The sequence below is a fragment of the Canis lupus genome, chromosome 29 (assembly GCF_048164855.1).
Source record: "Canis lupus baileyi chromosome 29, mCanLup2.hap1, whole genome shotgun sequence".
Taxonomy (NCBI): domain Eukaryota; kingdom Metazoa; phylum Chordata; class Mammalia; order Carnivora; family Canidae; genus Canis; species Canis lupus.
Window position 1 is genome coordinate 39106819 of NC_132866.1, and position 261532 is coordinate 39368350.

A 261532-nucleotide genomic window follows, 5' to 3' on the forward strand; every position below is an offset into this window, starting at 1 on the left:
CATGAAAAATATGCTCAACATCATTGGTTATTAAGGAAATGTAAATCAAAAACTGCAATAAGATACTACTTCTTGCCCACAAGGAAGGCTAGAATAAAAAGTTGAAATAACAAGTGTTGGCAAAGAGGTAGGGAAAATGGTACCTTCACATGTTGCTGGTAGGAATATAAAATAGTACAACTCTTCATGGAAACAGTTCAGCTGTTCCTCAAAAAGTTAAACACAGAATACCATATGGCCCAGCGATTCCACTTTTAGGTTTATAATCAAAAGAAATAAAAACAGATGTCGACACAGAAACTTGTACACAAATATTTATAGCAGCATTATTCATAATACCCAAAAGGTAGAAACAACCCAAATGTCCACCAGTGAAAGAACACATAAATAAAATGTAGTAGATCCACAATGGAATATTATTCACACACAAAAAGAATGAAGTACTATAAATATTACAACATGGATGAACTTTGAAAATATTATGCTAAGTGGAAGAAGCCAGTCACAAAAGACCACATATTATAAGATCTCATTCATATTAAAGCCTAGAATAGGGATAACCACAGAGACAGAAAGTAAATAGTAATTGTTTAGGGTTGTTGGGTGTTGAGCGCAGAGAAGGTAATAGGGATACAGGAATGTAATGGCTAAAAGATACAGAGGTGATGATATGTGCTAAAATTGACTGTGCTAGGCAGCCCAGGTGGCTTAGCGGTTTAGCACAGCCTTCAGCCCAGGGCCTGATCCTGGAGACCCAGGATCGAGTCCCATGTCGGGCTCCCTGCATGGAGCCTGCTTCTCCCTCTGCCTGTGTCTTTGCCTCTCTCTCTCTCTCTCTCTCTCTCGTCTCTTGTGAATAAATAAAATCTTTTTTAAAAAATTGTGCTGATGGATGCACATTATCTGTGACTATACTAAAAACTTTGAATTATACATTTTATGTGAATGAATTGTACAGCTTATGGACTGTATTTCAATGAAACTAATAAAAATATTTAAATCCAACCATTTCAATAGTCATCTCAACCATAATAAGGTATAAACGCACTGTTAAAAGGCAGAGATTGACAATGGAAAAAAGGGAGGAACTATTTATATGCAGCCTACAATAAATACACTCTAAATACAAAGATAAGAGTAGGTTAAAAGTAAAAGGGTAGAAAAAGTCATATCATGCCAAAACTGATCAAAAGAAATATGGACTGGCATTATTAATAGCAAAGTAGATTTAACGGTAAAGAATATTACCAGGATAAAGCAGTCATTTCATAGTAAAGTGTTCATTTAATCAAAAGGACATAAAAATTCTAAACATTTATGTTCATAATAAAAGAGCTTCAAAATACATGAAGCAAAAACTGATAGAACCACAAAATAAATAGAAAAATTCAAATGATAGTCAAGGATTTCAACAATCTTCTCTCAGCAATTGATAAAACATGCAGAGAAAATAAAAGTAAAGATCACTGTGACCAATGTGATCTAATTGACAATTTTCACTCCAAGCAAAAACAGGAAAATACACCTTGTTCTAAAGTCCCATGTTCATCAAGACAGTTCATAGTCTAGTCTTCAAAACAAATATCAAGAAATTTTTTTAAATCAAATACAAGTAGGTTTTCTGACCACAATGAAATTAAATTAGAAATCAGTTGAAAGATGTCTGGAACATACTCAAATATCTCGAAGTGAAATAATAATTTTTTAAATAACACATGAATAAAGAAGAAATGAAAAGAAATATACTCTTAACTAAACTGATGGTTACCAGAGGGGAGGTGGGGGGGGTAGGGAAAATAGGTGATGGGGATTAAAGAGTACACGTGGTGATGAGCATCAGGTGTTGCATGGAAGTGTTGTATCACTAAATTGTACACCTGAAACTAACACTACACTGTATGTTAACTAACCGGAATTTAAATAAAAACTTTTTTAAAAAGGGAACATAGGAAGTGTTTTTAACTGAATGAATATGAAATAAACTATATCAAAATTGTAAATGTAAATTCAAGCAATACTTTAACAGAACATTTATAATACTACCTGCACATATTAGAAGGAAAGTCTCAAATCATTTATTTCAGTCTCATTTTTTTTAGAACTAGCAAAAGCAGCAAATTGAACCAAAAGTAAACAGAAAAAAAGGAAATATTAAAAGGGCAGAGAAAAAATTCCATAAAATCAAAAGCAAGCAAAAAGCAGAAAAACCTAATAGGTTTTTATTTAATAAATAAAAACCTCTGATTTTGAAACAATCAATAAAATTGATAATTCTCCACCCAAATTAATTAGGAGAAAAAAAGAGAAGATACAAATTACCCATATCAGGAATGAAAGAAGGGTTTCATTACAAGGTCTAAAGATGTGAAAAGGATAATGAAGGAATAGTGCGAAAATGATATGCCAATAAACTCAACAGCTTAGGTAAAAAGGACAAACTCCTTGAAAGAGAGACTTCTAAAGCGCACTCAAGAAGAAATAGGTAAGCTAAACAGTCCAATATATATACTTAAAAAATTGAACTTGGAGATTTACAACTTTATCCCAAAAGAACTCCAGACCCAGAAGTCTTCACTGATAATTCTACCAAATATTTTTTTAAATGCCAATTCAATATTACTCCTCTGGGACATTGAGGATGAGAAAACATTTTCTAACTTATTGTATAAGATCAACATTACCTTAGGACCAATATCAGATGAAGCAATTACAAAAAAAAATAAAATAAAAAATTTACAGACCATTATCTTTCATAATCATAGATACAAAAATTCTAAATAAAAGTTTGATCAAATCCTACCAATATTTAAAAAGGATAATATATTAAGATCTATTGGGTTTTATCCCAGAAATACAGGATTGCTTTAACATGAAAATTAACTAGTGTTATTCACTAAACAAACTAAAAAAGAAAAACCACATAATCATCTTAGTGGGCGCAAAAGAAAATGGACAAAATTCAATATACAACATCCATGATAAAAAACCTCAGAAAACCAGGAATTGAAGGAAACACCCTTATCCTGAGAAGAGCTTCTATGAACCCTACAGCTAACATCATACTTAACAGTGAAAGACCAAATGCTTTCCTCCGAAGACCAGGAAAAAGACAGGGATATATGTGCTTTCACAGACAGTGTGATTATAGAAGCAAAAAATCCTGTGGTTTCTAAAACAAACAAAGAGAAAACAAGCTGCTAGAACAAACAAGTGAGTTTAGGAAAGTTGCAGGTACAAAAAACATAAAAATTCTATGAACGATTAGAAATTAATATTACTAATTTATTATTAAATATATAAAATGTAAAGATTCATATTGTGGAGGCTGAGAAAATTAGGGTCATTCAAGTTTAACATTGGCACAAGTACAGCCATTGTAGCTTTGGTAGCCATCTCAGGCCACTGTGACCAACCAGGCCACTGTGACCAGGAGCTGAACTCTACCTTACCCCGGCTACAGAAAAAAACACAAAGCACGCCTTATTGGAATAAGGAAGAAAGAGTTTGTGAGACCTCTTTACTGGAGATTCTCACACCCCTACCCTTACTGAAAAACCCCACCTTATCCCTAGACCAGCCCATAAAAACCCAGCTGTAACCCACCTCAGGGTCCAAGTCCCTTCTCTGCTGTGTCAGGTATACTTGGACCCAACCTTGAGCTTGTTAATAAACCCTCATGTACTTGCATCGGTGTCAAAAAAAAACTTGGTGGTTTTCTCAGATACACAATCTTGGGCACAACACATATAGAGATAAATCTAACAAAAGTCATGTAATATATGTACATTGAAAACTACAGAATATTGCTAAAAGAAATAAATAGGATATAATGAAATGAGGAGATTTGCTATGTTTCTGGGTTCAAAGACTCAATAGTTTTCTCTCCAAATCGACCTCTGGATTAAAGCAATCCCAATTGAAAGTCCAGCAGACTTTTTATAGATATTGCTGAACTAGATCTAAAATGTATATGATTTTACATACAATCATATGTATGATTCCTTATCTACATATGCAAAGGATCTAGAATTGGCAAAGTAAGTTTGAAAAAGAACAAAGTTGGAGAACTACCATCACCTTACTTCAAGACTTATTATAAAGCTTCAGTAGTCAGGACAATGTGCTATTGGTGGAAAGATAAGTACATAAGTAAATAGAATGGAATAGTTAGCCTATAAGTAAATCTGTATACACATAGTCAATTAATTTTGGACCAATGTGCAAAGGCAGTTTCATGGAGAAAGGACAGTCTTTTCAAGCAAATAAAGCTAGAAAAATGGGTCATCTGTATGCAAAGAAATTAACTTTGCTTCATACCATACACTATATACAAAACTTGACTCAAATGAACCATAGTTCTAAATGTATAAAAACCTAAAACTATATGATTTTTAGTGGAAAACATGGGAAATAGGTTTTTTGATAAGTTAGACAAAAATTCCCGGTATGCAATACCAAAAAGCACAATCCATGAAAGAAAAAAATTAACAAATTGTACTTCAACAAAATTTTGAAGTTCTGGGATCCCTGGGTGGCTCAGCGGTTTAGTGCCTACCTTTGGCCCAGGGCGTGATCCTGGAGTCCCGGGATCGAGTCCCACGTCAGGTTCCCTACATGGGGCCTGCTTCTCCCTCTACCTGTGTCAGTGCCTCTCTCTCTCTCTCTCTCTCTCTCTCTCTCTCTCTCTGTGTCTATCATGAATAAATAAAATCTTTTAAAAATATTTTTGAAGTTCTGTTCTTCAACATAAACTGTTAGACAAATCCCAGACTGAGATAAAATATGTGCAAATCACATACCTGATAGGACTTGTATGTAGAATATAAAAGAACACTTAAATCTCAACAATAAGAAAACAAACAATCCAATTCAAAACAATGGGCAGGAGATTTGATCAGATATGTCAACAAGAAAAATATATGTTAAAAATAGGCATATAAAAATGTGCAGATTACGCACATAACATTAGTTATTATGTAAATGCAGACTAAAACCACAATGAGATACTAATATGCACATAGATAGCTAGCATTAAACAACCACACTTTATGCTGACAGGTGATGCACCTGGAACTCTCACAGACTGCTGGTAGGAATGTAAATGACAAACATTGAAGAGGACAGCTTGTTGGTTTCTTTCTTTTTTTATTTTCTGTATATATTTTTGATTGGAGTTCGATTTGTCAACATATAGTATAACACCCAGTGCTCATCCCATCAAGTGCCCCCACACAGTGACCAACACCCAGTCACCCATCCACCCCGCCGACCTCCCCTTCAACTACCCCCACTTCATTTCCCAGAGTTAGGAGTCTCTCATGGTTTGTCCACCTCTCTGATTTTTCCCACTCATTTTCTCTCCTTTCCCTTTTATTCCCTTCCACTGTTTTTTATATTCCCTGAATGAATGAAACCATATAATTTTTGTCCTTCTCCGATTGACTTTTTTCACTCAGCATAATGCCCTCCATCCCATTCACATCGAAGCAAATGGTGGGTATTCATTGTTTCTAATATTCCATTGAATATATGGAGTATATTCCAGTGTAATATTCCATTGTATAAATAGACCACATCTTCTTCATCCATTCATCTTTCAGTGGACACCGAGGCTCCTTCCACAGTTTGGCTATTGTGAACATTGCTGCTATAAACTTTGGGGTGCACGTGTTTCAGCTTTTCCCTGCGACTGGATCCTTGGGGTAAATCCTCAGTAGTGCAATTCCTTGGTCATGAGGTAGCTCTATTTCTAACTCTTTGAGGACCCTCCACACAGTTTTCCAGAGTGGCTGCACCAGTTCACCTTCCCACCAACAGTGCAAGAGGGTTTCCCCTTTCTCCACATCCTCTCCAACATTTGTTGTTTCCTGTCTTGTTAACTTTCACCATTCTCACTGGCGTGAGGTGGTATCTCACTCTGGTTTTGTTTGTATTTTCCTGTTGGCAAGTGATGCACAGAGCATTTTCTCATGTGCTTGTTGGCCATGTGTGTGTGTTCTTTGGTGAAATTTCTGATCGTGTTTTCTGCCCATTTCATGATTGGATTGCTTCTTTCCTTGCTGTTGAGTTTAAGAAGTTCTTTATAGATCTTGGATACTAGCCCTTTATCTGATACGTCATTTGAAAATATCTTCTCCCATTCTGTAGGTTGTCTTTTAGTTTCATTGACTGTTCTTTCTTTTGTTGAGCAGAAGCTTTTTATCTTGATGAAGTCCCAATAGTTCATTTTTGCTTTTGTTTCCCTTGCCTTCATAGATATATCTTGCAAGAAGTTGCTGTGGCCAAGTTCAAAAAGGGTGTTGCCTGTGTTCTCCTCTAGGATTTTGATGGATTCTTGTCTCATATTTAGATCTTTCATCCATTTTTATTTATCTTTGTGTCTGGTCTAAGAGAATGGCCTAGTTTCATTCTTCTGCATGTGGCTGTCCAATATTCCCAGAACCATTTACTGAAGAGACTGTCTTTTTACCAGTGGATAGTCTTTCCTGCTTTGTCAAATATTAGTTGACCATAGAGTTGAGGGTCCATTTCCGGGTTCTCTATTCTGTTGCTTGATCTATGCGTCTGTTTTTGTTCCAGTACCACAGATGATCACATCTTTGAAGTACAACTTGAAATCTGGCATTGTGATGCCCGAGCTCTGGTTTTCTTTTTCAATATTCCCCTGGCTATTCGAGGTCTTTTCTGAATCTACATAATCTTAAAAGTATTTGTTCCAGCTCTCTGAAGAACGTCCGTGGTGTTTTGATAGGGATTGCATTGAATATAAATTGCCCTGGGTAGCATTGACATTTTCACAATATTAATTCTTCCAATCCATGAGCATGGAATATGTTTCCATCTCTTTGTGTCTTCCTCAATTTCTTTCAGAAGTGTTCTGTAGTTTTTAGGGTATAAACTCTTTACCTCTTTGGTTAGGTTTCTTCCTAGGTATCTTATGCTTTTGGGTGCAATTGAAAATGGGGTTGATTCCCTAATTTCTCATTCTTCAGTCTCATTGTTAGTGTATAGAAATGCCACTGATTTCTAGGCATTGATTTTGTATCCTGCCACACTGCCAAATTGCTGTATGAGTTCTAGGAATCTTGGGGTGGAGTCTTTTGGGTTTTCTACGTACAGTATCATGTCATCGGCAGAGAGGGAGAGTTTGACTTCTTCTTTGCCAATTTGAATGCTTTTATTTCTGTTTGTTGCCTGATTGCTGAGGCAAGAACTTCTAGTATTATGTTGAATAGCAGTGATGAGAGTGGACATCCTTGTTGTGTTCCTGATCTTAGGCAAAAGGCTCCCAGTGTTTCCCTCATTGAGAATGATATTTGCTGTGGGCTTTTTTTTTATTTTTATTATTATTTTATTTATTATTTTATTTTTTTAATTTTTATTTATTTATGATAGTCACACACACAGAGAGAGAGAGAGAGAGAGAGAGAGAGAGAGGCAGAGACATAGGCAGAGGGAGAAGCAGGCTCCATGCACCGGGAGCCCGACATGGGATTCAATCCCGAGTCTCCAGGTTCGCGTCCTGGGCCAAAGGCAGGCCCTATACCACTGTGTCACCCAGGGATCCCCGCTGTGGGCTTTTTGTAGATGGCTTTTAAGATGCTGAGGAATGTTCCCTCTAACCCTACGCTCTGAAGAGTTTTTATCAGGAATGGATGCTGTATTTTGTCAAATACTTTCTCTGCATCTATTGAGAGGATCATATGGTTCTTGTTTTCCTCTTGTAGATATGATCTATCATATTGATTGTTTTATGAGTGTTGAACCAACCTTGCATCCCGGGGATAAATCCTACTTGGTCATGGTGAATAATTTTCTTAATGTACTGTTGGATCCTATTGGCTAGTATCTTGGTGAGAATTTTTGCATCTGTGTTCATCAGGGATATTGGTCTATAATTCTCTTTTTTGGTGGAGTCTTTGGTTTTGGACTTAAGGTGATGCTGGCCTCATAAAATGAGTTTGGAAGTATTCCATCCCATTCTATCTTTTGGAACAGCTTTAGTAGAATAGGTATGGTTTCTTCTTTAAATGTTTTATAGAATTCCCCCAGGAAACCATCTGGCCCTAGACTTTTGTGTCTTGGGCAGTTTTTGATGACTGCTTCAAATTCCTCTCTGGTTAGTGGCCTGTTCAGGTTTTCTATTTCTCCCTGTTCCAATTTTGGTAGTTTGTGGTTTTCCAGAAATGAGTCCATTTCTTCTAGATTGCCTAATTTATTGGCGTATAGCTGCTCATAATAAGTTTTTAGAATTGTATTTCCTTGGTATTGGTTGTGATCTCTCCTTTTTAATTCATGATTTTATTAATTTGAGTCTTTTCTCTTTTGTTTTAATAAGGCTGGCTAATGGTTTATATATCTTATGAATTTTTTCCAAGAACCAACTCCTGGTTTTGTTGACCTGTTCTATAGTTCTTCTGGTCTCTATTTCATTGAGTTCTGCTCAAATCTTTATAAACTCTCTTCTTCTGCTGGGTGTAGGTCTTATTTGCTGTTCTTTCTCCAGTTCCTTTAGGTGCAAGGTTAGCTTGTGTATTTGAGTTTTTTCCAATTTTTTGAGAGATACTTGTATTACGATGTATTTCCCTCTCAGGACTGTTTTTGCTGTATCCCAAAGGTTTTGACCAGTTGTGTCTTCATTTTCATTAGTTTCCATGAACTTTTTAAATTCTACTCTAATTTTCTGGTTGACCCTTTCATCTTTTAGCAGGATGGTCTTTAACCTCCACATGTTTTAGTTTCTTCCTAATTTCTTCTTGTTATAGAGTTCTAGTTTCAAAGCATTGTGGTCTGAAAATATGAAGGCACAATCTCAATCTTTTCGTATCAGTTGAGACCTGATTTGTGACCCAGTATGTGGTCTATTCTGGAGAAAGTTCCATGTGCACTTGAGAAGAATATGTATTCAGTTGCATTCGGATGCATTGTTCTGTATTTATCTTTGAAATCCATCCGGTCCAGTGTGTCATTTAATGCTCTTGTTTCTTTGGTGATGTGTTTAGAATACCGGTCATTTGCAGAAAGCACTGTGTTGAAGTCTCCTACTATTAGTGTATTATTATATAAGTATGTGTTTTCTTGGTTATTAATTGATTGATATACTTGGCAGCTCCTGCATTAGGGGCATAAATATGCATGATTCTTAGGCCTTCTTGTTGGATAGACTCTTTAAGTATGATATAGTGTCCCTCTTCATCTCTTACTACAATCTTTGGGATGAACTTTAATTTATATGATATGAGGATTGCTACCCCAGCTTGCTTTTGAAGACCATTTGCATGGTAAATGGTTCTCCAACCTTTCATTTCCAGGCTGTAGGTGTCATTAGGTCTCAAATGAGTCTCTTTGTTGACATCAAATAGTTGGGTCTTGCTTTTTTCTCCCGTGAAACCCTGTGTCTTTTGATGGGATCATTTAGCCCATTAACATTCAGAGTTACTATTGAAAGATACAAATTGAGTGTCATCGTAATACCTATCAGTACCTGTTTTTGTGGATTATTTCTTTGGACTTCCTCTTTGTTTTAGAGAGCCCCCTTTAATATTTATTGCAGAGCTGGTTTGGTGGTCACATGTTCTTTCAGTTTCTGCCTATCTTGGAAGCTCTTTATCTCTCCTTCTATTCTGAATGAGAGCCTTGCTGGATAGAGTATTCTTGGCTGCATGTTCTTCTCATTTAGGACCCTGAATATATCCTGCCAGCTCTTTCTGGCCTGCCAGCTCTTTCTGGCCTGCCAGATCTCTGTGGAGAGGTCTGCTGTTAATCTAATATTTCTCCCCATATAAGTTAGGGATTTCTTGTCTCTTGGTGCCTGAAGGATTTTCTCTTTCTCTCTGGAATTTGCAAGTTTCACTATTTAAATGTCAAGGTGTTGAATGATTTTTATTGATTTGCAGTGGGGAACCCCTCTATCTCCTGGATCTGAATGCCTGTTTCCCTCCCCAAGTTAGGGAAGTTCTAGCTATGATTATTCAAATATGCTTTCTGGTCCTCTGTCCCTTTCGGCACCCTGGAGAACCCCAATTAGAGGTAGATTTTTCCTTCTGAGGCTGTCATTTATTTCCCTTAACCTATCCTCATGATCTTTTAATTGTTTTTCTCTTTATTCCTCAGCTTCCTTCCTTGCCATCAACTTGTCTTCTATGCCACTCACTGGTTCTTCTACCTCATTAACCCTCGTCTTTAGGACCTCCAGTTTGGATTGCATCTCATTTAATTGATCTTTTTAATTTGTTTTATTGGAGTTCAATTTGCCAACATATAGCATAACACCCAGTGCTCATCCCATCAAGTGCCCCCATCAGTGCCCGTCACCCAGTCACCACCACCCCCTGCCCACCTACCTTTCCACCACCCCTTGATCATTTCCCAGAGTTAGGAGTCTCTCATGTTCTGTCTCTTTCTGATATTTCCCACTCATTTTTTTCTCCTTTCCCCTTTATTCCCTTCCACTATTTTCTATATTCCCCAAATGAATGAGACCATATAATGCTTGTCCTTCTCCGATTGACTTATTTCACTCAGCATAATACCCTCCAATTCCATTCACATTGAAGCAAATGGTGGGTATTTGTAATTTCTAATGGCTCAGTAATATTCCATTGTATACATGGACCACAGCTTCTTTATCCATTCATCTTTCAATGGACACCGAGGTTCCTTCCACAGTTTGGCTATTGTGGACATTGCTGCTATAAACATCAGGGTGCAGGTGTCCCGGTGTTTCTTTGCATCTGTATCTTTGGGGTAAATCTCTAGCAGCGCAGTTGCTGGGTCGTAGGGCAGGTCTATTTTTAACTCTTTGAGGAAACTCCACACAGTTTTCCAGAGTGGCTGCACCAGTTCACCTTCCCACCAACAGTGCAAGAGGGTTCCCATTTCTCCACATCTTCTCCAACATTTGTTGTTTCCTGTCTTGTTAATTTTCACCATTCTCACTGGTGTGAGGTGGTATCTCATTGTGGTTTTGATTTGTATTTCCCTGATGGCAAGTGATGCGGACCATTTTCTCATGTGCTTGTTGGCCATGTGTATGCCTTCTTTGGTGAAATTTCTGTTCATGTCTTTTGCCCATTTCATGATTGGATTGTTTCTTTGCTGTTGAGTTTCATAAGTTCTTTATAGATATTTCTTTCTAGAAAGTTTCTAAGTTTCTTTATAGATCTAGGTATCTCATTGTGGTTTTGATTTGTATTTCCCTGATGGCCAGTGATACAGACCATTTTCTCATGTGCGTGTTGGCCATGTCTATGTCTTCCTCTGTGAGATTTCTGTTCATGTCTTTCATTTAATTGATTTTTAATTTCAGCCTGATTAGCTCTAAGTTCTGCAGTCATGAAGTCTCTTGAATCCTTTATGCTTTTTTCCAGAGCCACCAGTAGCTTTATAATTGTGCTTCTGAATTGGCTTTCTGACATCGAATTGTAATCCAAATTCTGTAACTCTGTGGGAAAGAGTACTGTCTCTGATTCTTTTGTGGTGAGTTCCTCCTTCTAGTCAGTTTGCTCAGTGCAGAGTGGCTGTATGGGCAGGCTGAGTCAAGAATATCAACCATGCCCTAAGTAAATTTCAGCCTAGATGATTATGCCGAGGTCAGAGACCAGAAGTGAAAACAAAGATCAGAACAAAATTTTTAAAAATGACCACTCAAGTGAAAAACAAATTTTAAAACAGAATAGTAAAAAAGAAAAGGCCAAGAATCCCAAAGAAGGAGAAAACAAAAAGAAGAGAAAAAAGCAAAGGTAAAGAGGAAAAAGAAAAGAAAAAAGAGAAGAAAAGAAAGGGGGGACTGGGAGATGTTGGTGGTGTCAAAGTTGTAGGGGAGGGAGAATGTAGTCTACCTGAGGGGTCCTAGAGGGTGATCCTCTTGGTTCTGAGTATATTAAATTCTGTATGTTAGAAGATGCTCAGTCCCAAATTTATATAAACCAGAAATACTTGTAGAAGGCCCCAACATTGACGACCTAAACATAAATGAGATAAAAGAGGGGGGGCAGAATTGGAATGAGGAATCTCACAGAATGAACCAGCATGGTATACCACTTGGTTCTGAGTGCATGCTGGTCATGTTTTAGAAGGTATTAACTTCTGCCATTGTAGAACAAAATGAGGCAGAGAAAACAAAAGAACACAAAACCAAAAATCATATCCTGTATATCTCTCAAAATTAAGTTGAGTATGTTAAAGTGAATCTAGAAGTGGGAAATATATGTAGGACCTATAATTGTAGAAATATGAATGTCAAAAAGGAAGAAACTTAAAAATGAAGAGGTGGTAAAATGTTGTAGTTAAGGTGGAAAAAGAGAAAAAAAATGGAAATTTATAGTCTGGTATAAAAATTCATTGTACTGGAAAAAGGAAGAAAAACAAAGTAGGAGGGGTATCCTCTGGTTCTATATACTGTAAATCCCTCGACTTCCCCTGGAGCTTTCCAGCTTGCTCGGTCGAGAACTTGCTCTTCCTCTGTCCTTCCAGTTGGTCTTCTGGAGGAGGGGCCTGCTGTTCTGATTCTCAGATGCATGCACCTGGGGGAGCTGCCCTGCCCCCTGCCAGGTGCACGGTTCAGTGGGTGTTGTTTATCCCGTGAGGCCCCTGTTCCTTGTTGGCCCCGCCCCTCCAGGCACAGGGTGACCCCAGGAGGAACAACCACACTGACGGCAGTCAGCTCTCCAGCCCTGGAGTCAGCTCCCACAGTAACTACCACAGTCTCCCAATCCGCACTGACCTACGTGCTCCTGGGGCAAGTGCGCTGACCTGCACAGCTGGGGGTGCCCGGCGGCAGGAGAGTCCTGGCTGTCCTGTGCCCTCCCCACCTCCACCTGTCTCGGGGGGAGCATAGGATCCTGGGCTGTGTCCACTTAGGGCACTAGGATCTGGGGCCTGCGCTGCTGGAATCACGCTCCCAGGTCCACAGCACCCAAAGGCAGCAGGGTGCAGCCCCCTCCATTCGGAGCCCCCACCGGCTTCTCTCCGAGGCCCGGCTGGCTGCACACTCCAGCCCTTTACCAAGATTGGCCCAGGGTGTGAGGTGCACTTTACCCTGGGGCGCACTTCCTCTTTTAGTGACCCCAGGAATCTGGAGGCTTCCCTGCCCCTCCTGCAGTTCTGCCCAATTTCCCTGCTAAGCACCTTTCCAGCTGGGAAGAATCCAGTGAGAATTTTTTAAAGTTACTGCTGCTCTGGTGCTGGGCTTTCCTGTCCTGGAGGCTCTCGCCTCTGGACCTTAGCCTGGCTCCTCGTGCCCCACCCCCCTGATCTTTTTTATTTTTTACTTTTCCGCCTTCCTACTTCGTTAGAAGCAAAAACCTTTCTTTCTGTAGTGTTCCGGCTGTTCTCTCTTTAAATCTGAGGTCGAATTCATCAGTTTTCAGAATGGTTTGAAAGTTATCCAAGTAAGTTGGTGGGACCCAGTAAGCTGAGGACCCTACTACTCTGCCATCTTGCCCCACCACTAGCTTGTTGGTTTCTTAAACAGACACTTACCCATCTTATCCAGCCCTTCTACTCCTGGGTATTTATTTAGCCAAGAGAAAAAAAAATGTATGTTCTTATAAAGATGTGTATGTAAATGTTGATACTGCTTTATTTCAATAACCAAGTGGGAAAAAATCAAATTGTTCATCAACAGGTGAATGGATAAACTAATAGCAACATATTTATATAATTGTCCAGTTATCAACAATTTTTTAAATGAAAAACTAATACAATACAGTAACATAGATGAATCTCAAAGTAACCATACTGAGTGAAGAAAAAAATCCAGACAAAAAAGGGTACATACTATAGGATTCTACTTATGTAAAAATTCTATAAAATATATACCAATCTGTTGGGACACTAAGTGGATCAGTGGTTGCCTGGGGAAGGCATGGGTAGTGATTACAAGAAAGCATGAGGAAATTCTTCAGAGTGATGAATATTTCTTAATTTTCTTTATCATGGTGATTTCACATGTGCCCAAACTTTTCATATTGTACACTTTAAATAGGTAAAATTTGTTGTATGTCACTGACAGCAAACTTAGTCCTTTGAGAGATTACTTAAAGTAAAGGACTCAGAATGGAGAAGCTGTGGTTTAAAAAGAAATTACTGGTGGTAAGCTCAAACCCATTTAAATAGGGACCCCACACTAAGCAACTACAGAATTTATGGTTACAGGACAGAATAAACAATAAACACAGTAATATAAGATAACTGACTAGCACTGAAATTACTATGACAAGGGATTTTGATTGATATTGCCTAAATTGCCAACCAAGGAAATATTTTCACAACTATCTCCATACTATTTTGGTATTTCATCTTTGCTAAGTGAGAAATACATTCTTGTTCTATATTTTGTTACTTTAATTAAAGAGGTTGAACAGCTTTTCATATATATTAAATGTATATGGTCATTCTTTTTCTCAGTTATTTGCATGGGTTCTTGATATATTAAGAAATTACTTCTTCATCCACCACACATTACAAATAACTTTGTTTACTGTGTGTATCTATATGAGTGTCTGTGGGTGCATAAATTTTGAATGTTTTATGTAGTCAAATCAGTAAGTGTTTCCTGTTGTGCATTTTGGCTTTTCTGCCTTGCTAAGAAAAGCTTTCTTTACTCTAGTGTATTAAAAATATTTAGTATTTTTACTTGGTAATTTTTTTAATTTATTTTTTATTGGTGTTCAATTTACTAACATACAGAATAACCCCCAGTGCCCGTCACCCATTCACTCCCACCCCCCGCCCTCCTCCCCTTCCACCACCCCTAGTTCGTTTCCCAGAGTTAGCAGTCTTTACGTTCTGTCTCCCTTTCTGATATTTCCCACACATTTCTTCCCCCTTCCCTTATATTCCCTTTCACTATTATTTATATTCCCCAAATGAATGAGAACATATAATGTTTGTCCTTCTCCGACTGGCTTACTTCACTCAGCATAATACCAGTGAATGGGTGACGGGCACTGGGGGTTATTCTGTATGTTAGTAAATTGAACACCAATAAAAAATAAATTTAAAAAATAATAATAAAAAAATTACCAAGTAAAAATACTAAGGCCTAACATTTTATACCTAAAACTATGAATCAGCCGTTCCTCAAAAATTTAACATAGAATTATTATATCATTCAGCAATTCTACTTCTGAGTATACACTTAAAAGAATCAAAGCAGGCATTCAAACAGACATTTGCACACACGTGTACACAGCAATATTATTCACTGGAGCCAAAAGATGAAAGCATCCCAACTGTCTATTAATAGATTAATGGATAAACATTTGATGTATACATACAATGCGATATTATTCAGTTTTAAAAAGGAAAGAAAATTCTGGCACCTATTACAACATGGATGGACTTTACACTATGCAAAGTGAAATACACTGGTCACAAAAGGACAAATATTCTATGATTCCACTTATGTTGAGGTATCTACAGTAAACAAAGTTACAAAGATATAAAGGAAAATTGTGGTTACCAAGTTCTGTGGGAAGAGGAAAATGTACCTACTAAGTGCAAATCCCAGTGCTGAGCACTGAGTGGTTGGTGATAGAGTCAGCTTCTTCTCAAAGGGCAGAATGCCTCAAAGACACTTCTGACACCTCCAAGAGGAATCTGGCTTAGGGAAGAAACCCTGTGGCCCACTACATCCTAAATGCATGCACCATACTCTGTCCCTTTTGCTACCACCACTTTGGGGCATACTGTTGAGATGAAAGCCAGGATGATTAGTCACCTGAATCATGCCTATTCCCCCAAACTCACTCTGGAACAGCTTAGCTTTGCCACCAGCCCAGCTCTATAGGGCCCTTCCAATACCAAAGATGTAAAGTACTTGTTCTTAAAGCTGGTTGAGGAAAATGATATGCCCCTCCTTTTCCTCCTACATGAGGCTTCCTTCTTCCTTTCCCAAGGGGAACTGTTAAGCTTTGCCTCAGGGAGCTGGCATCTGGTGTGAATCCCACCAGTCTCCAGTCCTGGACAGGTGAGAAGGTAAACAAAAGCCACTGTGGCCACGTTAAGAAACAGACTTACCAGGTAAGTCACTTCACCGTTCTGAGCTTCTCTTTCCCAACTGTCAGATGAGAGTAACCACTAACACCTCTTCTGCATCTCTCAAAGCTATCACGTAAAGCACAGTGGGCCTGATCCTGGAGACCTGGGATCGAGTCCCACGTCAGGCTCCCTGCAAAGAGCCTGCTTCTCCCTCTGCCTGTGTCTTGCCTCTCTCTCTCTCTGTGTCTCTCATGAATAAATGGATAAAATCTTAAAAAAGAAAAGTACCTCTGTACTCAGTGGTAAAGTACCAAAGAGAAGAATGTTCATTAGCTTTGTCTTCCTAAGTAAAAAGTTGAATTGGACTGCAGATGGTAAACGTTTCTGGGCCTTAGGAGAGTATAAAACAAGGTAAGGTAGTATGGAGTGCCCTGACCTACTTCTTATATACCAGCCTTGTGGGATGGGAGAGGGATGGACCAGCAAAAGCCTGGTCTTGTTCTGAAATGCACAAAGTGGGAGAAAGTGTAGAGAGGTGAGGTATTCATTCAAAAATGTCTGAGCTCTGGCCATAGACTGAAGGTGCAACAGGCTTTCATCATTATTCTTTCAGCAAGATCCTTACAAAGTGCACTCTTTACAACTTAGTCTTATTCTTCTTATTCTTCCTGGGAAAGGACAAATGGCAAACAAACAAACAATGGGGCTGGGAGGAGCAGGTGACATCCACCAGAGGGGAAGTGCTCAAGGACTATGAGGTCATCTGTCCAAAGGCAGGGTGGGGAGATAAGATTTGGGGCAATTTTTTTTCTTTCCTTTTCTTAATGCCTGGTGAATGAACATTTCTTTTAAGTGCTCAGTGATAGTCAGTGCTTAATTCTGATTAGTTATGTTTGGAGGTCACCAAAAGAAGATGTGGTCCAGGTGACAAATTGTAACTGTACTTATGGTCGTGAGCATTTCATAATGTATATAAATATCAAATCACTATATTGTATAGCTGAAATTAATATCATACTGTATGTCAGCTGTAATTTTTAATGAGGAAAAAAATGTTTAAAATGTTTAATGAGGAAAAAAATGTGTGGGTCTACAAAACACCCTCCAGAGGAAAATGACTACTCAAAAGGATCTGTCACCAGTCATTTCCCTGGCCATCCAGGGCACCAGGACCATGTTGTCCTGCTGGAGGGGCACCCTTGCCTTGCTGCAGTTACAAATGCCATGGCTCAAAAGGGCTTCCTGTAGACATGCCACAAGTTCCACTCCATGAGTCTGGGAATCATGAGACCAGCTAGAAGGGAAGTCAGAGCTGCTCTCTTGAGCTTAGGCTCAGGGTCCCTGTCTGCTTTGCCTGCCACAAAAACCAGACTTTCCTACCTCTCCAGTAACTCAACCTACCTAGGATCTACTTACAGCTTCTCTGTGCCTGACATCATGCAGGAGACAGTCCCTGCCCTCATGTACTCCAGAATATGTTGGGGGAAATAAGAGACAGAAGCAAGTGCTCATGGGACAGAGGGGCAATGTGCAAAAATATAAGTATGAGCAAAAGTTGTAGGAGCTCAGAAGAAGCGCAACTAACTCTGCCAAGGAAGGCTCCATGGAAGAAGCAACACTGGTGTAGTTTCTTGGAGGATGAAATCAGGAGACAGAGAAAGAAGATAAGAGTACTCCAGACAAGGGAAGCTAACATGCCAAGACTTCAAGGAGATAAGAAGTAGAGTTCAAGAAAGAGCATAGTAGTTGAAACACAGCATGAGGCACAGCAAGCCAAGAATACTTTGGTATGAATGCCCTCACCCCAGGTCACCCATAATGTGGGAATGCCATGCCAAAAGAGAAGTTTCCATGCCATGAGAAGCAGAAAAGCTATTGGGGACTATTGCTCCATTCATTACCCCACTCATAAAGAAGGAAAGTCATCTGAAACAAGTATGTCACTGTTTCCAACCCGCCTCCAGAGCAGTGACATGGTGGACCTGCCCAGAGAAAGAGGCAGGCCATAAGAAAAGAGCTCCATAGGTCCCCCTAAGAGGACTGACTTTATTTGGAAGAGAGCATGGGGAGGTTCAACCTAAGGGTGCTATCAAAAACAGTGGAGATTTTGGTGGCAGGCAATTAAGAAGAGAATGGCGCTTAATGAGAGCAACAATCCAAGGTATAAACCAACTGGAGGTATGCAATAGAAACCAAGAAAGGAAACTGCCAAAATAAATCCTCCTAGGCTAAAACAAACTTCAAAGACAGTTTTCAAAAACTACTGCTATAAAAGGTCCAACTTTATTTGGATATGACTATAAAGCAATTTATATCCCAGGGCATTGTCAAAAACAACAGCAATCAGCCAGCAATTAGTGAAGGCTAATAGTAGGATGTGGTACCAAAAGAGTCAGAAAAGCAGACAGAGAAAGAGGCAAAGAGAGGACAGCTAAAAACCTTGTCATGCCCCCTTGGGGAATGCATGTGCCCAAGGTGGCATTCTGAGGAGTGACAGAAGAACCTCCTGCACTACAGAGGAAACAGACTTCACTGTATTGGTGAGTCAAGTCAATAAAAAATAATCAAAGGACAGCAACAGATGCATAGACCAATTGAACAGAATAGAGTCTAGAAAGAAACCCATAAATATGGTCAACTAAACTATAACAAGTGTGCCAAGGGTATACAATGGGGAAAGAATAGGCTCTTCAATAAATGATGTTGGGAAAACTGGATATTCACAAGCAAAAGAATGAAACTGAGCCCTTATCTTACACCATATATAAAATCAACTCAAGATGGATTAAAGGCTTAAACATAAAGGCTGAAATGGTAACACTCCTACAAGAAAACATAGGGAAAAAGCTCTTTGACATTGGCCTTGGCAATTATATTTGGATATGACACCAAAAGCACAGGGAAGTAAAAGCAAAAATAAATAAATGAGACTACATCAAACTGAAACTCTTCTGCATAGCAAAGGAAGCAATGAACAAAATGAAAAAAAAAACAACTATTCAATGGGAGAAAATATTTGCAAACCATACATCTAATAAGAATTTAATCTCCAAAATATATAAGGAACTCCTACAACTGAATCGCAAAGAAACAAAAAACCGAATCAAAACTGGGCAAGTGACTTGAGTAAACATATTTTCAAAGACATACAAATGGCCACCAGGTGCATGAAAAGGTACTCAACATTACTAATCAGATAAATGCAAATCAAAACTACAATGAGATAACAAACTCACACTGTCAGGATGGCTATTATCAGAAAGACAAGAGGTAACAAGTGTTGGCTACAGCGTGAAGAAAAGGGAACCTTTGTGCAATGTTGATGCGAATGTAAATTGGTGCAGTAACTATGAAAAACAGTATGGGGTTTCCTCAAAAAATTAAAAATAGAACTACCATATGATCCAGCAATCCCACTTTTGGGTATAGATCCAAAGGAAATGAAATGAGGGTCTCAAAGAGGTTTCTGCATTCCCATGTTTATTGCAGCATTATTCACAATGGCTAAGATATGGAAACGACCTAAGTGCCCATCGATGGATTAATGTATGAGGAAAATGTGCATCTATATACAATGGAATACTATGTATCCATAAAATGTTGTTGCATTTGCAACATGGATGCAACATGGATGACCCAGGAAGACATCATGCTAAGAAAGCAAATACTATATGATCTCACATGTAGAATCTTAAAAAGTTGAACTCAGAACCAAAGAGTAGAGCAGTGGTCAGCAGGATCAGGGATGTAGAGATGTTGGTCAAGGGGTACAAACTTCCAGTTATAAGATAAATAAGTTCTGGATATCTAATGTACAGCATGGTGACTGTAGTCCATAACATTATACTGTATAGTTGAAATTTGCTAATAGATCTTAAGTGTTCTCATCACGCACAAAAAAAAAAAGAAAGAAAAATAAAAAAAGGAAATCATGATGATGGATGATTGCAGTAATCATGTCACAGTGTATCCATTTTTCAAAACCTCACATTGTGCACATTAAATATATACAATTTTATTTGTCAGTTATACCCTAACAAAGCTGGGGAGAGGGAGGCATAAAAATAAATAAATAGCTTTCCTTCAAAAAAAAAGGTAAAATATTCAGGAATAAATTTAATAACAAAAAATGCACTGAAAACTACAAAACATTATTGAAATAAATTAGAGAAGATCTAAATGAATCGAAAGATGTCCCATGTTCCTGGTTCAGAAGACTTAGAAAAACTTTTTAAAATGTTTTAAGCACCACATATGTACTATAGCAATAAATGAGGGAAAGCAAGCTAAATGCCCAATAATAGTGGACTAATGAAAAGAAATAGTGGTATACCCATATAACTGAATATTATGCAGTTGTCAAAATATTTTGAAGGTAAAATTATGTAGGAAAATGCATGTTATAATACTAAGGAAAATGCAAATCTGACAAATTACACACTATGGTGTGGTCCTGATGGTGTAAAAATGTCTAATAATAAATAATTTACTACTTTTCTATCCACGAATTTTGTTTCTATATCAAACTTTTCTTTAATGTCTACAATAATTTATTACTTTTATCCAAAAAAGTGTTGTACGTACTTTTTAAAGAAAAACAATAGTCATTTCATTCCCAGATGTCAAGTGCAACTCCATAGCCATTCTTCACACCACCCGCAGGGGTTCCTGAAGCCTGTCTCTTGGCCTGGCAGGGGTTGGGTCCCAATTTTGTGTTAGCTTCACGTGTGCATCTCAGCTGTGCCCATTCTTTCATGTCTTGACTCCCAGAGAATCCCTTCAGTGCCTGTCTTTCCATGAATAAGGCTAGTCCCACTGAAATCTGCCCTTATCTCCCACTTGTGGAAAGTGGACTGGCGGGTACCCACTCTGCTCAGTGGTTGGTCCTGCCAGGCAGAGAAAGAAGCAGGATTTGCCACCAGGTGGAGCCCGGGGTCCCAGAAATAGGGAGCCTGCCTCAGGCCTGCCTCTTTGCTCCTCCCCAACAGTGAGTGTACAAGAAGGCAGGGGACTTGACACACCCACCTCCCAAACACACATGGAATGAACTTATATTTTAATTTAGTTCAGCTCATTACTGAATGTGTACCAGTTCTTCAGTTGGCGCTGGGGAGGGGAAGGGCTGTGAGCCTGAGCCTAGTAAGTGGGAATGAAGTGTGGGGGGTGCAGGCCAATACAGAAGACTTATAAAATCATGTCACGGCAGTGGGAAAGCTGACCACCCATGGAGGCTTCCTTCTAGGGAGCAACATCTTCTACTAACATCTCTTTCAGGTTTCAGCCTGAAAATTAGAAAGCTGACCGAGGACTCCGCCAGGCAGCGCGCTCCCCAGGTGCCGGTCCCAATTCCTGGAACATGTTTGCTGTGGAGTCCACCACATCTTCTGTCCCAGAACTTCCAGTCAGTGGCCCCCCGCCCCCAGGAGCCGTCACCAAGCAAGCCTAACGCCTTCCCCACCATATCCGTCTCCCCGCCCCCAAGTTTCTTCAGCCAACCCGCCCCCCGACCTCCCCGAGCCCGCAGGCCTCTCCAGACAACACCTAAGCGTTGGGATGTGTGTGTTGTTGACCCGGCCTCCCTCTGGCTGCCCTGCTCCCTGCTCTCCTCGGAGGATCTCTTGTCCTGAGAGCGGCTGGCATCTGACTCCCTTCGGTGCCCACTTGCCCCCGCCGAGAGTGACATTCAGCCAAGCCTTTGGATGAAGCCAGAGCTGACCGAAGTCTCTGGCTTCCAGAGACCACTCTCCGTGTCGGCTCTGGCGTGGCTTCCTCCAGGGAGTCTTCCCGGAATCCCCAGGTGAGTCTCCCCTTTCCCTGTAAACTGCCAGAGCACCGCTGGTCTAAGAAACCATGGCATGGGCGATCACCCCAGTCACACTGGGAACTTGGGGAGTGTAGGGACTATGTCGCATTTTCTGGAGGTCCCCGGGACCCCAACCCTACGCCTTCTCGGAGCCTGGCGCTGAGGCAAGCAGAGGCAGAAAGGAAGGGTGGAGAGCGGGAACGATGAATAGGAAACAGTGAGTGAGTGAACGGATGCACGGGGAAGGGGATGGCAGCTTAGGTGGTCCCGGCCCCAAGACGCCTAACAGACACCGAGCGAAAGCCGCCGCGAGAGGCTGAACTGCGGGAGCCCTCGCTCGCCCGCCGCGGGTCGCGAGCGGCCTGAGCCTCGGGGCGGGCGGGGGGCGGGGCTGGGGCTGGGGTTGGGGGCGGGCGGGGGCGGGGCTGGGGGCGGGCGCGGGGGGGGGCGGGGCTGGGGGGGGCGGGCGCGGGCGGGGGGGGCGGGGCGGGGGCGGGGAGCGGGGCGGGCTGGGGCGGGGCTGGGGCTGGGGGCGGGCGGGGGGCGGGCAGGGGCGGGGCTGGGGGCGGGCGCGGGCGGGGGGCGGGGCTGGGGCGGGCGCGGACTGGGGCGGGGCTGGGGCTGGGGGCGGGCGGGGGGCGGGGCTGGGGCGGGCGCGGACTAGGGCGGGGCTGGGGCTGGGGGCGGGCGCGGGCGGGGGGCGGGGCTGGGGCGGGCGCGGACTGGGGCGGGGCTGGGGCTGGGGGCGGGCGGGGGGCGGGCCTGGAGCTGGGGGCGGGGGCGGGGGCGGGGGGCAGGCAGGCAGGGCGGGGGCGGGCTGGGGGCGGGGCGGGGCGGAGGCTGCGGCCCTGGTCCCCGCGACCCGCGGACGCGCGCGAACCCGCCGTGCCGAGGCTCGTGGAGCTCGCAGCCCTCCGCCATGCCGTCCTACACGGTCACCGTGGCCACCGGCAGCCAGTGGTTCGCTGGCACCGACGACTACATCTACCTCAGCCTCGTGGGCTCCGCCGGCTGCAGCGAGAAGCACCTGCTGGACAAGCCCTTCTACAACGACTTTGAGCGCGGCGCGGTGAGGGCGCGGGGCTAGGGCCGGGCTGGGCACCCCCAGGGTCCCGTCGGGGCGACCCAGACCAAGTCGGGGCGGGGGGCGCCCGGGACCTGTTGAGGTGGTAGGGACTGGGCTAGGGCAGTGTCCGGGACTCCGTCGGGGCGTCTGGGACCCAGGTGCAGGGGCGGGAGGCTTGCAGGGTGAGACCTGCAGGGCGCCGCGCTTCTGCCGGCAGCAGGAGAAGGCGCGAGGTCCGCTTACCGTTTCACAGCTGGGACCCGAAGGCTCTGAAAGGTTCCTCGTTGGGCAAGTGCTGTGGGCAGCGCTACTTGTGCCCCGTTTTGTAGGGCTCCTTCCACATGTGGGGTTTGGGGGCGTGCAGGTCCTTGCTCTACTGTGAAGCACAGATGGCACCTCGAAGCAGCCTCAAGCTGTGGGGAGAAAGCACACGTCTGGGAGTTCAGAGCTCTGGGTTGAATCTGGGCCTGACTGCTGGCACACTCTGTCCCCTCACTGGGACTCCGTTCCCTCAAATGTAAAATGGAAAGGATGATTTCAGGCTGGTCCAGGAATCTGGTTGAGCCTAAGCCCAGCTACTGGCCCAGAGTGAAGTTAGCAGATGTCTTCACACCTGTATAGCGCACATTCTCAGGACAGGTCCCCAAAGGAATTTAGAGGGAAGAACAAGAGAACTCAAGCAAGCAGCCTTTTGCAAGACCTGGAGATTGTCTGTCTCCCAGCAGGGTATACACTAGGGAACACTTCCACCCCAGACATGAGGGCACAGTGGATCAAGAAGAGGAAGGAGGGCTTCTCCTCTCCCCTTCTTACTAGATATCCTGGAGCTGTGGGAATCCAGAGAGCAAAAAAAGAGCCAGTATTTACTGTACGTCTACTCTGTGGTGCCACGTACAGGTGGCCCCATTTAGAAGTGAACTCCTGATGCTGATCTGGGCATGAATTCCAGCCCTGTGGCTTTCTCTCTGAGCATGGCAGGTCATGATCCTGACTGAGCTTTTAATGACTTGCCCAGTCCACTGCCAAGTGCATAGGAAATGTTCATTGTATGATTATTGTGACAGTCTCAACACACTGCATGCCCAACACACTTCCATCCGCCGCCCCCCCCCCCCCCCCCCGCCCACCCAGATCCTGAACTGGACCAAAAAGATTCAGACTTTACAAAGTGGTCTTTTCACCCTTTAGTTGTTTGTTAGGTTGAACCATATGTCAAAATTGCTCATAGTTGACAATTTTTTGATAAGCAAAACTGGGAATTTCATATGGTTCAACTGAATATTTCTTGGATAAAATTCATGAATTAGGTTTCAAGTCTGTAGAGGCTGCAGTAAGTAAATAATAGTCTACTGCTTTTCCCAAATTCAAACTCAAAGTGGGCTTGATTCATCCCCAGGAGCTTCAAAATCTTGTTATTAGAGGACTTGGCACTTAGCCAAGTTCAGGACGTTAGCCTGGTCCAAGCTCCCTTTAGGAAGAGTGAGGTGTTAAATATAAAAACAATGGTCTGTTGTTTGGTGTGCCCATTAGGGAACTGGCCCAGAGGACCGTGGTGCAGGAGGGCCAATAAGACATCCATTTGGGAAGATGACACCTTCTGCCATTTCTGTAGGACTTTCATTTAATTCCATTCATTCGTGGTTCCCCCAACATCTCAGGAAGGAGGATAGGATACAGATTATTTCCCCTTAATAAATGGACTGCAATGGGCCCTATTTTCCTTTACACACACACGCGCGCATGCGCACACACACACACACACATCTGTGTGCTCATGCTGTATAGGACAGGGCACCCCACATGTGGCCTCTACCAGGAGGAGACACTGTAGTGTGACAATAACAGGATCATTAGAGGAGGGGTAAAAGCACTGTTCTGTTCATTATTTCCCCACCTTGAGAATTCATTCAAATGACACTGTGACAAAACATCTCAGTGAAAGTCCCAGAAGCAAATTTCAGGAGAGGTTTGCATGTCACATTTCCATTGAGGTGGGAGAGGGCAAGTCAGGAGAGCCGCTAGGCTGCAGGGGAATTGGTTAGTTCCTAAAGACTCTGAAAAAAAAATTCACTTTTGAGAAAGTTCCTGTTGATGCAAAGCTACTCCACACTTTGTCTTGCACAGCCCAGAGCTACTTCCTCATTCTCCAGCTGCTGTCTCTTTAAGGACAGTCTGTTCCTGTTGGGTAAAGGTGAAAAAGAAACCTTAGAAGAGGAAATATTTGCTGAGAAGAACTGCCCATCCCCTCTTACATGGGAAAGGGTTCTAATCATTATGGTCAACAACAGTCACAGTCACAATAAAGGCTGTTACCAGGCAGCCTGTCCAGTCATCCCTAGGTCTTTGGCAGGTCAACATGCACATTCCTCTGGGCACAATTCAAATGATAGAACTGATTTCTTCTCCATAAATTGAGTTACAGATTCCTAGCTATTCTCATCAGAGTTCCACATACTGATTCGGGTCAGGACTGGGAATTGAAGCCCTTCAAAGGTGAGATTCTCCTGTGAACGGTCATACCCTCAGTGGCTTCCCTACTGCCTGCTTGGGAAAGCCCATACCATGAACCCACACAGCCCAGAGACTGGCCCAAGTCTGGGCAAATTGATTTGTCTCCGAATTTCTGTCAGTTGAAAGCAGTTCAAGTCAAATGGGACAACTTTTACAGATCTGAAGATCTCTGGGAAATATTACTTGATCCATTTTCATTCCAAGACAGCACTTTTAGGAAAGCTAGGGACAATACAGAAGTGTTTAGTATATTGTCCTTAAATGTATTCAGTGAGTGTAGACAAGTCTTACAACTATATATACTTCTCAAGTATATTCAGGGTATGTTAATCTTATTAATCTCCCTATGAAGCCAATACTCTAGAATACCTCCTCAGTAATAATATATTAATGAAAAATAAACATTTCCCTGTAAGCTTCAATCTCTATCCCCTAGTCTTCCCTCTCTGTCCTCTCTTCCCTACATTCTGGCTCCTGTTTCTCCTTTTCTTCCTTCCTGTCCCCCTAGTTCCCATCACCACCGAATGTCCCCCATTTCTCTCTTCTTTTCTGCTCCATTTTCTCCCTCTTTCTCTGTTTTCCAGTGTCCCCTAGTTCCCTCTTCCCTGCTCCATAACCTCCTCATCTCCCTGCCCAGCCCCTTAACCTCCATCAATATGAGCATCCCAGGCTGGGCCTCAGGACTCTGCTCTGTCCTTGCTCCAGCAGAGAGATCCCTCTCCCTGTCCCAGCAACAGCAGGGATCTGGGACAGAAACAAAGAAATCTTTCTAAAAATGCTGATATAAAGATCAAATGAAAAGTGACCAGCTAACACATTGATGAAATATTCAAAAGCCTTAAAACCATATATGTAATAAAGAGTTTAAAGCAATGAGTAAAACTAGAAAACTGGCCCTTCTGTGAGATGAGACTGGGGAATTGCATGTTTCCCTGCCTGTGCATCCCTCTTCAGCATCTGACCATTGCACCTCTACCTCTAACCCAAGGAACTCTAGGCTCTAACCTCCTCCTTCTACACATGCATTCCCCACCTCAGGGGTCTTGCTCTCTCAGTTCCCTACATCTAAATGCCTTGCCCATCTCTTCCCCTCCCCATTCACCTCACCCCCCAAGAGCTGCCACAAATGCCATCTGTTAGGCTTTACCATATCCTTCCACTCCACTCCATGTTGGCCCTTCATACTTTATATCAAGAGGTTGAACCAGGACTAAAAGCAAGGTCAGGTGTCTCCCAGTCCAGGGCTTTACACATGATATTATCAGGGGAACAGTGGGAGGAACTTGGGCTTGGCCATCCACAGATACGGATTCTAAATGCAGAGCCACCAGTTACTAGCATGGTAGCTACCTTAGTTTCCATCAGTAAAATAAGATGATCATCTTCTTGGCCATGTTCATATACTATATTTATTGAGGGCCTGTTATGGGTAATCCACTGTTGATAGCATCCAGTGTACAGAATGGACATGAGAATTCGACGTTTCATGGCAAACAGATGATAGACACAGCATTCGCCCAGTGTACTGGCCTACAGAGAAGAGACAGGAAGATACATCTCACAGTTCCTAAGACCTGACTTTGCTGTCTGATGTACAGAGCCCTGAGATCTTCCTGGAGGCCTTACTCTCTCCTCTATGACTCCCCAATAGTGGCTCCCTTAGGTGCCAGAGCCACAGACTAGACTTTGTCCCTAAGACTTTCTGAGTTGGGTGAGACTGAATTCCTCTGGCCCTGGTTTACCTCCTATAGTACCAGGTCTGAAGCCAGGACCAGCCAGATACAAGCCAGACAGACAGGCCTGTCACTCTCCCCCTGCCAAAGACCCCATTAGATGGCATGTTGAGTCCCTGTTAGTCTGTCTGACCTGTTCATTCTAGGTGAAACTCCAGGGCGCTCTGCCAGGCATCAATGGGGGTGGTGGGGGAAGGGGACCTGAAGAGTTCCATTCTCCTGTGACTGCATCACAGGTATGCTGAATGGAGACCCCACTGTCCTCAGAGAAGCTGCTCCATTTCTTCCTGGTCAGTTACCACTGCCAGCTGGACACCTAGCCCTCCATCTGAGAATCACCCAGTCCTGCAGAGTCTTCTTTGGTCCCAACTCCCTTCCCTTTTTATTACAAGGTCCTGAACTCACCTTTCCCAAGATAGTGTCCACACTCAAGGCACTTTTTACTTTAGAATGGCTGTCCTCTCATCACTTACCCTGGCATCAAAACCACAGACACTGTCAACCCACTCTAGCTCCTTGGAGACACAGGAAAGCCACTTTCCTGGAGCAGCTGTCCAGGCCCAGTCCTTACCACATTCTGACTTCCCTTTGCCTGCCTGCACTGCCAGCAACAAAAATGCACATGGCCCCTTCTCCACTCTCAGGAATTCTCTCCAGATTTTGAGCCAAGAGGTTTGAGCTCACAGGCTCAATTTCTTCCTCCCACATCAACTTCTGGCTACTCAATTTGCTGTGTGTAGTCAGGGATGGATCACAGCACAGAGGCCCATACTAGCTCATGGCTGTTCATAAGCAGTAACCTCAGGAGTCCAGGAAGAAGGACCTGTTGATTCTGATGCACACAGCAGCTGGTTACCTGTGGCCTTGGAGAAAGAAGCCTACTTAGATATCATATCACTTGGAATTCTCAATGGTCCAACAAGCTAGGCATTCTTTCCCCTCGATAGATGAAGAAACAGAGCTTCAGGGAGTAAAGCAATTTGCTGAGGCCCATGACCAGTCACTTTGGATCTGCAGTATGATTTCAGAATGAGGCTGGCTGAGATGCCCTGTTGCATGGCTCACCTTGCCCTCTGCCCCATACTGCCCACCCCCAGTCCTTGGTTGGATTCTCTTTCGTGGCCCCATGGGAGAGCTGAGGTCTCTGCCCATCTGCCTGGCTGGCAGGTGGAGTCTGGAGTGGGGAGAGGCCCTGCAAATGTCCAGTGCCTATTCTCCTTCTCCAAATGGACACTGGGCCTACTGTTGCCTCAGCTCAGGGGGTCTCCATTCTCTCCCAACCCCAGAAGCCATCCCACAAGAGCTGTGTCCTTCCTTTCTTCTTTTCCTCCCAGCTCCTCAGGTCATTCAGCCCCTCACTGGGACTCCTCTCCCACCCCTGCATCCTGGGACCTGCTGGCTCCTTCCCAGGCATCAGCACCCTGCAGTACAGACAGGCTCCCCAGCTGAGGTCCCACAGGCCTGGGGGTCAGTGCTCTCTGAGACCTCACCTGTGGATTCTGCTCTCCCACAGGACACACTGTGGGGTAAAATAGTTCTTTCACCCTGCAGGATTCTGCATTCTGGCAATACAGATGTGCCTGCACACCTGTTAGGGACCAAGAAGCGTCATCTCAGCACAGAGGCCTGGCTCCTTGGTCCTCAGAAACTCTATGAGGACCCAGGCTCAGACCACAGGGCACAGGGAGGAGGCTTCCTCTTTCTAACCACAAGTGTCTGGCGTCTTCCGTAACCACAACATGCGAGCTGTACTGTGCTCCGAGCCAAGAGGTTTGCTGAAAATACCCAACTTCCCATTCGTCTTAGGAAGTCCTCCCTGGGGCTCCTCTGGAAGCTTGGTGAGAGAAGGAAATAGAGACATATGGGGTCTCACGCAGAATGAACACCCCTCCCCTCCATTTACTTCACTGTCATGCTGATAGTGTTCCTCTAGGTTCTGCCATCAAGGAAAAAGTTCAAGGGTTGGTGAAATCTGGCTTAGAAAGTACCTTGAGGGACAGTCTGCGTGGCTCAGTGGTTTAGCGCCGCCTTTAGCCCAGGGCATGATCCTGGAGACCCGAGATTGTGTCCCACATCAGGCTCCCTACATAGAGCCTGCTTCTCCCTCTGCCTGTGTTCTGTCTCTGTCTCTGTCTCTCTGTCTCTGTCTCTGTCTCTCTCTCTCTCTGTCTCTCATGAATAAATAAATAAAATCTTAAAAAAAAAGGTACCTTGGGGGAGCACTGAGGCCAGGGCTCCCCAAACCTGCAGGTGTATAGAACACCCAGTACAGTGCTCGAGCTCTCCTTTCTTTCTGTCTGCCATCAAGAGCTGCAGACACACAGATCACCCCAAAGCCATGGAAGAGCTGCCTAGCACCCCACCATGCCTGCCCATCTCCTAGAGTCAGGAGCCTGGCAGCCTGGAGCACTGAGGCACTGAGCAGCTCAGTGCCAGGGACCTGGTGGGCAGTCTGTGCATGGCCTGCAGTGGCACCTTTTAGCCGCAAGACCAGCCTCAACCCACCACTGTGCCACAGATGTAGTGGGAACTGCTTATCTGATTTTCTTGACCTTGCTGTGGCTCAGTGAACAGCACCTGCCCTAGGATGACAAATATCTATGCAATTTCACTTGCGTCTGAGCCTCCCCATTTCACTCAGTTATCTGCTCCCCAGAGAATAAGAGAGACATGGAGCAGCTGTGCTGGAATGGTCTGAATTAAAATTCCATCTCTGCAAAGAAATAGCTGAAATGGGACTTTGTAAGCCTCAATATCTTCATCTGTGACACAGTCATGACTGCCCCCCACCCTCACATCATTGTGAGGATCTATAGCTATCAGCAGCAAGCCCTTTGCAAGATGGAAAGGGCTACCCAGAATGCAAAGGCCAGTTTGCCCCTCCAGCCTGTAGGGTGGAAAGGCCAGCAGCTCCCCTGCCCTCATCATGAGCAGGGGCATCTGAAGAGGACCCTCACCAAGCACAGCCTACCAGAGGGCATCCCGGCCTGGAGTCTCCTCTCCTCCAGCCTGAATCATGTGCAGACAGCAGGACGTCCCTCTCTGAGCAGCACCATCCGTCTCTTACTCATTAGACCTCCATCTCCATAAAGGCAGAGCCCAGGACTTGTCCACCTGTCTCCTAGGTACAGCACAGAGCCTTGCCGAGGGCAGGCATTCTGCAAACATCTTGGCAAACCTCTCCTCATTCTCCCATGCCCTTCTTTCTCTGGTCAGGGTCCCCAGCAGCTGAACCCCATGTAAACTAAGGGGTGATGCAGAGGCTCAGGAACCACCCCCCCTCCAGACAATCTGATTTGCCCTTTTTTTTTTTTTCTCTCAGGTTGATTCTTATGATGTGACCGTAGATGAAGAACTGGGCGACATCCAACTGGTCAAAATCGAGAAGCGTAAGTATTGGCTCCATGATGACTGGTACCTAAAGTATATCACGCTGAAGACGCCCTGTGGAGATTACATCGAGTTCCCTTGCTACCGCTGGATCACTGGTGAGGGCGAGATTGTCCTGAGAGATGGACGTGGTGAGTATTTCAAGCTCCTTCCACTCCCTGAGCTTCCCAGGAACCCAAGGGGTTTGCAGGCCCTCCTTTCTCAAAGAACTGTATTCATGGGCTTAGGCTCCAGGGTATCCCACACAGGACTGGGAAGGGAAAAAGTTGACTAGGAGTGCCCCAAGCACAGCCTAGAGGGGCCATGGTCATGCCTGGTGGTCATGGGCACCAGTTGTTAAATATGAAGTCCTACATTTCACTAAAAGAGAAAAGAACTTAAAATCTGCCCTCTTCAGCAAGACCCTCCAATGTGCAGACCCCAACCTGGCACTTTCTTTCTTATTCCTCATAAGAGACAGCCAGCTGGCCTGGTATGGAGGAGCAGAGAGAAGAATGGATGGCAAAGGTCAGCTAAAGCCACTGTCTCTCTGAATGAGTCCCCCTTGCATGCTAGCCTCTTAGTGTGTGAGCGTCAAACCCATGCCTTGGCAAAATTCTGACTCCAAATGATGGTCCTTCAGTTTGCTCACACTCTAAACCCAGGACAAGAAGTCTTCAAAGCTGTGAGTCACTAAAATAATGAGGAAGAGGACAGATGCTTTTGTCAGTAAGATGTTTAATACTTCCTAGTTGGCAGTGCATTCCTATCCTAGTAGATCATTCATTCTTCACAGAGGTTCAGTGGGGTAGGTAAAATGGAAATGATTACTACCCCCATTTTTTAGCTAAGAACACCAAGACAAAACAGGAAAAACTTCTTTTCTACCCAGTATTCAGGCTGCACCCCATGGTTTCTCACATGGAATTTAAGAAACCAAATTCCAAAAACATTTATGAGCTGAATGACTGGAGCTAGGAGGATTTTTGTCTCCCGACCTGACAGGAAAAAAAAAAAAAGTCACAAAATTCACTCTGTCTTGTGGTGGCCAGAATGTGAATAGTTGTGGACAGGGTACTTCTCTTTCTCTAGAATTAGAAAAACAACTAGCTCCAGGTCTCCCTCATACCCCTCCAACCCAGGATTCTTGGTTGTGCAGTCCTTTTTCCCACAGACCCTGAATCCTTTTCTGGCAAAAAACATATGCATATGGCACATTCAAATGCGGATATTTAGAAAGGTGTAGGCCAGTATGCTGGGGAGCACACCAGTGTGCAGGCCATTAGCACTGCTAGTTCAGGCGGGGTGAGGGGAAGGAAAGAATGCCAGAATAATCCCAGAAGGGGGGTGTCCTGGAGACAGAGCTCCATTAGGAGTAGCTGTAGCCACCAGTAGAGATATATACAGCGTGGGGAAGCATGGAGAGAGGACCTGGGGAGTAAATGTCCTCTCCTCATTCTCCCATGCCCTTCTCTCTCTGGTCAGGGTCCCCAGCAGCTGAACCCCATGTGAAGCCCAATGATGCAGTTCATTCCAATGAAGAATAAGATCAGGGCCTTCAGGGACAGGACAAGGTGAAGGCTAGATCTGGAGGGGCACATAGAAGCTATCCATCGATTGCTGTGAAACAATCTTAGTGGCTTTAAATAGCCATTTTATTTTGTTCATAATCTTATGGGTCAGAATTTGGGAAAGACTCAGCCAGGCAGTCATCTGTGAGCCGTGGAGCATCAGCAGAGGGGGAAGGACTAGCAGGCTCACTCCTAAGATGGTTCTTCTCTCACATGTCTAGTGCCTTGGGGCTCCTTACCCTCTCTCCCCACATGGAATCTCTCATTCCTGAAGCCTTCTCTATGGAGTTGGGCTTCCCACAGCTTGGCAGTCACAGGATAATTGCACTTCTTATGCAGCAGCTGGCCTCCAAGAGCGAGTATTCCAAGAGATAGAAAGTGGAAGCTGCCCGTCTCTTCCTGTCTGGGCCTAGAAACTTACAGAGGGTGAATTCCACCATATTCTATTGGTCCAAGCCCACCCAGACTCAAAGCCCACCTCTCAATGGAAAGAATGTCAAAGAATGTATGGCCATCTTTAATCCACCGCATAGCATAACAAACAATCCTTGGGACAACCTGGAAATGAAGGGGCCCAGCCCACAAATGACATGGTAACCTCTGCGATCTAATACTTCCCATGGCACTTGGGGTGAACACAATAGTCAGAGGACCATCACTGTGGCCCCAGGGATCCAGAGCACCTGTGTGAAAATATAGCTTCATTAAGGCACTCATATCCATGTTCTGGAACCAGCTCCCACTCCTGAGCCTTGGGGCATTCAGTCTAGGTCTTGTCACCTGCTGTGCTCCCAAAAGTTCCATCGGTCACCAGGGTGGAATGTCCAATATCCTCAGGGCCAGGAGAAATGGAACTGATGCCTTTTGAAACTTGGTATGTGCAGTTCCACATGTTCTGACATATTCATACCACTGAAAGTGAAGAGACCCAATTTTTCAGAGCCAGGTACCTGAGAAATAGGCTGGTTCTTTGAGATAGAATAGAGATGATAGATGTTGAATGCCTACACCCATGTCTCCTACAGCTAGTGACAGCTACCATTACAGTGACTGATCCTGCCTTCCATGGGTTCAGGCTGCCCCCAATGGATGGCTTTCCATCCTCACAGTAGAATAAATAGATGCCCCATTGATCTTCCTCTCCAGGCCCCAGTTCCCAGCCCTGGACTGGAGCTGCCTCTACCAGAAGGAGCTCTGAGTGCAGGCTAAGAACTATTGGGTGCTGGTCTGCAATGAGTCAACTGTAGCCTAAGAGTAGGCATTTACCAATGCTTATAGCAACTTGCAAGAATTATTCTATTATTGTTTCATCTTATAATAAAAGCAGGCCTTGTATTCTGAATGTCCTTGGTTTGTTTTTTATTTCATTTTTCTAGTAGTTAATTTTTATTGTGTTTTACAAAAAATATCAGACTGTGGTGGAATGGAAATTTTCAGAACCAGAGAGCTGGAGAAGCGCTATTATAGACCCACTTTTCTGGAATCCTACTATCTGGGCTCCCACTAATTGTGTTCACTGGCTCTACCTTAAATAACAGTATAAAAGGTAGTCATGAACCAGCTTCTCCTGCTTGAAATTCCCTGAGCAGCTTGACCCTGCCCTTAGCTACTTGCCCCACTTCTGAAATGAGAACCAAGATGCCTTTGAATCTGGGCTAAGAGGGAGGAAAAGGCAGCACAAGTCCATCATGATTATAAGGACAGTAGTGTTAATTATTGTTCCTACTTACTAAGTGTCAAGCACTATGTGAAGTGCTCACTAAATCCCCACTATGACCCTAAAAACAGGCATTATTATCTCCATTTCACATGTGAGCAAGATAAGGCAACTTGCTGTATACACTATATGCCTGCCGGAGAGAGGTAGAGAATCATTGGCCTGCCTCCATAATGCCTGATGAGAACCAAGCCTGGCTCACGTATCTGGATGTGATTCTCAGGGCCCCAAAGTACAAGGTCCTCAGCTTGCTGAGTGAACAGGCAGAAAGAGGGGGAACTGGATTTGTCTTTTATAGTGGGAGTGCCTAATCTTGTGTTGAAACTCCACTAATTAGGGATCCCCGGGTGGCGCAGCGGTTTGGTGCCTGCCTTTGGCCCAGGGCGCGATCCTGGAGACCCGGGATCGAGTCCCACGTTGGGCTCCCGGTGCATGGAGCCTGCTTCTCCCTCTGCCTGTGTCTCTGCCTCATTCTCTCTCTGTGTGTGTGTGACTATCACAAATAAATAAAAATTAAAAAAAAGAAAAAAGAAAAAAAAAAAAGAAACTCCACTAATTAGCTGTGTGACCTTCAGCAAAGTTCAAAGGCAAAGCTGTTCAACCTCCCCAAGCCCCAGTGTCCTCAATATGAACAGGGCAATATTCTGAGGCATGTAAAGATGGGGGCAGGGTTTGTGTGAGGGAAACCCGAATATTGAACATTGTTACCCCTTCTTCCCATGGCTCTTATCAGATCTGTCCTTTCCTCACAGCAAAGTTGGCCTGCGATGACCAAATTCACATCCTCAAGCAGCACAGACGTAAAGAGCTGGAAACACGGCAAAAACAGTATCGGTGAGTTAAGACATCAGACCAAATGGCCATAAATAAACTGTGCCCAGAGGTTATGGCCGACCACTGCTGCTAAGATGACCAAGCCGCCAGTTTGCTGTAGTGCTCCTCAATCCCCAACCTCCACCTGACCACCACTACAGACAGAGATGGTAAACAGCATTATGGAAAAAACTTGAGGTCAACCATATCAGCATTTAGGAAGAATGGGACAGCAAAAGCTTAGATTTACATTAAGGTTCTTTAGCCTCTAAAGAACAGATTGTAGAGATTACCTCTCATTTTTTTATGTCTTCTGATAAGAATTCAATTATAAAGTGATATATAATCTGCAACAAAATTGACAAATATTTAGCTAACAGACCAACGAAAAAGAGTGAGAGAACTCAAATTATTAAAATTAGAAATAAGAGAGGAAGTATAGTACCCACCTTGCACAAATTAAAATGAATCAAAGGGAATGCTATAAACAACTGCATGCACAGTTGTATAACACATTGTATAACACATTAGATAACTTGGGTGAAATGGGCAAATTTCCAAAGAGGCAGAAATAACCAAAACTGAGTCAGGAATCAATAATCTTTTTTTTTATTGGAGTTCAATTTGCCAACATATAGCATAATACCCAGTGCTCATCCCGCCAAGTGCCCCCCTCAGTGGCCATCATCCAGTCACCCCAACCCCTCCCCCACCTCCCTTTCCACTACCCCTTGTCATTTCCCAGAGTTAGCTGTCCCTCATGTTTTATCACCCTCACTGATATTTTCACTCATTTACGCTCCTTTCCCTTTATTCCCTTTCACTAATTTTTATATTCCCCAAATGAATGAGACCATATAATGTTTGTCCTTCTCTGATTGACTTACTTCACTCAGCATAATACCCTCCAGTTCCGTCCACATTGAAGCAAATGGTGGGTATTTGTCGTTTCTAATGGCTGAGGAATATTCCATTGTATACATAGACCACATCTTCTTTATCCCTTCATCTTTCGATGGACACCGAGGCTCCTTCCACAGTTTGGCTATTGTGGACATTGCTGCTAGAAACATCAGGGTGCAGATGTCCCGGCGTTTCACTGCATCTGTATCTTTGGGGTAAATCCCCGCAGTGCAATTGCTGGGTCATAGGGCAGATCTATTTTTAACTCTTTGAGGAACCTCCACACAGTTTTCCAGAGTGGCTGCACCAGTTCACATTCCCACCAACAGTGCAAGAGGGTTCCCCTTTCTCCACATCCTCTCCAACATTTGTTGTTTCCTGCCTTGTTAATGTTCCCCATTCTCACTGGTGTGAGGTGGTATCTCATCGTGGTTTTGATGTGTATTTCCCTGATGGCCAGTGATGTGGAGCATTTTCTCATGTGCGTGTTGGCCATGTCTATGTCTTCCTCTGTGAGATTTCTCTTCATGTCTTTTGCCCATTTCATGATTGGATTGTTTGTTTCCTTGCTGTTGAGTTTAAGAAGTTCTTTTTTTTATAAATTTATTTTTTATTGGTGTTCAATTTGCCAACATATAGAATAACACCCAGTGCTCATCCCGTCAAGTGCCCATCTCAGTGCCCGTCAACCAGTCACCCCCATCCCCCGCCTACCTCCCCTTCGACCACCTCTAGTTCGTTTCCCAGAGTTAGGAGTCTTTCATGTTCTGTCTCCCTTTCTGATATTTCCCACTCATTTGTTCTCCTTCCCCCTTTATTCACTTTCACTATTTTTTATATTCCCAAAATGAATGAGACCATATAATGTTTGTCCTCCGATTTTAAGAAGTTCTTTATAGATCTTAGATACCAGCCCTTTATCTGATATGTCATTTGCAAATATTTTCTCCTATTCTGTAAGTTGTCTTTTAGTTTTGTTGACTGTATCCTTTGCTGTGCAAAAGCTTCTTATCTTGATGAAGTCCCAATAGTTCATTTTTGCGTTTGTTTCTCTTGCCTTCATGGATGTATCTTGCAAGAAGTTGCTGTGGCCAAGTTCAAAAAGGGTGTTGCCTGTGTTCTCCTCTAGGATTTTGATGGAATCTTGTCTCACATTTAGATCTTTCATCCATTTTGAGTTTATCTTTGTGTCTGGTCTAAGAGAATGGTCTAGTTTCATTCTTCTTCATGTGGATGTCCTATTTTCCCAGCACCATTTATTGAAGAGACTGTCTTTTTTCCAGTGGATCCTCTTTCCTGCTTTGTCAAATATTAGTTGACCATAAAGTTGAGGGTCTGCTTCTGGATTCTCTATTCTGTTCCCTTGATCTATGTGTCTGTTTTTGTGCTAGTACCACACTGTCTTGATGATCACAGCTTTGTAGGACAACCTGAAATCTGGCATTGTGATGCCCCCGGCTCTGGTTTTTTTTTTTTTTTATATTCTCCGGCTATTTGGGGTCTTTCCTGAGGAATCAATAATCTGAATAGAACAATCACAAGCAAAAAGATCAAATCGGTAATTTTGAAACTTCCCACAAAGAAAAGCCCAGCCCCAGATGGCCTCACTGATTAATTCTGCCAAACATTTAAAGAATTAATACCAATCTTGCATAAGTTCTTCCAGAAAATAGAAGAGGATAGAACATGTCCCAACTCATTGGATAAGATCACTATTATACCAAAATCAAAGACATTATAAGAAAACTATATACCAATGTCTTTTACGGGTATAGATGCAAAATTTTCAATCAAATACTAGCAAGCTGGATCCAGCAGCAAGTAAAAGGCATTATACAATATGACCAGGTGAGATTTATCCTAAGTATGCAAGTTTGGCTTAACATCCAAAAAAATCACTTAATGTATCTGTAGAGTAAATCACCGTATCTGTAAAGAACAAAGAAAGTAAATCACTTACCGTATCTGTAAAGAACAACGAAACACAAGAGTGCATGTGACAAAATCCCACACCCTTTCATAATTAAAAATAACACTAGAAAAATAAGAATTAAAGGGAAATTTCTCAACCAATAAGGGGCATATGTAAAAAAAATTAGTTAACATCATACTTAATGGGAAAAAACTGAATGCTTTTCTCCTAAGGTCCAGGAGCAAGATAAAGATGTCAGCTTTGCCACTTGTATTAGCTTTGTACTGGAGGTTCTAGCCATGGCTATTAGGCAGGAAGGGGACAAAGAGCACCCACATTAAAGAAAAATAAATAAAACCATTGTTATTCACAGATGACACAATCTTTTATGTAGAAAATATGAAGGAATTCACCAAAAAACTATTGGAACAGGGTCTTGGGTGCCTCAGTCAGTTAAGCATCTACCTTAGGCTGAGGTCTTAGTCCTGGGGTCCTGGGTTTGGACTCCCGCTCAGCGGAGAGCCTGCTTTTCCCTCACCCTTTGCCCTGTGGACCCCACTCATGCTCTCTCTTGCTATTTCTCCCTCTCTCTCAATCTCTCTCTCTCTCTCATAAATAAATAAATAAATAAATAAATAAATAAATAAATAAATAAAATCTTAAAAAACATCCTGGAACTACTAAGCCAGCAAAGTTGCATGGTACAAGATCAATACAGTTGCATGTACAATAGCATCAAAAAGAATAAAATATTTATAAATAAGCTTAAAAAAAGAAGTCCAGGACCTATACAATGAAAACTACAAAACATTGTTGAAAGTAATTAAAGAAGACCTAAATAAGGTGAAAGACATCTTATGTTAATGGACCAGAAGACTTAATATTATTAAAATGGCAATACTCTCCAAAGCAATGTACAAATTTAACACAAACCCTATCAAAAAAGGTTACTTTTTTGCAGAAATTGACAAACTGATCCTAAAGTTCATGTGGAAATGGGAGGAACTCAGAATAGTTAAAACAATCTTGAAAAAAAAAAAGTTGTGGAACTCACATTTCCAGTATCAGAAATACTACCCTGCTGCAGTAATCAAGACAATGTGCCATAAGCAAAAGGTCAAATATATAGAGCAACTAAATTAAATTGAGAGTTCAGAAATAAGCCATTACATTTGTGGTCAATTAATTTTCAACAAAGGCAGCAAGGCAATTCAATGGAGAAAAAAATAGCCTTTTCAACAAACAATGTTAGGACAACCAACTAGCCACAGGCAAAAGAATGAAATTGGACCCTTATACCACATACAAAAATTAACTTAAAGTAGATAAAATATGTAAATGTGAGAGCTAAAACTATAAAACATTGAAAATACAGGAGTGAAATTTCATAACCTTGGATTTGGTAAAGGATTTTTAGAAATGACAACAGAAGCATAAGCAATAAAGGAGAAAGATAAACTGATGTCATCAAAAAGTTTTAAAAAACTTGTGCTGCAAAGGATAACAAAAAGAAAGTGAAAAAATGGGGTACCTGGGTAGCTTAATCAGTTGAGCATCTGATTCTTGGTTTTGGCTCAGGTCATGATCTCATGGGTCATGGAATCGAGCCCCACATCAAAGCTCTATGCTCAGCGGAAGTCTCCTTGGAGAGTCTCTTCCTCTACCTCTCTTGTGCTCTCTTTCTCTCTCTAGCTCTTTCTCAAATAAATGAATAAAATCCTTTTTTAAAAAGTGAAAGACAACCCACAGAATTGATAAAATATGTACAAATCATGTATCTGGTAAGGGACTTGTATCCACAATATTTACAAATCAAAAATAAAAGACAACCCAATTTAAAAATTGAGAAGCATCTGAATAGACATTTTTCTGAGGAAGATATGCAAATTATCAGTAAGCACATGAAAAGATGCTTGACATCATTGTTCATCAGGGAAATGCAAATCATTACCACGTCATGCTTGCTGTGATGGCTGAAATAAAAAATGTTAGATAATTACAAGAGTTGTGAGGGTGTGGAGAAATCAAACCTCTCAAACACTACTGGTAGGAATGTAAAATGGTGCAGCTGCTTTGGAAAACAGTCTAGTAGTTACTCAAATTATCTTTTTGTTTTTAAATATTTTTTAGTTTATTTATTTATGAGAGACACACAGAGACAGAGGGAGAAGCAGGCTCCCTGAGGGGAGCCCGATGAGGGACTCTATTCTGAGACCTGGGGATCACGCCTTGAAATGAAGGCAGACGCTCAACCACTGAACCACCCTGGCATCCCTCAATTTATCTTTATTTAAAGATTTATTGACTTAGAGAGAGCATGAGTGGAAGGGGCAGAGGGAGAGGGAAAGAGAATCTCAAGCAGATCCCACACTGAGCACAGAGCCCAATAGGGGGCTCAATCTCATGACCCTCAGATCATGAGATTGAGCCAAACAGAAACCAAGAGTTGTATACTTAACCGACTGTACCACCCAGGCATCCCAAGGTACTCAAATTATTAAATAAAGAGTTTCTGTATTACCCACCAATTCCACACCTAGGAATATACCTAAAAGAAGTGAAAACATATGTCCACACAAAAACTTGTATATGAATGTTTAAATTACCCATAATAACCAAAGGTGAGCATAACCCAAATGTCTGTTAACTGATGAATGTATAGTATAAATAAAATGTGGTATGTCTGTACCATGGAATATATTTTGGCCATAAAGAAGAATGAATAAATACTTCTCCAGAGAAAATATATGAAATAAGCACTTGAAAAGATGCTCAATACCATTAATCATCAGGAAAATGCAAATCAAAATCACAATGAGAAACTACCTCACACCCACCAGGAACTAGAATCAAAAACACAGACAGTAGCAAGTACTGGAGAGGATATGGGGAAACGAGCCTTCAGATGTTGCTGGTAGAAGGTAAAATGGTGCAGCCAACTTGAAAAACAATTTAGCGGTTGCCCCATTTTTTCTTTTGTGTGTGGTATTTACGCAAGAGTAGTGAGAATAGGGATCTCTACACACACACACACACACACGAATTTGTATACAATATTCATAGCAACATTTATAATAGCCCAAAGGTAGGAACAACCTAAATTCCACTAACTGATAAATGGATAAACAAAATGTGGTATATCCATATAATGGAGTACTCCTTGGCATTAAAAAGGTATGAATTATGGATCCATGCTAAACCATAGATGAACCTCAAAAACATTATGCTAAATAGAAAAGTCGTTTATAAAAGACTACATGCTGTAAGATTCTATTTATATGAAATGTCTAGAACAGGTAAGTCTGTGAGCACAGATTAGTAGATTATTGGTCTCCCAGGGCAGGAAGTTGGGGATGGGGTATGGGGACTATCAATGGGCACAGGGTTTCTTTTTGGGGTGAAAATATCCCAAAATTAGATTTTGATGAAGGTTGCACAAGTCTGTAAGTATACTAAAAATCCTTTAATTGGATATTTTTAAGGGGTGAACTTCATTATATGTAAATTATATTTCAAATAGCTGGTTTTGAAATAATACATGATCTAGAGTGCTCATCTGGAAAATGATGGTCAGTGTGCTGTATCCAGCCTGTAAATTTGTATCATGATCATTGTGGAGCTCTGAGTAAACAGGGCTCTCATCCCCCAGGCCTTCTCAGTCCAACACCTGTCTATCATCAAGGCATATTTCACGTCCTTCTTTGGCTGTGGAGACATCTGAGTTTGTGACTCCTTCCAAGGATGAGGAATGGAAGGAATCATGCTGAACAATCAGTATGATTACCTGGGCTGTGGAGGAGCTTTTGGGAAGTGATGACCATTACATATTTCCACATATTCCTCTATAGTGTAACTCCTTACAAGGTATGTGTAGTATGTCAGGGTTTTTTTAGTCCAATAAAGCAAGAGAAGAGGAGTCAGTGAACTGCTGCTATACAGAGCAACATGGGCAGCCTCACAAATACAGTGTTGACCAGTGGAAGCCATACACAAGATATCTGGCCAATCCATGGATTTTGGAGTTGTATTGTTTAGGGAAAGTTATATAGCAGTGCAACAATAGACAATAGCATGGAAACCATTCCCATAAAAGGAAGGATGGAGATGGGAAGCAGGTGTGGTGTCAGGGGACTGGTAATGTTCTGATTCTCCATCTGGATGTTGGTTATAGAGCTGTTTTGTACATTTTGTTGCATGTGTGTGCTTATATATGTTATATATATACAGATTATATACAGCTACAAACATACACGTATTCATATATTTGATTTCATAGTAAAATGTTTAAATAAAACTTTAATGTCTTTATATCAAGTGAAGGAAGGTAATCTGAGTAATGTTAAAGATTTATGAATTTGTGATATGTTTTAAGACGTTTGTGTTTGAGCCTCTCAGCTCAGACACCATATGATGTGTTTTGAGACTTTTGTATTTGGCACAGCGCACAAGGCATTGTCTGAGAGCTCTATACCACCATTCCCATTTTAAAGGATTGTTATTTCTATGCTCCTTCCTCAGCCTTCCTCCCCACTTCAGCCACACCTGTCAGAGCCCCTACAGTGAGCACTCCATGGACATTTGGCCCTGTGGAAAGAAGGAAATGCTAGATTGTGGTGATGCTAAACAGCTTTCAGAGAATTAACCTGGTTTGTATTCTGTTAGGTGAACAGACAGCAAGTTTTACCCATTACACTGTAATTCGGACTAAGATGTTAATGGCTGACAAATTAAATTAGTCTTACAGGCATGTTGTCTTAACTCGGTATTTTCCAAAGTGTGTCCTGGAGCAGTGGTCCAAAAACTTGGTCCCCATGATAAGACAAGCTCAGGAAACTGTTTATTACATCCCCCTCCTGGAGGTTCCCAGTACACATAAACATTGAGAATTCTGAGAAGTTCTGTGCTGGTGGGCTGTGCTAATTCTTTTTTAAGCCCAGTGTTTTCCAAGAGAATCTGACACATGATTCTAAACATCTACAGAACAAGTACTCTATGAGGCACCCTTTGGAAAATGCTACTTTACTAGGGAGCTGTGGATTCTGTGATGTGTTTGTTTCACAGGGATAGGGCTTTGGCAGGGCCTAGGGAGATGGGGCCAAGAGCTTTTCTGTTGAAGCAGTTTTCCCCTCTCTTAGATCTAATCATTATTTCTTCTTCCTCCTTCCACTCATCTGTCCTTTTCAGATACCCTCCTCTGCTTCCGTTCAGGAAACACTGTACCAAATCTGCACTATCTGCATAATCTAGGGTTCCTCTTTCACATAAACTCTTGGGGTTCCAGATAAGAGTTTGGAAGTAAAGTAACTAAGAATAGCCTCCAATCTGTTAGAAAGCTGCAGGTCCAGCTGGCTCTCACCCCTCAGTCAGCCAGGAAGGGCAATGGAGAAACCCACATAGGTGGTAATGCACTGCCCCGTTCTCACCGTGACTGCATATTTCCGGAGGGCGCATGCACACAGAACAGTGTGCAGTGGAGTGGTTTGCAATCAACAATATTTAATCACTTCACAACTTTGCTTTGCTCACTCATTATTCTGTTTTAAAGAGGAGCCAGTTGACACAGTCAGGTGTTATCCATTCATTTGCAGCACATCATTGTATGAATAAACCGTCAGGCTCACTCACTCTCCTGCTGATGGGCATGTGGACTGCACCACAGTGAGCTTCCTCATAGGTCTCCTGGTGCCATCATGGAATAGTTTCTCCAGGGAATATTCCTCAAAGTAGACTTGCAGGATTGCAGACCACATTTTAAGTTTTCTAGATATTGCCAATTGTTTTCCAAAGAGGTTCTTTCAGTTATCACCCAGAGCAACTGTTTCTGAGACATGCTTTGCATCTTGAGACATTTTCATTCAGGTCAGTCTAATGTCCTGCAATCGTATCTCTTTGATTTCCTCATTCTTGAATTGCCGCATATTTCTAGCTGTGTGTGAATTCAGCCATTCCCCTATTGATGGACATTCAGCTTGTTTCCCACCTGTATGTTTGTCTGTATGTGGCATTACTCACAGTGGTGCAAGAAGCAGCCTTGTACAAGCAGCTTGATGGACTGGTGCCAGATTGATTTCCATAACTCATATTGCTGGGTCAAATGAGCAGTTTCATTTTAAGAAATACTAACAAAAGTCCTTCCCCACAATTTTATAGCAATCTTCAGTGCAATTTTCCAGTTGCACGTGTATATATACAACATACCCAATCATGCTGATCTTTTGTATTTTTAACGATCTAAAAATCTCTAAGTTGGACTCCATTGTTGTTTTAATGTGCATTCCCCGACCACTAGGAGTTATGCCCCTGTGCATTGCCTCTTCTTTGAATTGCCTATGTTTATGCTTTATTTTTCTGTCTTTCTTATTAATCTAAAGAAGTTCTTTGTATATTAGGATAATATCATTTTGTTATAAGTATAGAATATGTCATTTGTCTTCTGTTGCTTTTGTCACAGAAGATTTTAGTTCTTTATTTTCTTAACTACATATATTGACTTTTCTTTACTGCTTTTGGGTTTCCTGCTTTGCATAAGAAGGCCCTCCCCAACCCAGTGTCACATTCGTACACCTATATTTTTGTCTTATACTTTTGCAATTTAGTCTTTAACATGCCATGTTATACACCCACAATTCACCTGCCATGTATTTTTATACATTACGTGAAGTAGGGGTCAAGCATCCTCAGTATCACTTATTACTTATTACATACTACATTCGTCCCTACTACCTAGGGAGGACACCCACCACGCGCAGAGCCAGCCCAGGGTTGTGGTTATGGGCAAGGGCTCTGAAGCCAGTTTCTGAGCTCAGCTCCCATTTACTGCCACTCACCCCATGTTCTGTGCAAGTTGTTTAGGCTCTGTGTGCCTCACCCCCTCAAGCTATAAGATGAGTGAAATGCACTTGATGGGATGAGCACTGGGTGTTATTCTATTTGTTGGCAAATTGAACACCAATAAAAAATAAATTTATAAAAATAAAAAAAAGATGAATGAAAGAATAGAACTACTTTTTGGCAGCAATGTCCATAATAGCCAAACTGTGGAAGGAGCCTCGGTGTCCGTCGAAAGATGAATGGATAAAGAAGATGTGGTTTATGTATACAATGGAATATTACTCAGCCATTAGAAACGACAAATACCCACCATTTGCTTCAACGTGGATGGAACTGGAGGGTATTATGCTGAGTGAAATAAGTCAATTGGAGAAGGACAAACATTATATGGTCTCATTCATTTGGGGAATATAAATAATAGTGAAAGGGAATATAAGGGAAGGGAGAAGAAATGAGTGGGAAATATCAGAAAGGGAGACAGAACATGGAAGACTCCTAACTCTGGGAAACGAACTAGGGGTGGTGGAAGGGGAGGCGGGTGGGGGGTGGGGGTGAATGGGTGACGGGCACTGAGGGGGGCACTTGACGGGATGAGCACTGGGTGGTATTCTGTATGTTGGCAAATTGAACACCAATAAAAAATAAATTTATTATTAAAAATAATAAAAAATAAATAAATACATAAATACATAAATAAATAAATAAGAACTACCACCCAGGGTTTTGAGAGAATTAAATAGATTAAACCATGAAAATTCATAGAAATAGTTTGGGGCACATAGAAAACACTTGATAAGCGTTAGCTAGTTTTATATCATAGTTACATATTTTCTTGGAGCTGTTTCTGGACTTTTCATGTTAGTCTGTTTTTCTTTCTGCAACTCAGTGCCATCTTTTGAATATTATATCTTTCTAATATATGTTAATAGCTCTGTCATTCTCTTTTAAAATTTTCATGATGAGCATTGCTTTGAATTACATATAAATATGTTATGTACTGAATGACATTCAGCCCTCCCCGCCCCTGCCTGAGAACACAATATGTCTTTCCCTCCCATCTAGGTCTTGTGGAATGACCTTCTGTAGAGTTTCTAATTTTCTTCTTGCAGACTTTTCTCCTCCCTGGGTACTTTATACAAGGGAAATTATAGCTTGTACCATTCTGAGCGGGATATTCTTCTAGTTGTAAATAAATATTGCTGGGATAAAGATATATTATTCATTTTTAAATATTTTGTATTGACAACTTACTAAACTCTTATATTGGCACTAATCATTTTTTTAAAGATTTTATTTATTCATGAGAGACACAGAGAGAGAGAATGAGAGGCAGAGACACAGGCAGAGGGAGAAGCAGGTTCCATGCAGGGAGCCTGATGTGGAACTCAATCCCAGGTCTCCAGGATCATGCCCTGGACTGCAGGCGGTGCTAAATCGCTGAGCCACCCAGGCTGCCTGGCACTAATCTTTTTTGTTAGTGGGTCTTTTTAGTTACCTAGTTATTCGGTCAGATTATCTAAATGGCGATAATTTTGTCTGCTATTTTCCATTATTTACATCACTGTATTTTTTTCCTTATTTCATAACTGGAATTCCCAAAACAAGTAATAGTAGCAATGATGGTTTTGATTTTTGAGAAAAGCCTTTGATATTTCTGTTAATTTAATATTATACTTGCTATTGTTTTCTGATGAACACTTTTTACTATATTTCAGAATTTTGTGGTTCATTCTAATGGTTTAGACTGAATTTGTTCAGTTAATTTCCTCAGAAGAGGTTTGGGGTAATATAATACCTGAATGGATGCTTGTCTCTACCTCCCGAAAATTCTCCTGCCCTCACCAATTACTTGACGATATAAGAGGCTTAGGTGACGACCTAAAAAGAAATCTGTAAATACTTCACACTGTCTCCTCATTTTCAGTATAAAATGAGAAACCTAATGATAAGTCGATTATTTTCTTCTCCTAGAAACTTGTGAGCTTGTGAGAGCATCTCTCTCCTCCGCTCTCCCTTTCTCCCCCTGCTCCCTCTCCCCTTCTCCCTTCTCTCCACCCCACCTCCTTTTGTCTTTCTGCCCCACTCCACGCTTCCCACCAACACACACACACACACACACATACACACACACACACATCTTCCCTCTCTCTGGCATTTTAACACTTAATCAGTATATAACTATACATGCCCTTTTGCCCTTTTCTTTTCCACCTGGGGCTTACTCAGAAAATTGAAGTCTTTTCAATTTAAGAAAGTTTTTCTCTTATTTCTGGATTTTTGGTTCTCCATATATCCCTCTCCATCCTTTTGGATCTTAGTCTCTGCATGTTAAATCTTCTATACCTGCCTTTCATGTCTCCTGTGTTTTCTTTTTTTTTAATTTTAATCCCAAGTAGTCAACATACAGTGTCATATTAGTTTCAGGTGTACAATATTCAGTGCTTCTGCTTCCATATAACACCAAGTGCTCATCACAACAGAGTACACTCCTTAATCCCCATCGTAGTTTCCATTTCTTTGTGGTTTTGTTCTGTATTTGTGTTACATTTTCTTCCATTTTGCACAGAGCAGTGCCTGGCACCTGACAGGTTCTCAGTAACTAGTTATTGAATGAATACATTTTGTCCAGGAGACAAAATTAGATCTCACAGGGACTATTCTCTTTTCCCATTTCTCTACTGAATTTTCAATTCAGAAATCATGTTTTGTTGTTGGAGAAAGTCTTTTAACTACTTCCTTTACTCACATCTCTTTAACATTTCTCCTTTTTTCAAAGAAATTAAATGTCTTTTTTGCTTCTTCTTCCTTCTGCCTGGTTGTTCAACTTGGTCTTCCTCAGTGGAGTGTGATTTTTTTTTCTTTGCCTGTTTATCGGAGGACATGAAGGCCTTTGGCCCCCATGCAGGTTAGCCGGTCAGGTGTTTCAGGTAGCAGTGCCTACAGTGGGAGGGACACAGGTGTTGGTGGCAAGCTCACAACTGTGCTGTCTCCATGCACTCAGAGGCCATAGTCTCCTGACCACCCTGGCCGGGCACTTTCATCCATCAGTGCTGCCCACTCAGGAGGTGGGGCGACAGCAGTGAGAGACAGGAGTTCCCAGGAAATGAATTTTCTAAAATAAGGGGGGGAAATATCAGTAGATTAGGATGTTGTACACTTGTACACTTGTCTCCATTGTATTCTGTTAATGTGGTGTTAAATCAAATATAACAAATATAGAAGATTTTCTTAGAGTCCAGGAAAATGTAATCTTATAAGTAAACCATCAATGAGAAATGGCAGTGCTGCGAGACAGAAAATGCTTTTCAAAATGCATTTGCTCTGATGGATCATATTCAGTTCCTATTTGGCTCTTGTGGTCCTAATGGAGTCCTACTGGACCAATAGGACTGCACAGAAAAGCCATAGGGATTTTTGTGACAGTAAAAGGCAAGATGAAGGCGGGGCGAGATGGAGGAAAAGTAGGGTCCCGAAGTCACCTGTCCCCACCAACTTACCTAGATAAATTTCAAATCATCCTGAAAACCGATGAATTCAGTCTGAGATTTAAAGAGAGAACAGCTGGAACGCTACAGTGAGAAGAGTTTGTGCTTCTATCAAGGTAGGAAGATGGAAAAAAAATTCAAAAATAAAAAAGGCATGGGGAGGGGGTGTGACGAGCTGGGCTAAGGCCGCGGGGCGAGTGCCCCCAGGACAGGAAGGCCCAGGTCCGGAGAAGCAGGAGCTGCACCAACCTTCCCGGACGGAAGGACGGAAAGGCGCTCGCAGGGAGTTGGAGCAGGACCCCAGGAGGGCGGGAATGCCCCCGGGCTCCCAGGGGCACTAACAGACACCTGCGCCCAGGGGAGAGGGGCCACACGCTGTGGGCCAAGCTCCCTAAAGGGCTGGAGGGCGGGCCCGGCTGGCCCTGGGAGCAGCTCCCGCGACGGCTCCACATGGAGGGGGCTGCGGCCCTGGGAGCACGATTCCAGCAGTGCAGGCCCCGGAACCCAGGGCGCTGGACACAGCCCAGGATCCGGCGCTCACCCAAGGACAGGCAGAGGCCAGGAGGGCACAGGACAGCAAGGACGCTCCTGCCCCGAGCTGAGCAGGGGCAGGCTCTCATTCAGAATACAAGGAGAGATAAAGAGCTTCCAAGATAGGCAGAAACTGAAAGAATATGTGACCACAAAACCAGCTCTGCAAGAAATATTAAGGGGGACTCTGTAAAAGAAAGAGGAAGTCCAAGGACGAAGTCAAACTCTCCCTTTTTGCAGATGACATGATACTGTACATAGAAAACCCAAAAGACTCCACCCCAAGATTCCTAGAACTCATACAGCAGTTTGGCAGTGTGGCAGGATACAAAATCAATGCCCAGAAATCAGTGGCATTTCTATACACTAACAATGAGACTGAAGAATGAGAAATTAGGGAGTCAACCCCATTATCAATTGCACCCAAAAGCATAAGATACCTAGGAAGAAACCTAACCAAAGAGGTAAAGAGTTTATACCCTAAAAACTACAGAACACTTCTGAAAGAAATTGAGGAAGACACAAAGAGATGGAAACATAATCCATGCTCATGGATTGGCAGAATTAATATTGTGAAAATGTCAATGTTACCCAGGGCAATTCACACATTTAATGCAATCCCTATCAAAATACCATGGACTTTCTTTAGAGAGTTGGAACAAATACTTTTAAGATTTGTGTAGATTCAGAAAAGACCCCGAATAGCCAGGGAAATATTGAAAAAGAAAACCATATCTGGGGGCATCACAATGCCAGATTTCAGGTTGTACTACAAAGCTGTGGTCATCAAGACAGTGTGGTACTGGCACAAAAACAGACACATAGATCAATGGAACAGAATAGAGAACCCAGAAGTGGACCCTGAACTTTATGGTCAACTAATATTCGATAAAGGAGGAAAGACTATCCACTGGAAGAAAGACAGTCTCTTCAATAAATGGTGCTGGGAAAATTGGACATCCACATGCAGAAGAATGAAACTAGACCACTCTCTTGCACCATACACAAAGATAAACTCAAAATGGATGAAAGATCTAAATGTGAGACAAGATTCCATCAGAAGCCTAGAGGAGAACACAGGCAACACCCTTTTTGAACTCGGCCATAGTAACTTCTTACAAGATACATCCATGAAGGCAAAAGAAAGAGAAGCAAAAATGAACTATTGGGACTTCATCAAGATAAGAAGCTTTTGCACAGCAAAGGATACAGTCAAGAAAACTCAAAGACAACCTACAGAATGGGAGACGATATTTGCAAATGATGTATCAGATAAAGGGCTAGTTTCCAAGATCTATAAAGAACTTCTTAAACTCAACACCAAAGAAACAAACAATCCAATGATGAAATGGGCAAAGGACAAGAAGAGAAATCGCACAGAGGAAGACATAGACATGGCCAACACGCACATGAGAAAATGCTCCACATCACTTGCCATCAGGGAAATACACATCAAAACCACAATGAGATCCCACCTCACACCAGTGAGAATGGGGAAAATTAACAAGGCAGGAAACAATAAATATTGGAGAGGATGTGGAGAAAGGAGACCCCTCTTGCACTGTTGGTGGGAATGTGAACTGGTGCAGCCACTCTGGAAAACTGTGTGGAGGTTCCTCAAAGAGCTAAAAATAGAGCTACCCTATGACCTAGCAATTGCACTGCTGGGGATTTACCCCAAAGATACAGATGCAATGAAGCGCCGGGACACCTGCACCCCGATGTTTCTAGCAGCAATATCCACAATAGCCAAACTGTGGAAGGAGCCTCGGTGTCCATCGAAAGATGAAGGGATAAAGAAGATGTGGTCTATGTATACAATGGAATATTCCTCAGCCATTAGAAACACAAATACCCACCATTTGCTTTGACGTGGATGGAACTGGAGGGTATTATGCTGAGTGAAATAAGTCAATCGGAGAAGGACAAACATTATATGTTCTCATTCATTTGGGGAATATAAAATTTAGTGAAAGGGAATAAAGGGAAAGGAGAGAAAATGAGTGAAAATATCAGTGAGGGTGACAAAACATGAGGGACACCTAACTCTGGGAAATGAACAAGTAGTAGTGGAAGGGGAGGTGGGTGGGGGTTGGGGTGACTGGGTCATGGGCACTGAGGGGGGCACTTGGCAGGATGAGCACTGGGTTTTATGCTATATGTTGGCAAACTGAACTCCAATAAAAAATAATAATAATTCAAAAATAAATAAATAAAAGGCAAGATGATATTAAAGGGACTCCAGGGCAGCACCGGTGGCGCAGCGTTTCAGCACTGCCTGCAGCCTGGTGCGTGATCCTGGAGACCCAGGATGGAGTCTCGCGTCGGGCCCCCTGCATGGAGCCTGTTTCTCTCTCTGCCTTGTCTCTGCCTGTGTCTCTGCCTGCCCCCTCTCTCTCTATGAATAAACAAATAAAAAATCTTAAAAAAAAAAAAAACGGACTCCAGACTTTTTTATGACTTCAACTCTTGGTGTTTTACTTTCCTTACATAAGAGAGATTTTTTTAAAGCTTTTATTTATTTTTTCACGAGAGACACAGAGAGCGAAGTAAAGACATAGGCAGGGAGAAGCAGGCTCCCTGCAGGGAGCCTGATGTGGGACTTGATTCCCGGACCCCAGGATCACAACCTGAGCTGAAGGCAGATGCTCAATCACTGAGCCACCCAGGTGTCCCAAGGGAGATTTTAATAAAGGGAAATTAGGAATACAAATGGAAAAGCTGTTAACCAGATTGTAAATTTTGCTTTTTAAAGACATAGGAGATCATTCTCCCTATGCTAAAGAGACAGTTTTGGTTAGTTTGGGTTTTGCATAAGCAAATAAAGAAAAGTTTAAGAAAAAAATCTTTAAGTAAAATTTAAGGAGCACCTGGGTGGCTCAGTTGGTTAAGCGTGATTTCAGCTCAGGCCATGATCTCAGGGTTGTGGGATCCAGCCCCATGTCAGGCTCTGTGCTCAGTGGGGAGTCTGCTTGAGAGTCTCTCTCTTCCTCCCCCTCTGCCCTCCCCACCCCATGCTCACAGGCACATTTGCACCTCTAAAATAAAGTCTTTATTTAAGAAAAGTAAAATTTTAAAAAGTGATCAATGCTGCAGGATAAGTTTCAAGGACACCAGGACCTGAAATTTTTGGCATGGCCTGTCTTTGGGGGAAGCTATTTTGGTTATAACAGTGACTAAGCCTACCACTAGCAGTGGTCTGTGCCTGAAGCTCCTCATCGAACCACCCTGCTGCCCTGGACATGACCCTGCCCCCATTCCCCAGCTACCACACACAGTGCAGCGGTGTGTTGACTGAGCAGGGGACATACTAGCTGTCCAGGTCAGCCCAGAAGTGGGGTAGCATCAACCACTTCTACCTCCAGTGATCGTCAAGGCTGCTCTATGCCAGGGGAGAGATTGCAGTTGGGTGAGGTCTTCTGATGCTTCCTTTCGGCTTCTTTTTGTACACTGGTAAACATCGACCATTCACTACTCCTCTGCCGTGAGCCCAGTCTCAGGTTCAGGGGACCTCAGACCTCCTACTGTGATGCTCTGGGCACAGCAAAGCAGGCTACTGCCAGCCCCTGGGAGGGGTCCCAGTACCCCCCAGGATACACACTCAGCTAGAATGCGTTGACCTGATAGAAGACACATCCTCAGACCAGTTGAGCAGCCTTTAGTCTGAGAGGGCTAACCCAAAGGCCAAGCATTTGATGCAGTTTTCTTCTTTTTATTCATGCTCAGGTGGATGGAGTGGAACCCTGGCTTCCCTTTGAGTATTGATGCCAAATGTCACAAGGATTTACCCCGAGACATCCAGTTTGATAGCGAGAAGGGTGTGGACTTCGTTCTGAACTACTCTAAAGCGTGAGTTTCCAAGAACCTAAGGATGCTGGGCAGCTCCTCCAGGGGCTAGGGCTGCGAGTGAGATCCTCACTCCTTTCTCGGAGTGTGTGTGTGGGGGGTGCTTTGGATGGGGAAGCAGTTCAGCTGGGCACCTCTTTCCAAATCATCTGACTGTATCTTGGCCATGCTGGATCCTCAGTGTACAACCACAGGGTGGCCTGTATCTAAACAAAATTAAAACCTGGATGACTCCAGACACCAAACATAGCTCTGTTGTCAGCCCAAAGTAGAGGTCTTTACTTGAAGTGTCCCATCCCCACCCATATCTCATCTTCCCATGGCCAATGCAAGGGTGGACAGGGCCCAGGCTGTACCTAGATAGCAAAGCTCTGCAGGAAAAATGGCCACCATGCCTGCGCTGACCACTGACACCCATCCCCAGGCTGGCTGTCACAGCAACCCAGTGAGGCAGGCATGGTTATTATTCTCACTTTGCAGTTGAAGAATCTGAGGAATAAGGAAGTCACAGAACTTGTCCAATGGCCCTGGCTGATAAACAACAGAGATTTGATTTGTGCTCCTTCTTTGTGATTGAATTACTGCAGGGCTTTTACTGAAACTCTTAGGGTGCTCGTTAAAACATATGGAGCCCCAGCACCATCCCAGGGCCAGTAGAGGAGACTTTGAGCTGTGTCTTGACACTTTAGGGAGTTCTCACACCAGCATCTGCAAGGCCACTTCTACATATGTTCTCAAAGTCCCCTGGGGCCTCCAGTGTGCAGTCAGGGTTGAAACCATTGGCCTCCATGCCTCCCTTGGCCTCTTCCTCCACCCAGTTGCCTGTGGGGTCATGTTTATCTCCTGGGGTCTCAGGATGCATGTCTCCCTCAGGTTCTGTCATCCCTCCTTGGGACATTCAGAAACATCCTTCTACCTGCTTTCCCAGGATCCATCCCACACAGCAATTGGAAGTTCATTCTCAAGTGCACACATAGTTTGCTGGAAGTTCCCTCTACAAAGGCAAATATAATTCTTTTACTCCCCTTCTAAAATCCTCCAATGATTACCCCAACTATGGGTGAGAGCCTGCACATCTCTGCCCAGCTCACCTGCCTTCCCTCTTGCTCCCAGATGCACAGGACACTCCAGCCATGTGTGTCAAGAACTAGTTAGCAAGGCATCTTCATGCCCTTTGTCTTTGCATGTGCCATTCCCTCCACCTCAGATACCATTCTTCCCTTCTTGGCCTGGCTAAATACAACTCATCATTTTCCAGGACCTAGATGAGGTGGCCCTTCTCCCAGAAGCTCCTAGAAGCCCCTGGGCCTGAGTGATGCCTCCTCCCTTATGCTCCCCAGTACTGGCCACACAGGCCACCATTTCTCCAATGATACCATAGCCCATCCTTCTCTACATCTGCCACGTAACTTGGCCCCTTGAGTTATGGAATGTTTGGCAAAGGAACATAGCAAAGGAATCTTGAGATGGGCCCTCAGCCCCTCCTGGTACAGCACAGCTGAGCAGGCCAGCTAAGCCCTACCTCTGCTGGCTGAGGACCATGAGGTTCTAAGAAGGAAATTAGAGGTGTGCTCTCTGCATTTGAGGAGGGTACATCCTGAGTCAAGGGGACTGGACCTCAGCGAGGTAGCTCAATGTACCCCATACCCTGAGGAGATGAGGGGCAGATGGGAGAGGCCTCTGGGCCAGTGGAAGGTAATCTTAGGGAAGCTAACTTCTCAGAGCCTCAGTGTCTCATCTAAAGAATGAGACCACAGATCCTACCCAGGGTTGTTGTGAGAATATAATGAGGCCACATAGGTCAACCCCACACAGAGAAGGTTCTCCCTCAAAACAGCATTAGTTTCCATCCATTCTTAGTAATGGGGTCAGGCCAGCCAGGACCCAGGTCTCCATCATCACACACTTGCTCCCTCAGATTGGCCTCTGCCCTCAAGGACTCACAGAGGATCCTTCACTTTGTCTGGTGTTATCTTGTTATGGAACCCAGGAAGTCTTCACAGCAGAAAGGCATCTGGCCTGGCCTTGTAGCCAACCAGGCAGACAGAGGCAGGGGCCTAGAAGAATGGGACAAGGATGCTCTGGCAGAGAGGGTACCTTATGCAAAGGTCAGCTGTGGCTGGGCCTTTTCACAGAATCAAGTGGCTTGTAACGTTTCCTGGTGGTATTGAAGGAGGAACAGCTTGTGTGTTTACTCACCACTTGTGTTTACAAACTAGAACTTGATTGCAGGAAGTTGGTGGGCTGATTAGGGAATGTCTCTTTAAAGGAAATTGAGAAAGAGAGCTTCCTTCCTTGTAAGGTATAACAGTGCAGAAATGTGACTGAGCTCCAGAGGAGGTGACCAGCCTCGCACCAAGACCAAGGTGCTCAAACCTTCACCTCCTGTGCATTTTCCATCAGATGGAATCAGGTGGAGGCTGCTCCTTGAAGGAGCACCCTTCTCTGTGAGGTCACCAGGGACACCTCACCACCTCACTGTAACCACAGATGGCTCCCTAGGTAGGCAGCATCAGAAGCGCTGCCACAGTCTGCCCGGACTCCTACAGACCTGCATTTGCAGAGTTCGGGGAGATGTGAGAGCTTGGCTTGGCAGCCTCCAAGGGTCAGATGAGAGGACCCAGAGGTGGTGAAGGGAGTGACCAAAGAGGGACTAGGGGAGTGAGGAAAGAATGCAGGTTGTGGTGTGGATGGACCTGGGATTCAGGTCAAAATTAGGAGACACTGAGGCATCCTTGACCTATGCATCTGGCTGATCGGGGAAACAAAGTGGTCATTACATAGGGCAGCTGGGGAAGGAGTGGGGTAGACGAGCCCAGCGTGGGGGTCTCGTTGAGGTCAAGAGCCCCGTGTAGCCTCTGGTGATGTCTTGCAGGCTCAGGTCGAGGGCCAGAGGTCGTGTACTGGGGAGGGGCAGGAGGGGTAGGGCCATAGCCCCTTGGCCATAGCCCCGATCACTGCCTGCTCCCAGCCTCCTACACAGGTCACTGCTGCTAGTTGAAGGCCAGACAAAATCACATGTGTGGCTCCTTGAAAGGAGTTGGTGGTGAAGAGAAGGCTCAGGCGCCTGAGATGCTGAAGAGCAGGAGCCTAGAAGGGATGGAAGGGATGACACTGGCTGGGGGCAGTTCCAGCAGAGGAGGAGGAGGAAAGCAGGGAAGCAGCATAGTGAGGCCCACGGTGGGGCCTTTCATTTCTCCAGAAACTAAAGCCATGAGTTCTGTGCAGAAAGAAGACCCCATGCCCTCCTACTACCACCCCAGCTCAGAAACAAGTTGGCTGCAAGTTGGCTGCACATCACCAGAATACTCATAGATAATAGTGTCCTCCCCCTTAACCTAACAAATGCCACCCAAAATCCCCTAATATTGGAAGTTTAAAAACTATCTCCTTCTTCTTCCAACTGATGTCTGCATGTCTGTATATTAACCCTGTTTGCCTCTATCGAATTTTGTTAGGCAGTCAGAGATGCATCCCATTGGAAGATAAAAATGTTGGGAAATGTAGAGGAGATATTCCCACCTAAGTTAGACCTGGGACATTTTAGTTATATTTGCTAAAGTAGCATTTTTGTGTGTGTGGTTAAAAATGGGTCATAAAAGAAGACATAACACAAAGCATAAAATATGGTTTCCCTATAAAAGAGCTTGTTCTGTGGTCAAATTACTTTGGAAAACATTGCAACCTCATCAGAATCCCCTGGAGAGCTTGTTAAAAATCAGGATTTCTCGACCCATTTCTATAGTTTCTGATGCAGGAGGGCTGAGGCAGGACCTGATAATCTGCATTTTAACTCCAGGGGTTGCTGATGCTGCTGGTCTGGGGAGCATACTGTGAACCCCTGCCCCCAGGATTGTAAGGCCTTGAGAAACCCTGGCATAAAAAAAATCTGCTTAATATCCCTGTGCTCTCCCATCTCCTCAGACTGGCTTTCCTTTGTGGGCTGGAGGCCTCCCAGAGCAGGTGGCCCTCGGGGGACAGGAGGCAGAACCGTTCCCTCTTCTTGGCTTCCTTGTGTCCTTCTCTGCTCTTTACTTTAGCTCACCTGCCATTTATGTAGCGCCTGCTGGATGTCTGGACCCTAGAACTCTTGTAGGTACCAGCAATCCTTGCCTTTTCTTCTCCTGTGCCCCTCCCCCACACTTACCTCAAGCCTGCCCTGGGAGTAGAAAAAGAAAATACTGATTTCTACTATGAAACAAACTCAATGAAGGAAGGTGCAATTTTAACTGAATGTGGCTCTTTTGGCAAGGTTTATTCTGGGGCAGCTGGGCTCCTCCAGGACACCGGGCAGCTGCTCCAAGCCTCCTTGCTTAAGACAGTAAGGACAAGCAGCCAGGCTGCCTGGTGAGGGAGTGTGGGTCCAGACAGCATCTCTCAGACATTCATGTGCATGTGGGTCCGCATGAGACATTGGTAGACACAAGTTCTGATCATTGGGTCTGAATGGGGATCGAGTATGTATTCCCAGCAAGCCCCCATGTGATGCTGATGCTGCTGGTTCCTGGACCAGACTCAGAATAGTGAGGTTGTATTTTGCTTTCTTGGGAAAAAAAATCTATTGATCTCTTAGAATTACAGCAATAAGTATCAACCCATGATTCATCACCCTTCAAAAACTAAAGGCTGCCTCCAGCAGCTAGGGCTGATAAAAATTCTAGCTGTGTCATCTTGGGAGAGTCTTTTCAGTGTCCTGACCCTGAGTTTCCTCCCTACGATATGAGGCTGATGATGCCTAGCTGCTGGAATTGTTATGAGATTTCTATGAATTCACCTATGCGATGCCCCCATGGTGATGTCTGATATGCCATAGGCGAGTTCCCTCTAGTGTATCCATTCTGGGTGCTTGGGAGGACTCTTTCCTCATTCCTGAGCCCAAGGAGGAGCCCAGCTGGGAGCTGCCTCCTCAGGCACTGTCACTGCCCACTTGCGAGCTCTTCTGGGCTTCCTCTATGCCCGTGCAAGCAGGGCTGGGGGAGCTACTGCTGCTCCTCCTTTAACAAATGTTTATGGAGCTCCTGGGGGTGAGGTCCAAGATGAATGAAAAGTGGGCCTCTGGTCCCAACTCCAAGAAGCTCAGAGTCTAGTGGAGACCAAGTTGTAGATAGCTGCATACAATGGATACTACATACAATGGCATGTAGTAGCTCTTCCCTAGGGAAGGGGTGCTGGGGGAACTTGAGGCAGGGAGGAAGTAACTCTGGGAGGGGGGGAACAGCATCAGAAAAATGCTTTCCAAGAGAGAAGATGCCCAACCTGAGTTTTGAAGGATACAGAAGGAATTTACACTGCTTGGAGGAGTGGAGGGGATGGCATTTTAGGCAGTGAGAATTCTGGCGAGCCAGGGGACCAGAGTAGAAACCTATGTGGGGAAGAGGGGCTGAGGCTATTAAGATGGGAAGGGGGCAAAGAGCTCAGCCTCTACCTGGCAGGGGGTGGAGGGGAGTAGGACCATGGTGGTCCAAGAGGCTCAGCATTTTAATGTCAAGAAGAAAGGAGTTGGTTGTCAGATGCACTAGAGAAATCAGGGGACTTTAGAGTCGACTATAGGGCCCTTTGGATGCAGCCACTAAGAAGTCACCGGTGCCCTGGATGAGAGCACTTTTGGGGGCAAAGGGGACAGGAAGTAAAAAGGAGTAAGTAGGTAAAGATTCTTCCATGAATTGGGTGTAAAGGAGGAAAGAGGAATAGAACAAGAAGCCCCAGGGAAAGGAGGGGGGTAAAGTGCTGTGCTGCAGACAAGATTTTGAGCCTGTCCGCTGGTTCCCCAGAATGCCAGTGCCGAAGGCTGCAGACTAATATTAACAGTGAGTGACGATTATGGCACTACTTGCTAATGTTTGTTGAACTCTTCTTAGGTACCAGAGTTTTCTGTACACTATGTCGACTCTGTGAGGCAGGGACTGTCATTGTGCCCATTTCACAGGTGAGAAAACGGAGACACAGCAAGATCAGGGACTTACCCAAGGCCACGTGTCTGGGAAGCGATGGGGCTGGGTTCTTAGGCCAGGCCCGTGACACCTTGTGCTACCAGCACCATCTCAGCTACCATCTTTCAGGGACTCCCAGACCCATCCAGTCTTGGGCCAGACGCCAGCACTTGGGTGGGGGAGGAGGGAGAGTCCAAGACCCCGGGTCCAGCCCCCTAGTGGTCTGATGGGGAAAAGACACCCAAGTGCCCAGCAGCTGGCTCTGGGCGGACAGTTCCAGATAGAGAGAACCCTCAGCCCCAGGGCCTCGCTAGCCTGTGCCCCTGTAGCCCACTCCATAGCGTGCCACTCTGCCCATGGCTAAACCTAGTCCTGCCTGAGGAAGACAGACTTGTGGCTGAGGTCAGCACAGAGACCTTCCCCATCGAACCTCCAGGTTTGGGCAGTTCAGTTTCCATGCCACTTCTGGGTAAATCTGGTAACCTGTTTGGTCTCAGCTGCCTGCTCTGGCTGGGATGAGGCCAGCCCTCCTCAGTAAGCTTTGCCTCCCACTCCAAACAACAAAACTGTGAGGTGGAAAATGGAGAAGCTGCTAGAAGGAAAGGAGCAGGGGAAGCAGAGGAGGCAAGGGCTCAGCCCTCTCCTGGCACAGCAAGCAGCCCAGTGCACGTCCCCGCCTGGCTGTGTGACCTTGAATGAGCCAGGTGCACTCTTGAGGCTGCAGGATCCTCTTCATGCAATAACAGATCCTTGGTCCCAATATTCTAGTTGTCTATAAGCACGTAGAAATATTTTGCCTCCAGATGACATGCAAATATTTTCCTCCTAACTCCACTTCTTCCTGAATTGGTGGCTTCCTCTGAGTACCGCTATACCCCACCCTGTTTTCATGACAACCTTTCGAGGTCAGAGAGACCCAGCTGGGGAGACGATGAGCCAAGGACTATGACTCACTCTCGGTTCCCCACAAGATCCCTCCATGTTCGGGACCTCTTTCCTGGGCACCATCTGGCACTGGGCTTGGGGTGGGGAGGGCGGGGGACTGCCGAGACCGCTGAGACCTGGGAAGGCCTCTCCTCTCCCAGAAATGAGTGTTTTTCCACACCCAGTCTGAAGTGGATGTCACAGTGAGGCTTACTCCTCTGGTTTACCGGTGGTTTCTGTCCCAGGAGGCTCAGCTGACAAGGGAGGTGGAGGAGGACAGTGGATGCTGGCAGAGGAAGGGGTGACAGTCCTGAAAGGCTTAGCCAGGGGCCTGCCTCGCTGTGGTGAGGCCCAAAAGCATGTGTGGAAAATAAGCAGTCGTGAAAAAGAAAAAAAAAAAGACGGGTTCCGAGAGTTCTGGGCACCTGCTGAGTGCGCCACACTGTCCAGGCTGCACTCCAGCACCTTCCAGGCACTACTGCCTCTCGATAGCCTGCAGGCAGCCGCTTCATCCCACTCACAGAAGAGAAGTTGAGGCCCCTAGGGATTCCCAGCATGGGCTCCTCCGGCTCCTGGGAGGTGGGGGAGGGCTGGTGCAGAGGAGAAACATTTGCTAGATGGAGCGGGGACCATCTAGCAAAAGGGGAGTCATAGGTGTCATGTTCTGCCTCACGTGCCTTTCCTGTGTCTGGCAGGGCTGGGAGGGGCCCCTGCATTTCCTGCTTGCCTGCTAAGTCCCTGCATTCAGCCACTCAGGCTCGCTGCCCTCATGCCTGCTCCCAGGTCACTTCCCTGGGATGAGGCAGCCACATGTCCCCATCAGCCAGGTCCGCTTGGGACAAAACACCCAAACCTCAGTCCTTTGATTCTGATGGGAAAGGCTTGAGGTGGCTTTGGAAGTCGCACACCTTCCTGCAACAACACTCAGGCCCCAGCCAGCACCTCCCCTGTCCCACGACCGCCACCCCATCCCCCCCAAGGAGCGGGTCCCAGGACAGCCCTGGACCTGCACAGGTTAGGGCTGCTTCCTCTGGGCAGGGTTAGGTCTGCTGGCCCTGCTGGGGAGCTGGCTGGAGGGGAGGGGGGTCTCCTGCCCCAGGTACCTGCTGTCCCTCCCAGCGATCCAGGCTGCCCAAGCCACCGGGAACCTGGAGGCCTAGGCTCAGCGCTGAGCACGCGGACTCAGCCCGCCCTCCTGGTGCTTCAGGCAGAGGCCGAGAGCCACATACATGGCTTTGTACAGAATCTGCCATTGGCGCTGCTGAGACAGTGTCATGGGGCAGCCTGGTCTGGGCAGGGAAGGAGCAACTTCCCTGAGGTCAGGAGAGGACTAGGGTCACTCTAGGCAAGTCCTGCATATACACTCAACCCCGGAGGCTCAGGAGGAGAAGAAAGGAGCACAGGGCATTCCAGGCAGAAGGAGCAGTACACGCAAAGGCCCCAAGTGAGCACGTACGAAAGGCAGCGCAAGTAGGGGACTTGAACTCTGGAGTGGGCAGTGGGGATGAAATAGGATAACTGCCTGGTACCCTCAGCTGTGGGTGTGCCAGACTGAGGCAGAGGGTGTCACATGAGCACTGGCTGGAATTTCCTAACCTCTGTCCTGTACCTTGCTCGAGTTAGGAGGGAAGTCTGGGATACCTCTTTCACGATTCCCTACCTTTCCCAGGCCCATCCCACAGTTACCTCCTCCAGCAGGCCCCCAGGATTGCTCAGACCACTCAGATCTCACTCTCTAGTGCCTGCAGCCTGCATTTTGAATTTATCACGCTTCTGTCCTGGCTTATTTTGCTACCCCGCATAATGAGCATTGGGAAAACTATCTCCCTCAGCACCAGGCACAGAGCCAGGATTAGGCAGAAAGTAGATAAGGGATAAAGTCAATCAAACTGCAAATCCTCTAAAACTCCAGGAGACTAGCTAGGGTAGCTGCACAGCAGCTAGGGCACTCTGTGCCTGGAAGCTTGCACCAAGCGGGGACTGCAAAAGTTTGATGAATGAATGAAGGTGTGGATGAAAGCAGGGATGGATGGGATTGGAGGCCCTATAGACTGTTCTCGAGGGCAGTAGTCAGGTTCCTTCACGGGGAGATGCAGTAGGAAGATAAGCACAGGTGCCTGTGTCCTGGTTCTTCAAGGCCCATCAGCTGTGCCCTCACAGCTGTCCTGGGTTCAGCTACCTGTTGCCCAGGGGCTATTCAGAGGCCTCAGGAGACACAGGGTGAGGGGGCTTTGGAGAGGGGGGCAAAGCCAGGATGAGTGCAAGTGGGGATGTGGTCTCCTGGCCTGCAGGATGGAGAACCTGTTCATCAACCGCTTCATGCACATGTTCCAGTCTTCTTGGAGTGACTTCGCTGATTTTGAGAAGATCTTCGTCAAGATCAGCAACACTATTTCTGGTGAGTGTGCCTTGGGGTTCTCTCGTGGTGCTGGGGAGACTGGCCTGGGAACTAGCCCACCCCTCCACCCCCCACTCCAGTGTGGCAGCAGGCTCAGCTGGCCGGGCCGCCCTGGCCTCCCCAGCACCCACAGCACCCTGCTGATCACCCTCATGCCCAGAGGCTTCTCCTCCTTGGACATTCGGGACTGAGCTCCCTCCACCTCACTTCATCATCAGAGGTCTCAACACGGTCAGAACTTTGTGTTTACATGAATCGCTCATTTATGATACTTCTGAGCAGAGCAAAGGCAGAACTTAAATGTGTTTTTAAAGCATTTACCAAATAGCAACTTTAGGTTCCCTCAGACTCGGAGGTGTTGAGTAGGTGTTGGCTCGCAATAGCATCATAATTGCCGGGGTTGGCCCAGGAAGGGAAAAACAGCAACAGAAAGATAAGGAAACAGGAAGGATTTTGAAGAACGGGCATCGAAATAAGCACCTGGGGGGCAGCCCAGGTGGCTCAGTGCTTTAGCGCTGTCTTCAGTCCAGGGCTTGATCCTGGAGACCTGGGATCGAGTCCCACGTCAGGCTCCCTGCATAGAGCCTGCTTCTCCTTCTGCCTGTGTCTCTGCCTCTCTCTCTCTCTCTGTCTCTCGAATAAATAAGTAAGTAAGTAAGTAAGTAAGTAAGTAAGTAAATAAAATCTTTAAAAAAAAAGAAAGAAAGAAGCACCTGGGGAAAACTGCCTTTGCAGACTCCTCCCCAGGAGGGCTCTCTGCTCCCCTCCTTCTCCCTCCTTCTCCTTCCATCCTGGACAGAAGGACCCAAGTCCCTCTTTCCTCTACAGGCACAGTGTCGTACTGCAGATCTCTAGAATGAATTCATCTTGCTCAACTGAAACTTCATGCTCACTGATTGGTGACCCCGCGTTTCCCCTCCCACAGCCCCTGGCAACCACCATTCCACTCTGATTTTATGAGCGTGACTGTGTTAAATACCACGTGTAAGTGGAATCCTGCAGTATCTGTCTTTCTGTGGCGGGCTGAGTTCCCGTAGCATGACGGCCTCCACGTTCATCCGCACCGTCACACACGGCAGAACATCCTTCCTTTCTTAAGATTGTTTCCACATCTCAGCTGTTATGAAGTGCGCTGCAGTGACCGCGGGAGTGCAGATATCTCTTCCAGATCCTGATTTAAATTCTTTTGGAAAAAAAAAAATAAAATAAAATAAATTCTTTTGGATAAATACCCAGAAGTGGGATCACTAGATCACATAGGAGTTCTAGTTTTAATTTTTTGGGAACTCACTCTCCTGTTTTCCATAGTGGCCACACATTTTGCATTCCCCCCAACAGTGCACAAGGGTTCCGGTTTCTCTGCATCCTCTCCAACACCTGTTGTCTTTTGGTTTTATAATAGCCATCCTGACAGGTATGAGGTGATATGTCATTGTGGTTCTGATTTGCATTTCCCTGATGATTAGTGATATTGAGCATTTTTTCATATACCTGCTGGCCATTTGTATGTCTTCTTTGGAGAAATGTCTGTTCAAGTCCTTTGCCCATTTGTTAATCAGGTTATTAGTTTTTTTTTATTGAGTTGTGGGAGTCTTTACATATTTTGGAGATTAACCCTTTATCAGATGGTTGGTTTGCAAATGTCCTCTATTCTCTAAGTTGTCTTTTTACCCTGTTAACTGTTCCCTTTGCTGTGCAGAGCTTTTTTAGTTTGATGCAATCCCATTTGTCCATTTTTTGGTGTTGTTCCTAAGAAAGGAATTCTTCAGGAACCTTCTGAGGCACCAAGGGTGGTTCAGGGAGGACAACATAGTGGCGTGGCCTGACCCCGTGGTCAAGCAATAGGGCATAGCCAGGGGAATCTGTGGTTGAACAGCTGCCTAGCGAACCCCTGCGAGAAGGTACCCAGCAGGGACGCTGACCCTCAGCCAGGGTCAGAAGGGGGGCAACCTGGGTTGCCCCCACTCAGAGTTCGGGCAGGGCCACAATTTTCTCCCCTACAGAGCGTGTCATGAACCACTGGCAGGAAGACCTCATGTTTGGCTACCAGTTCCTGAATGGCTGCAACCCAGTGTTGATCCAGCGCTGCAAGAAGCTACCCGAGAAGCTCCCTGTGACCACAGAGATGGTGGAGTGCAGTCTGGAGCGGCAGCTCACCTTGGAGCAAGAGGTCGAGGTAGGACCTGGTTGTCTGGTGACTTCGGCCAGGCCAGCTCAGATGGCCAGGTCACACTCTGTCAGGCAGAGACCACTTTCTGCCAGCTGGTGCTCACCAGCCTGCAGGCTGCTATGTCCAGGCTCATCGGCCAGGCTGACGAGATGAGCTGCCCTCGGTAAAGTGGTCTCTTCCCTTCCCTGGGCACTGATGGAAAATTTCCAATGTAGGAGGAGGAATTGAGGGTGACATTTCTCAGTGCTTGGAGCTAGGAACATGTCAGTATTTTCAATAGCAGTATCATTAATTAAAAGAGGGGTCCCTCTCAGTAGAGGCTGGTTGTGAGCCAGGCTTCATGAGAGAGGCTTTATACACAAGGCTGCAAAATTGTCACCAGCCTTGCAAAGGTAAGGAAATGGGAGAAAGAAGCAAGCCTTGCAGCAGAAGAGGAAAAAAGGGAGAAAATGGATGGAATTTTTAACTTTCTAATTAGAAATGTTGATGTCTCTGCTTCTGCCCTCCCCGTCTCTCCTGCTCTTCCTCTGGCTCACCTGCAGGGATTTGAGGGCCCAGAATAGTGCTTGCTCTCCAGGCGGTTAGTATCTTCCCCCAGAGCCAGGACAAGGGGGCCTCCTGCCCCTGCCCCCCAGGTGTCTAGGTGGCCTCTGTTTCTGGTCATCATGTCTGATTTGCTCAGCTTGCCTTGGGGCCCCAGCTAGAGATGGATGGTCTGTGCATCTGTGGACAACCCTCCCAGCTCGACACCCTGCCCACCGGGCTCTAGAGGGTCGCCTGCCCAGCTCACAGTCCCCTGCCCCAGGGCAGCAGTCCCAACCCCCTCACTCTGGACCAGCCCAGGCCCCAGACACTACCTACTCACATGGACAGCTAATCAGGACAACACACACCCCTACACGGGCACATACTCACACATGCATGCACACACAGCAGTATTCCCTTGTAGATTTAATTTCTGGATGGATTAACATTGATTCAGTGGCTATATGTTTCACACTTCAAGTCAGAGAATCAGAACCTTGAAAGCCACAGAATCCTAGAATTAGAAGGGACTGTAGCCCTCTGGCAGGGGGCTACACAGCGTCTGCTTGGGAGTCCTTGCCACTTCACGGCTGGCCGTCTTTGTCACAATAGTCACCTTTCCTCTGAGTGATGGACTTGAGTCTCAAAGCAATAAGCTAATAGCTGCCACTGACTAGAGTCTTACACACCATCTTTCACATACCATCTCTTACACACATACCAGCCATCTTTTGCAGACCTCTCATCTCCTACAACACAAGTCTTAATTCCCTGAATTAGTTATTAGGGCCAGGAAAATGGAGCACGTGGGCCAAAAAGAGAGGACAGGGACACCAGACAGGCAAGAACATCAGTGTCCACTGCAGAATCCCCAAACGTCAGAACTAAGAGATACGTTTTCCCCCTCACGTTTCGGAAGGACGAAACTGAGACCTAGAGAGAGGAAGTGGCTTGGGATAACAGAGAAGTGTCCCAGGCACAGGTCCAAATCCCAGGGCCCCTTGTTAGCCTGCCCTCATCACCGTAACTAACCTGGGTCTTCTCGAGATGTGATCAGCAGCCACCCCTGTGCAGTACTCACAATGGTCATGTCCACTCTGAAAATCCAGTTGTCCAGCCTATCACAGAAGCCCACCCAGCCCTGTGACCCAGCAGCCCATGTGTCTCTACCTCCTTGACAAGGTGATTCCGAGGGGCCCCATCACACACTCTCCTGAAACCAGCTTCTCCCCATGCTCCTGCCCTCGTGAGCAATGGGCGCAAACCCCATCCTCCTCACCCCTGCCCCCCACACACTGCAGACAGACTGCTCAGAGCTCATCACTGGTGTCAGATGACTGCCATGGTCCTTTGGGTCGCAAAAGGAGGAAGCTGGTGGCCAGGCCCTTGGCTCCTGTCCCATCTTTGGTCTTTGGTCCCCCTTAGAGGGATTCCTGAAGCCTGTGCTCGGTGGCCCAGCACGCCCTCTACAGGCAGAGTGGTGGACACACATCGCACCTGAGCACCTGTGGAAACTGGGCAACCCTGTAGCAGCACAGAGCCCACCCTGCTCCCTAGCGGCATCCATTACTTGCTTAAAATAAGAAGGGCTTTAGAAGAAGCTCCACCTGTCCTCTACCCAAATTCTTCAAGTTCTGGCCTGAGTAGACCCCAAGTTTATGAAAGGAACCCTCACAGCACTCAGGGTGGGCTCCCTGTAGAAGACTGAACAATATTCTGCAAAGAGTAGCTTTCTCCCTTCCTCAAATCCCACTAGCAAGTTAATTTTTTTTGAAGTATAATAACCACAGAAAAGAACCCAAATCAGGAGTGTCAGCAAGCTCAGTGAATTTTCACCAAATGGCCCCACCATGCCACCAGCCTCAGACCAGGACACAGGACACACCATCCAGGGATACAGACCCCTCCTGCCCCTGAAGAGCCTACCCTCCCCCAAACCCTAAAGACCCCCTCCCCGAACCCTGCCTCTCTAGATCCTGCCCCTGCAGATACCCCCTGCAGAAGCTTCCACCACCAAAGAGCCACCCCCACTTCTCCTCCCAAAGGTGACCAGGTTGTGACACTACGTAACGGAGGCCGGGTGCGGTGCTCTTCTGTATTTGCATTCTCTTGTCTGTTTTGCCTGCACTCTATCTGCTTCCTTATTACACTGCCACCCTGCCACTGCTAGCATCTTCCCTGAGGGTCAAGCAGCTTCCAGTGACAATACATCCTTCCCATTACCAGAAAACCACCACAACCTCTGAACGTTCTGGATGTCAATTGGCCTAGAGTCAGAGAACAAACTGTAAATTCTGACCCTAATCAGACACTAGGGGCCTCTAGAGCCACCTTTCCCTCTCTCTGGGCCCGAGCCTCAGGTCCATCTCCAGCTGGGAGTGATGTGGACACATTTCCTCTTGCCTCCCGCAGCAAGGAAACATCTTCATCGTGGACTTTGACCTGCTGGATGGTATCGATGCCAACAAAACAGACCCCTGTACTCTGCAGTTCCTGGCAGCGCCCATCTGCTTGCTGTACAAGAATCTGGCCAACAAGATTGTCCCCATTGCCATCCAGGTAGGCTGCCTACCTTGCTCCTTTCCTAGACAGCTCTGGGGCAGCCAGGGCCTAGGCAGGAGTTCCCTGGGTGTCTCCACCTTAACCTCCAGGAGGAGGAGGCCACTCTCCTCACATCTCCTAAGGAGGGTGCTGAACGCTGAGACTCTGCCAGATGGACCAGGAAAACAAGATCTTAGGGCTTCCTGGCAGCTGTGGGGAGGGCTGGCCACGAGAAGCAGAAAAGGCTCCCTCCCCAAGGTACACTCGACAGGTTGCTGGCAGGGCCAGCTGCTCTGCTAAGGACCTGCCCTGGGGTAACATACTACATCCCTCCCACCCGCCCAGCATCCTGACCAGGGGACCCAGGTCAAAACAGCAAAAGGGAGTCTGGCAGGTGAAGCTGGGAGAGGAGCTGGAGACCATGGCCACCAGGGTGCATGATGGAGGTCAGGAAGCAGGCCAGACCAGCAATGCTCCCTTCTAGTGCCCTAATGCCCGTGGATTGTTGTTTTTACTAATGATGATGGAGGAGGAGAAAGAGGACCAGTTTGGGTGACAGGAGGCAGGGGCAGAGCTTCATCTCTCCAATTCCTGGCTGCCCTCTGCTTCCTCAGAGCACCCAGCACATTGTGACAGCTGGTATGTAGACAGGAAGAAAGAACACGCAGGACAGGACTAGATGTAGTTCTGTGCAGGGGGCTGCTGCCCCGGGGCTCCTTCTGGGGACAGGTGGGCAAGCATCCAGCAGACTTGACTTTGAGCCAGCTACAAACTGGGCATTGAGTGCTACGGGCATAATAGCAGCTGGCTTGCCTGGCGCTAACCCCATGACAAGATTGTCCCAAGAGTTAGCCTGTACAGTCCATAGTCCCTTACCTGCAATTCTAAAATCTAAAAAGTCCTAAAACTGCTAGGTTTTTCAAAAGTTTGCACCAAATTCATTGGCAGCAAAACTTGCTGTGAACCAAAAAGGAAGACTGTATAGAAGCTTTGCCCCATCCAATGTGGTATGCATGTCTGTCACTACAGAAATACTGCTGTGTTTGATTGTAAAACATTCTGTTGTCCAAGACTCAGAGCAGGGGAGAGAGGTGTCACATAATGAAGTATATATGCTGCTAAAAATCCTAAAACTTCTGGATTCTGAGACACCTGGTCATCAGGGTTTCAGACCAGGACCTGCCTTTATTTATGTAATCGTCATTACAACCCTCCAAGGTTGGGGACTACTGCTGTGGGTCATTTCCAGCAGGTGAGAAAACAGACACAGGTGCACACAGCACAGTGGGGATGGGTGCCAGGCCGTCCAGCTCCAGAGTCCAGTCCATACTCGCCCCAAACCCCCACACATCTCCTGGTCACAGGGGCACATCTTCCCCCAGAAGAATTCCCAGCCTATCAGCCTTATGCTTAAGAAACTGAAGCAAAAGATAAAGGGACAGGCGATGGAAGGGAAGCAAACAGAACTAAGAGACCTGAGGAGAGGAGCCATTTACCACTGGCAGGCTCCCTGAAGCCGCCTGTCCTCCAGAGTCTTCATGTGGCCTAGAGTCAGGGGCCTGGCTGCAGTCCCAGGTTGGCCGCTTGCTAACAGGCGTAGGACCTTGGACAAGTCACAATGTTCCTGAATCTCTTCTCTCTACTGAAAATGCAACCTTTGCAAACTATAAAGAACCATGAAAATGAAAGCCAGAGGATAATAAACCAAACTTTCGTTCTTAGAAAGGCCAAGAAAATCAATAATGCCATTATGAAGCTAATGAAAGAAAAAAAGAGCGAAAATATACAAGAGTAGGAATAAGAAGACATAATCACAAGGGTGTTTGTCCTCTTTAATGGTAATAGCATGGCAACAAATTTGAAAAGCTGGAAGCAATGAGTAAAAACCTGACACCACTCCAGAGAAGCTGAATGTCTAGCCTGGTAAGGGGACCAGGTGCTGATCAGCCAGCCAAATTCCAGCCAGCCTTTACCCAGCAGACACTTCCAGGACTCCTTCAGGTGTTTCAGCTCCAGAAATCATTTTTTTAAAGATTTTATTTATTATGAGAGACACAGAGAGAGAGGCAGAGATACAGGCAGAGGGAGAAGCAGACTCCCCATGGGGAGCCTGGTGTGGGACTCGATCCCAGGACCCCAGGATCACGACTTGAGCCAAAGGCAGACACTCAACTACTGAGCCACCCAGAAGTCCCAGCTCCAGAACTCATTTTGTGAAGCTGGCATAACCTTCATGCTGAAACCCTGAACAGGCAGGTTTCCAAAGAAAGTTAAAGACCAATCCAAGTTACAAATAAAGATTTTAAAGGAAATCCAAAGATGATATTAACAGAGTGAATACAGCAGTGTCATGAAGGACTAATAGGTCATAACCAAGCAGGGTTTCTTCCAAGATGTTTCAATAGCAAGTAAACTTCCGGTGTAATTCATGACACTTATAAGGAACAATCTTTTGATTCTATCAATTGACACCAACAGGGAACTTGATAACATTTAGGAGCCACAACTAATAAATATTAAAATACCAATGAAAGGAATCTATGTCCCTGTGATAGAGACAGGAAACATCACCCAAAAAATGGCAACCCTATGGACACCTGTAGAGTGGCTCAGTGGTTGAGCATCTGCCTTTGGCTGAGGGTGTGATCCCGGGATCTGGGATCAGATCTCCCTCTGCCTATGTCTCTGACTCTCTGTGTGTGTCTCTCACGAATAAATCAATAAACCTTTTTTTAAAATGGCAACCCTAAAGCCATTTCTGTTAAAATCATAAATAAGAATGCTGATGTCACTATTTCACTCAACACCGTCCTGGAGGTCCCGACACCAGTGACAAATAAGAACATAATCAATAAGCATGTGGAAAAAAAACAGAGAAGACTATCTTTTGGTGATGATATGATGATGGATCTAGAAAACCTAAGAGATTCTCATTTTTCAAAAAGTTATTAGAATCAATACATAGGTTTAGCGATGTGTCTGGATAAATAGACTCCTTGAAAGCACCAGTAGTGGCTCTCCATACTAACAACACGATATCAAACCATATAAGCTGTAAAGTCATTTTAAATGCTGTAAAATCAAATCTTTTTCTAAATTTATTTTTATTGGTGTTCAATTTGCCAACATACAGAATAACACCCAGTGCTCATCCCATCAAGTGCCCCCCTCAGTGCCCGCCACCCAGTCACCCCCACCCCCCGCCCTCCTCCCCTCTATCACCCCTAGTTCGTTTCCCAGAGTTAGGAGTCTTCATGTTCTGTCTCCCTTTCTGATATTTCCCACACATTTCTTCTCCCTTCCCTTCTATTCCCTTTTATATTCAAATCTTAACAAGTGCCTTTTTCATATTGATCAAGAAAAGTTTATATCATAATAGGGTCAGTTCTATCAAAGTTAAACCTATGAATTTAATGTATTTCCAACTAAAATTTCAGTTTCTCCTCTCTCTCTCTCTCTCTCTCTCTCTCTCTCTTTGGTAAGGGGTGGAGAAAAGTTGAAGGTGAGAAAATCAAATAAAATAATTTAAAGAGTCATGTGGAAAAAGACGTATTCAAGGAAAGCCAAAAGGTTTTTTGGAAAAGAAAAAAATGAGGACTTCCTTGCTCTTATTACGGAATACCTTAAGGTCTCTGTTCAACACAGGTGCTACGCATCACAGACTGGGGGTGAGAGTGGGGTAAGTGTAAAGAGGCCAGAAATAAGCCCAGTATATAAGAATTGAATGTAGATAGTGGTGGTTTCTCAACTCAGTGCAAAGGGGTGAATTTCAATGATGCAATCACAGCTGCCTTCACAGAAGGAAAAGATTAAATTGGATCCGTATGTCATACTATTAACAAAAATAAATTTCAGATGAAGGAAAGATTAAAATAAAAAAAAGTAAAAAGAATTTAGGAGAAGGACGTATAATATGCCCGCTAAGGAGGTTCTTAAAGTAAAACAGAAAACCAAGAAGTAATAAAGGGAAAGATAGGTATATTGGATTGTCATGTTTTAAAAATTAAATGATAAAATACACCATAAACAAAGGCAAAAGGCAAATAATAGGAGGAAATAAGTGCTCTACAGGGACAGATAAAGGATGAATATCCACAATATACACATAGTTGCTTCAAACTGATAAGGAAAAGACAAATATCCCAATACTAAAATGGGCAGAGAATGAGAGGCAGTTGATAGAAGAGGAAACGTATGGAAAAATCAGCACAGGGAAAAATTCTCCAGGTCACTAATAGTTAAGGAAATGCAAATTAGTTACAATGAGATATCACTTCTGACTCATTAAGTTGGAAGCAGAAAAAAAAAAGTGGGATCGCGCAACCTCTAGCAAGGATGGCCTCCCCAGCCCTGGCTGTGAGCTGCTGCAGGCCAGGGCGAGCGCACACTGTGACACCTGGGCCGGGGCAGCTCACACGCCTTACCGGGGCGTGCACCTGTGCGGCTAAGGTGTGCCTCTGAGGTTCTGGATTGCGGTGGGTGGTCAGAGGGTCCCCAGGGCGGGGTGGCATGGCCAGGCTGATGGGAGGGGCGCAGGGTACCAACGCCACTGAGCGGGCGTGTCCCAGCTGCATGAGCCCACGGGATGGGGGGAGGCGGGGGAGGACACTGCCTGCCCCAGAGAGCAGCCTTCCCAGCCCTGCAGCCTCTCCTCTGGTGCCCGGGCAGTAGGATGAAAGCGCTCCCAGTGAGCATGCACATGCGAGGACATCCCAAGCATGGCTAGTGGCAGGAACACAAACTTGGAGACAATCCGAAGGCAGTAGAGGATTGATTGAATGAAATCTTTTATGTCCAGATGATGAATTGTTGCACCACCATTAGTAAGAATGAACTTGAGGTATCACAGCCGACCCGAGGGGTTTCCACAGTGAGTTAACAAAGCGGAAAGTAAGACACAGAGCAGAGATCTCGTGTCATCCATGCAAACTGAATGCACAGTGCAGACGGGGCAGGGCCGGCACCTGTGTGGGTATGGAGAGGTGCCCCAGGACACAGGTGCACCGGTAATGAACACTGGGATGGACTGGTTAGGGCACAAAGTGAGCCAAAGAAAAAAGAGACCTTCCTTATCACAGTGTTCAATTTATGGGAAATTGAACAGGTAAACACATCTGCAAAAGAAGCTGGATTATCAGGTTATTTTTTATTATGCTCTTCTGAAGTGACTAGAATTTTTTTTTTACGATAAGATTTCTAATCAGAAACAAAAAACTACTTTGTTAATAAAAACACAAATTTAAAAATCAAAAACAGCAAGGTATTTCATGGCACATTCTGGAGTCCCACGGTACCACTGAGCCTGGACAGGAGTTGGGGGGACAGCATGATGGGTAGCAGGGGACAGCCCAAGTCAACATGGCCTTAGAGGCCAGTGTACAAGTTCAAGGAGGAAGCAAGGGGGAGTCTGGACGAGGCACTGAGTGAAGAGATGGGCTGAAGGCAGTGCCCAGGAATGAACAGTGTGGGTCCCATCCCAGCTCAGCTGTTTGCCCAACCTGTGACTTGGGAGACCTACGCAACCACTCTGAGCCTCAGTTTCTCCCTGCTGGTGGGGATTAAATGAGATAGTACAGCAGAGCACCTGGTGGCAGAGGGTGTCCTCAGCTGCAGAGCCAAGTTCCAGAGCGTGGCAGGCCGCCCATGTGTTCTGGGAGACCAGGTGCCGAGTCAGGTGTCTGTGGGGCCAGGCAATTAGGACAAAATGAAGGAAACTCGGGAGGGGTGCCGGCTGGGGGAGGGGCAGGACAGTGGGTGAGGGGGAGCAGCCAGGGAGGTGGAGGCAGTGGCAGGGAAGGGAGAAGTGGGGTGAGGGGGGTGGGAAGGGTGCAAACAGGGAGGGCAGGGGCCGATGGCAGAGGTGGCACCATTCAAAAAGGATGAGTGCTGTTCTATAAAAATGTGCATTCAGAGTTCACAGACCTAATTTTTGAAGACGACCTGATAATTTGGATTTTTACATGAAATTATCTGATATTAAAAGTTAGCAACTAAATTGCATTAATAAATAGACATGAATATTGGGAAAGTCATGGGATCCCTGGGTGGCGCAGCAGTTTAGCGCCTGCCTTTGGCCCAGGGAGTGATCCTGGAGACCTGGGATCAAATCCCACATCGGGCTCCCGGTGCATGGAGCCTGCTTCTCCCTCTGCCTGTGTCTCTGCCTCTGTGTGTGTGTGTGTGTGTGTGTGTGTGTGTGACTGTCATAAAGAAATAAAAATTTAAAAAATTCTTTAAAAAAAATATTGGGAAAGTCAAACCTTCCTATCCCAGGCGAGCAGAGTGGAGCTGGCTGTCATAGAGCACTTGAAACATGGTGAGTCAGAGCCCAGGTGTTCTGGTACATACCTGATTTCAAAGGCTTAGAATGAGGGGAATATATTGAGTAAAATAAAATTAGATCATTAGCAGAAAGTTCACCTGTTTCTTTTTACTTGTATTACTGTGGCCACCTGATACGCGGCTTGCACTGTTTCTACTGGACAACCGTTTGCCAGCGAGAGACAGGGAAATCACCTCCCAGAACAGTCCCTGTTACCTTAAGGAGTCCACTGAGTTTGGCCCCTCCGCCCAGTCCCGGGCGACCGTCCCCCTTGGTCTGTCAGTCGGCTAACCCGCTGGTGTCCCAGGAGCCGGAGGCCTGGCCCGCAGCTCCCCGAGCCGTATGCTGCTCCTTCCACTCTGGTAGTTCCTTCTCATCATAAATGTTCACCCCTCCAAGGCTCCGTGTGCTCCCCTGAAAGAGGTCAGGACAGCACTCGCGTGACCTCACCCTGCTGAGTCCTGAACCCGTGCAGGCTAGTGGCTGTTGTCATGGGCAGAGCTGGGACCAAGGAACTGGAGGGCAGGGAGGGCCGAACATAGGGTGACTTCCACAGAGGCGTCAGCTGCCAGATCATGGACTTTGGGGGCTTTATTTTCCTGCATTAAGAGGTGATCTTTTTTAAAGAAGAGGTTGATATTACCTCCTGTTTGGCATTTTAGAAAAAAGTCACCTTGGCCGCGGTGTGGAGTCCAAACTGGAAAGGGTGCGGGCAGGCCTGGTCTCGCCTACAGGAGGCAGCTGGCTGCAGGTCTGGGCTCAGGTGACCGTACCCTTGGCCACTGCAACCCCAGGACCCTAGCACCTGGGGAGCCGGGGACCTCATCCAGGGCAGAAAGGGAAGCAGGTGTGGCAGCTGGAGGCTGCGGAACAGCAATGTTTAAGGGAAGAACAGAGGAAGGGCAAGTGTGGGACACGGAAAAGCAGCCATCAGAGCAGTGGGCAGAAACCAGGAGGGAGGAAAGCTGGGGGCCCGAGCGACTCACTCAAAGCACCCGGCCTGCTCCTTGCTGGGATTTTCTTGCCATCTTAGTCACTCGCCATCTCTCTGGGAGTAAGCAAATAGTGCTGCAGGTGGCGGGACTGGAGCTCAGAGAGGCTCAGGAAGGTGTCCAGCGTCCCACAGATGATGTAGATGATGTCGTAAGTGATGTCACTGGGGTGGGAAATGCAAACCTTGGGCTCCCTGCACTCCTTGGTGATCCTCTCATGACTAAGAGGCCCCTGTTTAAGACATGTGGATGGATTCTTCTGGAATTTCCTGAGAAGCCAGGCTCTCCTACAGCTATATAGAACCAAACATTGCCATTCATTTTCTTTATCCAATGTATCAGCTCAACCAAGTCCCAGGAGATGAAAACCCAATTTTTCTCCCTTCGGATGCAAAATATGACTGGCTTCTGGCCAAAATCTGGGTGCGCTCCAGTGACTTCCACATCCACCAGACCATCACTCACCTTCTGCGCACACATCTGGTGTCTGAAGTCTTTGGCATTGCCATGTACCGCCACCTGCCCGCAGTGCACCCCATTTTCAAGGTAGGGCAAGCTCCTGCCTTGCCCAGCAGAGCAGGGCGTGGGCATGGTGGGGGGACAGAGGGAGGGAGCTGGGGCACGGACCACCCCACGGGAGGAGCCAGCAGAGAGGGGCCCTTGGAGAGATGCTCAGGAGGCAGTGGTACAGCTCTGAGCCTGTGGGTTCCTGAGGACACAAGGCCTGGGCCCAACACAGGGCGCCCTGGCTGGCCTGGGAAGAAAGTTTGAAGAGGCCGATGAGGTCAGTGTGAGCCTCGTGTGATCCGCGGTGGTAGTCCCCACCATCACCACGCTTCTGTCTTCCTGAATCCTACTGGCACCGACTGCTGGGGTGATGCAGGCTCAAAATAGCTCTCTGGGCCTGTTTCCTCATCTGTAAAGCAGAGAGCACTTGCCTCATAGGATTACTGTCAGAACCAAAATAGTTCACGAATTCAGCGTAAACCCATACCTAGCACCTAGTTAAACACTTGACAAATGTTGGCTATTATCATTTTTATCATTATCATGTCACTCAGCATCGAAGCTGCATTCCCCAGGCCTCCAGCAGCCCCTCTGCATCGGACTGGGGTGCAGGGTGCTTGGGGTCTCTGGGGGCCCCTGGGGGTGCAGACCTGGCCAGGATGAGGCCTGGCCAGGCCTGCTTTGAGGCCTTCTCCTGCTCTTCCCTGCAGCTTCTGGTGGCACACGTGCGGTTCACCATTGCCATCAACACCAAGGCCCGTGAACAGCTCATCTGCGAGTATGGACTCTTTGACAAGGTGGGCACCTCCTATCCACCTCTGTGGGGGGGCCCACTTCTCCAAACCTCCACCCCCATGCCAGATTTCCTCTCAGGAGACAGACCTCTAGGCTCTGTGATGGTTGTGGGTGCCTCGGAAGGGTTGGAGGCCAGAGGCACTCACAGGGACAGCTCCCCACGTCCTCTGGCCAATTTGTGGCACCTTCCATACCAGTCACCTCTTCCCTTCCAAATGCGCTGCTTGCTTCTCACCGCTTCTTCTCCTGGCCTGTGTCACCCTGTAGACTTCTCCTGCTCCTCCCCATCCTCTGGCCTGTGGGTAGAGATCCTGCCTCCTGGCACCCACTCCTCCCTCTCTCAGCTGGGCCTACCACCTGCCTGTCCCTCACATCCTCCCAGGCAGCACCTTGCCCATTTGGACCCCCTGTGGCCTTACCACGCCTGGACCCTCCCAGTACCCTCACTCCTGCCCCCTTTCCTCTTCGATCTCCCATTAGTGAGGCAGTCACATCATCAGTGAGGCTGAACCACCGTTTGGGTTGAAAATGACAAAACCCAAGTCAAACTAGCTGAAGCTGGAAAAGAAGTGTATTCTCTCAAAACCCTGGACATAACAGAGGCGAGAGCGCCTCTGACCCTCCCAAAATGGACCCAGGGACTCGAATAATGGCCCCAGGGACAACCACACCAGCTGGTACTCTTCCTCTCTTTCCACGGTGTTGGTGCCATCCTCCCAGTCAGGCCCTGCAGACAGGCTTTCCCCCAAGGGTGAGGGACTGGGACCTCACCACAGGGAGCTCCAGGCTCACGTTCCCACATGGCGACTGCCATCTCCCATCCAATTAGAAGGTCCAAGGAGCATCTCCAATCACTCTGGCTTGGGTTAAATGACGCTGTGAACCGATGTGTGGCACCTCAGGATGCAAGTCCTCCTTTGAAGGTTCTGTGGCCTGACTGCCCAGCCACCATGTAAGCCTACGTCTCAACGGCTGGGATGAGGACCAGGATCCCTTCTTATGTATCTCTCCAGCCCTCACCTAAGCAAACACTGCCCTCAGGAGAGCTGAATGGTCCTGGGGGCTGGTATCTGCCCCTTTAGCCCAGAGATGAGGTCACTGAGAGCAGTGCTTGCACTCTGGGCAGCCTGTGCTCAGAATGAGAGCAGGCCCCGCCCTCCTGCAGCTGCCCCCTCGTCCCCCGTCTCTGCACACACCCCTTCCACTGCAACCTCTTGCACTGGATGGGGCACAGGTGCCTCCCCGTAACCTCCTCTTTGGGCTGCCCTTGGTATTCCCTGAATTAAACATCCCACCTCCCAAACTCACAGGACATGGGCTCGCCCCTCCACATGCCTGGCCACCCCAGTGTCCTTTCAGTTTCTTGTGGAGAGCTCTGGGCAAGAAGGCTGGAGAGGGCTGCCCAGGTTCAGCTCATGGTACTCTTTCTCCTCCCACTCAAGGCCAACGCCACAGGGGGCGGTGGACACGTGCAGATGGTGCAGAGGGCCATGCAGGACCTGACCTACATCTCCCTGTGCTTCCCCGAGGCCATCAAAGCTCGGGGAATGGACAGCACAGAGGACATTCCCTACTACTTCTACCGGGATGACGGGCTCCTGGTGTGGGAGGCCATCAAGACGTGAGTGCACGCTGGGGCTGTGGGGCCTGCTCTGTGCAGAGCGAGGGGAGGTCCTGGAGGAGGAGAGGCCCAGGGCCTGGACGGCTGACTTAGTGGGCCAGAGATGGCTCCATTGTCAGGGCACTGATAGAGGGAGGAAGGAAGGTGGATGTGTGAGTGTGGGTGAGTGACCGGAGTCTGGACATTAAGGAATAAGTCCCGGGGTCACCACTGGAGCCCTGCCCTGGGGCCCGGCTGCAAACCTGGGCCAGGTCATCCGCTCCTAGCTGGGCCCCTCCTCCTGAGCCAGGTTCACGGCCGAGGTGGTAGGCATCTACTACAAGAGTGACCAGATGGTGGTAGAGGACCAGGAGCTGCAGGACTTTGTGAAGGATGTTTATGTGTACGGCATGCGGGGCAAGAAGACCTCAGGTACACACTGCCCCAGCTCTCCCTCTGGCTCTCCCTTCTGCTCTTCCCTGCCCCTCTGACTGCCCTTGGGCAGTTCTGGCCCCAGCATCCACCTTAGCACCTGGTGCTGGGGCCAGAGCCCCCTAAGGGGACCCCTGGCCATCAGGAGGCCTCATGGGCACTTCCCAGGGACTTTCTGCAGCCACTGAGAACCAGGATGAGAAACATCAGAGCCCTGGCCAAGCTGCTGTCTCTCCCAGTGTCTTGCCCATGGCTGGGCCCCCCGAGCCCATGTGGGGGAGCTCAGGGCCTGGAGTGGGGTGGGGGAGGGTGCCCAAGGGTCATCAGTCCACACCCCCAACCCCAGGGCCTCAGCCAGCCCCTGGCTCTTCACTAGGTTTCCCCAAGTCCATCAAGACCAGAGAGAAGCTGTCGGAGTACCTAACAGTAGTGATCTTCACGGCCTCAGCCCAGCATGCAGCGGTGAACTTCGGCCAGGTGGGCAAAGGCTGGGCGGGACATGGCTAGGGTCACCTTGACTGCTGCTGAGGGGCCCGGCCAGAGCCACCCCTCTTTCTGGTCTTCTGGGGCTGGTCTCAGGCAGCCTCAGGGACATGTTCTGCCCACTAAGCTGAGGGCAGCAGCCAGCGAGGGGACAGTAGGCGGCCCTGTGGGAGCAGGAAGCCTAGTACAAGGAGGGCAGGCGTGTGGCCGGCGCTCTCAGTGGTGCAGGGAGGGACGTGGGCCACTGCAGGCAGTGGGACCAGCCAGGGAGGCGCGCCTATGTCTGTGGCTGTCCCTGCAGTATGACTGGTGCTCCTGGATCCCCAATGCCCCCCCAACCATGCGGGCCCCACCACCGACGGCCAAGGGTGTCGTCACCATCGAGCAGATTGTGGACACGCTGCCAGACCGTGGCCGCTCCTGCTGGCATCTGGGCGCAGTATGGGCACTGAGCCAGTTTCAAGAAAATGAGGTAAGCACGGGAGACATTCTGCCCCTTCTAAAGGGCAGGTCACTCGGATGTAACCCATTCCTCCGTCTCAGGACTTTGCAACCTAAGGGCTTAAGCTGGACACCTGCTCTCCAGAAATCCTGACTTCCAAGGCTGGGGGTGCCCAGGAGGTCCTCAGGCCTGCGCCTGGATGGAGCTTGGAGCAGGGGAGCAAGGGACTCTGCTCCCCGGTGACTACCCCGAGGGAACGACCAAGAGTTTCCTGGGAATCTTTCCAGACATTTCCATGCACACACCCTTTACTGAACCTAATGTCAAAGCTGGGTATCTCAGGATCTCAGGCACAACCCTGTGGCATTAGCTCTGTGTTGCACAGAATGATGACCAGTTCTACCAGCCCCAGACCCATGTGCCATTTTAGGGGGCACTGAGGTTGCTTTGGGGACTTTGCTAATGTGTTAGTCCTCCACTAACATCTTTGTATACATGTCTTTGCACATGTGTTCAGTAGCGCCAGATGACGTGTTCCTAGTAGAGGAATTTCTGGGCCAAAGAATGTTGAGACGATCTGTCCTCCACAAACTAATCCAAAATCTCACCCTTTCCAGGCCTGGGTATGAAACTTTTCAGTTTTAATAACCCAATAACTTTTATAAAGCTCTATCTAGTTTGAATTTGCAGACATCTGTGTGAGTGTACAAACAAGCACAGTACCCCAGCAGGGCCTGACCATGGCCGTCCTGGGCCGGAGAGGCAAGCGCTGGCTCCTGTGCCCCTGTTGCCTGGAGCCCAGATGGGAAGGCAGGACCGTACAGCCGCGTGCCCACCACAGTCCCCCATTCACTCATGTCATTACACACCCTGGTAGCCACCCCACAGCAGGGCAGTTATCTTTCCCATTTATCTGAGACCCCAGACCAGGAGCATTCTTGGGGTGCTCTCAGCAGGTGGCAGTGGATGGAGGGAGGGAAATGAGCACATGCTCCCTCGCTCACTTCCCAAGAGATGGTCTCTGGGGGTGAGACAAGGCCTGTCATTTGACATCACCTCAGCAAAGATTAACCTGTCTGTATCTGGGCCCTTAGCTGTTCCTGGGCATGTATCCAGAAGAGCATTTCATCGAGAAGCCTGTAAAAGAGGCCATTGCCCGGTTCCACAAGAACCTTGACACCATCGTCAGCATGATTGCTGAGCGCAACAAGAACAAGAAGCTGCCATATTATTACTTGTCCCCAGACCGGATTCCCAATAGTGTAGCCATCTAAGAAGCCACCGGAGTCAGTCTCACTTGGATATGGCCAGATGCTTGAGGCTAAGCTCAGGTCCCAGACTCCAGCCTGCCCAGGTGGGCAGGCACCCAGGTGGCCCTGGGGCAGACCTTGCAGCTTGCTTTTCTGTGGCTGCCACGATTCCTCAGGCCCAGGCTTACTGGCTTCAAACCAAAGGATGTCCAAGTTGGGCCATGTTATGCCTAAGCTTCAGTGCATTCTAAAAGTTTTTCCCTCAATCTTTAGTGAATCCCATACTCTGATCAGAGTGGGTACACTGCACAAATCTGTCTGACGCAGAGTAGGACTGTGTGGCCTCCTGCCCTGCACCCAGCTCAGTGCTTCCACACCAGACAGCAACAAGAAGACAACTGATAGACATCTGTTCTCATTGGGAGGCATGATTATTTCTGTTCTATTTATGCTTAGTCCAATTTCTTGCATATACTAGATGCCCAAATACATCCTTGTTGAATAAATTAGGAATTGTCATAAAAATAAAGAAGTGCATTCAAAACAAGTCTCCTTAAACATGCTATATTCCAATCAACCCAAACAGCTCACATTCCCTCTACCCACCAAAAAAAAAAAAAAAAAAAAAAAAAACCATAATCACTGTGATTCCATCTAGGCAAAAGTGCCCCCTGCCAAAAAAACCAGTCTAGATAGAAGGTGGTTTTCCCAACTCGTTGCTCAGAAAGCTCCACTTTTTCTTCAGAACACCTCCCAAATGTCATCCACCCTGGGGAGGCGTCTTTGATTCTCATCTCTGCCCCCCGCAGGGCTTTGTTCCCCCCCCCCCCCCCAGGATAACTACTGTAATCCTCCCATGTAGCCTCTCCCTTGGACCTAGGGCTCCTGCAGGACAAGGAACTCACCTTCTATGTGTGCCCAGGGCTGGCACAAGACCCCAGCCTGCTGCTCCCCCATTTTTCTCCTGCAAGGCACCTGACAGGTTCTAGGCACTACCTTGGGAGCTGGGGGCTGTTTTCTCTAATAAGAGAAGACTCAAAATGATTTTTTAAAAGATTTTATTTATTCATGAGAGACACAGAAAGAGGCAGGGATATAGGGATAGGGAGAAGCAGGCTTCATGCAGGGAGCCTGATGTGGGACTCAATTCCAGGATCACGTCCTGAGCCAAAGGAAGACTCTTAACCACTGAGCCACCCAGGTGTCCCTCAAAATGACTTTTAAAATGCATTTCTTTCCCCACACCCAAGAAACAGAGCCAGCCCTGAGCTTGGGCAGGGTGATTCATTGTGTCCTCCTACACACTTGCCCAAACTATATTCCCTGCCTCTGGCTTCAGAATTGAATCAGCAGGGTCTCCAGAATTTCTGGAAGGTGTACCCAATGTGATAGGCCAGAAGCTCAAAGTCTGCATAAAAGGTTTCCACAGGGGATGATACAGAAAGGGAGAGAAGGCACGCATGTGCCCCTGAAAGCTTAAGTCCCTCTGAGGAAGCCTGACCATTAGGTAAGTACCAGAAACAACAAAGTCTGGACATTTACTGGCCCAGACTCCCTACCATCCCTTTGAGATGTGCCCACACTTATGAGTGGCCTTAGGGGTAGACTTCATTATCCTATGATCATGGGAGAGGTCCTCACTCAACCCCATGTCCTTGTGAGGGCGAAGGTACCAACCTTTAGAACTGGCAAGGCCATATGAGCAGAGGAAGGGAGAGGAGCAGGCATAAATGATGGTGCAGGCCTGAGCCTGTGGGTGCAAGCAGACCAGAAAGGAAGGTCGGGGCAGGATGGACCCCAGACCACCCGCACCTCTACAAAAGCCTCACTCCAGCTAATGTGGAGTCCTCAAACAAAAGTGATCCATTATAAAAATCTTGCATCAGGCAGGAGTGACAAAAATGGTCTTGGCATGAATGTCACAAGAGATCCAAAAGTGTGGCAGAGGGAGCTCGCAGTTAATTAATGTTCTCTGCAGCCGGCCCTACCAGCTCCCTGCATATTTAGTAGCACCACAGGAGAGGGAAAACCCCACTTCATTGCATAAACTTGTCTAAACCTCTGGCCTCTGGTTGACCCCTAAGCCAAGCATGTATGGAGCAAACTGCAAATAGTTCAACTGAGGGTGAAACAACTAGAGTAAGATTTGAACTTTTAAACAGGTTTCAGTTTAGCGCAGCCAAGTTAACTGCTCGCTTAAAAAAAAAATTCCTTTTCAGAGGAATATAAAAGAACTCAGAATTTCTATATAATAACATTCACAATATCCAAGGCACAATCCAAAATTATGCAATATACAAGGAAAATGCGACCTACTCTCAAGGGAAACCAAGAGGAACTGTACAATGGCACAGATGTTGCAATCAACAGATAATGATTTCAGTGAAGATTTTATACCTGTGCTCTGTGGATCAAATATATTACCAATTCATGAAAGGATAGGAAATCTCAGCAGAGAATTATACATTGGAAAAGAGAGGAAGAGAGGAAGACATAGACATGGCCAACAAGCACATGAGAAAATGCTCTGCATCACTTGCCATCAGGGAAATACACATCAAAACCACAATGAGATACCACCTCACACCAGTGAGAATGGGGCAAATTAACAAGGCAGGAAACCACAAATGTTGGAGAGGATGCGGAGAAAGGGGAACCCTCTTGCACTGTTGGTGGGAATGTGAACTGGTACAGCCACTCTGGAAAACTGTGTGGAGGTTCCTCAAAGAGTTAAAAAATAGACCTGCCCTACGACCCAGCAATTGCACTGCTATGGATTTACCCCCAAAGATACAGATGCAATGAAACGCCAGGACACCTGCACCCCGATGTTTCTAGCAGCAATGTCCACAATAGCCAAACTGTGGAAGGAGCCTCGGTGTCCATCAACAGATGAATGGATAAAGATGATGTGGTTTATGTATACAATGGAATATTACTCAGCCATTAGAAATGACAAATACCCACCATTTGCTTCGACGTGGATGGAACTGGAGGGTATTATGCTGAGTGAAATAAGTCAATCGGAGAAGGACAAACATTATATGGTCTCATTCATTTGGGGAATATAAAAAATAGTGAAAGGGAATAAAGGGGAAAGGAGAAAAAATAAGTGGGAAATATCAGAAAGGGTGACAGAACATGAAAGACTCCTAACTCTGGGAAATGAACTAGGGGTGGTGGAAGGGACAGTGGGTGGGCGGTGGGGGTGACTGGGTGGCGGGCACTGAGATGGGCACTTGACGAGATGAGCACTGGGTGTTATTCTGTATGTTGGCAAATTGAACACCAATAAAAAATAAATTTATTTAAAAAAAGGAAAAGAGAGGAAGAAGGAGAAGAGAGGGAGGAGGAGGATAGAGAATCATCATCAGATGCAAATTCTAGAACTAAAAATATCTGGAAAAATAAGTAATAGAGCAAAATATAGATGAGAGCAAAGAGACAGTGAACTTAAGGCAGATCAATATAAATGATCCAATCTGAAGGAAAGAGAGATATTTTTTTTTAACATAACAGGGCCTCAGAGATCTATGCGATGACATCAACATGCATGTAATTGGAGTCCCAGAAGGAGAGGGAAGGTACAAGACAATGGGGAAGAATATCTGGAGAAATAAAGGCCAACAATTCCCCAAGTTTGGAGAGAGACAAATTTATAGCTCCAAGAAGTTCAGCCAAACCCAAGCAGAATAAATGCAAAGAAAACCATACCTTAGAGTCAAACTCCTCCAAAAGAGAGTGAAAAAGATGACCCGGGAAGCAGTAACAGATAGAATACAATGGAACAATGATTTGAAGTGCAAAGGACTTGTCATCAGAAACTGTGGGGACCAGTTGACAATGAGATGACATTTTTAAAGCGCTGAAAGAAAACAGTCACCAACACAGAATTCTGTAACCAGCAAAAATACTTCTCAAGTATGAAAATGAATTAAAGAAATTTTCAGGTAAAATGAAATGAGGAGAAGGTATGACCAGCAGATCTACACACCAAGAAATGCTCCACTGGAAACAGGTCCTCAGGAGGGATAGGAGAGTATCAGATACGGCAAACGTTTGGCAAATGTAAGAGACTTTCTTCCCTCCTCCTTCCTTTAAAATATATAAGATTATTTGAAGCAAATATTATAACACTGTCATGTGGCATTTATAATACATGTAACCATTACATGAAGACAGCATAAAATACAATGGGAATTGATGGACTATTTCAGTCATATGCTTTCTACATCTTCTATCAAGTGGTACAATATTAATTCTAAGTAGTTTGTAAAATTTTAGGTAGGTTATAATCTCTATTGCAACCACTGAAATAATGTAAAGAAGTTTATAGCTAAAAACCAAGAGGACTTAAAATGGAATTCTAAAAATATATAAATAATTTAAAAGAAAGCAAAAAAAAAAGGGGGGAACAGGGGAATGAAAACAAAGAGGACAAATCAAATGGTAGACACAGAACCAACCATTTCAGTAATTACATCAAATGTCTATAAGGACTAAAAACTCCAAATAAAAGGCAGAAATTATCAGAATAATTCAAAAAACCAATACCCAACTATATGCAGTATACAAGATACATACTTTAAATCCATAGCAGTGTCAAGGCCTGAGTTTGATTTTGTTTTTGTTTTTTAACCATGCTGACAGTTTGATTGCTGTATGGCTGCCCCTCCCCTCTGAATGTTTAAATCAGATATTTCATTTTTTCCAGAAAGACCAGCCATTCCTGGTCATCTAAGTGGTTCTACTTCAGCATCAGGGGGTCATCCTCCTCCCACCACCCTGACACCCCAAGTAATGAGGAACAGGAAGTATGTCAACATGTAAATTAATGGGCACAGGGCTGTAAGTTTGTTAAGTTTATTTACAAAACAGGAGGCTGGCCCTGTGAATAGTTTTCCCTGAGAGGATTGAAAGCGACCCCTGGAAGTGTGCCATGCAGCAGCCCTTGCCCCATTACTTTGTGGCTGGCGTTATAAAGGACAGAAAGGCCTTGTCAAGGCTGTGTGCAACAAGACACCCCCTCCCCCCCACCAGGCATCTCTTCAGCCAAACTCATCAAATTTGGTGGATTCCCAAAGCACAGAGGCTCCCCCCTCAGGCAGCACCCCCACCTCACATTCTGACAGAAACAGAATCCTCTTTCAGCTCCACCCTCCTCACCCCTCCAACCAATAGCTGAACACTTGAGCACTCCCTCCCTCTCACAGGCATATACCTCTTCAGCTGTTCTGTGGTCACCTCCTCCTCGTGAGGCCTCGACAGCTCCAGAAGCCCAGCAAGGATACTTGGCAAAGTATCCTCCTGCTTAGCTCCAAAGTCTCCCGGTAGCTACTGTGGTACCCTTAACTGGTGGATGAATTCTCTGAGCTCACCAAGGGTACAGTATGTCTGGGGCAATGCTGGCCTCTGTTTTCACCTTATGCATACAGGTAAAGGCAGGTGCCAGCCCTCAGCACTCACAGTTTGCAGTCTTGAGACAGGAAGATCAGCGACATCACCATGACTCAGGGAGGACCCAGCAGAAGCTGGGAGATGCAGCCAGGCTAAGCTATCGCCAGAGATCCTGCTGATCTTCCCTGGTCCTCCTACTCAGCTAGGCTGAGTAAGTGTTTTCAACAGATAGGGCAAGTGGGGCAATAATCAACTGTTCCACGGTCACATTGCCATATACTCTCTGAACTTGAATCTGGCTTCTCGCAGGGCACGAAGTCCAAGTAGAGCCTGGATATTTGAAATAAGCACACCTATGTGAGCTACTTTAGTTTTCTCTCCTGAACCCACCCCCTCCCCACCAACCACCCGCTCTGCAGGGACAGGCTGAGGAAAAGATACCTCCAGAGGTTGCATAGTTTTCTTCTTCAACATGTGAGCCAGAGGAATGTGGAAAGGGGATCAGAACCACTGGAATGAATGCCTGCCAAGGTTCCCAGCCTTCTTGCAGGAAAACACTTTCATGGCACAATCTCTTTTTAAAGAGATGCTTTATTGCTGCAACTAGATACCCCATGTATAACACAAACAACCCCTCGAGAGAATTATTCAAGTGTTAATACTGAGAAACAGTGAACACACACAAAAGGATACAAAACCAGATAAACATTCAGATAACTAGAAACTTTCCAAGTTAAGCAAATCTTCAAATGTGAAGTGCCTTTTAGAAACTACACCACACATGCCAGTGTAAATTTGGTTTTTATTAACAATCAGCTCTCTATAAACATTGCATCTAAATAGGTAAATAGCTGCACAACGTAATTACTTCCAAAACAAAGATAAATGCTTTTATTTCCCTATGTTCCTGTCTTTCCTTGGGCTAGAGAGGGAAGCTACATATTTCAAATCAGATTCAAAAGGGAAAATATTCAGAAAGTGTCTCTGCATTAGGCCAAACGCACAGCATTGTGGACCTTACCCCTGCTGTTCCCAGGCCTCCTCATGCCCTGCAGCCAACCCACCAGGCAGCAGAAGCAGCTCCAATTGGGCAGGCTCGACCTGAGACTCTTGAACTGGCCCACCGCCTGGGGCCTGCATGTCTGGAACCAGGTAGGGCACGCCAGAAAGGCTGAAAACTAGACCCAGAAGACTGAAAAGAGTGGGAATGAGGCAGAAAAGGAGGAGAGAGTAGAGGCCCAGAACCCGGATGAGATCTTTGATAGTTTTCAGGCTTTCCTAAAATCAACTCAGACATAAAAATCAAATTCCTGCTGACAGCCAAAGTCAAAAGCGATAGAGCCAAACTAAATTTGAGGGAGTAGAGGCCAAATCAGAGAGGGCTGGCTGGCCACACCCCTGATGCCACTTCCCTCTCCCCCTTGCTAGTCCCCAAGTACCAGCCCTCCTGCCCCTGAGACCCCCAGGTTATCCCACATTTCTGGTTCAGCCAAGTGTTGTCCTCCCACCAAAGCCACATGCAGAATGAGGGGAAACAGGAATAAATAGCCCCTAAAGAACTAGAAGGCAAGCTGCTGCAGACTAAAGGAACACTGGGCAAATCCGCTGCCCTCACTAGATGGCAGCACAGCACCACCTTTCCAGAGCTTCTGGCTTCCCAGGTCAGTCTCTGGGTGGTAGAGATTAGAGCTAGAACTAAGAATGGGGTCAGAGGTGCTCAACTAGAATCTGTGAGAGAAGAGGAAGGCAAGGGGGAATCTATGTGCCATCCCAAGAGAGGAAAAAAGGATGTGGGATGGACTGTCCTGGGACAGAAGGCTTTTTTTAGGAGCTTGGTGGAAGTGATGAGATGGCATTAGGCCTTCCTGAAAAAAAAAGAGGATTTCATGTGAGAATTTGGTCAGGCACAGAAGCAACACAGCGGTCATGGCTATAAAGGCACCTTTGCCATTAGGGGGTGCCAGCCATGACAGGTGGGCTGCCCAGAGGCTATTCCTACCTAAGCACACTTTCCTCTCTGAGCAGAAAGTCTCAGTGACTTTCAAGTCCAGTATGAAGGGTTCCATCACGGAGAGGAGAAGAAATCCGACTTGAAAATCTATCCCGCTCCTCAGATGACTACTCATCTGCTCTAAGGTGGCAGGGACAAGGGCCCTTGGCTGGGCAGCTCCCAAGGGGCACAGACAGGCCGGCTCCAGGACTCGGCTCCCCTGAGGGACAGTGTGTAGTTGCTTGGCATCACCAGCCTGAGAAGGGGTGTGGGTAATCGCACTTTGGGGCACAGTGGACACAGGCACAGACTGGATGCAGCCTGGGAGATGGAGAGAGAGAGCAGGCTGACCTATTTTCAGGGGCTGGCCATGGCTGGACGGTGCCTGTCCAGCCTGAAGAAGGCCACAGTGGAGCAGCATCTTAGACCAGGATCTGTGATGCCAATGAACCAGACCCTGGATGGGAAGAGCTGGCAGGGCCAGGCCTGCTATCACGTGCCCTCTCCCAGAGCTCAGACACACTTCAGCCCTCCTGGCTTTCAAAACAAACCATAGCACTTCCACTCTAAAAGGCCAAAGGGATCATCTTGTGTTTGCTTCATCCTCTTAACAGGAGAGGTGAGGCACCGAAGGCTCAGAGGACTGAGGGCAGGACCCCCAGGCATCCTTCCCCTTAGAGGAGGCTCTACAGATGCAGAGTTGCCTGGGGAGTAAGTATCTGGGCATACTTATGTCACACTACAGACCTTCCTGGCCTATCTTCCCGGAGTTGATTCCTATTTACCTGGCGAAGTGAAACTGATTTTTAAAAACAGACTTTTTAAAGGGACAAAGGCCATTTGATGGTAGTGACTTTGGTTTTGTTTGTTTTATGAAAATGGTACAGGAGATAATCCCTGATGTCAGAACAAACTGATCATAAGCATCCTCTCTGTCTGGTCCAGTTAAGGCGATAAACGGGTAGACCTGTGGCTAGGGAGCAGTGACACAGTGGGCCATGGCAGTTTGCTGCTCACTCCTGGCCTCTGTCCCAGAGCCAGCCTGTATATCTCTGTGCCCTGGCCAGTGATCTACAGAACCTCCTCAGGAGCAGAAGCTGTCCAATGTGGCTGGTGCCAGGAGCACCCACAGCGTACACGCTCCAGACCAGGGCAGCACATGCTTACTCTTTTGAGGAAGCCAGCACACACTGGAGAGGTTTGTCCATAAAGAAATCAGTTTTAAATATTCAGTTTTGTTCTAATTACTCACTTCCTTCCTTTCATTTAGATCTTACAAAATCTTCTTTTTCAGTGTTGACCAAAAAGAAATGTTTGGGGCAGACCCATGACATAAAGACTTGTCATAAAATAGGCTTGAAACCACAGGCATTATACTCAAATTACCATCTGGCATCCACTGATTCCCATGAAGTGTTAGGAAAAAGCCTTACACCTGTTTGTCCTGCTTTACAGCCAAGAGTCCTTTTTTATGGACACAGAGTAAATGTCAGGTTTCTTAGAATATATAAGGCAAAAAGGGTTTTAGATCTATTGTAATGTAAAAGAGATAATGAAAGAAAGGCTTCTAAATGAGACATTCTTTTAAATGTCAATCCTACTGGACACACATATTACAAAATAAAGATTTTCTTTTTGTAAAGTGCTGTTTGCTTAGTGAATCACTCACCACCACACACAGAGCACCACAGCCTTGTCTGCTCAGGAGAACTGTCTATGGCGGCATCGGCAGGGAGCTCATCTCCCCAGGCTATTCTCAGTAAGGACAGAAATCCTCTCATCATGGCTAGACATTCCCAAACACTTAGCTCCAGGATGAGGACTGCTGCCAACTAGGAGAGACCGGCCATTGAAGCCTGGGTGCCACCCTGCTCCTGCTCTTCCCTCAGGTTTGGCATTTTATTCTTTCGTTCTGCTCAAGGTTTCATGGTCCAGAACCCAGCCAGCAACCCATCATGGTGTCATGGAGACTTCCCTTCCCATGGAAATGCTGGCAGAAGTGGAACCCAGCCATGTACAGCCAATGTGAGGGCTTTCCAGGAGATTCACTAAGGAGGGTTTAGAAAAAGAGAAGCCATTAAAACAGTCACCTGCCCAGTCTATGCTATTAAAGTACATAAGAAAAGGTACACAATTGGCAGTAAACAATTTCCTTCAGCTTTTCTTTGATGTCCAGGAAAACGACACTCTCCACAAAATCAGACATGAACGATTTCTGTTCCAGTGTCTTCAGGTTCTGTCCAACAAGAAGAGTTTGTGTCGGAATGGCAGATTCCATGTCCATCTTTATTTTCAAAGTTGGGTTCTGTTAGTGCAGAGTTTTCAAAAATACTCTTTTTGCTTGTTTCTGGACAGTTCTGAACATAGATTACTCTGTTATAAGCCTTGAGTCTCTTCCATAATTGTATGTACACTTTGCACTGAACGTACATAAAAAGAAGTCCGCCAGTAAAGCCAATGGCCACAACCACCAGTTTAGTCCAAAAGGGCCACTCTAGGATTCCTGGAAGGGTAAAAACCTGGTTAGTCTATCAGTAGACCTAATTTAAGATCTGAAGTAAATAAAACACAACTTTTGACCTTCCCACAACCAATGGATTCTTTGCTCATCAAAAAGGATGCTTGGTACCTCTTAATTGATGCCCCTGTCCCAGAAACTGAGACGTTTGAAATCTGACTTAAAAACCAAACAGCAATAACACCCCAATCCTATGACCCCAGTGTGTTATCCAGGATCTCCACACTGAGGTCATCTTTCATAATGAGCACGTACCTGTTGCCTGTCCATGTTTGATCTCCTCAGTGGTTCGGTCAATGAGCACATACAAGGACCAGACCACACAGGTGATGGCGATGACATGGAATGTCACTGAGCACATTATCTTCCTGCGCTCACTAGCCGTCATCTGCAACTTCTCCCACTGGAAAGACAATATGCAGAGCATGAGGTGCAGAACCCAGATGTAAAGGGCTATAATGGGGGTGAGAGCATTACAGATAGGTAAGATTGGCTTTTTCTCCCTTCTCCTTTTCCTAAACTACATGAATTTTCCCAAACACCAGAAGTCATTTTCCTTAAGCCATTTGGCTTCAAGCAAGTACCAGCCACTGGTACTCTGTCAACAGCCAAACTTTTTATGCAATGCAAAGAAGCTGGGATCAAGACAAGCTATGAACCACAAACAGAAATCAATCCTCTTGTCTGCTTATTCTTGCAGGCAGACATCCAATGGCTAGCTAAAGGACTCTATAGTTTCAGTCCTGATGAAAAAAGCATGTTGGTCTTGACCCAGGAGGCACACGAGAACTTCCTGCCTTGTGGACTGGCATGGGCAGGGAAAAGAGGGTTGATGACGCCACAACACACAGCAGATGGGTCACACTACATCGTGAAGGTGATGACAGAAGGCGCTCTTTGGTCCTTTGCTACTTTGGCAGCACCAGCTTGAAACTGATGCTAAGAGTTCCTGGTGTAAGCAAGCTGTGCCAGTCCCATCTCTTCTAGGAGCTCATTAATTTACTCCAAATAGCCAGATTATCTTTTTCACTTACTGTTTTCCAAGTCAGAAGAAAAAATATAAGGGTAGAGAAAAAGAACAAAGTGCAAACACTCTGCATGTCCTTGGCCAGCCCTAGTCATAGCCTCTTTCCAGATGGTTCTATGCAGAACAAGCTGAAAGTAGAGCCTCATGGATTATCTACACTAGTCAAAGTCTCACTTGACAGATCAGCACAGAGTAGGTATCTGATAAATTACATGGTCTTTATGGGGCAAAACATTTGTAAGTAGTTTACATCTGCCTTCTCCAACACCCAGAATGCTTTCTGCTATGGTTTTATATAGTATACCTTCTTGTAGCTTCCCTCCTAAAATGCCCCCTCTGCTCCCTGATCTATTTCCTAAGATATACTCAGTCCACGCCTTTCACACTGCCCTGAAAGGCTCACCCTCACCTTTTTGGTGTATACTTTTCTATACAATCTGATCTCTCTAAACTCACTTTACACCAAATCCTACTGGTCCTTCAAGAACGGCTTTAACACCCAAATATTCTGTGACACTACCACCACTTCACCTCCCCAGTGCTACAGCCCACAGCCGATGCTTCCTCCTCTGAATATCTGAAGTGCTCTGCCACCACTTAATCTAGCATCAACTTGGCATTGTCATGTGTTGTGGTTTGATCATGTGACTCTCCTTGGATATACATATCGTAATTCTCGAGATAAGAACAAGTCTTATTCTTCCCAACAAAACCTTATGTGCTTGGCATATACAGAAACACGTTAAGCAATTTACACAGGAGGCACTTACCAGATGAAGCTCTGCTCAGAGTGGGCAGTGACATGGGGCCTGAAGACAGGAGCATTTCACATAAGGCCTGTGGTGCACCCTCCCCCTACTGACTGGCAAATACTTATCACAAGTATCGATCAAATAAATTTACTATGTTACTCTGTGCTTCGTGCTGGGGAGAGATATTAATGTCTAATAACATACATTCCTCATCAAAGGCAAGACATGAACAGTTAAACGTATAAAGTTAAATGCTGACTAAGACATCGCAAAATGGTCTGTGGTCAAGGGCCAAATGACTGACCCGGACAAGCAAGCAGTCTTAGTCTGATGGAAAAATACATTAGGACTGAAGGGTCAGTAAGAGCTTCTTCCTGAGAGGAAGGAGCAGGAAATAAGACACGGAAATGAGGACTTTTGTAGCACAAATATGCACCCGTGCCCACTTCTCATAGACAGGAGTGGAAATGAGCTATGGCTTCATCCCAGGCCAATGAGTTAACTCTACCGGGGGCTCTCATTTCAAAGAGGTGAGAGCACTTCCGAATGCATCCTTGCACATACTTTTCTCAAAGGCTTCAGCTTGATCTCCATGATGAACTCGTACTTGCAGAGCTCACAGCAGCGTGTGTCAGAGCTCTTGATCCACTGCTGCAGGCAGGTCTGGTGCACAAAGTGGAGGCTCCCTGTGCAGCGGCAGGGGGTGATCAAGGGGCTCTCTTCATCCCCTTCACAGTGGCAGATCCTGCAGTGAAAGGAGAGCCAGTCATTACCAGGAGAGCCACATGACAGGGGAGGGTCAGTCCCTCCAGTGGAAACTTTCAGCAACAAACATCACAGAAATGACTACAAGCACAGAAACAGACAAACACGGATGCGAACAATTACTACTAAAACTAAAAACTTCTAGCTTACCACACCAAATTGGAAAGTCTGGATGGCATTTGGCATCAGAAAGGAAAATATGATGTAAGAAATCACAAAGCAGTCATTTTTGGTAAGATTTAAGAACTTCACTGAAAGCTGAATCTAAGGCAACATGGAAGCATCTTTCAGAACATGTTAAAATAATTAGAAGAAAAAATTCTGTGTAAAACAAAGCCAGCACTCTACCTTCCAAAGATACCAGTGCCTTAAAAAGATGATGAATTTGCTTTTTAGCTATAATCACTCACTTCACCTTCGCACACCACAGCTACACATTTCTGTCCTCCCTCAGAGGGTAAACAGAGAAAATACAGGGCTTCTCCTGGATCTAAAATCCCCATTATAAGGTGCTATTACCTTCTTTTTTGAGGGAGTAAGAATTTTAAATCATTCATGATTTCTAAGGGTGTATGCAAGGGGATATAGCTACTAACCTCAAGGAACTCAACAGATTTTTGAGAAATGGAGGGTCTTTTCCAGCAGCTGGACAACAGGTAGGGACACCTGGCCTGAAAGGAGCTGGCCCCGGGCCCTAGCCAGACCCTGGCCAGGCTCATAGCTCTTTGTTTCTGTGAGAGGGTTTCTGATCCAACTGTTAGAAATGGTAACAGCTGGCCCAGAGGAGAGGTGCCCAGGGAAAGGCAAGAATAGGAAAAGCTTGGGCATGGTGACAAAAAGTGAATGCGGAAAGATTCTGGAGACTAGACGAGGATGCTGCACACGGGAAGACAAAGGTGGGAAGTGGAGTCAGGACCTAGACAGAGGTGGCCGCATCCAAGTTAAAAAGAAGGAAGAAAGATGCCGCTGAAGGCCGGCCTCTTCCCATGCATATTGTGTTGCAATCGGAACAAAGGGTTTAAAAATGAGGCTGGAAGGGGCAGCTGATGCTTAAAATCTAGATCATCAAGCTGGAAAACTGGAGATAGTATTTTCTTTCTTCCAATTTCCTTATGCAAGGCCTACTTATTTTTGGTTGAGAAGAGTCAGCTTTGCCTTTAATATGTGTAGCTTCTTCCTCTTTTATCATCTGTAAAACTATTTGGGACCCATCTCATAAAAATTGGTTTTTCTAATGATATCAATACTCCATTCTTCTGGAGAAAACTATTAACCCACAATTGTCTACCAATCACCCATTAGTTCATTTTCCTGAAACTTCACATATTAAAGCAAGATGAGGCCACTGAGGTGTGGGGAGCAGAGCTGGCCAGAATCGTGGTTCTTGGCAAACCAACCTGCAGGCATCCCCTGACGTGGACACAGGAGAGACAGGGGGGCATTTTTCAGAGGGGGGAGAAGGACAATCCAGGTCACTGTCCTTCTCTACTGAGCAGAGGGGTGCCCGCAGGACCTTGCTCCTCCACTTTGCAGATGTGCTCTCCTCAAAGACATCATCATCTCCCATCTCATCAGAGCAGAAGCCTGTGCTCCCTGCCAGCCCACTGGAGGACTCAGCGGTGTGCAGGTGGGTGGCACAGCTCTCCAGCTCGGGGAGCCCATGTGGGCCACTGGCGCTGGAGCCGCGCGAGAGCAAGAACAGGCACTGGAGCAGGCGCCGGCTCCTAGACATGGTTTCACCATCTGTTTTCTCTTCCAAAAGAGGGATGTGCGTGCCCCCCTTGCCAGCTTCCATCTCTGAGGCAGTTGAACAATTGGCAGAAAGGAATGAAACACAAGACTGTTTGGAACTGCCAAGAGTTTTGCAATGCAGTTCTCTTTTTTCCTTCTGATGGAACCTGTTAACTCTTAGACCTGGATCTTGAGGAAGTATCAGTTTCCCTTCGGACCAAGTTCTTTCCACATAGTCAAAACTTCCCACAGTATCCTGGGCCTTCTCACCCACATTGTTTAGGGATTTCGAGCACTTTAGTGTTCTTCTGGCTTTGGTGCTGTCAGCAGACTTCAAGGCTGGGGCCCGTTCTGAACCTCGGGAATTTCTCTTGGACAATGTGTCTTTACAGATAACTGTCACAGTGAGCCCTTGTGTCAGAGAACTCTGGCACTGAGGAGCTTTCAAGACAACAGCAGACTGCACGGGACTTTGGTGACAACACTCAGAACACACCGTACTGGCACTGCACGCAGAGAACAGTGGGAGAAAAGCACAGAAAGTCAAATGATCTTAAAAGAGAACGGACACCAAAGTGAAGTGGTGAGACCCATGTGGGTGACCGGGTGAGCGCATAGCACATGAAACTGAGCCAGCTGTTGACAGCTGAGGCATACTGTAAGTAAGCGGATGGAAAACCCAGAACCTGCACAAACTAGCGCTTACTTCCCGGATGTCACATGACCCAGCACCGCAGGTGAAACAGAGCGTTACCTGCAGATGTCCTGATTGGATGGCGTGACAGAAGCGCGAGAGAAGGCGGATGCCGGAGCCGACGCCAATGAAGAACCCCCAGCCTGCAACGACACACCGCCAGTCAGTTTCAGGGGAATGAGCAAAGGGGATGGTGAATGCCATCTCCTTCCAAATGACTATGGGCAAAGAAGCCAGAACGCCTGCTATGTCCCACTGCTCACTGAATAACACACATTTAAAGTCCTGATGCACAGAGGCAAAACAAATCAAACAGCACTCTTTGCTTCTATGTGGGTAAAAGTGTAGTCAAGAAATATTTGAGACTCTAGAGCAGCAATACCAATCTCCTGCAGATTCACTGATCCTTTATTTCCTGAGCATCTAATTAAAAGTTCATATGTAAGTCAAAAATCAAGTACTACACAGGAGGCACCTGCTTGGCTCAGTTGGTAGAGCTGCAACTCTTGATCTCAGGCTCATTAAGTTCAAGCCCCACATTGGACGTGGAGCCTACTTAAAAAAAAAGAAAGAGGGGCAACCCGGGTGGCTCAGGGTTTTAGCACTGCCTTCAGCCCAGGGCATGATCCTGGAGTCCCAGGATCGAGTCCCATGTCGGGCTCCCTGCATGGAGCCTGCTTCTCCCTCTGCCTGTGTCTCTGCCTCTCTCTCTCTGTGTCTCTCATGAATAAATAAATAAAATCTTTAAAAAAAAAATAAAGAAAAAGAAACCAAGTACCAGATGGTATATGCAAATGCCAAAGAAATGTGAGCTGCTGTCCCTGCCAGTGCTTACCTTCCTCACCTGGCAGTCTTTAACCTGGTCCCAGAGGTAATCCTAATCAGGGTGGCTGGATGTTTCTCCTACTCACCTCACACTGGGCCCATGAAACCTTGCTACCCTGCCAGAACTCTACACACAAAAGGGAGACTAGCTGACCACAGGGTCACCAATCCATGGCTCAACCTGGGGCCCCGGAGAGAGCTGAGCACATTATATTCCCAAGAGTTCTAATCATGGGATTGTGAATTAAGAAAAATAATCAAGAAAATTTAAATTTGAAAGAATGTGAAGTCAAAGGTCATGACACAGGGCAGAGGGTCTGAGAGGTTATAAACAAGCCAAAATGAGAAAAGAGCTCTTGGAGGGTGAGGAAGTACCACAGTGGACAAAGAAGTGGAAGGAGAAACAGGAACAAGGAGTGTACCTGAGCTGAGGAAGCAGAACCATTGCTAGGGGGTCCCCCAGCCTCCCACTCCATCCTCTGTGGGGTGCTTGCTAAGCCTTCTCTAGACACAGATTCCTGAGTTCCCATGGGCCTAGGAGCACCATGCATATTCATATAAATGCATTCCCCCCTCCTGAGGCAGTCAGCCTGATTAAGCATCTGTCCCACACAACCTAAACAGTCACATGAAAACAGCACCAGAGGCTGTTATCAAGAGCAAGGCTACATTACCTCCCTTCCTTCCCCAGGCCCACACAAGAGGCCTTCAGCCCTGCTCCTGGATTTGAGGGAGCCCCACAATTCCTGGATGAGGCCTAGCCCCCACTCTTCCTAAGTGTCATCCCCAGGGCATGCTCTCATCCTGGCATTCAAGCTACAGGACCTCTGCCATGGGCCAGCCACCAAGACCAGCAGCACCACTGTCCAGAAGCTCTCCCCATCTGCCCTCTCCAGCAAACACATCCATCTGGGGAGAGCTAGGCCTGGCAGTCTGATTGAGGGCTTCAATGGACCACTCTTCCTGCTCCCCAGCAGGAGAACTCAACATCACTTTAAATCTAGCTCAACCTGAAACCTGGTCCAAGAAGTTACACGCTATCACATTGCATGTGTATGCTAAAATCACATGGTAGTACTCAACTAGCGCATCTTCTGAGTCACCAAAGAATCCACATATTCTAACTGAATGTGGAAAATATTCAGTGTCCTGGGAGGAGGTAAGTCTCATGAGGTCAGGAAGTTGAAATAAAAAGAAAATGGCTTCTCACTCCTGTCCTGAATTCAAGTGTCCCACATCAAAAAGGGAAGTCTAGGGATGCCTGGGTGGCTCAGTGGTTGAGTTCTGCCTTCGGCTGAGGGTGTGATCCCTGGATCTGGCTCCTTGCAGGGAGCCTGCTTCTCCCTCTCCCTGTCTCTGCCTCTTTCTCTCTCTCTGATGAATAAATAAATAAAAATCTTAAAAAAAAAATAAGGGAGGGGGGAAGTCTGGGGTAATGATCACATCATCATTCGCCCAGAACAGGGGAGTACTTGGGAGGCAGGAGGGAAGAGCCTCAGGGCAGAACAAGCCCTGCACTAAGGAAGGAGCTGCAGTCCACACATACAACAGGGCGGGGAATCATTTTCCCATGAATTTCATGTCTCAGGTGGACCCCTGGGAACTCATACTGTCATGTGTGTACTTGCAGTAAAGCATCATGCCTGTGAGCTGGTGGCAGCAGTCCCAAGTCTCTGATCTGCTTATTCAGAAAAAAAGGAATAGTCTCAGCATCCTCAGTCTGTGTCCCTGGGCTCATGTCATCCTCTCCAATTCCACAAAAATATCATGAGACACTTGCAGCAGGTAACATCCAAGCTTCAACAAGCCTCCCAATTTTCTCTTCTTATTAAATCATGAGGATATTTTTTAAATCTACTTTCTGTTGTTTTATATAAATACAAACCAACAAATGCCTTATCCTGGCTGACTCCTTCTCCAGTAAGAATGAGAAACGAACATGATTTGTGAGGCCATCACAGATCTCATAAGAGGCTCCTGCTGTTTCCAGATAAAGGGGAGCCCATGTTGAAATTCAGGACCAGTCCACATGTAAAATGATCACCAAAGCATAGCATCAATAATTTTAAAGAGCTTAACTTGTTGCTGGCATCAAGCAGGGTAAAATCTGTCAACCTACCAATGAGGATTGAAACAACTGGACTGATCATCCACAGCAAGGACAAAACGAAGCCTACAAATACAGTGCCAGGGTCCAGTTGGGGAAGTCAAGCTAAGTCAGGAGCCAGCAGTCCCCTCTCAGAGGCTTGGCACACTGGACAGCTCTCCCATTCATCCTGAGGGCAGAGGGCAGGTGGCGCAGGGCAGGCTACAGGCCAGCAGTACCGGCCTTAGGGGAAAAGGAGAGTGCCCTCCCTCCTCTACGAGATGAGGCCACACAGGACTGTTGCTGATAAAAGGATGTGTAAATGTCCACAATGAGAAAATTCATGTATGTCGAAAAAACTAAAGTCCTATGTTCCTGAAGTTCTTTGTTGGTTCTCAAACAAGAGACTTCCTGGTCATGAAAAGGAATGAAAAGTAATCTCACTACAAAAAAATGTTTGTAAAAATCCCCTCTTGTTAAGATGTCATAATCAATTATGCAAACAAACCTCTGGATTCCATCTAGGCCTAAATCCTAGATGATTTTATTTCTTAGGAATGACAATTTTAGAGAATTTGTCTTGCAGTACTCAAGTCACTTAGTGGTTGTTTTTCCTATCAGATTTACTGTTTTCAATTATTTTAGCAAGGCTGCCAAAAACAACCAAATGAAAACTTTCCATCTACTCTGTAGAAGCTGACATTTCCTTTTGTGAGAACTCACTGCCATTGAAAGGGCTATCATAACAGGCTCATCAAGTCCATTTCTCATTCCATGCCAGGAACTTACCAATTTCACATCAGAGGGACTTACTCACTACAGGACACCAGCGTACCTTCCTCAACTCTCCTTTTGCTTCAATTCCTTCCCTTGCTTTCTAACCTTTGTGTGTGTGTGTGTGTGTGTTAGAAGGAACTTTATTGGGTGTCGGGGGTTCAGATGAGATCCATGAGGATGTCGTCCTCCATGACGCTGGGCTGCAGGCCCGGCTGGGGATCCGGGCCCCGGGGACCCCTGCTCAGCAGCATCTGACCTGGCAGCAGAGCTCTCGGGGGAAACTGTGTGGGCCAGGACCAAGCAGGTGGCGGGTGCAGGAGGGGGGGCCCCAGCTGGGGTTGCCCCAGGCCCTGGTGTGGTGGCAACAGTGCTGGAGCCCCTGATGGCTGGAGGTGGTGGAGGGAAGCCTGGGGTGGGGGCACCCCAGTCTGAGGCGGAGGTGGGTTGAGGAGGATGTTACTTCTCAACCACATTCCCTACTACCACCCTCTTCCCATCCCTCCTTCTCTGCTGTAAATCCTCAGTGGGTCTTCTTTTCATTATGGACAATGTTACTTTTAAACATCTGGGGTCTCGTGTCCCTAACAAAAGTGAATACACCCATCTGATTTACATCAACAGGGCCACAAGAAATGGTTTGCTTTTAAGCCAGAAGCAATTTGAAGATGGACTGGATAAGGAGGGGAAGAGACAAGCAACCTCAAACTTGATAGAAAAAAATGGGGAAAGGAAGTACAGATGGCTCTTAAAACATGAAAAGATGCTTAACCTCTCTTACAATGAAAATACAAATTAAAACTACATTGCAGTATACCTGTTGTTGTTTTTTTAATTACCTAATACCCGTGTCGGCAAAAGTGTGGGAAAACAGCCATGCTTATACACTGCTGGTAGAAAAGCAAATTGCTTAACTCCGTAAGATGGCAATTTGGCAATTGCTCTCTAAATTACAATGCACATTCACTTTGTTACAGGAATTCTTTCAGGAATTCATCCTCACACCTATGCACAAATAGGTTTGTTCAGCACTGTTTGTGGGAGAAATTGCTTGGCATAACTTCAGTGCCCATGGGCCTGAGGTTGACTGAGTCAATACTGGCACATTGATAGTACAACACTGGGTAGTCATTAAAAGAAGGGAAAGGTACTGTTATGCCCCATACTGGGGACACGGAGGGAACAGGCAGAGGGGAGAGCCATGCTATGTGTGCTGGCCCACATGGAAGAGTACACACTTCAAGGCTCCTAATAGTGATTTGTTTCCTCTGAAACATGGAAAGAGATCAGGGACCCTGGGCAGGAGAAACAAGTACTTCAATGGAGACCCTTCCCAACCATTATACCACTTTTACCATGAACACTTATTTCCTAATGACAAATTCATTTTTAAAATAACATGTAAGTAAGTCAGTCGGAGAAGGACAAACATTATATGTTCTCATTCATTTGGGGAATATAAATAATAGTGAAAGGGAATATAAGGGAAGGGAGAAGAAATGTGTGGGAAATATCAGAAAGGGAGACAGAACGTAAAGACTGCTAACTCTGGGAAACGAACTAGGGGTGGTGGAAGGGGAGGAGGGCGGGGGGTGGGGGTGAATGGGTGACGGGCACTGGGGGTTATTCTGTATGTTGGTAAATTGAACACCAATAAAAAATAAATTAAAAAAAAATAAAATAAAATAACATGTGATTAAAAGTTTAAGAAATAAAATAAAACTACAGAAGCACAACCAACTGTTTTGATTTTCCAACTCTGGGAAAAATCAGTGAAGAAACTAATTTACTGAGTCATTATCTACATTTTTATTTATTTTTTTTTCTTTTTATTTTAATTTATTTTTTATTGGTGTTCAATTTACTAACATACAGAATAACCCTCCAGTGCCCGTCACCCATTCACTCCCACCCCCCGCCCTAGTTCGTTTCCCAGAGTTAGCAGTCTTTATATTCTGTCTCCCTTTCTGATATTGCCCACACATTTCTTCTCCCTTCCCTTATATTCCCTTTCACTATTATTTATATTCCCCAAATGAATGAGAACATATAATGTTTGTCCTTCTCCGACTGACTTACTTCACTCAGCATAATACCCTCCAGTTCCATCCACGTTGAAGCAAATGGTGGGTATTTATCTACATTTTTAAAAAATGAAATAAAATAGAAGATGTCAGAAAGCATCTGACATCCTATGGATTAAGTCTTTTGGAGGTATTTTTTTTTCAGTTGTGTTTGTGAATAAACTTTCAATGTAAAAACTATTTCTTACCAACAATCAGTCAAAATAATTCAAAAGTCATTACAGTATTGTATTTCTAATGAATACAAAATATCAAAATAATAAGAAGAAGATGGCTTAAGAGAGCATTTGACATCATCAGCACAGAGGTTTCAGAGGTGACAGTCTGACAGTGCCCAAGCCAGAAGGGCTTTTCTCTCTAAGGACAGTGTTTCCACCTATATTAGATTTCTACTACTGTGTAATAAAGTACCACAAGCTTAGTGGCTTAAAACTACACAAATTTTTAATCTGACACACTGTGTGATGAGGTCCTCTGCTCAGGGTCTCTCTTCTTTCCAAAAGCTCCAGGGAAGAATATACTTCCACATTCACACAGATGGTTGGCAGGTGCAGTTCCTTGCAGGCTGTGAGGCAGGGGCCACCTGCATTCCTCATCAATCCCTCCCCATTCTCAAGCCCACTCTTATTTCTCTGTCTTCTTCTGCCACCAGTTAGAGAAAGTGCTCTGCTTTTAAAAGCTCATGTGATTACATTCATACAACATAATATGATGGGAACAATGCCTCATCATATACACAGGTTCTGGGCATCATAGTGGGGTACTTTAGAAATGGTGCTTACCAGACCACCTGACATTTACTTACTGCTCAGTACATTACTTAATGCTACTGCTATCCCAAACCAAGAGATAATAATCTGCTCCTTACTGCCAGCTCAGCAGGCCTGACTTCACAGAAATAAAGCCAAATAAAGTCTAACTTGGTGTTTAGATGCTGCAATACAGACTGAGATTGCATTTCAGCAAACTTTCTGCTTAGTACAGAAGTTGCTCTGTGGAAAAAAAAAATGCTTCCTTATGAGAGACTCTGATTTCTATAAATAACCAGTTGTATTCAACTTCAATAATGAGCTACAATTGAAGGAGAGGCCAGTTCTGTGGCTGCTCTGATAAATACATGTTGACTCTTGATGAAGGGCTGTGCCAAGAACATGCTTTCACAATGGCAATTAATTAAAACTGACCATTAAGAAAGTAAATATAGGATATATACAATATAGGATTCATGGAGGAGAGTGTACAATAAAAACTACTGAATTCTCAAATGAGGTCCATTATAAATGACTCCCAGCATTGCCTAGCAAATAGTGCTAACACTGAATTCTTTTCTATGGTGGCCTTTTAGAGAGAATTAGAATTATGTGAATAATAATATATCCCCAGCACAATGAGGGGCATATATCACAGCACTGTTAGAGACAAAGCAGTAACTGAAGGGACCTTTTCATAGCTCATTTTCCAAAGCAGGCTTTTAGCTATTGCTGGAAACCTTACAAATATAGCTGGTTTTCAAGAAATTACATTGAAGGCAATGATTTCTGAGCAAAGATAGCTTCACATTCCCAGAAAGTACAAGCGTAAACATAAAAAGACCCAAAATCATGGTGTTGGGTCACCCAGCACTCCACACTCCCTTGTTCCTTCTGGGTAATGCTCCATACTCCATCCAGCATGACCAACCCCTCCTCAGATTTCTCCTCAAAAGGGGCATTTCACTATCCTTGTAACCCTGTTCTTTTCTTTCATAGCACTTATCAAGGTTTATAAAAAAATGTTTCCAGGTTTCTGGAATAATATGCTAACTCGGAATCTGCTGTTTAGCCTAGCCTGGTACACAGTAGGTATTAAAGGAAGAGCTGTTTAATGAATAAAAAACAAGTGCACTCTGGAATGACTGCCTATTCATAGGTGTAAAACAGGTTCTCAAACTTGTTGGTCTCAGGACCCCTATATGCTTTAAAAAATTACTGAGGCCCCCAAAGAGCTTGTGTTTATGTGGGTTACATCAACCAATCTTTACTATATTAGAAAACTTTAAAAGGGGCACCTAGGTGACTTAGTTAAGTGTCCAACTCCTGATTTCAGTTCAGGTAATGATCTCAGCGTCATTAGATTGAGCCCCGAGTCTGGCTTCACACTGGGTGTGAATCTTGCTTAAGATTCTCTCTTTCCCTCTCCCTCCCTCCCTCCTCCTCCCATACTCGTTTTTGTTGTTGTTGTTATCCTCTCTCTCTCTAGAAAAGAAAGGTTAAAACACAATGTTACCAGCACATATTCCACTAGTGTTGGAGAAAAGATGCCATCTCACATGCTACACAGCCCCTGGAAGCTCCATTGTACACTCATGAGAGAGTAAGAGTGAAAAAAGGCAATTAAATCATCTGCTAGTATTATTATGCAACTGGTTTTAACCTTGCCCCTTCCCCCTCAAGACTATGCAAAACCAAATTTTGAAAACCACTGGCCTAAAGCTTTAGCCAAAAACTAAATTGTAAGCAGTCAGAAGAAAAAAATATATAGAAATATGGTCAATCTCTGCAAAAGGTGAGCCAAACAGTACAACAGCACCCATGGCACTCCATCAGAATCCAAAGTGAGGCTACACCATGTTCGTGATGCCACTCAACTTCTCCAAGTCATTCCCCTGTTTCTGCCACAGGAAAGTATCTTATCTTTGGGATAGATGTTTTCTTCAAATTAAGAAAGGCATATTTTGGCTTATACTTTACCTATAAGTCTGAGCAACTTAAGTCTGTCACCGGTCAATTTTTTATTCCAGAAACACAGAGAAGCAGACATTGGTCTTGACAACCATACCACAGCCTGTGAACCCCCCTCCTAAGGCTGTATTTACATCTACACATGACATTCTACTATAAGTCATTCCTATCTAATGGCAGCAATCACTAGAAAATATTCACGAGATCTAGGAGTGCCAAAGCTTAAATTCACTCAGATTTGCTTGCCAAACTAGCATAGCAATAATTTTAAGGGCTTGTTAAACAGGTCTAGTCTGACTTGTTCCCGGAAATACCTGATTAACCAGAGGCACATATACTCATGGTATCTAAATAAAATTATTTCTATTCTAAGCTATTCTAAAATATTCTACTAGGTACCAGTCTTAGCAAATGTCAGAGTCTAGTAAGACTAACTGCCTGGCTATAAAAAGGACGGTACCCATGCAGCAGTTTTCATGATGTACGTCTAGCTCACCACTACCATCTCCTTCTAAGTGCTACCAATCATGAACTTGCTCGAGAAATTGTATCACCTGGACCAAGACTAATTCTCAGGATCCATGAAAAAACTTCCCTTGAGGTAAACTAATAACCATGTCTGTGTGCTATGAGAGGCTTGAGCAGAGGCTCTAGAAAGTCCAGCCCCAACAATGAGCCTGGCCTAAACATATTCCTGGTGCCTAAAAAAATTCCAGTGGGACTGAGTGAGTTCAAGTATCCCCAGGGAATGGCAACCCTCCTCTAAGGAATTTTAGGCTAATATACAGTAATCCTCACTACAATGCCCCTGGCACCCAGGAATTGGGCAGCTATGACGGGTCATCATTCTCAGTACATCTGCCTTTCATTTCTACTTACTATTTTGGATTTCTCAGAGATGTGACAACTGGTTTCATACAATTTAAAAAAAAAAAAACATTTCATTTATTTATTCATGAGAGGCACAGACAGAGAGGCAGAGACATCGGCAGAGAAGCAGGCTCTCTGCAGGGAGCCCAATAAGGGACTTGATCCCAAGACCCTGGGATCACCACCTGAGCCGAAGGTAAACACTCAAACACTGAGCCACCCAGGTGCCCCAGTTTTCTACAATTTAATTCCATCCTGGTTGGCTCCTTTTCACTGTTTATGTCCTGCTTTAAGTAGCCCCTCCTCTGCCACAACTTCCCCAAGATGCCCTTCTAAAATCTGGTTCCTTGTCATGCTCCACCTCAGCCCCATGTCTTCTACCTTCATAATAATTCTCTCCATCTGCCCATGTTTTCTGAAGGTCTGCTTACCCATCTCTTCCCTGGTTCAGCTTTCAGAGCACAGTGAAATCTGAACTCATGTTAATCCTTGTATATGCTGCACTGGACCCCCTTGTCTATGTTACAGATGAGGATAAATCATGCCAAGAATATCTTGTGCCAAGCAATGAGAGAGCCTTTAGGTGGAGGCAACTGTGATATGGTTCCCCTGAATTGGGGAGCATACCACCTCACTCTGATCACCTGAGTTCATGCTGAGGCTGTGCACAGTACCTCACTGCATTCCTTTCATCAGCCCAAGCTCCAAATTATCCTGGGAGTGACAGCCACCTGACAGCCAGATGTGGCACATCATACGCCTGCTGCAGAGACACGTTCCTCTCCCCCTCTTCTCTCCACCACATAGCCTCCCAAATGCCCTTGTCTGTCTGAGTGCTAGTTCACAAAGAGCAAAATCAGGAGCCATGGTGGGTGACAGAGTCAGAGTTCAGGTGACATAACAAAGAACATTATTTCTGACAGCTATGTTTTGATTTCACATCAAAAAACTAGCAAATTGAAAATGTGATCTCAGATGTCATACAGGGATAAAAAATTCTCACTGCAAACAAATTTAATTAAGTAGAGTAAGTCAGTTGAAAGAAAATGATGCAAGAGCAGCATGGGTAGTGCGTAGGGTGAGGGTTGGGTATAGATGGCTGCTGTCGGGGGAACACTGCTGGCTCGCAGGATCAAGGACCCCTCAGCAGGACAAAGGTCAAGGTGGGGCTACATGGAGTTGCGTTCAAATGCCCGTCTTTGTGAGGTCTCATCACACCTCAGCTTCTCTAGGCATTCAGTCACCAGAACAGGTCTTTTCCAGAGGGCAATTCTGCTACTTCTTTAAAAAAATAATAAAGGATTGGCCACATATTGCTACAATATCATCATAAACCATGGTAAGTGCTTTAAATGATGAGTGTCCCTGTGGCTAGGACCAGATCACCTCAGATTTGGAACATCAAAGTAGAAGTTTGAATCTTATTCTAAATGCAATAAGAAGCCACTGAAGGCTTAAAAAGAGAAACATCAGGATACTATTTACCTGGTTGCTGGGGTGGAGGCTGATTTGGGAGGTTGCAAGAATGTAGGCAGATTCTTGGAAAGCTACTGCAGTAGTCTAGGAGGCTTGGGCCCAGGACATGGCTGTGACGATGGAGAGGAACAATGGGATAGATATAAAGTGTCTTACACAACACAATGCAAACATTCACTCCACAATCATGTACTGAGCTGCTCCAGAGCTACGGTCTATCCTTGGCTCTGAATATTTATGAGTAAACAAAACACAGCCCTAACTTCATGGAACTTATTTGTGGGGTGAAGGGGCACCAGAAAAAAATTAATAAAAACTTAAGGAGTGCTCTGTTGAAATACAACAGGAAAAGGTGACCACTTAGGTGATTAGGATGGATCACTAGAATGAGGTGACAAATTTCAGGAAAACTTGCACTTCTAATAGACTCTCAATAAATGATAGATACCCTCTTAATGTCATTACCATTAATACAAAACAAAGTACTGGCTGAAGATTTTGCAATCAAAACTGCTTAAATGTTCTATTCTTCCTTAATTTAACTCTCCAAGAGGATAGCACCTGGATGCCCATTTTAAAGACAGATGAGCCATCTAGCATCCTTTCACACATCCCATCTAACCTGTCTGCTTATTTCTTTGAAAGGGGAGTGTGGTTTTTGAGGCCACAACAAAACATGGGGAGCCTCCAACAAATATTGAATGAAACACCCCATCCCTCTATAACAAAATCTAGATGGAACACTAGAAGACAGATAGAAGGTTCATTTTTACCTGCTCTCAACCTCTAACTTCATGGAACGTCAGTTACCAGGAAGTGGTAAGCTGCAGGAGCATAATGCACACTGGCCACAAACCAACACACTGAACCCAGTTGGCAGCTGAGTAAGCAGAAAGTCTCCCCAGAGAGACAATGGTGATTTCAGGGAGCGTAAAACATGTTTGGGCTCTAACCTTTTTTTGCATCTTCTATCTCAAAGGTACAAAGCATCTGCTTAATTATGTCTACGACACAGAAGACACAGCTTTATGTGCCATGGCCTAAAGTGGCCTCAAACGACAGGCTCATTTTATAAATGTTGCAAGAAAGAACTGCATTCTCAAAAACAAAATTATCTTTCATAGCAGTCCTCCCCTCCCAGAGGCCGGCCCACAGAACTGTTCATGCCTAACAACTAACTCTATATAACACAACTTTCTTATTACAGCGGGGTACATTCTGCAACAAAATTTCATGCTGCCGGTTCAGTGGAAGTAATGTGTGTACAACACAACACAACACAACACAACACCCCACTCCTGAGATTTCCCTCTAGGCCCAGTTCAGGGAGCAGGAATTCCTGCTTTGAAAATAGAAGACACCAATCTTCTTGGCACAACTCTGTGGCAGGAAGCTTTGAGGCTTTCATGGTTACCCTGTTTCTAAAAGTGTTAAAAGTGTGAAGCTAAAATTGCTTTTTTAGAAAACTCCAACCTTGCCCACAGGAAAGCACCCCGTCATTGGCCACGTTTGTTTCCCTCATCATTTTATGCTGGTACCCAGCTCCATGCCTGGTACAAAGAACACACAATAAAAACGTATGCAAGAAGGAAGAAAGGAAAGGGCAGGGGTTTTAGTAGATGTCTTAATTTCCACCCCAGGTGATATTTAATGTATATAGCCCTGTCTTTTATCAGTAATAATAATAGCTGTCATCAAGGACTACCATGCCCCAATCAACCTAAGATCAGCAGGGTTCAACAAATTTTGACTACAGTTAGTTCACTGATTAACTGCAAAATGAGGGAACAGCCTTAGGGTTCCTTGCAAACATTATCCCCAAGATTCACAACAACCCTAAATGTTGTTATTCTCTAATTTTATTCATCAGGAAATTAAAGTTCAAAGAAGCATCCTTCCTCAGAGTTACATGGTTAGTAAAACATTGTCCATTTAACCCCAAAACTATCACAGAGCAATTCAGAATATCACAACCCAACCTGCACCAAGTCCATATGATGTTTCCTATAGATACTGTAAGCCAGTAATTTACAAGCTTTAAAAAAAAAAAAAAAAAAAAACTAGAGGAAGAAACTTTCCTTCAAGTAAAATCTTACTAAAATCATAAACAAACATACATTTGAGGCACAGGGTGATGCCCTCCTTCAGAACTGCTGCCACCATTAGGGCAAGGCAATGAGTGTTACTACATGCTTTTAAAATGATTAATTCAACTTAACCAGACAATGCCATATGGATCTGCATCTTCTCATTTTTCTCAATTCTTAAATGTTGGACTGCTCTTCAAATGGGGGTAGGGCAAATTGGCCATTTAACTCAGACAGTAATGATGTATACCACTACACAGTTCTATTAACCCCTAGCTGAATGAACAGCAAAAGGAAAGAAATGGAGGTTGAAACAGGAGGGATTATTTGTTGAAAGGTATTTATTTGAGACGATCAAAGCCTAGGTTTTGAAAGACTGTTCGGAGGGGGGTAGGGGGGTAGGAGGGTCAGATCAGGAATGTACCAAAGAACAACCTAAATGACCTTCAAAGTCATACTGAGCACTATGGACTTTTCTTTTTATGCAAAATTAAGTGGATGGATGATATGGTGAGATCAGAAATATGTCCAGGAACAGACTGATTGTCTCAAAGGATTTGATAGATTCTACTTTTAGTTAGGGAAAAAAAAAAAAAAAGGTGATACAGATGAGAGTATCTGCATAGTTTGTAAATTAAAATGACACATCATATAGCTATTTATTTCTGAGTACTTAGGAGGCCTGAGACAGCAGAGCAGGTTATGTTCAGATCTGTTCAGATCTTCCTGTTGGGATCTGTGTCAATGTTTGGCCAGCTGACATAGACATGGAGAGAAGGCCCATCTCTGCAAGGAACCTACATGGACATACTGCATGATGGACAACAGGTTGGCTGGAGCCCATGTCCAGGCTGAGAAATGAGCAGTGCATGCAAATACGTTTGTCTGCTGCCTCCCGGGTCACCCATAGCAGCTATTATGCTCCTGACAGGCTAGTCGAGTGACTACACCACAGGAGTGTCAGGTGCTGTTGCATGGCCAATTCACTCTCTCAGCCCTCATTTTCCTAGCCATCTTCCAGCTGGAGGTAGCTCTGTGATCCAGTTCTGGTCAGTGAAGTGTAAGCAGAAGTCAGGCAGCTGGGTGGGGATTCTGGGAAAGCTTTTTGCCTTCCTGCTGAAAAGGATCACTCACAGCTGACAGACCCCTCCACTGTTCATCATTCTTCTTATTCCTGCCAAGGCCATAGCCACGGTACCTAGAGGTCCAGCTCCCATCTTGAAACCATGAGGTACTAAAGCATGAGGATAACAATGTGCTAAGGATGGTGGCAGAGAGAGGACAGAAAGTGCCTGAGTCCCTGACAACACCTGAGTAACTGCATCAGCCTTGAACCATCTACCTCCAGACATACTTTGTCATCAGAACCACATAAATCCATAATTATTTAGGCCACCAGAGTTGGCTTTTTATTAGTCAGTCAAATGCATTCCTGAGGGGAGAGATGCTCTAGTGACTGAAATTTTTTTAACCTGAGAGTAAATGATTTCTACTGGAAGAAATAGGGTTTTCTCCCATTAGTCATTAACCTCAATATACACTCAAAACTGCCTCACTAGAAAAACATAGCTGCCATGCACCTTGTTATATAGTCCTAGAGCAGATTAAAGAACTGTATCAATAACTTTGCGTCATAAAACGAAAAGTGTATAAAACATGGAAGATAGAAGAAACCAAACCCCAAACTATGAATATAACATACTTCACTGGCACTCTACCTTAGAAATGTTACTTGAATGACTCATGGAATGTCCCAAAGTCTTCTCATTCTGCAAGAAAATCAAAGAAGTGTTAAATATCAAGAAAATCAAACAGGTGATTAAATTGTGCAGAGAACAATTAATTGTAACAATCCTACTGACAATCATTCCCTCAACTAGAATTTGCTAAGTGCAAACTACTATGTACTAGCAAAAATGAATAAAATAGTAGTTCTTGCCTTAAAAGAACATAATAAGAACAGGAATTTGGAATTAACTAAAAATGAAAGGGCTATAAATATCTTAAGACACATTCAAATGGAGGTTCAGAGGCGAAAAACTCCATGTTCAGCTTTATCACTCCGTAATGTGAGGAGCCATGGTAGGATCAAGGACCAGAAAGTGGGATAGCTGATCCCACCCAGGTCATTTGGCTATCAAAGTGTTAGGTACTCAACAGGGACATCCCATAGCTCACATCTATTACCTCAAGCCTGTTTCTTTAGTCACAAAGTCTTTTTTTTTTTTTTAAAAAAAAAACCTTTTTTAAAAATTTTTATTTATTTATGATAGTCACAGAGAGAGAAAGAGAGAGAGAGCGAGAGAGAGGCAGAGACACAGGCAGAGGGAGAAGCAGGCTCCATGCACCGGGAGCCCAACGTGGGATTCGATCCCGGGTCTCCAGGATCGCGCCCTGGGCCAAAGGCAGGCGCCAAACCGCTGCGCCACCCAGGGATCCCCAAGTCACAAAGTCTTATATCAAATTCCCTCAAGCCTGTTTCTTTAGTCACAAAGTCTTATATCAAATTCTTCCACTTTAATATCTCTCAATCTCCAATCTCCACTCCTCAACCCCACCCCCTAACATGGTTGGACTTCAGCAAGCAACACAGTATCCCCAAGGGAGGCTGGAGCCACTTACACCACCCCCATCCCCTGTACCAGCAAGGGCATCTTTACTAGGGCATGTCTGACTGTGAGCCACCAGTGTAGTAGGCCTCCCCCCTAGAGGACCAACACAGCCCCCCTGCTTGTATCAAGTCTACTCATACAGTGCTCCAAATCATCAGCTTCAGTTCTGGTGGAAAAAGGACCAGGCTTTCTTTCTTTTGTCTTCAGAATCAGGCCTACAGTTTTTTGTTTGTTTGCTTTTTAAATTCTTTTTCCTTTTCTCTTTTTTTTGGATCACACTTTTTTAAAAAATCAGGCTTATTTTAACAAACAAATCAAAGCACACTTAAAGTCCAAACACTCCCCACCATTGCAAGCAAGGAGGAACTCTGCAGAGGACTGTGGGAAAGAGCAGCCAAAACAGCATAGAAGAATGCACACAGCATACACCAGAAACACTTCCTGAAGCACCAGGCCCTGGACAGTGCATGATCCCTTAATATAGCACTACTCTCAGAAGCAGGAAATACTACAAGATTTCATAACACATAGACAGAAACCTATACAAAATGACAAGACAGAGGAGTTTTCCCCAAAATAAATATCAAGAAGAAATCACAGCCTGAGATTTGCTCAAAACAAATATAAGCAATATATCTGAACAAGAATTTAAAACAACAATCATAAGAATACTAGCTGGGCTTGAAAAAAAGGCAGAGAAGACACCTGAGAAACCCTGACCCTGAAGAGATAAAAGACCTAAAAACTAGTCAAACTGAAATAAAAAAATGCTGTAAGTAAGATGCAAAACTGATTGGATATAATTACAATGAGGATGGAAGAAGCAGAGGAATGAGTCGATGATACAGAAAATTAAATTACGGGAAATAATGAAGCTGAGAAGAAGAGGGAAAGAAAACTATCAGGTCACAAATACATATTTAGGGAATTCAGTGATTCCATTAAAGTACAAAAATATCTGCATCATAGGAGTCCCAGAAAAAGAATGGGTAAAAGGGGAAGTTTACTTGAACAAATAGGTGAGAACTTCCCTAATGTGGGGAAGGAAACAGGCATTCAAATCCAAGAGGCACAGAAAACTCCCCTCAAATTCAACAAAAACAGGTCAACATCAAGATATATCAGAGTGAAACTTGCAAAATACAAAAATAGAGAATTCTAAAAAGCAGCTAGGGACAAAAGGTTCTTAACCAAGAAGGGCAGACACATAAGGTTAGCAGCAGACCTGTCCAAAGAAACTTGAAATGCCAGAAGAAAGTGGCATGATATATTCAACATGCTAAATGGGAAAAATATGCTTTATCCAGCAAGGCTGTCTTTCAGAATAGGAGAGTTAAACAGTTTCCAGGACAAGCAGAAACTAAAGGAGTTCCTGAACACTAAATCAGCTCTGCAAGAAATATTAAAGGCAACCCTTTGAGCAGGAAAGAGAGCTCAGAAACAACAAACACCAGAAAAGAACAGAGACAATCTATAGGACCAGTGACTTTACAGGTTATACAATGGTACTAAATTCGTATCTATCAATAATTACTCTGAATGTAAATGGACTAAATGCTCCAATCAAAAAACACAGGGTATCAGGAAGGATAAAACACACACACACACACACACACACACACACACACAAGACCCATAGATATGTTGCTTACAAGAGACTCATTTTAGACCCAAAGACACCTACAGATTGAAAGTGAGGGGGTGGAGAACCGTTTATCATGCTAATCTTCAATCTCGTTTATATGTCTACTGTCAATGCCTTAGGTTTATGTTCTCTTCATTTCTCATTTGGAATTCTTAAATAACTTCCTACCTAATCTTCCTGCTTTGAAAGAAGTGACCTCCCTAATACATAATTGCTTTGGACTGCATTGTGTCTCCCCAAATTTGTTACAGGATAAGAACAAAACTATAAAGTATGTTCAAAGTGTTGGCAATGTCACCAAAGACTATTTCTAAAAGACCGGAAGATTCAGAAATTTCATTCCTTCATCTTATTCATTCATTCACTCACTGGGAGTGGAGAGTATTTCCTTCCGCAGAACAGGTAAATCTGTAACCATTTAAGTCTCATTCATGAGTAGTATGGACAAACATAGGGCACTGCTGTGAATCCAGGCTTAAAGGGTCATCTAGTGGCAATTTATTACTAAATTTTAATTTATTTTACTAAACTAAAATAAATACCATATGCCCTGGATTATCTGCACAGAAAACCACTATAACCACTATGATATTACCCACTACCTTAAAAGAAATGGCCAATTTAACACCACTGGAAATCTACAGAGAAGTTCTGAGGTACTAAGAGAAGCAATAATTCCTATATCTGACTTTTTTGACATTTATTATTCCATAGAGAAGGGTTACTGGGGTGGAGAGAGGCCTAGCTGTTAAGGTAGGTAACATTATAAATCCAGACTGAAATCTAAAAGTTGCTCTTTACCTTATGAACTTGAGAAATAAATTTAATGATGTAAAGTCTGTATCCTGTTTTCCTTGTTAGAACAATTCAATATTTTACATTGGTAAAAATCAAACAAATTATCCAGCCCCAGAACGTACAGATGTTTTAAAGCTTGAAACTTATCAATATTTAGTATTGGGTGACAGGCATTAAGAAGGGCACATGATGTGATGAGCACTGGGTGTTATACGCAACTGATAAGTTGAGCACTGGGTATTATACGCAACTGATAAGTTCTGAGCACTACATCTGAGACTAATGATATACTATATGTTGGGTAATTTAATTTTTTTAAATGAAAAAATATTTAGAATTGCTTCTCCATTTCTTGGCAAGAAATTAACAATTCAGTTCTAACAGACCATTTTTTCCCCTTAAATACTGTTACATTTATTCAGACTTACTCAAAAAAATCTAAGAAGTTCAGGACCATAACAGACCTATTTTTCAGGAAGCAAATCCCAGGATTCATTCAAACCAGTGACTTAGTCATTCCATACTTATTTACTATGTGACTAAGACATGCAAACAACTGTATAGATATAAAACATGGACAAAAATAAATCTGACTCCTAATGATGATGTTACCAAAGAACTGCTTTGAAATACTGTTTCAATGACAAATATACAACCAGGGAAGAAAATGAATTTTTAAAAATTTAAAAACATTAAAAAACACAAACATGAATTATATCAGGGTACAGTGGGTGACACTCTTCTTTCCTACAGTCACACGGGCATGTTTCTGAATGAAAAGAAGTAAAGTTTAACCAAACATTAATGTCTAGATCTGGAATTAGGCATTCCAAAGAGAAAAAAGAGTTTCATTCCAGTTCAAGCCAAAACTAAGCTTCAATGCCCAAGTAATACAAACCTTAGCAAATTATTTTCATAAATCTTTAATATGGTTAGTCACTGCTTAATGGGTCCCCTAACCCTGGGAGAGAGAAAAGCCTCACTGCTGGTAGCAAAAACTGTTCCCTTCTTTCCTCAGAGAAGGCATCAGGAGATGCCACGCTGTGATAGCACATGCTCCCCTAGCTTGCTCTCATCTCCATGTGTCTTTGGTGGGCTCTTATTGTCTACATTAAACATAAGAACTCCTCAAATCACAGCTCCATGCCCTCTTCTCATTTGTTGTCTCCCTTAGATGAGTGCTTCTGAAACTGTGCACTTGTATATTTAAAGACCTTTGTAAAATGCAGACAGTGATTTGTTAGGTCTGAGGTGGGTTGAGATTCTGCATTTCTAGGAAGCTTCTAGGTGACTCCCATGCTGCTCGTCCCCAGACTACACTTTAAGATGTAAGTTTCATTTCAAATCCTAGGCCAGAATAATATATAAGGCTATGATTCTTTTTTCTAATTGAGGAATAACTGAATATGACTCATTTTTTAAAGAGCAAATCATGACTACTATAAAAATAAATTTCTGTATAAAAGATGGCACTGAGCTCATAATTGAGTTAAAACAAATAAATCAATCAGGAAGCAAACTGATACATACACTGGGAAAGAATGAGTCTGAGGGTGTGAGAAAGAAAAGTTTTCTTAATATAAGAAGTTACCAAATCACAAAGATAAAGAGAAGCTCTGTTGAAGAATAAGGGACATTTCACAATTTAATCAGTCCTGTCAATGGTGTTTTGCAAGTCCATGTGTGGCTCAAACAGAATGTACCTTGCAGATAGAACGGAGATGCAGAGCCCACAGAGTCCGAACACGCCCTGGAAACCAGAAGCCAAGAATTAACAAGAAGACAACGAGGTGAGATGTCTAAGCAAGTTCTGAGGATTTTGTATGAAGGAGTCAAACAATAAAACTTCATGTGGGAGTTTCCCGGAAACTCTGACAAGGACCACTCATTAAAACAAAACAAAACACATAAGCAAACAAGCAAAAAACAAAACTCTAACAGACATACTATATATCTACTCAATATCCATCCTTACCAACAGAATAAATTTGTTTTTTTAATTTTATTTATTTATTCATGAGAGACAGAGAGAGAGAGAGAGAGAGAGAGAGAGAGAAAGGCAGAGACACAGGCAGAGGGAGAAGCAAGCTCCATGCAGGGAGCCTGACGTGGGACTCGATCCCGGATCTCCAGGATCACGCCCTGGGCTGAAGGCGGCACTAAACCGCTGAGCCACCTGGGCTGCCCCCAGAATAAATTTGCTCTGAGCAGCAATGGACCCAACTAAAAGTCCTCACTTTCTCACTCTATTTTGCACTTAAGGGTAAATATGTAAGAAAGTTCTCCCTAAAGACATTAAACTTGAGGTTTTCTGGGAGAACATTTTGCTTTTTGATATAGCCATTGCTTCTTTGTCCGGCACACCTTCCTTTCTCAGTCACCCTGGAATAAAGATGTCGTGCCAGGATATACATTAGTCACCTTAAGACCATGAGGAGAAAAGGTATACACAGAGATCTCCAACTTTTTGGTCTCAAGACTCCTTTACAATGTGAAGCACTGAGGACTCCCCAAAGCCTTTTGCTTATGTGGATTATATATATTTACCACATTATAAATTAAAACAATTCTTAAAATATGGATCTCTTAATTCAATTAGAATAAACCCCATTATATAAATAACATTTCTATGAAAAATAACTATTCTTCTGAAAAAAAGTGACAGAATAACATATTTTTATATTTTTATAAATCTTGTTATTGTCCAAATAATAGAAGATAGCTCGATTCTTTTTTTTTTAATTTTATTTATTTATTCATGACAGAGAGAGAGAGAGAGAGAGAGAGAGGCAGAGACACAGGCAGAGGGAGAAACAGGCTCCATGCAGGGAGCCTGACGTGGGACTTGATCCCGTGTCTCCAGGATCCAACCCTGGGCTGAAGGTGGCGCTAAACTGCTGAGCCACCCAGGCTGCCTGATAGCTGGATTCTTATATCTGCTTGTACACTCAATCTCCTCTGTTGTTTCGACTGAAATAAATGAAGAAAATTTGGCCTTAGACTTTTATAAGTGTATATGTATTTAAGAACCATTTGAGATAATTGTGGATATTCTTTGTACTACACAAAAACTCAAGTAATCAGCTGTGATGTACACTCTAATATTAATAAACTTTTAATACTCCACTAAAATCAACTAGTCCATCTTTTACTTCGAATTGGTCTCTTAATCATGCACGACTTTATAACATCACACTAAATTGGTCATTTAGAAATTACTGGTTCACTAGGTTATGCAAATCTTCCAAGCCTGACACATTTCATTATGCAATATGAAAAAATATCACACTCATTAAAATAATCATCAGAGTCCTTAATTATTGAAAAGCTACCAACCTCACAGTGGTGGATACAAGTTTTCCAAAATCCTAATTTTTGCTTACAGACTTCAAATTTTTTCACTGGCAACTAAAACTGTTCCTTGAAAGGAATGATTGGTTCAATTCATTCAATTTAGGGAAATGTCTGCCAAATATCCAAGTCAGAATAAACTAGAGTTTGACTGCCAATAATTCTTTCAATAAAAATTGTATTCCATTAAAAATGACTAGTTAATTTAGCAACTCAATCACAGAAATGCTTTGCTCTGAAGCAACCACTGCACTTTGGTATTCAGTAGAAATATCTATACTAGACATGCAAAAATGGAATAAAATACATAATATTTAACGAGAATAGTACATTAGAACTGACACACATATTAAAATTTGCAGAAAATGAAATCAAAGTATAATTGTCTTCAAAATGTTCCCAAAGTTAAAGATATAAGATACAAGAAATATATCAAGCTTCCAAAGATAAGCACTAAAAAATCTGCACCAAGAGATACACTCATTAACACCACACATAAAACAAAAAGAAATTCTTAAAAGTGTTCAAGTAGCCCACATGACAGTGCGTCCCTCCTGAAGCTGTGCGCTCGGTCGAAGAGGACGACCATCCTCGATAGAGGAGGACCGTTCTTCCGTCAAGAGTATACGAGTAGCTGCGCTCCCCTGCTAGAACCTCCAAACAAGCTCTCAAGACAGTAAGAAAATGAGAATAAGAAAGAGAGATGGGGAGAAAGTATGGAGGGGGCAAACAGAAAATAAAAAGTAAAATGGCATCCTTAATTCCTAAGATCTCAGAATCTATCCTAAGGTCATACAGCAAATAGAGAAACATTTATTCAAGAAAATTTACTATACCTTGGTATGAATAGTAGGAATCTGGCATTTGAGCTACAACCCAGTCTATCCTCAGGTTGACAGGTTGACAGAAGCTCCACTCTGGAAGGGTGCAGCCACGAAAAAAAAAATGGCTTCCTCCCCTCTCCCCCCAAGTTCCCAAAAGAATAGAATGGTATCTCCAGAGAGAGGGGCAGGTCCTAAGTATTACATACTACTCTATCAACACCATGTTCTGGAAGCCATGTTCCAGGCAAAAGTGATTTAGAAGTATGTCTGGGCTCCTTTCTGCACAGTGCCCACTAACAGAGCAGAAGCTCTACTCCAGGCATGGCAGTCTGGGTGTAATGGGGACCAACTTTGCTTAACTCAACAGACTGAAAGGGTGGAAGTTCCACACCAAGACAGGCAAGCCAATTTCTTTGCCCTACATAAAGCAGGTGCATGACTCCAAAAGATGTGGGCCACTGTACCTACCCCCACCTCCAGAGCACAAGCTTAGATTTTGCAAAGGTGGAAAGTCAAGCCAAAAGAGTAGAGAGCTCCTAAGCTATCTCCAAGAAAACAAACATTATCTGGAATAGAATACGTAGAAATTCCAGCCTAATGGTACTAGCAAAAATGGTGGCATTTTAGGAGGCTGGTAGCTCTAAGAGATCAACAAGAGAAACCATAAAACAACTAAAAGTGTACCACAGAAAACCAGAGACAGACAACTAAGAAAGTCCTCCTGAGGATGGAAGAAACCTCAAAGACTGGCCTCAAAAACAACTGCAACAAAGGGATCTGCATTTACTTGGATCAGACTATGGAACAATGTCCTACGGAACTGTCCAAAATATCAGAGCAATCAGCCAACAGTTAATGGAACTAAAACCTGAGTGTGAAATCAACAGAGATAAGAAAACTTAACAGGTCAGGAAGAGAGACAGTTACTGCCATAAATGTAGTCATCCCAACTTGAGAGAGTGCATGCCCAAGGCTTACCCACTGAGAAGCAAAATCAGAAACTATATATTGTGAAGAAAACAGATTTTACTATAAATCCAGCCAAGTTACTAAACAAAGAACAACCCACAGGAGGTGGAGGGTCAAAGAATTTTAATTCAAAGATAATAAAAAGTATTATCTAAAACATACAGCATTGAGTACAGAAATTACAAGACATTCAGAGAAAGGGGAAAGTATGACCCAAACAGTAAAAACAGGAGGTAATAAAAAAGGCCCTCCATAAGGCCCAGAAACTGTCTTTGGTACAGTTACTGTTTTGAGGTCCAGTTATTGTCTTTGGTACACAAAGCCTTCAAAATAGCTAATATAAATATGTTCACAGAACTAAAGGAAGCCATACTTAAAGAGGTGAAGTTCCTTCACATGACAATACCCTACCCAACTGATGAAAGCAATAAAGAGATAAAAACTATAAAAAATGAACAACATGGAAAATGTGGAAGTGAAAAGTAAAATAATTGAAATGAAAAATCCATTACAAGCATTCAACAGCAGATTTGACCTGGCAGAGGAAAGAATCAGTAAATACGAAGATGGATCCTAAGAGATTATGCAATTTGAAGAACAGGGATCAAAAAGAATAAAAAAGATAAACAGAGCCCTAGAGAAACATGGAACATGATTAAGTACACCCACATATCCGTAATGTGAGTACTAGGGAGAAAGAAGAGAGAGGAGAAGAAAAAATATTCGAAGAAATAATAGCTGAAAACTCCTAAAATCTGATAAAAACATTAATCTCCACATCTAAGAAGCTAAATTAAATTGTAGTAGGATAAAAGCAGAGGGACCTGCATCCAAACACATCAAATTAACATGCTGAAAGACAAAAAGAATATCTTGAAGGCAGCAAGGGAAAAATAACTAGTTGTGTACAACTAAACCCTCACAAAATTAATAGCAGATTTCTCATCAGAAACAATGGAGGCCAGAAGACTGAGGGGGGTGGCAATTTTAGGGAACTGAAAGAAAAAGAATCTTAACCAAGAATGTTATTCCAGCAAACCTACCTTCAGTAATGAAGGTGAAATTAAGAATATCACAAGTAAGAAAAACAGAGAATGTAACACTAGCTGATACATCTTAAAAGGAATGTTAAAGAGAAGTTCTTCAGGCAGAAAACAACATCAAATAATAATTAATTGAAACTACATGAAAAAAACACAAAGAACACCAGAAAAGCTAATTATGTAAAAATAAAAGACAGTATGTGTGTGTGTGTGTGTATGTGTGTGTGTGTGTGTGAATGTTTTTCTTGTTCTTTCATTTCTTAAGAGATTGTAAAAAGAATTATACAAAAACATATATTTTGAATTGTTGGACCTATTACATAAAGAAATGTTCATATATTTGACAATAACAAAAGAAGTAGGTTGGGTACAAGACTGCATTGGCAAAAGAAGTGACACCAGATAGCAACTCAAATCCATGGAAATAAATGAGAACAAGAAATGGTAAAAACTTTAAAAGAACAAACTCTGTAAATGCTTTCCTTTCTTTTATTTTATTTTTTAAGATTTTATTTATTTTATTATTATTTATTCATGAGAGAGAGAGAGAGGCAGAGACACAGGCAGAGGGAGAAGCAGGCTCCATGCAGGGAGCCTGACACGGGAATCGATCCTCGGACTACAGGATCACACCCTGGGCCAAAGGCAGACGCTAAACCACTGAGCCACCCAGGGATCCCATACTTTCTCTTATTTAAGTGACAAATTAATAACTGCAACAATGTATTATTAGGTTTGTAACATATACAGATGTAACATGTATAGCAACATTAGCAAGAAGGGGAAAGAGAACAGAGGCACATAGGCATGATTTTATATCTTATGGAATTAAATGAATATGATGATAGATTTTGTTTTCTTTAAAAGTATACTCTAAACCCAGGAGCAAACACTCCACATGATAATTTTTAAAAATCACGTAATACAAAACAAAGCAGTAAAGGATAAACAGAGAAAAAAGGCATAAGATACATAAAAAACAAAAAGTGAAATGGCTGACACATCAAACTATATTAACAGCAATAAATATTAACAATCCAATCAAAAGGTGTGTCACTGTGGATAAAAACACAAAATGCAAGGTACACTGTCTAGAGAAGACACACTTTACACTGAAAATTGCAAATAGGATGATAGTTAAGGAAAAAGATAAAATTACAAAAACAGTAACCATAAGAAAGTTGAAAAGACTATATCAATATCAGACAAAACAGACTTAAGAAAATTATACTAGAAAGAGGAATGAATGCTTATTTTAAGAAATCAATGAATCACAAAAATCTAACATATATATGCCTCATAAAAGAGCCCAAAATTACACAAAGCAAAAACTGATAGAACAGAGTGAAAACCAGACAATTCAATAATACTGGCAGACCTCAATGCCCTATATTCAACAACAGACAGAACAACTAGATAGAAGGCTAACAAAAGGTAAGAACTGAACAGCACCATAAACCAACTAGACCTTGAACAGACCTCTATAGAACACTAGACCCAAAAACAGAACACACATTCTTCTCAAGTGTACATGGAACATTCTCCAGGGCAGCAATACATGGAAGACCATAAAACAAGCCTCAGTAAGTTCAAAAAGAATTGAAATAATACAAAATATGATTTCTCACAATGGAGTTAAATTAGATATCAATAACAGAAATAAGAGAAAATCACAGACACGTGGAAATTAAACAATAAAATCTAAAATAATCAATTGGGTCAAGGAACTCACAAGGGAAATTAGAAAATGTGAGATTAATAAAAATGAAAACATAAAATTCCAAACTTATTCAATGCAGCCAATATAGTGCTTATAGAAATATTTACAACTGTAAATGCTGATAAATATAAAGAATAAATAAATCACTTCCACAATAAGACACTGGTAAGAAAAGAGCAAAGCATACATAAATTAGCAAAAGAGGAAAAAATTACAAGGAGATATTAGTAAGGACTAGAAAGTTGATGGAGAAAAAACAACAAAACCCAAAGTTGGCTCTTTGACAAGATTTTTTTTTTAAATCAAAAAACCTTTCTGTAGCTTCACCAAGTAAAAAAACAAAATACAACTCTAATCACTAAAATTAGGAATAAAAGAGCTTGTATTACCAAGCTTTCAGAAATATAAAGGGTTATAAAGGAATATTGTGAACTATTTTATACCAAAAAAATAAACAAGTAAAGAGGAAACCCTACAGAGACAGACACAAACTACCAAAAGTGACTCAAGAAGAAATAAGAAATCTAGGAGGTGCCTGGCTGATTCAGTTGGTGGTAGATGGTGTGTGATTCTTGATTTTGGGGTCATGAGTTCAAGTCCCACAATGGGCATGAAGCCTACCTAAACATAAAAATTTTTTAAAAGAAAGAAAGAAAAGAGATAAAAAATCTGAATAAACCAGATTCAATTAGCTATTCAAAAACTTCCCACAAAAGGGCACCTGGGTGGCTAAGTTGGTTGAGTGGCCAACTCTTGATTTTGGTTCAGGTCATGATCTCAGGGTCCTAATGTCAGGCCCTGTGTTGGGCTCTGCTCTCAGCAGGGAATCTGCTTGAGATTCTCTCCCTCTCACTCTGCCCTCCTTCCCTCCCCCCTGCTTATTCTCTCTCAAATAAATAAATATTAAAAAAAAAAAAAAAGACCAAAGACATCCTTAGAAAACTGCATACCGGTATTACTTATGAGTATAGGCTCAAGATTTCTCAACAAAATACTACCAAACCAAATCCAGCAACAGAGGGTGCCTGGGTTGGTTGAGTGTGCCTTTGGCTCAGGTTGTGATCTGGGGGTCCTGCAATGGAGTCCCACATCGGTCTCCTTGTAGGGAGTCTGCTCCTCCCGCTGCCTATGTCTCTGACCGCCCCCCCCCGTCTCTCATGAATAAATACATAAAATCTTTTAAAAAATCCAGCAACAGATAAAAAGGATATGTACTATGACTAAGTGGAATTTATACTAGGAATGTAACACTAAAATAGCCAAAATTCAATATAGGACACAAGATCAAAAGAATTTTTAAATATATATACAATAAACATTTGACAAAATCAAACAACTTTCCTGATAAAAACACTCAACAAACTAGGGATAGAACTTCCTCAACCTGATAAAGTACATCTACAATAAATCCACAGTAGTTAATATCACACTCAATGATCAAAGAATGATTTTACAGTAAGACTAGGAACAAGACAAGCTGTTCACTCTTTCACCTTCTATTCAACATTGTAGTGAGGATTCTAGGCAGGGTAATTAGGGGAAAAAAAGAGAATAAAGACATTTAGCTGGGTAAAGAAGTAAAAGTATCTTTGCAAATGACATGATCTCGTATACAGAAAATTCTGAGGACAAAAACAATATACAAAAATAACTTGCATTTCTACACACTCTAAATGAACAACTCAAAAACAAAATTTAGAAAACTCATTTACAATATTCTCAAGAAAGATAAAATACTTAGGAATAACTTCAACAAGATAAGTGCAAAGTTTATACTGTGAAACTACAAAATATTTTTGAAAGATGTTGAAAGACCTAAATAAATGGAACAACATCCTTTGTTAATGATTGAGATGACTTAAAATTTTTAGGATGGCAAAACTTTCTGTTTGACCTACAGACTCAAGGCAATCCCTATAAACATCCAGTTGACTTTTTAGCAACTAACGAGCTGATCATAACACTCATTACATGGAACCAACTATAGCCAGAATAATCTTGAAAAGGAAGAACAAAGCTATACTGATACCACAACTCATTGCAATTAGTGATATAAGAATAGCCCAAACAATGGAATAATACTTGAAGTCCAGAAGTAAGCCTTTACATTTTTGGTTATCTAGTTTTTATTTTTTTTATTTTTTTTAATTTTTATTTATTTATGATAGGCACAGAGGGAGAGAGAGAGAGAGAGGCAGAGACACAGGCAGAAGGAGAAGCAGGCTCCACGCACTGGGAGCCTGACGTGGGACTCGATCCCGGGTCTCCAGGATCACGCCCTGGGCCAAAGGCAAGCGCTAAACCGCTGCGCCACCCAGGGATCCCGGTTATCTAGTTTTTAATAAGAGTATAAAACAAGTACCTGGAAAAATAATAGTTTTTTCAACACAAGCTTGGGACAACTGCAAAAAAATGAAGGTGGATCCCTTCCCCACACTATACACAAAGTTAACTCAAAATGGATCACAAAGCAAATATAAGACCTAAAACTACACAGTTCTTACAATATAATATAGGAGTAAATCTTAATGACCTTCGGTTAAGCAAAGCCTTCTTAGACATGACCGAAACCATAGTGGCAAAAAAAAAAAAAAAAAAAAAAAAAGTAAATCAGACTTCATCAAAATTAAAAACTTATGTGATTTAAGTACAACAATCAAAGAATGAAAAGAAAACCCACAGAATTGGAGGAAATATTTGCAAATTATATATTTAATAAGGGACTTATGTCTAGAATAAACTGCTTATAACAATAAAAAATAATGTTTATAAAATAAGCAAAGGATCTCAAGAGACATTCCTCCAGAGAAGATATATAAATAGCCAATAAATACATGAAAATACAGAAAGGAAATTCTTCAATTTGATAAAGAGTGTCTATTAAAAAAAACTACACGTAACATTATATCTAATGATGAAAGAAAGACTGAATGCTTCTTCCCTGATTATGAACAGGGCAATGATATCCATTCTCATCATTCTTCTTTTTTTTAATTTTCATTGGAGTAAAATACATGTAGCATAAAATTTATCATCTTAACCATTCTTAAGTGTACAGTTCAGTATTGTTAAGAATATTTACATTATTGAGCAACCAGTCTCTAGAATTTTTTCACCTTGCAAAATTGAAACTCTAAACACATTAAATAACAATCCCCATTTCCCTGTCTCTCCTTGCCTAGCAACCACCATTCTACTTTCTGTTCCAATGACTACCTTAAGATACCTCATATAAGTGGAATCATACAATATTTATCTTTTTGTGACTGGCTAATTTTACCTAGCATAATGTCCTCAAGGTTCATCGATGTTGTAGCATATGCCTGAATTTCATTCCTTTGTAAAGGCTAAAGAAAATCCCATTGTATGTATATACCATATTTTGTTTACTCATTCATCCATCCATCAATGGTCGACTATGTTGCTTCCATCTTTTGATCATTGTGAATAATACTGTTATGAATACAGATGTCCAAATATCTCTTCAGGACCCTGCTTTCAATTCTTTTGGATATATACCCAAAAGTGGAATTGCTGGATCATATGATAATTCTATTAATTTTTTGAGGAACCATCATACTGCTTTCCATAGTGGCTGTATCAATCTACATTCCCAGCAACAGGGCACAAGGGTTAGTAGGTACTTGATGTGTAAGCTGCTATCTCATTGTGGTTTGGAGCTGCATTTCCCTAATGCAGTTCACCCTAGCAACCGTGAATATTTTTCATATGCATATTGACCATTTATATATCTTTGGAGAAATGTTTGGCCTATTCAAGTCCTTTGCCCCTTTTCCTTAGGTTACTTGTTGTTGTTATGTTGTAGGGGTTCTATACATATTCTGAATATTAACTCCTTATCAGATATATGATTTGCAAATGTGTCTCCTATTCCACAGATTTTTTCACTCTGTTGATGCACAGAAGCTTTTAATTTTGATGTAGGCCAGTGTATTTATTTTCACTTTCATTACCTGTGCTTTTAGTGTCAATAAATCTTTGCCAAATCCAATGTTATGAATCTTCTATTTTCTTTTTCCAAGAGTTTTACTCTTGATTTAGTTAGGACTCTTGACACATTTTGAGTTAATTTTTGTATGCAGTGTAAGGTAAGAATCTCACTTCATTCTTTTGCATGTGGATATTTAGTTTTTCCCAGCACTATTTGTTGAAAAGGCTGTCCTTTCCCCACTGATCATCTTAGCACTCTTAAATCATTTAGCACTCAAAAACCATTTGAGCACATATGTGAAAGTTTATTTCTAGGCTTTCTATTCTATTCCATTGGCATAAATGTCTTTATGCCAGTACTACAATGTTTTGATTACTGTAACTTCTTAATAAATTCTGAAATTAGGAAGTGTAACACTTCCTAACTGTCCTTTTTTTAGTCCATCAATGTCTGTCCTTTTTCTCAAAATTGTTTTGGCTATTCTGGGTCACCTGAGATTCCATATGAATTTTAAGATGAAAGTTTTACTTTGGGTAAACAATATTAAGTCTTCCAACCCATGAACAAATATAAATACTTTATATTTATCTATATCTGCTTTCTTTTCTTTCAGCAGTGCTTTACAATTTTCTGAGTACATGTCTTTCATCTGCTTGGTTAATCAACAAAAAAACTCCTAGAACAAGTGAGTTCAGCAAAATCACAGGATACAAAATAAACACAAAAAATTAATTGCATTTCTCTATATATCAATGAACAAAAGGACATGAAAATTAATACTTACAGTGCAAATCTAACAAAGCAAGATATGAATGCTAACTAAAATGCTGATAAAAGAAATCACAGAAGATAATAAACAGAGAAACACACTGTGTTCATGGATTAGAAGACTCAACATAGGAAAGTTATTAACTCTCCCCCAAACTGATATACAGTTTTAATCCAATTCCTATCAAAACCACAGCAATTATTTTGTAGATAAAGAGAAACTATTCTAAATTTACAGGGATAGGTAAAGAAATTAGAATACCTAAAATAATTTAATAAGAGATTAAAGTGGGAGTAATAAGTCTACATGATTTCAAGACCTATTAAATAACTATAGTAATCAAGACTGTGTGGTGTTGGCAGAGAAACAGACACAAAGATCAATGGAATAGGACAGAGAGTTCAGAAACAGACCCATACAATGTGCTCAACTGATTTTGGAGAAAGAATCTTCAACAAATGGTGCTGGAGCCACTGGACAATAAGCAACAAAACAAAACAAAAATCTGTGAAACTTTAAAAAAATAGAAGAAAATCTTTAGAGTTCTTATACTTGGCATCTAAAATATGATTGATGTATAAGAGAAAAAAAATGATAAATGATAAACTAAAATTTAAAACTTTTGCTCCATTAAGAGGATGAAAATAAAAACTACAAACTGGGAGAAAATATTTGTAAATCACATATCTAACTAAAGATTAGTTAGAATATATAAAACTTATAAAAACTATATATATATATATATATAAAATCTAACTAAAGATTAGTTAGAATATATAAAACTTATAAAAACTCAACAGCAAAAAAAAAAAACTCAAGTAGAAAATGGGCAAAAGACATGAACAGGTACTTGAATGAATCAGATACACAGGTGGCAAATAAGCATATGAAAAGATGTTCAAAAAAAAATAAAAAGATGTTCAACATCATTAGCCATTAGGGAAACAGAAATTAAACCGTAATGAAATATCACTACACATCTATTAGAATGATTCAAATAGAAAATAATGATATCACCAAATTCTGGTTGAGGATACAGAGAAGTTGGATCATGGGTATGTTGCTTGCAGGAATGTAAACTGTTATTCACTGTGAAAAACAATGGAAGTTTCTTTAAAAATTAAACAGGCAATTACCATACAAAATAGCCATTGTTCTTCTGGGCATTTATCCCAGAGAAATGAAAACATATGTTCACGATGGGGAGGACCGCCTGGGTGGCTCAGTAATTGTGCATCCGATTTTTTATTTCAGCTCCAATCATGATCTTGGGGTTGTTGGATTGAGCCCTGGGTAGGGTTCAGTGCTGAGCTCTGCTTGTCCCTCTCCCTCTCCCCCTCCCACTCTCACTGTCTACACACCTGTGCACTCTCTTTCTAAAATAAATAGATAATTTTTTAAAAAGTATGTAGGTGCTTATAATAGCTTAGTGAAACAAATGTCTTTCAAACAGGTGAATACTTAATTAAACACTGTGCTGTATCTGCACCATGTAACACTATTCAGCAAAAAGGAAATCTCAAGAGAACTATACATAATTTAAAAAGTCAGTCCCAAAAGCTTACAAATTGTATGATTCCATTTATAGAACATTCTTTAATTGACAAAATTATAGAAAAGAGAATAGATTAATGGTTGTCTGTGGTTAAGGAGGTAAGTAGGTGTGGCTATACAGGACAACTGAAAGATCCTTGTGGTGATAGAATTACTATGTATATTGACTATATCAATGTCAGTATCCTGATTGTGATATTTTACTAGAGCTTTGTAAGCTGTTACCATTGGGTGACAGTAGGTAAAGGTACATGAGATCTCTCAGTATCATTTTTTACAACTGTCTATGTGTGATATTGTGATTTATAAGAAATGTATATTTGTCATCTAAATGAGAAATATACATTTCTCATATCTATTTGGTTTTTATTTTTTTATTTTATTTTTTAGGTTCTTTTTTTTTTAATAATAAATTTATTTTTTATTGGTGTTCAATTTGCCAACATACAGAATAACACCCAGTGCTCATACCGTCAAGTGCCCCCCTCACTGCCCATCACCCATTCACCCCCACCGCCCGCCCTCCTCCCCTTCCACCACCCCTAGTTGGTTTCCCAGAGTTACGAGTCTTCAAGTTCTGTCTCCCTTTCTGATATTTCCCGCCCATTTCTTCTCCCTTCCCTTCTATTCCCTTTCACTATTATTTATATTCCCCAAATGAATGAGACCATATAATGTTTGTCCTTCTCCGATTGACTTATTTCACTCAGCATAATTAAATATAGTTCCTGGCTCACAGTTCCCAAAACCCTTAGAATTTCCTAGGCCTGAGAGTGGTAGGGGTGTCTTCTGTTATGTTAATGAGGGGAGTTTGAATGCAGTTAAAGATGGGGCCATGTGATTACAGAGGTGGCATTTTTAAGGGAGAATGGTGGAGGCTGAATCAACCGTCAATGGCTAATGATTTAATCAATCAATTAATCATATCTTATGTAGAAAGCCTCCATAGAAACCCAAAAGGACAGAGTTTGAAGAGCTTCCAGGTGGGTGAACATGTAGGGGAGTAGGGAAAGTGGTGCTCCTGCAAAGGACATGGGAGATCTATGCCCTTTTCCCATGACTTGCCCTATGCAACATTTCCATTTATCAGGCTGCTCCTGAATTATATATCCTTTTACAATAAACTGGTGATCTAGTAAGTAAAATGTTTCTCTGAGATTTGTGAGCCACTCTAGCAAATTAATCAGATCCAAGTAGGGGTTTGTGAGAAACTCTGATTTATAGCCAATAGATGAGAAGTACAGATAACAACATAGAGTTGTGACTAGTGCCTGAAGTCCAAAAAGGGTCACGAGAACCTCTATCTGTAGCCTGTTGGTCAGAAGCACGGGTAACAGCCTAGGCTTGTGACTGGTGTTGGAAGGTAATGGTGGAGGTGAGAGGGGCAGTCTGCTAGAACTGAACCCTTAACCTGTGGAATCTGATGCTTATCAACAGGTGGTAGAATTGAGCTGAATTCTCATTCTGCTGGTGTCCTGAGAATTGCTTGGTGCTATGTGGGAAGCCACACTCCCCATACTGGAATCAGTACCAGAACCAATGTGTATATATTTATATATGTATGTGTATATGTGTTTGGGATATATATGAATGAAAAACCATCACTAAAATGCAGAGATTTTCAAATTAGATATAAAAGCAAGATATAACTACATGCCACATACAAGAAAAACACTTTACATATATAAATAGAAACAGGTTAAAAATAAAGTATGGGACATCAATAACAAAATGATAGTAATAACAAGATGACAGAGATGCTGAAATTATCTAGCAAAGACTAGAGGCAGCTCAAATGACCATTCACAACTCTTAAAATAGAAAATAGACTCAGGACACCTGGGTGGCTTAGAGGTTGAGTACCTGCCTTCCACTCAGGGTATGACCCCAGGGTCCTGGAATCAAGTCCCACAAAGAGCTCACCCACAGGGAGCCTGCTTCTCCCTCTGCCTATGTCTCTGCCTCTCTGTCTGTGTCTCTCATGAATAAAGAAATAAAATCTTTAAAAAAAGAAAAGAAAATGGACTCAATAGTAATGACAAAAGAAAAGAATCAAGAAGTTGATAGAAAAATAGAAAGTATTTTTTAAAAAGAAAGTAGAAAAATAGAAGGTATTCAATCTTAAATAACAGAGAGGGAAAAAGGATTTTTAAAAATGGGCACACACACACAAAAAAAGGGCAAAACCTCAGGAACCTGTGAAGCAAAACCAAATGGTTTAACAGTCATGTCACTGGAATCTAAAAAGGAGAAGAAGTACAGTGCTGAAAAATACCTGAAGAAAAGCTTGTTAAAATGTTCCCAAGTTGAGCTAAAATAAATGTTCCCAAGTGCATAGAAAGACATAAACCTACAGATTAAAGAAGCTGAGTGAACTCGAAACAGGATAGAACAAAAAAAATTTATTAGAAATCTTGCTTAAAAAAATATTGCCTTGGTCAGTGCTCTGGACTGAACTGTGCCCCCCTCCCCAAAGTTCCTATGTTGAAGCCCTAACCCACAATGTGACTGTATTTGGAAATGGAGCTTTAGGAGGTAGGTAAGGTCAAATGAGGTCATAAGTGACCCTCATCCAATAGGCCTGGGGGCCTTATGAGAAGAGGGAGAAAGGGGTAAAAGGAATGAGGGAGGAAGGGGAAAGGAAAGGAAAGGAGAGGGAGGGGAGAGAGAGAGAGAGAGAGAGACTGTTTCCACATACATGAACCGTTTTGTTATGGCTGCCCAAGCAAACTAATATAGTTCATAAAAAGGATTCAGAAAAATTCAGAAAAAATTATTAAGTAATCTATATTTATCTCAAAAATAAAACTCAGGTATTTTTAAGGAATAATAAATACAGCACATATTTTATAATATAAAATTTATATATATTATATACATATTATATTTTTTTTAATTTTTTTAAATTTTTATTTATGATAGTCACACAGAGAGAGAGAGAGAGGCAGAGACATAGGCAGAGGGAGAAGCAGGCTCCATGCACCGGGAGCCCGACGTGGGATTCGATCCCGGGTCTCCAGGATTGCGCCCTGGGCCAAAGGCAGGCGCTAAACCACTGCGCCACCCAGGGATCCCCATATTATATTTTATAAATATAATTTGTATTATATATTTATTATATAGTAATTATATGTAATAATATATGTAATGATTAATATATAATTATTACATATAATTAATATATAAAACTTAGAGCACAGTCATTACAATTATAAGTCAGGAAAAAAACAATTACATCACAAAATTTTAGGGGGGAAAGCTTATAAAACTGTATTTCAACACATGGACTAGGCAATTTATTTAAAGCTATGCAAAATGCACCAATAGTTGTCTTCAGTAAAATACAGTTCAAATTTATAGTAATGTGATTATCTGCTTCATTTTTTAAGCTAGCTTTCTTTCTTCTTTCTTTCTTTCTTTCTTTCTTTCTTTTTCTTTCTTTCTTTCTTTCTTCTTTCTTTCTCCTTCCTTCCTTCCTTCCTTCCTTCCTTCCTTCCTTCCTTCCTTCCTTCCTTCCTTTCTTTCTTCTTTCTTTCTTTCTTTCTTTTAGCTTTAACATGACAATAACTAACAAGAAACTATAAAGCATAAGACCATAACAGCTAACCATTTTTTCTTGGCCATTCATCTATATTCTCTGGACTTCAATTTTGTCCTTTATAATACGGGCTTGTATGGAAGTGGGCAGGGCAGAGAAGTTAACAGAGCTGGTAACTCTGAGCTCTAAATGTGGTATATCTGTGGGGAATATGCTGCCCTCTTTAGTTCTACTCAGCACCACACATACTGCAGTTTTAAACTTACCCCAAAGATATGAATAAATAGGTTTATAGTTCTAAAAACCCTTCTGACACAGACTAATACTTTTTAAAATGTTTAATGTAGGGACGCCTGGCTCAGCGGTTGAGCATCTGCCTTCCATTCAGGGTATCCCAGGGTCCAGGATCGAGTTCCACATCGGGCTCCTTGTGGGGAGCCTGCTTCTTCCTCTGCCTGTGTCTCTGCCTCTCTCTCTCTGTGTCTCTCATGAATAAATAAATAAAACCTCTATAAATAAATAAATAGCACAGCAAAAGAAACAGTCAACAAAACTAAAAGACACCCTATAGAATGGGAGAAGATATTTGCAAATGACGTATCAGATAAAGGGCTAGTTTCCAAGATCTAAAAAGAACCTATTAAACTCAACAGCAAAGAAACAAACAATCCAATCATGAAATGGGCAAAAGACATGAACAGAAATCTCACAGAGGAAGACATAGACATGGCCAACAAGCACATGAGAAAATGCTCCGCATCACTAGCCATCAGGGAAATACACATCAAAACCACAATGAGATACCACCTCACACCAGTGAGAATGGTGAAAATTAACAAGGCAGGAAACAACAAATGTTGGAGAGGATGTGGAAAAAGGGGAACCCTCTTGCACTGTTGGTCAGAATGTGAACTGGTGCAGCCACTCTGGAAAACTGTGTGGAGGTTCCTCAAAGAGTTAAAAATAGACCTGCCCTACGACCCAGCAATTGCACTGCTGGGGATTTATCCCAAAGATACAGATGCAGTGAAACACCAGGACACCTGCACCCCGATGTTTATAGCAGCAATGTCCACAGTAGCCAAACTGTGGAAGGAGCCTCGGTGTCCATCAAAAGAAGAATGGATAAAGAAGATGTGGTCTATGTATACAATGGAATATTACTCAGCCATTAGAAATGACAAATACCTACCATTTGCTTCCACGTGGATGGACCTGAAGGTTATTATGCTGAGTGAAATAAGTCAATCGGAGAAGGACAATCATTACATGGTCTCATTCATTTGGGGAATATAAAAAATAGTGAAAGGGAATAAAGGGGAAAGGAGAAAAAATAAGTGGGAAATATCAGAAAGGGAGATAGACCATGAGACACTCCTAACTCTGGGAAACGAACTAGGGGTGGTGGAAGGGGAGGTGGGCGGGGGGTGGGGGTAACTGGGTGATGGGCACTGAGGGGGGCACTTGATGGGATGAGCACTGGGTGTTATTCTATATGTTGGCAAATTGAACACCAATAAAAAATAAATTTATAAAAATAAATAAATAAATAAATAAATAAATAAATAAATAGTTAAATGTAACATGACATGAGTAGAGGGATTATTTTCCTAGAAATATATTAGTGAATACCATCTTTTCCAAATGAATTTTCCATCAATTTTCATTTTTTTTTTTGAACATGAAATAAAGTTATGCTAAAAAACATTAAAGGTCTTTTTATTCATCATTAATATTTTTAAAACTTTAAAAAATAATAAAACTTTAACTATACAAACAGTAAAATAAACAGATTTTAATTTCTGCTATTTAAAAACTATATATCCAATAAATCCATACACCCTTAAGGGGTATATAGCTGAAAAATCTTTATCAATACAAATCAGAATACATTAGCTATAAAAGTTATTATAGAAATTGTAGCACTGTAAACACTTCCTACAGTGCTGTATACGCAAGTAACCTTTATAGAAAGACTATTCAATTTCTTTAATATAGAATGTATTCAGTCAGGGAACATATTTACTGACCACATACTGTGTGCCGGGTACCATTCTAAGCCCTTGGGAATGATCAATGAACAAAACAAAGATTCTTACTCTTGGAGTGCCTGGGTGGCTCAGTCGTTGGGTGTCTGACTCTTGGTTTTGGCTCAGGTCATGATCTCAGGGTCTTGGGGTGGAGCCCCACAACAGGCTTTGTGCTTAGCTAAAAGTCTACTGGAGATTATCTCTCCCTTCCCCTCCCCCTCTGCTCTTCCCTCTGCTTATACACTAAGTAGGTAAAATCTTAAAAAAAAAAAAAAAATTTCTACTCTCGTGGAGCTTGAGAAAATGGTGCAGGAGACTACTGGTCTCAGCTTAGAGTATATCTGTTCACAACATGTTTGTTCAGTGAAGAGTTTCAAAACTATAAATGATATTTCATGGTGAAATACATACATCCAATTTGGTCCAGATGCCTTGAGGTTCTGATTTCCTTTCATCTTCACTATCTTTGTCCCTTATAGCTCAAGGGCATCTCATAGCCTCAGCAAAGTTAAGAGAGAGAGAGAGAGAGAGAGATATGAAATCAAGCAGACATGCAAATGGAAACATTAGAATGTCCCTGTCAAATGAATTACATGCTTGGCTTAGACACACACACACACCACACACAATAATACCAAGAAACAGAACTAAGAGCCTTTGTTACTGTTCCATCTTTATGCATTTTCCATCCTATAAGAAACTAAAAAAATCTTCCCAGCAAGAAGAACTAAGCAAGGAAGCTTTTGAAAACAATACTTGCCCCAAAAAATGCAAGTGGAGCCTGCAGCTGTACTCATTTGAATTATAAACTAACCTGCCTTCTCCAGGATTTTCCAAAGCCATAATTCCATGATTTAAATTTAAGTGGGCAACATCACATCAATAAAAGACATTTTTTATACTAGCAGGAGGATATATAATATAAACTCCTTTATACTTTATATACTTAAATGTTTCTTTGGCTTAAGAATACTTTTCACAATTTCAAGGAACAGTTTTGTTACAAAGTACATACTTGAAAATGGAATTAAACTGCTAAGCTTCTCTGGTTGAGAACCTCAATGGTGAGGTATCTTTGAACAATTCTAGTTTTATATATTAATTCCATTAAGACCTAATAGCATCCCTAAAATCAGTGAGAATCTGGCCACTGCTGACAGAACACTTCTCCTACCTGAAGCTTCATTTTCCAGCAAGACGCATTGGGGAGCCCTCAGTGCAGCTCTCCCCAGCAGCATGTTCCTGGGTTCATCTGCACAGCAGCTGCCGCCCTACAGCAGCCAGCAGAAGCACATCACCACAGCTGGACTTGTAAGGGCTTGCTGGAGCCCTTGGCATACCACTGCTGTGATCAAATTGGACTACTTCCTCCAGCTGATTTCCAAGGAACGAGATAGTGAATGAATAATTCATGACAAGTCCGTTCCAGCAACCCATTTCTGCTCTATGGACTGCAATTGCAATGTAAAGATTCTAAAGCATATACTTGCTAGCAGGCAAAGAATGAAAGTTCACTTTTCTAGTCAATTACAGTAAATGTTAGTAGATCTGTTTGCTCTTCTTTCATGCTAACCTGTCACCCAGACTTACTTAAGAGATTTTTTTTAATGTAGGAAAATTACAGTAAATGTTAGATCTGTTTGCTCTTCTTTCATGCTAACTTGTCACCCAGACTTACTTAAGAGATTTTTTTTAATGTAGGAAAGGTAAATGATTAACCACAGGTATCTGACACATACACACACAAAATTTTTTCTCCATAAAACCTGTCTTACACAGTGGTTTCTGGTGGTAGGAAAAGCAGCAAAGTGCTTGCTGTAAGATCAGCAGGTCAGTACTTAACATTTAACAAAAGACCAGTTCCAGCAGAGCACAGGAAATTATCACATGGCCGGGGAGGGGAGTTTCAGTATCAATGCCAGGAAACAAATTGCTTCAAAGGGGAATTTTCCTGGTCTCTCAGGCTATAAATATAACTTTCATCTCATTGGTATTCTTCTAGGAAAAACATGAACATTCATTTTCACCAATTTGTCAGTGGTTACATATTTCCAAAGGAGTGATATCTAAAGTAGAATTCTCTGCAGCCGGACACATGATGATGCCAAGAGGAACTTGTAAAGAAAACGGAAGGCCCATACCCCTTCTAGCTCAGTTCCACCTCCAGGAAGTCCAATCTTACACCTATCACTTTTACCTGTTTCAATCTTTCTTTCCTTTTCTTCTGCACTCACTGGGAATATCTCAAGCTTGTGCTGTGTTAGTAAGTTCATTTTCCAGCCATGACTATTCTGTTCCTAGCTACTTCTGATTTATTTGTTCTGCAAACTGGTTCTCCATGTGACTCCTTGGCTCTGTATTCTTCCCTTTTCACCTCATTCTGTTATTTTATTTTTTTCATTCTATTATTTTATTATATCATTTCTGAGCCTGTTGTTTTATGAAACTCAGGTTCTTAATAGCCTACTCCTTAATAGCTTACTCAAGAATTCTCTTCATTTTGAAGGGAAATTAGTATTTCTTCCAGAATAGATCCTGCATCCTTCTTCTGCATGTACTGTACCTTTCCCTCCATCCTGCCACAGGCTTGCAATGCCCTCTTGTTGGTTCAAGCTTCACTGGGTTGTTCTTTAGAGCACCTCTGCCTGTGTTACTGTGTAGTCTAGGGGAGCCCCTCCCCTTCCAGCTGCGTTCTAACTGCTGTTCACTGAGTGTGAAAGGAGAAGGGAACCAGCTCCGCTGCGACTAGGGCTATAAGCAGCCCTAACTCTGAGTTTCTCTCCCAGGGATATATTCTTTTCCTCCAAACATTAATTCCCTCAATCCTTGAGGAAGTTCATCCCCACCAGAAAGAGTCTGGCCCAGGTTGTTCTCTTCTTCCTTTGCAGTCAATCCTCTCCCCCAAATCCTGACTACCCCCTCTCCACTCCTACCCAGTCCTGTCACCTGCAGTTCACTCTATGCCTTTTTTTCCACTTACTGTTCTCCAAACAGATTTGCCTGATCTACGTTCCCTTCTGCCAAGTGTTCTGCTACCTCCCACTGTGCTGATGAAGATAATCAGCTCTAGGGTTTAGGGCTAGTCTATCTTCCTTCTCTACTTCTCTCCCAGCCTAAACATACCAAACTCATAATCTCCAGTGTGCTTTTATCACATGAAAGAAATAGGCAAAGGCTTCCAGTCACCTGGAATTCCCAGTGTTCCTACAGCATTGCCTACACTGACTCATGCTCCTCACAGACATTAGGGATTTTGCAGTACTTTGATCACTATCCTTTTCTCTCAGAGAGCTTCTGCACAGGCTGGATTTAAGGATGACTCTGAGCCAAATACTCTGAATTCTCGGAAACTTTCATTTCTCTCAATGACCATTTTTAAAAATTAACTGTAGGTATGTTTCTGCCAGTTTTTATCCAATTTGCTATTCATATCACTAAATCTAAAAAAGTGAATATTTTGAAATTTGGCTTTATTCTGCCATCTTAAGATGGAAACCACACTACTTAAAAAAATAATAATAATAATCTGATATGGCCGCATCAAAAATAGTTCTAATGCAAAGACTTGTGGCACAACAGACATTATATCAGTAGATCATAACAAAATGACTACAGTGGATATGACAGGTTGCTGTTCCTTCTTCCTTTTCGGTAGCAGAACCCCCAATTCTCAGGATGCCTGAGTGGCTCAGTGGTTGAGTGTCTGCCTTTGGCTCAGGTCATGATCCCAGGGTTCAGGGATAGAGTCCTGCATCAAGCTCCACGCAGGGAGCCTGCTTCTCCCTCTGCCTATGTCTCTGCCTCTGTCTCTGTGTCTTTCATGAATAAATAAAGAAAATCTTTATTTTTTTAAAGATTTTATTTACTTATTTATGTTAGAGAAAGAGAGAGAGGGGCAGAGACACAGGCAGAGGGAGAAGCAGGCTCCATGCTGGGAGCCCGACACGGGACTCGATCCCGGGACTCCAGGATCGTGCCCTGGGCCAAAGGCAGGCGCCAAACCACTGAGCCACCCAGGGATCCCAGAAAATGTTTATATAAATAAAAAGAACCCCCAATTCTCTTCAGTATTCCCCTCTCCCCAGAGTCATCATTTGTGACTCACCCTTTGTCCCTATAGTAGGTTGACTGGCAAGAGCCCACTTATGGTGAGATCTGCTGGAGACATCCAGGAATACCTTCTCATGCTTAGAGAGAGCAACTAGTTTTTCTTCCTTTCTTCCTCCCATGTACAAGGCTATGTACAGTCCTGAATGCTACTGACAACAGCTACAACATTCAGGGAAATCTGCCTATAATGAAGTATATTCCAAACAGAGCAAACAGAACCTGGGTCCTTGAGAATGTCTCTGATTTGTATCAACCACTCTAAGACCCATCTTTCCTTTAATATAGACTTCCTTTTATACGAGCTAGCAAAATTTTCATTGTTTAAGACAGGTTGCATGGTTGTTCTGTTACTTGTAGCTGAAAACATACTTACAGATAGCATTTGGATTATCTGTTTACATTATCAAACCCTCTTTTGTCTGGCTGTATATTTTTATTTTATTTATTTATTTATTTATTTATTTATTTAATAATAAATTTATTTTTTATTGGTGTTCAATTTACCAACATGCAGAATAACACCCAGTGCTCATCCCGTCAAGTGCCCCCTCAGTGCCCGTCACCCATTCACCCCCACCCCCCACTCTCCTCCCCTTCCACCACCCCTAGTTCGTTTCCCAGAGTTAGGAGTCTTTATGTTCTGTCTCCCTTTCTGGCATTTCCCACACATTTCTTCTCCCTTCCCTTATATTCCCTTTCACTATTATTTATATTCCCCAAATGAATGAGAACATATAATGTTTGTCCTTCTCCGATTGACTTAGTTCACTCAGCATAATACCCTCCAGTTCCATCCACGTTGAAGCAAATGGTGGGTATTTGTCGTTTCTAATGGCTGAGGAATATTCCATTGTATACATAAACCACATCTTCTTTATCCATTCATTTTTCGATGGACACCAAGGCTCCTTCCACAGTTTGGCTATTGTTGGCTGTATATTTTTAAAATTAACAAAGAACTTCAAGCTGATTATTAAGAATCAAGTATGGCTAAAGATGCTCCAAAAAATATCAATGATTCTCAGAATTAAGAGAGACAAAGATCATCTATTCTAACCCAACAGAAAGCTGAATCCTTGCATAATATTGCAGCACTGGCTGTTTCTTCTTAATACTGCCAGGAACAGAGTTCTCCAACCACATCCTAAGGCAAACAATTCACTTCACTCCACTGATAAATGAATCCTTATTTACTGTCAGGCTCATCATCCTTGGCCTGAAGTGTCTATTGTAATACTGGATTTAAAAGCAAATTAAAGAGAGGGCAAGCAGTTTGGCACAATGCTGGCAGCAACAGTAACAAGGTACACTGGGACACCAATTTTCCCTAGAGTATCAGTTAGTTGGCAGAATTGTGAATCCACTAGCATTTAACCAGATTATTAAAACTCTTTTTTTCATGGACTGTACACATGTACAATTCTACTCTGTTAAAGTTTTAGGGCCTCCTTCCACTCCCCACTGTAAGAGTGACAATGTGAGGGATGCCTGGGTAGCTCAGTCAGTTAAGTGTCTGCCTTCGGCTCAGGTCATGATCCCAGAACCTTGATTGAGATAGAGCCCCATGTCTGGCTCCCTGCTCAGTGGGGAGCCTGCTTTTCCCTCTTCACCCTGTTTGTGTGCTCTCTCTCGCTCACGCGCGCTCTCTCTCTCTCTCTCTCTCTCTAATAAGATCTATTTGATCTCAGGGGCTCAGAATAGAGTCTGCTTAAGGATTCTAGAACTCTCTCCCTCCCTCTCTGCCCCTCCCCTGACTCCTGCACATGTACACATACTCTGTCTCTAAAATAAGTAAATCTTTTTTTTTTAAAGGGCCTATAACTGTTGTAAGAAACTAAAGCTAAAGAGAAGATTTTGAAACAGAGTCATTCAAATTTTCTTATATTTCCCATGTTCTCTTCAGCAGTCTGAAGTTTGGATAAACATGCTAAATATACAGTAAGTAAGGGTTTTCAACATTTTTTTCCATGATGAACCATCAGAAAAGCATAAAAGATTGCTGGGTAAAATATTAATTCGGGAAGCCTGGGTGGCTCAGTGGTTTAGTGCCACCTTTGGCCCGGGGCCTGATCCTAGAGTCCCGGGATCAAGTCCCACGTCGGGCTCCCTGCACGGAGCCTGCTTCTCCCTCTGCCTGTGTCTCTGCCCTCCCCCTCTGTCTCTCATGAATAAATAAATGAAAATCTTTTAAAAAAATATTAATTCTACATGATAAACCTATTTTAAGATTTTAAATTTTAAGACAATCATTTTAGTCATCAATACAGTAGACTGTTTTTATATATTTTAAAATATAAAAAACTTTTGGAGTTTCTTACTGTCTTTGAACTACTGTCATCTATTCATTAACTTAACTTCCTCTTTTCAAGTATCTGTATGCTCTGGGTTTAAAAATTCTCACTGAAAGAACGAACCACCCTTGAAAACTTTAAAACATATATATTTTCTGGTAAAGTTTATTTCTCCAAAGGTTATTTCATCTGGCAGCTGAAACAACAGATGATGAACTCACAGCATATTCCAAGTATTTCAAAAATTTTTTATTGCTTTTGCATATCTGAGGTAAAAGTTCTGATTATGGAGGACCTGGCTTTCAGAAAAAATATGAAATAGGGCAAGATGGTGGTTGTCAGACAAGCCCCTCCAACTTTTATAAAAACTGTGCATCATAGCTGGACTGCCCCAGAATACTTTTACGTTTATGCTACAGTGCCACATGAAATGCAGGATAGCAAGCCCTAGGTGAGATAGAACACAGAGCTTGTGGCTTGATTACAGTATACATGTACTCTCCCCACTGATGACATTCCAACTAAGACCTTCAAATTCTTAAGACCATTACAATGACATGTCCCTGAAGCAGCAGAAAATATAAAAGGAAAGCACTCATAACTCTGCCTGCTTTTAGTTAACAGTCATTCATGGCTTTTCTCTGTCAGTGCCACTATCCTGAAGACCCTGATGATGAATTCTTGGCTTGCCAGCTCTTGAACATTCTTAAAACCTGCTCCTTCAAATGTTGCCCAATACTCTGGATAAGCTATCTGGTTTGCTCTGCTTCTCTACTATATGCTTGTTTTGGTCTCTGAGAAGGACTGGTCTTTCTCGGTTACTAAAAAGTTACTCAAGAGAGCACCCAGCATGGGAACCTAGTAGACTGTTCTACATTATCTCTAGAATGCCAGGCCTAGCCTGGCCTGCTGATAACAGCTCAGCAGCAAACTGTGCCCTTAGACACTGGTACAATTTTCTACCTGGAGCCTTCTTCCCACTTATCTGCCACATACAAGAGCATTCTCAAAGTTACCAGTATCATATCATTGCTCTACACCACAATGTTTCTAATATAGCATGCGTCATATACAAATTAAAACAACTTAGCTTTCATCAAACCACTGTATTTGTCAGAGGACCTGGGGACCTTGCCGGTTTTATAACAGAAGCATTGAGAATCCCACTACTACAGAAATTCTAACAGGTGTGTTGGGAGGAAGTCTACACAAGAAAATCTTTCCTAGATTTTTCCAAATGCCACTGCATACTTTTTTGACCTACTCCTAAAATGAAAATACAAATATTTGAGTAGAATCATAACTACCACTTACAAAAGGTTGAGTATGTCTTCATTCAAACTTGGATAGCTATATGCTACAAGGGACGTCTGTTGATGAATAAAATTTCATTCATTCCCAGGACCCTTGCACCCTGGGGCTAGAATGCAGCTTGGCTCCCCATGAGTTCCCAGCATCCCCACTCCACATGTCCTCAGTTGTAGTACTGCCTTTAAAGACAGAGGTCCCCTCCATTTGCACTCCCCCATCAAGGCTGGGTGCTTCATGGGTTCCAGGTATCTCCTTCCTCTGTGGTCCCCTCTGTATTTTCCCCCTCTCCTCAATTAAAGTTCTGTCCTGGGGAAAAGAAAATCATCTCTACCAGTAAGGAACCTGTATGTACTCTGTTATGGGATATAAACAAATAACTACAGGTAACAACCACGTGGTAGAATTTTTAAAATGCCACATCAGAGATACAGATACTATTTTTTCTTTCTCTCTTTTACCTACTACAACTCATTCATGGAGGAAGAGAATGGAGAATGAAGAGGAAGAACAGAGTCTTTAATGGGCTTATGAATTAGAGAATTTATAAATACCTTCCATAGACCTACTTAAATACAGAAAAAAAAAATCAGAGTATTCACAATAATAACATTCTTAAACACTAATGCTTGAATACTTGACATAAAGCACAATATATTATTAAACATATAATTTAGCAAACTAAATTATATCAGATTAAGTTCTTCAATATTAGAAAAATTAATGCTAAAGTAGTATGTAGGCCAAGATAAAAAGTACAAATGAAGATTTGTACAGTTTGGGTAAAGCAAAATCAGACTTAGGATAAAGAATGGGACTAGGGTCTAAAATAGGTGTCAAGTAGGATTCAGATCTGGGCCAGTCATCAGGTTTCCAAGGGAACTCAATTGCATGCTTTTGTTTTGTTCTAAAGACTGATATAGGCTATGAAGTCCTTTCTACCACACAAGAGAGGATGTGGAGCAAATACTAAGGTAAGATTACTAAAACCTAATGCAGGGATCCCTGGGTGGCGCAGCGGGTTAGCGCCTGCCTTTGGCCCAGGGCGCGATCCTGGAGACCCGGGATCGAATCCCACATCGGGCTCCTGGTGCATGGAGCCTGCTTCTCCCTCTGCCTCTCTCTCTCTCTCTCTCTCTCTCTCTCTGTGACTATCATAAATAAATAAAAATTTAAAAAAAATAAATAAATAAAATAAAATAAAACCTAATGCAATTACTGTACTACTAAAAGCAAATCAGTCTGGCAGCAAGAATATAATTTCATTTTTTATTAATAGGAGGTAGAAAATATAAAAAATTTTGAGAATGAACTATAACTAGATCAAATATTTCATAAGATTCAGTTAAGAGGTATTAACTTTGTTGAATGATACACATTTTATCTGAAAGAAATCACAAAATATTTTTATCCTCATATTTTACCTGAAATACCCTGAAAAACTGTATAGTCCAAGAAGATTTTTAAAACAATTGGCTTCACCAGCAAGTACCTACTTCAGCTGCTCAAATACAACATTACTCTATGTCTATGATCCATCATAATAACTGAGAACTGAGAATACCTGAAAAATCAGCTTATCTTTAAATATGTTATTTTTAAAAACAAACAAAACACTTTTATCACATGAAACTTACTTAGCTCTGCTCTCAAAGGTTTCTCCCTCAAAAGCTTTTGATTGAACAACGGTAATTGAGGGTGGAAGAAATGAAATCACTTTTGTCAATTTATCTATGAGTTCAAAATACACAATCACAGGCCAATATAACCTACTTCTGAGGGTTCAGAAATACAGTTTGTATAATACAGGAAAAGAAAAATGGCCTAGGCAGGTATAATGAAATAATTTGATTACTTATTTAAAGATTTCCCCAAACCAGTAATTCCACTTGTCCCTCCAACAGTCTGAGATGTTTATTTTCTAGGTTTGGTAGCAGAGTAATATAAACGGGTGTGTCCTCCTTCCGAGGAGGGAAGAGCTGCTGGGAAGAGGAGGTGCAGGCAAGCAGTCTCAGGATCAAGTGTACATGGACCAGACATCACCTCTTCATGACCACCACAAGCCATCAGCAATAAGCACTGTTACTGATCCCAACTCCTATCCATCTCCTTGTGATCTGCTCACTTCTTTCATCCCGGATACTACACCTCCCTGGTTCAGGCCATCATCACATGGAGCGTAGCATCAGCTTTTTTTTTTTTTTTTTTTAAGATTTTTTATTTATTTATTCATGAGAGAGAGAGAGAGAGAGGCAGAGACACAGGCAGAGGGAGAAGCAGGCTCCATGCAGGGAGCCCGATATGGGACTTGATCCCAGGACTCCAGGATCACATCATGCCCTGGGCTGAAGGCAGGCTGTAAACCGCTGAGCCACCCAGGTATCCTGTTGCCTCAGCTTTCTGAATGCTCTCCTCCCTGATCCCCTTCACCAAACTATGGTCACTTTACTAAAATAGAGCTCTATTCTCCACTGTTTCAGTTCCCTTAGCACCACGGTGGCTACTCTTGCCACACCTGATACTTCAAGCTCCAGCATAATGAGCTTTTCTCAGTATCTCAAACACACCATGTACTCTTCTCTAGGAATTTCTGCCCCATATTCTAACCATGGCACTTACCACACCGAACTGGGTAACTGACTATTTTCCCGGCCAGCAGTATGCAGAGCAGGAAGAGGGAGAATATGGAGAACCAAAGTGCAGGCTGCTACAGCAGGAGAGCAGACCAGAACCCGACTACAGTTGAGGCGTGGCTTACAGAAGCATAAGGCCTGGAAGAGACGCCCTCTGTGTTACACAGCATTTATGCTCAATGTCTGATGGCATGCACCATGTAATGGGTGCTTAATATATATTTGTTCAAAAATATGAGCAGATTAATGAAGACAGAAGAGAAAGACAAAGAGAAAAACATCTGAATTGAACCCAGTGTAGACTCACTGAGTGCTGTGGGAATGAAGTCATAGAACAAGCAGAGCTGGGTGCATTTCATTAGGAGGGATGTGTGGTTTGCAGAGATAAAGGTCAGTGGCTGGCAGAGCAGCATGCAAAAAGAAAGTGAATGAAGAACATGAGTATGGAGGTTGGGTCTGAATATCAATTCTGATATTTGCCAACTGCCAATGAGGGAACCTTGGGCAACTCCTCTAACTGTTCTGTGCCTCATCTATAAGATGAGGGTGACAAAGGATGGCAATGATAATACCTACCTAACAGTGCTTGGATGAGGGTCAAATGAATTCACTGGCTTAATGTTTGTACATTAGAAAAACAGTGTCTTGTACAGAATAATCATGATATATTAAATAAAACAAAACTTAGTAGTAGCTTGACCTACTCAGATGCAGTAAAAATGGCCACATGTGAAGTGAATAATTAATTAATGGTAGACTGCATACCTCCACTTACTGGAAGGAGATGTATCAACCATATTTACAAGAAAATGTGAAGAATTTTCTCAGAGTTTTAGGTAACACGGCAGAATCGTTTCCACACATATATACACAATTCATGGTACACTGGGGAAACTAGAATGTCTGAGCTATACAAAAACACAGCACCTATTCCCATCTCCAATTATATACAAATCCTGGCAAAAATACAGCAAAATAATTTTTAATATACAGCCAGGCTCAAAAGCAAGAAGAAAAAACTCCCAGGGGCTAAGAGCAAGGAAAAAATTTAAACTCCAAGCATTAAACAAGAGGCTAGGGACACCTGGGTGGCTCAGCAGTTGAGCATCTGCCTTCAGCTCACAGCGTGATCCCGGGGTCCTGGGATTGAGTCCCGCATTGGGCTCTATGCACTGAGCCTGCTTCTCCCTCTGCCTGTGTCTCTGCCTCTCTCTGTGTGTCTCTCATGAATAAATAAATAAAATTTTTTAAAAAAATAAACAAGAGGCTAAAGCTAAAGGAAAGAAACTTGAATTATATGTTCACAGAGATAAAGAAAAATATTTAAGAACATAATTCAAAGACAGGGAATTATTTTAAAAATTTATGAAATAAAACCACATAGGTGTGCCTGGGTGGCTCAGTTGGTTGGACATCTGCCTTCAGCTCAGGTCATGATCTCAGGGTCCTGGAATGGAGCCCCATGTCAGGCTCCCTGCTCAATGGGGAATCTGCTTCTCTCTTTCCCTCTGTTTCTCCCTCTCCCTCATGCTCTCTCTCTCTCTCAAATAAATAAATAAAGGGGATCCCTGGGTGGCTCAGCAGTTTGGTGCCTGCCTTCAGTCCAGGGCATGAGCCTGGAGTCCCGGGATCAAGCCCCACGTCGGGCTCCCTGCATGGAGCTTGCTTCTCCCTCTGCCTGTGTCTCTGCCTCTATCTGTGTCTCTCATGAATAAATAAATAAAATCTAATAAATAAATAAATAAATAAATAAATAAAATCTTTAAAAAACAAAACAAAACGTGTAGACACTGAAATTATGATCTCATGGTAAAACTAGACCTGGCTGAGGAGAGGGTTAGCGAATAGAAAGAGAATGCTGAAGAAATCACCCAGAGGGCAGCACACAGAGAAAGCAGGGCAGAAGACAGTGAGCTTTATTCCCAGAGAGAGAAAATGAAGAGAATGGGGGAGTGGCAATATTTGAAGAAATAACAAGTCAGTGTTTTCCAAAAGTGAAGAAAGGCCTGAGTCCTCACCTTCAAAAACTGAAAGAGCACACCTAAATTCCAAGTAGAAATGGGATAAACAAAACAAAAGCAAAACTAGCCACATCACACATCAAAGAATCTCCAGTTACAATACAATGGGGAAACTGCTATCAGTATTAACTGCATCCCCTGACAGGGCTCTTCTTATCTCCCTGTCACATTAGAGGCTCCCCCAGGACAGGAGGCTTTCCAGTACATAATACACTGTTAATATCTGTTTGACACATGAATGAAAGTATAAATGTGTGCAGTAAGTTTATATTCATGTTATATTCATGTGAAAGCATTTTTAAGAGGTAACAAAATAATATAGAAGAAATACCATACAAATTCAAGTGTAAGGCATTTCTGTTGGGACCCACTTCTTCATTTGTTTAAGATAAAGGAATCCTATATCTCAATGATGTCAGATATAAAACCACTATAGGATACTATAATATTATTCAAGTTGTTTTCTTATTGTCAACAGAGTTACTGACAGAAAATCTGAAAAATTACTTGCCTCCTAGTTGTCTAATGCAGGTAGGACAGCTGTAAGAGAATAGTGACAACCAACAAACCATAATCATTGAATCTTGAAGTAGGACCTACACTAATATATTTACGTTCCACTTTTGGTCAATTTACATGCAACACACTAAAGCCAAATGCAAATGTTTCATTTCACAATCAAACTAGATTCTTGGTTTTACCTACATGACATGGACTCTTATCTAACAAACTCTCATGACATCAATATCACAGAAGTAAGTTACAGTCATTCTTCCATCTCCATGCCTAAATAAATAAAGAGCAAACCATTAACCAGTCTAAGACTATATGAGAATTGTCTGGGGAAAGTAAGCCATTAATATATAAAATAACTAGAGCTAATACTGTTGGCTTTTAAGAATATTTAAAATGGCAGGACCTCAAAGTTGTAAGTAATTGTACCTGCATTCAAGCTTCAAAATCTATGTATGCAAAAGAAAATGTAATAGTTTAAACTGATCAACTTGTATTTAATGTTTGATAATGGCATGCTGTCTTATATCTAGAAAAACATCCAAATTAAAAAAATCTAAGTTTATTTCTTCATTCTTAAAGAAAGCAAGCCTAACAAGGCAGAAAACAACCATTTAGAAAAGAAGTAATCAGAATTTGTTTCTTAAACAGTCAATGTGCTATAACCTTCTGTGTGCTTGAGCAAACTAGGAGTTACAGTGACATATTTGATTACCAGGCAGGAAACACATTCTAAGAAGCAGGTTTTTAAAAACCACTCCAGGGGCAAAGGAAAGGTAAATAGATGACAAAAGAAATCCTTGTTTCTAGGTGTGAGAATATTAATCTCTTGGGCTCTTGCAGGTAAAGTAGGTAGATGATTCAAGAAGTCATGCACATGATCTCACAGAAGGTGACACCGAACCAGAGACAGTAATTTGAGACAGGTATATTTTTTTAAGATTTAAAAAATTTTTTTAATTTATTTTTTAATTAATTATTTTTATTTATTTAAGAGAGAGAGAGAGAACACAAGCAGGGAGGGACAGAAGGAGGAGGAGAAGCCGACTCCCTGCTGAGCAGGGAGCCCGGTGAGACTAGATCCAAGGACTCTAGGATCATGGCCTGGCAGACGCTCATCAACTGAGCCACCCAGGCTATCCCTGGACAGGTATATTTTAAAGATGTATATTCATTTTTTCATTTAAACACACCTCTATGAAGAAGCTAGGAATGGTCCAAAAGAGAACAATCAGAATGTTGAGAGATTCAATTCTGTAATACATGAAACAATGGATTTTTATGTTGTGAAATAAGACTGATGGTTCCTGGAAGAAAAAAAGAAGATAGCCAATAAAAGAAAGCTACAGAGAGTTTGTTCTTATACTGGATCTCAAATCTCTTGTCACCCCCCAAAAAAGAACAGAACTACCTTTGGAAGTAGTGGAAGATGCCCTAATGGTGCCCCAAGAATAAGCCAGCCACAATACAATGATACAGAGCAGGTTCAAGCAGGTTAAACTAGGAGTTGGGCTAGAATCTGAAGATTCCGAGATGTTAAAAAACAGACTGTTTTCTCCACGTTTCCTATATTAGGCTTTTATGATTTAAGAAGCAATGATTTATGGAACAGAAAAAAAACGAATAATAAGATGTTAAAGTATAGTGATTATGCCTCAAAATACTGTTAACAGTTGAGAGGCTATCTTTTCAGAAGATGTCAGGTAAAAATGAGTACAGTATTAGCTGTCAGCATTCATATATTTTCATAGCAAATATAAATGTGGTTAGATGACCATCATCCTATAAGTGCATGTGAACTTATGTGTAAAAGCAAACAGAATAGCTATGTGCTTATTAACTCGTTGAAACTATAGGACATCATTCATTTGGGGAATATAAATAATAGTGAAAGGGAATAAGGGAAGGGAGAAGAAATGTGTGGGAAATATCAGAAAGGGAGACAGAACGTAAAGACTGCTAACTCTGGGAAACGAACTAGGGGTGGTAGAAGGGGAGGAGGGCGGGGGGTGGGAGTGAATGGGTGACGGGCACTGGGGGTTATTCTGTATGTTAGTAAATTGAACACCAATAAAAAATAAATTAAAAAAAAAGAAACTATAGGACATATAAACTGTCTTTCCAGTAACACCTTACTTCATTAAGATACAAGTGCTTATAAACATATGTGTAGAAGCATAGAACAATGATCATATCTTGATGCTTTATGGTAAAATCAGAAGCAAGATGGGGAGGCCAATGGGGCCAGCAAAAGAATTGTTTATAAAGAAGAGAAACTATCACTTTCTTTTGCCATGGAGCTTATTTACTGTTTCAATGTAAGCTATTCACAGAATTACCTTCCTGTTTATCCTTTTCAAGAAATACCATAATGTGGGCCACTTCATTCAGTATTCAGTATCTATATCTATATCTATATCTAGATATATATATATACAGCAGAAAATTTAATAATGTATTTTCTGAACAATCTTATAATATTGTTCTAGGAACAATTAGGTTGTGCTTATTCAATGCACTCACAAAGTATTGATTTGGAGATGATACATAGGGGAGAAAAGCAGAGGGCAGAGCATCCACTTAGCCCAACCAGATCATTGCAAAAGGAAGTGGTTCTGGAGCCAGCAGCTTCTCACTTCAGCAAAGTCTGTAGCAATGTGGCAGCTTTTCCAACTATGGTAAAAATAGTGATTTCTTACACCAAAAGTGGCAATAGCAACTTTCTGATTTGTCAGCTGATGTCAGCAGAGCAGTCCAAAAGTGTGGGGATTAGTTCTTCCTGGAAACCCAGCCTGCTCCTGCAGCCCTTCAATTACTTCGTAAGCATCTACTACTTCCCTATATTAAATCCCTCTCCTTAAATTAACTGGAAATAATGCTGCTGTTTACAATGGACCTTGTCAATAACAGGGTAAAATGATCATCATTCTGGAAAATAATTTATAAATACTGTAAAATGAAATGTGTGTTTCTTTTTTTTTTTTTTAAAGATTTTACTTATTTATTCATGAGAGACACAGAGAGAGAGGCCAAGGCATAGGCAGAGGAAGAAGCAGGTCCCCTGTAGGGAGCCTGATGCAGAACTCGATCCGAGGACCCCAGGATCACGACCTGAGCCAAAGGCAGACACTCAACCACTGAGCCATCCAGACATCCCAAAATGTGGACTTCTAAACATTGATTTGATGACCAAATACAAAACGGTCTTTTAGACTATTAAAAATACATGTTAAGAATCCTACTTAAATGCCCAGAAGGATATTTTAAAATAGGCCTGAGTGCTTCTCCCTCTGCCCGTGTCTCTGTCTCTGCCTCTGTCTCTCTCTGTCTCTCATGAATAAATAAATAAAATATTTAAAAAAAAAGGGGGGGGGGCAGCCTGGGTGGCTCAGCAGTTTAGCACCACCTTCAGCCCAGGCCCTGATCCTGGAAACCCAGGATCAAGTCCCACATCGGGCTCCCTGCATGGGGCCTGCTTCTCCCTCTGCCTGTGTCTCTGTCTCTGTGTGTGTGTGTGTGTGTGTGTGTGTCTTTCATGAATAATTAAATATTTTTAAAAAATAAAAAATACAATAGGGAACCAAAATGAAATAGGCCTGAGGATAGGAAAAACATCAAATAATGGGGAAAGGAGACAAAAGAATGAGGAAAAACATGGATTTTTTTTTTAATGGTGAAATTATTTGTGTGAAAAGAGGAAAAATCTCATTTAATCAAGTGGAAATGTATTCAAGATACTACAACTATGCAGAAATTAGAGAAAGAAAAAAATCTACAAATATTCAATACTTGGTATCTTACATCAGTTTTATTTTTAAATAAATATTTAAAGTTCAATTTGGATCTTATGATCAAAAATTGAACACAGTCATGGAAGATATAAAGAAAGGATCCAAACTGAACATCTAGAAACAAAAACTATACAGCGCCTGAGATGAAAAATACACTAAAAAGATTAACATCAGATTAAACATGGAAAAAGAAAAGATTAATAAACTCAGAGAAATTAAAATGATGCAAAATAAAACGCAGAAAGAAAACATAAAAATTAAAAAATCAAAAGCAATGTTATTGCAAAGTTACCACTGAGTAACTTGGAGGAGTCTCCAAAGAAGGGAGGGAGTAGAAGAATATTTTAAAAATATTTCAAATTCAATGGAAACCCTAAACTCACATCCACAAAGCTCAACAAACCCAAGTCACAAGAAATGAAGAAAACACGGTGCCTGGACAGTTCTGTCAGTTGAGCACCTGACTCTAGGTTTCAGCTCAGGTCATGATCTCATGGGTTTTGAGATCAAGTTCGGCTGCACACTCAGTAGGGAGTCTGGTTGAAGACTGTCTCCTTCTGCCACTCCCTCCTTCTCTAAAATAAATAAATAAACAAACCTTAAAAAGAAATGAGGAAAACAAAAAAAGAAGAAAAACAAAGATGAAAAATTAATTACCAGCCACTCACACTGCAAGATATGTTAAAGTCCTTCACAAAGAGACAAGGTACAACAGAAAAGGTATTTATGAGAGTACATAGATATTTTGATTAATTAATCTCTTTAAAAGTATTTTAAATAATGAACTGTAATTCTGGGATTTATAACATATATATATGAAAAATTTATGACAATACCACAAAAACCAGGAAAGAAATAAAAGTATAATACTGTAAAGTTTTTATAGTATACTTTAAAAAAAAATTTTATTGGAGTTTAATTTGCCAACATATAGCATAACACCTAGTGCTCATCCCACCAAGTGCCCCCTCAGTGCGTGCCCATCACCCAGTCACCAAAACCCCCCACCCACCCACCTCCCTTTCCTCTACCACTAGTCGTTTCCCAGAGTTAGGTGTCTCTCATGTTTTGCCACCAACACTGATATTTTCACTCATTTTCTATCTTATCCCCTTTATTCCTTTTCACTAATTTTTATCTTCCCCAAATGAAGGACACCATATAATGTTTGTCCTTCTCCGATTGACTTATTTCACTCAGCATAATACCCTCCAGGTCCATCCATATCAAAGCAAAAGGTGGGTATTTGTCATTTCTAATGGCTGAGGAATAGTCCATTGTATACATGAACCACATCTTCTTTATCCATTCATCTTTCAATGGACACCGAGGCTCCTTCCACAGTTTGGCTATTGTGGACATTGCTGCTAGAAACATCGGCGTGCAGGTGTCCCGGCGTTTCACTGCATCTGTATCTTTGGGGTAAGTACCCAGCAGTGCAATAGCTGGGTCGTAGGGCAGGTCTATTTTTAACTCTTTGAGGAACCTCTAAACAGTTTTCCAGAGTGGCTGCATCAGTCCACATTCCCACCAACAGTGCAGGAGGATTCCCCTTTCTCCATATTCTCTCCATCATTTGTTGTTTCCTGTCTTAATTTTAAGACAGGAATTTATGTCTTAAATTTTATGTCTTTAAATTATGTCTTAAATTTTAATTTTTAATTTTCCCCATTCTCACTGGTGTGAGGTGGTATCTCATTGTGGTTTTGATGTGTATTTCCCTGATGGCAAGTGATGTGGAGCATTTTCTCATGTGCTTGATAGCCATGTCTAGGTCTTCCTCTGTAAAATTTCTGTTCATGATTTTGCCCATTTCATGATTGGATTGTTTGTTTCTTTGCTGTTGAGTTGAATAAGTTCTTGGATACTAGTCATTTATCTGATAGGCCATTTGCAAATATCTTCTCCCATTCTGTAGGTTGTCTTTGAGTTTTGTTGACTGTTTCTTTTGCTGTGCAGAAGCTTCTTATCTTGATGAAGTCCCAATAGTTCATTTTTGCTTTTGTTTCCCTTGCCTTCATGGATCTATCTTGCAAGAAGGTGCTGTAGCCGAGTTCAAAAAGGATGTTGCCTGTGTTCTCCTCTAGGATTTTGATGGATTCTTGTCTCACATTTAGATCTTTCATCCATTTTGAGTTTATCTTTGTGTATGGTGAAAGAGAGTGGTCTAGTTTCATTCTTCTGCATGTGGATGTCCAAATTTCCCAGCACCATTTATTGAAGAGACTGTCTTTTTTCCAGTGGATAGTCTTTCTTGCTTTGTCAAATATTAGTTGACCATAAGGTTGATGGTCCACTTCTGGATTCTCTATTCTGTTCCATTGATCTATGTGTCTGTTTCTGTGCCAGTACCACACTGTCTTGATGATCACAGCTTTGTAAGACAACCTCAAATCTGGCATTGTGAAGCTCCCAGCTATGGTTTTCTTTTTTAAAATGCCCCTGGCTATTCGGGGTGTTTTCTGATTCCACACAAATCTTAAGACGGTTTGTTCCCACTGTCTGAAGAAAGTGCCATGGTATTTTGATAGGGATTGCATTAAACGTGTAAATTGCCCTGTGTAATACTGACATTTTCACAATATTAATTCCTCCAATCCATGAGCATGGAATATTTTTCCGTCTCTTTGTGTCTTCCTCAATTTCTTTCAGAAGTGGTCTGTAGTTTTCAGTGTATAGACACTTTACCTCTTTGGTTAGGTTTATTCCTAGGTATCTTATGCTTTTGGGTGCAATTGTAAATGGGATTGACTCCTTCATTTCTCTTTCTTCAGTCTCATTGTTAGTGTATAGAAATGCCACTGACTTCTGGGCATTGATTTTGTATCCTACCACACTGCCAAACTGCTGTATGAGTTCTAGCAATTTTGGGGTGGAGTCTGTTGGGTTTTTTTGAATTATTTTTATTGGAGTTCAATTTGCCAACATATAGCATAACACCCAGTGCTTATCCTGCCAAGTGCCCCCCTCAGTTTTCTATGTATACTATCATGTCATCTGCGAAGAGGGAGAGTTTGACATCTTCTTTGCCAATTTGAATACCTTTTATTTATTTATATATTTTGTTGCCTGATTGCTGAGGCGAGCACTTCTAATACTATGTTGAATAGCAGTGGTGAGAGCGGACATCCCTGTCTTGTTCCTGATCTTAGGGGAAAGGCTCCCAGTGTTTACTCATTGAGAATGATATATGCTGTGGGCTCTTTGTAGATGGCTTTTAAGATGCTGAGGAATGTTCCCTCTATCTTTACACTCTGAAGAGTTTTGATCAGGAATGGATGCTGTATTTTGTCAAATGCTTTCTCTGCATCTATTGAGAGGATCATATGGTTCTTGGTTTTTCTCTTCTTGATATGATCTATCACACTGATTGCTTTACAAGTGTTGAACCAGCCTTGTATCCCAGGGATAAATACCACTTGGTCATTGTGAATAATCTTCTTAATGTACTGTTGGACCCTACTGACTAATATCTTGTTGAGAATTTTTGCATCTGTGTTCATCAGGGATTTTGGTCTATAAATCTTTTTAGTGGGGTCTTTGTCTGGTTCTGGAATTAAGGTGCTGCTGGCCTCACATAATGAGTTTGGAAGTATTCTATCTCTTTCTATCTTTTGGAACAGCGTTAGTAGAATAGGTATGGTTTCTTCTTTAAACGTTTGGTAGAATTGGCCTGGGAAGGCATCTGCCCTGGACTTTTGTGTCTTGGGAGGATTTGGATGACTGCTTCAATTTCCTCCGTGATTATTGGCCTGTTCAGGTTTTCTATTTCTTCCTGTTCCAGTTTTGCTAGTTTGTGGTTTTCCAGAAAGGCGTCCATTTCTTCTAGATTGCCTAATTTACTGGCATATAGCTGCTCATAATAAATTTTTAAAATCGTTTGTACTTCCTTGGTATTGGTGGTGATCTCTCCTTTTCCATTTGTGATTTTATTAATTTGAGAGTGTTCTCTTTTCTTTTTAATAAGGCTGGCTAACAGTGTATCTATCTTATTAATTCTCTCAAAGAACCAACTCCTGGTTTTGTTAACCTGTTCCACAGTTCTTCTGGTCTCTATCTCATTGAATTCTGCTGAAATCTTTATTAACTCTGTTTTCTGCTGGGTGAAGGTTTTATTTGCTGTTCCTTCTCTAGCTCCTTTAGGTGCAAGGTTAGCTTTTGTATTTGAATTCTTTCCAGGTTTTTGATGGATGCTTGTATTGCAATGTATTTCCCCCTCAGGACTGTTTTTACTGTATCCCAAAGATTTTGAACAGTTGTATCTTCATTCTCATTAGTTTCCATGAATCTTTTTAATTCTCTTATTTCCTAGTTGACCCTTTCACTTGAGAAGAATGTGTACTCAATTGTGTTTGGATGTAAAGTTCTGTAAATATCTGTGAAATCCATCTGGTCCAGTGTATCATTTAAAGCTCTTGTTTCTTTGGAGATGTTGTGCTTAGAAGATCTATCAATTACAGAAAGTGCTCTGTTCAAGTCTTCCAGTATAAGTGTATTATTATCCAAGTATGTCTTAACTTTGGTTATTAATTGATTGATATACTTGGCAGCTCCCTCATTCGGGGCATAAATATTCATGACTGTTAGGTCCTCTTGTTGGATAGATCCTTTAAGTATGATATAGTGTCCCTCTTCATCTCTTACTACAGTCTTTGGGATAAACTTTAACTTATCTGATATGAGGATGCCTACCCCTGCTTTCTTTTGAGGACCATTTGAATAGTAAATTGTTCTCCAACCTTTTATTTTCAGGCTGTAGGTGTCCTTATGTCTTAAATGAGTCTATTGTAGACAGCAAATAGATGGGTCTTGCTTTTTTATCCAGTCTGAAACTCTGCATCTTTTGATGGGATCATTAAGCCCATTTATGTTCAGAGTTACTATTGAAAGATATGAATTTAGTGTCATCATGATACCTATTCAGTCCCTGTTTTTGTGGATTATTTCTTTGGACTTCCTCTTTCTTTTACAGAGTCCCCCTTAATATTTCTTGTATGCTGGTTTGGTGGTCCCATATTCTTTCAGTTTCTGCCTATCTTGGAAGCTCTTTATCTCTCTTTGTATTCTGAATGTGAGCTTTGCTGGATAGAGTATTCTTGGCTGTATGTTCTTCTCATTTAGGACCCTGAATATATCCTGCCGGCTCTTTCTGGCCTGCCAGGTCTCTGTGGAGAGGTCTGCTGTTAACCTAATACTTCTCCCCATAAAGGTTAGGGATTTCTTGTCTCTTGCTGCTTTAAGGATCTCCTCTTTATCTTTGGAATTTGCAAGTTTCACTATGAAATGTCTGGGTGTTGAAGGGTTTTTATTGATTTTAGGGGGAATCTCTCTATCTCCCAGATCTGAATGCGTGCTTCCCTTCCCAAGTTAGGGAAGTTCCCAGCTATGATTTGTTCAAACACACTTCCTGGTCCTCTGTTCCTTTCGGCGCCCTCTGAAACCCCTATTAAACGTAGATTTTTCCTTCTGAGGCTGTCATTTATTTCCCTTAACCTATCCTCATGATCTTTTAATTGTTTTTCTCTTTTTTCCTCAGCTTCCTTCCTTCAACTTGTCTTCTATGTCACTCACTCATTCTTCTACCTTGTTAACCCCCGTCATTAGGACCTCTAGTTTGGATTGCATCTCATATAATTGATTTTTAATTTCTGCCTGATTAGATCTAAATTCTGCAGTCATGAAGTTTTGAGTCTTTTATTGCTTTTTTCCAGAGCCACTAGTTGCTTTATAATCGTGCTTCTGAATTGGCTTTCTGACTTTGAACTGCAATCCAGATTCTGTAATTCTGTGGGAGAGAGTACTGTTTCTATTCTTTCTTTTGTGGTTGAGTTCTTCCTTGTAGTCATTTTGCTCAGTGCAGAGTGGTTAAAAACAAGTTTTACTGGAAAAAGTAAGGTAAAAGAACAAAAAGAACAAAAAAATAAAAAAGGGGGGAAACAAACAAAAAACAAGGAGGGGTATCCTCTGATTCTTTTTTTTTTTTAATTTATTTATGATAGTCACACACACACACACACAGAGAGAGAGAGAGAGAGGCAGAGACACAGGCAGAGGGAGAAGCAGGCTCCATGCACCGGGAGCCTGACGTGGGATTCGATCCCCGGTCTCCAGGATCGCGCCCTGGGCCAAAGGCAGGCGCTAAACCGCTGCGCCACCCAGGGATCCCGTATCCTCTGATTCTATATACCGTAAGTCCCTCGACTTCCCCTGGAGCTTTCCAGCTCTGCTGGAAAGAACTTGCTCTTCCCCTGTCCTTCCAGCTGTTCTTCTGGAGGAGGGGCCTGCTGTGCTGATTCTCAGGTGTGTGCACCTGGGGGAGCTGCCCCACCCCCCTGCCAAGTGCAGAGTTCAGTGGATGCCATTTTTCCTGTGAGGCCCCTGCTCCATGGCAGTCCTGCTCAGTCCCAAGCACAAGGTGACACCAGGAGGAACAACAACAGTGGCAGCAGCCAGCTCTCCAGCCCTAGAGTCAGCTCCCGCAGTGACTACCGCAGCTCCCAGTCCGCAGGGGCCTGGACGCTCTGGGGGCGGGGGGCGCTGATCTGCACACCTCCGGCCGGCCGCCCGCGGCAGGAGCTTCCTCGCTGCCCTGTGTCCTCCAGGCCTCCGCCTGTGGGGGTGGGGGTGGGGGGGGGAGAGTGCCAGATCCTGGGCTGTCTGTGTACCCCGACGCCTTGTCCTCCGGGGCCTTGGCTGCTGGAATCGCACTCCTGGTACCGTGCAGACCCCTCCGCATGGAGCCACCGCCTGAGCGGCAGCCTGAGCTGCTCCTGGGGCCCCGCCAGGCAGGCGCTCCAGCCCTTTAGGGAGCTCGGCCTGCGGTGTGTGGCGTACTCTTCCCTACACGCCCCCGCGCACCTCCTCTGTTAGTGACCCCGGGAACCTGAGGGCATCCCTGCCCCTCCTGGGATCCTGCCCGAGCTCCCTGCGAGCGCCTTTCCATCCGGGAAGATTGGTAAAGCTCCTGCTTTTCCGGGACTGGACTTTCCTGACTTGGAGCCTCTTACCCCCCAGCCTTAGCCGAGCTCCTTGCGCGGTGGTCCCTCCCCCTTGGATGCTTTTTTATTTTATTTTTTCCATTTTCCTACCTTGATAGAAGCACAAACTCTTCTCACTGTAGCAATCCAGCTGTTCTCTCTTTAAATCTCAGGCCAAATTTGTAGGTTTTCAGGATGATTTGAAAGTTATCTAGGTACGTTGGTGGGGACAGGTGACATGGGGACCCTACTCTTCCACCATCTTGCCCCCAACTTTTCTATAGTATACTTGAAGTAATATATTGTCACTTGAAGGTAGACTGTGACAAGTTAAAATGTATGCTATTATAAACTCCAAAAAAATTTTAAATTAAAAAAAACACTAAAATAAAGAGTTATAGCTTATATGCCAACAAAGAGTTTTTAAAGGCCAAGAGGGATGAAAAGGGGAACACAGGCAGTTGGGCCAACAGAAAACAAATAGGAAGATTTAACCTAACTGTATCAATAATGTTTGGTCCAAACATCTAAATAAAGGGCAGCGATTGTCAGATTTGATAAAAAAAAAAAAGACCCAATCAGATGCTGCTTATATAAGAGCACTTTAAATGTAACACAAATAGGTTAAAAGTAGAAATACAGAAAAGATGATGCCAAACTAACACTTATTGAAAGAAAGTTGCAGTGCCTATATTAGTATCAAAGTAGATTTCAGAGCAAAAAATATCACTGTGATAATCATTTCATAATAATAAGGGGTTAATTTATCAGGAAGACCAAACCACCCTAAATGTTAATGCACCTAATAACAGAGCATCAAATACAGGTAGCAAAATTGATAAAAATAAGACAAATCCACAACTATAGTCAGCAATTTCACTACTACTCTTAAAACTAACAGAACAAGGACATTCAAGGATATAGTAGACTTGGAAAACACTACCAATCAACTTGACTTTATTGACAGTCATAGAATACAACATCCAAGAATAGAGAAATACTATTTTTCTAAAGTGTATACCACATATTTACCAAAAGACACCATGCCATGTTTCTGTGCCATGAAACAAGCCTCAATAAATTTTAAAGGACTTAACTTATTCAAACTATGTTTACAGACCAAAACGGAATCAAATTAGAAATAAATGAGAGCAAGATCTCTGGAAAGTCCAGAAATTTTGAAAATTAGATAACACCCATGGATCAAAGACGAAATCAAAGGGAATTAGAAAGTATTCTGAACTGAATAAAATGAAACTCAACAGGAAAATTCACTGGGAAAATAAATTGGAAAATTTACAATCTCTAAATACCTACATTAAAAAACAAGTTTTTGGGCATCTAGGTGGCTTAGTCAGTTAAGTGACTGCCTTTGACCCAGGTCATGATCCCAGGGTTCTGGGATCAAGCCCCACACAGACTCCCTGCTTAGTAGGAAGTCTACTTCTTCCTCTGCCTGCCTCGCCCCCTGCTTGCATTCTCTGTCAAATAAATAAAATCTTAAAAAAAAAAGAAAGCTCTCAAATAACTTTTGCTTCTACCTTAAGAAGCTAGAAAAAGAGCAAATTAAACTCAAAGGAAACAGAGGAAAGAAAATTATGAATTTCAAAGCAAAACACACAAAAAAATAGAAAAATGACAACAGAGAAAATCTATGGAACTGAAAGATTTTTTTGAGATCAATTAAATTGATAAACCTGTGACCAGATGATCAAAGAAAAAGGATAATCAGTGCTATAAGATGAATGTCTGTGTCTCTCCCAAAATTCATATTCATATGTTGAAATCCTAATGCCCATGTGCTTGTATTAGGAAGTGGGGACTTTGCATATGATTAGGGCAGAGCTCTATGAATGAATGAATGTCCTTAAAGAGGTCTTAGAGATATCCCATGGCCCTTCTGCCATGTGAGGCTATAAGGAGATGTCTGCAACACAGAAGAAGGCCTTCACCCTGGATCATGCTGGGACCTTCACCTGGGACTACAGAACTCTAAGAAATGAATTTCTATTGTTTATAAACCATCAAGTCTGAAGTATTTTGTTATAACAGCCCAGAATGAACTATGATAATAACATTATAAACAATTTTATGCCAATAAATTCAATAATGAAACCGACCAATTCCATAAAAGACACAAATTATCAAAGCACATTGGAAAAGAAACAGATAATCTAAGTAATCTTATACTGAAGACATTGCGACTTTAGTTTAAAACTTGCTCACAAAAAATTCCCAAGGGCACCTAAGTGGCTCAGTCAGTTGAGTGTCTGACTCTTGATTTCAGCTCAGGTCATAATCTCAGAGTCATGAGATCAAGGCCCACACTGGGCTCCACCCTCAGTGGGGAGTCTGCTTGAGATTCTCTCCCTCTGCTCCTCCCCACCTTTTGCACATGTGTGCTCTAAAATAAATTTTTAAAAAAATTTCCAGACCCAGAAGGCTTCACTGGTTAATTCTACTAAACCACAAGTTAGAAAGAAATAATAATGCCAATTCCATTTAAACTTTTAAAATACTCAAAAGGAGGAAACAATCCCTGATCATTGAATGAGGCCAGGATTGTCCTTATGACAAAATCAGATGAAGATATCACAATCAAAGAAAACAACACACCAATGTCTCTTCGGAACATAGATGCAAAAATTCTAGACAAGAATTTTAGCAATTCAAATACCATATATTAAAAAGTTAATACAGTATAGCCGGTTTATACCAGAAATGTAGGGTTGGTTTAACATTAAAAAAAAAAAAACCCCAACCAGTGTATTTTGCCATATTAACAAACTATGATGGTTACTTTTATGTGTCCACATGATTGAGCTAGCTAACGGATACCCAAATGGCTGGTAAAACATTATTTTGGGGTGCATCTATGAGAGGGATTCCAGAAGATATTAGCATTTGAATGCCCCTCCCCCTCAAAGCAGAGAGGCATTATCCAATCCACTGAGGGCCTGAATAAAACAAAAAAGCAGAGGAAGAGTGGATGTGTTCTGTTTGCTTGAGCTAGAACATCAATCTTATATTGCACTTGGATATCAGTACTCCTGGTTCTCAGGCCCTCAGACTCCAGCCTTCGGAATCAAACTGAGACTTACATTTGCTTCCCTGGTTTTGAGGCCTTTGGATTTGGACTAAATTATACCATCAAACATCTGGTTCTCCAGTTTGCAGATAGCAGGTGGTTGGATTTCTCAGCCTCTATAATCATGTGAGTCAATTCCTATAATAAATCTCATATCTAAATCTATATCTACACATCTATAGGTAAAGATATCTTATTGGTTCTGTCTCTCTGAAGATCCTCTGAAGACAACTATACAAAATAAAATATAAAAACTGTATGATCACCTCAGTAGACAGCACTCCAAGAATTCTTTGGTACATATTATTCCATCCAAACCCCTGCATTAAGAGACTTGAAAAAACACTAGCATAATTTCTAACTTCTTATGGCCATGTCCCTCTTAAGTTCCTGCCTAGAAAAACTCAAGGTTGCTAAATGCATTTGTTATTTGTTCCAGCCAATACCTAAAGATAGAGCCCCTGTATCCACTCTCTGTAGGAGAGTACAAGTCTAACTTGAAACAGCACCAGACAGCAAACCCAGATGGCTTAATCACACTGACTCCTTTTCAACTTTTTATAAATCTCTACGTCCCTGAATCTGCTCAAGCCCCCAATCATTTCCCATTTGTCCCTCCTCTCTGCTCCCTCATTCTCCTTTTAAAATATCCTGGTCACCTCCACACAAAAAGCTGAGTTCAATTCACACTGGATTCTCCTCCCTACTGTAATAGTTATTACTAAATAAAATCTACCCTATTGCTTTAATTAGAATACAGCTTTCACAGAAAAAGAATTTGACAAAACCTATGATTCATTCTTGACCAAAACTCTCAGCAAACTAGAGATAAAAGGAAGCTTAACCTGATACAGTGTATCTACAAAAAACATAGAGCTAACACTATGCTTAATGTTGAAAGAATAAATGCTTTCCCCCTAAGATCAGGAACAACATGAGTACTAGAGATGTTCCCTAGGACAAAAATGGAGGAGGGACGCATGCATATAGAAAAGGGCAGCCTAAGGGACAATGGCATCTGTCTGCCTTTGGCTCACGGAGTGATCCTGGGGTCCCGGGATGGAGTCCCACATCAGGCTCCCTGCATGGAGCCTGCTTCTCCCTCTGCCTATGTCCCTGCCTCTCTCTCAGTGTCTCTCTTGAATAAATAAATAAAATAACGAAGAAATCAAGAAAAGAAAGAAAGGAAGAGAGAGAGAGTAGGAGAGACAGAAAGGGGCAGCGTAAAACACTATTCACAGGTAACACAACTGCCTATGTGGAAAATTTAATGGAAGCAAAGCTACTAGAACTCATAAGTCAGTTTGCCAAAACTGCAAACAAGATATAAGATCAGGGGGTCGGGGCAAGATGGCGGAAGAGTAGGGTCCCCAAGTCACCTGTCCCCACCAAATTAACCTTCAAATCATCCTGAAAATCTATGAATTCGGCCTGAGATTTAAACAGAGACCAGCTGGAATGCTACAGTGAGAAAAGTTAGCGCTTTTTTTTTTTTTTTTTTTTTTTTTTAATGATAGGCACACAGTGAGAGTGAGAGAGGCAGAAACACAGGCAGAGGGAGAAGCAGGCTCCATGCACTGGGAGCCCGACGTGGGATTCGATCCCGGGTCTCCAGGATCGCGCCCTAGGCCAAAGGCAGGCGCCAAACCGCTGCGCCACCCAGGGATCCCAGAGTTCGCGCTTCTATCAAGGTAGAAAGACGGGGAAAAAAGAAATGAAACAAAAGGCCTCCAAGGGGGAGGGGCCCCGCGAGGAGCCGGGCTGAGGCCGGGGCGAGTGTCCCCAGGACAGGAGAGCCCCGTCCCGGAGAAGCAGGAGCTGCACCAATCTTCCCGGACGAAAAGGCGCCCGCAGGGAGTTAGAGCAGGACCCAGGAGGGCGGGGATGCCCTTGGGCTCCCGGTGGCACTAACAGACACCTGCACCCCGGGGAGAGTGCGCTGAGCTCCCTAAGGGCTGCAGCGCCCACGGCGGGACCCGGAGCAGCTCGGAGGGAGTCGGGAAGAGGCTCAGCACGGAGGGGGCTGCACAGCCCCGGGAGCAGCTTGGAGGTGGCTCCAGCAGAGGCTCTGCACTCCACGCGGAAGCGGCTGTGCAGCCAGGAACACAGGGCACCGGGGACACAGACCAGGATCCGGTGCGCCCTGCGAGACAGGCAGAACCCAGGAGGGCACAGGACAGCAAGGACACTCCTGCCCTCAGGTGAGCAGATCAGCGGCCCCGCCCCCGGAGCATCCAGGCACCTGCAGACTGAGAGCTTCGTAACTCTGTAGCTACTGCAGGAGCTGAATCCAGGGCTCCAGAGCTGGCCTCCGCCACTGTGGTTGTTCCTCCTGGGGCTTCACAGGGTAAACAACCCCCACTGAGCCTTACAGTGGCCTCACCAGATAAGCAGCTTAAACATCACTCACTGAGCCCTGCACTAGGCAGGGGGCAGAGCAGCTCTCCAAAACGCTAACACCTGAAAATCAGCACAGCAGGCCCCTCCCTCAGAAGACCAGCTAGACGCCGGGGAAAAAGAAATTATTGACCAAGCACCTCTGAAAGTTCCAGGGGAAGTCGAGGGATTTACAGTATACAGAATCAGAGGATACTCCCTCTTGTTTTGTTTTTTTTTTTTTTTTAATTTCTATTTGCTTCCCACCCCTTTTCTTTTTTTTTTCTTTTCTTTTTTTTTTCTTCTTTTTATCTTTTTCTATTCTTCTATCTCTTCTCTCTTTTTCTCCTTTTCCCAATATAACTTGTTTTGGCCACTCTGCACTGAGCAAAATGACTAGAAGGAAAACCTCACCTCAAAAGAAAGAATCAGAAACAGTCCTCACTCCCACCGAGTTACAAAATCTAGATTACAATTCAATGTCAGAAAGCCAATTCAGAAGCACTATTATACAGCTACTGGTAGCTCTAGAAAAAAGCATAAAGGACTCAAGAGACTTCATGACTGCAGAATTTAGATCTAATCAGGCAGAAATTAAAAATCAATTAAAGATGCAATCCAAACTAGAGGTCCTAAAGACGAGGAAGAACGACTGAGTGACATAGAAGACAGGTTGATGGCAAAGAGCGAAACTGAGGAAAAAAGAGACAAACAAAAGAGCATGAGGATAGATTAAGGGAAATAAATGACAGTCTGAGGAAGAAAAACTTACGTTTAATTGGGGTTCCCGAGGGCACCAAAAGGGACAGAGGTCCAGAATATGTACTTGAACAAATCATACCTGAAAACTTTCCTAATCTGGGAAGGGAAACAGGCATTCAGATCCAGGAAATAGAGAGATCCCCCCCTAAAATCAATAAAAACCGTTCAGCACCTCAACATTTAATAGTTATGCTTGCAAATTCCAAAGATAAAGAGGAGATCCTTAAAGCAGCAAGAGACAAGAAATCCCTGACTTTTATGGGGAGGAGTATTAGGGTAACAGCAGACCTCTCCACAGAGACCTGGCAGGCCAGAAAGGGCTGACAGGATATATTCAGTGTCCTAAATGAGAAAAACATGCAACGAAGAATACTTTATCCAGCAAGGCTCTCATTCAGAATGGAAAGAGAGATAAAGAGCTTCCAAGACAGGCAGGAACTGAAAGAATATGTGACCTCCAAACCAGCTCTGCAAGTAATTTTAAGGGGGAACTCTCAAAATTCCCCTTTAAGAAGAAGTCCAATGGAACAATCCACAAAAACAGGGACTGAATAGGTATCATGATGACACTAAAGTCATATCTTCCAATAGTAACTCTGAACGAGAACGGGTTTAATGACCCCATCAAAGGGCACAGGGTGTCAGACTGGATAGAAAAGCAGGACCCATCTATTTGCTGTCTACAAGAGACTCATTTTAGACAGAAGGACACCTACAGCCTGAAAATAAAAGGTTGGAGAACCATTTACCATTCAAATGGTCCTCAAAAGAAAGCAGGGGTAGCCATCCTTATATCAGATAAACTAAAATTTACCCCGAAGACGATAGTGAGAGATGAAGAGGGACACTATATCATACTTAAAGGATCTATCCAACAAGAGGACTTAACAATCCTCAATATATATGCCCCGAATGTGGGAGCTGCCAAATATATCAATCAATTCACAACCAAAGTGAAGAAATGCGTAGATAATAATACACTTATACTTGGTGACTTCAATGTAGCGCTTTCTATACTCGATAGGTCTTCTAAATACAACATCCCGAAAGAAACAAGAGCTTAAATGATACACTGGACCAGATGGATTTCACAGATATCTACAGAACTTTATATTCAAACTCAACTGAATACACATTCTTCTCAAGTGCACATGGAACTTTTTCCAGAATAGACCCATACTGGGTCACAAATCAGGTCTGAACCAATACAAAAGTTTGGGATCGTCCCCTGCGTATTCTCAGGCCATAATGCCTTGAAATTAGAACTAAATCACAACAAGAAGTTTGGAAGGACTTCAAATATGTGGAGGATAAGGACCATCCTGCCAGAAGAGGAAAGGGTCAACCAAGAAATTAAGGAAGAATTAATAAGGATTAATGGAAACTAATGAGAATGAAGATATAACCATTCAAAATCTTTGGGATACAGTAAAAGCAGTCCTGAGGGGGAAATACATCACAATACAAGCATCCATCCAAAAACTGGCTAGAACGCAAATACAAAGCTAACCTTACACCTAAAGGAGCTAGGGAAAAAACAGCAAACAGATCCTACACCCAGCAGAAGAAGAGAGTTAATAAAGATTCGAGCAAACTCAACGAAATCGAGACCAGAAGAACTGAGGAACATATCAACAAAACCAGGAGTTGGTTCTTTGAAAGAATTCATAAGATAGATAAACCATTAGCCAGCTTTATTAAAAAGAAGAGAGAGAAGACTCAAAAAAATCATAAATGAGAAAGGAGAGATCACTACCAACACCAAGGAAATAAAACGATTTTAAAAACATATTATGAACAGCTATACGCCAATAAATTAGGCAATCTAGAAGAAATGGACGTCTGGAAAACCACAAACTACCAAAACTGGAACATGAAGAAATAGAAAACCTGAACAGGCCAATAACCAGGGAGGAAATTGAAGCAGTCATCAAAAACCTCCCAAGACACAAAAGTCCAGGGCCAGATGGCTTCCCTGGGGAATTCTATCAAACGTTGAAAGAAGAAACCATACCTATTCTACTAAACCTGTTTGGAAAGATAGAAAGAGATGGAATACTTCCAAACTCATTCTATGAGGCCAGCATCACCTTAATTCCAAAACCAAAGACCCCACCAAAAAGGAAAATTATAGACCAATATCCCTGATGAACATGGATGCAAAAATTGTCAACAAGATACTGGCCAATAAGATCCAACAATACATTAAGAAGATTATTCACCATGACCAAGTAGGATTTATCCCCAGGATGCAAGGCTGGTTCAACACTCATAAAACAATCAATGAGATTCAACATATCAGCAAGAGAAAAAACAAGAACCCTATGATCCTTTCAATAGATGCAGAGAAAGCATTTGACAAAATACAGCATCCATTCCTGATCAATACTCTTCAGAGTGTAGGGATAGAGGGAACATTCCTTAACATCTTAAAAGCCATCTACGAAAAGCCCACAGCAAATATCATCCTCAATGGGAAGCACTGGGAGCCTTTCCCCTAAGATCAGGAAAAAGACAGGGATGTCCACTCTCACCACTGCTATTCAACATAGTACTGGAAGTCCTAGCCTCAGCAATCAGACAACAAAAAGACATAAAAGGCATTCAAATTGGCAAAAAAGAAGTTAAACTCTTCTTTTTCGCCAATGACATGATACTCTACGTAGAAAACCCAAAAGACTCTACCCCAAGATTGCTAGAACTCATACAGCAATTTGGCAGTGTGGCAGGATACAAAATCAATGCCCAGAAGTCAGTGGCATTTCTATATACTAAAAATGAGACTGAAGAAAGAGAAATTAAGGAGTCAATCCCATTTACAATTGCACCCAAAAGCATAAGATACTTAGGAATAAACCTAACCAAAGAGGTAAAGGATCTATACCTTAAAAACTACAGAACACTTCTGAAAGAAAATGAGGAAGACACAAAGAGATGGAAAAATATTCCATGGTCATGGATTAGAAGAATTAATATTGAGAAAATGTCAATGTTACACAGGGCAATTTACACGTTTAATGTAATCCCTATAAAATACCACGGACTTTCTTCAGAGAGTTAGGGCAAATTATTTTAAGATTTGTGTGGAGTCAGAAAAGACCCCGAATAGCCAAGGGAATATTTAAAAAGAAAACCATAGCTGGGGACATCACAATGCCAGATTTCAGGTTGTAGTACAAAGCTGTGGTCATCAAGACAGTGTGGCACTGGCACAAAAACAGACACATAGATCAATGGAACAGAATAGAGAATCCAGAGGTGGACCCTCAACTTTATGGTCAACTAATATTCGACATAGCAGGAAAGACTATCCACCAGCCAAAAGACGGTCTCTTCAATAAATGGTGCTGGGAAAATTGGACATCCACATGCAGCAGAGTGAAAGCAGACTACTCTCTTGCACCATACACAAAGATAAACTCAAAATGGATGAAAGATCTAAATGTGAGACAAGAATCCATCACATCCTAGAGGAGAACACAGGCAACACCCTTTTTGAACTCAGCTACAGCAACTTCTTGCAAGATACATCCATGATGGCAAAAGAAACAAAAGCAAAAATGAACTTTTGGGACTTCATCAAGATAAGAAGCTTTTGCACAGCAAAGGATACAGTCAACAAAACTCAAAGACAACCTACAGAATGGGAGAAGATATTTGCAAATGACATATCAGATAAAGGGCTAGCGTCCAAGACCTATACAGAACTTATTAAACTCAACAGCAAAGAAACAAACAATCCAATCATGAAATGGGCAAAAGACATGAACAGAAATCTCACAGAGGAAGACATAGACATGGCCAACACGCATATGAGAAAATGCTCCACATCACTTGCCATCAGGGAAATACACATCAAAACCACAATGAGATACCACCTCACACCAGTGAGAATGGGGAACATTAACAAGGCAGGAAACCACAAATGTGGGAGAGGATGTGGAGAAAGGGGAACCCTCTTACACTGTTGGTGGGAATGTGAACTGGTGCAGCCACTCTGGAAAACTATGTGGAGGCTCCTCAAAGAGTTAAAAATTGACCTGCCCTACAACCCAGCAATTGCACTGCTGGGTACTTACCCCAAAGATACAGATGCAATGAAACGCCGGGACACCTGCACCCTGATGTTTCTAGCAGCAATGGCCACAATAGCCAAACTGCGGAAGGAGCCTCGGTGTCCATCGAAAGATGAATGGATAAAGAAGATGTGGTCTATGTATACAATGGAATATTACTCAGCCATTAGAAACGACAAATACCCACTATTTGCTTCGACGTGGATGGAACTGGAGGGTATTATGCTGAGTGAAATAAGTCAATCGGAGAAGGACAAACATTATATGGTCTCATCATTTGGGGAATATAAATAATAGTGAAAGGGAATAAAGGGGAAAGGAGAGAAAATAAGTGGGAAATATCAGAAAGGGAGTCAGAACATGGAAGACTCCTAACTCTGGGACACTAACCAGGGTGGGTAGAAGAGGAGGAGGGCAGGGGTGTTATTCTGTATGTTGGTAAATTGAACACCAATAAAAAATTAATTTATTTAAAAAAATGTATCTGAGCAAGTAAAGCAGACATACCTTGATGAAAAAAAAAAAAAAAAAGCAGGCTCCTTGCAGAGAGCCTGATGTGGGACTTGATTCTGGATTCTGGGATCATGGCCTGAGCCGAAGGCAGATGCTCAACCACTGAGCTACCCAGGAGTCCCAATGTTTAGCTTTTTAAGAAACTGCCAAACTGTTTTCCAAAGTGATTGTACAATTTTACATTCCTACCAGAAGTAGTAGATTTCTAATTCTATTACATCTCTGCCAACACTTGGTGTGGTCTTTTTAATTTTAGCATCTGATAGATATATACTTGCTTCTCATTGTGGTTTTAATTTGTATTTCCCTCATGAGTAATGATGCTGAGTGTTTTTCCATGTGCTTATTTTCCATCATTATGTTTGTTTGTTTGCTTTTTGCTGAAGAGCCTCTTTAAATCTTTTGTCCACTTAAAAATTGGTGGCGTTTTTTCTTATTGTTAAATTTCGAACATTCTGTATGTATTTAGATACAAGTCTTTTACTAGATATATGCTTTACAAATGTTTTCTCCTAATGTCTGGATTGTCTTTTCAGGTTCCTGCCAGTGTCCTTTGAAGACTAAAGTTTGGTTTTAAGTTTTTTAATTTTGGTGAAGTCAAATTTATCCTTTTTTCCTTGTATTTATTGTACTTTTGGTGTTCTATTAAGAAAGCTTTATGTAGCCTAAAGGTGCAAATAGTATCTTAGAACTTTTATAGTTTTGGTTTCACATATATGTCTGTGAACTATTTTCAATTAATTTTGGTATGTTATATGAAGTATATATCCAATATGATTATTTTGTACAATTGTTCCCCTAATATTTGTTGAATAGATTGAACTGTCTTTTCTCCATTCTGCATTACCTTAAATCAGTTGCCCATATATGTGTGTGCCTATTTCTTGACTCTTTTCTGTTTCAGTGATTTATTTACTATCTTTACACCAATACCACACTGTCATAAACAATCCAGCTTAATAATAAGTCTTGAAAATCAGATAGTGTTCTTTTTCATACGTGTTTTGCTTATTTTAGGTTTTTTTTTCACTTCATATGAATTTAAGAGTCAGATTGTCAGTTTATACACAGAAATAATCTTCTAGGATTTTTATTGGGATTATTGAATTTGTAGTTCGAGGGAGAATTGATATTTAACAACATTGAGTCTTGACCCATGAATAAGATATATCTCTTCTTTAATTAAGTCTTATCTAATTTCTCTTAGCAATGTTTTGTAGATTTCAGTGTGGAGATCAGTGTTAACAGATCTTTTGTACTATTTACCCCTATTTACTTTGTTCTTTTGCTGCTGGTGTAAATGGTACTGTTTTTTAAATTTTTAATTTCCTATTTATTGCTAATACATAAAAATAAAATTGATGTTTGTATATTGATCTTATATCTTATTTTTAATAATAAATTTATTTTTTATTGGTGTTCAATTTGCCAACATAAAGAATAACACCCAGTGCTCATCCCGTCAAGTGCCCACCTCAGTGCCCACCACCCATTCATCCCCACTCCCTGCCCTCCTCCCCTTCCACCACCCCTAGTTCGTTTCCCAGAGTTAGGAGTCTTTACGTTCTGTCTCCCTTTCTGATATTTCCTACCCATTTCTTCTCCCTTCCTTTATATTCCCTTTCACTATTATTTATATTCCCCAAATGAATGATAACATACACTGTCCTTCTCCAATTGACTTACTTCACTCAGCATAATACCCTCCAGTTCCATCCACATTGAAGCAAATGGTGGGTATTTGTCGTATCTAATGGCTGAGTAATATTCCATTGTATACATAAACCACATCTTCTTTATCCATTCATCTAAGGAGCCTGGCTTCTCCATCTGCCTGTGTCTCTGCCCTTCTCTGTGTGTCTCTCATGAATAAATAAAAAACTCTATATAAAAAAAGAAAAGCTGGAACAGCTGGGTGGCTCAGCAGTTGAGTACCTGCCTTTGGCTCAGGGCATGATCTGGCGGTCTCAGGATTGAGTCCCACATCAGGCTTCCTTCCTGCCTGGAGCCTGCTTCTCCCTTTGCCTACGTCTCTGCCTCTCTCTTTCCATGTCTCTCAGGAATAAATAAATAAAATCTTTTTAAAAAAGCGAAACATACATCTACATATGTTTCCACTCCTAGGTATTTACCCAAGGGAAAGGAAATATATGTCCATATGAGGGCTTGTAGGAATATTAACAGGAGCCTTATTCATAACAACCAAAAACTGGAAACAATCCACATGTCCATGAACAGGAGAATGAATAAACAAATTGTGGTAAATCCATACAATGAATACTATTCAGCAAGAAAAAGACACAACTTGTACATATACTAAACACACACACAGAGGAATATTCAGTCATCAAAAGAATGCAATCTTGGGATCCCTGGGTGGCGCAGCGGTTTGGCACCTGCCTTTGGCCCAGGGCGCGATCCTGGAGACCCGGGATCGAATCCCACGTCGGGCTCCCAGTGCATGGAGCCTGCTTCTCCCTCTGCCTGTGTCTCTGCCTCTCTCTCTCTCTCTCTCTCTGTGTGTGTGACTACCATAAATAAATAAAAATTAAAAAAAAAAAAGAATGCAATCTTGCCATTTGCATCTACATGGATGGAACTAGAGGGAATTATGATAAGTGAAGTAAACCAGAGAAAGACAAATATATCATGATTTCAGTCATATGTGGAATTTAAGAAACAAAACAGATGAACATAGGGGAAGGTAAGGAAAAATAAGATGAAACAAGAGGGAGACAAACCATATGAGACTCATAACTATTGGAAACAAACTGAGGGTTGCTAGAGGGGAGGTAAGTAAGGGGATGGGATAACTGGGTGATGGGCATTAAGGAAAGCATGTGGAATATTACTCAACCAATGGAATTGGTGAATAACCACTACCTGCTTCGATGTGGAAGGAACTGGAGGGTATTATGCTGAGTGAAGTAAGTCGATCGGAGAAGGACAATCATTATATGGTTTCACTCATACGGGGAATATAAAAAATAGTGAAAGGGATTACAGGGGAAAGGAGATAAAATGAGTGGTAAAAATCAGAGAGGGTGACAAAACATGAAAAACTCCTAACTCTGGGAAATAAACAAGGCGTAGTGGAAGGGGAAGTGGTTGGGGGAATGGGGTAATGGGCACTGAGGGGGGCACTTGATGGGATGAGCACTGGGTGATACACTAAATATTGGCAAATTGAACTCCAATAAAAAATATACATATTAAAAAAAAAGATCAAGAGCTTCTTTCAAGGGGTTTCAGGTCAAATATTTGAAATTTCCTTCTGGCAATTTTATTGCTCCTGGGAATAGTATCTATTTGGATTAAAGAAATTAAATACATGGGAAGTATATTTTACAGAAATTCTGTACAACTATATAGTGTCTGTTCATTTCTCATTTTTGTTACCTTGACTTTCCTGTCTTAAGACTCCTGAAATGATCAACACACTCACCTGCGGAGTCTGTGTCCATCTAGTCCGTACAACTCCTTCTCAGTGTATGAGAATACATCAACTATTTGGGATTAGAGACTTTGTGGTGGCTTCTTCCAAATTGTAGTTTAACTCAGGTTTGGTACCAAAGTAGTGTTTTTTGATGAGACTGTCATCGGTCAAGGTAACAAGGCTATCTCTGTAGCCTGGTATCACAGAGAAATTAGTTTGCCTCATGAAGAAATGCAAAGAACAGGTATTTACTTTTCAGTACTTGAAGCATAGTCAGCAGTGTAATCTTCTGACTTTGCCAGAAAATATTTAATTCTTAACATTTGAGCCCTTTTTAACCAAATGTAGTCTGAATGTCATTTCAAATGATGATACAAATAAAGTCACGTTAACATTGGTTATCTAATGGATGAGGGGCAAGAAGGCGGAAGAGTAGGGTGCCAAAGTCACCTGTCCCACCAACTGTGTCCCCGATGGACACAGATGTAAAATTTCTCAACAAGGTACTAGCCAATAGGATCCAACAATACATTAAGAAGATTATTCACCATGACCAAGTGGGATTTATCCCTGGAATGCAAGGCTGGTTCAACACTTGTAAAGCAATCAATGTGATTGATCATATAAGCAAGAGAAAACTCAAAACCATATATCCTCTCAACAGATGCAGAGAAAGCATTTGACAAAATACAGCATCCATTTCTGATCAAAACTCTTCAGAGTATAGGGATTAAGGGAACATTCCTCAGCATCTTAAAAGCAATCTGCGAAAAAAAAATAATAAATAAAAGCAATCTGCGAAAAGCCCACAGTAATTATCATTCTTAATGGGAAAACTGGGAGCCTTTCCTCTAAGATCAGGAACAAGACAGGGATGTCCACTCTCACCACTGCTATTCAGCATAGTACTAGCAGTCCTAGCCTCAGCAATCAGATAACAAAAAGACATTAAAGGCATTCAAATTGGCAAAGATGTCAAACTCTCCCTCTTCGCCGATGACATGATACTCTACATAGAAAACCCAAAAGACTCCACCCCAAGATTGCTAGAACTCATGCAGCAATTTGGCAGTGTGGCAGGATACAAAATAAATTCCCGGATGTCAGTGGCATTTCTATACACTAACAATGAGACTGAAGAAAGAGAAATTAAGGAGTCAATCCCATTTACAATTGCACCCAAAAGCATAAGTCACCTAGGAATAAACCTAACCAAAGAGGTAAAGGAACTATACCCTAAAAACTACAGAACACTTCTGAAAGAAATTGAGGAAGACACAAAGAGATGGAAAAATATTCCATGCTCATGGATTGGAAGAATTAATATTGTGAAAATGTCAATGTTACCCAGGGCAATTTACACGTTTAATGCAATCCCTATCAAAATACCATGGACTTTCTTCAGAGAGTTAGAACAAATTATTTTAAGATTTGTGTGGAATCAGAAAAGACACCGAATAGCCAGGGGAATTTTAAAAAAGAAAACCATATCTGGGGGCATCACAATGCCAGATTTCAGGTTGTACTACAAAGCTGTGGTCATCAAGACAGTGTGGTACTGGCACAAAAACAGACACATAGATCAGTGGAACAGAATAGAGAATCCAGAAGTGGACCCTGAACTTTATGGTCAACTAATATTCGATAAAGGAGGAAAGACTATCCATTGGAAGAAAGACAGTCTCTTCAATAAATGGTGCTGGGAAAATTGGACATCCACATGCAGAAGAATGAAACTAGACCACTCTCTTGCACCATACACAAAGATAAACTCAAAATGGATGAAAGATCTAAATGTGAGACAAGATTCCATCAAAATCCTAGAGAAGAACACAGGCAACACCCTTTTTGAACTCGGCCATAGTAACTTTTTGCAAGATACATCCACGAAGGCAAAAGAAACAAAAGCAAAAATGAACTATTGGGACTTAATCAAGATAAGAAGCTTTTGCATAGCAAAGGATACAGTCAACAAAACTCAAAGACAACCTACAGAATGGGAGAAGATATTTGCAAATGACATATCAGATAAAGTGCTAGTTTCCAAGATCTATAAAGAACTTATTAAACTCAACACCAAAGAAACAAACAATCCAATCATGAAATGGGCAAAAGACATGAACAGAAATCTCACAGAGGAAGACATAGACATGGCCAACATGCACATGAGAAAATGCTCTGCATCACTTGCCATCAGGGAAATGCACATCAAAACCACAATGAGATACCACCTCACACCAGTGAGAATGGGGAAAATTAACAAGGCAGGAAACAACAAATGTTGGAGAGGATGTGGAGAAAAGGGAACCCTCATACACTGTTGGTGGGAATGTGAACTGGTGCAGCCACTCTGGAAAACTGTGTGGAGGTTCCTCAAACAGTTAAAAATATACCTGCCCTACGACCCAGCAATTGCACTGCTGGGGATTTACCCCAAAGATACAGATGCAGTGAAACACCGGGACACCTGCACCCCGATGTTTATAGCAGCAATGGCCACGATAGCCAAACTGTGGAAGGAGCCTCGGTGTCCATCGAAAGATGAATGGATAAAGAAGATGTGGTCTATGTATACAATGGAATATTACTCAGCTATTAGAAATGACAAATACCCATCATTTGCTTCAACGTGGATGGAACTGGAGGGTATTATGCTGAGTGAAGTAAGCCAGTCGGAGAAGGACAAACATTATATGTTCTCATTCATTTGGGGAATATAAATAATAGTGAAAGGGAATATAAGGGAAGGGGGAAGAAATGTGTGGGAAATATCAGAAAGGGAGACAGAACGTAAAGACTGCTAACTCTGGAAAACGAACTAGGGGTGTTGGAAGGGGAGGAGGGCGGGGGGTGGGAGTGAATGGGTGACGGGCACTGGGGGTTATTCTGTATGTTAGTAAATTGAACACCAATAAAAAATAAAAAATAAAAAAATAAAAAAATAAAAAAAATAAAAAAAAATAAAAAAAAATAAAAAAAAGAAAACCATAACTGGGGGCATCACAATGCCAGATTTCAGGTTGAACTACAAAGCTGTGGTCATGAAGACAGTGTGGTACTGGCACAAAAACAGACACATAGATCAATGGAACAAAATAGAGAATCCAGAGGTGGACCCTCAACTTTATGGTCAACTAATATTCGACATAGCAGGAAAGACTATCCACTAGCCAAAAGACGGTCTCTTCAATAAATGGTGTTGGAAAAATTGGATAGCCACATGCAGAAGAATGAAACTGGACCATTCTCTTACACCATACACAAGATAAACTCAAAATGCATGAAAGATTTAAATGTGAGACAAGATTCCATCAAAATCCCAGAGGAGAACACAGGCAACACCTTTTTGAACTTGGCCACAGTAACTTCTTGCAAGATACATCCATGAAGGCAAGAGAAACAAAAGCAAAAATGAACTATTGGGACTTCATGAAGATAAGAACCTTTTGCACAGCAAAGGATACAGTCAACAAAACTAAAAGACAACCTGCAGAATGGGAGAAGATATTTGCAAATGACCTATCAGATAAAGGAGTAGTATCTCAGATCTATAAAGAACTTGTATGTTGAGTTTTCAACAGCAAAGAAACAAACAATCCAATCATGAAATGGGTAAAAGACATGAATAGAAATTTCACAGAGAAAGACATAGGCATGGCCAACAAGCACATGAGAAAATGCTCCGCATCACTGGCCATCAGGGAAATACACATCAAAACCACGATGAGATACCACCTCACACCAGTGAGAATGGGGAAAATTAATAAGACAGGAAACAACAAATGTGGGAGAGGATGTGGAGAAATGGGAACCCTCTTGCACTGTTGGTGGGAATGTGAACTGGTGCAGCCACTCTGGAAAACTGTGTGGAGGTTCCTCAAAGAGTTAAAAATAGATCTGCCCTACAACAAAATTCCCAAAGATACAGATGCAATGAAACACCGGGAAACCTGCACCCCGAATTTTCTAGCAGCAATGTCCATAATAGCCAAACTGTGGAAGGAGCCTCGGTGTCCATAGAAAGATGAATGGATAAAGAAGATGTGGTTTATGTATACAATGGAATATTACTCAGCCATTAGAAACGACAAATACCCACCATTTGCTCTGATGTGGATGGACCTTGAGGTTATTATGCTGAGTGAAATAAGTCAATTGGAGAAGGACAAACATTATATGGTCTCATTCATCTGGGGAATATAAAAAATAGTGAAAGGGAATTAAGGAGAAAGGAGGAAAAAATAAGTGGGAAATATCAGAATGGGAGACAGACCATGAGAGACTCCTAACTCTGGGAAACGAACAAAGGGTGGTGGAAAGGGAAGTGGGCGGGGGGTGGGGGTCACTGGGTGATGGGCACTGAGGGGGGCACTTGATGGGATGAACACTGGGTGTTATGCTATATGTTGGCAAATTGAACTCCAATTAAAGAATATATGTAAAAAAATAAAAATAAAAATAAAAATAAAAATTGAAGTGGAAGAAAAACCCACTTAAAAAAAAAAAAAAAAACATTGGTTATCTAAAAAAAGGAGGGCACAAGATGTCATGAGTACTGGATGCCATGTAACTGATGAATCACTAAATTGTCTCTGAAACATAATATACTATATGTTAAATTGAATTTTTAAAAAATTAAATAAATAAGGACATAACTATAATGCACATAGTGTGGATTTAATCTCAAAAGAATTAATCTTTGAAAAATGCTAGATTAAAAAGAGTACATAACATATTATTCCATCTATATAAAACCCTAGAAAATGCAAACATCTACAGTGAAAGAAAGCAGATCAATGACGGCTTAAGGAAGAGGCATGAGGAAACTTTTGGGAGTGATGGATATGCTCACAATCTTGCTTGAGAAGATACTGTATGCTTTTTTTTTTATACTGTATGCTTTAAATATGTATTGTTTATTGGATGTCAATTATACTCTAATAAAGCTGTTTAAAATGCAGTAAGGGCAGCCCAGGTGGCTCAGTGGTTTAGCGCCACCTTCAGCCTAGAGTGTGATCCTGGAGACCTGGGATCAAGTCCCATGGCGGGCTCCCTGCATGGAGTCTGCTTCTCCCTCTACCTGTGTCTCTGCCTCTCTGTGTGTGTGTGTATCTCTCATGCATAAGTAAATAAAATCTTTTAAAAAGGAAGGAAGGAAGGAAGGAAGGAAGGAAGGAAGGAAGGAAGGAAGGAAGGAAGGAAGGAAGGAAAGAAAGAAAGAAAGAAAGAAAGAAAGAAAGAAAGAAAGAAAGAAAGAAAAAAAATAATCCTGAAAAATGTAAAGGGACCCAGTGAACCACAAGACAGAGTTAAGTCTTGATAAGAAATTGATAGGGATGCCTGGGTGGCTCAGTGGTTGAGCGACTGCCTTTGGCTCAGGGCATGATCGTGGATCAAGTTCCAGGATGGAGTCCCACACCAGATTCCCTGCATGCTTTTCCCTCTGCCTAAGTTTTCGCCTCTCTCCTTCTGTGTCTCTCATGAGTAAATAAATCGATTTTTTTTTAAGAAAGAGAAATAACTCCCTAAACTATAAGGAAAAAAACATTCTAAAAAAAAAAAAACCCCTATGTAGAATATATTCCTAATAGAAGGAATGCAAACAATCTGCATGTCAGGTTTCTAAATGCAGACCAGACTCTGGAAGGCAATGGATCAATACTTGCAAAACACTAAGGGAAAAAAAATACTCAAGAAACATCTACCCAGTTCATAAGCAATAGCAGCAGAAATCCTTTTATTATAAAAAATTCCTCTTAATTCCACAGTGGTCCCCATACCATTAAAATTAAATTCACTCATTCATTCAACAACTGTATTGACTACTGTGTAAAAGTCATTAACTCTTCTTAGAACTGTATAGATGTGGGCTCATGCAATGGAGCTATAGAATCATGTATCTGATAAACATAGGTAAAACTGTCAATGTTAATGATTGGATTATTTGATTCTGGGTAAACTGCAAGGCCCCTCTCTTCTCACAAGATTCAGAAGGAATAAAACTGTTATTGATGTAATGAACCATCTCCTGTTAACCAAGAGATTGTGAGATAAAGATAAATCTTTGCACCTCTGAGAACAGTGGATGATGAGCAGGAAAGGAGTGTCTCTTTCAGCAGTGCTTCTCTTCCTTCCTCTTCTCCTCTCCCAAATACAGAAGATCATAAATTATACCAAAGAACTCTGTTTTGAACTTATTGTGCCAGAGAAACTAGATAAAGAAAAACAATCTCCAATGGACAAAAATTTGCCTTCCAAATCATTCTGATACATTTCAGAACCTAGACTTCTACAAAAATCATTTTTAGCAACATGCCAGCTGCTGCCAAAACTGTTATGGAACCCTTTCAAACTCCTGTGTCAGCTGCAACTCCACTACCTGCAGCCGCACCTTGGCACCATGATTCCCAAAACCATCACACTGTCATCAGGTTCAAAGTATTCCCCACACTAAAATGGGACAGAATGGTGCCTCTTCCCAATACCAATTAAAATCCCAATTCCATGAATATGGTCATTAATGCTACTTATTTAAACCTTAAAAACCCCATCAAATAGATCAATTCAGTAAGTATGTATGTATAGGTGTATACATACATGTACATATGTATATACACATGTATATGTGTATACACATATGTGTGTATGTACAGACATACATATCCTGTCTATACATACATACATTACAATATATATACACATATCAAGAAATTCCTGCTATCTGGTGTCCAAATTTGACACAGCAATGAATAGAGACCGAGCAACCTCAACGTGGTATAGGCAAGCACCTTAGCCTAAAAAATGTTCTATGTAGTAGTATTTAAAAATCCATTTGGGCTAAAGGGTTACAAAAAAAGACCATTAATTTAAATGAATCTTTTTTTTTTCTGGTTTCTAATTTAAATGAATCTTAAATGAAGACTATTAACTTAAATGAAAACTGAAATAATATGGGGAGATGGGGTATTCTTTCAGCTCCAGTAAATTGAGGAAAAACTAAAATTTTGAAAATAATATATCCCAAGCCCATCTATACCACCACCACCCCTGGTCAGGCTTTCAACCAATGCTGACCACACTCCTCCTAAGAGCTCAGAAACAGAAAGGGTGCAGACTGATGACACAAACAACTGAAAAAAGGAAAACACAAACTAAGAATATGGAGACCTTTCTTAAGTTATATGGTACCTTTTTATCTTCCATAGTCAATCTACCTCAAGAGCTATGGTATGATAAGTTTGGGGTTTTTTTTTTTCATTATTTTAATAATAAGGCAAAGAGTGGTATCCTGTCAACTATAATGACTCAATTTCAAACAAGACATCATTTTTTGATTTAACATGGATTCTTTAGAGTCTTCAGTAAAGATTTACTACAAAAGAGGAATGCTGTGAGAACTACTGAGCACATGTCTACACAGCACATCACAAGGCAAGGAGAAAGTAGGAGTCATCCCTGACTCCTCCCTATCTCATCCCACACAAAATTATCAAGCCCAGTGTGTTAATAAGCTAATTATCTCTATATCCCCACTACTCTATCCTAGACAAAGTCACTATCACCTTTTCCTTATAGGTCAGAGATTGGCAAACTACAGCCTATAAGCCAAAACTGGCCTGTCACCTGTTTTTTTGAAAGAAAAGATTTATTGGTACACAGTCATGACCATTCATTCTTTGGCTATTTTCATGCTGCAATGGTAGAATTGAGGAAATATGACTATCTGGCCCACCAAGTCTAAAACATACATTATCTGGCCCTTTTTAGAAAAAGTTTACCAAACTTGGCCTAGGTAGGCTATTAAATAATCCTCTAACTAGACTCTCTACCACTCATTGAATTCACTCTCCAAACTGCAGTCTGCGTGAAATGCTTTAAGAACACAAATTTGATCATTCATTCTCCTGCAAACATAAACCCAAATTCCTTATGGTAACTCCTATAACTTTTCCAACCTCCTATCTTGCCACTACCCTTTATATTCCAGTTATTCTGTTTTAATCTCTTCAAGCTCACATTACTTTAAATTTGGGCTTTCAGCATATAATATTACTTCCAATTGGGATACTCTACCTTTCTCTAGCTAACTTCAGGTCATATAAAGGTCATTTTCTCCAGGAAGCCATTCCTGACCTCCTGAACTGGAATTCGGTAGTTCTGCATTCCTCCATTGCTAATTTTACTGTTGGATTCCAATGCATTTTAACTGTCAGACCAGATCAAGAGCCGTATAAGGGCAGAGACAGGCTCTATGCTGTTAACTATGATACCCTTGCAGCAAACAGAGACTAGTATGTATGAGGTCTTCATAAAACCTTGATTCAAATTAATTTATCCTTTGTATCATGTTTTGAGAATTCAAAGAACTTTTCCTCAGAAATTTATCATAAATAAACATACCATTTTAGGCAATGAAGATAAACAATCATGTATAACCATGGCAGAATAAGTTGATACCAAATCTGAAAACCTAGAAACCTGCAGAGAAAAATTCCAAGCCCAACTATTTATACCATGTGTATTTTAGTATATTACTGGAGAAAACCTTGATCGTCAGAGCCTATCATTCTAGGCCATCTATAATGAAAACAACAAAAATAATGAAACTAAATTAAAGTATTCTCCTAATACCTGCTCTTCCCTCTCCTTTTCTTTGGTCTTACTTCTGTAGATTCTAGCAGAGGTAGCATCCTGGGTTGGAATAGCAGAGATCTGATGCAGTGGCATGCTCATCCCAGCCTCCTGTCTGGTTGTCTTCTTTACTGAAGAGACTCTCCAGTGGTAGAGTCATTTTGGGCCATGGACTTCAAGCTGAGAGAAAAAAGACAAGACATAACTGAGATAAAACACTTCAAATTTCCAACAGTGAGATTAGCATTTTATATTTATTAATATATTTATATTCTTATATTCATATTTGAATCAGTTACAATGACTGACATAAATACTTGATCTTCAAAAACAATAGAAGATAAATGTCTTATGGGGAAAATTTTAACACTTTTTCTTATGTAATAAGACAGAAACACCTGAAAGAGGCTGTGGATCAGCTACATGTATAATCAGATGTTAATTTTCCATTGGCTATTAGGTTTTAGTGTCATCCTTCATTTTAAGAATATTTCTGAAGTTAATTTTTTTCCTTGAAAAAAAGCACTCATTCTGATAAAAGTAGTAATCTTGCCTTAAAACTATTGCCCTTGAAACCACATAAATTTAAGGTATCTATGATCTCTGCTTAACGTTCTGAAAGTCTAGATACTCTAGACCAGTTGTTGGCAAACTTTTCCTATAAAGGGCCAGGGAGTAAATATTTTAGGAACTGTGGAGCATATATTTTTTAAATTACTCAATTCTGTTGTCCCGTGAAAGAAGGCACAATAAGTGTGTAAATTAACAAGAATCGTTATGTTCCAATAAAACTTTACTTACAAAAATAGATGGCTAGCTAGATTTGGCTCACAGCTTATAGTTTGCTAACCCTGTTCTTTTTTTTTAATAATAAATTTATTTTTTTATTGGTATTCAATTTGCCAACATACAGAATAACACCCAGTGCTCATCCCATCAAGTGCACCCCTCAGTGCCCGCTTCCAAGTCACCCCCATCTCCTGCCCCCCTCCCCTTCCACCACCCCTGTTCATTTCCAGAGTTAGGAGTCTTCCATGTTCTGTCTCCCTTTGATATTTCCTACCCATTTCTTCTCCCTTCCCCTCTATTCCTTTCACTATTATTTATATTCCCCAAATGAATGAGACCATATAATGTTTGTCCTTCTCCGATTGACTTATTTCACTCAGCATAATACCCTCCAGTTCCATCCACGTCGAAGCAAATGGTGGGTATTTGTGTTTCTAATGGCTGAGTAATATTCCATTGTATACATAGACCACATCTTCTTTATCCATTCATCTTTCGTTGGACACCGAGGCTCCTTCCACAGTTTGGCTATCGTGGCCATTGCTGCTATAAACATCGGGGTGCAGGTGTCCCGGCGTTTCATTGCATTTGTATCTTTGGGGTAAATCTCCAACAGTGCAATTGTTGGGTCGTAGGGCAGGTCTATTTTTAACTCTTTGAGGAACCTCCACACAGTTTTCCAGAGTGGCTGCACCAGTTCACATTCTGACCAACAGTGCAAGAGGGTTCCCCTTTTTCCACATCCTCTCCAACATTTGTTGTTTCCTGCCTTGTTAATTTTCCCCATTCTCACTGGTGTGAGGTGGTAGCTCATTGTGGTTTTCATTTGTATTTCCCTGATGGCAAGTGATGTGGAGCATTTTCTCATGTGCGTGTTGGCCATGTCTATGTCTTCCTCTGTGTTCATGTCTTTTGCCCATTTCATGACTGGATTGTTTGTTTCTTTGCTGTTGAGTTGAATAAGTTCTGTATAGGTCTTGGACGCTAGCCCTTTATGTGATATGTCATTTGCAAATATCTTCTCCCATTCTGTAGGTTGTCTTTTAGTTTTGTTGACTGTATCCTTTGCTGTGCAAAAGCTTCTTATCTTCATGAAGTCCCAAAAGTTCATTTTTGCTTTTGTTTCTTTTGCCATCATGGATGTATCTTGCAAGAAGTTGCTGTAGCCGAGTTCAAAAAGGGTGTTGCCTGTGTTCTCCTCTAGGATTTGATGGAATCTTGTCTCACATTAAGATCTTTCATCCATTTTGAGTTTATCCTTGCGTGTGGTGCAAGAGAGTGGTCTAGTTTCATTCTTCTGCATGTGGATGTCCAATTTTCCCAGCACCATTTATTGAAGAGACTGTCTTTTTTCCAGTGGATAGTCTTTCCTCCTTTATCGAATATTAGTTGACCATAAAGTTCAGGGTCCACTTCTGGGTTCTCTATTCTGTTCCATTGATCTATATGTCTGTTTTTGTGCCAGCACCACGCTGTCTTGATGACCACAGCTTTGTAGGACAACCTGAAATCTGACATTGTGATGCCCCCAGCTATGGTTTTCTTTTTTAAAATTCCGCTGGCTATTCGGGGTCTTTTCTGATTCCACACAAATCTTAAGATAATTTGTTCCAACTCTGAAGAAAGTCCATGGTATTTTGATAGGGATTGCATTAAATGCGCAAATTGCCCTGTGTAACATTGACATTTTCACAATATTAATTCTGCCAATCCATGAGCATGGAATATTTTTCCATCTCTTTGTGTCTTCCTCAATTTCTTTCAGAAGTGGTCTGTAGTTTTTAGGGTATAGATCCTTTACCTCCTTGGTTAGGTTTATTCCTAGGTATCTTATGCTTTTGGGTGCAATTGTAAATGGGATTGACTCCTTAATTTCTCTTTCTTCAGTCTCACTGTTAGTGTATAGAAATGCCACTGACATCCGGGAATTGATTTTGTATCCAGCCACACTGCCAAATTGCTGTATGAGTTCTAACAATCTTGGAGTGGAGTCTTTTGGGTTTTCTACGTAGAGTATCCTGTCATCGGCGAAGAGGGAGATTTTGACTTCTTCTTTGCCAATTTGAATGCCTTTAATGTCTTTTATGTTGTCTGATTGCTGAGGCTAGGACTTCTAGTACTATGTTGAATAGCAGTGGTGAGAGTGGACATCCCTGTCTTGCTCCTGATCTTGGGGGAAAGGCTCCCAATGCTTCCCCATTGAGGATGATATTTGCTGTGGGCTTTTCTTAGATCGCTTTTAAGATGTTGAGGAATGTTCCCTCTATCCCTACACTCTGAAGAGTTTTGATCAGAAATGGATGCTGTATTTTGTCAAATGCTTTCTCTGCATCTATTGAGAGGATCATATGTGCTAACCCTGTTCTAAGGAATTTTCCAGGGAAGATGAGGGTCATCATGGATATCCCGGGATCCTCCAAAGGTTGCCCCTAGGTAAAATAAGAGTTTCTAAATAAGCTATATTCTGTGATTCCAGGCATTCCTCCAAAGTACCTGGTAATTGAATTGTGTGTTCTCTATCCCCTCCACCCTGTCCCCACTGCAATCTATCAAACTGAATATATAAAACCAATTATATACACGAATTATCCAGAAAGTTTAATATAATAATATTTGATGCTATTAGAACTTTAACAAAGAATGGGAGCAATAAACATGAATCTCTAAATTGGGGATTTTCACTTATTAACCATGTACTGGAGGGTGGAACAAGCTAGGAGCGTAAACAACAGGGCCTGGAAACTCTGAGGTCATATTTGATGAGTAGCTATTTATTCCGCCCAGCCCTAAGGTCCTCTCTAAAGGGCAACCAGCTATTCCACCTCTCCCCAAACTCTGCTCTGAACCAAAAGTAGGTGTTTGTGTGGCTGGTCTCATTTCTGACTGTGTTACTAACCAAACCAACGAGCAACAGAACTCACAAAATTAATTTCTTTCACCAGATTCTCTGATCAAGAAGCAACAAGAATGAATAAGAAACTGGAAGGGATCAACACTATGAGAAAATGAACTAAAAGAATATTGTTTTTAAATGTCTACTGTTAAATAAATAATAAATAAAAATAAAAGTCTACTGTTATAATAGGTGGGTGATCATTGATAACCAATAAAAGAGGAAAATATAGTTGATATAATGTCTAGATATTATAATCACTAATTAATTAAGTATGAGTGTCTACATACTATACATTACCTACTCTATCTTAAGCCTTTGATGAGGCTGACACGGATGGAGCACTATGTCCAACAAATGGCCTGAATATTTATGTTCACATTACACAAGACAAGAGGCACTTACTGCTTAGTTGTCTTATACCATCTGGAAGATCACAAAAGTCACTTGTGAGCAGTTTTTTTCATCACTCATGCCTCAAAGTCCTTTGTTAGAAATGACAAAGTCCATGTGGATTACTTATTCAAACTAATCATGTCCAAAGCCCCTACCACATATTATACCAATAGCTGCTTTTGGTGATTCTAGTATAATAATCATTATCACATCATTGGTACATGATCATGACAAGCCTGAAGAGGACTATTTACGCCAGAGAAACACAAACGTAAGAAAGGGTTTTAAATATTGTGTGGAATTTTGAAGGACCTCCCCTTCTTACAGCCGTTTAAGTTACTCTTCTGATATGAACCCCTATCTCCAGATTTGAAAGTCTGCCTGAAGCAAACCCTCCTCTATGCCATATTTAGGATAAAAATGATAATCTTAAAAAACAAACTGCAAAATATACCATGCTACTTTTCATGTGAATAGCATAAAGCAGGTATTACTCATACTATTTTCTTTGCGTGATTTCCAAATACCTATTTTATATCAATTTACAATAAAGAGCAACAATTAAACCTCCGCACTATGCCTGACAACCCAGGCATGAGGACTTCAATTCCACTACTGCTAAAAATACAGCACACCTAATATGAAAATCCATATCTAGAAATGGACAAACTGGGTGTTTAAGAGTATGGAAGCAGAGACACCTGGCTGGCTCATTCAGTGGAGTATGCAACTCTTGGTCTCACTGTCATGAGTTCGAGCCCCACATTGCATGCAGATCTTAGTTTAAAAAATAAAATATTAAAAAAACAACAAAAAAGGAACTATGGAAATGGTAATGCCACGTCAATTGATCGAAAGAGTTACTATTGTGAAGATGGTAAATCTCCCAAAATTGATATACACATAAAGCAATCCCTATCAAAAACCCAGCTGACTTCTAGGCAGAAATTAGACAAGCTGATCCTAGAATTCATATGGAAATTCAAGGGGCCTGTGATATCAAAATGATCTTGAAAAAGAACAAAGCTGGAGAACTCCAACTTCACGATTTCAAAACTTGCTAAAAAGGAATAGTAATCAAGACAGTGTGCAATTGAAATAAGGACAGATACACAGATTAACAGAATAGAATTGAGTCCAGAAATAAACCCATGTATCTATGGTCAATTGGTTTTTCAACAAGGGTTCCAAGACTATTCAAAGGAAAAAGAAAAGCCTTTTCAACATGCCAAAGAATAAATTTAGACCCTTACCTCACACAAGTAAAAAATAAACTAAAAATAACCAAAATAAAACATTTGTACTACAACAGATACCATCAAGAAAGTGAAAAGACAACCATAGAACACAATAAATCTTTTTGCAAAGCATACAATAAGAGATTTGTGTGTTGAATATATAAAGGGCTGTCACAACTCAGTAATAAAGAGACAACCCAATGAAAAATAAGTTGTTCAAGAGACTCTTAATTATACAGATTACTAGAGGAGAAGGAGGTATGAGAATGGGTCAAATAGGTGACAGGGATTAAGGAGTGCACTTGTGGAGATGAGCAGGGTGATACAAGGAAGTGTTGAATCACTATACTGTACACCTGAAACTAATATAACAGTTTGTTGACTATACTGAAATTAAAACAAAAAGTTTTTATTTTTTAAAAAGGAAAAATGAGTTGTTCAACCTGACTAGTTAAGAGGAGAATGCAAACTAAAACCATAAGATATACTTTAATCACTGCTATACTTAAACATAGGTAAGTGTTGGCAAGGATGTGGAGAAACTGAAACCTTCATACAACGCTGGTGGAACTATACGTAGCTGCTTTGGAAAACAGTCTGGATCTTCCTTAAAATGTGGGAATAACACAAATGTCCATAAATTAGTGAATGGATAAATAAAATGCGTTATCTATATAATGAAATATATAGTTGCTACAACATGGATGAAACCCGAAAGCATGATACAAAGTAAAAGGACCAAATATTGTATGATTACATTTGTATAAAATGTCTAGAGTAGGCAAACTATAGAAGCAGAAAGTGGATTACTGGTTACCAAGGACTGAGATAGTGATCGGGGATGGGGGCTGACGGCTAGAAGGGTTTCTTTTTAGAGAAATAAATGTGTTCTAAAATTTATTACAGTCATGCTGCATAACACTTAAGCATACTGAAAGCCATAGAATTATATACTTTAAATGAGTAGATTGTAATTAATGTGAATTATTTCTCAAAAAAGCTTCTTTTAAAAAGAATATACATATAATTATTATGTATTAAGATAGATAAAAACTGTTTTTCCTTTGTGCTTGTCCTATGTAATTTATCCAAATGACATGGGGACAGTCACTGTTATCCTACTACTCTTCTGGTTTTGAGAAAGATAACAGGAAGAGTACAAAATCAGCAATCAGAAATCGAAGTGAAGCCTTGACTTTAGAATACTGTGTGATGTTGGACAAATTGTGGAATTTCAAAGGCTCTGTTTCTTCACCCACAAAACAGAAGGGTAATAATCTCTACTCTACTCACAGGGTTATTGTGAAGACCAAAGAAGATTGTGTCCATGTGCACAAATGTCAGGGTTCTTAACATCAGCACATTTTCCAGCCTGCTTTTTCAGGCATCTGCAATGAATCCTCTCACTGCCTTACAAAGGGCAATTTGTTTGCATTGTCTTTCCAATACTATTTTCTGTCTTCCTACACCTCATTCTGTAGATTTACACAACTGAGAACTTCAAATCCTTCCAACACTTATTTAGGACCTCTAGTAGCATGACTCTGAGGGGAAGCAAGGTTGACAATGCTATCCCTACAAGGAAAGAGGTAGGAAGGCCTGATCCTAAAGATGATCAGTGTGGCACAAGAGTCAAGCTGTTCCAAGTGCTTTCCAAATGGTCCAGATAAATGAAGGGTTCTCTCCATTCCAACAATGGTGCTTGGGACAAATATAGACAACAAAGAGGCAGCCAGGAGAAGACAAATATGCCAGTCACAACTTCCTTGAGGGATGGTCACCACAGGTCTGCATGCCTCCCTGCACCCCTGCTAATAGGGTGCCAGGCTCCAGCAGCACCCTGCTCCTCTCCATTATGCAGTGTTGAATCATAACATCCTAAATGGCACTCAGAATAAACAACTTTAAGTTAAGCCTGTTTTTATCAGAAGCACATTTCATATAAAAAAATGAGAAGCTTGTGTACAGCAGCTAGCAGATTCAAAAAGAAAAAAAAAAGCAGTAAGAAGAGAGAGGAGACCAGCTGTAATACAGAGCACTGAATGATCAAAGCCACACTTAAAGAAGTGAATGTGATGTAGGAAGGAGAGAGACCATTTGAAAAGGAGGATTGACATCTAGTGAGAGGACTAAATCATACTCTGGTTTCTGGCTGTGCATTCAAAAGACTGGGATGCACAGAGGAGTGGGGGATAAAGGGAAGCTCACCAGGGACACTGAGCTTGACATGCTTGTGGGAAACCCAAGATATAGACATGGTGTGCACTGGGAATCATGCACACACAACACCTGAACACACAAGAACAGAATCCATTTTCCAAGGAAAACCCGCAGAATCAGTAGTTTACATCATTAGGTGCTATAAACAAATGATAAAACCCAACATCAATACAGAATTTTTAAACAGCAATGAAGAATCCCTAACTTTAAAAAACATGTATCTCAATAAAAATTTAACTTCACACTCACACAGCAAAACTCCTAGAGGCATACTAATTAAACCAAGAAGCAAAATAAGCACATTACCACTTCTATTGTTTAATATACAGCTAGATTTTTTTTTCTGCTAATGGGATAAGACTTAAAAAGAGAACTTTATAAGGGCACCTGGGTGGCTCAGTAGGTTAAGTGTCTGACTCTTGATCTCAGCTCAGGTCTTGGTCTCAGAGTCATGAGTTCAAGTCCTGAGCTGGGCTCCACACTGGGCATGGAGCCTACTTAAAAGAGAGAGAGAAGTTTATAATGCAATGAAAGAGCTAAAGTCCAAAGGAATTTTCTAAGAACTACTAGAATCAGTTAAAAATATAAACATTTGTATAAAATCAGTAATGTATTCTAGTATAAGAAAAAAGTATATAAATACATAATGTTACCAACATTCCTTTACATAAACATAACAAAAATCATGACATAGAGATGGATGATATAAAAGTTATTTAAGAACTTTTAATGATTCAATGATTCAGTAATTTTGGAGTATATTTGAAAACTTGAAAGCAATAATAGTTTGTTATAACAATAATTTGTGTTCTTCCCCGATAAAGTATATATATATAAGGTAATTCCAAGGTCTAAGCAAGATTTTTCTATTTTACAAAATGATTCTAAAATTCTGCATAAGAATTAATCAGATGATCAAATAAAAATGATGAGAAAGAATAGAAAGATGAATCCTCTTGAAATACAGACAAAACAAAGTAATAATAATTATTTAAACAGCAAGATACAGAAAACTGAAAAGAATTTAATACAAATAACTTTTCAAAAATATTAAAATCCCCACATAAAATGGACGTAAACAGCACTTTACTAATGAGGACATTGCTCATTTAATATTTCAATAATCAGGGAAAAACAACAGCTCAGAGAATGATATTTTCCCTTCATAAACTTCTACCAAAAAATATGATGAAACCTAACATTGGCCTATGTTCTTATGATCCTCCGTAGTATCACAAACTCAGAATACCTATCAGGAAAAATGCTGAGCAACAGAGCTAGGAAGAGCTTATCTCTGAGAAGCTTAGCCTGAGAAAATACAAAAAAAAATCTACAAGTCCCAAGATTTTCACAATAACATTATTTACAACAAAGAAAAACACACAGTTCCCTTAATTTTCCCAAACTGGGGGAAAGCTAAGTAAATTGCAGTGCTGATACAATCAAAGGAATATTATGTAATCAAAGAAATACTATTAGAAGCAAGAAAAACATGGATTTGATAAAAAGCAGATGATAGGGACACCCGGGTGGCTTCAGCAATTGAGCGTGTGCCTTAGGCTCGGGGAGTGATCCTGGGATCCAGGATCAAGACCCACATTGGGCTCCCTGCAGGGAGCCTGTTTCTCCCTCTGCCTGGGTCTCTGCCTCTCTGTGTATCTCTCATGAATAAATAAATAAATCTTTAAAAAAAAGAGTATATAAATTATATATACATTATAATTACAAATACATTGGTACATACACAAGCTAAAACCCTAGGAGGGAAACTCATTAAAAACACTAAAAGCAGTGGGGAGCTTGAGTGGCACATTGTAAGCGTCTGACTCATGGTGATCTCAGGGTCTTGAGATCAAGCCCCACATTGGGCTCCACACTCAGCATAGAGTCTGCTTCAGTTTGTCTCTCCCTCTGCCTCTGCCCCTTCACCCTACCCCTGTGCATTCACATTCTCTCTAAAATAAATAAATCTTTTTTAAAAACGCTAACAGCAATTTAATGATGTAGCAATATGACTTTTCATTTCTCTATTTTTTAAACCCTTAGTGATGATCTATTACTTTTATAGTTTAAATATTTAAACAGCTAAAATTAAAAGCTCAAGTGATTCCACATAGGTTGGCAATAGTCAGAATTTTGGATATCAATGAACATATACAACCATGAAAGGCAGTACATTTCTGAAGGCCTCAAAGAATTCAAGCCTCATCTTCCTACATGAATAAAGTAGAAGATGCATTCTCAGGACACAGCTGTCTTCAAGCATTATAGTGCTTGTATTATGTTCTTTCTCAATTTTCTCAGCATCTCCTTTAATATTTTTGCACAGTGCTCTCCCTTTAAAAACAGCATAGTGCATCATGGTAACAGTTTACCTTTTTTACAATGTTTTATTATGTCTGATTTTCATTCTAAAGTTACTGACTTTGGAGACTGCATCATTCCATATCCTACACATTGTAAGACTCATTAATATTTTCATGTCATACTATTTCTAGTTTGTATATTTCTCACAAAATGGAATGGCTATTACACACCAGCAGAAATGGAGACTCAGAACATGAACATGTAGCAAAGAGGAGTCTCGTATTCGAATATGGCAGACTGGGTAGGTCACTACTCATCCACTGTCAATAAATCTGAGCATCTGCCCAGCACTTGGAAAGCACTGTCTTTGTTTTTTTTTTTTTTAGTATATGTTTATCCCTGTTACTGTGGCAGAAACCATCATCCTTACAGAACACAGAAAAGAACAATAAACATGGACTATTAATATTTTTTCCTTTTAATCATGGCTGTATCTTGTTCCAAAAAAAATGGATGCCTTCTTTCCACCAGGAGAATTGACTTCTCTCTTAGCAAGAGATATCTGTGTATGAAGGAAGCCGACATGCCCAGAGTTTGACCACGAGATTAGGTGCTTTTATTGTTCAAACGGTATTTACTATTAAAAAAAAAAAGTTCCTCAATTTCCTGCCACTAATTGCAAAAACTTGCTTACTGTCCCCAACCCTTTCATGAATTATGTAAATTATATCCTGTAGCTCAAAGGAAAAGGACACCCCAATGCTGGGAAGGTACCTGGGCTCTCTGCCTTCCTCTTCATATGCCTCACTTACCAACCATCCATCTACCTGATTCTTTCATCCTCTCTTTGCAAAGGCTCCTTCGCATCAACTAAGTAAGAGCTTTCCAAGGAAAATACAAAGAGTAAGTAGTTTATATCAGTAGATGCTACTTAAGATTTATTAAATTCCACATCAATTAAGAATTTTAAAATACTTTGTGGATCTCTGATTTTTAAAAACAAAAGGAAAATGCTTCCAATTTGTCTATCCTCTTTCCCTCTATGAGAAAACTTTCTATGTACAATGTTCTTCTCTTGCTTGCCTTTCACAACTCAATTCAATGCAATCCAACCTCTGTTCCCCCACTTCACAGAAAATGTTCTTGGCCTTTCTTATTTACTAATCAAACTTGGGAGAAGAGCTCCAAATGAAAGTAACCAAAAGAAGACACACAAAACAACAACTAAGAGAGATAAAAAACATTTTCTTAAGTTTTTTTTAAGTTCTTTTATTTATTCATGAGAGACAGAGAGAGAGAGAGGCAGAGACACAGGCAGAGGGAAAAGCAGGCTCCCTATAGAGCCAAATATGGGAGTTGATCCCAGGACCCTGCACACACACAGAGAGAGAGGTAGAGACACAGGCAGAGGAAGAAGCAGGCTCCCTGAAGGGAGCCCGATGTGGGACTTGATCCTGGAACTCCAGGATCTCGCCCTGGGCCAAAGGCAGGCGCTCAACCGCTGAGCCATCCAGGTGTCCCAATTTTCTCAAGTTTTGAAAACTCTTTTAAATAAGTCAGTCAATGTCCTCTTAGATATACAGATGATATACCATTCATAAAGCTAAAATGTGATAATATGAAAAAGAAAAAAGTACTTGAGAATTTTTTTAATAATAAATTTATTTTTATTGGTGTTCAATTTGCCAACATACAGAATAACACCCAGTGCTCATCCCGTCAAGTGCCCCCCTCAGTGTCCGTCACCCATTCACCCCCACCCCCCACCCTCCTCCTCCCCTTCCACCACCCCTAGTTCGTTTCCCAGAGTTAGGAGTCTTTATGTTCTGTCTCCCTTTCTGATATTTCCCACTCATTTCTTCTCCCTTCCCTTCTATTCCCTTTCACTATTATTTATATTCCCCAAATCAATGAGAACATATAATGTTTGTCCTTCTCCGATTGACGTATTTAACTCAGCATAATACCCTCTAGTTCCATCCACGTTGAAGCAAATGGTGGGTATTTGTCATTTCTAATGGCTGAGTACTTGAGAATTAAAAATTATAAGCAAAATTAGAAATTCAACAGAAGGGTTAGAAAATAAAAGTCACAGAACTTGCTCAAAAAAGTACAAAAGTATGCAACAGGGAATAAGAGGGAGAAGACAGAAGATCTGAGGATATAAGGTAATATATGCAGATCAGTTTAGAAATTCCAACATCTGACCCAAAAGGAGTTCCAGAACGAAGGGGCAGAGAAAACAGGGAAGGAAATAATCAGAGAAATAATACAAGAATTCTCCAAATCTGAAAGATGCAAGTCCCCAGATTGAAACAGCCTGGTATGAACCTGGCATAATGAACTGAATTAAAAAAAAATTTTTAAAGGTCCACATGAACACATATTATCATAAAACCCTAGGACACCAAGGGCAAAGAAAAATCTGAAAAAGAAAATGTCCTCGGGAAGTGGGGGGAGTGAGGAACAGGGATTGGAGCTATTACATACCAAAGAAATAAATACATCAAAATGGAATAAGGCTTCTTCTCAGTAGCACCAGCACCAATGAAGCCAGATAACAGAGGCATAATGCCTTCAAATTTCTGAGGGAATATTTCCACACTGAATTTAATATCCAGCGAAACTATCAAATAAATGTGAAGAGAGAACATTAATAATATAAAGGAAGTTACTGCCTGTGTTCTATAATTTTCATGGTTGCAGGTTTCACATTTAGGTGTTTCATCCATTTTGAATTTATATTTGTGGATTGTATAAGAAAGTGGTTCAGTTTCATTCTTTTGCATGTTGCTGTCCAGTTGTATCAACATCACTTACTGAAGACACTGTCCTTTTCCTATTGGATATTCTTTTCTGCTTTGTCAAAGATTACCTGACCATACAATTGTGGGTTTGTTTTTGGATTTTCTATTCTGTTCCAAATATGTCTATTTTTGTACTACCATACTGTTTTGATTACCACAGCTTTGAAATATAACTTGAAGTCTGGAATTGTGATGCCTCCAGCTTTTCTTTTTCAAGATTGCTTTGGCCCTTTAGGGTCTCTTGTGGTTCCTAACAAATTTTAGGATTGTTTGTTCTAGCTCTGTGAAAAATGCTGGTAGCATTTTGATAAGAGATTGCATTAAATGTGTAGACTCCTTTGGATAGTACAGACATTTTAACAATATTTGTTCTTCTGATCTATGAGTACAGACTGTCTTTCCATTTCCTTGTGTCATCTTCAATTTCTTTAATCACATGTTTTATAGTTTTCAGAGTACAGGTCTTTCACCTCTTTGGTTAGATTTATTCCTAAGGTATTTTATTATTTTTGGTGCAACTATAAATGGGATTATTTTCTTTTTGTTGCTTCATTATTAGTGAATATAAATGCAACAAATTTCTGCACATTGATTTTTGTATCCTGCAACATTACTGAATTCATTTATCAGTTCTAATAGTTTTTTTTTTTTGGTGGAGTAGGTTAGGTTTTCTATATATAGTATCATGTCATCTGCAAATACTGAAAGTCTTACTTCTTCCTTACCAATTCAGATGCCTTTTCTTTATTTTTGTTGTTTGACTGCTATAGCTAGGACTTCCAGTACTATGTTGAATAAGGGTGGTAAGAGTGGGGACACCTGGGTGTCTCAGGAGTTGAGTGTCTGCCTTCAGCTCAGGGCTTGATCCCAGGGTGCAGGATCGAGTCCCACATAGGACTCCTTGCAGGGAGCCTGCTTCTCCCTCTTCATATTTCTCTGTCTCCCTCTCTCTGTGTTTCCCATGAATAAATACATAAAATCTTTCTTTAAAAAGTGGTAAGAGTGCACATCCTTGTCTTGTTCCCAACCTTACAGGAAAAGTTCTTAGTTTTTCCCACCCCCCACCCTCCTCCCCTTCCACAACCCCCAGCTCGGTTCCCAGAGTTAGGAGTCTTTATGTTTTGTCTCCCTTTCTGATATTTCCTACCCATTTCTTCTCCTTTCCCCTTTATTCCCTTTCACTATTTTTATATTCCCCAAATGAATGAGAACATACACTGTTTGTCCTTCTCCGATTGACTTACTTCACTCAGCATAATACCCTCCAGTTCCATCCATGTCGAAGCAAATGGTGGGTATTCGTCGTTTCTAATGGCTGAGTAATATTCCATCGTATACATAAACCACATCTTCTTTATCCATTCATCTTTCAATGGACACCGAAGCTCCTTCTACACTTTGGCCATCATGGACATTGCTGCTAGAAACATCGGGGTGCAGGTGTCCCAGCGTTTCATTGCATCTGTATCTTTGGGGTAAATCCCCAACAGTGCAATTGCTGGGTCATAGGGCAGCTCTATTTTTAACTGAGGAACCTCCACAGTTTTCCAGAGTGGCTGCACCAGTTCACATTCCCACCAACAGTGCAAGAGGGTTCCCTTTTCTCCGCATCCTCTCCAACATTTGTGGTTTCCTGCCTTGTTAATTTTCCCCATTCTCACTGGTGTGAGGTGGTATCTCATTGTGGTTTTCATTTCTATTTCCCTGATGGCCAGTGATGCAGAGCATTTTCTCATGTGCATGTTGGCCATGTCTATGTCTTCCTCTGTGAGATTTCTGTTCACGTCTTTTGCCCATTTCATGATTGGATTGTTTGTTTCTTTGCTGTTGAGTTGAATAATTTCTTTATAGATCTTGGACACTAGCCCTTTATCTGATATGTCATTTGCAAATATCTTCTCCCATTCTGTAGGTTGTCTTTTAGTTTTGTTGACTGTATCCTTTGCTGTGCAAAAGCTTCTTATCTTCATGAAGTCCCAATAGTTCATTTTTGCTTTTGTTTCTTTTGCCTTCGTGGATGTACCTTGCAAGAAGTTGCTGTGGCCAAGTTCAAAAAGGGTGTTGCCTGTGTTCTCCTCTAGGATTTGATGGAATCTTGTCTCACATTTAGATCTTTCATCCATTTTGAGTTTATCTTTGTGTATGGTGCAAGAGAGTGGTCTAGTTTCATTCTTCTGCATGTGGATGTCCAATTTTCCCAGCACCATTTATTGAAGAGACTGTCTTTCTTCCAGTGGATAGTCTTTCCTCCTTTATCGAATATTAGTTGACCATAAAGTTCAGGGTCCACTTCTGGGTTCTCTATTCTGTTCCATTGATCTATATGTTTGTTTTTGTGCCAGTATTGCTGGCTACATGTTTTCCTTTTATCGATTTTAACTCTTGTCTCTCTAGGCCAGTAGTTCTCAACCTTTTTAGTCTCAGGACACCTGTATATTCTTAATCATTATCGAGGACCCCAAAGATACTTTTTGTTTACATGGATTTTATCTACTGATACTTACCATGTTTAGAAATTTGAGAGATTTAAGAATAATTGTTTTATTTAAAGATAATAAACCTTTTGTGTGATAATGTTTTTATGAGGAAAAGAATCTTCCAAAAAATTAGAGTGGTATTCGACATTTTTGTAATCTTTTTTTGTAATTTTTTTTTTTAAACAGGAAGCTCCCACATCTGCCCCATGATGCAACGATGACCGCTTGCACAAGTATGTCACTGGTGGGGGAAGGGGAGCGCCTGCCTGGAATTCTCTGAGGTTGGAAATGCAAACACTAACTATTGAAAAACCTTGAAAGGGCAGCACAGCTCCCAGTAAAAATTAAAGTCCGACCCTGAGGAGTTGAAAGAACCAAGCCTCCCTGCTCCCAGTCCCAGAAGGAGAGGGAAAGGTCCACGTCCCAGTCCGTTAAGACAGCACCTGTCGGCGCAGCAGGTCTCGGCAGAAGGCGCTCCGGCTCCTGCTCGGGCTCCTCGGCGCCCCGCTGCGCACGGACGGCGTCGGCTCCCGGGGGCAGGGTCCCTCTTTAGGCCTCAGCAGCCCGGGGGGGCAGCTCCTCTCCCCCGGGGGCGGGCCTCGCCTCGGGTCTGCGCCCTCCGGCCGACGGTTGGGCCCGCGATTGGGCTCCGGTGGCGCCGCTCGGGGACCCCCAGAAGGCCACCACGGCCCGCACGAGCACGTTCGGCATGCTGTCCAGGGAAGGGAGGCCGGCGACGCCGCGACATCGGCGGTGCCATCGGGCGGCGGGCTGCAGTTCCGGAGGCCAGAGGCGCCCCTGCAGGACGCGCGCCAGGTTGGGGAAGAGGCCTCCGCTGTCTTGATGACCACAGCTTTGTAGGACAACCTGAAATCTGGCATTGTGAGGCCCCCAGATATGGCTTTCTATTTTAAAATTCCCCTGGCTATTCGGGGTCTTTTCTGATTCCACACAAATCTTAAAATAATTTGTTCTAACTCTCTGAAGAAAGTCCATGGTATTTTGATAGGGATTGCATTAAACGTGGAAATTGCCCTGGGTAACATTGACATTTTCACAATATTAATTCTGCCAATCCATGAGCATGGAATATTTTTCCATCTCTTTGTGTCTTCCTCAATTTCTTTCAGAAGTGTTCTATAGTTTTTAGGGTATAGATCCTTTACCTCCTTGGTTAGATTTATTCCTAGGTATCTTATGCTTTTGGGTGCAATTGTCAATGGGGTTGACTCCTTAATTTCTCTTTCTTCAGTCTCACTGTTAGTGTATAGAAATGCCACTGACTTCTGGGCATTGATTTTGTATCCTGCCATGCTACCAAATTGCTGTATGAGTTCTAGCAATCTTGGGGTGGAGGCTTTCGGGTTTTCTATGTAGAGTATCATGTCATCGGCGAAGAGGAAGAGTTTGACTTCTTCTTTGCCAACTTGAATGCCTTTAATGTCTTTTTGTTGTCTGATTGCTGAGGCTAGGACTTCCAGTACTATGTTGAATAGCAGTGATGAGAGTGGACATCCCTGTCTTGTTCCTGATCTTAGGGGAAAGACTCCCAGCGTTTCCCCATTGAGAATGATATTTGCTGTGGGCTTTTCATAGATGGCTCTTAAGATGTCGAGGAATGTTCCCTCTATCCCTACAATCTGAAGAGTTTTGATCAGGAATGGATGCTGTATTTTGTCAAATGCTTTCTCTGCATCTAATGAGAGGATCATATGGTTCTTGGTTTTTCTCTTGCTGATATGATAATCACATTGATTGTTTTATGAGTGTTGAACCAGCCTTGCATCCTGGGGATAAATCCTACTTGGTCATGGTGAATAATTTTCTTAATGTACTGTTGCATCCTATTGGCTAGTATCTTGTTGAGAATTTTTGCATCCATGTTCATCAGGGATATTGGTCTGTAATTCTCCTTTTTGGTGGGGTCTTTGTCTGGTTTTGGAATTAAAGTGATGCTGGCCTCATAGAACGAATTTGGAAGTACTCCATCTCTTTCTATCTTTCCAAACAGCTTTAGTAAAATAGGTATGGTTTCTTCTTTCAACGTTTGATAGAATTCCCCAGGGAAGCCATCTGGCCCTGGACTTTTGTGTCTTGGGAGGTTTTTGATGACTGCTTCAATTTCCTCCCTGGTTATTGGCCTGTTCAGGTTTTCTATTTCTTTCTGTTCCAGTTTTGGTAGTTTGTGGCTTTCCAGAAATGCGTCCATTTCTTCTAGATTGCCTAATTTATTGGCGTATAACTGTTCATAATATGTTTTTTAAATCGTTTGTATTTCCTTGGTGTTGGTAGTGCTCTCTCCTTTCTCATTCATGATTTTATTGAGTCTTCTCTCTCTTCTTTTTAATAAGGCTGGCTAATGGTTTATCTATCTTATTAATTCTTTCAAAGAACCAACTTTCAAAGATCAACTTTTGTTGATCTGTTCCACAGTTCTTCTGGTCTTGATTTCGTTGAATTCTGCTCGAATTTTTATTAACTCTCTTCTTCTGCTGGGTGTAGGATCTATTTGCTTTTTTTTTTTTTTCTGTAGCTCCTTTAGGTGTAAGGTTAGCTTTTGTATTTGAGTTCTTTCCAGTTTTTGGATGGATGCTTTTACTGCGATGTATTTCCCCCTTAGGACTACTTTTGCTGCATCCTAAAGATTTTGAACGGTTGTATCTTCATTCTCATTAGTTTCCATGAATCTTTTTTTTTAATTTTTTATTTATTTATGATAGTCACAGAGAGAGAGAGAGAGGCAGAGACATAGGCAGAGGGAGAAGCAGGCTCCATGCACCGGGAGCCTGATGTGGGATTCGATCCAGAGTCTCCAGGATCGCACCCTGGGCCAAAGGCAGGTGCCAACCCGCTGCGCCACCAAGGGATCCCTCCATGAATCTTTTTAATTCTTCCTTAATTTCCTGGTTGACCCTTTCATCTTTTAGGAGGATGGTCCTTAACCTCCATGTGTTTGAGGTCCTTCCAAACTTCTTGTTGTGATTTAGTTCTAATTTCAAGGCATTATGGTCTGAGAATATGCAGGGGCCGATCCCAATCTTTTGGTATCAGTTCAGACCTGATTTGTGACCCTGTATGTGGTCTATTCTGGAGAAAGTTCCATGTGCACTTGAGAAGAATGTGTATTCAGTTGAGTTTGGATGTAAAGTTCTGTAGATATCTGTGAAATCCATCTGGTCCAGTGTATCATTTAAAGCTCTCATTTCTTTGGAGATGTTGTGCTTAGAAGACCTATAGAGTGTAGAAAGCGCTAGATTGAAGTCACCAAGTATAAGTGTATTATTATCTAAGTATGTCTTAACTTTGGTTATTAATTGATTGATATATTTGGCAGCTCCCACATTCGGGGCATATATATTGAGGATTGTTAAGTCCTTTAAGTATGATATAGTGTCCCTCTTCATCTCTCACTACAGTCTTCGGGGTAAATTTTAGGTTATCTGATATAAGGATGTCTACCTCTGCTTTCTTTTGAGGACCATTTGAATGGTAAATGGTTCCCCAACCTTTTATTTCCAGGCTGTAGGTGTCCTTCTGTCTAAAATGAGTCTCTTGTAGACAGCAAATAGATGGGTCCTGCTTTTTTTATCCAGTCTGACACCCTGCGCCTTTTGATGGGGTCATTAAGCCCATTCCCGTTCAGAGTTACTATTGGAAGATATTAGTTTAGTGTCATTATGATACCTATTCAGTCCCTGTTTCTGTGGATTGTTCCATTGGACTTCTTCTTAAAGGGGAATTTTGAGAGTCCCCCTTAAAATTTCTTGCAGAGCTGGTTTGGAGGTCACATATTCTTTCAGTTCCTGCCTGTCTTCGAAGCTCTTTATCTCTCCTTCCATGCTGAATGAGAGCCTTGCTGGATAAAGTATTCTTCGTTGCATGTTTTTCTCATTTAGGATCTTGAATATATCCTGTCAGCCCTTTCTGGCCTGCCAGGTCTCTGTGGAGAGGTCTGCTGTTACCCTAATATTCCTCCCCATAAAAGTCAGGGATTTCTTGTCTCTTGCTGCTTTAAGGATCTCCTCTTTATCTTTGGAATTTGCAAGCATAACTATTAAATGTCGAGGTGCTGAACGATTTTTATTGATTTTAGGGGGGGGATCTCTCTATTTCCTGGATCTGAATGCCTGTTTCCCTTCCCAGATTAGGAGAGTTCTCAGCTATGATTTGTTCAAATACATATTCTGGCCCTCTGGCCCTTTCGGCACCCTCGGGAACCCCAGTTAAACGTAGGTTTTTCTTCCTCAGGCTGTCTCTTATTTCCCTTAATCTATCCTCATGATCTTTTATTTTTTTTTTAAGATTTTATTTATTTAGGGATCCCTGGGTGGCGCAGCGGTTTGGCGCCTGCCTTTGGCCCAGGGCGCGATCCTGGAGACCCGGGATCGAATCCCACATCGGGCTCCCGGTGCATGGAGCCTGCCTCTCCCTCTGCCTGTGTCTCTGCCCCTCTCTCTCTCTCTCTGTGTGACTATCAGAAATAAATAAAAATTTTAAAAAAATTTTATTTATTTATTCATGAGTTAGAGAGAGAGAGAGAGAGGGGCAGAGACACAGGCAGAGGGAGAGGCAGGCTCCATGCAGGGAGCCCGATGTGGGGTCGATCCTGCGTCTCCAGGATCACACCCCAGGCTGAAGGCAGGCGCTAAACTCACTGAGCCACCCAGGGATCCCATATTCTCATGATCTTTTAATTGTCTCTTTTTTCCTCAGTTTCCCTCTTTGCTATCAACTTGTCTTCTATGTCACTCACTCATTCTTCCACCTCGTTAACCCTCATCCTTAGGGATCTAGTTTGGATTGCATCTCATTCAATTGATTTTTAATTTCTGCCTGATTGGATCTAAATTCTGCAGTCATGAAGTCTCTTGAGTCCTTTATGCTTTTTTCTAGAGCCACCAGTAGCTTTATAATAGTGCTTCTGAATTGGCTTTCTGACACTGAATTGTAATCCAGATTTTGTAACTCTGTGGGAGAGAGGACTGTTTCCGATTCTTTCTTTTGAGGTGAGGTTTTCCTTCTAGTCATTTTGCTCAGTGCAGAGTGGCCAAAAACAAGTTGTATTGGGAAAAGGAGAAAAAGAAAGAAGAGAAAGAAGGAAAGAAAAAGAAAAAAGAGAAAAAGAGAAAAAAAGAAAAAAGAGAAGAAAAAGGGTAAAAAAGAAAAAGAAAAAAAGGGGGGAAGCAAACAGAAATCAAAAAGCAAAAACAAACAAAAAAAAAGGGGGGGAGGGGGGAGTATCCTCTGATTCTCTATACTGTAAGTCCCTTGACTTCCCTGAAACTTTCCAGTACTGCTTGGTCAATAATTTGTGCTTCCACTGTCCGTCTAGCTGGTCTTCTGGGGGAGGGGCCTGCTGTGCTGATTTTCAGGTATTAGCAATTGGGGGAGTTGCTCAGCGAAAGATATTTAAGCTGTTTATCCTGTGAGGCCACTGTGAGGCTCAGTGGGGGTTGTTTACCCCGTGAGGCCCCAGGAGGAACAACCGCAGTGGCGGGGCCAGCTCTGGAGCCCTGGAGTCAGCCCCCGCAGTAACTCCGGGGCTCTCGGTCTGCAGGGCCTGGAGACTCCAGGGCGGGGCCGCTGATCTGCTCAGCTGGGGCAGGAGCGTCCTCGCTGTCCTGGGCCCTCCCGGCCTCTGCCTGTCCCGGGGGAGGCCGGATCCTGGGCTGTGTCCCGGCGCCCTGTGCTCCGGGGCCTGCGCTGTTGGATTCGCGTTCCCGCCCCGCAGCCCCCTCCGCGGAGCCGCCCCCGAGCCCCCCCAGCTGCTCCGGGTCCCGCCGCCCGCGCTGCAGCCCTTAGGGAGCTCGGCGCACTCTCCCGGGGCGCAGGTGTCTGTTAGTGTCCCCGGGAGCCCGAGGGCATCCCCGCCCTCCTGGGTCCTGCTCCACCTCCCTGCGAGCCCCTTTCCGCCCGGGAAGGTTGGTGCAGCTCCTGCTTCTCCGGGACAGGGCTCTCCTGTCCTGGGGACACTCGCCCCGGCCTCAGCCCGGCTCCTCGCGGGGCCCCTCCCCCTTGGAGGCCTTTTGTGTCTTTATTTCTTTTTCCCCGTCTTCCTACCTTGATAGAAGCCGAACTCTTCTCACTGTAGCATTCCAGGTGTCTCTCTTTAAATCTCAGGCCAAATTCGTAGGTTTTCAGGATGATTTGATGGTTATCTAGGTAATTTGGTGGGGACAGGTGACTTGGGGACCCTACTCTTCTGCCATCTTGCCCTTCCTCCAGGTTGTCCAGTTTGTTGACATACAGTTTTTCATAATATTCTCTTGTATTTGCTTATATTTTTGTGGTGTTATTTACCCTCTTTCATTTGTGATTTTCAGTCTTTTTTTTTTTTTTTTTTTTGATGAGACTGGGTAGAGATTAATCAATTTTATTGATCTTTTCAAAGAACCAGCTCCTGGTTTCATTGATCTGTTCTATTGCTTTTTCTTTCTATTTCGTTTATTTCTTCTCTAATCTTCAGTATTTCTGGTTTGGGATTTGTTTGTTCTTTTTCTAGCTCTTTAGATGGAAGGATAGGCTATTCATTTGAGATTTTTCTTGTTTCCTGATGTAGGTCTTTGCTATAAACTTCTCTTTTAGAACTGTTTTTGCTGCATCCCAAAGGTTTTTGACTGTTGTGTTTTCATTTTCAGTTGTTTCCATGAACTTTTTGATTTGTTCTTTGACTTTGTGGTTGACCCATTCTCTAGCCCTTATGTTATCTGACTTGACACATTTATCCTTCCTCGTCTTCAAATACTCTCTTCTTTTGATTTACATGATACAATATTCTCATATTTTTTCCTCTTACTTCTCCTTCATGTTTGCAAATCTGTTTCCACTAACAGAATATTAAATGTTAGGATTCCCCAAAGCTCCATTTTACCCTCTCTGCTTCTCATTCTGTGTTCCCTTTTCCTGGGTTATCTAACCCATAACACTATGGCTGCAATGACTACCTTTTTGCATTTTACTCAAAAAAGAAAATAGTGACAAATTAGTTTTGGTCAAATTTTAGACTTCTGTGCTTTAAAAGACATCATTAAGAAAACTAAAGAGTGAAAAAATATTTGGCAATTATATATCGGATAAAAGATTTGTATCCAGAATATATAAAGAACTCCTACAGGGACGGACGCCTGGGTGGCTAAGCAGTTTAGCACCTGCCTTCAGCCCAGGGCATATGGAGCCTGTTTCTCCCTCTGCCTGTGTCTCTACCTCTCTCTCTATCTCTCATGAATAAATAAAATCATAAAAAAAGAACTCCTACAAATCAAGAAGACAAACAACCCAATTTAAAAATGGGCAAAAGCTTTTAAGAGACATTTCACCAAAGAATATATACAAGGACAGCCCGGGTGGCTCAGCGGTTTAGCGCCACCTTCAGTCCAGGGCCTGATCCCGGGGACCTGGGATCAAGTCCCACATCGGGCATGGAGCCTGCTTCTCCCTCTGCCTTGTCTCTGCCTCTCTCTCTCTCTCTCTCTCTCTGTGTGTGTGTGTCTCATGAATAAATAATAAAATCTTTTTTAAAAAGAATATATACAAATAACTAATAAGCTCATGAACTTATCTGCAAATTAAAATCACAATGAGATAACATTATATCCCCACTAGAATGGCTATAATAAAAAAGACAGTCACTATCAGCTGTAGGATGTGGAGAAACTGGAGCCCTCATGTATTATTGCCAGTGAAAATGTAAAGTGGTAGAGACACCTTGGATAATAGTTTGGCAGTTTCTTAAAAAGTTAAACATAAATTTATCATTTGACCCAGAAATTTCCACTCCTGGGAATCAATCCAAGAAAAATGAAAATTTAAGTCTACATAGAGACACATATATTTGAATTCCACAGCAGCATTATTCATAAGAGCCAAAACCTAGAAACATTCCAAATTTCCATAAACTGATAAAACGTGGCACAACCACATAATGGAATACTACTCAGTAATTAAAATGAACAAACTAATGATACATGCTACAACACAGATGAACCTCAAAAACATAAAAAGTAAAAAAAGTTAGACACAAAAGACTACAAATTTCATGACTATTTTTATGAAGTTTCTTGAATAGACAAATTCATGGGGACAAAGTATATCAGTGCTTGTCTAGTGTTGGGGTAGGGATAGGCATTAACTGCTAATGGTCACCAGAGAACTTTTGGGAGCAATGGAAAGGTCTCAAAATAGGTGCATAACTTCAAATTAATTAACTTTATGGAAGTGTACGCTGAAAATAAGTGAATTTTACAAAATCTAAATTATACTTCAAGATCCTTGTATAACACAGCCTACATAGCCTGGTGTGCTTTCACCACTATTTCAAGCCAATATCATCTTGTACTGCCCTCTCCCTCTCCAGTCCAGGAACAGTGGCCTTACTTACTTCAGGACTTCCCAGCTCCTTCCTACCACAGGAACTCTATATATGCTGTCCTGCAATGTTCTTCCTTCCCCTCATGATCTGACCATCCAGAGGAAATCTCACATGTACAGGTCTTTAGAGCATCAATGAAGAACTTTTATTTCATTAACAATGATCACAGTTGAAACTTTACAGCTACTGTATTCTTTAATTAATGACTTCCTCCCTTACTGGCTGTAATCTCCCCCAAAGACAGATAACCTATCTTACTTTGTTTACTTTTATATGTCTTCCTTCTACCCAAATGACTATCACATAAAATGCATTTAATAAATGTTGAGTAGATCAATTTCTCTCAGAGAGGAGCCAGAATTAGCTGGGAATTTCATTGGTAACTGAAACTAAAATCAACACTATTCACTATCTCAAATGCTGATCAAGTACCATAGCAGAAACTTAGAAAACAGTAACAATAACACATTATTTTTCATTCTTTTACAATACCAATTGGGAAGAAACAATTGATCTTTAAATAACTGCAACACATTAACACATCAGACTAAGTTCAAAGTTGTAATGAAATTCAAATATAGTGAAATGTGATCCAAATGTCTTTAAAAATAATTCTAGGGGCATCTGGCTGGCTTAGTTGATAGAGCATGCAACTCTTGATCTCAGGGACTAGAGGCCTTAAAAGGCCACAATTACAAATTGTTAGGAATTACTGATAAAAAAAATCGTTTTTTTTTTATTTGGAGTAAGCATTTATTTGCACATGATAAAAGCTTTTTTAAGATTTTGTTTATTCATGAGAGAGAGAGAGAGAGAGAGAGAGAGGGAGGGAGAGGCACAGACACAGGCAGAGGGAGGGGAAGGCTCCATGCAGGGAGCCCTACATGGGACTCGACCCCCGGGTCTCAAGGATCAGGCCCTGGGGTGAAGGCGGTGCTAGGCCACTGAGCCACCCGGGCTGCCCAAAAGCTCTTTTAACAGAGAAGAAAACTTAAATTTCATAAGTTACAGATGAAAAATTACAACCTTGGAGTAAAAAATCCAATGCAAAATAGCAATCCAAGTTACCGAAGACATATGTACACAAACAAGGACACAAAACATGCTATCACACACTAGCAAGAACCTTAAAGCCTTATTCTCTTGATGCAGCCAGGAAAGAAAGCTCTCCCACAAGCAGTTCATATGTGGGCCACCGACCAGCCGTCACGAGACCACCGGGTAGCAAGGCACAAACCCTAAGATATAAAGATTACCCTACTCCTACTCTTTACTGGAATAAACACTAAAATAAAGTTCAATAAAATCAATTCACATTGACTCTGAGGATTTTAGGGAAGATGATAGAGTAACTGCACAAAATCTCTATATGCCACTCACTAAAAAAACAGTCTGAGACAAAGCTTTGTTATTTAGACTTATCAATATACTGAACTTCAAAAACAATGAGTTTATTTTAAAATATAAAATGAATTAAAAATTTTAAATGCAACAGAGTAAAACAGCAACTACCAGAAAACTTATATGCAATTACCAAAAGCGAAGAAATCATAAAACACACATATACCACAGACTAAAGTTTACTCAGCAACTCAGAAACAATTAAAGACAATAGTTTAATTTTTAATCTCCTAAAATAATAATTTTTAATTTTAAACCTCCTAAAATAATTCAGAGCATCATTTAATTCTCACAGCAGTGCCAGGAGGTGGAGAAGCTGTTTTATCACCATTTTACACATGGCTTAGAGAAGGTTAAGCCACTTGCCCAAGGTTTCATAGCCATATTTCACCAAATATGGTAGCCTATGATGACTTATATGTATGTTTTTTCTTTTTTATCTCACTGTGGCATTGCTATTGGAAAGACAAAGTGTATTGCTGGCTTTGTTATGGATACAGAAGATAACATGGAATTCACATTTGAAGTATTAAATAATAACATGCTTTTTCCTGAACTTTATTATTGGCCAAAGTAATGGGTATATTTGCTAAAAATTCAAGAAAGACAATAATCTGGATATTTCAAAAGTGGGTTTTTTTTAAAGATTTTATTTTTTTATTCATGAGAGACACAGAGAGAGAGAGAGAGAGAGGGAGGGAGAGAGAGGCAGAGACTCAGGCAGAGGGAGAATCAGGCTCCATGCAGGGAGCCTGACATGGGACTCAATCCTGGGTCTCCAGGATCACGCCCTGTGCTGAAGGCGGCACTAAACCGCTGGGCCACTGGGGCTGCCCAAAAGTGGTTATTTTAAAGCAGTAAGACATGCTTCAGATAGTTGGGTCTAGCTTATAAGATATCTAACTATCATTCTCAGTTCATTTGCAAATTTATATCACAAACCACAGAAAAATACTGTGTTTTAGAACTGCAGTCCCTATCTTTAAACTATCATAACTATATATGTATTACATATGTTATAACATATCCTTAAACTATTGCAACTATGTAAAACTTAGAGCCATATCTTTTTTTTTTTTTATGATAGTCACAGAGAGAGAGAGAGAGAGAGAGAGAGAGAGAGAGAGAGGCACAGACACAGGCAAAGGGAGAGGCAGGCTCCATGCACCAGGAGCCCGATGTGGGATTCGATCCCGGGTCTCCAGGATCACGCCCTGGGCCAAAGGCAGGCGCTAAACCGCTGCACCACCCAGGGATCCCCTAGAGCCATATCTCTAAACTATTCCAGTAGATTATATAAGAGTAGACTCCAGGTACGCCCACCAATGCTGCCTCATGGGAGGAGAATGGGCCCCCAGAGGGAAACTGATGGAACCTGGTACTAAGTTCTTAGCCAAAAGCAAATGGTGGGAGGAGCAGGCAATTGGTTGGCTCAGTCAGTGGAACATGCAGTTCTTGATCTCAGGGTCATGAGTCTGAGCCCCATGTTGGATGAAGAAATTACTTGAATAAATAAACTTAAAAAAAAAAAAGCAAGAGAAAGGAGACATGCTGCAGACTTAAAGGCCAGTATATGTAATTTAGGATCCCAAGGAGCACAGCAACAGAGCAAGTAAGGGAGAAAATAATGTGGGGCAGATGGGACTCAGCTCAAAACAGTGCATGCCATCTTATCCAATGACCCTGGGAGACCTCAGCAGAAACACTCCACTATGTGTGTGAATAAGGTGAACCAAGGATGATTACTGGGTGAAGGGCCTGAACCAACAGACAGATTTTCCAAAAGATTCTGAACATGAGGAAACTTAAGGAGGAATATTCACGGGCATTCCCTTGCTCACAGGACAAATATCAGAATATTAAGAACACTCAATTAACAAAAGGAAAAGAAATATATTGGGGCTCTTTCAGCATTTCACTTCTAAGAAACAGAAGTATGAGTCTGACTTTAGTAATAGGAAACACTTCCAGTGAAGACCAGAAATAGTCTACTTTCTCTAGTTCCTCCAAATGCTCTTCAATGTCTGTCCTACAGAAGACAGTATCTGATCCTTAGAGATGAGGAACGGAGGCAGAGGAGAGATCAAGATCACAGAAGCCCAGAGCCCTTCCTTGGAATTCACCACTGAGTGACCTGCTTCTATTTCTGCCTCCCTCACTGGACTGTGGAGCCAGGACTAGAAAACAGAAATAGATTCCACCCATTTATCATACAATGTTTCCATTCGTTATTGCTGGGTAACAAACTACCCAAAACTTAGTTGCTTAAAGGGCAATGATTTCTTCTTTCTCTGTGGGACCCAGGAAATCTAACAAAAATCCCCTACCCCTGGACAAGCAGAGCAGGACTAACTCCATTCTGTGCTACACCCGCCATCTCATGTAAAACCCCCCACACGACCTGCCTATTGCTTAAGGCACTCCCTCACCCTAGTCTAACTATTAAGCACACTCTCACCGGAAACCAGCCCGCATAGGAATGCGGAACCTCTAACCGCCCTTAAAATGTAAACCCGTCTTTTGCCCGCCAAACCTGCGCGCCAATTCTAACCAGAATGATAGGCTAGTTCAAATGGTTGCTATAGGGTAAATTGTGATTCAATTAGCCCATGCGTGTGGACCGACATGACTGTGCAACTTCCTACGTGTGTTACAATCTCATTGGCCACTGGCCCCTATAACACTGCTGTGCTTCTTAGTCTCGGGGTCCAAGTCCCTGCTCTGCTGTATGGAGTATACTTGGAGTATACAAGCTCGAGCTTGTAAATAAATCCTCATGTACTTGCATCGGTGTCGGCTCCTTGGTGGTTTCTCGGATTCACAATCTTGGGCACAACGTCTCACAATTCCATTTTTCACAATTCACATTCCAAGGGCAGCTCTTCTGCTGCCCTTACCCAACTTCCATGCTGCTGCACTGGATCCAGGACAGTTAAGGACTGGGCTCAGTGGGGAAGGCTGGGCCTCCCTTTCCATGTGGACTTCCTCCCGAGCTTCTCTATGTAGTAGCAAGCAGCACTCCAAGGGGGGAGAACTCAAGGAGTGGCTTACTGCACATGGTACCTCTGGCTGCATCATGCCTGCTCATGTCCCCCTGGCCAGATCAGTCACATGTCAAAGTCCAGCATCAAGGGTGGAGAAACAGACTCTTAACACTTGATGGAAGAAACAAGCAGATTCATATTGCAAAGAGGTAGAGACATTACAGGCCATTTTGCACCAAACCACCACACACTATTTGTGCTATTTTTCTCTGTGATAATAATTATTTGTATTGGTAGAGGGTTTTTTTCTATATCATAAAGTGTTTTTAAACCTATTACATTCTAAAAAATAAAGTATTTAATTTGTGTGGGAGAAAAAAAGTTATTGAGCTCTATTTCTATTTCAGAATAATGGATCCAAAAATATTTCAAGCCTTAGAGACTAGAATTACTTCTAGCAGCAATTCACATAGGAGTTGCCACATTTCTTCACAAACAGATCTTTTGAAGCACTTTTATTAAGTTGATAATACTTTATAACAAAAAATCTAAAGCAACTATATTTCATTTGAAGTGCTTCCAGCAAAAGGAATTCTTTTCATAGCATATAATATAGCATAGAACGTTGGTTGTGCAGACAGCCCTGCACCAGCCTGCTGTCAACTCAGGCTGGAGCAAGCACCTTCTCTACTCCCTGTAGTGAAGTTGGAGAGACCACAGTGGGGCTTGCCTCACCTCTTCAGTCTTAACCTCCCTCACCTTCTAAGATAAGTCTGTCCAGCCAGGACAAATCTTCTCAAGAACCCTGTATATGCCACAGTCAACTCTACCCTTGTTCATTCTGATCTACCCCCTTGAGATGCTCTCCATACTGTGTACACTGGGGCGTAAACTCCCTGGCCTTCAGAACACGTTTCAAAGCTTATCTCCTCTGCAAGAAATAAACAGCAAAACAAGTTTCCCTTTCCCTTTATTACCACCCATAGCACTTACCCAATACTCCTTACAGTTTGAACAAAATGGTCCTTCAATATATGCAATGGCTAATTTTATGTCAACTTGACTGTGCAATAGTACCCAGATACTTGGTCAAACATTATTCTAGATGTTTCTGTGAAGGTATATTTTCATATGTGATGAACATATAAGTCAGCAGAATTTGTGTAAAGGAGATTACTTTCCATAATATGGGTAGGTCTGATCTAATCACTTGAAGGCCTTAATTTAAGAAAAGGCCAACCTACCCTGGAGGAAGAGAGAATTCTGCCAATAGACTGCCTTCAGACTCGAATTCCAGAATCAATTCTTCTCTGGATTCCCAGCCTGTCAGCTTCCACAGCACATGAACCAACTGGTCAAAATCAATAAAAATCTCAATCTCAATCTCTTAGTGTCTCTATTTCTGCCTGCCTCTCTCTCTCTCTCTCTCTGTCGTATGTATATATGTGTGTGTATATATGTGTGTGTTTGTGTGTGTGTGTCTCCTATTGATTCTGTTTCTTTGGAGAACCCCAATATAATATACTATATACTTTTAGATTATTTCTAAGCATATAAAGCTTAGCCTACTTAAAAGGCTGAATTCTCTCTGGATCATTACATATTTCTTTAGTATTCCCTACAGTGTTCTATATAGAAGTAATATAAATGTAAATTGGGAAATAGTTATTTGTTTTTAAAGTCAACTATCAAGTCTCAGAGATTTTTCTCTCATTATAAATGCCTTCTCTTTGGGAAGACATAAAATATCTGAATCAATTAAATTAACCAAACAAATAGACATATATTTTAATAGGAACAAGAAGGCTAGTATGACCCAAACACTGAAATGGCTCATCAACATTTTCTGAGCACCTTCTAAGTGCCAGGATCCTACAGGGAACTGTGAAATATTAGAAGGGGACTGATGCTAGCCAGTCCTTCCCTAAAATATACTGGCTAATACCCAGAACATATAGACTATCACATTTAGTAAGCAAATCTCAGTAATGTGCACATTTCTGCTCCCACCAGTTATATACATATCAAAACTCTACAGTTTATACTTGTTAAAAATACCAGATTAGACCCAAGATGGAATCGCTATGTCAACGAATCAAAGCTTAACTAAATTTCTATGTTCATTTCTCCCAGAAAAGGAAGGTTTAGGTTAACCATCAGCAACTGTCTGCTCAGCACAAGTTACTTGACTTGGCTCCAAGACTTCCCTTTGCTTCACATAAGGAAAGTAACTCTGCTCTAACCAGTCAGCAAATGACCAGTATAACCTCCTTGTTCCTACTCCCCTTGATCTATAAAAAAACCTCCTTGTATAGCTCTTTTGATCTGCTAGTTAGATGCTGCCAATTCATAAACCACTGTATAAAAGCCAACTAGATCAATAAACTGCCTGTGGAAAATTTTCTTCTAACATACCCAAAGCTATTTATGTCAGTTGTATTCATGATCACAATTGTTTTTCTGTTTTGTTTTTTAAGATTTTACTTACTTACTTATTTGACAGAGAGAGGAGAAAGCAAACACAAACAGGGGAACTGGGAGAGAGAGACGTAGAAGAGGGCTCCCCACCAAATAAGATGCTGGATGCAAGGCTCAATCCCAGGACCCCAGGATCATGACCTGAGCCAAAGGCTGACACCTAACTGACTGAGTCACTCAGGCGTCCCTCATGATCACAATTATATAATTTAATACTATATAAACTAATCACAAATGAACAAAAATGTGGCTACAAAAATAAGAAACTACGATTCCCATAAAAAGAGTTGACTACTTTGGAAATTACCCATAAAAGTACATTATTTCCCTTAAAATTTTCTGACAAATGGGTTATAGGTAAGACAACTACAAGAGACTTGGAAAAAATACTCTAAGTACTAAAATTCTGTGCTCAGATTGCTTCAGAAATTCTAAAATCTCAAATCTACTTTAAAGAAACTGAAACTAGAAAGTACAAGTTACCATATAGATGGAGTTTATACAAGAATAATGATCTAGAACTCCAATCACTGGAAGCATACTAAAAAAAACTCCTACCCTAGGTCAAGAGATTGTCCTCCTGCACTGTCCACTAATATCAGAAACTTTGCATGTGAATGCTTTCCCACAGTTACTCTACTTAAATTTCCCTTTAGGTTGGCAAAGATTCAAAAACTATATAGATATACCAGTTATTTAAAAGAATTAAAAAAAGATATACCAATTATTCACTACAGTACTATTTGAAACAGCAAAAGACTAAAGACAAAATGTCCATTAACACAGGACTGGGTGAATATTCGACATTATGTTCACACAATGGAATATGATATAGCTGCAAAAAAGATATAAATAATGTCTCTATATACTTGCATTGCATGATTTCCAGGAAATAACAAGAAGAGTAAAAAGCAAGGAGAGGAAATGATATATAGCATGCTACCATTCATCTAAGATGGCGTTGAGAGGCAGAAATAACTATGTACATGTGAGTGCACTGCATGCACGCCCACTTGCTTACATGTTTTAAATGAAATAATAGGGAGAGAAGACCAGAACAGAGAGGATGAGGATCAGAGCTAGGCTTTCCTCATCCTGTCTTGTTCCACAGACTTGGCTCTGGGACCATGTATATGTTTTCCATATCAATTAACAAAAAAAAAAAAAAAAAAAAAAAAAAAAAAATTCCCAAGAGACAAAAGTTTCTAATTCCTAAAATTCAAAAGCAAAATGAAATAAACCTAAATATTTATACAATCAGTGGTGTAACCATATAAAAAGGAATTATTTCAAATAACTTCAAACACAATTTCACCCTTTATCCCTTGAGGATACTATCCTAAGAATAGAAAAAAGAATTGGAGAAAAATGATTTTTAATTCTTAAACCATTTTTAGTAACCATATTGTTAGTAATAATATTTATAAATGTAAACATCAAAGGAGTTCATGTCAAAAGGATCCAGGAACCAGTCTGAAGGTATTCACACTGGCCAAAGACGAAACAATATAAGAATAACTCTGATAGACTTACAAAAGAATCAAATATGCTAAAATTCATGTGTTCATAATGCTATTTGTTAAAAATGAAGAAAAAAAATCACTTACCATCTTTGAAGATATTAAGAACCCTCCAAAAAAAAAAAAAAAAAAGAACCCTCCAAGAGTTACAAGCAAAGGGAAAGAAACATTCATTTAACTTGTTTCCCCTACGTGAACTGTTACCTCTGAATAACCAAAACTTAAGAAAAACTTCTCTATAGATGTATTACAGCTAATAAATGAAGAAGAAATAATGAAATTAGAATAGCAACATCTTGCAAAACCCTGATTATGCAAATTGAAAGTGGCCATCAACATCACAAAGAAAAAATAATCAGACATGAAATGCTATTGGAAACCACCCTCTATGAAATATTCTTGCAACAAAAATGAACCTAAATCAAATACAATCTCTAAAATTAACATTCAGTTTATAGGAAGTAAGGGATGGGGAAGAAACATGTTAAATGACACCACTGGGATGCATTCAGCAAACGCTAATACAAATGACAGGATTTCTTCAGCAAATATGTTTCAAGAACAAAGTAAATAAATAAGAAGGGGAACCTGTATGTTAAGAGATGTTAAAGAAAACGTATCAACTAAATGTAACATGTAGATGAACCAGGTTTAGATTCAAATAAATCAAATGCAAAAAACAGTATGAAGAAATAGGGCATCTGGGTAGCTCACTGAGTTAGGCATCTGCTTTAGGCTCAGGTCATGACCTCAGGGTCCCTGATGGAACCCAGAGCCAGACTCCCTGCTCAGTGTGGAGTCGGCTAATTCCTCTCCCTCCCCCTACTTGGCTAACATGCTGTCTGTCTCTCTCAAATAAATAAAATCTTTTTTTTCTAAAAAGTTTAAAATAATTTTGGGGCAATTGTGGTATTGTTGTTAATTCTAAGAAAATGGCCTTCCTCTCAGTAAAAGTACTGAAATATTTATATGAAATATTCTAACTAGAATTTTCTTCAAAGATGCCAGGAGTGGAATATAAGGAGACAAAAGAGGCTGGAAGGTGATGCCAGCTGGGATCCGAACACACAGCAGTGCATTATACTATTATTCCTCTTTTGTGTATATCTGAAATTTTCCATAATTAAGTTTTGAAAATTTTATGAATGCTTGCACAAATATATACTTTAAGTTAATAATAAAATGTTCAGAGTATACACCATTTTTCTCTTCTGTAGTTCAGTTTAAGTGGCAATGCTTGTATTCTGTCACCTACCTGTCCTCTGGGGGCACATGCCTCTTATATCTCTAGATTATGAACTAAAGGGACCGGGCCTGCTACACTGGAGGTGGCCAATAAATGTTAAATGAATAAATTCTGTTTGTTATACATCTTCCCTTCCAATAATTCTAATTTGTCTATTCAATTTGTGATAAAGGTTGAATAAATAGAACTAAGTACAAAAAAAAAAAGAACTAAGTACAAAATAAAAAGTTTTAAAATCCCAAACCCTATATTTAACTTTTGAAATTTACATTCCACAAAAGATACTCATTCTTCTTTTTTTTTAAGATTTTATTTATTTACTTGACAGAGAGAGTGAGTGAGAGAGAGAGAGAACAGAAGCAGGGGAGCAGCAGAGGCAGAGGGAGAAGCAGGCTCCCCACTGAGCAGGGAGCCCGATGTGGGGCTTGATCCCAGGACGCTGGGATCATGACTTGAGTCGAAGGCAGATGCCCAACCAACTGAGCCACCCAGGCACCGCTCATTCTTCTTTTATTGTAATAAAAACATGTACAAAATTTATCAATTAACCATTTTTAGGTGTACAGTTCAATAGTGTTAAATATATTCACAATGTTTTGAAAAGATCTCTAGAACTTTTTCAAACTTGCAAAACTAAAACTCCATACCCATTAAACAAAATGTGCTAATCCTTAACACTTCCAATCCATTGTCTATTTTATTGTATACATGCCTCTAACTACAACAGCCTTTATTTTTTTAAAGATATTTATTCATTTATTCATGAGAGACACACAGAGAGAGGCAGAGACACAGGCAGAGGGAGACCATGCAGGGAGCCCAATGTGGGACTCGGTCCCAGGACTCCAGGATCACACCCTGAGCCAAAGGCAGACGCTCAACCGCTGAGCCACCCAGGCATCCCTACAACAGCCTTTAAAGTATAATTCTTCTAAAAATAAACTTCATGGACCACTAGCACAATAGCAGATTTTTTTAAAAAGAAAAAAATAAAACACACTAGTACTTAAAGGAAATGGGAGAGAGGTCAGGAGTATGACTATTAACAGAATATCCTAAGAACTCCTGTGGCAGAGAAGAGGACAGGGCTGGAAAGTAGATTCAGAGTTACTCTAAAGGAGCATGAGGGGTCAGAAGCAGCATGCCCAACACTAAGAGAAGTCAAATGAGGCAGCACCACCGCAGAAGCAGTAGTCCTTTCACAGGTGCACTCAATAGGGGCTTGCCACTCCCCCCCCCCCCCCCCCCCCCCCCCGCTATCCCACAGCATCGATAGCAAGATAGCTAACAAGTACACAGCACCAAGCTAACAGATGCCTTGGATCAGGTACCTTAGAAAAACACTGTGCCCAAGACTCACTCAACACTTTTAGAAGTGTGTGCTTATTCAGGGCTACCATAATACAATGGCAGCTATAAATTTAAATTTTTTTTTTAATTTTTTTTTTTTTATGTATTTATGATAGTCACAGAGAGAGAGAGAGAGAGGCAGAGACACAGGCAGAGGGAGAAGCAGGCTCCATGCACCGGGAGCCCGATGTGGGATTCGATCCCAGGTCTCCAGGATCGCGCCCCGGGCCAAAGGCAGGCGCCAAACCACTGCGCCACCCAGGGATCCCCTAAATTTTTTTTTAAAAAGGGGGGGCGGGAGGGAGGGAGGGAGGGAGGAAGGGGAGGGAGGGGGCAGGCGGCCGGCGCTTCACCTAAATTTATTTTTTTAAGATTTATTTATTTGTTTATTCATGGAGACGGAGACAGAGAGAGAGGGGGGCAGAGACACAGGCAAAGGGAGAAGCAGGCTCCATGCTGGAAGCCCGACATGGGATTCGATCCCAGGTCTCCAGGATCATGCCCTGGACCAAAGGCGGCGCTAAACCGCTGAGCCACCTGGGCTGCCTGGCAGCTATAAATTTAGCAATAATAATCTACTACAGTGTAAATTTCTAACAAATATGTAAAAAAAAGGATCACTGATACTTTTCTATTATAGTTCTAATTAACTTTGGTATTTCTATCTTACAAAGGTGAACTCTGGGGTGCCTGAATGGCTCAGTGGGTTAAGTGTTTGCCTTCAGCTCAGGTCATGATCTTGGGGTCCTGGGACTAAGCCCAAAATCAGGCTCCCTGCTCAGCGGGGGGTCTGCTTCTCTCTCTCCTCTGCCCCTCTCTCCACTTGTGCACACTCACGTTCTTTCTCTTTCTCAAATAAATAAAATCTTAAAAAAAAAAAAAAAATCACTTTTGGGATGCCTAGGTGGCTCAGTGGTGGAGTGTCTGCCTTCGGCTCAGGATGTGATCCCGGGATCCGGGATCAAGTCCTGCATCGGGTTCCCTGCATGGAGCCTGCTTCTGCTCCCTCTGCCTATGTCTCTGCCTCTCTCTGTGTGTTTCTCTCATGAATAAATAAATAAATATTTTTTTAAAAATCACTTCTATACAATTTTATTCCTCTGAAGCACAACTCCCAGCTGAGCCTACACTAGGACTACTCTAGGAAAGACAGAGAGATTTTGCACATGACTGAGGTCACTGGCAGGGCCAGACATGCCAAAGGCCTGTTTACAAAAAGGACCAAGAGGACCAAGAAATCTCTATGGGTGGGTTGCAGGGAGGGGAGGGAGGCACAACCATTCATTGTAAAGCAAGAGCCCAGGTTTAATCCAAATAAAGCCATGGAACATTAGAACCTAGACATGGCTTGGAGGACCACATGGTGTGCATCACTCATACTATGTTGCATAAAACAAGGGAACTGTAAAGAGAGGTAAAGATATATCTCAAAAAGGCTCTGTAGAACAATAAAATTTCAAGGAGTTGGCAGCACAGGAAACAGTATCTGTTAGCCAGAAAATGATAGCAGCATGGGTGATAATGACCATCCTGGTGCCCCAGCCACAATGGTAGCCCTGCCAACTAACAACATTCGCACTAGTAACAGTGCCCGCACTGCCAGTGTTGGGCACAGGGGTGAGAGCTCTCAGTTCTGCCTCCAGCACCAGCAGGTTATATGTGTGGGTATGTGTGTATGCACAAACACAGAAGTATAGGTGCATGAATAGGTGCTTGTGACATCCAACTATTAACACTGTAACTGGAAAGTATCCAGAGAGAATGGGAGTAGACTCACAAGGGAACTTTCACTTTTGCTATGCTGCTTTCTCTTTTTTTTACAATTATATCGTACCACAAATAAAACTTACATTTTGAAGAAATAATGTCTACATAAAGCAAAACATTTCAAGGCCTAAAGAGAAAAAAATATGTAGTAAAATCAGCAAAATAGAATATAGAATTTGTGGGAAAGCCTCATTCATACTTTGACAATTCTTGCCCTTTTTTAAAGATTTTATTCATTTATTTGAGAAAGAGAGAGAGAACACAAGCAGAGGGCAGGGGTGGGGTGCAGAGAGAGAAGGACAGGGAGAAGCAGGCTCCCCGCTGAGCAGAGTCCAATGCTGCGGGGCTTGATCCCAGGACCCTGTGATCATGACCTAATCTGAATGGAGACGCTTGACTGAGCCATCCAGGCACCCCTTACCTTTTTTTTTTTTTTTTTTAAGATTTTATTTATTTCTGAGATAGAGAGAGGCAGAAAGACAGACAGAGGGAGAAGCAGGCTCCATGCAGGAAGCCTGACGCGGGACTCAATCCCAGGTCTCCAGGATCATGCCCTGGGCCAAAGGCATAGGCTCAACCACTGAGCCACCCAGGGATCCCCACCCCTTACCTTTTTAAATCAAATATTCCAAGTGAATGTATCTTTAAAAAGGAAAAGTGTGGTTTAAAAAGTAATAATTTTCTGGCAATTTCAATTATTCAGGAAGAACATAAATTTTAGGAAAGGAACAATTAATTTTAGCCTTGTTCTAATCATATGTAAATTAAAAGTTGGTAGACAGATCATAAACTTAATAGGCCATCAGAAGAAACACAATTATAAAAGTACAAGATTTAGAGTCAGGGAACCTGGGTCTGCCACCACTGCTAGTGAGCCTACACCAGAACAAATACTGATAGAGAGCTTACTGCATAATAGGCCAGTTCCATATACTTTATATATACTAAATAAATCAATCCTCACAACCTTATGAGTCAGATCCTACTATTATGTCCACTTTACCCATGGGTAAACTAAGACACAGAGAACTGTACTGGCATGCTGAGGGTCCCTCATCTGGTGAGGGGTAGCCCAGATGGCCAGCAGCAAGCCTAGTCTCAGAGTGTGTGCTCTGAATCACTTAGTTTCCTCATTTAGCACAGCTCCCTACCTTCCTGGCATAAGTCATACTCTGAAAAAATATATATAAGGTCAAAATCAAATTTTGCCACACATGAATATGTCTCTATGAATAAGACAGCAGAAAGAACAAACACCAGAAACAATATTTGAAATGATAAGAGGGGAGAATTTTCAAAAACATAAAAGACTTGGATCAAGATTCAAGAAAAATAATATACACCAAGTATAAATAAGAACTCAACACCTAGAAACATTGTAGGAAACTATAAAATGAAATATTTTAAAACAGCCAAACAAAAAACCAATTACTATAATTAAATCTGACTAAAGAATTCTTACCAGCAACAACAAAAACCAAAAATAGCAGATTATTTTCAAACTACAGAGAAAATGTAATATCATCAAACACTGTATTCTCAGCAAAACTATCCTTCAAGAATAAAGATGACATAAAGATACTTCCAAATATATAATAACAGAGTTTATAACCAGCAGATCTTCATCAAAAAAAATCTAAAAGAAAAAAAATTCTAAACAAATATACTGCAGAAAAATAGAAAATTATCTGAGAAAACATCTGAGATATCAAAAGCAATAATGGTAAACATGCAAGAAAATGTAAAGAAACATTTATGCTTTGCTAAAAGTAGTAATAGTTTGTAATTAATTGTGGGTTTAAACAGAAGAGAGAAAAAAATCTGAAAAACCAAAGTGTTTAAATTAAGGCATATGTATGGGAAGAGAGTACTATCTCAAGAATAAACCAAGAAAAAACTCCTAAAACAATAGAGAGGGAAAACACCGTAAGAGAAAAACAAGAGCAAAAATCTTATTTTTTTTTCCAAAGGAGAACAAATAAGAAAAAAGTATAGAAAAGTGCAAATAAAAAGTGCAAAGTAAAATAGCAGGTATCATGAATATATCAACAATCATGATATACATAAATGAATTAAAATTGTCGATTAAACAGATAAGATTTTATAAAATATAAATAGCTTATATATTTTATATGTTATATATTATTTACACAAGACATAATAATAATAACTAAAAGTTGAAAGTGAAAGGATTAAAAATGTTAAGTATTAAAAGAAAACAAAGACAGGTACAATAATATCAGAAAAAAATAGACATCTCAACGTTACCCACTACAAGTAAGAAAAATAAGAAAATGTGGTCTAAATGAGTAGAAATCTCAACTGAGAATGAAAATTAAGAAATGAAGCCAGAGAGAAATCCTAGAAGTGAAGAAAATTAAAATTTTAAAAACTCACTGGATGATCTTAACAGTAGATTGGAGAGGATAGAAGAGTCAGTGAACTGGAAGACAGTCAGTGAACTGGAAATTATCCAAGCTTAAAAATGGGAGGAAAATTGCACATACATACACACACACACACACACACACACACACACAAGAACAAACTCTTACAAATCTGTGAGATAATATCAAAAAGTATAACATACATATAATTGCAGACACAGATGAGGAAGCGTGTCAACCTGCAGCAGAAAAAAATATATGAAGACATGATAGCCAAAAACTTCCCAAATTTGATGAAAAACACTGATCTGTAAATCCAAGAAACTCAGTGGATACTAAGTAAGATAAGTACAAACAAAATTATACCAAGGCATATCATAAACTACTGCAAACCAAAAATAAAGAGAAAATCTTAAAAGCACCTAGAAATAAATAACAATAATAATACTAACAGCAATACAAATGACAGTTGACTGTATCATTAAATAACATCTATAATGCTGAAAAGGAAAAACTGTCAGCCCATAATTCCATATGCAGCAAAAATATCCTTCAAAAATGAAAGACAGGGCATCTGGCTGGCTAGTCAGTGGAGTATGTGACTCTTCATCTCAGGATTGTGAGTTCAGGCCCTATGATGGGTATAAAGATTACTTAAAAATAAAATTTAAAAAAAAAAGACAAAAATATCCAGATAAGCAAAAACTAAGGAAATAAGCCCCAGCAAATGACACCTTATAAAAACTAGGGTATACAAACAAGAATTCATCGGAAATGGTAAACATTAAAAACTGCCTTTCATTTTCTCCTCTTAATTTCTTTAGAAGACATTGGCTGCTTAATACAAGAAGTAGAATATTGGAGCTAATAATGTAGGTATATGTAGATACATTACAATAATAGCACAATGAATGGGGCAGCAATAGAATTACATATTTACAAGGTTCTTATATTTTATAGGTTGTGCTATAATACTAACTCTTAAGACTAGGATAGACCAGGATAAGTTAAGGATGCATGTTGTAATTGCAAATGCAAATGTTCTTAAATGGAATAGTAAAAAATAGTCGATTTGCCCTATAAAGGAGGAAAAAAGAACAGAAAAAGAAAAGAAAAAAGATTTAAACCCAACCAATTATTATTTGAAATATTTATGCTCTTAAACTCACCATGAATACTGAATTAGCAAATACAGAACCACTGCCCCTAAGGAAAATTCAGGGTTGCGATTTTGTGAGCCTTTACTAACAACACTTCAGTCAGCCAATCAATACATAACCTTGTTTTGTGTTTCTGTTTCAAACCACCTTATTTAGCAAATATATATTGCTGATTCATTAACATAGAACTCATGCCTAAAGGGAAGTTTATCTAACAAGTCTATTTTCTCTGTAAGGGACATCACTGCCTTCTTGCACTAAGGAACACTAGATAGCACCTCACATTATGTTTAGGGGCTATTTGATTTTTTTCACAAAAATACTTTTAACTTGAAGCATATTTCAAAATACAGGTTCTAAAAGATATGTATATTTCATCCAAGAAAAACAGAATATTTTCCTTTTTAAAAAAGATTATTTATTTTAGAGAGAAGGAGTAGGAGAGGAAGAGAGAATCTCAAGCAGACTCCATGCTGAGTGCATAGCCCAACGTGGGGGGTGGAGAGGTGTCTCAATCTCACAACCCTATGTACGCATTGAAGAATCCCCTAGTTAAATCACATAAAAAGAGGGATCCCTGGGTGGCGCAGCGGTTTGGCGCCTGCCTTTGGCCCAGGGCGCGATCCTGGAGACCCGGGATCGAATCCCACGTCAGGCTCCCGGTGCATGGAGCCTGCTTCTCCCTCTGCCTATGTCTCTGCCTCTCTCTCTCTCTCTATGTGACTATCATAAATAAATAAAATTAAAAAAAAAAAAAATCACATAAAAAGAGAAGTAACAGGGTGCCTGGGTGGCTCAGTCAGTTAAGTGTCTGACTTAGGCTCAGGTCATGAGCTCAGGTCCTGGGATCTGGCCCACAGTGGCTCTGTGATCAGCAGGGAATCAGCTTCTCCCTCTCCCTCTGTCCCTCCTCCAACTTGTGCATTCTCTCTGTCTCTCTCAAATAAATAAAATCTTTTTTAAAAAGAGAGAGAAAGAGACATAACAAATATTACACATTTAGGAAGACTGAAATCACACCAATTTTTTCCAACCACAATAGTAGAAAACTAAAGATCAACAACAAAAGCTGGAAAATCTCCAACGTAAATATTAAACAACACACTACTGCATAAGCAATGTGCCAAATAAGGAATCAAATAGCAAATCAAAATATGTCTTAAAACAAAAAGGAACATGGCATGTGAAAAGGCACTGGATAGACTGCAAAAAAGACACATGTTTACAGTAAGAGCACTGAAACAAGAAAGCAGAGTATGATGTTCAACCTCAGGCTGGGAACATGAATGTCAGATGATTCAAATTTTTCACTGCCTTGTGAATGTCCATGATTGTCCTTAAGAGTCCTGCCAAGTATTAATTTGGGGGTTACAAATAAATTTTAGCAACTAGACAAATTTGCAGATATAGAATTCATTAACAATGAGGATCAACTGTGTATCAATAAATACATTAAATAAAAAGGAACTGAATATTACAATTAAAAGGTAGAGATTGTCAGACTAGAGGGAAAAAGAAAAAAAACAATAAGGCCCAATATACTCTGTCTACAAGAAAAACAGTTTGAATATAAAGTCAAAGGTTAAAAGTGAGAATGGGGAAAGATAAAAGAAAAACACAACTGACACAAGATGAAACTTTAAAAATCCAAATAGCCATGTATCTATGAAATAAGCTGAATTGGTTAGCTAACCCTTTTGCAAAAAGAAAACTCAAAGCTCAAATGTTTCACTATTGAATTCTATCAGACATATGAGGTAGACAATTAAGGAGGAAACACTTGCCAGCTCATTTTAGGCAGTTTGCATAACCCTATTAGCAAAACCTAAAAGAAGTTACAAAACAACTACAAATCATGAACACAGTTTATAAATAAGATGAAAACACCCTTGGCAAACTAAGGGAAAATCAAAATTGATAACTTAAAAAAGGATAATATCATGACCAAGTGGGGCTTATCAAAGGAATATAAAGTTGGATTAACATTTGAAAGCCATTATCTTTTAATATAATAATATAAAACAAGCATGACAAAAATCAACATCCATTCTGAGTTAAAAAAAAAAAACTTCACACTACAAAGAGAAATTCCCTTTATTATATAAGCTTATGGCAAATAATATAATAATGAAATCCTCAGAATTTTCCCTCTATGGTGGCAACAAGGCAAGTATGCCTACTGTCATTGCTTCTATTCAACAATATAGAGAATGTCCTAGTCCTAACCTGGCAAGAAAAAGAATTACAGGTATAAAAATTAGGAAGAGTGATGTAAAACTCTTTTCATAGATAACATAATGTTAACAAATTCCTAAGAAATCTAAGTCAGGGGGCACCTGACTGGCTCAGTCAGTTAAGCACCTGATTTGGCTCAGGTCATGATCTCTGGACACTGGGATGCAACCAGAAGGGTTCCTTGCTCAGCAGAGAGTATGCTTCTCCCTCTCTCTTTGCCCTTCTCCCTGCTCGTGCTTGCACACTCTCTTAAATAAACAAATAAAATATTTTTAAAATAAATTAAAAATTAAAAAAAAAGAAATCTAAGCCAGTTTAGCAAGATTTATCGAGGTCACCTTAGCAACATTGCAGGATGCAAGGTCAATATACAAAATTCAAAAGTACTCAAATTAGCAACAAAAAGAAAAAAAATGTTAAAAATTTATCTTAAAATAATGTCAAATGTTGAATAATTATAAAACATTTTTACAAAAGCCATGCATTCCCTATATACTGAGAAGTAAAAAAAAAAAAAAAAAAACACTACTGAATGATTTTAAATATCTAAATACCTAAATAAATAAAGACATACACCTTGTTTGTAATTTGGAAAATTCAATACTGCAAAGATACTGATTCTGCCCAAATCAGAATTACATTCACATTCCTACCAGGCATTTCTATAGAAATTGGCCATTTAATTCTAAAATTTATGTGGAACTGAATAGGATATTTGCAAAATATCTTCTCCCATTCTGTAGGTTGTCTTTGAGTTTTGTTGACGGTTTCTTTTGCTGTGCAAAAGCTTCTTATCTTGATGAAGTCCCAATAGTTCATTTTTGCTTTTGTTTCTCTTGCCTCCATGGATGTATCTTGCAAGAAGTTACTGTGGCCGAGTTCAAAAAGGGTGTTGCCTGTGTTCTCCTCTAGGATTTGATGGAATCTTGTCTCACATTAAGATCTTTCATCCATTTAGAGTTTATCTAAGCATATGGTGCAAGAGAGTGGTCTAGTTTCATTCTTCTGCATGTGGATGTCCAATTTTCCCAGCACCATTTATTGAAGAGACTGTCTTTCTTCCAGTGGATAGTCTCTTTCCTCCTTTGTCAAATATTAGTTGACCATAAAGTTGAGAGTCCCTTCTGGATTCTCTATTCTGTTCCATTGATCTATGTGTCTGTTTTTGTGCCAGTACCACACTGTCTTGATGACCACAGCTTTGTAGGACAACCTGAAATCTGACATTGTGATGCCCCCAGCTATGGTTTTCTTTTTTAAAAGTCCACTGGCTATTCAGGGTGTTTTCTGATTCCACACAAATCTTAAGATAATTTGTTCCAACTCTGAAGAAATTCCATGGTATTTTGATAGGGATTGCATTAAACGTGTAAATTGCCCTGGGTAACATTGACATTTTCACAATATTAATTCTTCCAATCCATGAACATGGAATATTTTTCCATCCCTTTGGAACACAGTATTTATATAGTGTCAAGAATTACCAACTTCAAAAGAAAAAATTATATCTTGACAACAGAGAAATCTAACAGAAAGCAACTTAACCAAGTGTTCGATTTTACCAGCAATATTGGAACTACCTATCATCTAATGGCTCCTCTTATGCTGCACTGAGAAAAATAAAAATCACTTTTGCTTTCTTCCTGTCTAAAATATACAATCTGAATCTAACCATGAGGAAAATTCAGATAAGCACAAACTGAGGGACAGTCTAGAAAATAATTAGGCTGTACTCCTCAAAAATGTCAGTATCTGGGGCACCTGGGTGGCTGAGTCGATTAAGTATCTGCCTTGGGCTCAGATCCTGATCTCAGAGGGTCCTGGGATAGAGCCCTGTGTCAGGCTCCCTGCTCAGCGGGGAGTTGGCTTTTCCCTCTCCCTCTGCCTCTCCTCCCTACTTGTGCTCTCTCTCCAATCAATTTTTTAAAATATTTTTTTAAACATCAATATCAAGAATGACAAAGACAGGTTGAGGAACTACTCCAGATTAAAGGAGACTGAAGAAACCTGAACTCACCATGGCTGTTTTCCACCATCCCATTTTCCAGCAGTGTCAGTAACTCAACTGTCTCACAGTGTTTCATTTAGGCAGCTTGACTTATTAACCATCATTTACATCACAACTCATTTTATGGCTATACCAACTTGGCATTTTTATATCATCTAAACAAGGAAACTGTGTCCACGCAGTAAGGACAAGAGTTTGCAATCTCCGCCCATTCCAAATGGTTGTGTTAGTTTTGGCACGTTGTCAGATAATTTTTGGAAAAGGCAATAAAATGATGTATGAAGATAGAAAAAAAATTCAGTGTGATTCTGGATTGCAGAGTAGACAGGAAAAACAAAAGAATAAAGGACATTATAGGGACAATTGTTAAAAATACAATATGATGTATGAATTAGGTTACACTCGTGTACCTGATTATTTAATTTCCTGACAAATATTTTACTGTATTTATATAAGAGAATGTCGCGGTTCTTGGGAAACATACAAATTAGACTCAAATTAATCAGAAAAGCTTGCATTTATATATATCCATAGAGAGAGCATGATACAGCTAATGGGTAAAATATAAATAACTGGTGAATCTTGGTAAAAGATATGTGGTAATTCTTTGTATTCTCCTTATTCTCTGTAAGTCTGAAACCATATCAAAATAAAAAGTAACACCTAACAAAAGACATAATTGAAAAACTGGAAAACTTTTTGACAAATATGACAGATAAAAGGTTACTTCCTTTAATATATAAAGAAACTGTATAAAACATTCAGAAAAAAGTAATACCCCAAAATATTAATGGGAAAAGGTATCTATAGCTTATTTACAAGAAAAACTAATAAACTTTTAAAGGAAAAACAACAAAATATCAAACTCATTAATAATTTAAATAGGCAAAGAAAGATGAGATGTTTTCTACCTCTTAAATCAGTTTGGTAAGTATGCCTGAAAATGGCCACTCAAAACCCTATTAGTGAGAGTGTTAATTCGAACCTTAAAAAAAAATCTTTCAGTAAAGCAGTTCAGAAATACAAATCAAAAGCCTTAAAAATATCCACACCATCTCACCCAGTGATTCTAGCACATAATACTGTCCCCAAAAGAAATCATCTGAACGGTGGATTTAAAATGTATGCCCAGGGATCCCTGGGTGGCGCAGCGGTTTGGCGCCTGCCTTTGGCCCAGGGCGCGATCCCGGAGACCCGGGATCGAATCCCACGTCGGGCTTCAGGTGCATGGAGCCTGCTTCTCCCTCTGCCTGTGTCTCTGCCTCTCTCTCTCTCTCTCTGTGTGTGTGTGTGTGACTATCATAAATAAATACAAATTAAAAATAAAATAAAATAAAATAAAATAAAATAAAATAAAATAAAATAAAATGTATGCCCAAAGATATTCATCAAAGGATATTTACAGTAGCAAAATTCTTTAAAGCAAGCTGTATGCTCAACAGTAGGCAAATGGCTAAGTAAATTAGAATATAACCACAAATACGATATGCAGTCACTGAAAGAAAAATGGGGACTGTTAAGCAATAAATGTTAAGAAAATAAAGTTTATAAAAACAAGCATTCATGGATGACCCAGTCTAGGTAAAAAAAAAAAAAAATTCATGAAACACAGAATAAAAATACTAATAACAAACACTGATTGTTTGAATATAGACAAGGAGTGTGGACACCTGGTCCAAGTCTCAAGTTATCTATGAGATCTCTTCTTGTCCACCCTTTACCACCTGAGACAGAGCTACTTACTCCTTACATGGTGGCATCATTCCAAGTTACCTGCCTCACTCTTCAGAAGAAAGGACTCAGCCTTTCTTGAAGACATGACACCATCCCTAGTTGGACTCAACAAACATTTGCTGCTTCATATTTACAAATTCTCCTACTCTGCTTCATGTATGTTTAAAAAAAAACTGTTAACTATCTAGCTGTTAAGGTCACATCAAAGAGCGCCTGGGTGGCTCATTCAATTGAGCATCTGCCTTTGGCTAGGGTCCTGGGATAGAGCCCTGCATCAGGCTCCCTGCTTGGCAGGGAGCCTGCTTCTCCCCATCCTGCTCCCCAATGTACACTCCCCCTCCTGCTCCCCGCTTGTACACTCGCGCGTGCCCTCTCTCTCAAATAAATAAATAAATAAATAAATAAATAAATAAAATCTTTTTTAAAAAAAAGTCACCTTGAAAATGAAATGAAAATTAAACATGGAAGTGCATCAAGAAGCAGTCTCTCTCTTTTTTTCTTTCAAATAAAAACATTAAAGAGAGAACATCCCTAGAGCTTTGTTTCAAAACCCCAGACTCCCAAGGCAGGCTTCAGACAGCATTAAGACATCACATACCTGATGAGCATGATACCACTGTCACTATCAGCTCACTTTCATGTTAAAAAAAATTTTTTTAAGTCTAATCATTAGCTGCCACCAAAAAACACACCCATCTGTGTGTTACACTGATTAGCCATTACCCAGGGCCACACCTTATTCCAGTTCTGCCCTATTCCCCATTGATTCCACTTCTCTGCCCTATTCCCCACCTTCCACTTGGCAACATTCCACCTAATTAGCTGAGCAGAGCACAGTCACAAGGAGGAAGCCATGAGCAAGACGAACAACATGGAGAAACCAGATGGAAGTAGGATGACCACAACTGTGGCAGAGGGCTGCTGGAGAAGAATCCACAAGTCAGTGGTTCTCAACCAGAGCAATTTTGCCACCCAGGGACTTTTGGAGATATTTCTGATTGCCGTTCACTGTGGGGGTACTACTGGCATCTAGTATGAAGACACCAGGGATGCTATTAAATATCCTATAATGTACAAGATAGCCCCTCACAACAAAGAATTATCTGGCCCCAAATCTCAATAGTGCTAACACTTAAAAACTTGCTGTAAAATGATTTATCCACTAATCCCAACTCAGAAGTAGGATACCCAGTGGGTAAAGGAGACCTGAAGTAGTTTAGGAAATGTACATACACACACAACCTCCTCAACCAGATGCTAAGTCAGAGTGTGAGACAACTGTTCCTTTAGTGACCAAACTCTACCTCAGGAAGTAGGAAAAAGAGAATAATTCAATAAGTTATTTAATAAGAACACCTTCTTCCCCCAAGGGCTTGCTCCCTTACATATTCTTCTTCAAAGACTGCTTCCTAGCAGAAACTGTAAGATGATAATACTATCAAAATTGTCCCCACAGACTGGTAAACATCTCCAAAGCAGTTGGCAATGCACTCCACCAACAATGACAAATTTACCTGGTATGTCAACAAGACCAAAGAACCAAATTCACAGTTCCTAGCTTAGCTTAAAAGAAAAGGGGCAAACATTCACAGATCAGCCAAAACAAAGAAAGTAAGAGTGCTGTTCTTCCCAGATGAATCATCCAAAACTACGTAAGACTTAGGAGGAGCAACATTTTCAAAACTAAGAACAAATAATACTTAGTCTCACACTTCTACCCAAAGAAAAAAACAACAGAAAACAATTTAGAATATGAATGTCATTGTTATAAGTCAGTTAAAGTCTGAGCACTTTGGACATGACAATATGGTTTTTCTCAATTATTTTAACAACTGTATCATGTCATGATTTCCACCTATGGGAGGCTAGAGGGTTTACAGAAGTTATCCAGCACCATCCCTGGCTGAGGCAGAAATAACTTTGATCTGACTCTGAAGCACCACTACCAGTCTGACCTCGGCCTTTGTCCTTGCAGTGTTAGGAAGCACTTAAAGTGGCCCATTTCAATGTTGGTGCAGAAGAATCTGTTAGAACATGTCCATCATGCTGAGTCAAGAGCTCTTCCCTATGATCCACAGGTGTTAGTTTGGCCCTAGGTTAGAATCAGTGAAACAAATCTAATTATCAATGTATCAGCTCTTGGTGTTTCTATAAGATTACCATGCTTTCCCTACCCAAGTCTTTTTCTTCTTTCTTCTCCAGGCTGTAAAATATGCTCTCCTCATGAACTGTGTTAGGGCTAGCTCAATTATGATTCAGTGGGAGACAAAAAAACAGAATGGAAGAACCAGAAGGAATCTTAGAGATCAACTAGTTCAAATCTAAGCCCACTTTTATAAATGAGTAAAATAAGGCAAAGAGAGAGAAAGCAAGGTTGCCGCTTGCCAGAGGTCAAGGTTGCTTGCCAGAGGTACTTGCTCAGGAAAGCCAGAAGTGGAACTCAGGTTTCCTACCTCTTAAGCCTAATGCCCTCAGAACTATATGAATTGTAGAGTATGCTATGTAACTAACAGAATTTACATAATTTATTTAAAGTTTTATAATTTAAAAATAATTTTCAGTCTTAACAAGTTAAAAAAAAAAAACACTTCACATTGTCACAACCACCCTATGAAGTAACAGAATTGCTATAATCCCCACTATATGGATGGTAAACCCAGGCTCAAGTTCATACAGTAAGCACTGAAGCTGGCTCCAGGGCCCATATCCTTAACCACAATGCTACCTAGGTAAGTACTAGAACATTCCTAACATTATCTCAACTGAATTAACAAACTTAAGATTTCCAGTAATTTTTGAAAATTTTAATGCTTTGATAGAATCTAATATAAAAGCTATCCTTCCTGAGAATATAGTAAAATTATTTTTAACAAATCAAGATAAATGTAAAAGATAATTGCATAAGAATTATAATTTATAAACTATAAACTTAAAGGATATATTATGCCAGTATTCCTGGCATAAAATGTCATTTTAACTTAAAAATGACGTTACGGGGGCAGCCTGAGTGGCTCACTGGGTTAGCGCCATCTCCAGCCCAGGGCGTGATCCTGGAGACCCAGGATCGAGTACCACATCTGACTCCCTGCATGGAGACTGCTTCTCCCTCTGCCTGTGTCTCTGCCTCTTTCTATGTGTCTCTTTTAAAAATCAGGTTATGGTATTAATGTATGATTTTCTACATCAACTACCCAGAAGAAATTCACCTAAAAGCAATCTAATCTTTCTAGGAATAATACAGAAAGGATTCATTTACAGAATGGAGCTTTTTAAGAAATCTTAGCCAAGCAGAGTTTTATACCCTTAATAATTTCTCAATGGCCTTTCACATATTGTGTACCATGAACAAAATAAGCTCTAAGCAAATAAAATATATAATCTGCCTAATTCATACAAATGTACTAAAACATTAATAAATATTAAAAGTATGGATTAAACACTTAAGTTTAGTTTTTGTTCCACCAAAACTCTATTAAAATGACAGTAAAATGACTTTTAAAAAAAGGTTACATTTCTGGGAAGATGGAGTAAATATACATTTCCCTATTTGTCCCACTAAATACAACTAAAAACTGTGGACATTATATATTAAATAAATAAAAGCTCTGAAAGGCAGAAAAGGCAGACCAGCTAGGGACCTCAGGATTCAAGAAACAACATGATGTTGAGTTCCCAGGGTTTTCTTTTTGCTTTATATAATTCAAACTTACAGATGAAGAACTGGCAATTCAAAAACACCAAGGAGTACGGACAAAAAAAAAAAAAAAAAAGCCCCACGGAAAGCCAACTCTTTCTAACCCAACAAGTAGAAAAGGGTCAGCCCAGAAAGACAAAAAACTTTAAGACAGTGAAACTTTTAGACATCCTACTCCAGCCATACACCACAGAAAAAACTGCAGCTACACCCCTACTCAGTCCAGCAAAGACAGAGGATAAATTGGAATTCTACTCCTACCAAGATGCAACAAGGCATCCCAATATCCCCATCAGGATGGTATTAGAGAAGGCTGAGTAACTTGTGAGGACTTTCATCCCCACCACTGCTGTGTTTGGGGAAAAAAAAAAAAAAAAAACCAAAGCCTCAGCAAAGAAATATAGGATACAAAGAAGAACCAAAAGGCAACTTCAGAACTGAAAAATATAATTATCAAAACACAAAAATCAATAGATGGGCTTAATATCAGAATGGTGGGAACAGAGAAAAGAGTCAGTGAACCAGAAGAAAGAACAACAGAAACTACTCAATCTGAATGACAGAGAGAAAGCAGACTGTGGGAAAAAATAAATAGTGTCTCAGGGACCTGTGGGATTATACCTAAACAGCTAATATTCATGTCATCCCAGAGGTCTGAGCTGAAAAAGCACTTGAAATAATGGCTAAAAATTCCCAAAGTCCGCAGATGTATGCACTCACAGACTCAAGATTCTGAGCCAACTCCAAACAGGATAAACTTAAAGAACTCCCTCCAAGACACTGTCATAGTCAAACTTCTGAACACTACAAAGAAAACATCTTGAAAATAGTGAGAAAGCAACAACACCTTACCTACAAGGGGAAAATCATTTCAATGAGAGCAAATACTTCATCAGAAACCAGAGAAGCCAGTAAGAAGAGACACAACACCTTTCAAGGACTGAAAGAAAAGAACTATGACCTCCGAACCCATATCTGACAAAAATATCCTTCAGAGAGGGAAGTCAAGACATCTGAGATAAAAGTAAACTAAGAGAATGTGTCACTAACACATGTACTCTAAAAGAATCGAATGGCTACCTATGTTCTCTAAACAGAAAAGAAAAAGTTAACAAAGTATTTACAAATAGAATTCAGCAAATATAAATAGAATTATAAATCATGACCAAATGAGGCTTATTCAAAGGATGTAAGATCTGATCTATATTTTGAAATCTATAATATTGACCTACAATGTTAAGAGGCTAATGAATAAAATCACATGTTCATATCAATTAATGCAAATAGCCAAATTCAACCCCTGTTCATGATAAAAACTCTCAGAAAAAATATGAAAAAAGAACTTCCTTAATTTGATAAAAAGCATCTACCAAAAAAAAAAAAATACCTACACCTAACATGACATATAATGATGAGATCAACCATTTCCCCTCCTCCTCCCAAGACTGGGAAAAAGGCAACTCTTGTTTAATATGTTGCTGGTAGTTCTAACCAGTGCAATAAGGCAAGAAAAGGAAATAAGAGGCATGCAGTTTGGAAAGTAAGAAATAAAATTGACCTATTTGCAGTTGGCATAGTTATCTATGTAAAAAAAAATCCCAAGGAATCTACCAAAACACTCCCAGGATAAGTGAGTTCAGCAATGTGCAGGATATGAGATAAACATACTAAAATTAGTTTACTTATATATACTAGCAATGAAAACAAGGACACAACTTAAAAATAAAACATTCATAATCATTTAAAAATGGCATACTTAAGATAAAACAAAGCTCTTTTATGCTGAAAACCACAGGATACTGGTGAAAGAAACCAGAGAATGAATGAATGAATGAATGAATGAATGAATGAATGAATGAATGAAGAAACAAACAAACAAACATACTGTGTACCTGGACTAGAGCTCAACAAAGTAAAGCTGTCAAAAAAAAAAAAAAAAAAACCAAGTAAAGCTGTCTATTCTTCCCTAATTGATATACATGTGAGAGGCACCTGGCTGGCTCAGTTGGTAGAGCATGCAACTCTTGATCTCAGGTCATGAGTTTGATCCCCACGTTGGGCATGGAGCTTGCTTAATATTAAAAAAACAAAAAACTAAACATGTTAATATCATACAACCCATTATATGCACTCCAGGACAGTTATCTCAGAGAAATGAAGTAATATGGTCACACAAAAGCCTGTGCACAAATGCTTGTAATAGCTTTATTCAACCAGATGTCCTTCAATAGGCAAATGATTAAACAAATTATGGTACATCTGGATGTACAGAATTACAGTACATCTATGGCATATACCACAGAATACTATTCAGCAACAAAAAGGGAATAAAAAGAACTATTTGGACATGGGATAACCAGAATGAATATCCAGAAAATGTTGAATTTGAAAAGCCAATCCAAAAAGGTCATAAAATGTGATTCCATTTATATAACATTCTTAAAAAGACAACAGTTTAGCAATGGGAAAACAGATTAATGATTGCCAGGGGTGAAGAAGGCGGTGAGTGTGGGGAGAAGTGGGTATAGCTATAAAAAGCACAACATGAGGAATTCTTGGGGAGACAGAAATATTCTGCATCTTGACTATAACAATGTCAGTGTCCTGGTCTTGATATTTTACTGTAGAGTTTCAAGATGTTAATTCTGAGGGATATTGAATAAAGGTTAAACAGGATCCCTCTGCAAGTTAAACAGGATTCCTGACAACTGCATATAAACCTACAGTTACCTCAAAATGGAAAATTTAAAGAAAAAAGGTATAAATAAGAAGGCTACCCAAGCAGACAAAAAAAATTTTTTCGACACATTTTTTGAAGACAGGAAAATATGGAAATAATAATTTAGCCAGCTAAATAGGGCCACAATGTAAAATACATGAAATGATGGATAAAGATACAAAACGAATTAATTTCCCTATAAAACACTAATGGGCTCAGGCTTCAAGTTATAAGTGGGAACAAGCTACAGGCTAAAAAACAGAGATATAATAAAAGTCTAAAAATAAAGCAATTGGTCCCCTGGCCACCTCCCCAACCAAAACTGCTACCAAAAGCAGGGTGCTGTCATAACAAAAACCTAAATAAGTTGTATTTATTTAGTCATCACTTTGTCGGCAATGAGGAACTTCATATTAGAGAATGAAAAGATGATGATCCATGTTATGCAAAGGAAAATATTTAGAAACTCTGCTGATGGCTCTAACTCAGAAGACAAACCACACAACTGATAAACTTTAAGCCCTATGGGGGGAAAAGCAGAAAACTTTAAAACTATAGTGTGTGTTGGTTACTACTGGTTATTTCTAGCAGGGTATTACAAGAAAAAATGAGCTCAGAGAAAATCAGATTGCAGTGTTATATAGATGGCTTCCACTGAAACAAGATAGAGGAGTGGAAGCAAAAAAGCAGAAAAATAAAGTAGATTTGAGAACTATGTCCCAAAAATTAACTTGGTTATTGGCACTGTGATTGATTGGAAGCAAATGGATAATAAGTCTGCTAAGTTTCTAAGGGAAATATACTGGCAGAAAAACTACAAGGCCAGATTTAGAAGGTCTGACTGTTCAAGACCTAAAAGCCATCTCTGGGAGTCCAACCTTCTACAAAAAGACCAACTTCACCATACCCAAGGAGGCCATGCACAGAACATAAAATGTGGATGTGGGATGTGGCCAAATAAGCGAATGGGGGAGGGGGGAACCTCCTAAAGGATGATCCCTGGGGCAATGAAGCAAAAAAGAACATGAGAGTTTGTCTCAAGGAACAAAAATTAGAGTCTAATTAAGAAACATCCTTTCCTTCCAGGGATGGAAACCTTCCTTTATAATGTCTGCCCATAAACAAAGAACTGTTACAGAAGAGTGACTACTGTCTCTATATGTTTCACCTTCCAGTGGAATTGTTTACTAATCATGTTGTATTCTTACTATAATACTTTTTTTGGCGGGGGGGGGATAGGGAGAAATATGTCTTCTTCACTCACCTGAACAAGAAAGGCTGATATGGACCTGACAGGCATCACTTAAAGATCCTGTACTTTGAACTGAAGGCAATGACTGGCTGGATAGGGGATTAGTGTGCTCTATGTGTGGGGAAAAAAAATTAAACAGTTTGGGGACCAGAATGACTAACTGAAACAGAGCCAACCCTATTCATCTACTTACATAGTTTCTTGTTCCCAGGCAAACCAGAGACTACATTTCCAGTCTCTTGCAATTATGTGAGAGGCCTGTTGACAGATTCCCAGCCAATATAATATAAGGACAGTAATATTTGTCCACTTCTAGGCCCTTACAAACATTCACTGAGATCCTCCATCCAGCAGTCTCTTCAACCTTCGTCTTGGAGGCAGATGGCATAGTTAAAGGAGTTACATTCACCTTGTGTTAGATTACGCATGACAATATTTTGTTGTTGCTGTTTTTGCTGTTACCATGGTATAGCACAGCACCAGGCTCTCAAAATTTTTGGTGCATATGAATCATCTTGTTCTGATGTAGCAGATCTGGGATGCAGCCTGAGATTCTACTTTTCTAACAAGCTCCAAGATAATACTAATGTGGCTGGTTTATGGAATACACTTTGAGGAGCAAGAGCTTAAATTACCAAGACTAATACGCAAGGAGAGAATAGACGATTCTCTGGGGAAACTAGCCAGGATAAAGGTCTCCCACATAGTGACTGAGCAGTGAGCCTAGAGAATTCAGGCTCACATTAAAGCAGGATGATGGAAGGCTCTAGGAGGAAAGACCTCCAGAAAATTATAGAGATTGATAGAAAAGATACTATAGATGATATAAGAGAGCATCTAGTAAAAAAAATTTTAAGAATATGTGTATGAAAAGTTACGTCACTTAAAAAAAATGAGGTAACTGGGCAGCCCCGTGGCCCAGCGGTTTAGCGCCGCCTTCAGCCTGGGGTGTGATCCTGGAGACCCAGGATCGAGTCGGGCTCCCTGCATGGAGCCTGCTTCTCCCTCTGCCTGTGTCTCTGCCATTCTCTCTCTCTGTCATGAATAAATAAATAAAATCTTTAAAAAAAAAAACACAAGGTAACTTTAAAAAGATACATTAGACCATCAAAAGATGAATGGATAAAGAAGATGTGGTTTATGTATACAATGGAATATTACTCAGCCATTAGAAATGACAAATACCCACCATTTGCTTCGACATGGATAGAACTGGAGGGTATTATGCTGAGTGAAATAAATCAATCAGAGAAGGACAAACATTATATGTTCTCATTCATTTGGGGAATATAAATAATAGTGAAAGGGAATATAAAGGAAGGGAGAAGAAATGGGTAGGAAATATCAGAAAGGGAGACAGAACATGGAAGACTCCTAACTCTGGGAAACGAACTAGGGGTGGTGGAAGGGGAGGAGGGCAGGCGGTGGGGGTGACTGAGTGGCAGGCACTGAGGGGGGGCACTTGATGGGATGAGCACTAGGTGTTATTCTGTATGTTGGCAAATTGAACACCAATAAAAAATAAATTTATTATTTAAAAAAAACATTAGAAAAAAGTAGTCACACACTACTACTTGGCTCTGTAGAACAATTAAGTTCAAGTGGTCACTGACTACTATTTCAGTTAGAATAGAGCTATAATCACAGCTGGAATGAAGTAAAGGTAAGTGAGGAATTTAAGATGCCCAAATCCACATAACACGAAAGGAATGCAAAATCTAAAACTGGTAAATCAATAATATGTATAAGCATTAAGTTTAGAACTATGGAGGTAAACTACCATAGAAATAAGAAAACAGAAGTTGCCTCTGTGTTCATTATAAACCCTTTGTGTTCATTATTTTTAAACACTATCCAAATATTTTGATGAAAACTTAAACATTAATTTTAAAATACAAAAAATATAGAGATTGGTAACATAATATGGGCAAGGGAATGGAAAAAAACGGTATCTACACATTAGGGGAAGTATAGATTGAAATAAACATTTGGGCAACAATTGCCACTATACAATTTAAATCTCATCTGACCAGACAATTCCACTTTTAGGACTCTATACGGTACTAATACTTCACGAATGTTCAGAAACATACATATGAAAACAGGCACTTCAACACTGTTATAAATGAGAAAAATCAAGGGTGCCTGGGTAGCTTAGTCGGTTAAGCATCCAATTCTTGATCTCAGCTCAGATCTTGATCTCAGGGTCATGAGTTCAAGCCCCATATTGGATGCAGAGATTACCAAAAATAATAAATAAACTTCAAAAAAAGTTCACATAACCACTGCTAATAACAGAAAAAAATTAACAATCCAATCATTCACCAAGAGTACAAAGATCAAATTATGGAATATTCATATAATGTAATGCAACACAACAGTGATGTATCCATGAACTACAGCCACCTACAGAAATACGGGTCAGTCTCAAGTCTCATATTATGTGGGATACAAAAGCAAGTGATGAAAGTATCCACACACTGTGATTCTAGTTATTAAGTTCAACACTGTGAAGACTGAAAGAACATAGCTTAAAGAGGCAAATATGATAAAACTATGAAAAATAACAAGGAAATAACAAACATAAATTTAGGGCATTAGTATGTCTGTGGGGAGGTAAAAAGATGGGGTGAGATGGGGACCAGGGGCACTAAAGATAATGTAAGATTTTGTTCCCAATTCGTGGTGATTACAGACTAATAGCATTTAAGTTCTAGACATATTTCATAATTATTATAATGCTTATTCAATATCTAAAATATGAAAACATCTAGAAATAAAACTTCCAGGTAACAATTTTTTTTCCTTTTGTCAAGACATGTTCATGAGAAAAATAATTCAAATAATATATGAAAGTCCAATCATTTTTTTTAAAAAAATCACCTAAAATCCCACCATCTAGACACAATCAGTAACAATTTACTGACTATCCTTCTGGACATTTGTTATTCATGTATGTATACATACATTTAAAATTTTTACATAAAATTACAACACATATGCGCTTATTGTATAAATGCTATTTACACACTTGCTTTTTAAAATTAGCTGTACTGAGTCCACAATTTACATAAAATACACTCATTTTAAGTGTAATATTGGAAAAGTTTTGACAAAAATATATGCAGTATAACCACTAACCACTTAAAATTCAGACAGAACATTTCTATCACTGCAAAAAATTTCCTCTTGCTCCTCTGCAGTCAATTCCTCCCACTCCCACCTAGGTAATTACTAATCTGCTTTATTATAGATTAGTTTTGTTGGCTCTAAGATAAATCAAATGGAATTATACAGTATGTACTCTCCTGTGTCTTCTTTTGCTCAGCAAAATGTTTTTCAATTTCATGCCATGATATTATCAGTAGTTCCCTTTACTGTGGAATACTGTTCCTTGTGTAATTATTGATAAACATTTGGACTATTCCAGTTTTGATCTCTGAACATTGGGGTCTAAGTCATTTGTGATGTCACATTTTATTTTATAACCAGGAGAAGAACTGCTGGTCATCCCATAAATGTAGAAGTTAACAGGAAACTGCCACACTGTTTTCCAAAGTGCCTGTATCATTATACACTCTTACTAGTAATTCATGTATGTTCTGGTCACTCTATACCTTCACCAACCCTTGGTATCATCAATCTCTTCAATTGTAACCATTCTCATAAGCAAAGAGTTGTTTATAATTTTGATTTGCATTTCCCTAATGACTGAACATATTGAGAACTTTAAATATGCCTATTGTGAATTTAAGTATCTTCTTTTGTGACATCTCTGCTCAAATCTTTTTTTTTAAAGATTGTATTTATTTATCCATGAGAGAGACAGAGAGAGAGAGAGAGAGAGAGGCAGAGACACAGGCAGAGGGAGGAGCAGGCTCCATGCCGGGAGCCCGACGTGGGACTTGATCCTGGGTCTCCAGGATCACGCCCTGGGCTGAAGGCGGTGCTAAACCGCTGAGCCACCTGGGCTGCCCTCTGCCCAAATCTTTTACCAATTTTATAATTTGGATTGTCTGCCTTATTAATGATTTATAGAGGTTCCTCATATATACTGGATAAAAGTCCTATGCCAGATGTATGAATGGCAAATATTTGCTCCCATTCTCTAGCAAATCTTTTATTTTCCTTAGCAGTGTCTTTTAAAGATTTTTTTTTAATTTACTTATGATAGACATAGAGAAAGAGAGAGAGAGAGGGGCAGAGACACAGGAGGAGGGAGAAGCAGACTCCATGCCGGGAGCCGGACGCGGGACTCAATCCTGGGACTCCAGGATCGCGCCCTGAGCCAAAGGCAGGCGCCAAACCGCTGAGCCACCCAGGGATCCCCCTTAGCAGTGTCTTTTAAAATGCAGAAGTTTTTAAATTTTATTAGGTCTGATTTAACGTTTAAAAATTTTTATAGGGGCACTTGGGTGGCTCAGTGGTTGAGCATCTGCCTTTGGCTCAGGTCGTGATCCTGGGATCGAGTCCCACATCAAGCTCCTTCTCCCTCTGCCTATGTCTCTGCCTCTCTCTGTGTGTCTCTAATGAATAAACAAAATCTTTAAAAATAATAAAATAAAAATTTTTATAATTACTGCTTTTTGTATCATTCATAAGACTCAATGTTTTCTCCCTCAGACTGGGAATAAAACATGAGGGATCCCTGGGTGGCGCAGCGGTTTGGCGCCTGCCTTTGGCCCAGGGCGCGATCCTGGAGACCCAGGATCGAGTCCCACATCAGGCTCCCGGTGCATGGAGCCTGCTTCTCCCTCTGCCTGTGTCTCTGCCTCTCTCTCTCTCTCTGTGACTATCATAAATAAATAAAAATTAAAAAAAAAAAAAAAAAAAACATGAGAGTCTGCTTACCACTTCTATCATAATGTTGGATTTGAGGTCCTAGCAAATGTAATAAGCCAAAGAAAAGAAATGAAAAAGGAAAGAAAGAAGGCAGGCAAGAAGGGACAAAGAAATGGCATACGGATTGGAAAGGAAGAAGTAAAACTGTCTTTATTCAGTGACTGCATATATAGAAAATTCTTAAAAAGTAACCAAAAGACTACTAGAAATAGTATGTAAATTTATAAAGGCTGCCAAATACAAAGGTAATATACCAACAAAACCAACTGTACTTCTGTATATTAGCAATGAATAAGTGGAAAATTATTTTTAATCCCATTTACATTACAATCCCATAACATCAAAAAATATAAAACATTAAGATACAAACTTGACAAAATATGTATATGACATGTACACTACAAAATTAAAAATAGTTCTTTGAAACAAATCTTTGAAAATAAAGAACAAAGGTAAAGGATTTATACTAACTGATTTCAAACCACACATAAAGCTACAGTAAGAAAGGCAGTACAGTACTGATAAAAGGACAGAACTTAATAGAATAGTGAGTCCAGAAACAGATCCATATATATATCACCAGTTGATTTCCAACATAAAATGGCAAGATAATGCAATGGGCAAAAAGCACACATAAAAAACAAGAAATTTAATAGGAAAAGGATAATCTTTTCAACAAATGATAACTAAGCAACCATGTATTCATAAAGGAACCTAGATTCCTACCTCCTACAACATATGCTATTAACCCCTAAAAATAGGTCATAGACCTAAATATAAGAGCTAAAACCATAAAACATTTAGAAGGAAACTTCTAAAAAAAATAGAAGGAAACTTCTATGGCCTGATTTTCTTGATATAACAATATTTCCAATAACTTCGTATGTTAATAAATATACATCTTTTACATTTTTTAAAAGATAAGAAAAATAAAGGACAAAGAGAATCTTTAAAACATTTTAAACATGTCTTCATTTTTAAAATCAAATATCCTCCCTTCCACCAATGACTTTTTCAAGCGTACAATTCACAGAATTGTGCAACCACCACACAATCAATTTTAGGACATTCACCATCCTAAAAAAAAAAAAAAAACAAACAAACAAACAAACAAAAACAAACAAACAAAAAAAACCATTACTCATTATCAATTCTCCTGTCTACCCACAGCCCAATTCCCAGCACTAGGCAATCACTTGATCTATTTTCTGACTCTATAGATTTGTATATTCTAGACAGACATTCTGTGTAAACATAACCATATAATACGTGGCCTTCTGTGACTTTTATCATTTAGTATCACCTTTTCAAGGTTCATCTATGTTGTAGCATGAATCTGTACTTCATACTTTATGGCTGAGTAATATTCTACTGTATATATATAAACCACATTTTATTTATATCCATTTGCCAACCTGTATACATTTAAGTTGTTTCTACTTTTGGGCTATTATGAATACTGATGCTGTGAACATCTGCATATAAGTTGTTGTGAATATATATTTTAATTTTTCTTTGGGTATAAACCTGGGAATTGCTGTGTCATTTGCTATCCCTATGTTCAGCTATTTGAGGAAGTACCAGACTGTTTCCCAAAGCAGCTGCATCACTTTACATTCTCAATAATAGTGTATGAAGATTCCAATTTCTCCACTATCTGCAACAGTTGTGATTATCTGTCTTTTGATTATAGCCATCCCTGTGGGTATGACATGGTATTTCACTGCAGTACTGATTTACATTTCCCTGGTGGCTAATGAGATCAAGCTTCTTTTCAGGTGTTTACTGGCCACTCATATGTCTTGTCTGAAGAAATATCTATTCAAATCCTTTGTTTTTAAAATAAGGTTTTTTTGTTGAGGTGTAAGACTTCTTTACATACTCTGGATACTTGACTTTCATTAGTAGATATGATTTGCTCATATCAAACAACAAAGAGAGCATGTAGACAGGATATCAACAGAAACTCTTAAACACTGAGGGGAGGCAACCAAAACAGCACTACAATGTAAGGTAACTTGCAATATTTAGAAAATTATAGATGCCCATAACCTACAAGCACCAACTCCAATCCTAGGTGTTTACCTCAGTGAAATCCTTACACTTGGTAAAAACTAACATGGGTGGACCTTGTGGGGGGAGGGAAAACATGAATGAAATGTAGTAACCTAAGTGGAAAAGTCATAGAAAAAAATCTGCATAGTATGATGCCATTTACAGAAAGTTCAAAAACATACAAAAGTAAACTGTTTGGGGTGGGGGGAGTGTACATACTAAAATAAGTTCATGAAGAAAAGCAAAGAAATGATAGAATTCAGTAAGGTGGTTACTTCTGAAGGGAAGGAAGGGGGTGTCTAGTCAGGAAGGGCACAAAGATTTCAATGGTGTGATAATATTCTGATTTTTGAGTTTATATATGCAAATAATACATTTTTGCATGTGTGATATATTTCATAAACAAATTTTTCAGGGAGCTACACTGATATATAAAGATCTCTGTAATTCCAATATACTTAATGCAAATGAGTATCATAGTGAACCAAAAACCACATATAAACAATATTATCCATTATTTTTAACCCAACAAAGTGTAATGCTTTGTAAAACTGAGAAGAGGGATTCCCTGCCTTTTCCTGCTTCTCCCTTTCTATAAGCCTGTCTTCTCAACCATGATCTGGTTTATTTCTTTTAATTGTTTTTTACTTATTTATGATAGTCACACAGAGAGAGAGAGAGGCAGAGACCTAGGCAGAGGGAGAAGCAGGCTCCATGCACCGGGAGCCCGATGTGGGATTCAATCCCAGGTCTCCAGGATCGCGCCCTGGGCCAAAGTCAGGAGCTAAACCGCTGCGCCACCCAGGGATCCCCATGATCTGGTTTAACTACTACCTCCTCTAGGAGGTTCTGCCACTCAAGCTATCAACTTGATGGGCTCTTCTCCTCTCAATTTCCACTGTATTTGGATTACCTCAAGGCCCTTATCACATTATGCCTAGAATGCATGTGATTTAACTCCTCTGTCAAAGATAAGTACCTAAAGGTCTAGAATACTGATTCTATCAGCCTGACTCATAGAAGGCTCTCAGTTTTTGAGTTTCATTTATATTGAATAAATGAATTTGAAAATTCAGGAGTTTCAGAGAGAAGTGAGTAAAGATTTGGCCTGGGTTTTCTTTAAAACTCTCAAAAACTGAGGAATTAAATAATTATACTCCTTGAAAAAGAATTTCAACATTGAAACTCTTCAAGACATAGCAAATACAAGATTAATAGTTGGTTAAAATATAAAATGTAAAATGTTGGGATGCCTGGGTGGCTCAGCAGTTGAGCATCTGCCTTCGGCTCAGGGTGTGATCCAGGGTCTGGGGATCAAGTCTCACATCAGGCTCCCTGTGAGGAGCCTGCTTCTCCCTCTGCCTGTGTCTCTGCCTCTCTCAGTGTCTCTCACGAATAAATAAATAAAATCTTAAATATATATATAATGTTTATAGAGCATACACTGATTATTTTCCATGTCCACAGGCGGCCAAATCAAAGGCATAATAACTTCCAGAGAGATTATTCACCACCAGTACAGTCCACTGCCTTAGAACATGTCTTGAAGTCAGTCATATAACTGGAGGACAGGTAGAGTTGTAGCTTTCATAGAAAAAAAAAATAGTACATGCCATTTCATGTCTCAAACTTGTTACATTTAGAAATTTTAGCAACTTTTTTTTTTTTTTTTTTTTTTTTGCTTTCAGATATTTAAACTGTTTACCAGGGCACTTTGGTGGCACAGATTGTTGAGCATCCAACTCTTAGTCTCAGCTCAGGTTCTGATCTCAGGATCATGAGATGAAGCCCCAAGTCAGGCTCCACGCTCAACTGGAGTCTGCTTAAGTCTCTTTCTCTCCCTCTCCTCTGCTACTCCTTACCCCTGTGCTTGCTCAAGCTCTCTCCCTCTCTAAAATAAATAAATAAAAATTCTTTAAAAATTTTTATTAAAAATATAAATTGTTTACCACCAAGAGTATGAACCTAAACATTATGTGCTTACGGCAGAAAAAGAACTGCTTCACGGGGGGACAAGTGAAACAGAGCTGTTCAAGAGCTAGCCACTATGGCTGATAATAAACAGGGAGTCATAACTGGTTGAACCAATCCATTCCTGTGTATGCATCTGTAATTTCTTCCTGGAGCTAATTTAAAGGAGACAAAAATAGTGAAAGGGAACAAAGAGGAAAGGAGAAAAAATGAGTGAGAAATATCAGAAAGGGAGACAAACATGAGAGACTCCTAACTCTGGGAAAGGAACAAGGGGTGGTGGAAATGGAGGTGGGCGGGGGGCGGGGGGTGACTGAGTGACCGGCACTGAGGGGGGCACTTGATGGGATGAGCACTGGGTGTTATGCTATATGTTGGCAAATTGAACTCCAATAAATAAATAAATAAATAAATAAATAAATAAATAAATAAATAAATAAATAAAATAAAATAAAATAAAATAAAATAAAATAAAGGAGACAAAAATGTTGAAGGTTTGCCAGATTTAGCAAATAAAAATACAGTAAGCCCAGTTAAACTTAAATTTCAGATAAACAATGGATTTTTTTTTAGTAATGCATACCTTATGCAATATTTATACTAAAAACTTTTTCACGGTTAATCTGAAATTCAAATTTCAACTAGGTTATCTGTATTTTATCTTGCAACCATAACTAAAGCCAAAAAAAAAAATGGAGCAGTAATCAATTCAATTTCCTCACTTTGTAGCCGAAACTAAGACCTAAAGAAAGAAGTGACTTACCTAAACCCACATCAAAGATTAAGGAAGTGAGTTTACTTTGAAAACAAAAAAACATATTTCACTAGGTCTCCTTGGGTTCCATTCATAGTCTATTCAACCTCCAATGCTGACTCCTCTCACAGAAGCACCAAAGTGGACAAGCTTTAAAAGGCTACAGTTTTTCTCTTTCAATATCAAACTTCAGATTTCAGTAAATCCTTTCTTCGAGAACAACTAACCAGAAAACTAAGCATTTCTCTTAACTTAAAAAATCATCCTGATAATTTTTGGTCTACAGACTACTACTTCATATTGTTTATACGTTCACTCACTATATGAAACAGGACCTCTTTTTCTCCTAAAACCCAGTTCTCTCAAAATCCAGGGTTTCAAAATTTGTAATTTGTTCAAATCATTCCATGACTGTAAGTAAAGACTTTGGGTCATGTATTCTCTCAACTTTTATATTTTTCCGAAGAAATGTCCTAGTCCATTCAGTTGGGTCTAAATAAAAGTCCTGCACAAAGTCTTCCACTCCCATTCTGTACTTGAGCCAGCAATGAGCATCAGGTACAACTCTTATAAATATACACTTACTTTCCCTGGGCCTGGAGCGCAAGAAATGAAAAGATGGAAAGATAAAGGTCCATTGGAAATTTGGGGCCTTTTCCAAGTCTATGTGCAGAATATACTAATTGTCTCTCTAATTGCATGACACAGGGTCAAACAAAATTGAAGGAAAAATAATGGAAAACTCCATGTAGGCAAAAGACTCATCTTCCAGACCCTGTCAAATTAACAAACACAGAACCCTTCCTCAGCAGTGCTTCTCAACCTGTGATCCCTGGAGGCCTTCAGAAGTATTGCAGTGGAACAGGAAGACAGTAAAGCAGACAAAGGTTTCGATTTTATCTTTTTTTTTTTTTTAAGATTTTATTTCTTTATTTGAGAGCGAGCGAGAGAGCACAAGCGGGGGAGGGGCAGAGAGAGGGAGCCGCAGCCTCCCCGCTGAGCAGGGAGTCTGATGTGGGAGCTCCATCCTCGGATCCTGGGATCATAACTGAGCCGAAGGCAGACACTTAACCCACTGAGCCACTCGGGCACACACCCCCCGCCCTCCTTTCCGTAACTGAGGCTTCCAGAGAGGTTCTAAGAAAGGTTTAGTTGCGTCAGAAAGGCCTGGGGGAAAAGGCAGCAACATAAACCATGACGACCTAGTAGGTAATACGTTTTCTACTAAAAACTTTACCCAGGTGAACATGAATCCAAATCGTGTCAGATGAAAAATCTAAAGACAAACAGGAACTTAGCAATTAAAAGACAAATATCTACCTAAGCTTCCCCTCTGGCAGCTTCCAAAGTACGCAGGTTATGCAGGTTTCTGTCGAGATCACGCACGTCAGGGGTGGAAGGTCCTCAGGGATCACCTAGTCCAGACATTCAGCACAGGTGTGGAAACCCGGGCTAGCGCGAGGCTGACTTGCTCAAGGTCTCACGGCCCTCAAGGGCCGGACTTCACCCGGGACTCCCGGCGGGCAGCCCGAGGCCTTCAGCTCCCGGCGGATCCTGCGGCCCCCGGCTTGGCCGGGCCCCAGGGGCAGCCTCGAGCAGCCGGGGCGGAAGAGCCCACGGCCCGGGATCGCCGCCGCCTTTCGGCCGGCTCCACGCCGGGGCGGGGACCCAGGGCGCTACGGAGCCCCGGCCTCGGCGGCCGCCCCCGCCCCGCCCCGCCCAGCCCACCTGTCGCGGACTGCACCGCCGGCAGCCACACCCCCTGCCGGGGCCGGGGCTCAGCCGGCCTAGTCCGCTGCGGGCAGCGGCGCGACCTCCGCCGGTCCCGAGGCCGCAGGAGTTACCTCAGGTGGGCGCTGAGCTCCCGGATGGGCCGACCCGGCCCGCCCGAAGCATGCCGGACACCAGGACGCCGCAGGGCCGCAGCTCCGCCGCCACCGGGCCTGTTTACACCCCCGGGCGGGAGGACGCCACCGTCTCCTCACGTGACACGTGCGTCACGTGTCCTCCCGGGGCGGGCGAGGGGCGTTGTGCTGTTGCCGGGCAACGACGGCGCGCCGAGGGGCGGGCCGCGGCGGCGCGATCCTTCCCCCGGGCCCCGGCGGTCGGGGGCGGTCGGGGGCGGACGGGGGGCCTCCCACGGCTCCGCTTCCATCCCCTTGTGACTCCGGGCCTTGACCGCTGTGTGGTTAGCGCTTTGCCAGGACGAGGGAATTCGGCCAAGTATTCTGATGTTAAACTTGGAGGAAAAAATGGAAATCATTGCTTACCTACGCTAGCAAAGGCAAAGCGTTTGTTTACCTTAAGGGACCCTTGTGTTTGCTTTCGCTCTCTGGAGTCCATGGCTATTCTACAGCCTATCCTATTATAGAATGGATGTGAGGAAGGCCTGTGGCACTTCCAACTTTTTTTTTTAATTTTTATTTATTTATGATAGTCAGAGAGAGAGAGAGAGAGAGAGAGAGAGGCAGAGACACAGGCAGAGGGAGAAGCAGGCTCCATGCACCGGGAGCCTGATGTGGGATTCGATCCCGGGTCTCCAGGATCGCGCCCTGGGCCAAAGGCAGGCGCCAAACCGCTGCGCCACCCAGGGATCCCAACTTACAACTTTTAAATCATATTTTTTTATAATTTTCATAAGAACTAGTCCTTGTATATGTAAATACATCTAAGTAAGTGTGTGATTCAGCATTCACCTTTTGTCCACACCAAACTTTCCTGATTATAGCTGATACTTGTTTTTAGCAATTATTTCTACCAAATCTTTTTCCTACATCAGACTTTACAGAAGTTTCAGCCACTGCCAATTTCTCCCATAATATTCATGACAAATTTCGTAAGACTAATAATTTGTACTATTTCTTAGTAAATTCATGAGTGAATTGTGAGCAACTACCTTCAAATAGTACAGAATTGTTCTGTTGCCCAGAAGTGATCTACCGCATAATTAATTCCTCCACACAATCCTGATCACTTTGCATACATGGCTAAGAGCAAATTGACAGGGTCAAGAGTGTGCTCAAAATACCCTTCAGGTCAGTGCAAGGTCAAGCATCCTCTACATTAACACATCTAAAACACAACATTACAAAAAGGAGAAAACAGGGATCCCTGGGTGGCGCAGCGGTTTGGCGCCTGCCTTTGGCCCAGGGCGCGATCCTGGAGACCCGGGATCGAATCCCACGTCGGGCTCCCGCTGCATGGAGCCTGCTTCTCCCTCTGCCTGTGTCTCTGCCTCTCTCTCTCATTCTCTCTGTGTGTGACTATCATAAATAAAAATTAAAAAAAAAAACAAAAAGGAGAAAACACAGTCATGAAATTTTCTCCATACTCATCTCTTCCTACAGAAAATAGGTTACAAGGCCAGTTGCCACAACCTGCTTGACTTTTTCTGCTGCTTCTGGCAGCAGAAGTTCCATGAAAGGAGAAATAATATCTTTCACTGATATACCTTATGCCTACGCCATGCCTGAGAAGCAAAAACAGTTGGCTAACCTGTGGCTTATGAATCCCTAAGACGTGGCAAAGACCCCTCACACATCCAGAGGGATCTGTAAGTTAGGGAGTACTCATGGAGACAATGCTAGGATGAATCATTTCTCTGTAGGCCATTTCTATGTAGGCAGTTTACTTAAACCTTTCTGAACCTCTTCATCTACCTAAAAGAAAGTATCTACTGAATAGTTATGAAGTGAAATAATGCTAGTACTTTAAGTGCTCAACGTTAACCATATTTGACCTTTGGCAAGAGAGTACTGATATAGAAGGTCAGAGTCCTGAGGAAAAGGCAGCTGACAATTTCAAAGTGTTCAGGTCCTGGGCCTGGATTCTCAGCCACCTGGACTGGAGTTGAGCATTGCCAGCAAGGAAACAAAGAAATTTTGCATTTAGAATGGAAGACTACCAATAAGAGAATTGCTAATGGGTGACCTGGTCTTCACTTCAAAGGGAACATCGGCCTTATGGCAGCAAGTCAAATTCCACATCCTATTTGTGGTGATGGGGACTCCTCATATACTATCTGTCCACTGCTTCAGCCCACATAGAAAAATTGCCTACCCTCTCCTAGAGTTTGTGGGAAAGAAAGAAGTCACCACCAAATGGCTGAACATATCTAGTTTGTCAGTTAGGGTTTCATTGCAAACAAAATGCACTGGTACGTAGGATAAGATGTACTATACTCATATATGACTCCAAACAGCATATTATCTAACACAGTGGGTATATACCAGGGATCTCTAACTAGAGTGATGACTTGCAAAGAGAGAAAGAGGTGAATTATAACCTGCTAAGGCTACAAAGCTATGATGTGGTAGAGCCAGCCTTGAATTTATGTCTCCTGATTCCAAGTCTGAATGACTTTTCCTTTTTATTAACAAACAAACAAACAAAAAAGTGGTTTCACCGTATCTGTTTATTCTATCTTGCTTTTGGCCTTCCTGTGCTATGCTAAATGACAGTTTTGCTTCACATAGTGTTTGGTATATCTCAAAAGTAGAGCCAATAGAATATCCAGATTGATTAGAGGTATATGTAAAAGAACAGAGTGCAGGATGACTCCAAGGTTTTTGGCCTGTACAACCAAAAGGATGGAACTGTCATTTACTTAGATGGAGAAAGGTGTGAAAATAAAGAGAAACGTCACGAAAATGGAGTTGGGAGACCAGCAGGGGGAGCTCTTGTGCCATACCACTTGTCATCAAGTACTGGAAGAATTATCAATTACAGGTCCCAATAGGAAAAGATGTACAGTGAGTGCATCTCCTGTAATAAATTGACTATCCCAGCAATTTGGCCAATGAGAAACCCTCATCTCACCCAAATTCTTGCTTTTCTCTAATGGACTTTTGTTCAAAACAACCACTCCCAACTTCTTCCTTCATCTCCATAACATAACGTTCCTCTCTTGTGTTAGACTACCCTAAGGTTGCAATTCTCTGCTATTCACGAATAAAATAATTTTTGCTGGTAAAATAACTGACTTTTATTTGGAAAGTCAACAAAGGATATGTGCATCCTGGGAGAAAAAAAAAACCAAGAATTTGATTTTGGACGTGCTAAATTTGACATGCCTATTAGTCATCCAAATAGAGATGTACAGTTAGCAACTGCACAGAAGACACTGGAATTCTGGAGAGAGATAGGGAGATATAAATTGATTGGTCGGTGGTATTTAAAGCCACAAGACTGAATGACATCACACGAAGCAGTAACTTTCATACCTTCTTATCTCAACCCAGGATACAAAATACATTTTCCATACCGACCAAATACATGTAGATTACTTAAAAGTTTCAAGCAGCAAACCTAACTTCCCTATAATTCACTATCTCCATTCTTTTCCACTTTATTCTGTTCCATTTTTAAAACTTCTCCCAACTCAACTGATTTTTTAACCAAGTAACAGTATGGTCCTACAGTTTGAAAATCACTGAAAGTTGCTGACCAAGAATATTAATTGTGTAACTACAGGGGAGAAAAAACATCCAAAGCCTGCTCATATAGCACTTTGGGGATAGGAAGATTAGCAAAGGAAACATAGCAGGAGCAGCCAGAGGTAAGAGAAATGAAATAGAGGAATCCTAAAAGCTAAGTGAAGAAAAATGTTTAGGAAGAAGGAAAAAGTGCCTCAGTGTGTCATTTCATTTGCTGAGAAGTTAAGTAAAATGAGGACTGACCTTTGCATTTAGGAGTGGAGAACTTGAGAACAGAGCAACTAAGATAAAGTGGCAGGGATACAAGCCTTATTTCAGAGATAGTAAATGGTGACAGGAAGCAGATTTCCTTTTGCTGCAAAGACAAGCAGGGGAATGGGACAACAGCAGGCAAGAGACGGGGGGGAGAGTTAAGATTTTCTGTTTAAATATTTATACACTAATAAAAATGGTCCAGTGATAAGAAAATACCAATGCAGAAGAATGACAACTGTAGGAAGGAAATTCTGGAGTTGGCTGGAAGGGTCATCCATAGATAGATGACCAAGGGGAGTGGGAAGGCACAGACAGATAGCTTGGTTATATTTGTTGTTAGATGCATATAGAATCTCTTTTCCAGGGGCGCCTGGGTGGCTCAGTCAGTTAAACATCTGACTCTTGATTTCAACCCTAGTCATGATCTCAGGGTCCTGGGATCAGGCTCCACGTGGGGCTTTGCTCAGTGTGGAGTCTGCAGAAGATTTTCCCTCTCCCTTTGTCCTTCCCCCTACTCACACATGCTCTCTCTCTCTCTCTCTCAATAAGGTATTATGCTGAGTGAAATAAGTCAATCGGAGAAGGACAAACATTATATGGTCTCATTCATTTGGGGGATATAAAATATAGTGAAAGGGAATAAAGGGGAAAGGAGAAAAATGAGTGGGAAATACCAGAAAGGGAGACAGAACATGAGAGACTCCTAACTCTGGGAAATGAACTAGGGGTGGTGGAAGGGGAGAAGGGCGGGGGGTGGGGGTGAATGGGTGGTGGGCACTGAGGGGGGCACTTGATGGGATGAGCACTGGGTGTTATTCTATATGTTGGCCAATAGAACACCAATTAAAAATAAATTTAAAAAAAAAATAAATAATCTTTAAAAAAAGAATCTCTTTTCCAATTGTTCCTAGTTTAGTAAAATAAGAAGTTGAGAGTGAAGACAGGGAGAGGGGTGCTGGTGGTTTCAGGAGAGAAGGGTAAAAACCATCCAGGAGAGTGCTACATCCTAGTCCAGCCTGTGATTTCCTACATGGATGGTTACTGTATCTGTCTCCTGACTTCCATCCATGTCCCCTACAATCTTTTCTCCATACAATCACCAGAGTGATTTTTTTAAAACTTAAGTCAAATTATGTATACCTCCAATATTATTCCAGTTCAGAATAAAATCCAAATTTCATGCCTATGAAGTCCTCCCTTATTTTCTGTTGTCCTCTTACTTGCTTTGCTCGTTACCAGGCTTCCTTGCTATTTCTTGGTTTCCTCAGGCATAGAATGCTTTCTCCCATTTCCTCAATTCCTTTGTGACTCTACTTAAATGTCACTTTCTCATAGTGAAGGTCTTTGACCACCCTTTCTAAAACAGTTGTTTTATAAACACCCTATTGTGCCTGGTTTTTGTTCTTAGCACTTAATAGCATCTGTGGCAGAGACATTTAGAGCTCATTAAATATCTATTCTCACCCCCATAACTCAACTGGGAAAAGCCATTTGACTAGCTCTAACCAACAGACTATAAACAGAATGTATATGCACTTCTAGACAAAGTCATTCAAAAGCCCTCTCTCCCCTGCTGCAACAATCTCAGAGAACAAATGTTGCCTTGGCAAAACCATGCAATGGAAATAACCTGAATCAGCCTGAATTGCCTCATCAGGCAGCTATCCTGGGAAGTTGCCTGGCTCAGTGGATTTTGCATGGGTGAAGAATAAACTATGTTGTGTTAAACCAATGAGCTTTGGGGGTTAATTTGTTACCACAGCAATATATAGATTGTTATGGTCTGAATTATGTCTCCCCAAATATGTTGAACCCCTAACCCTCAGAATCTCATACTGTGATTGTATTGGAGACAGAGTCAGCAGTTAGTTAGGTTCTAATAGGATACCTGGATGACAACAACGAGGAGGTCTGGCTATCAGGGAAAGTCAGAGACCTGTCCTGGCAGCACTCACAAAAAGCCAGCTCAAACCTGACAAAAACAAAAACAAACAAACAAACAAACAAACAAAAAACCCTGAGATCCAGGATGGAGGATGCCACGACAGGAAACTTCTGACCGAATTAGAAAGAAAAAGTGAGAAACCGGCTTCCTGTCCCAGGTAATAACTGTTCCACCCCCTAGTTAACAACTATCTATTAAAGATAGAAATCAAACCCAACCCCCAGGGCACACAGGTCTTTCTCTCTCTCTCCTCTCACATCTTGAGAGTGTACTTTTCGCTTTAATAAACTTTCCCACTTCCATTACTTATCTGCTATGCTGTGTGTCTGTCCTTGAATTCCTTCTCCTGATGAGACCAAGAACTTTTGGTGACTTTTTCAGGTCTGGATGGGTTGAGGCCCCAGGGCACGGAGTCTCCCCAGTTCACTCCACAACAATAGGGCATTTGAAGAGGTGATTAAAGCAAAATATGGTCATTAGGGTGGGCCCTGATACATTAAGATTGGTGTCCACAAAGGAAGAGGAGATTAGAACACACATTTCCTCCATGCACTGGAGGAAAGACCACATGAAGACATGAGGAGATGGGGACTATCTGCAAACCAGTGGCATTCTTCTCAGAAGAAACCAACTCTGCCAACTCCTGGATCTCTGACTTCTAGCTTTCCGATTTGTGAGAAAATAAATCTGTTGTGTAAACTGCCCACTTTATGGTACTTTGTTATAGTAGCCCTAGTAACTAAACACAGCAACCGAATACACCGATACTCCATCTGGCATATTTACTTTGTATTTGTTTTTCTTCTAGAATGTAAGCATGCAACGAAAGCAGGAATTTTGGTTTAGTTAAACACTACATCTGCATCACTTACAATAGTGCATGACACCTAATAGATGCTCAATTAATATTTATTGAATAACTAAATACTGTATTTAAATGAAATTTTTAAGAAAGATTTACTTGAGAGAGCAAAAGAAGGGGGAGGGGCAGAGAGAAAGACAGAATCTCAAGTAGACTGAGTGTAAAGCCCAACATGGAACTCGATCCCACAAACTTGAGATCATGACCTGAGCCGAAACCAAGAGTCAGGCACCCAACTGAGTCAACCAGGTGCACCTTAAAGGAAATGTTTTTCAAGAAAATCATTTTGGGGTGCCTGGGTAGTTCAGTCAGTTAAGCATCTGCCTTTGGCTCAGGTCATGATCCCAGGGTCCTGGGATCAAGCCCCACATTAGGGTCCCTGCTCAGTGGGGAGTCTGCCTCTCCCTCTGCCCCTCCCTCAGCTCCTGCTCTATCAAATAAATAATAAAATCTTTTAAAAAAAACAATATAGCACCATTTTCCTGTAAGCTACAGCTTTGACTATGTTGTGCACATTTTAATAAGTACTATTTATAAATGTTAGTATAAAATAATATATTCTAGAATTTTTTAAGTGTGAAGAATTTTTTAGCTTCAGTTATTGCTGCACTTTGTATTGACAGCATTTTACAACACAGTAATTCTAAGAATATAGTGTTTAAAAATTCTTTTTATATTTTACAGAGATTTTCATGCCCCCAAAGTTAATTATTTTATGATTTAAAACCTTCAATATTTTTAAAACTGCACATTACCATACTGGGTAGAAAATATTGAGTGACAAAAGATGTTTAAAACTGTACATGAAATTCCTTTCCTGTTTACCAATAAATGTGGCATAAGATTTTTTAAAAATATCCTAGAGAATCTCTTTGTTGATACTTCTGTCCATGTATATTTTAGTAAATGGTGATGCTCTCATTCACCAGATCCACTACTCTAATTTTCTAATGGAGGAAGAATAAAATATACTTACCATTTTCTGTGGAACAGTTATCTATCAATTTAAGACCAAAATTAATAGCAATATAGGAAATTCAGAAACAGATATTTGGTTTATATTTCATGGACGGTGCTGCTGTTCCAACCTTATAAAATAAAGCGGTCTGGGGATCCCTGGGTGGCACAGCGGTTTAGCGCCTGCCTTTGGCCCAGGGCACGATCCTGGAGACCCGGGATCAAATCTCACGTCGGGCTCCCGGTGCATGGAGCCTGCTTCTCCCTCTGCCTATGTCTCTGCCTCTCTCTCTCTCTCTCTCTCTCTCTCTGTGACTATCATAAATAAATAAAAATTAAAAAAAAATAAAAAATAAATAAAGCGGTCTGCTTTCCAAATTCTAAAAATTAATACAGTCTCCCCATCTTACCATCCAAACCAGTGTCCTTTGGTTTCTTTAGGAAAAGGAAAGGTTAAAGGGTTGTTGATTATGGAAGAACAATTTTGATTTGGGACCTTCCATACACATAAATCATATTGAGCGGCCAGACACTTATTTTACAGAACAGTTTAAAACATACACAGAAGCCAAATCAACTTGTTCTACCAGCCCTTTGAGGGGAAAATAATCCAACATTCATAAAACTATTCCACTTGATAGGAGGCGTATCAACAATAAATGCCTTAAATTTTAACCAGCAAGGTGTCTAGTTTGATTTTTAAAATGGTAAAGTCACACATTTTAAAAGCAAATATAGGGCAGCCCGGGTGGCTCAGCGGTTTAGCGCTGCCTTCAGCCCAGGGCATGATCCTGGAGACCCCAGGTCAAGTCCCACGTCAGGCTCCCTGCATGGAGCCTGCTTCTCCCTCTGCCTGTGTCTCTGCCGCTCCCCCTCTCTGTCTCTCATGAATAAATAAATAAAATCTTTTAAAAAATTAAAAATTTTTAAATTTTAAATAAAAATAAATAAAAGCAAATATAGTTGAAATTGTGAATCAATTTTAAGTTTGAACCTAATGAATGATACAGGAGCAAGGGTTAATAAACCAATATGCCTTGAATTTGTTCAAGCACTGATATTTCTGTATACAAAGATTTAGCATATATCACAGCTATTATGAAAAGTGGAGAAATTTCCTCAGAAATTAAAATATTAAAACTAAGTTAAAATAAAGTAGTATTAGTATTCCACACAGTGTAAAATTTGAAAGTTTACATGACCCAGCTGACTATGTGTGAAAATACAAAGTGGGTATTAAAAGTGATATTAAATATTTCAGTATTTAAAGCCAGTTGTAATTGGGAGAACATCTAAATCCTTAATTTAAAAACACAAATGAAGTGAAAGCTTTAAACTGGTACAGACTGTTGACACTTGTATTTCAAGTTTGGAAATACATATTTGCAAGCAGCAATACAAAAGTATTCATGAAGAATGCATAATCTCTGAATATTATTAAAACATCCCTGTTACCAATCTACAAAACTGGGGGCACCTGGGTGACTCAGCAGTTGAGCATCTGCCTTCGGCTCAGGTTGTGATCCTGGAGTCTTGGGATCGAGTCTCACATCAGGCTCCCCTGAAGGAGCCTAGTTCTCCCTCTGCCAATGTCTCTGCCTCTCTCTCTCTCTCTCCCTCTGTGTCTCTCATGAATAAATAAATAAAATCTAAATGAATAAATTACTACTCTTGATACTTCTATGTAGGGAGAGAAATTCATTTTCAAAACAAAATTCAGTCTTTAGATGAGAACAATATGTATGACAGTCTTTTTTTTTTTTTAATTCTTAATTCTTTTGGGATTGGTAAGAATGCAAGATTTCAGATGAGAGGGCCCACAAAGGAACCTTATTTTGTGAGAAAATAAATCTGTTGTGTAAACATATATAGGGTTGTCTTATGGCATCTAGTTAAGGCAGAGCTGGGAATGCCTCAGGGTCATCTACATCAGAAGTACTTGTCAGTTCTGCCTCAGTTTAGATATCCACCATGCGCACCACCTCATCCACCCTTAGCAACACATCATGGGCAAACAAGGTCTCCAAAACTGATCTCCAGCTAAAAATATCATTTGCTGGCTTTCAGATATGATGGTCTATAACCAAATCTGCAGCATGAGCATCTTCACTCTGACTATGAAGAAAAAATCCCTTCTTCTACTGCCCATTGGCACCTTCATTTGGTTTTCCTTTTTTTTCTTTATATATCAATCTTCTTTATTTTTATTTTTTATTTAATAATAAATTTATTTTTTATTGGTGTTCAATTTGCCAACATACAGAATAACGCCCAGTGCTCATCCCGTCAAGTGACCCCTCAGTGCCCGTCACCCATTCACCCCCATCCCCTGCCCTCCTCCCCTTCCACCACCCCTAGTTCATTTCCCAGAGTTAGGAGTCTTTATGTTCTGTCTCCCTTTCTGATATTTCCACCCATTTCTTCTCCCTTCCCTTCTATTCCCTTTCACTATTTTTTATATTCCCCAAATGAATGAGAACATATATTAAATCCTACTTTTTCCCGGTCCTTAATTTTGAATAGCTTTCCACTCATCCAAAGTCATTTCTTCTGGTCCCTCTTTCTTTACTTCTTCAAATTCATTCCCCTTATATTCAGTGTCTGCAACTGGATGTTCTTCACCTTCAGGTGTTTCCTCAGTCACATTTGATTGATCCAAGTCACTGAAGTTATATTTGTTTCTGAATGTATTTTGGAGACTCTTTTAACTCATCTTCAATGGTTGGTTTTCTTCCAACACATCTTATTCTTAAGTGACATTGGCAGCTACGTCTCCTCTTTCTTGCACACCACCCCAACATGAGGGGTCACCTGGTTCTTGGGACTCTTTATGCAGCTGTTTGCCTGCTACATTGGAGTTGGTCTGGACTGCAGCCTGAACTGTGCTCTTGGCCCCAGGGACCCCAATGCCGGCTCCGCCAGCTTTTTTTCTTGTTCTCTGCTGACTTCAACAACTCAAAGGGGTCTGATTTGTCATCAAATAACTGGTCACATCGGTTGGTGACCATGCAGCTGAAGTCTTCCTGTGAGTGCCCAGGCATGATGGTGGCTGGGCGGTGAGTTCCTTCACAGACTGAGGCATGCAGCGGGGAGCCAAGAGCACCTACTTCAGCTCTTCCCTCCCACAATATGGCTGTGCTCAAAGTAGAATTTTAAAAAAATATATTTCATTTATTCATGCATGAGAGAAACACAGAAAGAGAGAGAGGCAGAGACACAGGCAGAAGGAGAAGCAGGCTCCATGCAGGGAGCCCGATGTGGGACCTGATCCCGGGTCTCCAGGATCACACCCCAGGCTGAAGGCGGCGCTAAACCACTGAGCCATCCGGGCTGCCCTCAAAGTGGAATTTTTATAAAGGAATAAAATACTTGAGAAAATATATCCCTACTATTTGTCCCATTTTACTCTCTACCAAAATGTTAAATCCATCTTGTTTTTCACTATAAACTTGTCCTGCTATGTCTACAATAGGTATTAAGGTACATACTACCTAGTCTATTCCAATTCTGTTCACACATCTTTTTTTTTTAACTATTTTTTAGAATAGTTTTTGATTTACATAAAATTTGCAAACATAGTATAAAGATTTCCTCTATATCCCACATAGTTTCTCCTATTAATATATTAATTAGTATAGTATATTAAAGTCCATGCTTTATTCAGCTTTCCTTAGTTTTTACCTAATATCCCTTTCTTTTTCCAGGATCCCATCCAGGATCCCACATTACTTTTAGTCATCACATCTTCTTAGGCTTGTCTTATCTGTGACAGCTTCTCAGAATTTGTTTTTGATAACTTTGACAGTTTCAAGAAGTACAAGTCAAGTGTTTTGTCAAATATACCTCAGCTGAGTATTGCTAATGTTTTCTCATGGGGAGAGTGGGGTTGTGGAGTTTTGAGAGTAAGTGCCATTCTTACTACTCATACTATCAACATGACGTATCATTGTTGATGTTGAACTTGATCACCTAAGGTAGTGTTTGCCAAATTTCTCCACTGTAAAGTTACTCTTTTCCTTCTTTCCATTGGAAAGAGGTTACTAAGCACAGAGCACAGTTAAAGGATGGGGAGTTAGTTATACACTCAAGAGAGGACTATGTACAGAATTATTCTGTACAGGAGACATGCCTTTTTCTATAATTTCAAATTTTATTTAATCATTTGTTTATATAACTATAGACTTATTGATACTTATTTTGTACTTTGAGTTATAATCCATACTACTTTACTGCTCACATTGTATCAGGTTTGGCCACTGGGAGCTCTGTTAGTGGCTGCTGTGTTCCTCTGACATACCCCCCTTATGATTGTACATTTTTTTTGTGGTGGATTTTTTAAAAATCATTTCCTTTCTGGAACTACAAGAAGCCATATATTTCCTGTCCCAGTCCTAGAATCAGATATTTCTCCAACAGGTATGGTATTGTCCTTTTATTGGGGTATGGTATCAGAAACCTTTTATTGGGGTATGGTATTAGAGCATGTATTGGAGTATGGGTGCTTAGGTGTGCTTGTTACTACTAGGATGCTGTTGCTTGTAGGCCCTCTCTGCTGACACACTAATGATATATACTCATATAATTAAATATTGCTAACCACCAAAAAGAAATGAGCAAAAAGACTGGCCTAATATTGGCCTATATGTTTCTCCTTCAGATGTTTCCTATACAGCAAGGTACTGGATTTTTTTATTCTACTTGTAACTTTTTATTTTTATGACTTAAGCCTATTAGCATTTATTCCATCCTTTATCAATTTTTCTACCCTTAATGTCTTCTACAGGTATTTTTATTGGTCAACATTGCTTTTGGTAAAATAGGAGTGCATATATTTAAATATTGAGGATGCGATAACAAAAAAATACTATATAGACTAAAATCTGGAATTTATTATTTATTTTTTTCCTCTCCTATGTATATAATCTTTCTCTGGGCAGACTCTGGATATGAGCTCTTGGGTTAACCTAGTGTCCCTAAATTCCTTTCATTAGGATTTTGTCCTTTATATTTTCCTTCCACTCCAACAAACCCTAAATTCTCATCCTTTTTGAAATCTAATAATTCTTTTTGTAGTGGACACTGTAGGTTGCTGACCCAATCTCCATTTCCAACCTCTTTCTTCTTTGCTTGAAACTACTTTAATGAAAAAACTAAAACTTTGATCTCCCAGCTACCCCTGTAATAGGGTACTGGATAATGAAATACAGGCTAAAGTCTCTGAGCAGGTCATCCCTTCCTGAATAAAAAAGTAAAGCATAACTAGGGAAAAAGTCTTTATGAGGAAAAAATACACACACACACACACACACACACACACACACACACACACTATACACATCATTCAAGGGAGACCACCTCCTCCCCAAAGCTGGGACCTTACTCCATCCCAATTCCTAAAGCTGCAAAGAAAAGTACCTTGGAGCTGCTAAGAAATAAGGCTGAGGAGGGCAGGAACATGTGAGAAGTTGTAAACAAAAGCCAGTCACTGGAATGACTAAAAGAAATAAATACTGGTAAGGATATGAAACAGAGGAGGACTCTCAAACTGTTATGGGTAGAGATAAATTAATAAAAACCACTTTGGAAAATTTGTTAGTATTATCTAGTAGATTAAACACAATGATAAGACTACAATCCAGCAATTCTACTCTTAGGTATAGACTCAAAAGAAATGTGTATACATTTGCTCTTAAGAGATATGTGTACAAATGTTCATAACAGCATTATACAGAATACTCAAAGCTAGAAACAACCTAAATGTCCATCAACATGGATGAAGAATACATTGTAGCACACTCATACAAAAGAATACCACAATAAAAATTAAGTACAACTACATTTAACACAAATCTCACAGTGAATACTGAGTGAAAAAAATCCAGATAAAGACTAACACATACTATACAATTCCCGAGGCAAAAGTTTTGGTTTTTTAAGGCAAAACTGCAGGGATAGATGGTTAGGTGGTAAAACCATAAAGAAATAGAAGAAAATGACTAATGCAGGAAAAATGGTTGGTTACCTTTATAGACGAGGGGGTAGTGATTGGGAAAGGACAGAAGGCAAGAATGGCTTCTGGGGTACTGGCAATGTTTCCTATTTCTTAACCTGGGCAGTAGTTAAACAGAGATTTGTTTTGTGATAAGTTATGGAGCTTTATATAATTTGTGTATATTCACTTTTCTGTATATGCATTAAGAGTTTCTTTAATTTTACATAAAAATATTTTTAAATAAATTGAGTATCTGTCTAGGGAACCAACCATCTAAGAGAATTTCCATAAGAAAACAGAGGCAATGGAGGAGATCAATTTTTCATTTAAAAAAAATCCCTGAGCTATTGAAAATAGAGACTTCAGAAAGAATAAATACAACAATATCAAGAAAAATGGATGAAAATGAATGAAGTTTCAGATGTCCAAAAACTAAGAGAAAATGCTTTAGTGTCTGGAAAAAAAAAAAACAAAAAAGGTGACCATCTTACTAACAAAAATGTAAATATTAGATTGGCTTTAGGATTCCATCAGTAACATTCTATACAGAAGTCACTGTTTTATTTTTTTATTTTATTTTTTTTTAGAAGTCACTGTTTTAATGCCTTCAAACTTCTGAGGAAAGACTTCTAAACCCAGCCAAACCATTAAGTGTGAACTCATAAAAAGGACAATTTTATACATGTCAGGAATGGCAAAGTTTCTATTTCCAAGGCCCTCCATGAAATTCTGCTGAAGGATCCTGAGCCAGAGAGGAAAGAGAAAACATTATTGTGAAAGTTGGCAAAATTTGAGTGGGGTTCCATAGATTGGACGCCATATCAACAATACTGATTTTCTCTTTTGAAGAGCCTCTCTCTCTCTCTCTGTGTGGCTATCATAAATCAATCAATCAATCAATCAATCAATCAATAAAATGATTTAATTATAAGGGCACCTGGGTGGCTCAGTGGTTGAGTGTCTGCCCTTGTCTCAGGTCATGATCCCTGGGTCCTGGGATCAAGTTCTGCATCAGGTTCCTCTCAGGGAGACTGCTTCTTCCACTGCCTATGTCTCTGCCTCTCTCTCATGAACAAATAAAATATTTTTTTAAAAATTATTTAATTACAATAAAAGGCAAATGATTATGTGAAGAATGTCTGCAAGAAGAATGATCCCCAACAAATAAACTATATAATTAGCTATCTGAACAGTCTTTTTTTTTAATTTTTTTATTTTATTTTATTTATTTATGATAGGCACACAGTGAGAGAGAGAGACAGAGACATAGGCAGAGGGAGAAGCAAGCTCCATGCACCTGGAGCCCGACGTGGGATTCGATCCCGGGTCTCCAGGATCACGCCCTGGGCCAAAGGCAGGCGCCAAACCGCTGCGCCACCCAGGGATCCCTATCTGAACAGTCTTAATCTGATGGTAAGATACAAGTACATTTTCTTAATGACATTAAGAAAAAAAAAGCAATTGGAAACAAAAGCATAAGCCATACAAAAAGGGAATAAGAAATAATATGGCATAATTTTAAGCAAATGAAGGAATTAAAGGAAAATTCATTTTCTCTCTACAGTGACACTAGAAAATATACTATCATACAATTTGAATCTTCAATGAACAGTATTCTAAATGTAATATTTTAACTTCTTATTGCTTTCATTTTTAAAAAAAGATTTATTTTTTTTTAAGAGAGAGAGTTCACAGGGAGGGGAAAAAGACGAGGGAGAGAAAGTCATACGCAGACTCCATCTTGAGTGCAGAGTACAATCTGAGATTTGATTCTACAACCCTGAGAGCATGACCTGAGCTGAAACCAAGAGTTGGATGCTTGAACGATTGTGCCACCAGGAGTCTCTGCTTTCAATTTTTAAATCAATCTGAAAACAGGCAGAAAAGGCAATAATACCACTTAAAGTTGATGGATCACTAAAAAGATTTAGTACATTCTTACAAGCTTTTTTTTAATTCATTCACAAATATTAAGGGCTTACCTGCAATGCTTCGGAATAAGGTTGGATAGATGGACAGAAAGGCAATTCCTACTCTGATGGACCTGCCATCTTGTGCAATTCAAAGGATCACAGAAATATCAATATAACACTGCAGTAGAGCCCATGAAGGAAAAGTATATGGAAGGAAATGGAAGAGTGATGGCTTAGACAAGCATTCATCAGGGAAGGCTTCCTTCAGGAAGTAATGATGGAGTAAGCATCTGAAAAACTGGTGGGTATCAAGGAGAAAGAAATAGGCTGGGAAAACTAAAAGAAAGTCAACATGAGCAAATTCCAGACAGCAGGAGGAAACAGTGCAATTTGAGGCTGGAGAAATTGGTGGGGACCGGATCACAGGGCCCTTATTAAGGTCTTGGGTCTTTATTCGAAGAACACAAGAAGTCACTGATATATTTCAGGCATTGATATGCTCAATTTCTTGGTTCTCAAGCTCACTACAACTGAAGTGTAGAAAATGAAGTTATATATAGGACACAGAATTAATTCAAGAAGCCCAGTTAGGAAGCTGAAGCAGTTACAATCGCTCAGGTGAAAGCTATGGTGCTATGGACAAGGGTAACTGCAGAGAAATGGGTGAATTTGAAATAAACACTATAACTATAAAGAACTGATTGGTATGGACTAAATATATGTGTGTTCTTCAAACTCCTATGTTAAACTCTAACCCCCAGTGTGGCTATTTCTGGATTAAGGAAGTAATTGAGATTAAGTGAGGTCAAAAGAAGGCAGCCCGAGTGGCTCAGTGGTTTAGTGCCACCTTAGGCCCAGGGTGTGATCCTGGAGACCCCGGATCGAGTCCCAAGTCGGGCTCCCTGCATGGAGCCTGCTTCTCCCTCTGCTTGTGTCTCTGCCTCTTTGTGTGTGTATGTGTGTGTGTGTCTCTCATGAATAAATAAAATCTTAAAAAAAAAAAAGTGAGGTCAAAAGAGGGGGACCCTGGTCCTAGAGGATTAGTGTCCTTCTAAGAAGAGACACTAGAGAGCTCCATGGATGCACACATGAAGGAAGGCCATGAAGACACAATGAGAAGAAAGCCTGGAAGAGATATCTTACCAGAAAACCACCACCCTGCTGGACCTTGACCTCGGACTGCTAGCCTGCAGAATGGTGAGAAAATTAATTTCTGTTTTTTAAGCCACTTAGTCAATGATACTTTATAATGGCAGCCTCATCAGACTAACACACTAATAAAAACTGGGGAGTATGGAGGTATGATGTTATCATACTAAATTCCTTATCTGTAATGATGGAGTGTCAAAAAATAATGTCTAAATATATTGCCTAGTGTTATGATAGTAATTACCAGAAAAACTAAAATAGAAATTTGTACAAGAGATTGGGGGACAGGAGAAGGGAACCATGATGAAATTATTACTTTCATTTTTTATCCTTATGTAGTTTTTCTAAAATCATGTATTCACTTTCATCAACCATTTTTTTAATTTATTTATTTATTTATTTATTTATTTATTTATTATTTATGATAGTCATACAGAGAGAGAGAGAGAGAGAGAGAGAGGCAGAGACATAGGCAGAGGGAGAAGCAGGCTCCATGCACCAGGAGCCTGACGTGGGATTCGATCCTGGGTCTCCAGGATCGCGCCCTGGGCCAAAGGCAGGCGCCAAACCGCTGCGCCACCCAGGGATCCTTCATCAACCATTTTTAAAATTTAACATAATTTTCAAAGAAACACGACATACCTTTATTCCTAAATTTCAGTCATTCACATGTACTTTTTTGATTTGTTATATATTCCTTTGCTTGTCAATTTTCAATCAACTTTTTAATCCTCATCAGTTTATTTTCAACTTAAGCTACTTGAGTTATTTTCTGATAAACATTAAACATATGTAATTATTTTTTAAATGTTTATTCATGCATCACTTAAAATCTTATGTTTCTAGACAGCTTAGGGGTCATATTTTGGAAAACCCCACTAGAAAGAAGATTGGATTACCTATCCTGATGGCTTAAAACTACATTAAACATATGCCAGGAAATTAATTCCTGTATTCTCTATTATGATTAAATCCCTCCACAAGTAACAACATGGGTAAAATTTTAAAACATCTGAGTATATATTTTATTTTATTTTTTTAATTTTTTATTTATTTATGATAGTCACACACAGAGAGAGAGAGAGAGAGACAGAGACACAGGCAGAGGGAGAAGCCGGCTCCATGCACCGGGACCCCGACGTGGGATTCGATCCCAGGTCTCCAGGATCGCGCCCTGGGCCAAAGGCAGGCGCCAAACCGCTGCGCCACCCAGGGATCCCCTGAGTATATATTTTAAATTCTCGTTAGAATGACTAAAATATACTAAACTTAACTTGAAAAATATTTCACAAAGCTAAAAGTTAAACATTTTAACTTCTAATGTTGCTAAAACCAAATATTTACTGTTTAAAAATAAAATCCAGAGGGTGCCTGGATGGCTCAGTTGGTTAAGCGTCCAACTCTTGACTTTACTTCAGGTCATGATCTCAGAGTTGTGAGATCGAGTCCTGTGTAGGGC

The 261532-nt window shown here is 41.3% G+C and overlaps 2 protein-coding genes across 14 annotated transcripts; one reads left to right on the plus strand and one right to left on the minus strand.

The window, feature by feature from the left end:
• Positions 1-21516: 21516 nt before the first annotated feature.
• ALOX5 (arachidonate 5-lipoxygenase) lies at positions 21517-79933 on the plus strand. 4 transcript variants are annotated; one of them, XM_072806272.1, is made up of 15 exons: positions 21517-21781; positions 30420-30618; positions 30942-30994; positions 34507-34588; positions 51956-52078; positions 61221-61327; positions 63331-63503; positions 66435-66581; positions 74220-74423; positions 75095-75181; positions 76622-76800; positions 77090-77211; positions 77588-77688; positions 77996-78166; positions 79231-79933. In XM_072806272.1, the coding sequence occupies exons 3-15, from the start codon at positions 30982-30984 to the stop codon at positions 79408-79410; spliced, it is 1689 nt and encodes a 562-aa protein (XP_072662373.1). In that variant the 5' UTR covers positions 21517-21781; positions 30420-30618; positions 30942-30981; the 3' UTR covers positions 79411-79933. The 4 variants fall into 4 exon arrangements, with proteins under 4 accessions (XP_072662373.1, XP_072662371.1, XP_072662370.1 ...); XM_072806271.1 differs by lacking the exon at positions 21517-21781 and adding an exon at positions 25249-25346; XM_072806270.1 differs by lacking the exons at positions 21517-21781; positions 30942-30994 and adding an exon at positions 22623-22856 and having other exon boundaries at positions 30420-30486.
• Positions 79934-85565: 5632 nt separating this feature from the next.
• On the minus strand, positions 85566-243569 carry MARCHF8 (membrane associated ring-CH-type finger 8). Of its 10 annotated transcripts, none has more exons than XM_072806276.1 (9): positions 243410-243563; positions 242886-242980; positions 178514-178693; positions 108901-108951; positions 94321-94403; positions 93233-94072; positions 91635-91815; positions 89547-89694; positions 85566-89276 (listed from the first exon to the last, which is right to left on the minus strand). In XM_072806276.1, exons 3-9 carry the CDS (start codon positions 178613-178615, stop codon positions 88972-88974), a joined length of 1710 nt encoding a protein of 569 aa, XP_072662377.1. In that variant the 5' UTR covers positions 178616-178693; positions 242886-242980; positions 243410-243563; the 3' UTR covers positions 85566-88971. The 10 variants fall into 10 exon arrangements, with proteins under 10 accessions (XP_072662377.1, XP_072662383.1, XP_072662382.1 ...); XM_072806282.1 differs by lacking the exon at positions 243410-243563 and adding an exon at positions 113941-113987 and having other exon boundaries at positions 242886-243242; XM_072806281.1 differs by lacking the exon at positions 243410-243563 and adding an exon at positions 132399-132485 and having other exon boundaries at positions 242886-243242.
• Positions 243570-261532: the final 17963 nt, after the last annotated feature.

Coding starts and splice junctions, on each gene's coding strand:
- ALOX5 (XM_072806269.1), top strand. CDS start 22,707: ATGCCGTCCTACACGGTCACCGTGGCCACCGGCAGCCAGTGGTTCGCT. Junction 34,589..51,955: donor ACACGGCAAAAACAGTATCG/GTGAGTTAAGAC, acceptor ATTCATGCTCAG/GTGGATGGAGTGGAACCCTG. Junction 74,424..75,094: donor CAGTGCACCCCATTTTCAAG/GTAGGGCAAGCT, acceptor TCTTCCCTGCAG/CTTCTGGTGGCACACGTGCG.
- MARCHF8 (XM_072806275.1), bottom strand. CDS start 178,615: ATGAGCATGCCACTGCATCAGATCTCTGCTATTCCAACCCAGGATGCT. Junction 94,073..94,320: donor TCCAATCAGGACATCTGCAG/GTAACGCTCTGT, acceptor CTCTGCGTGCAG/TGCCAGTACGGTGTGTTCTG. Junction 91,816..93,232: donor ACGTCAGGGGATGCCTGCAG/GTTGGTTTGCCA, acceptor CTTTCACTGCAG/GATCTGCCACTGTGAAGGGG.